Source organism: Platalea leucorodia, assembly GCF_965183815.1.
Source record: "Platalea leucorodia genome assembly, chromosome: 5".
In the NCBI taxonomy this organism is placed as follows: domain Eukaryota; kingdom Metazoa; phylum Chordata; class Aves; order Pelecaniformes; family Threskiornithidae; genus Platalea; species Platalea leucorodia.
Window position 1 is genome coordinate 20,581,967 of NC_138827.1, and position 288,358 is coordinate 20,870,324.

Genomic DNA, 288,358 nt, shown 5'->3' on the forward strand with positions numbered 1-288,358 from the left:
CTCCTGTGTCGGACCAGAAAACAACTGGGTTCAGGTTTCTTTTTCCTTATTGGACTTAAAAACTGGAAAAAAAGGAAAAAGAAAAAATGTTTAGTTTGGGATTTTTTTTTATGCTTTTGCCTAACTATAATGGAATTTATGAACATAGACCTGAAATTATTTGGCTGAACATTTTTCACCCAGGTCTAATTTTAATATTTTAAGCTTGTATTAAAATAGAAACTGCTGAACAAACATTTCTGAAGTGCCACATCCATAGCTGTGGAGAAGATCAACATCTTTTCCACAGAGAGGTAGTATTGCTTGTGCCTGTCATTTCACATTTGACGTCTGATCTTTTAAAATGCATTTTTACAATTAATTTGTGTGCCACTTTATTTTTCCATCCTCCACATACATAATAGTAATAATAATTCCAAACAATTATTATAATAATAGTATGAAGAAGTTGTGGTTACTATCAATTGTAGGAAGAATCTGAGGCATATCTGATATGAAACTCACTGAAAATAATATGTCTCTTTATGACAACCAAATAAAAAAAGGTGGTTTTGGATTCGGGTATTTGAGTAAGAACCTATGTTCAATTTCTTGTAATTCTTAATTTTCATATACCTAATTTTTTATTTATTTTGTGAAAAATGAATTTCATAATTTTATTTTCATCCTTACTACTTAATTTTTGCTATTTAATACTGCAAGAGACTAGCTTTTCACTTGGCTCTTCCTCCAGGCCCCAGACTGTGCTGCCAGTGGAGGGGAGGGTCTGAGGAGGAGGCTTGAGTCTGCTTGGGGACTGCTCGTTTGCTATTTTTAATTCACTCCAAGCTTCAGGAACTGTGGTTTTTTGTTTTATTCATGTTTTCTCCCCAACAGGGCAGAGCATCTGCATCATCTGAGCACCAGCTCATCTTGGCAGTTATCCTGCCCATTTCTGTGCCTCATGCTGCAGTTTCAAGCACAGGAGAAGCAGCGTGTGCTTGGGAGCGGTGCTTCCAGCTGCGAGCATTTTTGCTTGGCCAGGGCACTTGGTGTGGTGTTCGCCTGAGAGGCAGAGCTGTTCAGCTGGTGCCATCCGTCCGCCACTGCTACTGGCTGTGCCACGGTTTGTGGTGGCTGGACTCACCTCGTCTCTTCTTTGTGCGCAGAAAAGTCAGCCGCAGCTGCCATCAGTCTATTCCCCAAGCAACAGCACTGGGTTTACTACACAGGTGCTCTTCTCCTGGCAGCCTAGGTGAGATCTTCAGGGGAGAGTAATGAGGATGTTGCCGTAAGCTACCTCTAAATACACGTGGATCCTTTAGCTATTTTTGGGTTCAGGCTTGGCAGAGCCTGAGTGGGCACTGCTGTGTCTGTGTCTGGGAGTCACTGCCTGGGAAACAGGCCGATGGTCACGCTACAGCCGCGCCAGTCCTGTGGGTCCTGTGCAGCAGCCGGAGGTGTTACTGGCCCTGACTTTGCTTCCTCTCCTGCTGCAAGATCTCAAAAGTTCCTAAGGCGTTTGTTACCCGGTGGTGTTTTTTCCCTGTCCCAATCTCACTCTGTTGTCCTTCCTGTTCAATGCTCGTTTCCAGATGCTGAGCCATACATGGCACTGCTGCATCACCAGGAGCTCCTGGTCTTGTGGTATTGTACGCATCTGTTAGTCAGACTATATAATAATTTCATCTTAGAGAAATTAATTGTTATCACCAGTGAATTCCTTTAGAGAAAGGGAAAAAAATAATTTTCTCCTATGCAATGTCAACTGACTTGGCACTAGCTTTCAACAAGCAGCCTCAGGTCCAGAAGCAGCCCAAACTGGGAAGCACATAGCTCAACAGGAACAGAATTGCACCAAAAGCAAACAGAATAGTATTACAAGTGCAACTTTCTCTGAATTTCAGTGCTGCCAGTGCTGAGCCAATGTAGGTGTATCTGCAAAAGCTGCTGGAGGTGACTTCTGGGCTAAACCTCCCGAGTGGGGGCCCATCTGTCCTGCTTAGAGCAACCTCTGCTTACTCTACATGTTCATAGTTCCTGCGCTATGAAACTAACTCTGCAGAAAGTTCAGCTGCTTTGGCTTCTATTGATCAAGTCTCTGAGGACACGGCTTGTCTCGGAAGAGGGCCCTGCTGCCTCCAGGTCTTGACACTGGCAGGTCCCTGCCTGTGGCTGCTGGGGCCCTCTCCCTGAAAGGTGGGCACCTGTTTTCGCAGGGGTGAACCTTCCCTTCTGCAGCTGGGCAGGTAAGGGAGGTTGAGTGCTGTGCCAGTAGAGGTGGGCACCCCGCCTTGATTTTTTGGTGCACTTACTTCAAACACTGGTGAGGACTACAAAGACCTGATCTGGTTTACCAGAAGCACCAGGATTTTGGAGATTGGCTCTCACTCTATCATTTCCCAAAATAGGGAAGACTGACTGAAGATGTCTTCTGAGTTGGCAGGGTGAGAAGGCACGCATTTGGGCATACCAGTCCCAGTTGCAGTTCAGCACAAAGGCACTGGGGAAATGTTATCGGACAGGTGTGGGGGGGTCTGCAGTCTAAGGCCATGTGGTGGAGATGAGCCTGAGATGGCTGGACAGCATAAGGCGAGCACTGAACTCACCTGGTGATATGCTGAGAGAAAGTGGTGAGCTATGGACTGCTGATTTAGTCTTATGAAATCACACGAGGGCTGATGTGACTGGAAAACATAGCAAATAAACTGCTTACGATGCGAAAGACAAGGAGGGAGCCTGAGTTCAGCACCAAACATCTGAGGAGGGGTAAGGGGAAGGAAATGGTGGGCTAGACACTGCAGAAAAAATTGCCTTGGAACTTGGCTGTCTGTGAAGTTACTTGACTGTGCATGACTTTACAGTGTGTTACTCGACAGTGGTTACTGTTCAAAAGGAGAAATTGCAGCTAATTTCTGGAGGAGAAACGCACTCGCATCTAATACTGGAAAGGTAAAAACCCACTATGCAGTTCTACCAGTCTGATCCTTGGCTGTAGTTCTGGAGTTTCCTCCCTGTCAGGTTGCTGGAGTGGGAGTACATTGATCCTCAGGGCATGATGAGAGCCTGATTCACTTTAAACAAAAAGTAAAGTTAGAGTTTTATGAAGCATTTTAACTATCATCACGAAAGCTCTTTGCTGCCATAGTGAAAAGTTAGCTGATGCTGTGTTTTGGGCTAGTTCTTGTAGCACACAGCCAAGATAACCGGCACAAAGGCAGAATCATGAGCCCTAGGGAGAAGGGGAGATCTCAACCTCTGCCTCTCCATTCTTGGTTTTTTAAATGTGGAATAGTTACACTTTCCAGAGACGCAGTGCTGTGCTGCTGCCAGGACCACTGATTTTCTTGACATCATTTCTACCCAAGGTTAATAATATCGCACATTTTTGTTTAAAACTACTAACAGCATTCTCAGTGTGCGCTGGGACTCAGATGTCTGAATTACAATGTCAACAGCCTCAGCTGTTTTACTTCTGTGGAATGAGCTGTAGTTACCAGAACCCAAATTACTCCCTCTGCTTCTGCTTTTGCTCAGATCTCTCCTGTGCTGCCTTTCTTGAAAATTAATCTGCTAGTCCTTTCCGTCTTTCCTTAGAGCCCATTCCTGAAGCTACTGTGGACGTAACTGTGTGAACTGGGGATGCTCACACAACTGCTTTATTTATTAATGAAAAGCAAATGACATAGGCTGCAGATAATCATCAAGCTGTTTTTCTTTCTTTTCAACAATTTATTTCTGTCAATATTAAGAATTTGGGGTTTGGAGCTGAGACACCTTTGGTGTGCAGTGGTAGAACTAGCTGGCATGTTTAGGGAATAGCAAGGTTGTGTGCCTTTTTTTTAGCTCAGTTTTGGAGATAAGTTTTATATCTCCATTTGCCATTTTGATTGACTTATCTTTATTGTTTGCCTCTTGATTTTTTTTAAAGTTTCCACCTTACTACTTTCTGACCGCTGAAAACACATGTGCTAGAAATTTTCCATGACAGAAATTTCAAACTCAGTACAAGGATTTCTTCTTGGAAAATGGCTGAGGAAATAGGTTTTACTGTGTGCCCTGAAGATCAACAGACCTGGATCCCCATCTGCCAATGACAGAAGATAAGTCCAGAGTCAGGGGGCAGAAAAACTCCATATTCTTTCCCAAAATAGTTAAATTCAATGGCAATGAACAGTTAGATGTTATGGAAATCCCAGGTTCTCTCAATGCCTGTGCTGTGTAGGACTCCGGATTAAAACAGAGTGAAGGAGGAGGGAAGATGTTTAGGGGAACTAGGCTGAAATGCGTCTGCTATGGACATACTTGAAGAAGCTATGCTGTTTAGATTAACTTCAGTGAATGACAACCTTAGCGAATGATAACCTTAGCTGAGAGATTTATAAAGATATATAAGAACATGTTTGGCACTTTAGACTGTCTGAAATTTCTACCCTGAATTTTTTATTGGTTCCAGCTCTAAAGTAGTGCAAGCCATTTATATAACTCTTTGAACACTCTTGATATGGAGTAGCTATACATCCTATTCCTAAACAACTCTGCATGAAAAATGTTTTTTATTCGACTCTGCAAAGAGGCTGGAGAACTCCACAATGATATGTTGCAGACCCTTGAAAATTAGTGAAAATGGAAAAAGAAAGGTAATGCAACAGTAAATCACAGATTCAAGGGGAGTGAGCTACAATAGTAAATCCAAAATTATTGAGTGAGGGTTCATTACTATGTGCTGTGTGGGCCGTGCAATTAAAGAACTGGGCCAGGTTTCCTGTGGTATGCTGGTATAATCACAATGATTTTATCACAGCTATGTCAATATAATGCAAAGGAAAATGTGACCCTAGGAATGTTTATGATTAGGCATTAGCAACTCAAAGAAAACATTCCAATTGTGTGGCTTCCAATGACACAAAGCTCCTGGTGAAGTCAGCAATTAAAACCGGTGTGTTGCTCCAAGGAATAACTTCTGTGGATGGGAGTGTCAGGGAGCAGCAAGGGAGGCTGCTCAGTGTACCTCCTCCTGTTACGTTTCTGTTGCATCAGGTCCCTGCTCCCGACCCTGACAGAGATTTATGCCTGGTAATACCACAGGGTTCAGTCCTTCAGCTGCAGATGAAGAGTGAACATCCGAAGTGAGTTATTCAGAATGGCTCTTCAAATACTGGCAGCATCTGTGCAACATTCATGGCAATCACAGGTTTAAAGAGCTTAGTTTTCAGTCATATCTGTGCTTTTCTGTAAGATTGCAAAGTTGCAACAAGCTGTCCAGCACTTTTGCAAGTTTTTACATTAAAGTGGATGATAATAAACCAAAATCTTTTAGGAGACCTGTGCATGTCAGCACATTTTTGTAGCGACTTGTCTCCATACCTCCTGTTCCACCAATAACGGAATTTCAGCAACTGGCTTTTAGTGATACCAGTAATTCCTTGTGTCTGTAGGAAGCCCAATGAACAAGAATACGACATGCTGTGACAAGAATAGACACCTGTGATTAATAACATCATTGACGTTACATGGTTGACTAAGGCATACGTGTTCCTATCTTATATTACTTTCTCAGACCTGTGTAGGCAGTGACTGTAAAGGCACTCAGGGAATGTGTTTATTAGATCACTTTTTAGTTAGCATCATAAAGGTCTACTCACTAGGATAACTTGTAACCATTAGAAAGGAATTTTCAGCCTTACGCACTGCATGTTCTTTTGGAAGGATGCAGGCTAGCAAACAGTTACATTTTCAGTCGGCTATTAACCATAAAAGCTGAAACCAAAGGTGAGAGAATGGATCTCTCGAAGTCTCAAAAACAAAGATTCGTGTTTGGTTATGTTTTAACTCCCTGTGGATTGGTCAGTTTGTTGTGATCAGTAATTTCTCTTCATCTGATATCCTGAACCTTCTTGCTGAATCACTTTTCCTCTCTGATTTAGATTTGCTAGTTCTTTTTTTAAGCCCAGGTTAGCTCTAGCTGGCATCACATGCCACTACACATTATGTTAGAAGTTTGTTTAACTCTGCACAGAAATATGTGCTGACAGATTGATCCTCAAAGAGCTCATTGCTTTCACCTGTTCTCCAGCTTGACACTTTGCTAGCTATTTGGAGACCTATTTTTCAACAGGGATTGTGGATGCTACCACAAGAGTTAGGGTATTTGAAGGCAAGGGTCAACAGTCTCATGCTTTGCCAACTATGTGTAGTGCCAAAGTAAAGTTATCATACTAAAGGAAAATGCACTCTAGACTGTTTTCACATATTATTTATTGAAGCTAGAAATGACCAATACATTCAATGGTACAAAATACAGGACTAAACTCTGTTCTTGTTTTCTTCTCAAAACATGTTGTGGCCCTTCCTCCAAAGGAAACATTCTGCTGTTGTGCAGGTTTCAGCAGTTTGAGTTCTGCTTCCAGGTGCTCACAGAAGCAAATGTTCAGTACCAACCCTCATTAATGCCAACGAGCGCTGCTGGCCAAGACCCCCATTTAAAGGGGAAAGCGTATTCCTTTGTCTTTGAGCTTGTTAAAGTGCCGCATGGCTGAACAGATGCTGTCCTTTCTAACCTCTGTGACAGTAACCATCTTGAATTCAGTCCTGTGCTGTGACTCTGTTGTCAGAGACCAGGGTGCAGCCCTTACTTCTCCATGGTGACTGCCAAAAAGACTCTCGCACAGACCTCGTCAACATGTGATTCAACGCCATCGCTTTCCCTCTTTAGACCAAGTGCCTAAAAGCCCACACACTGCCTTTTGGCATGACAGCCTAGTAATGGGAGTCAGGGAGTCCCAAGTCATAGAGAAATGTGTTGAGATTTTGTGAACCCACCAGGAGTTCACATGTGCTTAAACTCCTCAGGCCAGAGACGATGCTGGTGTTTGTCTGCTGGGGAGAACCTGGGAGGCCAAGCACCGCCAGGCTGAGAAAGGAATACAACCTGGCTGGATGAAAGCAGGCTCCTGTCCTCAGGGGAGGGCTCTGGCAGGTGCCTGTGGCTGGGAGGAGAGACTTACACCTGGGGAGAGGGAGGAGCCTTTGATGAAAGGCCCCCAGGTGAGCAAGGCATCAGCAGGGGAGTGCAGCGTGCTTGTGTGCTGCTCTGTGCCTTTCTCTTTCATCTTCTCCAGATTGTTCACTGGTGTGTGCAAACAAATACATCAAACTGGGACATCTGACTCTGTTCTCCTGCCTTTCCTGGAAAATAATGTTTATGGTGCTGGCAGCTGCATATAGGTAAGTCATCCTCTGAAATGAGCTGAGTGGTCCTGGTGCCAAGCTTTCTCATCCAACCCTGAGAGTGATGTGTGTTCTGGAGATGGCACAGAGTGGTCTCTGGTAGTGCTTGTCTGCTCTGGGGGCAGTTTGCCCCCTTTGCTATGGTGCCTTTTTTCAGCAAGGGGAATTTTCACTGTCTGGTTTGGGTTTTAATTTTGTGTGAGGTTTCCAGTCTTGGGCCTTGGCTAACCTGTCTGCTCCAAGAAGTTACAGGTGCTCAGTGTCTGTGGATATGGTTATACCTTTCCTGGGTGAGCTCTGCCTTGCTGACATGTTAATTACATATTGTTATAACTTATTATGGGAAAACTTCTTTAAATGCTAACTGTCACTGATAGAATAATGATGTTCCTAAGTCATGCCAGCCGGTGGAGTCCCAGTGGAAGCCACTGCGGTTGAGGGCAACAAATTAGCAAATGACAACAAATAAACGAGGGTTAAGGGAGAAAACATGGGCACAGTGCACATTCTTGCTGAGCGTAGCTGACCCTGGGGGTTACCATGATGTGATTTGGGTGGCTGCTTGAAATCCTGTAGTCCTGGAGAGAAGTGGAACCCCAGAAGAAGAGACTTGTATTTTGTGGACTGACAGGCAGCACTGATCATCCCAATGTGCAGCAGAACTTCATAACTTCCAACGTGCTCCTCTGTATGTACTCACGCAGACTTGGGATTTCTGCCTCTCTGCATAGTAGGATCAGGGCCTGTGCTCACCTTCCTGGCCTGACAATGCAACGCTTAATGGGAAGAGCTGTTTGGAAAACAGATTTTCATTCTAAGGGGGGCAGAAAATTTGTTACTTAACAATTTTTTTGGGTCACTTCTCATGTCTTTGAATGTTTAGTCACTGGCACAAGTTAATTTTTTTGTTATGATAAAAATGAATTGTGTAATGGAAAGTTGCCTAAAAATGTCTGGATTGGGCTTCCATAATGTGTAGAATGCTGTCAATGGAGAAAAAAGTGAAGGACAATAATCAATTTGGCAGGTCTGACCATTTGAAGGAACGTCTTTAAGGAAGAGCAGCTCAAGAAGTGTAACTGGATCACAGAAAAGCCTTAAGTCTTAAAATAGACTTCAGAAACTGGTTGAAAACAGCACAAGGACAAACTGACAAAAGACTACTTCCCTGACTGTCTGGTAGGCTTGAGCTTGAGGTTCTAGTTGCAGGCAGGTCTTTAAATCCCAGAAATTCAGTTAATTTCCTTAGGCCATGGTAAACTATGATAAATACATTAATAATAGTTTTAATAGCTATTCTGGGGTAACACTTTTTTTTCCCCTCTGGGCTGGATTGATGCAAATGGAAGCCCCTCTGACTGGGACCTTGCTGGGCATCTCCACTGGCAGCGTGAAGCTGTCTAGCATGAGTGTGAAGCTGCTCTGCATGTAGCACTGCATCCCTGCTGAGCTGCCTAGCATTACACTCCTGCTGCATGTGTAAATGCAGTGCCTGCTCTGCGTGATCAGGCTGGCAGTCCCACGGCCAGCTGGGGTCTGGGGCAGGCTAGGCAGATGAGCTGTCAGGGGTCTGGTCTGACTGATATTTTAGAAGCACGCTTCCCAAAATCGAGTTGTAGCCAGCCTGCATGGCAGTGCTTCCATGCGGGAGCATGTTGTTGCCAGCGTGCTGGCACCGAAGAGGAGGTGGCGAGTCCCAAGCTCTCCTATCTGCAGAGACCTACCTGCATCTCCTGGGTCAGCACATCACCACCAGTGAGCAGACATGGCCAGGGCATCACCCTCTGTCTCTGCCTTTGACGCAGTGATGCTCCACGTAAAGAGGCATCAGAGTCACTGCAGGGGAGAGAGAATGCAAGGCGGGGTGGGAATCAGCTCTTTGGCCATCAAAATGGGTGTTTGGCAGCCCTGGGATCTGTTCCCATGTCCCGTGCTACTCCTGTACGCTGCCTAACACAGAACATAAAAGTTGTCTTGCAGCCAGACCCATGAAGCAAAGATGTGGGTTTTTTTCCTGGGGAAGTGCCCAGAAGGTAGAGCTTGCAGTACCTGGCTTGTCGTTACCTCAGGCTAGGTCCAGCGAAGCGTATCAGCAATATGTTGTTTGTTAAATGAAGGTTTGCGCTCTGTGCCAGACTGCAAAACTATCTGCGTGATGTGAGTCATTCCACCAGAAATAGACCCTAAACGACCAAAAGCTTGTTGCACTGTGTCAGGAATAAAGTTTGGACAGGAAACAGAGTTCTTTTGGCTTCAGCAGACAAAGTGAACCCCTTGTGAAAAGAATTTGCAATTTCAAGTGGAAAATGTGAAAGGAGGGAAGAATGTACAAATAATGCCAAGAAACAGACTCACTTCTCTGGCACAAAATATGAAGAAGTCTTTCCAGCTGATGGTGGGGGACCCAAAAGCAATGTAGTGGTCAAAAGTTAGTAAATTGAGTTGTCTTTTTATTCTGGTTAGTATGAGTAATTTTCAAGTAGATTTTGAGCACCCTACAGTATGTTATAAAATCCCTTTTGGGTGACAAGAGCAAGAACAAAAAGCAGATTCTAAGTTTGTCAGGCACATATATTCATGTTTCACTGGTGAAAACAAACAGAACGGACATTTCTTTTGAACTTGGGTGTAGGTGTATACAATGAGCTCATGTAGATCCAGGTGCAGCCATTAAGGAAACATTTGATATTGCGAAGTTCCTTGAACTTCAAATGCTGGTACTTCTAGAAAGTGTGTTATTTAATGTAAGTGTAAATACCAGGCAAGAAAGGGAACTGCTTTTTATAGCTTGGGAAGTCATGTGCTTTCTCAACGATAAATACAATTAACCATTTCATACACTTTGCACACACGAAGGGGGTTTTAATGATGTAGAAGCTGTGCCATTATCCCTCTCTACACTGCTGATACATGAAACTGTGACATTGCCTGCCTATAGTTTTACCAAAAACCACACTTGAACAGTCTTCTGCCTACAAAACATAAACCCCTTGCTTCTGAGGCTGTTCCCAGCTGTTTCTTTGCAGAACTCATCTTGGTGATTTTCGTGCCTTCGTACCTCTGAACTCTTTCTCAAAACCAATTTAGAAAAGTGTCAAATGAATTTAATGTACCGGCGGGCGGCTGCTGAGCGGGACAGAGAGGGACCGTGGCTGGCCAGCCCGGGGGCGGAGGATGGCCTGGCAGGGACCCGAATAGCTGTGCCTGGGGAGAACCGACTGTTGCGGGGGCGGCTTCCCCGCCTTCAGCAGGGACTTGGCTTGTTTCTGTCAACTGTTAGGTTTCAGTGTGGTGTACCCGGTACGTTCCCTGTAAGAAAAAGCTGATGGTTTGTGTTCATGAATGTCTTGAGAACCGGTCTTGGATAAGGAAATTACTTCAGTTTGGGCTAAGCAAAATATTAGTACAGTATTAATAAGGAAGACAGGCTTCCTCCTGCATTCCAAATTAATTTGTTTCAACATTGTAAAGCAGGAATTAATTTTTTTTTCACTGTTTGGTCTCCTTTTTAAAATGTTTTCGAACTTTTAGCAGCCTCTAAAGTTGGTAAAGGATTAAGGCAGTAAATGCTCTACCTTTGTAATGGTGTTAAGTGTCGGTGGCATCAGCATAGTTTAACAACGTATTTGTGAGGGGAATTAAATGACAGATAGTTGGTCAACAAAACTTTAGACCAACCTCTACTATCCGCAGATGTTTATCCTGTGAAATGTTGACACAAAATTTCTTCAGATTTTAAAGGCCGTGTTTTACACTTGTTTCTCAGTTTCTAGTAGTAAAGACAACTTCTCACAAATATTGCCTAAAATTCTTACGTTCTTGCCTTCATTGATGTATTTAGATCTTGAAATGTATTGATCATCTCTTAAGTTCCTTTGTGCAGGACTAGAAATAAATTACCCTAGGTCAAGTTCTGTTTATACAGTGGACTGTTCTTGCAGAATTACCTTCTTGACTTAATAGCTTCCTTTTGGATGACATTTCTGCCAGAAAGAAGACAAATTGTCTAAGGTCAGCATGCAGATCAGCTCAGAGTGTAGGAGGAAATTGTAGCGGATCAGCTAAATTGCACCAGGTCTGGCCAGCAGCGTTGGGCAGCACGCCGCCGGTCAGCAGCAGGCACCGTGGGGCCGCAGTCCCCTCCCTGCACAGCAAAGCGCAGCAAGAGCCTTTTGGCTTTCGAATGTTGTCGTGCTGTAGTTTGTCCAACTCAGGCCATTCTTGAGCCTGATGAATTTAACTGGCGCGGTGACAATGAATTAGATCAGCATAGCTATCCTTTCAGCTTAATGTTGACGTGTTCAGTGGTCCCCCAGACTCCTTACATTAAACCTAGCAATTACCTAGCCATATCCAAAGTGGTCACGTTTCTCTGCGGATGTTACACGGTGCAATTTTCCCTACACCTTCCCTCCCACTCATTCCTGCAACCTTCTTTGAAATCATTGTCTTACAAATAGTTGGGAGCTAAAACCTTGCAGCTGAGTCTGTTCTCATAATTGCACAACGGCTGTGATGTTGAATTTGTTTCCTAATGTGTAACATCAGGGGACAGGACTAAAGGACCTGATGTAGATCCCATAATCCTACTCTTGGGGAACTTGGTGCTGTTCCATATATGTATGTATGTTATATATAACATGTTATGTTATATAAAACACATTATGTTATACAGAACACATTATATATATGTTATATATATAACATAATTTTTTTTACATATATATATAAAACCAAATAAATATGAGTTGTTGGAGAATAGTTCTGCTGAAATTAGTGGCTTTATATTGTGTGAAATTTATGGTAAGAGAACAATCAGGGCTGCAGGCACTGATCCGAGTGGCACCCAAATCTCTGCATTTTGCAGATGTGCTTAAAAAACTAAGCTAAAACCTGACTCCATGCCTGTCTCATAATATACTCTGTTCATTGAAGTGGGGGGTTAGCCTCTTCCTCTGTTGCATTGCTTGTTACTGTACCTTAGCTCTATTTGAAGTGCACCTCCAAAGCCCATGCATGTGGGGGGAAAAAACCTAAAGCACAACCGCATCATATTTATAACGATGGAGTTACCTTTTCCCTTTGCAAATTCTTCTATTTATTCTATGCTCTACAAGAGAAGAAATATAAAAGTCTCCTTTTAATTAAGCTCTTTATCCTTTGAAGTTATTTTGGATTTTTTTTTCACATTGGTGATGTAATTTATGTAAATAATCATCTATCTATGAAAGGAGTGTGTCTGTCAAAAGCTAAAATAAAAAACATCCGTCATTTTGAAGTGATTAACATTCTCCAGATGTTTAAATCATCAGATTTCAGGAGTTTCCCTTTGTTGTGATAATGATATAGTATCCAGAACAAGAATGTTTACTTTTTTGTATGGGTCAAACACAGATTTTTCACAATCCTATTAAAGCATGCAGTTTATTGTAATTGTATGTGCAGATGAAAGCATATGCAGTTATTATTATTTCCCTTAATTGTAAACTGCTGCTGGTAATTTTACTGTAAAGCTGAAACAAAAGGAGCATACTTGAAAGGACCACCACTGCCCACTTATGTAATCAATTTATAGATGTCAAGTTTGTACAGAGATGGTTATCCCTCTCCGTTAGAGGACCGGTGACATGCTACCACCCAGCAGCGCACGCTCTCCCCCTCCTATGTTTTGGGGGAGTTGCTTGGGCATACAGTAGATGTAGCTGATAATATTAAGTGACAGTTCTGAACCGTTGTAGTCAAATGTGTTCAGCTTTAGACTTCAGGGAGGAAATAAAACGTGCATTCCTCTCTAATGCGATGGACCTCATGGTTGATCAAGAGAGCTTTACCCGTCCTCCGCTGGCCAGCTCGCTATGGTAACTGGAGCCACAAAGCCTTGCTGGAGGTTAAGGGGGGGTTTATAGTCAAGGAAAATGGCTACACATGTATGAAATGGATCATTTCCTTTCCCTTCTGCAGTCCTTGCAGAGTAACACCCTTCAATTCATAAAACTAGCTAACATACAAGGGAAATGTATGGATCTTGCGTGTCACCGCACTGGCAAACTTTTCTCAGGGCTGTCAAAATACACCTGGATGAAACTTTGAGTGGGCTGCCGGATGATGGCAACTAGCTGCCATTTTTCAATGCTTGTTTTTAACAAAACCTCCCCTGAAATACAAATTTGGAAAAAAATCCCGAGAAAAATAATAGGTGGTTGTACCAGACAAATAACCACTTTTTCTTCCCCAAGATTTCATTTGAGCTGAAACATTAACCAACGATTGGTTGAAATTTAACGTTTTTTCCAGTTGATGGAAAGTTGTTGTCAAATGGATAGATACACCCTGCGGGAATGTGGCGTTAGGTGGCAACGGCAGGGACAGTCTGTGAATGTGACTATTGCTGCTCTCTGCCCTCCAACACCTTCCCCTCGGGGCTTGTTTTAGCACCCCTTCCGCTCAGCAGCCCCAAGCAGACTTTTCTTAGAAAGAGCCACAAACCTGTCAGAGCGATTTCTTCCTGGTCCCAGCCAGAACTCACATTTCTTTTAAAGCTGCGCTTGGATGGGGTCCGCAAGGGGGAAGTTTAGCCGTGTGCCAATCCCTAGTGCATGCTATGAAAAACATGCCTTTTCCCAAGCATTATCTCATCCCCCTCGCTGGCCTTTACACCACGGGAAAAAGGCAGATAAGTGAAAGCTGCATTTTGTGGGAGATGAGAAACCAGAATCTCTCTTTGTTTCTCTCCAGGGGCCCCCTAAGATACTATACGTGATTAAGTTACTAAAATGTTTGTCTATTTTTTTTTTATCTGGCTCCTCGGATCTGATCTTGCCTCAGGCAACGTGAAAGAGAAAGCTCACTGAAGTACAGCTTTTTAAAAGTCTAAGCCGTCCTGAAGTAAGTTTTCTGCGGCATTTGACCTTTACAGGGTCATCAATGTACTTGCCTAGGATGGCCAAAATAATTTATTAAGGACTTTAAGATTTATTTGCAAATAAAACAGCTTATTCCACCAGAGACTTGCTCTGAAGCCAAAGGGCTGAAATGGTGAGCCAGATCAGCCGAGGAGCTCAGATGCACGTGGAGAAAGAAAATACACACGTGGTCAAACCTCCGAGTGCTGATCCTGGAATGGCTGGAGAGAGGAGAAGGGATGTGGGACAGGAGGGCAGGGTGGTGGCGCACGAGGAAGGGCGGCAGCCGGCCACGGGAGGGGAGGACCGGCAGGGGCATGGGGACAGCAGGAGGACGAGGTGCGGGAAGATGGGGCGTCGAGCGGCCACGGTTTGTCCTCCACCACTCCCCCAGGCAGCGCAGTCCTGTCCCCACACACACGGCCTGGCAGCGGCCCTCTCATCAGTGCATCCCTTCTCCTGAGGGGCCTCTGTACGTGGGCAAAGGCTCTGGTTGACCCTGGCCACGCCACCGAACTGTCCTCACCAAACGGCAACAGCTGTCGGTGCTGGCGCAGGGCTCGTGCAGGATGCGAGCAATTCATGTGGGATAATATTTTCAAAAGTAGGTGTAGGATTTGGACACCCCAGTTTGCATGTTTTTCAAGGTGATTAGCAAAGCCTGCTGCCTTTTGAGGGAGCACTCACTCCGCTCCCCAGGCAGGTGGGGCAGCGGCCGGGAGCGGGGCGTCCCTGGCCGGCTGCGGTGCCCGAGGCAGGCAGAGCCCTGGGGTCACAGAGGCACCTCTGTGCATCCGAGGGGCAGCCCAGGAGGCCCTGCTGCTCAGAGCCAGCTCTGGTGGTTTTTCAGAAGTGCTGAGCAAAGCCTCTAACTGAGAAAGTCAGAGCCTGGGGCTTCTTCCCAACCATATTTCGACATTTTGATTGCTCTTGCGTTATTTTTGTCATGCCAAACTTGCTTGTAATTTTAATTACCTTAGACAGGAGAGATGGACAAAGGGCAATTCTTCTGGGTCATGTTTTGCATCATTCTGCATCTTTTTTTCTTCTCTAGTTCCATTGGCCTGATTGTAATGGATGCATTAGCACAATTTACAAAGCTAGTAATAAATGGACAGAGCTTATTGCTGGTTTCCTGAGCCCTTACCCGTAGCTGAGATGGCCGTGTCAGGGAGTCTGGCAGCAGCTCGAGGCTCTGCTCTGCTGTGTGGGGTCTGGCTCTCCCTCCCCAGAGCTTCTGCGGAGCTCAGCTGCTCTGCCAGCTTAGCAGGCACAAAAACCTCACCAGCAAGTGTGGGCATGAGGATTGGGTCAAACTCCTTACTTCTCCCAGCGTACTCGCATCCTCCCTAGAAACCAGAGCACTTCAGATGATATGTAATTAATTATGCAAATGCTCCCGTTACAGACTAGGTGGGCCGCTCAGATGGGCAAGTGCAACTAGGCACAATTATAAAAGTACAAGGAAAGTGGGTGGATGGGTTTCGTTCTTAGCACTGGGATCGACTGGGAATAAAATACTTGTCACCTGGAGATGTTACTGGTATCTAGCATGAATGAAGAATGAATTAAAGCCAAAGACTCTCTTCTATCTTTGTCCTACCTTGATATTTTCACAAAACAGCCCTGTACAGTTCATTCTGGACAATTTGTGCTTATTAAAAAGGTAAATACAATGCAGCACAGTTTTTCTGAGTCTATATTTCAGTTTTAAGCATGGTTTGCTAATTGCATGTAATGTCCTGGTCAGAAATATGTCTTTTTTCATCATTAGTAAATCATGCACCCAGTTGTCGTTTTCGGAGCTGGTTCTCCCGTTTGTTCCCAAGGGCTTATGGCACCGCTTTGCTCTCTGGCAGTTTCTGGGGCTCCTCGCCCACCCCTTGTAAATGAGAAAAGCATGGTGCATTTTTGATTACCTGAGCAGTGGGAGCCCAGAGCCCTGGCCCCCGCCTGGGAGCCCCGGGGGCTGGCAGGGCAGCGAGGGCAGGCTCCAGCTGAGGGGTGAAGGAGGCGGCAGGAGCACCGGGAGAGGACAGGCTGTGCTTGGCGAGCGGGGAGATGCCAGAGAGGGGCAAACACAAGGCTGCCAAGCCTTGGGAGGAAAAGCGGGTGTCACACGTTGCTCACCTCCACCGCAGAGACGTGTTTGTGTGGGACAGCTCTTCCTGGTCTGGGGGGAGCGGTGATGCGCAGTGCTGGTTACTGTACACCAGGGTCCCCTCCTGCCCCTCTGCACATCTGGGCAGAATGCTGGGCAGCTGGCTGGTGTGAGCAAGGGCAAGAGAAACGCCCTGTTTCCTTGGGTGAATATTTCATCTGGGTTGTAGCGACTCTCTCCCTACCACTGTTCTGACACTGCTTTCAGAGGAAGGTGCGTGTTGGTGCTCTACAAGAATGCACTGTAACTACAGGTTTAAGAAAACAAGTAATTTCTGTCATTGCATTTTGGCTTCGCTGTGCATTCCCTCTGACTAATGTGTTTTTTTTCCTGGATAATGCTGAAACAGATTCTTCCCTTTTCTAAAGTAATTTCTTTTTGTGAGTCTTCCATTACCTCATTCACATAAGCTTGCTAATTGGGCTGAAATATGAGCTGGTTGTGTAGCTAATTTTCCCCTTGATATACTGGACCCTCCGAAATGACGGCTTTGGAAAACACATGACTGCTAAACAGAAAGTGAGTTACAAACCTATACTAAAATATCTGTTCTGCTCATTTGCAGTCTCTAGCACCAGGCAATATTAGTTCTGTTATTTTCACTCTTCCTGTTTTTACACACAGTAGCAAGTACTACCTTTCTAATGCAGCATTACATTACATAGCACAATCTGGCTTCTGCGCTCCCAGGGCCTGTCACACTATTGCAGTTGTGGATTTGGTAGCATTTCAGTGTTAAACTGCTAGTTTTAAGGATATGCCAGTGGACCACAGAAGTGTGTTTTATTTGGTAAGTTGACATAGAATTTCTGCTTGCAAATGTACTCTGAACCAAAATTCAGCTATTTCAGAGCAGTAGCAATTAAAGAAATAAAGTACGTATTTGTAGCTTCCTACAGATGTCCTTATGTGTTTCTGAACCCAAAGTGCCTGTGGGTTGGCATCTGAGCGGGGCTGGCCCCAGAGCAGGCTGTGCTGCTTTTTCTGTGCCGGCTTTGCCTCGCTGCTGCCGGGTGCGGGCAGGGCGATGGCGTGGGCTGTGGGCTGGAGGAGCCCGGGGGCGATGGGGTGAACCCCGCTGCTCTGCGAGGCATTTCTCCCTTGCACCAGACCCCCTCAGCTGTGCTGCAGACCTCTAGAGAAAATTTGGGAGGTGTTGTAAAATATGATATGCCAGCAAAACAGATGATTTCTGGAAAGAAATGGTATAAAGGCAAGTTCCTGGCTTGAATCTGGTTTTCAGGCAAACAACACTCTAAACTCCAGCACCTAGACACTCGACAGTGCTTTTTGTTGACTTCAGTCATTTGAGCAAGTCAGTTCATCCCTATTGCTCATGTAACTGCAGATTTGTTATTTGCTGTGGAGTCCACATGACACCCCAGCCAGCTTCACCTGTCTTCTTTCAACTTCATACTTGGAATTAAAGTTCACATAATATTTTCATCCCCCCCTCCCAAAAAAGGGGGAAAAAAAAGGAAAGAAAAAGAGTGAGGAAGGAAAGGGGTGGGAGGAGAAAAGACAAACACAAAATGCAGTTCGCTTAAAAATATCTCTGCTTGATGGAGGCTAAAAGGTGGCAGCTGTGCCAAAGTAGTGGACCCTAAATCGCTGAGCAAAAAAGAGCAGGGAAAGCTCTGATTGCTCCTAGTACAGTAGTGAATGTGTGCTCTCAGCCACAAATCAAGCAAGCTTAAAAAAAAAAAAGAAAAAAAAAAGAAAAAAAAAAAAGACTCAATCAAGGCAATAATGGCCTCCACTTCACAATCAGACAAGTGCTTCTACTTCAGAAATCCTACCATTTATGGCTGATTGCTAACCCTGGCCTCATTTCTAATCTAAAGGGCGAGTAATAATTTGGAAAAGGAATTATAACAACTTCCCAACCATTTGGTAAATCGTTATTATTTTAAAGGGGTGTTGGGGGGCTGTTGCTGTTTGTCAGATATTTTTTTCCTGCTGCTGCTCTGCCACTTCCACCACGTTGATTCTCACTGATGTCGTACTAGAAGGAGAGTAATGTACAGTGAAAATATATAAGAAAGAAAAGCCCAGAGCGATACTCTGATCACAGGGCTTCGGCGTGTTAAAAGTTTATATGAAGGCACACAAAGAGAGATGAAAAAGCTCTTTCCCTTTGTTGCTGTGTAGTGCCCATTTATTGCACTTGTTTTCCTGTTTCAAGCATGGAGAACTGCATATGTAAATATGTCAATATTTATGTAAATATTTATTCCAACATCTTCTGCAAGTCTGTTGTGATTTTCACATATGCGTTTTCTAGGGAGAAAACGCTGAAGGATTCAGCCAGTGTGCCTTCTAGCCGTGAATCCGAGGAGTGCCACAATTGCCCGGGGTCAGAGCACAGGATTTTGTCTGATGCCTCTGTTCTAAATGACAAAGCATTTAAAAACAGATGCAATGTGATGCAGAGCAAAAAAACCAAGGGGGACCAGCGCGCAGCTTCACCTGGGTTAGCTAATCCCGTTGAAATCATGGTAGTGTTTTGATAATAGCAGGCATTTGTGATCAAAATACCTCTTATTTTAGTGAATCAAGGACAAAATGGGATGCCATCATTTCCTTGGATGAATATGATATGTTTTATGAAAGTATCAGTATATTCTGGTGGATGGCAAAATTTCATTCACTGACTCAGGAGATAAACGCAGCAACAGCTTTAATGCAGCATTATATCCCTTATTTCTGGTTTGTGTTGTGAAGATATCTGTTGCCACAGCTATTTAAGTCCGTATTTTAAATATGATTTGAAGAGAGACTGATTAAAAATTTTCAGTGACCCAGTGAAATCTGAACTACTTATTGCAAGACAAAAAGTATAATGCTTCAATCAAAATAACAACTTGGAATGTGTTTTATTAAATGGAGTTCATTTAATATTACCCTAGAGTGCTGTGGATTTGAAAGCACATTCTTGAATTTGAACTTTCATATCTAGGCAATAGGAATGAGGGGAAAACGGTCATTTGGAATATTGCACATTTTGGGCCAAATTCTGATCCCGCTTAGAACTAGCCACGGCATTCCTGCATATATTTTCCAAAAGTGGCATGTCCCTGGGTCCTGTCTGTCGTTCCGAGATGAAGATGGTGCAGGGAAAACGTGGATCCTGCACAGAACTCTACAAAAAATTCTGCTGTATTTCACTTTCTCATCACTGCTGCATTTCTGCAATATTTCTGAGGTGAGTGTATTTTCAGTGAGAGAAAACAAGACCGGGTTCAGTCTCAGTGGAAGCGAAGAAAATTCTGTCTGAAATATGCCACTGAGGGATGCAAAATAATGGAAAAAGTAGATTATATGCATAAACTCTGGGCGCATTTCACTTGTAAATATTCCTTGATTTTTGTCATCAATGTTATGCAAAAATATTTAAATTAGCAGATTATAAAAGAGCAGTACCGCCAGTTTAACGTTGATACAGAATTGATCACGGACGGGAAAACTTCTTAGAAAGCAATGGGATCCATTTACATCTCTATTAGTGGAAAATTGGTGGTCATTCCAAGGAAAACAGGTTTTTCCAGTCCAGCTGTCTAGTATTTCAGGAGTTTAAATGACTCCTACTGTCAGAACACGGCATGTGTGAGACAAATCACAAGAACTGATTTTTCTCTTCAAAGACAGTCGTGTGAGTAACACCGACTCCAAAGTACATCAAGTCAGGCAAAAGTGCAGCCTAGCGACTGCCTCGCTGTACACTTCAAGTACTGCATCGTTTGGGTTTTATGGGTAGCCCTAAGGAAGGCTGCAATAATCTGTCTATCTGCTTTGAGAGTTTACAGCTTCTGGAATTTGAAAGGTATCTTTTCCTCTTGCCATAAATACCACATCAGTAAATGATTCTTCGGTCTGCAGCGAGGCTGGGCTGTGTCATGGACGTCTTGGGGTACGGAAAGGGACAACGTGGCATCAAACTCCCTCCCTGGGTAATGAACCCAGAGAATTAGAGCAATTTCAGTGGAATATACCGAATAAAAAAACGTGTCGGTTTATTTAGATGTTAGTGAGTTACAGATGCTGGGAGCCTCAGTTTAAAGTTCCGGTATCACTTACGAAACTATTTAATGGAGAATCGGATTGCAGACATTTCTAGTATCAAAATTACAAGCACCGTAGGCACGACGCTTGACATTTTCTGAAGTCGCCTGTGCGTTTCGTATGCTACGGACAGATGTGTTATCGCTAAAATTTGTAACACAACAAAACCGAAGCCCTAACTGCTGATGCTGCCGGCAGGGCTGCGTTCCTGACCGGGGTACCCCGGCGGGGCTCCGCCCGGGGGAGCGCACGGCCCGCCCGCCCCCGGGCCCCCGCGGGGAGCGGCCCCGCCGCGCCGCGCCGCGGGCGTCCTCGGCCGGGGAGGCGAGCGGGGAAGGAAGGACGGGAAGGGACGGGGAAGGAAGGGAAGGGCCGGGGATGGGGCCGGGGCCGGGCTGCCGGCTGCTGGCTCCTGCCCGGGCAGGCAGCGCGGCGGGGCCGGTGAGCGGCGGTCCGGCTGCCGGGGCCGCGCCGGGCGGAGCGGCGCTCCGCCGGCTCGGTGCGGGCCGGCCGCAGGACGCTGTGCCCGCCCGCGGGGTTAAGGTCTGGGTGCAGGGCCTCGCCCTTTCCTACCGAGTAGCCCGGTGTTTCAACGCCAAACCAGAAAGTTTTGAAAACTTAGCGGTGGGTAAAAGGAGCAGAACAAGCATCTGTGAACCTTCGCTGTACGGAGCATTGCGCTTCCTACAGAATGTTAAAAATACTGTAAAATGGTATTTAAAAGGTGCTTATTTAGAGAAACGAAAAAGCCTGTTCTTTTATATCTGGAGCAAACTCTGACACACAGATAAATTGTCACGCGCTGCTTGTTTCTGACACCTTTCCCCATCTGAAATCCGTGTACTAAAGGTTAGATTTTCACTTTCTGCTGTATTGAATGTGATGTCTTGATCTTTATGCCAACGCAGCACTAGCATTCATTCGAATGTATGCCTGCTGAATGGAAAAATAACTAAAAGACATGTAGGTTCCTGTGATGAGGTGCTGGAATTGGCGTGTCTGCCAGCAAGGAAAAGTGATTTAACAATTAAACAGGCAAATTGTTAGCTTTTAGGGTTCTTCTTCAAAAAATCGAATTACAATAACTATAAAACTTGATTACAGTGTTATTTGAGGAAAGGAATTATGTTCTTTTTTATAAAAATCGAATTGTTTTTAAGAAAAATATTTATCTTTTCATGGGGTCATGCAGAAAATGAAAACAAAGTAAGATTTTTTTTTCCCAGTATAAAATTGACCAAAGTATTGTATCTGTTCAGTTACCATAAATAAACTGTACCCAGGAAGCAGAATAAAAGCTTGTGTGTAATTTCTATGTGGAATTTGGACATTATTCTGTTTTTAAAAAAGAGCTGAAGATGCTCTGATCTTGATGTCTAGATGTCTGCTGTTGTCACACCAGAGCTAGCAGGTTTAATACAGTAATTCTTACAGGCTTTACTTTCTCTTGCTGTAAAGAAATTAAGTGGGCAGCTAGGAAAACTTAGGCACATGATTATCTGTTGTTTTTTTTTTTAAAGACTCAAATTTCCTTTCTAATGTTCTTTTAAAAAATGCACAGCATGCTGCACTAGTGTTATTTTCAACTGTTGGAAAAACATAAGTTAAACATCCTCCTTACTATCACATTATGTAAAATCAAATTGACAAGATATTGCAAAGTAATTGTGTATTTTCAGTAACCAGAAGTACCGAAGACCGCCTAAAACTTCAGCATGTGGTATATTTAATAGTACAAAGTTATTTAAAAAAATTTTGAGACTAAATTTTATACAATTGCATATTGTTAAATGTGTAGACTCAGACAAATTCAAGTAAAGCATTAATAGGAGTGGTGGCTGAGAACTCATAAGCCATCCTATCCCAAGAGTTTTAACTCCATTTGAAAACAATGATTTCCACTACAATCTGATGCTGTTACTGTTATGTTCTTGTAAACTGATTTCGGTACTTAAGTTTCAGAGGAAGAAGCTGTTTCAAGCAAATACTTGTGCCTGTGACATCTGTGATTTGCATGTAAAGAATTATCTTGGTGAATCAGTCAAGTGACTTTCATGCTGAAGTGCCTGCTGGATGCCATTTGTGAGCACAACTGGCTAGTGCTTTGGCTCTAATTTGAGGAATGACAACTTAAAGTGATTTTCTGGTATGGATGCTAAATGTTATGGGTGAGAAAAGATGATCAGTTACTAGAGTGAGTGAAGACATCTGCCTCCCCAGAAACAACTGAATGCAAAGTGAATGAAATTGTAATTTTAAGTGGTCCAATATTTTAACATAGCAAAAGCAAATAGAAAATTGGGCTGAAAATACCCTTTCGTTAATCAAGTGGCTAAGTACACTTACACATGGTAAAGATTTGTCAATTTTAGGAATCTTGTTGCTTATCAGTAATTTTTTCTTCTGCCATGAACCCCAGAATTACCTTTCCAAAGGCTGCTGCCTCCTGTTGCATGTAACCTTTCTGTCCGCTGCGATGCCTGTAGCCTGCAGCTGAATATTGCATTTAAAGCGTAACAGAATTACTTATACGAGCTGGAAATAAAACACAGCTTGACAAAATTAATCTCAAAAGGAACTCGTGAAACTTGGGTAAGGCTGGGGAAAAGCGGGAAAACCTTTAACAGGGTTAAAAAAATCAGAAAAAGCTTATAAAAACTGTTCAATATTTTAAGCACTGAAGTAACATGATTCCCTAATCTTTCACTGAGAATCATGCGACTGTTTATTTTTCTTGTTGTAGGGTCTTGTTTTTGTTTTTTTTTATAAGGTCCCTAACAGTCTTCAATAATTGATGTTAACAGGTATAAAGTAACAAGATGGCAATAGTTAGGGTAACCTTTCTAGGTTAAGACTGTCAAAAAAATCTTCCTGAATTTGGTATAATTTTGAGAGGAACATGGGATCATATCACACATCAGTTTCTGACAAACCATATTTCTAAGAATGTAAATCCTGTACATGCTGTTACATACTGTAAAGGTTTGGGCCATTATTGTAGTGCTTGGATTGCATTTAAAAAAAAAAAAAAAAGTAAAAGAAAAAAGAATCTTCCCAAAAAATGAAGTAGTTGCATTGAATACCCTTTTCTCCTAATACATAGCCCCACAGCTCTGCCACTGAAAGCATACTGAAGTCCTGGTTTATACACAAAATTAATATCTGTGATTCCTCTCCCACCTTACACAGGTGCATTCACGACTGTATGTACTTGGAAGCTAACTTTCTCTGAATTCTGAAACAGGCCTCCTCTGGTCTCAAACATATGGAATCTTTGGGCTGGGGTTGAAGTCTGATACGGTTTCTTTGCATCTCTACTTTTTCAGTGCTGAATTTTATCTTCCCACGTGCGGTGCAAGAGCACAGCACCACACAGTGTGTGGAAGCGGCTCAGGTTCATTGGCAGCGTCTACTGTCACTTGCAGTCCTTCCTAACAGACCAGAGCCAGACCTTGTTAGGACTGCTTTAAATGCAGAAGATGGTTCAGACTGTTCTGAACAAACTGTCTGAAATCCATCCCCTCACTTCTAAAAGCAACAACTGCCGCCTCTGCCCGCAGGAGCTGCCCCCCCGGGGCGGTGAGGAGGGGCCTGAGGGGACAGTGGGACCCCCATGAGCAGGGACAGGAATGGGGACAGCCGGCCAGCAGCTCACCCGGGCTTTGCTGGGGTAGCTGGCCTGTGGGGTCCACCTTCCCCTCCGCACTGGAGCAGATGTTGCTGTTTGTTGATGGAAGCTTTGGGGCTTAGGTTTGGTTCAGTTCAAAGAAACGCCGGTGTGCTGCAGAATGGAAAGGAAGGTCTACAAAAACTTGTGATTGTGAAGGCCTGAAGCAAGCCCCCCCCGCCGCCTGCCCTGGTGCTCCTGTGATAAGGTGTGCAGCAGAAGCCATGTCCCCACACCCTGAGGAGCTGCTGTCACTTTGGCTTGCTGCAGGGACCCTCGGCTGCTCCCACCTGCCTGCCTGCTGCTGCGTGAGCTGTGGGAGTCCACCTTTGCTCACCCACGTCCCACGGCGGTGGCCCTGTGTCCATGCCACATGGGCGCTTGCTGTACGCCTCCCAGCAAGCAGCTTTTCAGCATCAGAAATGATCCCCCCTCCCTGGGTTCAGTTAGAATTAAACAAGGATTAGTCCACCCAAATACACGAGGTTTGAGAACAGCGTTTACAGTGTATTATTTTCAAAGGTTTCTTGTGGTATTTCAACGTCTTATGTACTTGGTCATCTCACAAGCTGATGTTCTTTAATCTTCAAAATTTGTCACCAGTGCCTTGCCCCCTCCACAAAGGAGGAAAATAGTTGAACCTTCTTTCTGCTGTTTGCTCAATTTGTGCTCGCAGCCAACAGCCAAGGACAGCATCGACCACCTGGCCTTTCACTTGACACGACTGCAGTCTTGCAAGGACAGAAACATGTTGGCCTCTCACTTTCCCGTGCCCCAACCAGGTGCTGAGATCTTTCAAGCCACCAGAAACAGGATGAAAGCAAGCACACCAAATTGTTCAAGCTGTAAGTTAGTAATACAAACAAGTAACACAAAAGGCTCAAGTTTATTTGTTTTGGCATGCCTGCTATTGGAAACACAGCCTAACAGGTCTTTCAGCATCTATTTAAAGCCCCCAATTACTTTTCCCTTTGGCTGCCACCTAGTATGTCAAGTTTTTACAGTGGAATTAAAATGTCCCCAAGACATAGGCTTATGTAATGGAAACAATGACCTATACAAACTGGGAGTTACTGTACCAAATAAACCATTTCCTTCAGTCAGGGTCGTGTTTAGCAGTGCTAGCGATCACTCAGTCATAAAAGGAAGGACTCAGAATTCATTGTTGCTAAGGTTTACAAATTCATCATTCTTCTGAAAAATATACTGAGTATGGAGTGACTTTTCCAGTGGTACAATACAGGAATGCACAAATTATTGCACTGTTTTATATTTAACATTTATTGCATCTCAGTGGTTCACAGCCTGGTAAGAAAGCCCATTACTGTACACTTTGGTTGACTTTCTGCCCAAGAGCTAGAACCGAAGCTGGGTGCTGGCCACACAGAATGGTATGTAAGTTAGTAAGTGAGCTAATGAACTATCAGCATCCAGAGTTGGCTAAAAGATGCAAAGAAAAATAACACTTAATGGCAGGTGGCCAAGGGAAGCAGAACACATGAACACAGTGGGGATGGAGCCTGAAACACAGTGAAGTGCAGGACACCCCCATCAACTGTGCTGCCCAGTGCAACAGCCAGGAAGGATCCTGGATGCACTCGGCTGAAGCCAGCATAGAGCAGTACGTAACTTCTACTCTCCTATTCTAACCTCCGCACCAGGTACTGTTCTTCAGCTGACTAATACATGGCTTCGTGTTGTTTTGAAAGGGCCATCTATATTGGTGCACACTGTTTTGCAGAGGTCCTATAGGGATTAAAAACCTTCAAGGATAACAACCCAGTTTTGAGAGTTTCTCTGCAAAAATCAGAAGGCCTAAATCCAGCATTTGGAAGTGAAATGCTTCCATAGAGAACATGGCCAAAGCTGTAGCAAACCAGTTATTCCTGTGATAACTGACAGAGTAAAAGATTGTTAATTCAACAGTGCTGTTAAGAAAAAAACCAAAGCATTCTAAGGTTTTGTTCCCTGTGCTTCTGTGGCATTAAACCTGTTCACAATTCTGTTTAATTACCTTTTTTTCTGGTAAATGTCCATGAGAGTGTTACTACTTAGAACAGAGCAGTATTTATATCTCTTACAAAGAGCATTACAATTATTATTCAGTTTGCCATTTGCTTTCAAATGCCTTAGTCTATATCATGATATCAGCAAAAATATCAAGATTGCTTTCTGCATCATCCTCAGGCTCCACTTCTTCACTGTGATCCTTTGGAGAGGTGTGTACATCTTGTTCTTGAATGGTCTTTCTCTTTCTTCTGTGAATGTACACAGAGCGATTCTTCTCCATCTCCTCAGAAGGCGAACTGTTTGCACTGATGGCAGTTTTCAAAGCTACCTCTAAGCATTTGTAGAATCTAGAAAGAAACAATTGTGTAGTTGTTATTTTTGTAGGTTTGCTCAGGATCTGCAAAACTACTCTTAGAAACTGATGTTTTTGTAATATAATCAAAACATGCTAAGAGAAGAAAATCATTCCTAACATTGAAATGTTCTAGCCAATACTGGAAGAAAAATCAGAAATATCAGCACACGTCCTTGTGTATGCCATGCCACTTCTCTTTGTAATGCTTGTATGTTAGAAGTCAATTAGGGGATGTGCTCATGTACAAGACCCTGTTAATCTTACAGAAACTATAAAATGGTATCAGGTTAAACGTCTGATGAATGATAGCATTAAGGATCAGATGGACTGCTACTATTAGCAATTACTTTTAACTGTAACAAATACAGAGATTTTCAATGGACATATAAAAAGGTAGGTGTCTCTCCAGCGTCCTTTTGATCCTCCTGCTCTTTGGCTCTTCTGCCTATTCTGTTCCTCAGCGGGAGACAAGTGTAAAGACCCAAATTGTGTGTAACCTTCCACTGCTTTCATAAGTCATCAATTTTGGAAACTATACAAAGCATTTAGTGGATTCAAGTGTGCACTGCAATGTGAATACTTCTGAAATGGTTACTGTGTTAGAATAACAAATGCTGTTATCATTAGAAAAAGAAACTTAAACCCTACTCAGTAACAAAGTCTGCAAACTCATGTTGTTTATAGGTTTTCGCTTAAACAGTTTATAGTCTTCAGAGCTCAAAAAATTAATTCAAATTGTATTTTAGATTTTGGCAGGTCTGTCTGGTTTTGATTTTTTTTTTTTTTTTACATAACCTCTCTCACTTTTGGATTTAGGAGTCATGAATAGAATTGGTGTACTCTTACAAACCTGTCAATCCTCCTTGTGTTTTCTTCCATTTTCTGATTAGCTACATGTATCAGAAATTCAATATATTCTTCGGAGACCATCAATTTCCCCTTGTGGCTCAATGGAACTTCTAAGCCATGGGTACTCCGGACAGCCTAAGAACACACAGAGAAGGATTTATCTAGAATAAAGTTTTTTTTATTTTATGAAGGTTATTTAAATAATATGGGGAGTTCATTACAGGGAAAAAAAAAACCAAAAAACACTTATCCACACAATTGGTTAGTTTGCTGCCAACTAAAGCAGAAAAATATTTCTTCTTCAGCTGTCAATCGCATTACAATTCAGCTCTTGGCTCATAAAAAATCAAGGCTAACAGTAACGATATGATTTTGTTACATTCCTTACAGGTAAGTAGAAAAGTCCTTACCATCATAATTTTTCCTCCTCTGCCAACCGTAATACCAGAGTTTCTGAACCCAGACTCGATAGCCACTGAATGCTGCAGAACAAATAAATGCCTTAAACAGGTCTTACACACTCTCACAGCCAGAAATAATTATGGATAGGTTGCGACGCAGTTTATAATCTCAGTTCTGCAAAAAAACTTATTCAAAACGATCTCCCAAATTAATGCAATAATAGTTACACTAAAATATTTTTAAGATCAAACCCATGTAATATCAAAAATTGTGGGTGGTTTTCAAAGAACCACAGTCAATCTTGATTGTCTAATCTTAATCCCTTAGTGCAGATGGGACATTAACATCTCTCTGGGAACTGTACTATTTTATCTTGAAGAGCTAATAACCATATAGGCAGTCGTGCAACACTTATAGCTGGAAGTGCAGTAGTACTATAAAAGAAGCTGTTCTACATTCATGAAGGAACAAACCCATCATGCATTACTCTCCGGATTCATTCTGGAAAAGCAGAAGGCAAAGGTACTACTCAATTAGTTGAAACGCTGGAGCCAAATGGCCAGGCCGGTAGCAAAATGACATCTAAAAAAAACATCACTTTCAGTCAGTGAAAGTAACCCAGGCTCACGGGGAAAAATTTTTTACCAGGCAACCTGCTTCAGCTCCAACACTGAATTGTAGTTGAGTAATTTTGTTTTCTAAAAAATAAAGCAAAATCTTTACTAAGTTTAAAGCTGTGTTTTCTTCATCAGCGTACTTTTACTACTCTACTTATTAAACATACAGCACATCTGGGACTATTCGTAAGTACTAAAGCTTACTCAGGAGCCAATACTTTTACTTTTACAGCAAGGAATATAACAGAACAACAATGTAACATTGTTACTTGATGTAATTTTACCAGAAGCTGTGCATCTTGCAGCTCTTGACATAGCACGTGAAGAACAAATGGTTCAAACTTGAGCACAACGTCACCAGTGGCTCTCTCTAGTGCTGTCATCTGGAAAATACACCAACATATTTATATTAATACTGTAAGTGTGTACTGTTACTACAAAAAAAAAAAAAGAAAATAATAGCTAGTCAGTGTGTGAAATAAGCATTAAAAATGCAGCAAATGAGTTCCAAGCAATCAGGTTTGTTCAGCTGCTTTTGATTTTTCATTGCTCATAATACATAGAAATTCCATGGATTTCCATGATTCTGTTTGCTCAGCTGACTAAGTCTGATAGAAATTCATTGCAAGATAGACTTCAAAAACTTGAAAAAGTATGCTTCCCTGTTTATTTCTTTGTACATTCAAACGAATCAATACAGTCAGTACAGCATGGGAAGAGGACTGTTTTACTGCAATCAGATGAAACCTGAGCAAGTTGGTTTAGTGGTTTTTTTTTTTTTTTTTTGAAACTGTTCTTTAAAATCAAAGACAGTTTCTAAAGTACATTCCTCAACTTCAGAAAACTTTCTGGGGTTCAGCAGATTAAATTGATGGCCTAACATACTTGATCACATTTTAATCCTAGTTTGAATAATAATGCATAGCCTACTGTATAACAGGTATAAAGATAAAAAATTCAGAGGTTGAAATTAGAGGCATACACCCACAAGACAAGAAAAAAAAAAAAGAAGTAACTTCATAATTATAAAATTCAAGAAATTACCTTCAGATCTCTGAGTTCTGCTATAAGATTGAGATGTTAGTGGCAATTTTTCCTGGATTTGTGAGTGTGGAGAAAGCTATACGACATTCTGCATGGCTTACTATTACAATTTCTCTACTTTTCTTTGTTATCTTTATGCAGAGAAATCTTAAGGGCTGATATTACTTTCTTCCATTCAGAAAGGTCACTTTGAGGCAGTTTTATTATTTATTTCATTGTATGATTATTATAAGCACTATTTACCCCCCCTTCTTGTTTGCCTTAACTTGCTTAATTCGTAGTACTAAAAAAATTGCTATGTTAACTTGAGAAATTTCAGCTGTTTTCCCAAACTTTGTTGTTTTGTCTAGCCCTTCTCATCTTTCTTGTAAAATGAAAATATTCCATAAAATCTTCAGGAAATAATCAAATTCATATGTTTTTTAAGACATGATGGCATAAAAGAAAACTGCTGAAGTAACACTCTCTCCTTTCCTTTAAACATTCAAAAGTATTTAAATGTATTCATGCAGCATCTCCTCCATAAATGTTCTTATTTTAAGTTGAAAACAGGTCTTTCTGAATGGCTAAGTTTGTAATTTGTGTGCCAGATTTTAAAAAATGCCCGAGTAACCACAGCTGTGCTAAAGCTGATGAGAAACAGAAACAATCAACATTGCATAATGCAGTGTTGTACAGAAATACCTAAGCTAACTTATTTAGCATTTGCTTGGGCCTGGAAATGAGTTGTGTTGACACAGTGCTCCACTGAGGTGAATTCACCCTGCCTGAGAGCATGCTAGCATGCTCAAACAGCTTCCTTATCCAAAGCTGTGCTCTGCAGAGTTCGTGTGGTTTCTCTCCGCGGCACAGCACAAGGCTGGCTGTGTATACTCCGGAGGCCCCCGCACTGTGTAGTGTCTGCTTGGGCTGTGCTGATTTCAGCAGGTATGCAAATACATGCAGCAGTCGGCATTCACGGTGCGTAACACAGGCTGGGACCTGCCATGGACGCGTGCGTTCCCTTTTCAGGCGCGTTTCCGTGACCCCTTTTCAGAGGCTTTCCCATGTTTGAGAGCTCTGTTCTAGCCATCTGAGCAATACAGTGTCCTGCTTCAGCAAAATGATCGGCATCCATTGTGGTTGGAAACCAAGTTAGACAGACTTGTCTCCAAGACAAGTCTGTCTAACAGAGAACACATTATTAGCCGCGATCAGCGAGCGTGATATTGGTGAGGGTGTTTTTAAGGGTTTCTGTTTCTCTGAAAAGACTAAGTAATTTAGCAGATACTCTAGAGGTAGCTTTTCAGTGAGAATACAACTAGTTAAGAAAGTCATACTGACTGAAATCATCTAAGCACGTTAGTACTGCCCCAAAGCTCTCTTACAATACTCGTTTCCTCAAAAAGTTTATTAATGGAACAAAATATTTTCAGTAAAGGTTTTTTATTATTTTACTGCATCTAAACCATTAATTTCCTGCAAACTCCATTTAATAGGGAAATACTGAAAGTAATTTTCTATTAAGTCTATGAAGTCTGAGGCCCTGATTTGCTTGCAGTGAAGCTGATGGGAAAACACCCAACGGGAACAGGATTAGGCCCCTCATCTCTAAAGAGTCAAAGTCTAATTGCTGTCATGAAATGACAGAAAGTACCTGTTGGTGATATGCAAAAAAGCTCCCACAAATGAAAATCCCTCTATTCTGAACACAGGAACAATCGCTAAAGTGATACAAAGCAGAAAACAACTGACTGCATTTAACGACTGACCACGACAGCACGTTTACAGTAACGCAGAATGCAGCCCTTGTTCTAGAAAGAGCGTATGTTGGTACTACAGCAAATGTTTTCGCTGCAGCGCTGCACAGCTGCAGTCACGTTACTGGCTTGGGTGTAAGTTACAGTCTGACGAGGGCAGTGCACAGCCTGCTGCATTCGGCAAAACCTGCTCAGGAGAAAGGGAGATGTCTCACCTCGCTTGTGAGATACCGACACTCCAGCTAGACATTTGGAAGGCTTGTCAGCAATATGCAAAACCAGCAGCTGACGGCATACCTTACAGGTCTGTCCATACAGACGTAGACAAAACTACACGTGCATGGATCCTGGTAGAAGCGAATGCTCTGCACGCGCACGTCTTAAAGTATTAAATGGCAGCTGGCCAAATTCTGGTGTACATACATCCAAAAATCCGAAGCTGAAGGTGGTCAAGATTCACACCAATACTGCGTCAAGGAAAACAGTAAGCCATTTCAGTTTTACAGTATTGTGTAATTACGAGATTATATGTGTGTCATATCAATAACCTTGCAAAGAGGTACTTCATAATACATGATGCTTTTTCTCTAAGCATTGGGAGGATAAAGGGATAAAAATAAATTACAAGACAAATATCCTATGTTCATATTGTTGAGGTTAATATACACAGTGAGGTCAAATGATCTGACAGCCAAAAAACACAACACACAGCATACAAGATCCTGACTTCCCTTCTCATTTCCTAAATACTGCACTAGCAAAGCTTTATCATACATTCGAGTATAATAGTTTAAAAATTAATCAGAGACATTTTTCTTACACTTGCAATTCATGCATTAAAAAAAAAAAATCCCATCTACCTGTTAAAGGGAACAGGAAAAATCAGAGTATTTCCTCTCATAAGAGTCAGCAACAATCTACTGTGTCCTACTCAGCCTGAAATTTGCTGATGGAAATTTCAGCAAGCTCTGCTTTGCTAGAATGAAGAGTAGTGAAGACAAATATTTTGGAGATTTTTTTTGTGCATGTGTAAAAATGTATGCATATGGTAAAGTGGGCTATGAATTCAGTGAGAGAATTTTGACCTTGTAACCGCTTCTTTTTTGGGACAGACAAACCAAAGAGATGTATACAGAGAGCAGACTATTTTGAAAGCATACTAAAAAAAAACCCACTATACATATTTTTTTAAAATTTCATGGGATTTTAAGATACTAAATTAAAATGCAGTATAAGAGATGCACTGTTAAACTAGTTTCAGGTGTCTGTAAATGAAAGGCTGCTAGCACAGCCAGCTGGGCTCAAGACAGTTTTAAATTCAAGACAGTTTTTTTAACTCAAGACAGTTTTAACTATTATTACATACAAAATGAACATGCTCACTGGCATGCGTACCTGAACATGTCTACTTTTAATGGAAACAAAGGAATTCATTTTGGTTGCTTCTGGAATTACTGACCAAAACAACAAAGCGAGAATGGCCACACAGTTAGTGAGGCCAACGCCGTATTTGTTAATCACAACCAACCCATTCTGAAAGAGGTATTACAATTACTGCATTAATGTGTATGTCAGGCTCTAGCTGTTGGAGAACGGGACAAAAGCCGCATTATCCTGCATCTGTGTCCTGCAGGAATGCTGCTGCTTGAGTAAGCATCAGCTCAGATGCTGCCCGACACAGAACTTTTACTAGACAAATGCCTAGCTTCATACAGCAATTGTTACTTTGGTATTAACAAGGAATATACTGTTTTCATTTAGCCCAGCGTAGTCTACTAATGACTAGGTCATCACTGTCCAAAGACCAGCAAGTATTCTACAGAAATTAAGCTTATTTTACTTTTGGATAGGAAGGCTTTTAAATCAAATCTAGTCTCCAGTCGATACCTTGCTGGCAATCCAACAAGAACGGAAAACAAAGAGCAGACAAAAAGCTGCAAAAATGAAAAATACATTGTTATACTAACAGTAATCTTTCAGGAAAGGAAAAACACTTGCTTAGAAAAGCATTAGTTCCACTTGTTCTGAATAAGGAAAGGGCTTGGAAAAAGTAAGACTCACTGTATCTTAGATTTTCAGAAATCAGTCTTCTGCTACAGAAGCAATAGTAATTACTGGCTTCCTGTTGAGCTATTATGATGTGGAGATTATGTTACTGCAGACAGTAAGAAATTATTCAAGTTTCATATTAGCTGCATTTACAACCACGCAGAGAATTTGGTATTAAGCATTATTATGCAGAACACCTATAGAAAACTTTATTTTTCAATTAGAGTGTCAATTCATCTCAGTAAAAGGAATTAAAAAAACCTAAAAATTTCTTTCTATTTTACATGATGTGTTTTCAATGACATTAGGAACATTACATTAAATAAATATAAAAGTTGTATCATATTGTCCTCTTACCACATCGTCTTTGTTACACGTTTCATGTGTTACCATGAGCCACGTGCAGTTTTTCTTCTGGATCTCATAGCTGTTTATATCCTAGTAATGAAGAGAAACGATTAAACTAGCACTACAGACAGGTGATCGTTGATCTTGTGCTTGTATAAAAAAATGGCCCTTTGGCATAAATAATGTCAGTTTTAAAAAAGCATGTTTTCTTAACATACGAAAATATATTTACATAAAAGTAGTTTAAAACTGACTTATGCATGCTTATATGTATGCTCAGTCAGATAAAGCTATAAGATTGAGGTCTGCCTAGCATGAGAAAGACTTATGTCCCAGCAACTGATATGAAAAACTGGAGTAGAGACGGCGAACCACTGAATGCTGCTTCCAGCACCAGCACCCTTCTACCGCACCACACACCACAGCCCTCCACGTCAAACGGATTTGCTTCTGGGGCTCGCAAACCGCCTGCCCAGCCCAGCCCGCTCCCGCTGCCGGGCCGCCGGCGCCAAGCCCGCCGCCGGCGAGCGGCCTCCCCGCCCGGTGCCGAGGCGAGCCCGGCGCGGCATCGAGGGTCTGCGCCGCATCGAGAGGAGGCGAGCCGCCGGCTTCCCTCGCCTCAGCGCAGCGGCCGTTAGCGGACACAACCTGCGGCCCTGACCGGGTGCTGAAGAGGGCGGCGGGAGCGCGGCGTCCCCGCAGCCGGGGAGAGGCACCGCCGGAGCCGCCCCCGCCGCCCCGCCTGGGCCCGGCCAGCTCGAAGAGCCCCGAGCGCCGGGGTCCTCCTGAGCTCTGCCGCCGCGACGGGAGCAGCGGGACCTCCAGGCGCCCCGGCCCCGTGCCAGCGGCGGGACTCACCGCGGCGCTGCCCTGCGCCAGGACGAGGCGGCCCGAGCAGGAGCTGGTGGTGCAGAACTGGGCTCTCCCGTTGAGGAGCTGCACCACGGGGGCGGCGCGCTCGTCCAGGGCGCCCTTCCTGCTGGCGTCCGCCCGCGCCAGGCGCTGCGCCTTCTGCTGCCGGAAAGCCGCCATGAGGGGGCGGCGGCCCCGGCCCCCGCGCCGCAACGGCGACCCCGGCGCCACACCTACGGCGGCCGCCGGGCGAGCCTGACGGGAGCCCGCGAGGGCCAAACCTCCCCACGCGAAGGCCGAGGGGCGGGCGGCCCGGGCGGGGCGAGGGACGCCCGCCGCCGCGCCCGCCCCCCGGCTGCCCCCGCCCCCGCCGCCGCCGCTCGGCCCGGGTCCGCTTTCCGCCGCGGCGGCAGGAGCGCTCCGGAGGTAGGCGGTGAGCGCGAGGGCTCCGCGGCGGTCTCCGGGACTCGGCTCTGCCCCGGGCAGCGGGGCGGGCCGCTGCAGGGTGGTGGGGCGGGGCTGGCGGCCGTCCCGCGCTGCCCGTGCCGGCTGTCCCGGGCGTGCGGGGCTGGGCTCCGCAGGCCGAGGCGGACAGGGCCGGGGTGCTCCGGGCCGGGCCTGCCAGCGGGAGCCCCGGGGCCCCCGGCGGCGGCGGCTGGGACGGCTGGCGAGGCGGGGCCTGACTGATGGGGCGGGGCCTGGCAGCAGGGGCGTGCCCGGGGCGGGGCCCGGCGACCATGGGCGCGGTAGGGGCGGGGCTTCCCCGCCGGCGCTGAGGGGGCGGCGGCCGCGGCGGGCCCGGGGTGTTCTCAGCCGCCGCGGGGCCGCTCCGTGCCGCGGCCGCCTTTCCCCCCGAGCAGCCGGTGAGCCTCCCAGGGGCCGGATCAGGCGCCTCGCATCCGGCTGTGCCCCTGCTTGCGACGGAGGACCAGGCTCCACTTCCCGGCCGCCCCGGCTGCCCTGAGGCGGGGGAGGCCCTGCGCGGCTCGGGGCCGCCGCGCCCGCGCCTCCCTCCCTCCCTGGGAGGAGGGGCACTCGCAGAAGCCCGGCTTGGTGCCCTGCAGTTCAGCCCAGCGGGCCGTGGCCTTCCCGACCCCATCCCCGCCTGCTGGGGGCCGCCTCCCGGGTCCCCTCTCGCTGCCTGCCCCCCTTTCTGTCTGAGGAGCTGCTGCTGCCTTCGCCCGGGCCTGCTGGGTGGTGTGCTCGTCCGGAGGGACGGCTGAGCTTGGAGAGTTGATCTTTGACTCTCAGCCAGCTCTCCGGGCGTGCCCCTGGCCCCCGCGGGACTCTCCGGAATCCCGTGGGATTCCCTGAGGGGGCAGAGCCTGCCCTCCTGACCGACAGACAGGCTGTGGTCCTGCTGCCTGCCCCGCTCCCTCCTGCCGGGTCCGGATCTCCACCATCTCCTGGTCGCCGGATCGCCTCGCCAGGACGTTGTCACCGAGGCACCCGGGAAGTCTCCCGCGTTGCTTGTGCCCGCCTCTCGCCCCTCCAGCAGATATCGGGGTTGCTTCCAGTTGTCTAGAGAGGGCTTATCCTAAGGATCAGTCATCGTGCTGCAGAATCATTTATTAAAACCTACAGGTCCATTTTTTTTTCTGAGCAGAATAGAGGCCTTCTTTTAATTTGGTTTATTTTCACTATGTATAAAAGTGACCTATACTTCAGAAGTTACTTGGCAGTGTAGGTTTTTGTCACATCCCAAGAGAAATGTTACTAGTGTATATCCTTGCGACTCATACTCTTCCTGACTTGAACAGGTACCCAAAAATATGAAGCCTTACAGACTGTATCAGTTAGGAGAAAAAATATAGCGATTAAGGTAGGTACTTTAAAAAGCTGTAATCATCTTTGGGAAAAAGCCTACCTCTGGTTACAGACCTAAAGTTCTTCAGGTGGAGTTGACCAAAAGCGTGATCTCTTGGTGTCTTTAAGGTTCCTGTATGCCTGTCTGCTGTCCTGTGATTATTTGCTGCGTACCCAGTAAAGCTCCTCTGTCTGAATCGATCAGATTCCTGAAAGGATTGTGTATAACTTTTACTGTAGTCAGAGTAACTTGATCGCAGTGTTTGGTTAGAATACTTCACAAAGGAATGGAGTTGGAATAATCACAGCTTCATGTGTTGATAAATTGTCATCGCTTCCATTAACGCATAGAGGGCTATGAACTGCAGCAGCTGAGGGCTGTGATTCACACTCTCTGTCGCATACAGCTGCAGTCGTGAAATCCAGCTGGAATTAAGGATTGGAATCTCGAATGTCTGCACTTAGTTTTTCCTGGCTTCTTTTAATGTCCTATGATATGTTCTGGTTTTGATAGTTGATGAGTAGTTTTTTGTTGCTTTTTTTACATATAAGTTTAATAGTAAGTAGGAGCAGTGACTGGAATGTCACTTGGCTAGATTACCCAGTCAGCCAATGTATGACGGGCTATTTTGCCAGACTGTAATAGTAAATTGTCAATGTTTTTCCCCAAAGTACTGTACATCTCTGCATATGTGATAGCAGTGCAGTGTTCACAGGAGCTGCTGTAGAAATACTTATATGGATAAATTATTTGCATGTGAGTCTCTTAATATCCATGAAGTCCTGCAAATAGTAGGGTTAATTTCCTGCCTTTTGCAAGATTTGGGAAAAAAAAAAAAAAGGAAAACAAACACCCCCCCCCCCCAAATTTAAATGAGGAGTGAGGCTCTATTGAATCAGTTGCTTGACAGGTAGTTGTTTGATTTCTTTATTTTGAAGATGCAGAATAAATTATGAAGGCAATACAATATTTTTTTTTCCCCCCAGATATTCTGATCGCTATGGCAGCCACAAGAAGTGTGATGAGAGCTGTCAGAGTTTTTGAATTTGGTGGCCCTGAAGTGCTTAAACTCCAGTCAGATATCTTAATTCCTGATCCAAAAGAAAATCAGGTATATACGAGTTCTGTGAACTGAAATAATGGTATTGAATGATAATAGGTACACTCAGAACAGAATGAAAACAAAACTTTTCATCTTGAATATGTAGTTTTTCATCAGTATATTCATACTACCTGAGACATTACACTTAATAAATGTGGGCTTTTTGCTGTTATATGGGCTACATATTCCATACAAAGGAGTTCCTGAAAATAGCTTCAGTTCAACACTGAATTTTTGCTGACTCTGTTTAAGAATTTAGTTAAAATGCCATGACACTGTGCTGTGAATGCAAGTTCTAAATTTTTTTAATGATTGCTAAAGAAGCATCTTTTCTTTTAGGTGTTAATTAAAGTCCATGCCTGTGGGGTAAATCCTGTCGAGACATATATTCGTTCTGGAAATTATGCTAGAAAACCAGCTTTACCCTATACTCCTGGCTCAGATGTGGCTGGTGTAATAGAATGTGTTGGGGAACATGTGACTACATTCAAGGTATTTATGCATTGGGTTTTAATTCATTATTGTTTATTGTATCCTCTCTGTGTGATTGCTATACTGCTGTTCCTGTTTTTATTGCTTATAATCATGTAATCTACTGGCAGGGGGAATCACTTTCACTGACTGGTAAAAACATGCAGTGAGATCATATTCGCAGTCCAGTCTGCAGATTGAACTGTAGGGAAGTCTTCAATGCTGTTGACCTCCACGAGTTAAAAGGTGTCAGAAGAGGCACTTCAGTTTTTTTAAAGCGATGATACCAGGTGTACAAAGTTGTGGTTCAGAACTATTTTTATGGCATTGCAGAAATACTTGAAGTGGGATGCTTCCTGCTTGAGGCAGTAATTTCACACAGAACTGAAAAATTTTCTGTAAAGTTTTTTTGGGAAATGGAAATAGCTTTTCTTTTACTGACTTATAACACCCCATAAATTACATATTTATTGTTAAGACTGTTCAAGTACTTTATTATGCCAGTCTAGTAATTTTACTGAGATTTTTCTCAGGGGGAAAGTCTTGGGACAGGAGAAGGCAATTATCAGTTTGCTAAAAGATATCTATGAAATTTATTTAGTTTTTAAATCTGTTCTTCCTTTCAAGTCACTAGACTGTTGGTCTCAGACAAACATAAAAATTGTAGTTAAAACTGTGTTGGAATTTCCTGACTTGGAAACTATTGGTAACTATTGTGGGAGAGATGAGAGATTTGGTTATCTAAAGAGAAGAATCCTGTTTCTTCATATTTTCTTATCAGTAGTTTGCTATATCTGCTGTGTGTTCATTTTGTTTCTTATGGAAATTGTGATGCTTTTTGCTTGAATGAAAGAGTGAGATGAGGAGATCAATATGTGCCACAGACAGACATCCTGAAAATGCTGAGTAGCCAAGCTCTCATTCATTTGCATACTCATAATGCATGAGAAACAGCTATGCTGATATGCAGCCCTCTGCACAGTAGTTAGTACCCGATGTCTGCAAACCAAACTGACGTAGTCCACGTGCTGTATATTTATTGAGATCAACATGCAAGTAGTAGAAAAATCAGAGCTCGGTAACTGTGAATGTAGACGGATGCTGATGTTGTTCTGTGAGCAGGCTTGTACAAGGTTGGATGCTGACCTGGACCACAGCAGCTGGCGTTGCGCTCCATCAGCAGGACTGAAGCGCCTAGGTGCACACACATACAGCACGCTGCCAGGTGCTGCATTTCTTGCGTCCCCTATTGAATTGCTGGTTTGAGTATTCCCTGTTGAAGAACAGCAGCGATATTTAGTTACTTTAGGGTATATTAAGAGTATATCTTTTTTCCACGTTTAAACAAAAAATAATTGAGAAATGCTTCTTTTGTGTTTGTAAAAGCTTTTGAGGTTTTGCATTTGGAATCTGGATGGAATTCTTTAGTGTTCATGTTCATTAAGGTTAATATTAATGAGACAGTAGGTTTGTGTGTTACAGTGTAGAGCGGGGGTTATAATTATGACACTTAAATCTAAGTATATGAAATTACATGGTTCGTGTTGCATTGATTGTATGTATTAGCATTTATAAAAATCTTCTCTGTGACAAATATAACTGGTTATTTTTAACAGGAGAGCTGTTAGAAATAGCCTAAACTTCTGTGAACTGGTTCTTAATGTCTATTAAGGAAAAACTAAGGGAGATGATTAATTTCTCTATTTTCTTTCCCTCCTTTCTAGAAAGGTGACAGGGTTTTTACCATTGGTACGATCTCTGGAGGATATGCAGATTATGCAGTTGCTGCAGCTAATAGAGTCTTTCCTTTGTCGGATAAATTGGACTTTAAGCAAGGAGCCGCGATTGGAATACCCTACTTCACTGCTTATCGTGCTCTCTTCCAAAAGTAAGGTGCCAAATCTAAGCTTGTTCATTTTGCTTTTTAATATTTAAAATACTGAAGCCCATATTTTCATTGTCTTGTAAAATGGGGGGAGATCAATGAGTAGGAAATGTTTAAAACACTTAAGTTAAATTTATTATACTGAGGGAATTGTCAGATAATTGCTACTTAGAAGCTAGTGACTATATTTTCCTGTTAAGTATTTCTTCTTAAGAGGACAGACCTGGAAAGGCTTCTTCGGTAAGTATCATGTAATAAAATGTGTAACTCTTTTTCAGTGCTCAGGAGTATTTTAGCTAGGGAAGAAAAACAGGAACACTTGAATTTCTTAATTAAACGGACAATATGCTGTAGAGCAGACCCACCTGTTTTCTTCAAGAGCCTCTCTGCCAAAGAGACTCTGTGTACAGTCCTGTCTGTTGCCATAGGACAGTATACCGAGTAGAAGCCAGACTTCCGTGTCAGCTAGGTGAGAGCTTAGGACTGGAAATCTGGTTTAGTTTGATAGAACAAATGATTAGAACTAGTGTGGTTTATTTTAAGATCTGTAACAGGTGAAGATCTTGAACTGTGGTTCAGAGCCAGACTGTTACTTGCTGCTAGTTGCCTGTTGACATAATTGCATATTACTTAAATTCATAAATGATACGGTTTATTTTGCCTCCTCGTTTTCCCAGAGGCTGATTATACCTGTTTAGCCATAACATAAATTGGAAATAATACTGTGTGAAAGGTGAGATTTGATGTCAGTATATGCAATCTGATGCTTAATGATTATGTACTGCAATCGTAATGCCAATGTTTTCTGTTTTTCCATTCAGGGGGCGTGCCAAAGCAGGGGAAAGCGTGCTAGTGCATGGTGCAAGTGGGGGAGTAAGTATTTTGAGAAGGCAAGCTATAAAAAATGCTGCTTTCTGTCTGTGGTATGGTTTATGGTCACATTTATATCAGTCAATGATTTAACAAAATTAGCTTTTTATTTCAGACACTTTAGGATACTTGTTTCTTAGAGCAAACCCTGTTATTCCAAATAACTATGAAACTGCATGAGGGATTGTGTAAGGCCCCTAATACAGAGGGTCATATAATAAAGACATTGCTGCAGTCGGAAGTTGGTCTGGAAGCTTTATAACCAGTTTTCCTGAGATAAAACTAATAGTAGAAAGCTTTAATTTTAAAATATGTACAAGATGTTCTCAGTTCTCTGAGTAGTAATCACTGGTGCATATCAACTATAAATTTCTGGGATATTTTTACCTATTAGCTAACAGCTAGCTGCACAAGGAGAGATACTGGAATGTATAAATTCATGACTGAATACTATGTGAAATTGAACATATAGTTTTCTTTGGTTTTACATGACAAGCTAGCTTTAGATCTCTTTCACACAACATTCTAGTTTAATTTATTCCCCATACTCTACACTTTGTTGCTCAGCTTCTGCTGATGCACCAAATGGCTGCTATAAATGGGCAGTTTCCTTAACAATTTGGTAGACAGCAAAAAGGTGATTACGACAGTCTCGTATTAGGAGGAATTCAGATCTCATTCTAAGATACTAAGATTCAGCATTGTAGCCTCTTTTTTTTTTCTTAAACTAAATGTAGTGTTTCTATTCTTACTTATTTTATGTTTCTTGAAAAGATATATTGCCTTTGGTTTGCAGAAGCATATAATGCAAATCTGTTGCTCTGTGGACTTGTAACCTTTGTTATAGGAATACTTGTAAAAGCAGTGAGATATCTATAGGTATGAAGCACATGCTGAAGAGAAAAGATGGTTTGTGCTGCATCTTTTCTTTCAAGTCATGCTGACTTCCATGGTGATTCTTAAAAATGTGCCTCCTTTTGAATTTTTCTCTGAAAATCAGTCTGGCCATGATGTATTTTAATTAATGGTGTTTGTTTTTTTCGTTTAGTTGAAAACTGGTGATCTGCTATTTAGAAAACAACTTCACATTTGGCAAAAACTTTGGGTAGATCCTGGCCAGACAGATGGTCATGGTAGATTTTTTCGAGAAGCTTGTCTATTTATTTTGTGTGTTATTCATACATACAAATTTAAATAGCAGAGCCACAGAATAGAGTTTTTATGGTCTTTGTATATTTTTTATTTGTTTGTTCCCCCCCCCCCCAAAATAAAAATGTGCATATCTTAGCATATCCTGGAGGAGGTATCCAGCTGTGTGGCTGGTACAGTGGGCTGCCGAATCTGTAGCCTCAGGAAGCTGACCAGCTGGGACTGAATCCCAGGGAGGCATTGTACATGTCAGCTGTTTCCTCATTTTGCTTTTGTATTCTGTTGCTGTGACACAAAGCAAAACCAAGAGATGGTATTGGTATGCCTCAAGTGATCATTGGCTCCAGCGTCAGGTTTTTATGAAGGCATCCCTCACCTCTAAACGTCCCCTGGAGTGCAAAGGTGGTACGAGACACTGAGACACTTTAGAAACCAAATTTGGTTTCTAAAGATATCATTTAATCTCTTTGTGAAAGGTGCAAAAGTCACGTTAATAAAATTTGTGCTTACAGATTTTCTTTGCAATATATAATGCTGGTATCAATAGCAACTGATTCTGTGAAGAGAATTTCCTTGGCTTTGTATCAAATATATATGGCCCAAATTTAACAGATAGCCATCATTCTGCATGGATTTATATCAAATGCTGATAGCTATTAAAAAACCCACAAAACCTTACTATGCCTCTGTAAATATCTTTTCTTTTTTTAAAGACTATTTGGCTATCTTTAAGATCCAAATTACTTATTATGGCTAAAAAAAATGTTACCAGGCCAACTTTTTAAATGGGTAAGTTCCGAGTTGCTGGTAGAATATATACAATTTAAAATACTAAGAAAGAAAGAGAAAAAAGACTCTTTTTTTTCTTTTTCTTTTCTTTTAATTTTTTTTCCCGTCAGGTGGGAATAGCAACATGTCAGATTGCCAGAGCTTGTGGTTTAAAGGTTTTGGGTACAGCAGGAACTGAGGAAGGCATGAACATGGTTCTGAGAAATGGCGCTCACCAAGCATTTAATCACAGAGAAGCCAATTACATTGATAAAATTAAGGTAAGCATGTATAAGGGCTAGGTGATGCAGTATGTATTTTTCTTACTCACAAAATGTGAATGGTTGCTTGCAGAAGTCTTTTAAAGTAGATTTATGTAGGAGCAATAGTGTGCTGCCTTTTCATTTCTGCACAAGGGAAAACTTTTCCAGGCTGGAAAAGCTGAGCTTTCTTCACAGGCAATGACATTTAGAAACTCCTGTGTTCCAGCAAATTCCAATATGGTAGCATATCATAATTTAGCATATCAAAATACGCTAAAATTAAACTTGCTAGCTGTCAGCCTTAGTACAAAGGTTGTATTTAAAATTTAAACAATAAACTGTAAAATATGTTATCTGTAGCATATGAAATAAACAGTGGTACCCAAGCACTAATTGGAGTGATTTAAATAACATATTATGTTCTTATTATATTATATTATAGGAATACACAGGGAAGGAAGGAGTTGATATAATAATAGAAATGCTCTCTAACATCAATCTTGCTACTGACTTGCAACTGTTGTCCTATGCAGGAAGGGTGATGGTAAGTATTTTTTGTCACTGACCTTAGTTTGTGCATTTAGTAACACAATTCAACAGTTACAACTTGAACTATCTTTTAACTTGATTGTAACAGGTTGTGGGCTGTAGAGGTCCTATTGAGATAAATCCAAGAGACACTATGAGTAAAGAATCTAGCATAATTGGAGTTAGTCTGTTTCTTGCAACTGAGGTAAGAAACATTTTTATTTTAAAGAATATTTTGTTGGCTTATTCCAACACCTCTCTATTTCCAGTTAAAATCATTTGTAGGGATGAAAGCATAATTTCACTGTAACTAACTTGCTTGTTCATTCCTTTACATTTTGATTTAATCTCAGAACATCATAAAATATTTTTGGATTGTGAAATTTGGTTTAACACTTGCATAAAGAGTCAATGCTTTTCGAAAATCTGAAGACCTTGTGGTAAATGCTGTCTTTATTACATACAGGAGGAGAGGCATGAATGTGCAACAGCACTCCTTGATGGCATAGAAGCTGGCTGGCTGAAACCAATTGTAGGCTCTGAATATCCACTGGAGAAAGTAGTTAAGGCTCATGAAGACATTATTCACAGCAGTGGTGCTCGAGGAAAGATGGTGCTCCTTCCATAAAGTCTTTTTCCATTTATTTTGTAGCTGTTCTAACTACGCCTTTGCTTACATGATTCATTGAATGTATGTTATAAAACATACTTTTGATCAGGTCTAACAGTAACAGCAAATGCTAGCTTACATTAATTAACTACATTAATTAATTAACAGTCAATTTTCTTTTTGTAATAAGCAGAGTTGTGTATACTTTAAAGTAATTTTTGTAGCTTTTTTGGCTGATGTGGAAATAATAAATTTTCTCTGCTGGTGTGGCCTTGTGATGCAGGGGAAACTAATATCTAAGTTAGAATTTGATATCATGCTCTATGTGAAGTTACAGTGAGGCCAGTGTAGGTAGTGCAAAATGGAAGCCTGCTTTTTAAGCAGATACACAACTGTATATAACTAACTATATACATATAATTAGGACTCTGTAAATTCTTTAGCCACAAAATTTGTCCTATTCATCTTTTGTCACATAATTTACTTTGAATAAAAGCTTTTACTGCCAAAATAGTTCACTTTCCAGTTCAAAAGATGGCCAAAGAATCTCTCAAATATGAACTGTTTGGAAGCAGAGGAAGTTTCCTTTTGCTATGCCTGACTTAGTATCTGAGGTGTTAATCCAATGGGACCATAACTCTGAAGCTGTATGCTAATATTTGCTACTTTGCAACTGATCCTATTGGCAGAAGCAGCTGATTCCTTGATGGTAAATGGCTGGGCAGCGAGGATTTCAATTCTTCCTGTGACCTTTGTTAAATTTAAAGTCACCTGAATCCCTGGCTACAGTGAGGAGAAGAGAGAGGCTGCACTGCTTTTATGGGTACTGAGAATTCATGTTATTTCGTAAATGAATGTGTATGCATTGTTGACTTGTTCCAAATACAATCCAATTAAGGAAAGACAATTTCTTTGATATGTGACAGTTTTTATGCTCAAAATACTGCTTGGTATTACAGGCACTTCCTTTTAATGATATAATTCTCTAATGAGCAGTGATATCATCACTTGTAGAAGAGTTTTCTCAACCTCAAGGATGAGCTTTTCTGTTCCTTTGAGGAAAAGTGAGTCCTTACTAAACAGAAACTTTTTAGAAGTATTTTTGCCTGTGAAGGTTACTTGCTTTTTAACATTTGGTCTGGATTCATTTGGTGTCATGCTATCATAAATCAGAACACATTCTCTGAATCCATATACAGTTTCTTCAGGGTGGTAGCTTCATCACACTACCATTTTCTAAGTCATAATTTTTTTTTTTTCTGAACAGACATTCATTTCTACTGACATTTTGCTTAATCTAAACTGACAAAATAATTGGAAAAATCTTTTGAAATGTTTGGATTTCTCCTCTATGTTTGTGTTCCCTTGTTAAAATATTAAGGTAAGAGAGGGCCCTACAACCTGTCTCTTTATAAGCCTCTCGATCAGATCTTAACATTTTTTTTTTTTAGTGCTTAATCGACCACAATTGTTCTGTGTGTGGTTGGGAGAAATCAAATCCTGACACACTACTTACCTCTAGAGCCTGAAATTGATTAGTTATTTTACCTGCGTGTCCTCTAGGAACAACTGGCTCCTTTCAGAAAATTGGACACTATTCGTGTTGAACTCTTGCTGACATTTGAGTGTCTTCATTGTACTTGGCAGACACATTTAAAACAAAACAAAAACCTATGCCTGATGTCTGTTTTTGCACAGTGGTTTTTGTTGTTGTTGTTTTGTGTTTTTTTTTAATTAGAGTAGTTGGAATTGAAACATTTTCCAAGCTTGTAGACATGTTAGCATATAAATACTAGGTATACTAAAAAAGTGGTAGAAAATTGTCGACTTATTTACACAGAGAATGTTGCAGGTGATAGCATCTGTCACCTGTAAGATCCTCCTTCTTGCCAAGTGACTTCCCCTTGGAGGAGACCAGGAATAGTTGGATCATTAGAACCAATCTATTTCAGAAAATATCCAGTCTTTCTGCTTGATTTTTCTCTTGTGCACAGCTATGCAAAGAGATGCAAAATACTTGCTTGGAAATGAGATAATATAGCTTTACTTCCTCCCACTCTCCCAAGTGCAGTCTCAACAGACCTGGAAGTGGGTCCTGGGCTTCACGTGGTCTTCTCCAACAGCCACGTTCCCTGTGCTAGCACTGCTAAATGGATGAAAATATTTTGGCACCTTGTTAATAGAGAGTGGATGATTTATGGTAAGTGGATGGAAATCAAGAGAGAATTTTCTTTAGACCTCTAGCAAAAAGACTTATTTTTGTGTCATTGTAGTTGATTTGGATAACAATAGTTGAAGTATCATGGAATCATAGAATGGTTTGGGTTGGAAGGGACCTGTGAAGATCATCTAGTCCAACACCCCTGCCACAGACAGGGACATCTTTCACTAGATCAGGTTGCTCTAAGCCACATCCAACCTGACCTTGAACACTTCCAATGATGGGGCATTCACTGCTTCTCTGGATAACCTGTTCCATTGTCTTACCACTCTCATTGTAAAAAAATTCTGCCTTATGTCCAAACTAAATCTACCCTCTTTCAGTTTAAAACCATTGCCCCTTGTCCTGTCAATACAGGCCTTGGTAAAAAGTCTTTCTGCATCTTTCTTATAAGTCCACTTTATATATTGAAAGGCCACAATAAGGTCTCCCTGGAGCCTTCTCTTCTCCAGGCTGAACAACCCCAACTCTCAGCCATTCTTCATAGGGGGGTGATTGTTGAGTACATCAGCCTTCTCCATGTCTCTTGTCACCAGCTCTCCTGTCTTATTTACTGGAGGCGGTACATTTTCTTTAATCTTCCTTTTCTGGCCAATGTATCTGTAAAGGCTCTTCTTATTATTCTTTGCAGCCCTCACCAAACTCAGCTTCAGCTGCGCCTTAGCTTTCCTAATCCCATCCCTACACATCTGGGCAGCGTCCTTGTATTCTTCCCAGGATACCCATGGAAGTATGTGTGCTTGTGCTACTTCAAATCTAGCTAGCATAGTTAATGAGACTATTGGGAACTGTTCTTTGCCCCGTTGCATGTTGTTAGTTTCTGATTTGAGAGAATGTGAGATAAATAATAAATTATATTTTTCTAAATAACTGAGTATAACTAATCTTTTTTCATATTCTACATTTTAAAATGAACTCTAATGCTCGTGCTCACTTTTGAGTTAGCAATCAATGATAGGAAAGACTGGTGTCAGATGAAAGACAGGTGGCATCTGTCCTTCAGTTACATCTAGGTTAATGTTTTCTTTTTATTAAAGGCACTAGTAAGGTCTCATTGGGTAGTATTTTCATCATTTCTCTAAGCTGGGAACTGAGGCTCAGGTCTGGGAACTGAGGCTCAGGGTGACATCCTAGAGACAAATATCGTTGTGCCAACTGTAGTGCGTTGGGGGAGGAAATTAGTATGATTTTCAAGAATATGAACTTGTGATGAATAACCAGGCACATATCACAAAAAAAGAAAGATGATGTTTACAGTGAAGCTTATGAAACTAACTCAATTAATACTGATGATAAAAGAGCAAGGTCTTACTGTCAAATAGGGAAGGAATGTTTTTCTAATGCAAGGTTAAGTAATGTAAGGAAGACTTCGTCCAGCACCAGGTTGGTCCCTGTGGAAGTGCATCTCCTGTGTTTTAAATTAACTTCTTAGTAGATGGGAGACCACTCTAAGTTCAAGATTCAGGTCTTCAATGTCAGGCTTTTTCAGGTACGGAAAGGTCTCTTTCAATGCCATGTTAATTTTATTTGGGACTGCTAGTCAAGTGATAATTTAAACTTAAAAGTGAATCATTTTTTTGACATACCATAAATAGATACACATCTCTACAAATATATACATACTTTTCTCAAGAACATTAATTCAGCAGGATTTAAGTAAGTATTTGTATTTCTGGTGGGGGTGGATGATGTTAAGATGATATAGCTTTAAGTCTCGTGATTAAACAGAGGACTAAAGGAATATGCTGGGTCACTGAGTTAAGTCCTTATTTCTTTCACGCAGTTTGTCATATAATTGGTTTTTGAGTCATTGTACTGAGTCATTTAATTGTTTCTTGTTCTTACAAACCTTATAAACCTTAAAACCATTGCATCAAACAGATTTTTTTTTTTTTTTTTTTTTTTCCCCCCCCCCCAGGGAAGAAGATTGTTTCTGGAGTTAATAATTTTAAACTAGTATTTCAATAAGTGCTTTTGAAAGTAGTTGCTAGGAAAGAGAAGGATTAGGCAGACTCAGCTGTAGTAACTAACTCATTAACTTGGTACCCTGCCTCCTAGTCCTTCGGCTGGGGCTGCACAGCTAGAAGGCGCGTCCCCTGGGTGGTGGATAGGGGATCCCTCTCTGCAGGGTGCACCGGATAAAATTGAAGAACGTGCCGCGAACCAACGCAGCCTAAGGGAAGGCCACCCTGACAGAAAAACCACTGGCCCTCCAAGTCATGGGGGTTGGGCAGGAGGCCAACTACCTCCTCCCGGAAAAAAAAATAAAAAGTTGCAGAAACGACGAGCATCAACTTGAGATGGAGATGGAGAAAATCAGTAATGAAGTGAGGAGGAGAAGATGGAACTGGATTGGTCATGTCCTGAGGAAAAAACCAACAGAAGACTGCGCTGTGGCCCTTGGGTGACTCCAGAGCACGCAGCCACAGACCGATCGAAGTGGAAGAACGATGTTCACGCCTTGTGTGCCTCCTGGCACTGAGAGAATTCAGATTCAGACTGCCTCCTAGTCCCCCCCAGGTGTAGTAGGATGCTTCATACCTCGAGGCTGTGCAGATGCCCCAGTGGACAGAAGCTGTTTTCCTTGTATGTTGCACTTTTCATAGGAGTAGGGAGATGCATTTCTACTTAGTCTGAATTTGAAGGTTTAAGAATGATTAACCTAGTGCGAGTGATGTGGGTAGGTAGTTTTTTAGCTGATTATTCAGGTAAAAGATGCTGATTATTCCTATGTGTTCAGGCAGAATGCAGTCTGAGGTGGTGATGGCATGTAGGGAATCTGTGATTCCACTTGACAACACTGTTAGAAAAAGTAAAACATCTCCTAATATTAAGGTACTAAATAGCAGATTAAGAGTAACAGTTAATGATGGATGTGATTATGGAGATGATGTGCATATAAAAAGGTACATTTTCTTTATATAGTGTATGTTTTAAAATATTTAATTCTTTTTAATTTGGCCTTTGGTCAGAGGGTATTATATGAATGAGTGGCTTATGATTTACACTGACTCCTTTCTTGCTTAATGCTGCCTCTGCATTGTAGCTAACGCTTGGAGATGAAATTCAGAGCAAAGTTTTCTTCTCTGTGTATGCATCGCTGCTGTTAACGAGGGTAGTGTTTGTTACGGGGTTTCTCACCAGAAGGTGTCAGAGTAGTTCTTCTACTTTTATTACATCGCAGGCTTCCCTACAAAGGTAACCTAGGAGAATAAGACCGCATAACTTAGACTGCTTTGTGAAGAAATGTAATATAACATTTAATTCTTTTGTCCATTTTTGACATATCGTACAAATGGAAAGGGCAGTTTTAATTTTGGAAAAAGTAGTGTGAATAAAAATAATGATGTAGCACTGAACACAAAGTGCAGGAAGGAGTGAGGAAGCTGCAGTGGGCGCTTTCAGGCGGCGGGCAGAAGATTCGTATTTGAGAGACCCGGGCTGTGTTGCTGGTATCGTTGCAGAAATAAGGCTGGGGTCCAGCTGGTGGATCTGCAGGGGGGAATGGGTGAGATGTTCATGGGTGTGCCAGGCTGTGTTCTCTGTGAGAGAGACACTAATGTCCAGTGGAGGGAAAATCATCCTGGCTAGGTAACTTCTTCAGCTGCCGCGGCTGAATTTCTTAGAGCCGTTATTTGTCACATTTCTGGCTAATCTTTCCGGTGTATCTGATCTGTGCGAGCCACCCATCCAGAGAATCTGTCAACCTAGGGAGTCCTTGGTTCAGCTCTCCTTTTAGGACACGCTGTCCCCTTGGCAGAGCGGAGAAGGATGGAGGAAGAGGATGAGGATCATAGCCAATTGAATTAGGCAGAATAATTCTGTCAGGTTGTTTATTCTTGAGTAATTTGTCCTGATTTAATCAGATGGGGTTTCTGAAGCAGTGGTTCCCAGCGGCAGTCTGCTTGGCGTTGCTGTGGGTGGTGGGAAGGGTTGCACAGGCTCTCACTTTTGTGCTGGCCTTTGCATACGCAGGCAAGGTTTGGGGTTCGAAGTGTGCAGTTGCGTACACATGCCATGGTCTGGAAACTGCTGCTATACATGTTTCTGGAACGGGAAAGAGTGGAATTGTTCTGAAAAGCAGCTGCTATTTGCGAATCTCATTGTGCCCAAAATAAATGCTGCCTATGCTTTCTAGTCATTAAAAGTATTCCCTCTCCACTGTAATCATGTGCTCCCCTGTGCGTACTCCTGGCTTTGTGTGCTACAGCACGATACAACAAATTAATGAGACCTTAATTACAGAGTTGGGAAGATAAAAAAAAATCAAGAGGATATTGATGTTCTTGATAGTTGCTTCCTTTACAAAAGACAGTTCAATATTAAGTGTGGGTAGATCATGCCACAGAAGACCTGGGGACAGTGGAAGTCCTTTAACATTTCGGAGCACGTGCATCAGAGAGGGAAGGCTGTCCCTGCCCTTAGTCACCCTGAGGATCTACACCCCGTTCAGCTGTACTGTGGCCCCTGAAAGCATTACCTGTGTATATGTGCTTCAACTTGGGCTCACAAGAAGTGAAGGAAGAAGGGACAAATAGGAGCACAGAAGGGTGATTATATCTCCTTTATTTGAGTAAACCTAGAGATCATTGAAATGCATACTTTGGAGCTTTCCTGTTATTTGTATTGAAAGAATGGAAATCAGGATGGGTATTTGAAATGATTGTGCGTCCTGTCACCTCGTGCTGTATTTTTAAGTTCATGGGTCTGTGTGGTATCAAAATGCCTTCTCCATCCTCTTCCTTTTCCTTCCCTTTCCCTTCCCCTCCCCTGAAAGCTTGGAGTTACTGCAGGCAAAAAGTACCTTGCCGCCTCGTTTGCCAGCCCAGAGCTCAGGCCCTGGCAGCCCGCGGGCCGCAGCTGGGCGCGGCAGGGCTGCCGCAGGGCCCGGCGCTGGGGCGAGGGCGCTTCCCCCGACGTTTCCGTGAGGCCAGGCGGGGTCTGTGCGCCTCGGCCCCAGCGGGAGCTGGCGGCAGGTGCCGTCGGTCGGAGAAGGAGCAGCTCGGGGGTGCTGGCGCTGCCGCGGCACCCGGCAGCGCCGGGCGGAGGACAGGCAGGGCCGCCCCCGGCGGAGGAGGCCAGCCGGGCTCGGGGACCCGCCGGGGGCTGGGGCCGGCCCCTCGTCCCCGGGCGGCCGCGGGACTCCCCGGCGGCGCCGCCGCCCGCGGGGGCCGGGCAGCGCTGCCGCCATTGGCGGCGAGGAGCCCCGCCCGCCCCCGCGGCCTCCCCGCCGTGTCCTAGCGACGCCCGGGGACGCGGCCGGCAGCGCCGGGGCCGTGGGCAGCGCCGGGCCCCTCGCAGCCGCCCCTCGGCGCTGCCGCCCGGCCCGCCGGCGCCATGAGCGGCCCGCAGCCGGGGTGAGTGGGGCCGGGGGGCGGCGGGGGGCTGCCGGGGCCGGTCCGGTCCCTTCCCCGCGGCGTTGCCCCCCGTCCCTCGCTGTCCAGCCGCCTCCGAGCCGGGCGGCGCGCCTTCCTCCGGGCTGACCGGCGCCGGGCCCAGCGCTCCGCTGCCCCGGCCGGCGCTGCCCCGGCCGACGCTGCCCCGGCCGGCTGGCCCGCCGCTGAGGCGGCGGCAGGTGGGGCGCTGGGGCCGCCGCGCGAACGGGCTCCCGCCTCCTGTGCCCGGGAGTTACCGCAGCCGCCAGCAGCCCCGCGGCCCGCCTGGAATAACGTGAGCCCGGCGGCTGCTCTTTTCTAACGGTTATCTGCCTTTTTAATTCTGTAAGGATACTGATGTAGAATTAAGCGCCTCAAACAACTTGAAAGACCTAAAGGTGTTTTCTTGCGCTCCAACCTGGGCAAAATGGTGAGTTTGGGCGTTCCGCTTGTGCGGAGTCAGGCTGCTCTGACCTTTGCAGCTTGGGAACCTGGGAGGTACCTGCCAGCCTGTGCGGAGGTGAGCGCTTTTTGACCCAGGTCCTCTCTGGATCTCAGAGTCCTCCGCCGAGGTAATTACCTTATTCTGTGAACGGGTAGATGGAGTCACAGGCAGTGGGGCCACTGGCCTCAGGCACTTCCCTTTGTTGTTGTCCGAATTCAGATCTGCAGGCTGTGAGTTTCGGAGTATCCAGACTTTCCCAAGATGATGTGAATTACAAATACTGAGGAACTGAGGACCTCTGCAGATCTCCATCTCCATGACAAAATTTGACACATCCTGTTTTAGTGGGCAATGCTCTGAGTAAAGAAATAATGACACTACTTGCTCATGGTCATACAACCAATCAGTAGGAGAACAGGAGTCTTTTGGCTCCCATTTCCATGTCTAGTGGTGTTAAGATTGGAACCTGTAGCATGATTTGATTTTTGTAAAAGTGTTGTGCATGAAAATCTCTTTTATGAAGAAATACATAGAACTCCAAACAAAATACTTAAAACCTTATTCTTGGAAGGTTGTTTCACTCTAATTACCCCATGAGGCACTTTTGGACTCTGGATGGCATTTGTTATTTTAGTTTTTGGGAAACAATTATGCCATGGGTGATTGCATTGACTTCACAGATATTTCAAGGAATACCTCCAGTCTGCATCGGACATGGAAAACAGTGAAAATTACAGAGCTGTGACTTACAAAGAGCTTGCTGAAGTGGATGGGGAGAGGCCAACACATGTGGGGTTTGCCCGCTCCTCACAGCCTGAATGTAATCCATTTCCCTTCTGGAAACCATCAAACAGTGCTAGCCTAGTGCCACAGCCCAGGGAGTCGTAGGATCACAAAATAATTTACTCTGGAAGAGATCGCAGGAGGTCTTCTGAATAGATGGCCCTGTTTCCCTGAGAGAGAGGAACCCAAACACAGTATAGTCACTGGCCGTGTTTACTTGGCTTAAGCTTGGAGGCATCAAACAAAATAAGCATTTATGTTGAATAATGTCATAAGGGCAGCAGTTATCTTCTGAATGCCTGTAATGGTGGGTAGATAGCAAAGTCCCATTTTCTGTGATGGAATTGTACCGTCTTTGGATTCCTGGGGTCACATGTGCCTGTTGGGCCATTCCCAGCTAGGATTCACAGAGACCTTGGCTTCAGAATTCCGAATTCCAATTCTGCAGAAAACCACTTTGCCACCATCTGCTTACCTCTCTGGAGACCCTGACAGCATTGTAATTGGAAGTGGGATATACTTCATGGTGGCTGAAGAGCTTCCTTAGGGAGGGAATGGCAGACAGTGTCTGGGTATCTAGAAAGTCTCCTAAGAGTAGTCTTTTCTCCGAAACGGAACATCCTGGGCAGGTGCCCCTCCCTTGTGGGGTGTTGAACTTGGCTGTTTGTGGTTGACAGCCTGTGGTTAGATTTGTTCTGTCTGAAAGCTAGGCAAGCCTTTCTTGTTTATGTCCCCAGCAGAATCAGTGCAAGATCCAGTAGCTTGTTAGAGTGAGGAATGGTCTCCATTAGTGGCAGGACTGTTTTTTTGACTGGAGTGGCAATAAACTCCAGCTGTAACATACAACATGGGGGCTATAATTCCGTATGACTCTGCCAATCAATAACTAAAGCTTTGGTGCTCTCTTAGATTATTTCTTTGGTGAGCAGTCACTGATTTAATTGCACTGTAAATTATTAACTGTGAAGATTTGCTTTACAAAACTAATGTAGGATGCCTGTTGTGACTTTGTCCTGATATCCTTTCAAATGAGTAAGAATGGTCTTAAAAATCATTGTGATACACAGCACTGGCTCTGCATACAGTGCATTGTGCACTGCAAGCTGATAAAAACCAGATAGTTATATGCTAGTAAATAATAGTGGCAATGATAATGCAATGAAAATCCTCTAGAATACAGAGTTCCAAGTGGACAGTTCCTTAATTTACTATAATCCTAGTCATCAGCTCTAGCATGTTTTGTGTTTTGCATACTCTCTCATCTGCACAGCTGGACTCCCCGCAGCTGCAAATGTAAATCTTCCTGGGTGTTTTGGCCTGATGTGTGTTTTACTTTGGCCCTTGATACTTTTTTTTTTTTTTTTAAAGCAAAATAAATCATGGCTCTTTTGGTTTCTGTGGCTCCGTTCTGCCCGTTAATTTGGGTATTTGTACTTGCCTTTATTACTTTTGTTAATGGAGAAAAAAGAAGAGTTGGCTCCAGTGACAGCAGTTTATTTTTCTGAATGGGCAGTTATGGTGTTACCCTAGGAGTGTGAATGATACTGAAGCGTGAATGGTAGGCACCCGGACTGCTGCCTGTCTCAAATGACGGAAGGCCAAGCTGCCTACGTGAGGCACAGCCAGACTTGGGAATGGGACGTGTCTGCCTCCCAGGTCCCATGGCTGGTCCAGGAGTTGGGGTGCTTCTTTCAGGTGTGGAGTTTCTCCAGGGGCTCCATAGAGAGCATGTACTCCACACACGTGATCGTCTTTGATAGATGGTGTGCCCCAGGGAAGGAAGTTACCTGGCTTTGTTTCCTGCCCTTCTGGTGGTCCAGAAAGGCTTTGTGTTCAGATGATTTCGCGGATGAGAATTATGGCTGGCTTCACGTGATGGGAATGCTCCTTGGCACCTCTTGCCCGCCTTGGCAGATCCATGTTAACTGAGCTCCAGAGGTTTGCTCTGTTTTAGTAGAACTGGCTAGTTAATAAACGGTATATGTAAATTGGAGGATTTTCCTTTTTCCTATTGTGTATGGTCCCTCACTTTAAAATTCTAGTCAGGTGAGAAGCAGAGAGATTTTTGATAGTTGACTTTTTGCTTTTAGAAATTTGAAAAATGTAATCTCTAGTATTCTCATCTCTGATAGTAAGCAAGATAAAGAACATTTATTAAAAAAAAGTGGATGTCCATTGAAAAGTTATTGTTAAAATAGGATGGTACTGTTTCTCAGGGACTCTGTAGTAAAAGTCCTATGTCTGGAACATCACCGTTGAAGAATTTGAGGAGGTTGCTTCACTTTAATCAGTCTTGGGCATGAATTTGGGGAACTCAGCTCAAATTCAGATGCAAGTGAGGGAGGATTTTGAGCAAATGAATTAAAAAAAAAGATCAGGAACAAACTGTGTACATCCAAGCATTCTAAATAACCTTAAGTGTGAAATTACTGCACTGACAGTGATATGTAGTCACTGGCTGTGATACCAAAGGAACAAATGTGATATTAATTTTGATAAGAGCTTCAAAACTAGTCCCAGAAACTACAGATCAGTCGGTCTAGCTTCTGTGCCAGGAAAATTGCCTGCAATTCTAATAAAAAACTAGAATTTGTAGAGAGAAGAATAAACAGAATAAACAGGCAGAGAAAAAGGACTCCCAGAAATACCCAGAAAAACAGACTTTTTGGACTTAACTGTGATAGGACCATAACAAACATTTTATATAGTACTGTTTAAGACTGATGCTTTTCCTTTGCTGTATGTTTTTCTAACATGTATTTTTGTCAGTTCTGCACTTCTATCTGTTGTAGAGGATTTAAGGGTGACATTTGTATATAGCTCTTTATGTCTCTTTTATGTATATTTATATAGCTCCAATATTTAAATCTCTGGAAGAAAACTTCTCAAACATGAACTTCTCTTATCCTTTTGTTGATAACGTGTGCAGGAGCAGAGGAATAAATGAGACCAATGGTCTGCTTTGCTGAAGAGCTTGTTTCTGACAGTCCTCAAGTTAGGTAATTCATGACAATTCTCAGATAACTTGCTATTAGGGAAATGTCCGAGAAGTTAGAGGTTGCGTTATTCTGTGAAGGAAACAATGAACCCAAATCTGTGTTGCAGAGTTCTGTGACTGCATCTTTCTGAATGATCTTCCTGTCCGTTTCACCCTTGCCGTTTGTAAGCAGCATTCTGAATTGTGTCTCCACGCGTGATCTGAGTCAGCAAAGACCGAAAAGAAATAGAGCTTGGGCTGCTGAATGGGGGGAACATGAGAGGGTGCTGCCGGTACCCTTTTCCCACCACTGCACATGTCTGTGCCATAGTCATCTGTTGGCGCAAGGGAGCACAGGTCTCATCTGAAGCTTAGGCTTGGCAATAAGTTGTGTGCTTTTGAGCACACGGCACAGATTCCATTCAGAGGATAAGGTCTCACCCTGGCTGCTCTTAGACTGGAAAGTATGCCTGCACCCTGTCTGCTGGAGCACTGAATGGGTCTGATCCTTTGGTGTCAATGGGATACTCCAGTGGGATTTGAGCCAAGCCCGAGCATAGTACCAATATGGCCAGCTCCCAGCTAAACTTACCTAAAATCTACTGGGGGAGGGTGAACTGGTCAGCTGAAACAAGCAGGAAAACTGGCAGAAGCTCCAGGCGAGCACAGGCTTGCGGGGCCAGCCCCTGCTTACTGCACATGATTTAAATCTGAGTTTGAGTCGGTGCCTGGGGTATTCTGTGTGGCTCTCCCCGTGCTGGTTATTTTGACAACAGAGGCATTCACCAGGGCGGAGAGCTCAGGCTTCTCCTGGCAGTGTGGCTCTGTGGATCCAGTTGCATTCTTCCCAGTGGTTTAATGGGTTTTGGTTCAGGCCCAAAACATTTCCTTATTTCCTCCAATACCCTTTTGAACTTTGAATTTAATTCAGCATTTTTGAGGACCAGCCTGTTCATAATTTAAATGAGAAAATACACATACAGAAACTTCTTTGAAATGAAAGTTGCTACATCACTGTGCTCAAATGGGAGTTGCATTTTAACTAGTTATATGGTCCATGAAATATTAGATGGAAGGAAGCAAATGAAAAGGAATTGGATTGAGTTTCTCCTCTGCCTCCGTATACAATTGCCAGGTGATACCATAAGTCAATACTTAGCACAATTGATGTAATCTGTTGGTTTCAAATGCAAACAGTGGATTAAAAAAGTAATATAGAACAGTTGCTATAGTACCAGTGTTCAATCAACATGCATAACAGGGTAAGCTAAATTGTTTGTTTAAAGTTTAATTTATTGTTGGTAGGCTACCTGTGAGGTTATTGTGAAACCCCAGGTAAAATTCCTGTAAATCTGTTTGGTTTTTTGGATTTCCTTTTTTTTTTTTTTTTTTTTTTTAATTTTTCTTTCTTTCCTTGAGTATACTTTTGTGCATGGTAACTCAGCCTAGCGATAGACATTTATCTTGAATTAGCCCATTGAAAGATATGTAGTAGAGGCACAGTGGCATTTAAATATAAAGCAAAAGGAAACAAAAGAGATCAATCTCTTGTTGTGTAATTAAAACATATTCTGCCTAGAGAGCCCAAAGGTCAGGCTGAGCATATTATGCAATATGTATCTGAGTGTATACATTTTACAAATGTGAATGGATTTAGAGTATTAAAAACTTAAGCCTACTGTCTCTTGCTTTGTTATTTGTCCTGCTTTCCAGAAGGTGAAGTAAGATAAGGTTGTGCTAAGAACTATTTAAAAACATATCTGCTAATTATGGATGCTTCAGTTTTTGTCTTCAACTCTCATATATTAGGTTCAATTTTTGGAAGCTCTGGTCTTTGGTAGCTGTGGTGGTTTAGCTCTGTTGACTTTCCAGAGATGCATGACGTTTCTTGGGTTGAGCAGGGGAGGGCCTTGCTTCGATGGTCTGCATGGTCTGGTTCTCCGTGTTTGTTGGTCTTACAGTTTTTCACCAATAAATAGAAGAGAGAGAGATGCAATTTGTTCACTTTGAATTGTTCAATATATGCATTAAAGAGAATCTAGTATATTGAGTTGGGAACTAGAAAAGACTTGAGAGGTTCTTGCATTTCATATTGGGCCCATTTTTATTGCTCTGGATACAGAAGAGGACTTGTGCACCCTTACGTCAAGGGTCTTTGAAGGGCAAAAAATAAGCAGAAGGTAGTGTAGCCCAGCCGTTCTGGCCACTACAGCAGCATAGTCCCAGGAATCTTTTAGACTGAACAGTACTCTAGAGCCGTCGTAGGACCGGCTGGTTGGTCTCTTTAAAATCCTGAGAGTGCAGTGTGGCAAAAGAGATGCGGGTCTTTAGCTTTGACCCGTGCAGGCTGATACTGAACTGAGTGATGAGTTGTCCAGTGTCTGTGCTTTCTCACCCAGGAGGGGCTGTGTTCTTGAGAGAGAGGCACTGTCTCTTCCCACTCAGCTGTCTTCTGATGCCCTGCTTTGGATGAGGACTCGTTCCTGTCCTTCCAGCACACAGCATGCTCTCCACAGAAAGACCGAGGTGGTGAAAAGGTGGCAGCTTGCTGAGTGCCAGGGTGATAGTGTGTCAGGATTCAGCCGGACAGATGGGTGTGCTTGCTGGCCTTTTGTGCAAACTCTTTGTTTTCCTGCGGAGTACATTTGTTTTTTGTTTAGCTTGAGCAAATTGGTCATATAGAGTAGATCTGATGATTTTTGGTAAAATGTAGTAGCTGTATTTAGAGAGGGAAAAAAAGAAGTATTCTCATCAATGCAAGTTGCACTTCAGACAAACTGCTGCCATATGGTGACAGCCAGCAAAAACATACTACAGTAACATATGCTTTCTAGCCTGTAAATACCACAAGAGCTATGAATCTTGCCCTGTACAAGTTTTGTGCGATTGAATATATGAATATGTTTGTGGGATAAGCATTCTTGGCTGTTTATATAAATAATATTCTAGAGTCACTGGTGCGTTTGAATAAATGGTCCCTGAAATAGAGAGGGCAGTTCCTAATCTTGCTGTCATGGATTAGTTTTCCCGAGTGGTTTGTGAGTTCTGTTGGTGTAAGGGCCAAATGGAGAACTGTTTTTTGAAACAGGCTTTTTTGTTCATGAACAAATTAGTGGTTGGTCAGGCAATATTTTAACAGACACGTAGCTGAATTCCAAATGGTTCAAAACAGGAGGGAAGACTTAAGCTTTTTTTTTTTTTTTTTTTTGACACCTGAAATTGAAGCTGCTTAGTTTTCTGTGTAGCTGTTCCAAGCGATGAATTTGATATGCAGTCCTTCTGATGGTGGGAACATTAAAGAAGAGGAAATTGCTGTAAAAAAAATGGATGGAAATGTGGATACTGAAGGAGGCTTTGGCTGCAAACACAAATAAGTGGTCTTCATCAGAGCAAGGATTTGCACCCAAGTTAGTAACATGTATGCTAACTTTCAAGCCAGTGAAAATACTATGGAAACAGTGTCCTGTCTTAAAAATATGTTTTGGTGCTAGCAGTTTCTGCTAACCTAAGTAGACTGAAGAAAGCAATTTTTTTGTGTTAGATACCAGACAATAATGGCTGAGAGCTGGCAATGAAGACCACAAGAGAATTCCTTTGTGTAGGTAAAGTCTGATAAGTGATATGCCTGGAGCTGAAGGTTTGACTAGATGGCCTCTGGAGGTCCCTCCCAACCCAAGTTATTCTTACAGGTCTTTGCAAAAGCTGCCAGAAACTCCGTCGCTGCCATATCTATCGCCAGTTAGGAGGCGGCAGAAGGAAGGGGAGCACGGGGGTGCGTGGTGGGGCAGCGGAAGGCATGCGGTGGTGAAGGAGTCCTGGGACGTCTCTCTCCCCGGTGATGTACCGTATGCTCATGCACTTCCAACAGGGCCCGTGGCAGGGTGGCAAGGGAGCTGGGGTCTGTGCCTGCTGGACTCAGCCAGGAATTCATCTCCAAATGTTGTATGGTGTGATACCGACCTGCTGAAGGTCAGAGTTTAGTATCTGAGGAGGCTGTTGCAGTAGTTGGTCTTGGAGGAGACTTTCAGGGCTGGGCTCTCGTGGACCCTGTGCCTCGGTGGTGGTATGCCATTCGATGCTCAGCTGCTGTGTCTTATGTAGAAGTCACTTGTTTCTGATCCAGATCTTCTGGAGGCAATAAGATGTTGCTTTTACATAATCAAATGGGCATTTATCTGACAAAATGCTGGGCATGATTCATCAAGACCCATTTTGTGCAGCAAACTATTGCGTAAGTCTTTATAACTTAAGCTGTAATAATTTGGCTGTCAAGGGGATTATATGCATCTGTATTGATTTTATTTCAGATTTCTTGCAACCTACAATAGCCTTACAGACAAGCACCTGGTTGGATATTTCAGCAATACCAGGATAAGACGACATCTTCAGAGATCAGGACTGGTGAGATTGAAAAGTTTCCTTTTCTGAGAAAAAAAGAAAAGAACTCTGTCTCTTTTAATATTGCACAAGTCAAACCACTGATGGTTCTGTTGCTTATTTGTTAGAGGTATGTGTTGTCATTGGTAAGACTTTGACCAGCTAGCCAAACATGTGAAATTATGCTGTGCCAGATCAAAGCCACACGATCACACTGAGACTGAGGGCAGGTTTGTTTAATCCAAACATTTGCCACTGCATTATTATCTACCATTGGTCAACTAGATATTGCAGGGACACAGGGCTGTGGTGCGTAAGGCTGTGCTACTGAAATCAGAATGACAGAAAGACAAGTAAAACTTTGCTCAGAGCTTGGCTCCATGTGCTAAGTGGTTTTGAAGACACTTAGTGACAGCTGAGGAAGTACTGTAGCTGGCACTGAGCATGTTTCAGGACATCAAGGTCCAAGGGCCACCTGGGTCTATGAAGATGGGGGATGCTGATGGATGATGATTCCACACTACAACTGATGTGCTAACAGTCAATATGGAGGCCATACTCCATAGAATATCAAGCTTACGCTTCCACTGCACCTTCTGTAATGCAACAGTCATAGTGCTTATCTGTGTGAAGCTGGGAACAGTGGCTGACATGGATTGATGATGTATGTAAATATCGGAGAGCCTTGGCTTAGCCCTGAGCTTCTGCTCAGTAATGCATTTTCAGTAAGTTGTTACATATGGCACTGTATTCCTGCACAATTACGGTGATGTGAGACTGTTTGTCAATCTGCTTGTATTTCACATCCAGGCAGAAGAAGAAATTTCATGGAGAGGTTTTGATAAATTGAGAATGTTTTCATGTTTTTGCTCCGTATTTCTTTTTGCTCATTGGAGCTTGCCTCTGCAAAATCTTTCAGTTTGCAACTATACAAATCATATTTACTCTCTTAGGTTTTTTAAACTATGAAATCTAAATATCTTTGACTCTACTAGCTGTTTAAATAGCTCCAATGTTATTTTTCAAAAGTGTTTAATGGAAAACTGAAGGACTTGGTAAAGTTGAATGTGCTGAATACTTTTAAAAATATTTATGCGCTCCTAGGTGTGACTCTGTTTAGCACAGGCAGATGCAACCCTTACACAGTAGGAAGGCAAGTATTTAATTCCCTTCCACTGACTTGGGCAATGGCCCATGAAGAGTAAGGCTGAGCCCTCAACTGTTAGAAAATGTGACTGCTGCTCTCCTGCTCTCTTCATTTGGCTGATGGGGTCCCTGGGGTCAAAGAAACTACAATTCTGTGCTGGGAAGGTGAGTTCTAGCACCATCGCAGAAGCAGAGGTGGTAGCTAACCAGGAAGAGAAAGTGGTCTTTCTGAGAAATTGCACTCTGTTTAAAAACGTACTTTACTCTGTCTTCTCCTCTTCTTTTTAGTCACATTGTATTTGCTTATGGCAGATCTCAAGGAGTGGAAGAATAATATCTGAGAAAGAATACCGGCTAAATGCTATGAGAAGGGATCACCAAAGATACGTACAGGAGTGCCTGGCTCAGGCCATATTTCATAAGGTCCTTGACATGGAGGTATGCATTTACTAGTGCTATGTAATCCTTTTCAAATACTTCCCTACTGACAGCCAGTGTCTGTTAACTCATACTGGACTGTTTTCTGTAGCTGTGCCCTCGTGCTCCCTGGAAAGGCCCTCTCCTGCTGGGTAAAAGGACAGTCTTTGTGCTTGACGTCCCCCGTATGAAACCTCCACTGGCCTCTAGTTGTTAAACCATACTGTCATTAGAACATACACTGTCCTGGCTCACTTAATGCACTTTGGCAGTCATCAGATTATGGGATGATATTCGCAGGGCTAGTGTGCTTAAAAAAAATCTAATAAAAACAAAATAGCTTGAACATGATTATATATCTTATTTGAGTACAAAATTTGGGCACATTCCTGTTATGTATCAAGAAAGGAGTTGGTCCTTACAACTTTACAAGTGCTCAATTGCTCCCTTGCCAATGTTATATACACAGGTGTAATGCAAATGGATTGAATCAATAGTAGTTTCATAATAGGGCTCAGTGAGGGTAATGACCAGGGAGCAGGCAAGTGATAAGCAGAACAAAGCAAGTGTTCTTACATTCATTGACATCTCGTAATGTCCATTAATGAGATTTCTCTTTCTCTTACATTGATAGCGTCATCATCAGCTGGAAATAAAAAGGAAACTTGAAAATTCTGTGAGGAAGGAAAGGGTGCAGAAAATCAAGGTGAGGCTTGAGTGCTACTGAGTACTGATGGGACATGGCAGTTTTGCCCTGTGTTAAATAACAGCCATGAGTCAGGCCGGAGATTCATTGAGCCAAGTGTCCTGTCTCTGATGTTTATGGAAAAAGTACAAGAAACAGGCAAGTAGAGGATGCTGCTGCCCCAGGTTACATCTCCTTCTTCCTCTATCCAGCAGTTCAGGAACTTCCATTCACGCACATGATTCCTTTTGAATCTACTTATTATCTTGGTTCTCCAGTGTTCTTCGTTGTGGAATTTAATTATGAGCTGTATGAAATGGTACTTCTTTGCATTTCTGTGCAATAATTAGTTTTATCTGCTGTCTGATAATTCTGTTTGATGCTCCGTTGTTCTCATGAAAAAAAGTTAATAACTGTTCCCTTTTTTGAAGGCATTTGTGGTTTTACGTACCTTTTTCATATTCCTTCTCAGTTTTCTAAGCTGAAGACCCTCAGTCTATTGAATCTTCCAGACATGAGCCATTCCAGGCTTCTTATTACTATTGCCATTTTTTTACCTTTTCTAGTTCTACTATTTCTATTTTGAAATGGGGAACCAGAACTGGATGAATAATTTAAGATACATGTTGCAGTTCTCCTCGTAATTCTAGACACTATCTGCTTTTGACTGCTGCTGAGCACTGAGCTCACATTTTCAGTCGTTTGCCTCTCCACGTGATGTTTAGCAGAACCAGCATGTATGTAATGAAAAGAGGTTTCAGAAGCCTTCACTTTGGTGTCATGTGGGTAGAGCTTGATCCTGTAGTTGTTAGAGTCACAGAAATCCCACAAAAGTCAATGGTTCTTTTCCCCATGAAGTCACTTGGACTCGTATGGGAAAAGTTGTTCTCATTTTCGCTGAAATATACTCAGCATCTTATTTCTTTATTAGGAGCCTGCATACATCAGGAAAAATGCATTGAGAAGCTAGCTGCTTCTTTGAGCAGTTGAACAATGTAAAATCTCTTTAATTTTAAATAATACATTTATAAGCAATTCATCAGGTAAAGAAAGGAGGAGATTTTAATGAAAAACACTGTGGTAATTGCAAAAGCATTATTTACTGAACTCCTGCTGGTAGAAAGTTGCCACAGTGGAAGCAGCAACTAAGGCACCCTATCAATCGATTCTGGACTTGGGTAATTTTGGAACATAAACCAAAACTGCTTCCTTCAGTGAGAAGCATAAGGGAGACGCCTGCAGATATGTGATCTGTATCTTTGCTGTGATGCCATGCTGGGACACAGAAACCTGGCTGGAATTAGCAGTGTAATTTAATTCTCACCTCATACATTCAGTGAATTTGGCTGAGTAGCTAATCTAAGAGGAAAGGAGAAACATGGATATCTGGGCAAGGGAGGATAAGAATCATAGCTATCTATTTCCAGAAGGGTAGTCAGCCTAATGTGGAGCTTTTGAGAAGAAAAGGTAGGGAGGGGCAGGAGCCAGAGCAAGGAAGTGGCAGATACACTCAAATTTAAAAAAGAAAGAGACCTTCAACCAAAACAAGAATTGGGAGATACACAGAAACAGGCAGGTGAATTGAATTTGTGGGGATCTGCAGCTGGAGAGGGCTGCAGGGAAATGAATCAGAGATGGGAACAAGTCTTTTCGATCATCCCTCTCTCATTCTCCCCTTGACTTCCTTTCCTTCCTTAACCAGGTCTTCCATCAGGTCTAGGCAATTTGATTGTCCAGCGAAAGACAGATGGAAGGCAAGCTCAAACATTGCTGTTAAGAGTATTTAGTACCTCAGAGATATAAATTTCTATTCTTTTAGGTGGAACAATTCAGAAGATCAGTGGAAGGTGCTAGCCCTATGCGCTCCCCACATCCACCACTTGGTCCAAGAAATCGTTACAGGCTCCATCCTTTAGTGGCTGGAGAACCAGCTGGTCAATCACAACTGGTGAGTTTCAGCAAATGCGCCATATGCTATAATGTAAGTGCCCAGAGCTGAAAGCATGCACATATACCTATGACATCTGTGCTTAGTCTAGAGCATTGACTGCCCTGATTGTTCCAGATCAGGGCCTCATCCTTCATCACTTGAGCTGATTTCCTGTTTGCAGGATTGTGCCATTCAAGGGAAATCTCGAGAAGCCGATGTTGCAGGAATGCCACATCAGGACTTAGAAAAAAATAGCTTTGCTTGTAATATATCTGCTTTAATCTTTCCCTTTTTTTTGCCTTATTGCCCAAGGTTAGGCCAGCATCAATACATTAAGTATTGTCAATGAATACTGCGGCTGTAGGCAAGTTTACAGATGTTGTAAAATCATGCAAGCTGTGGAGGTCTTTTAGAAAACAGTTGAAGCAGTATGACTAAACCTCTTTCCAGAAGGCCGTGCTTTGGAGCTCTGGCTCAGAATTCTCTTACTTGCTGTTAACAGGCAGAGAAAGAATGTTAATATACTCTTGAAATATAATGATACTGAAGTCTAAGGTCAAAGGTCAAACATATAGTCCAGTTTTAACTGGTTCTCCATTTCAATAATGATTATTGGTGCAGACTGAAGAGAGACTTTCAGTCCTGAATGACCTTTTACTTTCTGTCCCATACAGAGGGCACCTGGACCTGTAGTTGATTATAACGGTGGAAATCCTTCTCATCAACACCGATCCAAGGAGCTTGGCTTTTCTAAGATGGTGAGCTAACTCAGTTAAATAGTTTTTTTTAGGTTTTAACATTTCAATGTGGGTATAAAGGAAAAGATGAAACAAAAAAGTCGGAAAAATGCTGAGAATGGAACAAAAATAGGCATGCTTTTGTCGTGCATTCTCTAAGTGTCCATGTACTGAAGTCAAAATACAGCACACTGCTACAGTTTCTATGAGTTCATTATATTTGCTTCAAGGCTGCACTGTGAAGAGACAGTAGCAAAACCTAAATTTATGCCCAAGAGTTATTTTGGACGCTTCAGTTTTTGGATACTCAATTAGAGATGCCTAAAGGGGTCTGGCTCTTCAGAGGCAGACTAGAAAATTTTGTTTCCTGAAGGTACCTGGGAATCACTCATCACTTCCAAATATCTTGATCACTGCTATTTTTTTTTTTTTTTTTCTTTATGATGCTTCTCTGCATTGGAAACTGTATACAAAGATTTTGTAGCTGTTTGCTTTTTCTTTTTCTAGACTTCCTGGCGACCAAATACAGCTCCAGGAAATATGCAACACCCGCTTCGCCTCCAGCCACTTCGCAGCTGTGCTGCAGTAGGGTCTGTACCAAAGACTTCAAGCTCTAAACAAAAGTGCCACGCACTTGAAAATGATGAGCAGTTTGCCAGTGGGGTGAGGCCATATTTCATTCTGGAAATAATATAATTTTAGGGACAGCTTTATAATACTACTTTAGTACTGTAGTTCCCAGAACTGTATACTGCAGGGAACATGCCTACCAAATGGTTATCAGCTTTTATTTAAACTCTCCTTCTTAACCTCCCCTTAATTTTCAAGACATTTTCTTACTGGTCTAATGCAGTTCTTGATCACAGCCAGGAAAAATGCGGTGACTTCTCTTTCATAGTATAAAATCTCTCTGCATGCAAAATTTTCTGCCTCTGCATAGATTTTCTGTTATGTAGAGAGGGAGGCAGCCGCTCGCTTAACACCAATAACTCAGGAATATTTTCACACGGTCTTACAAGTTTTCATCTTCATCTACAGCTGCAAAGTAGCAAAAAACTCATTTATTTCTTTTTTACCGTTCCTCCTACTAAGTCACACTAGTGGGTTCAGAGAGTGAGAGCTTTCTGGAGTAGCCAAACATGATCTTGATATGTACGCAGTTACTTTCAGGTGAGATTTGGACTTGTCTTCTGTTCTAGAAAAACATTATGTAATTGGCTTTGTGTTAGGAATTCCATGGGACTGGAGGATTTTGGAATGGGACTGTGACTTGCTACCCCTGACTGGCAGACACTGTATGAATAGCTCCCTTCTGCTATGCATTTGCTCTGTATTGTGAGGTTCATGATCCTTTCTCCAAGAATTTGCTGGCACTATCTATGTTTGCTCAAATTATGGGTGATTTAAATGGTTTCTCTAATGCTCGCTACTGATAAAACAGCTAAATCAGATCCAGATCATGCAATGTTTGCAGAATTTATTCTCTAGAGATGTTTTGCTTTCCAGGCACTGGTTCTCTGTTTGCATTTCATCCTGAAGGAGGACTAAACCTCCAGTACAAATGGGGAAGGAGGGTTTTGAACCACATCTTGTATAATTGATGCCAAATGATGTTACTGTTCGAAGATTGTGGCTGCTTTGGAATTTGCTTGCCAGCTGAGAGAATGCAGCAGTGCTGTGGGGTTGTGCAGTATTCTGACTGCTTGTTATCAGAACTCTGCATGGTTACAAGTATTACATGGTTTACAATGTTGTATACATCTGTGAGGGTGACATTTTCAAGCAATCTGCCTATTGCTTTGCAACTGAAAAGAAAGGGTTTTAGCACAGAAATGTTTTCATGAACAAAATTACAAGCACCAAGTTAAGGAATTGTTCTAGAAGTATGTGTATTGCTAAATGTAAAGAGCAGTCAAACCGTGGTTAGTTCAATATGCTTGGTAGCTATTTTTGCATAACCTATTTAACCTGGTTAAAATGTTTTTGCAGGGAGAGAGAAGTGGGTTAAGACTTATGAATTCAGTGGAATATGTGACTGGTATATCCCCATATCAACTCCCCATCATTAACAGTTATGTGATACCAGTGCCACCTCCCCCCCTGCAAAAAGGAGACAAGAATGTAAATGCAGCGAGAAATGGGATGCCCAGAGGCAGACGATTTCATCCCACCGCTGCACCAAATGGCTTAGAGCAACTTTTAACAAAGGTAAGTTATCTCTGTCTACTTCTCAGTTTATGTATAGGTATACTACCTTCCTCACTGATGTATTCGATGCTGAAAGATGTGTATACCTAGTTTGCACAAAGATTCACTGAATTTTTGAAAGAAAGAAAATTTCTAACTATTAAAATATATAACCGCCACCCATCTCTCTATATACTAAAACGTGATGTTTTTCATCAGTTGGGGGGAAAAAAGGTGCTTGAACAGAAAAAACATAGCAACTCTTATTTAAAGCCTTCCATCTTACTCAATGTGATCCTGTCTCTGAACATATCTAGTACCAGAACTTCAGAGGGATATTTGAAATGCCTTGAGTGTATGAAAACTTCATCTGTTACACTATAGCTCCAGCCAGTTTTGACTCCTGTAAAGGAAATTGTAGGAACCCAGGATTGGGAGGGACGATATGGGTCATTAAACCTGATCCCTGCAATTTTGGGCAATTCAATGCAATGGATTTTCAGTCCAAAATGTTTTTCTGCCCTCCTGCATGTTACAAAACACTTTCCAATTTACGCAGCTCAAGGCCTGTCTTAAAAGACTGGAAGTCTCAAGTGTAGGATGCTGCACATACGTGATCTTTGTGTTCACCCTTTGTTACAGTTAGAACATGAATGCATTTTTTGTGTATTTCCTGCTGCAGAATTCTGGAGGATTCCCTAAGCCCTCGTTACGCAGCAACGCATTTGTTACCATGGTCTTTCTAGGGAAAAGTGTGCATTTATCTCATGATGATGCTGATTACAGAGATGAAATCAAAGTCTATCAGCAGCATTGTGGAGGAGAAAACCTTTGTGTCTACAAAGGCAAGCTGTTGGAAGGAGGTAAGGATAAAGAGTCAAAGAGTTCATATCGATTCTGGCAACATCTTTTTTTTTGCTAAAATGTTGATGTGATATCAAAATGTTTTCAGCTGAGCTCAGTCAAGATATATGCATCCAGGGACCTTTGTACCATCTGCCTCCATACTAAATCTGGATCTACGGTTTCATGATTGAAAGTGAGGTTACAATTACTTTTGCAAATTATGGTAGAATGAATGTAGAGAACTGATTTAACAAAATACTGTAGCTTGGATTAATTTTGTATAGAGATGTATGGTTAATAAAGTAGTTGTAGTGGTAAACTGTCCTTAAACAGGGAGTATCTGTTTCTGACTTGCTATAGTACAAGTGTGCATGTTGCTTATTATTCTAGAAGGAAAAGTACACAGTGGGAGCCCAATTCCCATCTCTTTTACGTGAGTGCGATTTCACCACACCAGTAAAATGGGAATTGTGTTCTGGGAAATTGGGAAGAGGAAATTGCTGGGAGATTTTCACTTACGAAGAAGAGTGATTCCAGACATCATAGCCCTCATTCCAGCTCACCGAACCCACTGTGTCTGCATTTTCTCTGGATATGGGAAGATGGTGCAGAGATCCTTGCACTTCAGCCTGTCCCCTGAGGTTACCGGTGCGCTGCAGCATGCCCGCAGATCTGGTTAGGGCGTTTGTTGCAGCTGTGTCCCAGCTGTGCGGAAGATGTTCTTTGTGTGTGCTCCTGTTGTCCCGAGCCTCATTCACACCTATTAGGGAACCTGCTGGAGTACGGCGTGGCTTCCTTCCTGCTGGTGTGTGCTCAGTTTACTTTGCAAGGATACTATGACTTGTGGGTTAAGGGAGTACAACGCAGTCCGCCCCGCCCCTGGCGTGGAGCTGCGTAGCAGCCTCAGTGCCCTTAAGGCCTGAATGTCGAAAAATGCCCTTGCAGAGTAGCCTGAAATGGCTCCAGAAACAGCATCTTTCAGCTGCTCAGTGTTGCTCTCAGTACGACTGTATTAGTGCAGGCCCAGAGCCACTAATGTTGCAGCTGTACTGATCTGGAGCCTGACTGCACTCTGCAAGGTGCTGCACTGAGGAACGTGTGTATTACACTGCAGGAGCTCTAACATACTGATGCACTGCACAATGTAAACACATGCCAGGAATCCTAAACTTTCTGTGTATAATCTACACTCCTGTAAGGCAAGTGGAAGAGTTAATTTTTTTGAGACAGGAGGCTCTGGCCTCTGTTCCGCTGTAGCAGTGAGCAGCCAAACTGATGATGTATTCACTTGTCACAGGTGTGTCCAGCTTGGTACTCCCGGGTTGGAAAGAGACAAGGCTGTTGTGTGGGGAGGAGGTAGAGTTTTACCAACTAATTCATACAGCCAAGAACCAAAGTACCTGACCTCAGAGGGCTGGGTGCTTTGGTGGTGATGCAGATGAGATACAACAATTGCAATAGGCTGACAGTAAAGCGTAACCTTTTTCTTTGAACCCTTTCCTGTCTGTGATTACAGAGACCTTTCAGTTTGTCTCAAAGAGGCACCATGGTTTCCCATTCAGCCTCACCTTTTTTCTCAATGGGATTCAAGTGGACAGGTTGAGCTGTTGCTGTGAGTACAAACATCAGAAGCGTTCCAGGCTGGGAGGCAGACATGGATGCTTTGGCTTTCTCAATGTGGAGGGAGCATCTCCTTGCTACAGGTATGGAGATGAATACACTTTGCTCACAAGGACTTAGCAGCCCAGTTTTTTAGAGAGTTTATCACTTGTTTCCTCTTTTTTAATCTTTCTGGCACCCCACAGCTCTGTAGAACCTTGCCTGTTTCTCAGCGCCCCTTGAAATGTGCAGCATTGAGCTTATCCCTCAGGGTCCCATATCCAAGGATGCCATCAAAGTCAGCTACTTTTGTGCTGACTCTTCAGTCACTGTGTGGAGTACGCGCAGCAGTGGACACTGTTTGCACTAGATAGGTCAGCTTGTCGGGGGCAGCCAGCACTTCCCCAACAGTCGGGTATGGAGGAATAGGTGTGGGGTGGTGTGCATATGCCACTTGCATGTTTCTGGTGGAAGTGATAGTGAAATAAATATCAAGAGTGCTGCTGAGTTAACTGTAGTTTTCAGGGTTTTCTTTGAATTGTGAGAACAAGATAATTTATTTTTAAACAGCTCTGCCTCTAAGGTGGGATTCTGCTGTTGTACCCCTGGTGGCAGAATAAGACAGAATTGAATGTTAGGCATGTTTCAGACAACAAATCTGTGCAGAAGATTCTTGGTTTTGGGCAGGAGTCAATGCTGTGAGCAACAGCTGAGGTTTTGCCAAGAAGCTTTAATTTTAATAAAATCTTCCTTTTGTGTGATTGTTAAGTCATTCCAGACAAGTAAACTTCTGCACACACAGATAATTTTAAAACCTTTTTTATTCTTTTTGTAAGTAATTCTTAAAAGGGCAGCAAGCAGTTGGAAGAAGAGAACCTCCACAGAGCTATACTCTATTTTTGAGATAAGGACTGAATTCTAAGAAAAAAAATCTACTTTATTGTACCATATTTTTTCTACTCCAATCTAACATTGAATGTGATTTATGTAAATGTATTATTTAGTACGTTCAAAGTAGTGAAAAGCATCTGAATTCAGAATGGGTATAGTGGCTATAGAGTTTAGGAATTGCCCAAATCTCAGCTTTTGAGTGATTTCTAGAGAGATTTTGAAGTGAATTTTCTGAATTAATATCGTGTCCAGAAATTGGTTAATTTCTTCCTGAGTTGTCCCCACCTTCTGTCCACCTTCCCCTCTTATTCTTAGTGATATCTCTGTTTTCCTATCTCTGGTCAGTCCAGCCAACCTTATCTGGTGACTAAAAAACATCTCCATTAACCAGTTTCTCCCCATAAATGACAGCTATTTTCACGTCTCCTTCACGTCAAATGCAGTTGCATTTGTTTTCTGTTTTGAGTATGACACCACGTCCACACATTAAATACCCACTCTGATTCTCAGTAAAGATCCCAGTTGGTTTTCCCTGTTGGGTTAAGGCTTTGGTTCACAAAGAGGTGATGCCGCAGTGATTTCTACACTGATGCTGTGACTTTGCACAAAGAGTTTTCTGCTGGCCTAGGTCCAGCATTTCAGTACAGTAGAATGGCTTCAATATCAAAAATGTCCCTGAAAAAAATACCATGAACATTAATTAAAAGGTAGGACTCTTTTCAGAAATTGTCACATTTACATTTTATGCCCGCAAAACTAAAGGATTTCTAGACTGAATGACTGTAGGATATTTCACAGTGGTTTGTAAACAGCTGGAATGTGAGGGGAATTGCAATCAAGCCTTACATAAAAAAGCAGTTTTGGTGGAGGAAAAGTTTTTAAGACATAGTTGTCTGTGAAGAAAATACGTTTTTCCAGAGAGACTTGTGATTAGCTAAAGTGAAAGTTCCAGTTTCAGTTTCATCCTCTGCTTGCAGATTTGAATCGATGTACTACATACAGCACAATGTCCTGACACTCATGGATGGTGTAAGGTGGCTCTTCTTGTCTGCAGTTAATGTTAATCAGGAGCAGGAACTCTGGTCTCATACACGAGCCTCCTAACTGTAACATAGAGAGTCTGTTACTCCATTTTATACAAGAGGAGCAGTCTTAACAAGTCATTCAAAATGCTTTGTTTTCCAACTGTTTGGGATTCTGTTGGGTAGGAAAGACGGAACAGAAACAAAAAATAATTCAATTTCAATCTCTTCCTTCCCCTGCAGTTATTAGACCCAGCAGACAAATTAAAAAAAAAGAAAAAAGTCTTATCCACAAAACCTGGGTTATCACTTTACTGGGTGTTACAGCAGGATCTGGATCAAGCGCACCTCTTACTTGCAGCTTGTCTGCCTTTCTCAGTGATCATATCTTCACAGATCATGCTTGGTGTAGCTTGAAATTAATGGACAGTTATGATAATTTTGATTTCAATCTGTTTATACTTCAATTGTCACCTTTAAGTGCAGACAGCGTTATTCTTCTTCAAGGAGGAACTGCATCTGTGTTTGTGGAGCACTTGAGGATTTTAGGGTGCTTCTCAAAGTAAGTTATTATCAGTAACCTTGTTGTCTGAGTGGCAACACAGAGGCAGATAGGTACCTGGGTTTACTTCTGATAATGAGCTAAATAGCTCAGTGTATCTGCTGCCCTTCCATTGTTCACAGAAAGAAAAATGTGATACTTTCCAATTCTCCTTGGTTTTTTTTATAGGTGCATTATTGCAATGGGTCTGGACAAGAAGCCATCCCCTCCCAAGAGAAAGATGGAGGACCATGAGGAAAAGCATGGGGGTTCCTGGAGAGATGGAGTGCACAATGAGCCAAGTAAAAGCAGTGTTGAGCAGAAATCAAGCAAAGATTCAGTGTTAGTCATCTTACCAGGTCATGAAGTGAGTGTGGAAACTATTGAGGACAAAATGGAGACTGGACAGGAGTACAGAAAAGAACAAAGGAAAAAACTGTCTGATCGTGAGAGTGAAGATAGTCAGGAAGACACCGGTAAAAATGGTACAGTACTCCAAAACACAAGCATGGGGTGAAAAATGGGAGATGATGATTCTAGAGAAGGTATGGGATTGTGGGCCTCCAGCTTCACCTGGAGCATCCTCTCTTAAGACACCTCATGTGTGAGAAATGTGGTGATGCCTGTGTCTGGGCAGTGAACTTAGTGGGGCTCCTTTCAGCCAAGCAATAGGATGAGAGGGTTTTGCAAGAGCCAAGAAAGTGAATAAGGAAGGTCTGAGAGGCTGAAACAGGAGCCTGAGATAGGTGAGAAAGCAGAAGGAAAGTGGGACACAGTGAAGGGACAACAGTGAAGAAGGAGAATGGCAGCAGGTGGAGGACAAGTAGAGCAGGAGGAAGAAATGGGACTGGGTATGGGTAGGGAGACAGTGAATCTGAGGTGAACTCCTAAGGGAGATGGGACATCAGCATAAGGTGAATGGAGAGAGGATAGTGTCCACAGGGGCAGGAGGTGGAAAGGCCTCCTGCTGCGAATGGATGGGAGGGAGGGATGAACGGTGAAAGGGAGGAGGCTGACTGCTGGGTGCAGAAGGGGAAGGAAGGTGGGAAGAGCACATAGCAGCAAAATGTCAGCAAGATTTAGCACCAGATGAACTATTTTGGTCTTTTTTTCCTGTCTCTTGCCAGTGGGAATGCGATGCTTTGTTCACCTAAGGCTCTTTCCAGTCCCTTCTCCACCACACTGCCCCAGGCACTGCTTACCTGACACCTGCCCAAACTTCCAGCTTTCTCACTTATCTGAGCATTTGTTCCCTCTGCCTCAGGTCTACCAGCTCACCTTTCTTGCCTTCTCTGCTCCGACCCTGCTGGGGCTATCGTTCTTTCCCGTTACTGAATGCTTCCGTTGCCTGTTGTAGCTGGCTGACCTTGCCCCTTTTGCTTGAGTCTCATCTCATTTCTGTTGACAGAGATTTAAAAAGAAAGACCGGAGGGAGGCTATCCTTGCTGAAAGTTTGCCCAAGGGGTGTTTCTTGTGGCAGACAAAGATAATATTTGTGGTATAAAAATGATGCATGGCAGCTCCAACTGCATGCTCAGAATGTGCCATTTCCCCAGTGCCACCTAAGGCCAGTCCCTGTAGCCATCAGGCTGCTTACAGCTCTGCCTGCCCCTATGGGAAGAGATGGTGAGCTCAGCCTGTGCCTTCACTCACTCCTTATTATAAAGCCTTTTTCAGAGTAAGTCAAATTTAGAGACAGATTTTAATTCCTAATTCCTATTCCTATTTTTACTTTCATAATTCTGCAGTGCTACTGCTCAGCTTCCTCGTTAGTCCCTGTGGATGTCTGTTTGTGATTAATCAAGCCTTTTTCCTTCCAGGAGGTGGGCACCTTTCTGACAGTTACCTAGGGAGGCCTCACTTCCAACAATGCAGTTGGAATTTCAATTGATTTTTAATACAGAAAATAAATCTCCTTATTCCCTTAATTCTTGTTGCCTGGGTAATTGTTTATTTGCCTAATTGGTTCTGCATCAGATATTCTTCATTTCTGTCCTTGGCATTCTGTCACTTCAGTACTTTAGAAACACTGATGGAAAGAAAAAGAGGTGAGCAATAAAATCTGAAAGGTGAGAAATTATGGCCACGAGGAAGGCTGGTGTGTCAGCAGTGACAGCTCTCCTTCACAAGTTAGGTTTGGCCTCTCTGCTGCATGTGCAGTGAGCTAGTGGTAGCAGTGGAATTACTGAATTTTAAATGGAAATCACTGACATCACTGTGCATGCTGGTGCCTGGGATTTTAAATAGTGCAGCCTTGGCTGGCAGGGAAGGATTCTTTAATGCATATGCATGAAGACAGTCTTTACCTATAGATCTGAGCAAAGTTATCTATCAAATGTTACAGCTTGTCAAGCTAGTAGCCTGGGATGAAATCCAGACCATGTTGATGTAAGGATGGTAATTCTGCCATAAGCTTCATTTGTACTAGGATTTCACTGGGGATCTGAACGAGCATATTAGAACAGTGTGATAACAGAATGTTCCTCCGCAGCACCCTTTGGCTGGATTTAATTAATTCATTTAGTTTGTAAGCCACTTCTTTGCTACTTAGCCATGTTAATCCACATTTACCTTAACTTTGTGCTATATTACCTTTCTCCAGCTTTCTCTATTGCTTTTATTTTTTTTTCATTGCAACAAGTTTTTCTCCTCTAATGAGACTGTCTTGCATTTTATTTCTGAGTTTGCCCAGCTCTTAATTTTTCTAGTCCTTTCAGTGGCTAATGATTTTGTTTGTTTTGTTTTTAATGTATTAATCATACTTGATGCATCATTCAGTAGCTTTATTGCATTTTTGCTACTCTGTGAAGAATATGAAGCTTTTTTATGATAATGTGCTCTTATGATTCCTATCTGTGGTCTTAGATTCTCTCATGGCTTTAAAAAGACTGAGCAAATGCAAAGGCAAAAGGAGATTAATGAAGTTAACCTCCGTCTGCTTAAAAAGAACTTTATTAGTTTTGAATTCTGTTTCCTGTCTCACAGTATGATTCTTTTATTTTAGAGTATGATGAAGATTTTGAAGCAGATGAAGTTAATGAAGAGGGACAGACTGGTGATCAAATGAATGGAATGTCAAAGTCATCCTCAGATGATAAAAAACATAATTTAGACTATGAAAAGGAGAGTAAAAACTCATCACAGAAGGCACTGCAGGCCTCTGACAGTGAAAAAGATGAAAGTGATGGATATTCTGACAGTGACTCAGAAGATGATAAACAAGGTTAGTTTTTTTCATAATGAAGCTTAGAGAAGTTGACCTGATGCATGTTCTACATTTTGTGCATGTCCAGTATGTATGGTGAGTCTACATAGGAAAAACCATGCAATTCCTACTGAATTGGTAAAATATAGCTATTTTATCTGTTCTTATTAATCCTACCATCTGTCACTGAAATACAGCCAAACCCACTGGCAATGTGTGTGCCAACTCACAGCAGACATTGCTGAACTATTTAGTTGCAGAAATGGAGATGGAGCCAGTCAGCAAATTAGCTCTAAATACTTGGGGTAGATCAGCACTTCATGTCAGTGGTCACTGACATCCGAGAAGCTATGACCACTTACACCTGCTGAGGACATGCGCTTTTATCTGAGAAGTCACCAGGAACCCCAAAGTACCACCTTGTATTTTAGAAGTGCTGTCTTTAATGGCCCTGAACAATCAGAACCTCAGCTTTGTCCTCTGGTACGTCACTGGCTCTGTCCTGGCTCAGGGAGGAAACGCCATCAGCTCAGCTGTCCATTTTACTTGCAGCAGTTAGGCAGTTTTTGAGGGTCCTTGTTCAAGTCTGGCTGTGAATGAGTAAGAGTCTGGGTCAGTGAGATAGTCTGTGATTCTTGATCCAAATGTAGGTGCAAAAGTGTGCAGTGAAGTGTCCAACACCATTATTATTAATTCAGAAAGGTTAAACTGTTCTGGAATAAATTTTTGTAGAATCAGTAGCATTTTCTGTCATTCAGTTTTTTGGATCAGCTTAATGTCTAGTGTTTTAACTATTGGCCTTCATGCAATCCAAGCTGTGCATCCTCATAAATAATCCCACAGAAAACTTGCAGGGAATTTATCATTTATTAGACAAACAATAGAATTCCATCCACCATGTGGGGAATACCCCAAAAGTGAACTGCCTCTTCCTTCTGGCACAGTGTTTTATTTCTCCTCTATGGCTTTGTTAGATCCTGAGCTGACCTATGTGCCTCTTGCTTGTCATAATGTACCAGAATTTCTCCATTTACTGCTGTTGTAAAATTAACTACTTTATCTTCCTTACATTTGACAGTCCTATGGTGCAAACTGTTTCTCAAGTTAAATGGAAGCATTACTTTCACATTTGTATTTCTAGGTGAATTAAACAAAGGTAATACAGCTGTTTGTGAAAAGGTTGCAGCTGCAAGAAAGATACAGTCTTTTTATAGAAAGTATAAAATCCAACAGAAATTAAAATCGGGTTTGAAATACCCTTGCTTATAAAATCATTGCAGTAATCAAAAAGATTCTCTAATTTTTGTTTTCTCATGATAATCAGAAATAGCTTGTGATTCATGAATAATCAGTACAATTAAGCATTCTTTTCTGCTTGTTAGTGTGTGGCATTATGAACTTTTTTGTGACTTTCGTTAGCTGCTTTTCAAGGTCTACCAGTGTTTGATGATCACTTGAAAGTGTGTGGATGCATATGTGTGCATAGGTGGAAAGGAACAGGTGACTGTAAGGGCCTTTCATGGCTACCTATGCATTAAGGCCTTCGTTTAAGGGCCACCCTTAGTCACCTTTGTTTGTACTAGGATGTAATACTGCTGCATGCACCAAAACTTACTAATTCAATGTCATTTTTTCTATGATGAGGAGAAAAGGCTGTTGCGAAGCCACCAAATCTTGAAATGTGGACATTTAACATCAGCAGCTAACAGTGTAAAACAGCTAGTCATCTAGGCAGGGGCTCCTTACCGATCAGCTGGCAGGCACTGCTAATGTTTTTCAATTTGTATTTGCTATGGCTTGATGGCTTGCTTTGTTCGCCTTTACTGCACTAGCTCAGGACATGGCGTTTAAATCATTTACATTCTCTGTGGTTTTAAATAAGACAGGTTTAATCTTCTTTCTTAGCAGCCTGATTTGCTGCCTCTGTCTTTTACATCAGCACATTAATAGAGTGTTCATCAGTTATTACTTGCATCTCATTTGGCAATCAGCAGTGGGCGATGGGTGTCTGGTGCTGAGCAGCCTTGCCTCCGTGGAAATAAGGGAAGCTGTTTTCAGAAGTGCTTCTTGAGAAGCTTACTACTTGGAGTCAGTTTTGCCTTTGGCCCACGTGAGCTGTAACTTCTTAACCTCTTCTCCGTGACTTTTGGAGAAAGGAGGCAGAGAAGCTGGCTTTACTTCATTTTCCCTGTTGTGTTTGCTGAGGATGTAAGGAAGAGACAGGTAATATTCTAATTCGACGTTTGGTATTTTAGTGTAAGGAGTGCTTACCCAAATACTGGATGGGGACCTTGAGGGGCTTTTAGAAGTCTAAATATGTAAGTACAATGAATAACGGAAGAGGCATGGATTAGGAGCTAGGGATACTGGTAGAAAAGCCTTTTTTGTGATCGTTGGTTATATTGTGAATGCATTTGTTCTGTACTTTGAGCTCTGTGTGACTGCTCCCTGTAGGTGTAAATGACTGTCAACAAGAGGAGCAGTGCTTACAACATTTCTCTTCTCAGGGCAGGAAGCCTGAAGGAGTTCTGCAGTCCTTATTTAGCACTAGTAAACGGTAGACTGTAACATTAGGTAAGGATGTTTTAAGGTTACTGCTAGCTTTGGGTGACATTTCAGATCACTGGAATTTTGGATTTCTAGGGAGTTTGCATTTAAGTTTGAAGGTCGGGATGATCTTTCTGTGCTGGCTGTAGTGATTAATCTTCAGAGATTTCTATGCTCGGGGTGGTAGAAGAATTCAGAAACCAGTTGGTATCTACTCCGTTGCGCTTGCACAGGATGTGTTTACGAGCAGTAAACAGTGGAACCCAAACTGGTGCGGGGCATTTCCTTCTGCATGAATAGGAAATTCATCGTAGGAGGAGTTTGTACTTTTTGTACTTTTTTTTTTCCCCACCACCGTGGAGAGAAGGGATAAAAAAGATGTGGGCTTTTGCCAACTGAGATGTAATAATAAATTTACAAAAAATAAGAATTCGTTGGTAATTTTGAGGACAAGAAGAGCTTTCTGTTTGAATGAAGGACCCTTACTCTCTGAAAATAGTCCATGTGGAAATATTTCAAGCAACTTTAGTAGCAACTACTAGTTCCATTTTATTAGGAGATTATTAAAGTGCCTAATAGGTCTCAACAGTGGAAGATTTTTCTGGATATTCATTATTACAAAGGTTTTTCTTTAACTCAACTCCATTGTTTTTAGTTTTGCCTTTTTGCACATCCTTAAGCAGTTCTTTCCCCTTCTTTATGTTTACATTTACAAATTCTCCAAGACAGCATATCCCCTGTCTGAGTCATCATTTTCCCAAATCCTACGAAGTTTTTCTCTTATAAGTGAATCCATACACCTCTTTAATATCCACCTCTTTTTCACTTACCTGAATTGCTGCTTCCCTAATGTATCTAGTTGTGACAGAGAGGTCTGGAAATTAATATATTGTCTCAGGGGAAATGTCTGTAAATGAAGTCCCTTCCTCAGTCCCTTGAATTTTCTAATGGTGGAGGAGTGGTACTCTGAGTGGGATTCTTTAAACTGTGGTTGTAAGATTTCTTTGTAGAACATGTTTTTCTGAACATGCTGTTCTGCATGGATTACAGTTCTGGCATATGGATGGCACATGAGTGGAAGCCACAGTTAGAGAAGGAATTCTCCCTCTTCTCCCTTCCACGAGTGCCTAATTTGTGTGAAATTCTGTGACTATGTATTTTTCAATATTGAATGCAAGGCCCTGCTGAGGTGTAAAGTTCAATGCTCCATAGTGCACCTTGCAGAGTCTGGTATTGGTGACAGGCCTAGCATAAATAGGGTGTTACTACATCAGCAATTTAGTCCACAAGATAAGTTCATTTTAGGTGCAGTTTTGTTTTGCATCTACTCACGGAGTCAAGCACAGAACACAAAAATGCACCACTGATGTCCTCAATGCTCTTTTCTGTGTGACAGAATCGAGGTTGAGGCCCCTTTGCAGTGTGCATGCAAGATTCTCCAGCGTCTAATGCTGTTCACGTGGAGTGCACGACGAGGGCTGGGAGCTAGCATGAATTTCATTGCCAGCTGCGATAGGATGTGGATGTGCGATCCTGGAGTTGTAACAGATTACAGCAAATCAAACCTTGGTCCTTCCCTCTTTGGTAGTGTAGATGTATCATAGTGTGCATTCAAAGTAGCCCTACTGCCATCTATATATACTGTTTCTAGGTCTCATCTTCATTAAATAATGTTAAGCCCATGAAAACTGTTTTGGGAGTTACTTAGCTATTGTATCTCGTAGCCTGAAGCCCCTTGCTTTAAAACTGTGTTGCCTTCTGGACTGGCAAGGCTTACAACTGAGTGTGAGTTGTCAAGCCCTCAGTTATACAAATGCCCCGTGACTTGATCTCTGCAGTTAGAGATGTCAAGGTTAAAACTGTGAATCTGTTATTCACATGTCTCCTGGAGTCAGTCATCATGGACATTTGCTAGTTCGAGCTGGTAAAATGGGTCTTTGTGGGAAGCGTTACTGGGGCATCATGCTAGTGATAGTAAACTCACTTTCTCTTGGCTTGCAGAGGATAACAGAGCTGTGTTGGTTTTTAGATCTGTTACCTACAGTTCAGCTCTTGAGTTTGTCTTTTGGCACATAAGGAAGTGATTTCATTTACAAAGTTGTTGAACACCTGTGGCTGCTGTTAATTTCCATGGCCACTCAGACCCCTGAAGTCACTCTGCTCCTCTGTGGTATGTACATACACAGCTAGGTGGCCAGCAGAATGTGTTCAGCTAAAACATTTAGGAAAGTCCTGCTTCCAGCCTTGTTGTTTTTTTTTCTTCTTTTTGTTTTTATTTTGTTGTCAAGAACTGACTTGATTTCAGTTAAGCATGTTTGTTAGTGTTGGTAGACCAAGATTTTGGGTAGGAAGCTTTTGGGCATAGACACTATGTTTTTGTGTTTCAGTAAACAATACACTAATCCACTTGTAACCTGTGAGTGCTGCTATAATAGAACTAACATGCTAATAGTAATGGGATCTGGATTTTTATGAGTACATGCTGTGGACAGATTTTGTCTCATCTTAGTTCAGTGTATCATTACACTTGTTCAAGAGTGTCTGAATTCATTAGGGCCCTTGGGTCAGTTCAGCCAGCATATAGAGTTTTAGAATAATATCCAGATAACTGAGGTGCCAAAGATGTTACTTCTGCATGCAATATTATGAATCAGACATAAATAATAAGCATGTAAGAGAGACCTTGGCATTCAAATCCTTGTGGACCATAAGCCTGCAGATAAATTGGAAAAAGAATCGCTGACATTTCCCATAGTACAATATGTAAACTGCATGTTTGAGTTGTTCTGTCTCTGAACTTGCTTGTTTATATTCTTATAAGTGTCTTTAGGAGTGATGATGTTTTCTGGGAGTCTAAACATACCTACCGTTAGAGCACAGGTGCAAGTCCAGTGAAGACTGGAAGTGACTGAGAGTCATTACCAGGTGGTGGCTGTCCAGTAATTTGTGCCTGAAATCTGTTGCAGTAGAGATCCTAGAGGATGGACATCCACCTCGCGTTTGGTACCACTCATTATCCTTGCTGCCAATCCCTGGGAAGATGTCAAAGTTAGAATGAACGTATGCCTGAATAACTTCCCCAGAGAGGCAGGCAGCTTCCTCACACCACCACTAACGCGTTCTGGGAGGTGGAGTTGCACTTTGTTCCTTTTCCTTTGCTACTTCTAAGGAAAATTAAGGCGTTTTCTTGAATTGATAGTCTGGCATCTATACAAGGCAGTCCATTAATTTAGAATTGCAGTTTCCATTCAAACACACCTTCTTTGTTCTTGTTTTAAAACTAGTGGGATTAGTTGATATATTTTAGGGAAATTTTAGCTTCCATATTTGAGGTTTTTTTTAAAAGCAGTCCTGCAAAGTTTTTGTAATACATTGCAGATGAAAAGGACAATTTAAAATACTCCAAAAAATTGCAATGAGCCTTCCTCATGTCCACAGAGGAAGAAGCAGCATAGAGGCTGCTGGAAGATTGTGGCTGCAGGAAGAAATAGTGCGACACAGATGGGCTTCTGTGGCTCTGAGAATAGCTGTTCAGGGACAGACCGTGGGTCCAAATTCTACCTCTGGCCTTTGGCCAGCAGCGGATGCCTAGGAAAAATATAAGAAAAGGGCAAGAATACTGTTCTGCTTCCCCACTGTGTCTTCCAACCGCTGTAATTAGCTGGTGTCAAGGGTTGTCCCTTTTACTTGTTAGGCCTAACTGGATTTTTCTTCTTTGAGTTTGACTAATCTCTTCTTGAACCCATGTGAACTTTGGACACCAGCAATGCTGTGTAGAGTAAGTTCTGCCGTTCAGCTAAATGTTAGATGAAGCATTATTGCTTTTTTTTTCCCCCCCTCTCAAATTTTCCATTTATGAATTTCATATGATGGTCCCTGTATGTTTTTTTTAGAGGAGACAGTGAACTTCATCTCCAGTTCAACTTGAATGGTTTACATATGATTTTGGAGATCTTTATCATATTCATAGAGATAACAGGAGTGCACTAAAGGACTGTTGCTATGGTTGAAATCTTTTATGAAATGGAGCTCAAGAAACTATCCTAAAACCTTTCTGAGTCATATTTAGAGAAGTTTTTGGAGGTGTATTTCTGTGTGATTGATGGAGCTAATCTGGTTCATTTCCATTATCAGAAAAAATATGTTAAATGGCTTTGATTTTAACACTTTGGCACATCTGGGCAATGTTCTTCTATTACACTTACTGGAATTTTGTCACGATATCCTCAGATGGTGTAATTCAGAGATTGATATCAGATGAGTGTCTGTCCCTTTGTGCGTAGCAAAGGGAACTAGTGGCCAATGAATGCAGATGTTTTAGTGACAAATACTAGAACCAAATTATGTTTGCTATTTCTAGATAGGAGGCCTGCGCACCCTCTCTCATCCATCAGTACTCAGTGTAGCAGTGAAGATGACTCTCATGCTGAAACGACGAAAGACAATATTAAGGGCAAAGAGGAGTATCATATCAAAAGGGCATCTGATAATGCAGCACATGCACAATATAGAGATGAGAACGGGGAGAATAAACTGCTCAGAATGGAGGAAAACCAGGAAACTTTTGCACTGGAAAAGGAAGGAATAGATGAAGCAGAAAAGGCAAAAACAGAAGATCTAACAGCAAGGGAAGATACCGGAATTTTTCATGAAAATGACAATATAATGGCAATACAGCATCAAAGTCCTGAAGTTAATGGGAAACTCAAACAGGCTGGGTCAGTAGAAAGTAACACCGGGGAAGATGGAGCAAAGAATGCAAGTACCAGGAGGGATGATGTGCAGGAAAGTCTTCTAGTGCCTTTGGAAAGCAATATGACAGAAGTGGAGGATAGCAACGAAGCGTCTCCTCAGAGCAATGAAGAAGGTGGTGAGTACAGTCCCTCTGCACAACTGTGTGTGACTAGTGCACGCAGGTGTTGCTGTGGTTGCCTTTATATTAAGTCATGGTGCAGCATGGGGAATGCAGTTGCTGGACTGTTTTCAAGCTACTAGAATACTCTGTACTGCTGTGAGCTGAATAACCACACAGAATGTAACCTTGGTTTATTATTTCTTTTCTAGTGTTTCCAGTGTAAGGCTTTGGCTATTCTTTTTTACTCCAGTAGTTGGGTTTCACATATCATGCCATTATTATAAAATCCAAATGTGATTTATTTACCTATAGGAGAATCTGTATGCCAGATTGGGGTACTCTGTTTATAATGTCAAAATACTAGATTCAAAAAGAACATCAAAAATTACCATGTGAGTCACTGTGCAGCAGATGAAGATCAAAAGTATATCAGTTGATCCATCGTTGTGTTGCTTCACTCTGTGATGGATTTGTTGGCAAGGAGCAAATCAGTTAGTTGTGTGACACCTTGTTTTTACTGTTGATAAAATGGGCATCTTGCAGTTTCAACCTTAAGTTTATGGATAACAGGCAGTTAATAAAAGGTTGGCCACATGGGGAAGGCTTTGCATTATTATATCTGGGGAATGGGAAAAAATGACTTTGCAATGCCGTCCAGGTCATGGGGGAAATGTCTTGAATGCTGTTAAATCAGGCAGTATAAAAGAAGTCATCTGCACTGGTGCTGGTGTAAAGGAGAGCCACAAGCCATGGTACATGAAATCACCAGTTGTCTTTCTGTGTGCTGGATTTGCAGTGGAATGTAAAATGCTTTTCCTTTATTTTAATAGAAATTTTTGGTTCTGTTTCTGTTGCTCTCTGTGCATTGCAGTGCATCTATCTAAGATAGCCGTGTGTGGAATAAACGATTTGAATGCTGGTGCTTAATGCTTTGCAGGTCTGTTGCTGCTGGGTTACTTTGACTGTCTTGTGCATTGCTTTTGCTTTGTTATGCATTCAGAATTGAGACAGTAAAGACAGTAACATACTATTCATTGAATAATGCTGAAGTCTTCCAAGATGTTTGCTTCTGGAACCCCTCTCTTCACTTGTATGAAAGAAACTTCAATTTAAGCACCTTCACCACTAGGCTCAGATGAGTTGAGTAAGGACTACTGAAGAAGAATGAACTTTAAAAACCTATAGGACAGAATATTGTGCTGTAATACAAAACTAAGGAAAGAGCAATTGAATGTGTCAAGCTAGTAATCTGGTACTGAGTTAGCCTAAGACAATAGCGTTGCTCTTTATTAGCATAAATTCCTGTGTGCTTACATTCAACACATGTGGTTTCATGGCTCCAGGTCTGAACAGAGATCCTCTATCAGATATAGATAGCTTGTCTAAATATTATGTAGGTAACAGCGTTTACTTCTGAGTCAAGTTCTGCATCATCTCTGCTGCCAGGAGACTACCTGAGATTCAGGGACAGTGCAGATCAAGGAAGGACAAGAAAAATCATTGAATCATAAAATTACAGATAGGAACGACTTCCTAAATCGCATACAGATTTTTCCCCATCTACATGGGAGTTGTCTAGGTAAAATTCATCGTAAATAAAGAATTGCCAAGAAACTGTGTGTAGAGCAATGAAAGAAAAAGATAATACCCTTTTTGAGATACAATGAGCATGTTAAAGGAATATTGTGGGGTAACAAATATCACATGGGAGTCTTAGCTTCTTCTAGGCAGTTAGCACAGTTGCTGCCATGATAAAGATTCTAATTAAAAAATTTAAGGATGTCTATAGTCTTAAAAGAAATACCAGATGGTTACAACTCCCACTACTCCAGTCCTCCAAAAGGCTGAGGGCTAAAAGCCTTCAGAGGCACCCAGGGGGCTGAAAGAGCTCAGTCCTTTACTGCAACTGCAGAATTGGTTCTCAGTCTGTTCTTGGGCCTCCCTGATTTTTTCACACAAACTTTTCTGTAGGGCTGGTCATTCTCACCAGCCATACAGCCTGCATTTATATGAGACTGATGTAGCACTGTTTTGGTTTTGCCCTGATAAGACCCATCAGGCTCTGCTCATGACAGGATTTCTCCTAACCAGTGCTGTCATTAACAGTGCAGGACTAATTTATCAGAGAAAATTGTATATGCTGAAGAAAGCAAAAGGTGCAAAATGCTCCTCTGGGTTTGTTCAGTTGCAGGCTGAGTCTGGGCAAATCACAACCAGTGGTGTGACAGGATCTGTCAGGAGTATGGAAGTACCTGGGATGGGCTCCTGCTGCGCGTTTTCTGATTTTGCTGTGCTCTCTGTGACAAGGAGATATTGCTGATCCCAAGGGAGAGAATTATTGTGAGCAGTGTTTGTCATCCTTCCCTGGGCTCTGTGTTTTGATAGACTGTCAATTCCCTTTTGTCAAATGTTACACAGGCAGTAAACTGCAAAGAATGGGAACTGCCAGCTAGTCAGACGTCAGGCCTATAATCAGGTCAAAGTAAAATATATGCGCCATACCTAGCCAAGCACTTGGTATTTCAGCAAGTCGAAGAAAGTGCTGCCTGTAGCTCTGCGTGAGGCAGCTGAGGGAAGTCCGGGAGTGGAAAGCTTCTTGTCTTCTCTGCAGAGCTGAAATGTCAGAATGATTCAAGCAGGTTGTGCACTGTTGCACAGAGACCTTTGTCAGGATCTTGGGTCCCAGGAGGAACCTCATAAATGCTCTCCTGGGACCTTCCCTGCTTAACTTTCATGGTTCCTTGCAGAGCAGATCTTAGTGCTTCACCCAGGTGAAATGTGACAGCAAGGAGTGAAGCCATCACTGCCCTTTAGGACCTGTGGTATAGGCAAAGAGGCGTTCATGCTGAGCAAGTGCCTTTTGTACTGTAGACTGAAATGGTCTTTTAAAAATTTTCTCACATTTCTGTTCAGAGCTGTGTGGGTTCAGGGTACTGATGGGGTAGGAAGGATGGGTGTAAGCATGAAGTAGGAGGAAGAAGAAGAAAAAATAAAAACAAAAGTGAAAGAAAGAAGAAAAATAACACATACAAGGGCGAGTAGAAAGACAGAATCAACAGTGTAGAAAAAAACAACCTCATAGGAAAAACGTGAGAGAGCACAGGGTGTGCATTGGCACAAGAGAGGTAGGGATTTGGGAAGAGAAGAGTGCAAGGTTGTGGCAGGGAAGACAGTGTTTTCTCCTCACTTCAAGCCAGTGGGAACAGCTCCCACTCCTGGACCTTTCAGTGCCCTGACTGACTCTGAAGCAGCAGGCAGATTAAATCCCATGCACACAGCTACGTGTATAAAAAAATCAGTCTCATAAGAATTGAAAGAGTATCGAGTATGAGCAATTGACTGAGTTACTCCCTTGATTGTTCCAAGCTGCAGAGGAGCAGTCTGAAACATACGACCACTGGCACCGTCCAAGCAGCAACAGGAATTAATCAAGTCTCACACTAACAGTTGTAACACAAACAAAAGCAGGCAGCTGTTTCAGAGATGTACCTGAAGGTCTGTGGTTCCTAATGGACACAGTATACCAGCAATAGAGGCCATTTGGCCGTAAAACCAAGTGCGAGATTTGATTTTATGCTGTCAATCCATACCAGTGGCAAACTAGCAAGCTCTTTCTGTAAAAGACTAAGCCAATAACTGCAACAGAAAAGGAAAGATACAGAAAACTGGTGGAACTTGAAGGGAGAAGCCTGGGTTGCAGAAGGGAAGAGCTCTCAGAGATGCTGAAGGGATCGGACTGTGTACATAGCTGGAATACTGCTCATAAGGAAGTTGTTCAGTATTACTAGCTTGAAAGCCATTCACATAATCATCCAGCAAGTCATAAAGCAAAAATGGAACTGATAGCACAATCTTAACAATAATGTCAAATGTATGACTTGACTGTGAAGCATCACAATCATTGCATTTACAGAGCAGAAAATACTTCCCCACATATTTACAGATAAGCATAGGTCTTCAGTCACTTATGTTAGTTTGGGGAATTGAGGAATCCTCAGAACTGTAGTTGGGAGCTTAACATAGATTTTTTTTTTTTTTTTTTTAAAGTATTCATAGAACAATAACAATTTTATGTCTATAAAACAATGTTGTTGCTTGTATGTTGAACCCCCCTCAGACTGCCTGACAAAAGCAATCTCACTGTTTCGTGAAAATGTTGTGGAAGATTGCCGCTCTTTGTTTCACTAGATGTTCCTCCATGAATTTTCCCTTGGATTTTTAATGATTGTCTTCATTTGGTTTTAATCTACTTACTTAAAAAAAATATTGCTGGTGAAGATTTTACAGGGCTCCAATTGGGTCCGCCCTAACATTTCAAATTTTAAACGAAGCTGAGATAGATAGCTGGATGACTTCTACTCCCCTTTTGCTTTTTAATGGTTTCTTTTTCTTGGTTCCTCTTTTGTAACTTTGTGATAGTTTTTGAAGATTGCAAACCAGTCCAGGAGGAAATAGCAAAGGCAATTGGAGATGATCATCATGTGGATTCTGAACCTGAACCAAGTGATTCCTGTGCAGATGAGGAAGAAGAGAACATAACAAGTACAAGGCATGATGCCAATGAAGGTGAGGTTGGCTGTCAATCAGGGACATGGATTAAATCTTATTCATCTGAAGTCTTTCTATAGAAGTGTTTGCCCTTTCCCTTTCCTTTCTAGGCTATCAAACCCTCCTTGTGCTCTTTTCTTTCCTAACTTGTAAAAAAATTGGGTGATGGCTAGCTGGCTTCTGTAGTCATGTATAATTAATGCTTTTTTGGCAGTTATATTGGTCCTAGGTAAAGAATCTGGGCCATGAATAAACTGTTTGCCAGTCAAGACAATAGCTGTGGAAAGCAGGAATCTAATGAGTTCCCCTTTGCTTCCAGGTAGCGTGGAGCCTCCTTGGGAAATGCATTGTCAAGACAGGCAGTATGGGACTGACAGGCTAGGAATGAAGCTGAACTGCAGACTTGGTCTCCATGCTGTACCCTGTTTGTCTCCCAAACTCATCTCCCTGTTAGCAGTTGGCATAATTGGCAGTGAGGAAATTTCAGCTTGATCTTGGTTCCCTCCAAGAATGTTTCTGGTCCTTGCAACCCTAGCAGTTTATTGCTGGAGACTTGATCTTCTTGGCAGAAGAGCCTTGTGTATTATACAGGGGGTATTAAAGCCAGCCATCCTGCTGCAGCAATGAGTCGTAGTGAAAGTAAATGTTAAGATTCTACTCCAAGGTAGCAATGAGTCTGAAAAGAGAGGAAAACCAGAGGTTAAAACTGACCTCAATCTGCACTGTTGCTCTTATGTTTCCTTCTTCCATCCTCGTAAGTCTAACAGCTGGCAGGAACGGGTCATATATATTGTTTTTAAATTGCTAGTTCTGCACTGTCTTGTGCTTTGGCACGTTAATCCAGGGTGTTTTAAGTTTTTTTCTGGTCAGCTGGGAGCCTTTTGATCTTCCTCTATGTAGTCTAAGAATATAGTCTTTTAAGGTTTGTTGTCTTTCATCCAGAAGGTGTATATGGGAGGCTGGAGATTCCTTCTCATCTCTGGTCTCTCAGTAATTGTCTTTTTCTCGGTAAGTCTTTCTCAGATGAGATTCCTTCTGCCTTGGTCTCATCAGCTGACGGCAAACAACTGTCTATAACATTTAATTTCAAAGTCCAGTAGTCTTCGTGCGTTGGCCTTCACAAGGATCTATGTTTCTGATGCATAGACCAGGATAGAGAACATGTGGTTCCTGGGCAGCCTGACTTCTGTGTCAATTGTCCCTCCCAGTCAGGGCTGAAACATGTTTGCTTCCCAGGCAGGTGGTCTTCCCTAGTTGTTAACTTCTCAGGTTCGCACGGTGCCTCATTTTGAATACTTTAATGCTGAAACAACTTCACAGTTGCCATTATCATTCCTACCCAATGCAAGACCTCACTTTACAAAAGGGAATACTTTGTAAGCAGCAGCCAGAGTAAATTAACTCCTCTCTCTGCTAATGAAGCAGGTAAACATGTAGACTATACCACGCCCAACATCATAGGATTTGGTTTCTTTTAGACAAAGTGAACAAAGCATCTATTTTACAGGGACTGGCAAAATCCATTACATTAGACTCAGTCCAATATTAGCAGCTCGACAGTTCAGACACTATACTTTTGTGGAGACAGTAATATTTAACTCTGAGTTGGGCTGACAGTTTGGGATGTTTTATTTCATTTTGTACCAAAACTTCCAGTAGAAATTTTTTAAATGATTACATGTTACTGATTTGATAGTGGGCCTGATTCAGGAGGTAGGATTTTCAGTGTGAGTGCTGTAAAAATATGACAGTGATTGATAAAACTGATTAATATATATGTGTATATGTATAAAAGAAGAAAAATTTTAAAATATAAGGGACAGAAAGCTAGTAGTAAACATAAGCAACAAACTTGGTGCAAGATGCATCTTGGATGAAGGCATGATTTCTTGTATTGCAAAATGCAGTGTTTTTAATTTTAAAGTGTGGTCTAGCATTCAGGTGATGTGTGGTCTCGTGGGAGGAAACAACCTGCTGTGCTTTCTCCTCTCCTTCCCCAACCTCCATTCTCTCTCTGGAAACTCTCTTAGCCTGTCCTTTCTTCTTCTCTTCCTTTAATGTCTGCAGCTGCTTGAGCTTCTGCTTTCCTCTGCAGCAGACCTGCCCCCTGAGTGAATCAGGTCCAGCTCTGAAGGACAGGAAGGGCAGAGTGGCAGTGGGGAGCAGCAAGGCCAGCGGAAGGGTTGTGGGAAACCAGACACAAGCTCCACTCTGCTGGCAGAGGCGGGCTGGACAAATGGTGTCCTCCAGGCCTGTTTGTCACCTGGAGTCTTCTCTGGCTGCCATTCCAGAGATGGGGTCTAGTTGCACAGGCAGTTGCCAAGCAGGCAGCAAAAAGCAGTAATTGTGGAGTGCAGCAGTAGTGCAAGATGGTAAAATAAGTCAGAAACAGTTGGAGATGATTTGGGGCAAGACAGCCTTTGCCCAGTTTGAGAAAGAGTAGCTTGGGAAAGACATTGCTCCTTGCTCCTTTCAGTGGCACAAAACTTCTAATTTTCTAAAGAACAGGAACCTGCCACGTTTGTACAAAACACCGGTGCAGTAGCACAGACTGCTGGGGGTGCCTGGCCAGGAACAGGTCCTGGAGCACCAAATTCAATGAGGTCATTGCTGTTAAATTCCCAGGGGGCAGGAATTGACCCTGTATTATTCCCCTGGTGTAATTACAGAATCCATGGGAACCAATTATCCATTTTACATGACCAGCTGAGTATTCTTCTTCCTGTGTGTGCATATTTTACATGAGCAATTTACCACCTATTTCTGAATTTTTGAATGTTACTGTCAAGCTTATATCTATTTCATACACACACCTGAGCTCCCTGCTAGGCAGGTGAGGGAAGGAGGGAGAGTAGACAGGGCAGGCAGAACTGTCAGAGTTGAAATCTGGTCATGCATCAACATTTTTGCTTAAATTAGTTATGCCAGATGCCAGAATGGCAGCACTAGAAACATAGTCAGAGCACAGGTGTGTGATGAGAAGCATCACAGCAAGTTTTCTTCTCATCCCCATGCTGATGTCCCTTCATTGCTTGAGAGAGATAGCATCTTTAATAATAACAACCCTGTAAAACAGCCTTAACACTAACACAGTTCTCAATAAAACTAATGTTTTGATTATTTCTTAATAGCACCAGATGGAGCTTTCTTGGCAGAAGGAACAAGAACACTTGATGTGCAGAAGGCAGCAGAACAAGTGGTACGAGAAGGGCAGATGGCAGGGGAGAGACAAGCACTTGAGAAGGAAGATTTTGTTGCTGAGGGAGGAGATACTCGCACCGAAGAGGCAGGAGAAGAAATGGCATGGGCGGGAGATTTGCTGCCCAAGGAAGACGCAGTGGCTGTGCTGCAGGCAGAGGGTCAGCATGCAGTGGAGGAATCTGCATCTGAGGAGAGTGCCATGGCAGAAGATGATCCCAAAGGAAAGGGGGCAGGGAAGGGAATGGAGTCTGGCGCAGAGGTGGCATCCAGGGAGCAGGAAGTTCTGATGGAGGGGACGGAGAGTGAGGCAGCACTGGGAGAGCAGGCCCCTGGGGGAGATGAGCTGGCAGGGGCACTGCTGGGCAGGGAGGCAGACAGAGCAGTGTCTGAGGGGGAGGAGGTGGCTGGGGAGGTCTCTGAGGGAGAAGAGGCTGCAGAGGAAGCCTCTGAGGCAAAGGATGCTGTGGGAGCAACAGGGCCTCCGGTGAAGGAGGTGGTGGGTGAGACGGTGCCTGAGGCAGAGGAGGCCATGGAGGAGGGATGTTTTGCAGGGAAGGGTGTTGTGGTGGGTGCTGTGTCTGAGGGAGAGGAGGCTGTGGAGGATGCTAGCTTGGCAGAAGAAGGGATTGCCAGGGTAGTTGGCCCTGAAGGAGAAGAGTCTGTAGACGAAGCTGTTTCTGAAGGGGAGGAGGCTGTGGAGAAGCCTGGGGCTCTCCTGGAAACATTAGGGGATATGAGTGTTTGCACAGGAGAAGCGATGCCTGGACGAGACGACTTTGTAAAGCCAAATGAGTTTTCCCAGCTGAAAGCATCAGGGGAAGAGCAGATGGAGATGGGGGAAGCTGCCATAGGAGCAGCAACATCTGAAACAGGCAAGGCATCAGAGGTAGAAGGGAGCTCTCTCCTGAGAGCAGAGGACACAGTGGAGGGGTCTGTGGAGCCTGGCAAGGATCCCACATTGCAAGTAGCACCTGGATTAGATGCACTGGTGGATGCTGGGGGGGGTCCCATAAGTGAAGGGTCATCCCATTTGGAGGAGACCACAACAGCAGAGGAGGAGGAGGGCTCAGCAGAAGCACTTTTTAGTGGAAACCCATCTCTAGGCAGCAAAACAAAGACAGAGGGTCCAATGGAAGAAAAACCTGGTGGAGGGGCGATGGGAGTATCTGCGGAGATAGCCAGAGCAGAGTCAGGAGGTGGAGAGGAGGTCATAGGTGGAGCAGCAGGTCCAAGGGAGCTGGCAGCTGGGATGGAGGGATCTCTGGAGTGTGCTAAAGAGAGAGGGAAGGAGAGGCCTCCTGGTGAGGGGGTGGTGGATGAAGCAGCGCTGCCTGCCCTGGGGCTGTGTGTGAGCAGGGCAGGGGAGGCAGGGGTGGTGGCCGTTGCTGTGGTGGGCGGCCAGGCTGGGCGAGGGGCTCTGGCTGAGGGGGCGGCAGGAGAGCCGGTGCTGGTGGGGGAGGCGGTAGGGCAGGAGGTGGCAGTGGCTGGGGATGGCGGGCTGGGCGATGGGGCGGTGGCACAGGATGGGGTGACAGGAGCAGTGGGGGGGGGTCAGAGTGGGACAGGGGCGGCAGAGGCAGAGGGGGTGTCGGCCGAGGGAAGGAGGGCAGCCGGGGAGCCTGGAAGGGACAGGGAAGAGGTGGCTGATGGAGCCATGGCCTGCGGGCAAGGGGTGAACCAGGAGGCAGTGCTGGGGTGTGAGGGAAGGGGGCCGGTGGGGGCCAAGGGCCAGGGCGAGGCGGAGTGTGAGTGGGGCACAGCACGTCTGCTGTCCCCACGACATGGAGAATCACGTGGAGTGATGTCCCTTGAGGAGCAGCTGATAGCAGAAACCTCCCCGAGCACCCCTACATGTGGGGATGGGGGAGCAGAGCCGAGGGGGAGAGGGTCCACAGGAGGTGAGAGGCTGTGCTCGGGTACCCAGCTGCAGCTGGCAGCTCCTGGGACAGGGACAGTGAGGGGCAAGGATGGGCCACAGGAGGGGACAGAGCAGGAGGGAGTGAAAGCCGAGGGGCAACAGTCAGGCCTCTATGAAACCACAAGAGAGAGGGAGATAGCGGGTGTCTCGGACAGTGCACGGAGTGCTTCTGGGGTCAGGGAGCAGAGGAAGCACAGTCCTGTTGGAGAGAGCCCAGATGCCCCGAGAGCTGCTGACATGGGCGAGAGAAGCTGCCGTCCCCATGAGGTGAGTCCTGCGTGGGTCGGCCACTGCTCCCCATGCCTGTTCGTGTCCCCAGACAGGTCCCGGTCAGAAGCAGAGGATGCACCACTTCATCCTGTTTCTTATACATCCCTTCAGTATCTGCTGCTGGTAGCTGGGGTAATGGATGTTAAATCCGTTTGGGTGGTAGCTTCTGCATTCTTTCCTGTTCCCAAAATCTTGTTGCAAATATCTTTGCTCTGGTGCTAACGCTTACAGCCCCGGCCGTGCGGAGCGGCTCCCACCACCCAGTGTGTGCTGCTCCTCTGCCTGGCACTGGTGGCAGCGGGTGAGCCTCGGCAGCACCGCTGGCTCTGATGCTCCAGGTCAATGGCAGCACTCAGCTTCTCTGGTTACTCTGGCATCTACTTGTAGGAAATCTGTTACAGCAGTATCTCAGTAGCTCAAGGTTTATCATGTTTTCTGTAAAGCTAATGTTTTTCTCGTTGTTTCATAGGATGTAAACCCGGACGCAGTTGTGCCCTCGGTACAGCCCCAGGATGGGGAAGAAACTCTCCTCTAAGCTTTTTCTGCAGCGCCTTCAGTGCTGTGTCCTGCAACATTTACACAAATCCCTGTAGATTTGCGCTGGTTGGGATGTTCACACCTTTATTTTACTCCACGAGTACCACAACCATCTGTCACGTTTTACTTGAGCAGCTTCTCAGTGTGCAGCAGACAAATGAAACAAGCCTGTATTTGCCAGCCCAGGAAACAGCACTCCTTCATAGTTACGAAGACAATAACTGCATGGATTGTTTCGCAGCTGTCATGCTTGTTTTTCCCAAAACAGAGAAATGTTGGACTGGCTGAACCTCCCCTCTTCCCCCAGGCATTGCTTGCTTCTCCTGGCTGGTGGGAGGGAGGGCTGAGGATAGCTGTGCTGTACGTGTTTCCATAGGACAAGAAGTTTTTCTGTACAGAGTGCCCATGTTTGACTGTATCTGTGTCTATGTACTGACTGCATTTTTCTGTGTGTCATTCGCCTTTCTGAACTGCAGACTCTTCACTGTGAGTTAGGCTGTGTCTTCATTGCTGTGCATAGGGCACTTGCGCACATTAATGCTTTGATTCTGGTAAGAGCATCTGGGGGTGTTCAGCAGAGATGTGGAAGAGGAGGATCATGGGGGGGAGTGGTGGCCTCACACAGGGGTTTTTAGCTTGGGGGGCTGCCTCCACCCCACGTTACAGGCAAGTGAGCCCTCCAGTGTACATGGCTGCCCCGGGCTTCTCTCTCCTCGGGGATCCAGGCTTGTTGCTGACCACACTTCAGGGTGTTCTTGGGACTTTGAAATGTTGTTGAAAATTGTTAAATCAGAACAATTATAACTCATATTTTTAAATTAATAAAGCCTGGCCTTTTGCTTTTGCTGGTGTCAGTCAGGAGTAACTCCCTGGGCCCACGGAGTCTGTGCTGAAACTGCAGGAGGGGTGGTCAGTGTAAAGCGGTTTCAGCCCAGTGCTGGCTGCGGATCTCTGCTGCCGGAGTCTCCCTTTCAGCTCTCGTGCACCTCCGAGGGCTCCCTGAGACCCTGCCAGGCCGCGGCGTCCAGGGCTGGGTGTGCAGCAGCCTGGCAGGCGTTGCTCGGTGGGCTGCAGGATGCTCTACCCCTACACAGGGGGACTATTGCTGTGTTTTCAGATCGGGAAATGGAACTGAATGAGCAGGATTTTGAGGGGATTGTTACTGTAAGCAAGTCACTTAAGATCAATATACATGGGGTAGGAAATTTAAATGTGATCAAGTAATTCATCTTTGTTCCCTCCTGTACTAAAGATGGTTGCGTTTGTATTTTCAGTCTGGATACTAGGAAGTGCTTTGGAAGAGAAAAGTAGACAAAGACGACTAATAATAGCTTTACAGTCCTCAGCAGTTTAAAGGAAAGCATTGCATCAAGTGATCCTGAGTGGTGCAGCTGAAATGTTTATTCTGTGCAAGATATGCAATTTTTGCTTAAAAGCACATATTTGACTTTTGACCATTCAGCAATGGTCTTTTCCTTTTAACCAGGAAATGCCCATAAAATCAGAAGTGGCTTATTCACTGGACCAAGACATTTTCAGTGTTGTTCAATATAAAAAAAGTGCAGTAAATAGATAATTGGTCTTTACATACTCTACAGTTGCATACACCTGGTATGTGAAGTGTTCAGAATTTAAATTCATGCTAAAGACCTTCTCCAGACGTTTCGTTTTTCTGCATACATATGTACACCTGCACATTTACTTGGGTCTATAAAAAACCCTGTACCAGTCTGTGTAGTTCCTTGAATTTTTGCAGATGATTTCATTGTAAGAATAATACTTGCCAGTCAGGTAGGGCCTGGTCTTCAGTACTTATCGCTGCTTTCTAACTGAGTGACTAATGTTGGGTTGAATATTTGTGCCACTAAAACTGTATCATGCAAAGCAAATGCCTGTGGCTTGTGAGCATGACCATACCAAAGCCCTTTACAAATGCATGTTCATACACATGGGTTGCAATTCGTGTTACAGATGAACAAAGGCAGAGGGAGGAGTGCAGGGATTTGCTTTGGCAGGGATTCCCTGGAAGGGCCAGGATTAAAAGGAAGGCTGTACTTGGGCCGGTCATGGACCACACTGGCTTATTTAGCTGCTTTACTGAGCACAGGATGAAAATGCGAGAGGTAAGAGGTTTGATTCATTTGTCATAGGCAAGTGCCGGAGTGATCTGCAGAGCATCTCAAAATACTCTTAAATAGTACTCTTGCTCTGCAAATCAAGAGCACCAGGAGTGGGGTGCCCACTCCAGCGCTGGCTCTGTGTCATGTTAAGGGAGCTGCAGCCACGCAGGAGCCCCGAGCAGCCCTGCCCAAGGGACAGGTCTCCGCCAGGCTCTGGTCCTGCCCGAGCGCTTCCTTTCGAGGGGCTGCTCTAAAGCGTGTGCTGAGCGATGGGAGGGCGATGCGGAGGTGGGATGGCTGAGTGCCCCGGGCAGCGCTGCCACAGGCAGTCCTCAGGGCTGGCAGCAGCCTCTGAAGCAGGTTTCTCCTCTTGGTGCAGCCTCTCACCAGCCACCAGCCTCCACTCCCAACCTTTCAGCCAGGAGGGGGGGTTCTTTCCTTGTGGGTAGAAGCTTTCTTTAAAGAAATCCGGTATTCAGAGCATGCTGAAGATGATTAAGTGGCAGTATGAGTTTGCAGCAGCAGCAAACGACTTAACTAGATCCACTTCAGCCTTTTAGAAAAGAAGGCAAGAGTTGGTAACCAAGAGGCAGCTAAACTCCCAAGGCACTCTTGGGCTGCAGAAGACGTGGGGCATCAGGGAAGTCCCAGATGAGCAATGCAGTAGTGATTGCAAGGAACCGGAAAGCTGACAATTTATTATTTAAAATACTTAAAATATGTATAAATGGCACTTGTGTGTATGAGTTTAACAATGGGGGAAATGAGTCCTTTGGTTAGGAACATGCCAACTCATGCAAGTTCTTGTATTGCTCTAAAAAAACCCACACTGCAAATACTCTGGTTTTATATACTGATAGGAAAAAACCCCAAATTTCCCAAGAACACTCCATAATTTCTGAGCTCATATCATATTGATGAGATCATCTGTTTTCTCTCATGCTTCTTTCTGACAGCTTTATTTACAGGATAGATACAGGCGAGGTTTGATCTGTGGTAAGGAAACAGCCCTTACCCCGTCCTGACAGCTCACCCCCCGCCAGGTACCGGATGGTTTCCCCCTGCCCACACACTCACCTTTTCCCTCGCTTGTTTTGCACGCTGGCAGTGCCACAGGCAGCTCGTTGGTACAACACGGCCGTGGTGTGACGTGAGCCGGGTTTGTGCCTGGGACATTGCATTGCTGTTCACGTGTCTGCCTCCTTTAGGGCAACTGATTTCTAAAATGGTCAGAGGACTTGAACCAGATATGGAATTGAGTTGAATACGGCAATTTCAGCTTCAGAGAACTGCTCTACTGCTGTTAAAGGTGTACCATTTGCGTACTTCAAAACATGGGTATGCCTGTAATCTGAGCAGGTGGAACTTTGGTAGGAAACAAAACAATCAAAATGGATAATTTTATGGTTTTGGAAATGCTACCCATGGTAATTTCTGCTCTCCTATCCATTGCTCGTTAGTAATTAACTTCAAAGTGAAAAAATCTAGGTGGCACTTAGGGAAAAACAAGATGTGCACCAAAAAAAAGAGACTAATTATTAAACTGAACATATGTGAGAAAAGCAAACTATCTAACAGTGTTGCTGCTGGCAAAACTCATTTTTGGCTCATCACAAAGGCATTTTTTAACTCCCTAAACTGTCAGGTATTCTCAGTAGCTTGTCACTGGATGCTGATGATTGTGCCTCAAATGTATCATTACTGGCTTACACAGCTGAAATCATACCTTGTGACATTACACAGGCTAAATAGATGCATTTCACCAGTTGAAAAAAAATGCCAGCTGCGTACTATGGACACGGTATGAGAAAGATTGTTCAAAGTCCGGCTCCTGGAACAGGGTACCAAGCCTCTGGCACCGCTAGAATGGTGTAAGATGGTGATCTTCACAGCCATCACCTGGAAAGTTTGCAGCGGGCAGCACCTTGCAGGTGGTGCATGCATCTGTCTTAAACAAGTGCTCATGCTACAAGGTGGGTTTCTCTGGCTGGGAATTTTGTGTAGTGTTTTGCGGGCTCAGCCATACAAAACAAGTGCGACCGACCCCTCTGCCTGCCCGGCGGGGCTGTGCCAGCCGAGCCTCCCCAGTGGCCCCACTGTGCCTTGGGCTCGGCGAAGCTGGCGGGGACCATCCTGCAGGAAAAGGCCTCCGGCCCCGTGGGCTGCCCCCAGGCCGGGGCTCGGCTGGCCCAGCCCTGCCGCGCGGCTGGGGCAGCACAGCCTCTGCCGCAGAGACGCCCGACTCGCTCCTGATTGCAGTGCAAGCACTTGTTTGGTTGGACACCGGTTTATTTTAAATCTCTTTTATCTGTTACTGATATGGTAAACAATTTGAAATATCGCCACAGCTACCAGGCACTGGCTGGTCTTCAAAGCAGGGTAGGAATCCTTGGAGTGTCTCATTCTTTATAAATATTTCAGTATGCTGGGGTCCTTGCGCTTCTCTGGGAATGGCACAAACAAGTTTCATTCCCACAAACAACTTTAGAGCACGTTCTATTCAGTAATTTACATTTTTCAGAGTTTTCATTTGTATTAATAACTGATCACTCCCATGAAACACGCTTTCCCCCTAAACCTGATGTTTCTTCTATAGAGACCAATTAACTAAGAAGACATTGTTTTCTTCAAGGAGCCAGTAATTTTAAGTACTAGTAAAATTATTTGCAAGCAGTTGGCCTTGTAAAGAGCTTTCTAAACTATAAAAGTTTTGCCTTCAAAAGCTTTCTGATTTTTTTTTTGTTGTTGTTCCAAGGAATTGCTCAGAGATCATACCAAGCAGCTCAGGTACATAGAGGTATCAATGCAAATGAAGTCTACTTTCCTTGTTCTGTTTTCTGTTGTCTAATCCAGTTTAGTTTCTGGTTTTCAGGTACGGCTACTGCATTAATGAAGAGTCATCGCATAGTTGTTTTAAGCAAGGGAAAAAGACACAGTGCAAAGGTATTTGTAAGAAAAAAATCATGTTAAAAAGGAAACTTAATGCTGGAACTGATTTTTCAGCTATGACAATTGATCCTTTCTGCCCTGTCTATGTCTCATACACTGTTCAGTGCAAAAACTGAGGAATGAGATCTAATTGCTGTCCACCCCTCCCTTCTTCAGCTTATTCCCTACCTGTGCTTCGGTAGCTCTACCACATGAAACATCTGGTCAATTAGATAGTCAGGTAGGGAATTTTCATCTGCATCCCAAATGTCTTTCCTCAGAGCGTGCCCATTTCCAGTGTCACTTTTACTTCTAGAAAGAATACGGCATATTTCCTCCAGTTCCAAAGAAATCCGGATGTCGTTTTGTTGCAGTTTGCTGTGTCGACATTGGATTGTTACTGTGGAAGGACAACAGAATGGGTGAGTTCAGTGTGTGTTGGTAACATTGTCTTTGACCTGGAGGGCGTTGGCACCAAGGTCAGAACAGTTTGTTAGCAATGAACTGGAATTTGTTCAGGGGACACCTCCTTTTTTCCCCCCAGTGATTTATCTGAGTGGGCAGAATACTAATTCCAGTGTGGTTTACACTCTTTTTCTGCTTTCAGGATCTGAAAATGGGAAATGATCAAGGGGGATGTTTTTAACCTGAACTAATTCTGGCTGTTTGCATTTTGTCATGCAGATGTGCCTGCCCCTCAGCTCGGAGGCTGCAGGGTTAGTGGAGTCCTTGCACAGGGGTATCTCCTGTCTCATTAGCTAATCCTGTTTCAAACCATAAACTCCGCAAATTCTATAGCCACATGGGGAATATTCCTGCCAGACAAGGCATTTGCAAAATAACAAAGCTAATCATTGGTTTGAAAAGTTACCATGATGATTGATGGTCTCCTTTGATCCATGGGAAAGACTGAAGCTTCCTCTTGCTCATTTTTATTAAAGCTCTTAGTGATTTGACACCACATCGCCCATGTCGTGACACTGACTTATTGCTAAAACTTTGCAAAATGGGGTGGAGAGTTCTCTATGGATTTTTCCAGAGGCATGCTCAGAGAAAATGCTCATCATCTCTGAAAGTCGTGACAGTATCCAGGGAAGTGTAACAGGCTGTCAGCAGCTCCCTTCCAGTGGTAAGCAGTGTTTAGTCCCCTGAAACACTGGTCTGCAGCCAGGATGCTGCACTGATGCTTTCTTTTTTTTGCTGCACTGAATTCCTCAGTTTCAAAACATTTAGGCTATCCAGTCACAAAACCCCCTCTCAGCCTCAGGGAGGATGAGGCTGCCATGGTGTGTGTTGGTGGGATTCAGAGGTAATGACAATATTTTGTGAATATGAGTGTCAGACCTTTCTGAGTTCTGCCACAAAAAGGAAGAAGTGTGAGCCAGAAAGAGTGAGCTGAAAGCAAGCGCAGTGCTGTGCAAGGCCTCCTTACATGAAACTCAATGTGAAAATATGTTTCTCTCAGTAGGCTGGAAGAGGTGACTCTGCATTAGCCCGCAGGCCACAGTGAGGGCACAGAGGCTGGTGCTGGACCAGAGGAGCTGGTGCTGACAGTTGTCAGTCCTTCCTGGCCACGTGCTGAGGCAGCCTGCTCTTCTGCCCCTGCCCGGGGCGGAGAGGGATGGGATGCTCACTCAGCGGCCGCTGGAGGCGATGGCATGGTTTTCCCAGCTGTACTTCCTATGGGAGTTGGGGGATTTCATACAGGGTCCCACAAGTTCTCTAGTGAGCTGCATCCCAGACCTTTCTGTGTATTTCTTCTAACATTTACATTAGCCCAGCAGACTGTTCGTGTAAATGAGACTGCAACTGGTACCAGGGGCTGACAGCCGATCTGCAACATTTGACGTACAGCTTTAGTTTCCTTTCTCCCCCACTGAATTTTTCAGAAAGCGAAACAAAACAAATGAAAAAACACCTGTAAACCTTGCTAAGTGAAATCTTCCCCATTTTTATTGCTTCAGGATTGTGAAATTAGTGCTGTGCATGGAAGATGTGAGTCAGTAGAGCCTACTACACGTTTATAGTTCATGTGTGTTGCACTGCACGATGCCTCATCACAGACCTCCGTTCAGGGATCATAGTCGTAAGAAACCAACATCCTGAATAATATCCACAAAGCAACACAGAGCAATTGTGAATGCTGATTTCTACTCAGCCAATAAGACAGCGGTGTCTTTGAATCCAGTTAAGAAATAATATTACACCAGGATTGCTTGCAGCTAAATTTTGCTAATTTGAAAAAAGACCCCAGAAAATAACAGCATAATTATCTCTGTAATTGCTTCTAGAAGAAGAGGTCAAGTTCTCCTGCCCTACCTCTTTTTTTTTTTTTTTTTTTTTTTTTTTTTTAATTTCCAGTGATCAGAGTTGCTGTTCCAAAGCCAGTCATATGCACTCATCTAGCTCAGCATGCGCTAGATGGCACTCTGCTGCAGTTTTGCTTCAAGTCAAAACTGCAACTTTGCACTGTGTTAATGTTATCGTATTTGTGGCACAATTTTGCATATTTTCCTTCTGGTTTAAAGTTTGTTTTGGAGTACCTATGTTGCTTTTTGTAAGCAAATGTCTGAACGAAAGCTTACACGCTTTGGGAAAAACAATATCACTCAAATTGCAACAAGAAAGTGGATAAGAAAACACAAATGTCTGGCAGAGTGCAATCAAGATGGCCACCCAAATATCTCTTTATTCTCAGCAAGCAGGAAAGCATCCAAAGATCAGGGCTCTGAAGAGCTGCAGCCATGGGGCTGCTGTGCTGGGGACCTGCGTGAGCCCATGATGATGAAAATGAGACACGCGACATGTCTGGGTCTGTGGGGAACTCAAAAAAAAAACTAGATCTGGTTCAGAAGCTGGGAGCAGGAACAGCTTTACCTCCATGGTGGCTTGGATGGTGGTGGGAAGTGACAGGCTTCTCCTCTTCTTGATGGGACTGGGCTGGCATCTCCCTGGCACCTACTGGTCAGGGAGGGGTTGATAGCCCCATGCCTTAGTGCAGTCCACAGTAACAGCAACTTGCCTTGGAGCTCTGAAACTATAACAGATGTAATTTTACTTTCATCTCTTCAGATTATTAATGCTCAAGATGAAAGTGCAGCATTCCTTGTGGACATTCACTTCATTAAACAATAGATGCACACCACCAAAAAAACCCAACCCTCAAGCAGGTCAGCAGGGAAAGATGCTAGAGCAGAACTTATGACAGGGGCATTTGCCATCAACAAATAAAGCTGTTCAGTTTAGGGATTTTCAGTGTAATACACGATGCCTGCGATTTAGGCTGATACGGTGAGAACTGTTGCTGCCGGTTGACGGTGAGTCTCTCTGCAGGCGGACAGTCCACGCTGTCAGCTGCTTTCTTCAAAGCTGCCACTGCTGCTGCAGGAATGAAACCTCATGGTACTCATGGGATCCGACACGTAGCCTGCAAGATGCAGAGAGAAGTTCACGTGTGGCTCAACATAGCAGCCGTTCTCCCCCACCTTGCCCTGCAGTGACGATGTCAACAAAATAATGTGCATACTATTTTGAGCTAAATAGGCACAGATCATGCTGATAGCTTTTTGTTGTCTGCAAATCTCCATTCAATATCATCTACTGAGGAAAAATTTAAATAGGAAGTAAACAGACCCTGTCATTCGTGCAATGAATTCACAATAATCAAGCACAAAGAATCTTTGGTGACTGACATAAAAAACATGAGTCTCAATGTTTTAGTAACACAGTGGAAGTTTGCCATTAAAAAAAATACCTTTTGCCCTTTCAACTAGGGCTTCAGAGGGCTCAATATAAGCACTCTGAGAAGTGTTTTTAAAACATTTTAATTCTTGACACTACAAAACAGAAAGCAACTGCTCTTGCCAGCACTGTATTTCCAATGAGCTTCTCCAACAACGCCAAAGAAGCTGTTTCTCCCTTTACACAGTGTCATTGGTCAGCTGCTCCCATGCTGCTTATTTTACTGTACTAACATTAAGAATCCAGTGGAGCCAACTCCAATTTCTTGATAACTAGGCATTGTACAGAGATACTCAGATGCTTGGGAAACAAGAGAGCAGAGAAACTAGAATACGAAAACTTTCTGGGGCGCAGTGTAGGGTGGGGGAAGGGTTAGAAAACATTGCTAAGGCTCCTGTGTGCTAAGTTCCTATTGCCAAACATAAAAGACACACAGCTGCACAAAATTAAGACTCGGGTAGTTACAACAGTGCTGACCACCGCATTCCTAAGCTGTAATCCATAAGCAACTTTGGTTTATCTCCTAATCATGACACACTATGCTTCGAACTTTGCTGGCAGCAAAGCTTTCCTTAAGGGAACCTCACTCATATCCTAAATATGCTGGGCCTTAACGTTGCAACTGTTCTCGTGCATGCTGAATGTGCCCTGTGAGGCGAAGGTAGCATGTGTCATCCCTGAAGCCAGAGCCATGGTGCGACAGGCTGCGACGGGGCACGTTACAAGAGCAGGACATACTTTTGAGGACCTCTCCAGCCGTGGTGACACACGTTGCACTGTGCTGCTGTACACTGATCACGCTGGGTGGGAGACTGTCCATGTGCTCCACCATCACTTCGATTTACCTTACTGCTGCCACACAGTGAGGAACCTTGGCTTTAATAAATGCTTTCATGTTTCCAACCACCTCAACCATATCCTATGTTTTTTTTTCTTTTCCTTGTAGTGCCCGTGAGTTTCATACCAGCCAGGATTAAGACCATGAGGACGCTTGGCTTGCCTCACTCCCAGGGGTCCCTTCTTGCCTGCCAGTGATGCATCGCTTCTCCGATGGATGGTGCCCTTTCCAACGCCACAGCCTGGGCTTGCCCTGTCACGTAACCGGGTGAGTGCATGCACTTCCTTGTGTTGCAGGACAGTTTCTGTGCTGCAAGCCTTGCCACGGCCACCTTTGCAGTTGGGAAACTTTGGTGACTGTTACAGCAGCATCATGAACTTGCCCACCAGTGTCTGAGAGCTGCAGTGAGCAAAGAGAAGCCAAAGTCAAAGTTAAACTTTGTGTTTACACCTATCTTAAATTTTAGAGGATATACAGTTTTCTTTGGGCACTGTGGAGCTGCCTTGTGTGATTTCACTGCTTTCAACATGCTGTTTAACTCACAATTTGTGAAACTTCCCGTGAAGAGCATGTCCTTTGCTTTCACTGAAGAAGTCAGGGCTGTGTTTATTTGTAGAATTCCTATTTTCAAATACACTCAATGAAGAAAACTGTCCACTATCAGAAAAGTTCTTGCAGGAATGGGAGCAGGGTGCTTTTGAGGCTTTTTACTGAGAAAGGAAAACAGTGAATATATTCTTTATTATTTACAGACTGCAAGTGCAAATGAGGATAATGGAAAACATTAGGCAAAAAGCAAACAGAAAGCAAAAAGATCAAAATGGACATGAATGGGGAAAGACAGCAGTGAAATTGGTTTATGTGGCATAAATAAAGAGTGCAAATATTTGCAATTATTAGACCAAGCACTCTAATAAAAAAGGGCTCAGGGCTTTCTGCCTTCTGGTGTGCCACTATGCATTGCAATGGCTTGATCACTCTACCAGGATCTCGAAGCACTGGATGCAGTCAGAGCAAGGGGTGGCTGGGCTGCAGAGTGCTATGGTGGGCCTCCAGAGCAGCTGGATTTGATACTTTGCAACACGGGACAGTGATTCTGCTGTTCCTTCAAGACACATATCCTGGTGACACTGCAGGACTCAACTCAAGCTGCATGAGCCTGCTGAAATGAAGTATGTGGCAAGGAGTAGCTTTTCCAGTCCTGTTGTGTCTAGCAGCCAGGATCTTCACTTTCCTCTGTACCACCCTGGCTTTTTCCGTTGTTACTTGAGTTAGCACAAGGCTCAGCTTGGCCAGTTCTTGGCTGTGGTCAAGCTGTGCTGCAGCACAGTCCTGGTATCCTGACCAGCAACATGGAGGCCTGGCTGGGGCCACCTCCCTTTCCACTCACATGCTTTTGTTCCCTTCTGTGGAAACTATAATTCAAGGAACAGGTAAATTGAAAATAAATCCTGAGGCCTTGTGAGTGGCATCTGAAATCACTCTTTAATGCCACAGCTTAAATGTAGCCATGGAGAGTCCCTTCTCCACCAGCCCTTTATTCCCTTGTGTCCCTTTTTAATACAGACTTGAGAAACCCTCTCCAGTCTTGCCTGGATGGTTTTACTCCAAGAATTCACTAAACATTTCTATTTCATTCTTGTTTTCTTCCTCCTTGAGTTTTCCAGTTGCCGGGTACCTGATGAAAGCTGTGCCCTGAGGAACTGCTCTCTGCAGCTGTGGAATCCGCATACGACAAGTAATAACAAAGTTTTTGTCCTTTTTTCACTTTCAAAGGTCATTACCTCACTACTTGTTATGACAGCAAGGCTGCTGTTAGCGTTGTACTCAGTAAATATTTATATGACCAGGTTTTCTCTTTTTCTTGCCCAGTGCAGAGGGGAGGAGGGAGTGCAAGAGTCATGCTGAGGCCAGTGAAAAACAGCAAAGACGAAGAGTTGATGAGCTTCTGATATATGCTTCAGGCAGAACAAAACACTGAATTCTCCTGGTGACAAACCAGGTTGGAAAGTGGCAGGAAAGGGAGCAGGTGCCAGGAGAGGAGTGAGAAGGCCCCAGGGCAGGGGAAAGCAGCAAACTCAGAATGAGGATGGCAACACCATAAAGTCAATGGGTCCACTCAACACAGTTGCCATTTGAACAGACAGAAAAACGTATGTAAGCATAGAGCATACAAAAAAAAAATGTTTTCCTTGTAGGTACTCAGCAAGTGTGCCTCGGAGAAACAGAGACTTTACGCAGCACAAAACAACTCTGCTCACAGCAAACACAGAGACACCTTCCTGCTGGGCACTCCTGGGTGGCAGCGACCGTGGTGTATGCATGTCCTTAGAAGTCCATGTTGTCCATCAAAGCCCAGCCCCACTCCTTAGTACTGAGGATGTCACTGTCATTCTCCACCATGTCAGCCTCACGGCTCTTGCCATTTTTATTTGCCTCCTTTGTCCATCACATGCCAAAGTCTGATACAAGTATTGATGAAAAAACCCTCTACCCAGCTTTCAGAACAGACGTGGCTGGCACGGGCAGTGCCAAAGCCTCATTCTCTGCCTGGTCTGTGGCACTGTTTTAAGAGTGTATCAGAGTCTGGTTTTGCATCTGGTGTCACTGGGTGTACTGCAGTGCTCTGGTATGGTGATCCCTCTAGCAATGCTTTCAGAAAACACCTTCTTGCATTGCTCTGTCTCCAGGGCTCCTTGGACTTTCACACCTGTCCAGGGGGTAACAAGATGCAGAATATCTGCATGGCTCCAGGCAGATGGTGGAAGCACAATCTGTGGTGCTGTCATCAGGCAAAGGTAACCGCGGATGCTGTGCTGACATTTGCTCAGCAAACACAGCAGCCACAGCGGATGGGCCCTGGCCACGTGTCAGCGCTGAAACGGGGCAGTGACGTCCTGTTGACACGGCCCTGGAGCAGCTTAGGACGTTCAGGTAAACAGATCAGCTGGTGCTGGTGGAAGGAGCAGCACCATGGAACAGCAGCTGGAGGCTTTTCAAAATCACGCACTCAGTAGGTATAGTCCCACTTCAGTATTGCTGCACAGAAAGTTACTGAGTTGGGATGTACTGTTGTTTCAAACCTGAAAATAAAACATGTACTACCCCGACAGCATGTACTGAAAGTGCCTTCACACCAGTGACAGGTCTTTCTAGGACACAGCAGCTGAGCCTAGTGTGAACGAAGATTGTCACGAAGGTGAGAGAAAGAGTCTGACCTTCAGATCCACACCAAGAAAGAAAGATTTACCTAAGATTTCTGAATCCAGTCTTCTTGATACCACCCTAATGCCAACTACATTTTCATAAGCTTTTTATTTTAAGGTTTTATTCATATATTATTCTGCTGGGCTAAAAACTGCTCTAAGCTGATAGCCATCCTAGGCTTGGGAAACTCTAAAGAACCAGGCAGTGAGTTTGTGAGCCATTTAGAAAGGGTGGGTGAGAAACAGACTCCCAAGAAGCTACCTGCAAGACAAGACCTGAGCAAAGGCTATTTAGCGAGAGAGGTTTCCTGGGGATGATTGCTGGAAAGCTGTTTGTGTAGCAATGCATGAACGTACACTTGAATGTGGTAGGACTGAAAGCCGGGAAGGCAAGAGGAAGAAGCAGTCAGGGCATCTCTGTTCTGGAGGGGAGCAGAAGGACAGGATGCCCTCTGAGCAAGGAGTGTGAATGGTGAAAAGGATACGTTGTATCATTTTATGCTCCTGTGGTACTCCAGAAACAGGACTGTCTTGCCCACTTTTTACAGAAGCAGCCTTGAGGGTATAATGCCACATCTCCTCTTTATTCACAGATCCATGAATGTAGACAGAAAGGACCATCCCAGCTCTGAAGTGCTTGGGGCACACATGCAAGGAGCACAGGGTTGAGACCTCGCCGGCTCTGGCTGACTGTAACCAGCAGCCTCCACTGTACATTAGTTTTCTCATAAGACTTTTTGGTACCTCAGGAGACTGTAGCTCTGCATTGGTTAACCACACCAAGATGCTCAGAGGAATATTCTGCATTAACTCACCATTTTTGTCGATTGGTGGGTACTGGAAGTTTCTTCTCATGTCATCCAAAGACAGACCCTGGGAAGGGTGTTGCCCAGTGCTGCAAATTAGATAGGAGGTGTCAGTTTAGACAAGACTGATAAAGTCACATCTCCAGACCATGAGAACTTTTTCTACAGAGTTGGAAGGAAAAGAAAGTAACATGAAATACATCAGCCTGATGCCCAGCCACTGCATTTGCAGTAAACAAAAAGCAAGAAAAAGTTATGAAGCAAGAACACGAATCACCTGCATGCTCACATTTCATCCATTCTCAAAGTAACTTCCCTCAAATATACTGTTTGGGGCTTCACAATTGTTTGTATGTTGCTATTTTAGAAGCAATTCTAGGCATCAATCCAGGATTATTGTAATGTATTTTATCACTGCTAACAGACTTCTGCAAATAAGTTTCTGTGGCAAGGAAGATCACTGAATTACCTTCCAGTCATTGACCAAAACCACTGTCTTGCCAACAGGTTGTTTATCCCTGATCCTAAGGAGCTATCACGTGCAGCACTGTCCTCTACCAGCTCTTCTCAGATTATAGGCAAACAGAAATCAAGAGCACATGAAAACAAGAAGCCCAAACTGTTCTCATTTAGCCCTTAGTTCATTTATTTCCAAGGAGCTGCCAAAAGAATAAAGCAAGGGATAATGGTTACAGTGACACAGCTGACGGCACAGGGAAGCAGAGTAATGCATGGAGGTGCTTCGGAACAGTTTAGATATGATGGAGCGCCCACATTTATCTGACCATATCTGATACTTGATTGGGGGACTAAAGAAGACCTACTGGATTTAAGAGCTCCATGAAAATAATATCTGAGTGTTGTGCTTTAGAAAGAGGCTTTTCCATTTGGCCTGCCTTCACTGAGTATGCTTATGTAAACCTTGAGAAGCCTTTTAATTGAAAATACCATCAGCCATGGTTCTCGGGCTTTGACACTTTTCATGGTGCAGGCAGAAGGCACAGTACTAAACAGAACTTTATATCGACTTAATCGGATGCTGTGGCTATTATTTATATCACAATATATAAAAAAGCCAAAGGTCTGTCACCACTAGACTGTCTAAACTTAACAGTGTATTCATAGCTTCTGGCTTCTATTGAGGAGTCACTAAGATATTCTTTCTGGTGATCTCTTTGTGCGGTTTTGACAGGATAATAGGATTAGGTTTCCCAAATTCCACTAACTGCAAAGTAATGTGACATCAGCTTCACTTACTCTTCAAATATTTTTGCTGGCAAAACTGATCAACCTACCTTTTCAACCTCTAAAATGTGCAGTCATGAAATGGAAAGGGTGACTCAGAGAATTGTCCAAGCAGCAGAACATGGAATGTTGACACCAGCTGGCAATGGCAGGACACAGGCTGGTTGTTTCAGGTTTCCTTGGGGCTTGTCTGCTTTTCTACCCCGAACCCAACTATTAGTCTACCACTGATGCAAGTGCTGGGAGGCTCAGGACGGGTCCCGCAGCTCTGCCTTTCCCAGCTTCTTTAAGACACATCTTTAAGAAGGATGGATGTGGGTTGCCTACAGTGACACTGCTTGTCGATGCCTGGAGTGGCACTGTGCCCCACGGGAGGAGGCTGGGCAGCTGTCTGGCAGGCTGGAGGTAGAGTTTAACGAGGACCAAGTGTACCCTGAAGGAGCAGGGAAAGCTCACCCCAGCTCAGCCGGTACCTCAGGAGTATTGTTTCTACACACATTTCACTATCCCGTCCTTCTCTGTGCTGCTTCTGACTTCCCTCTCACTGGACCATTCATCTCTTTTCCCCACTCTGCTCCCTTCCATCCCAAAGAGCTGTCCCTCCTCTGTGCCACACATCTCCTCCACCACCCACCCAGCCGCTCACCCTGCTGCCAGCACAGCCGCCTTCTCCCCTGACCCCTTGCCTGCATGCCTGGGAATGGAAAGCCCTTTGAGGGCTGACCCACAATGGCATGGAACGTGTATACATTTACTGTATCAGTTGCATTATTGAAGCTGATTCATAACTAAGGACAAGAAGCCCTTCTTCAGGCAGAGGAAAACAATAAGGAGGTCTATTTTGGGAAAACACTGTCCAGTCAGAGGCTGAAGCAAAAAGCCAGTGAATGACTGGCTGGCAAATCTGCATCTGAAAGGACTGTGGAAAGCTGTTGCAGCATCCATGGACTGTGGGAAGAGCCAGGAGGTCTCCAGGGGAAGAAATAAAGCATACACTTTGCTTGAATTCTTAGTGCAGTGTTCATGGAGTAACTCCTGATGTCTTAGCCAAGAGAGATGGGCCTGAGGCCAGCCATGCTGCTGAACAGGAGGCTGGCAGTGTCGGCTGTGCCAGGGACACCTGCCTGGAGCTACAGAGGAGCCACAGTCGTGGTCTGTCCTACGTGAGGATTTCCTCAGAAAGCAGAAACTCCTAAGAGAGTTATTTGGCCTCTTTGCCTTTGGACCAGCTCAGAGCAAAAAACAGCAGACAGGAATCCTCTGTTTTTGTAAACATAAAAAGAAAAAAAAGATGGACAGAATTACTGCTAATGAACAGCTGTTGGGAGGAGAACTATAATACAAATCTGTGATAAATAACACACCCCACTCTGCCATGACCCTGACTTTAGGAGAAGGCAGAAAAATCTTGAAATCTGATTATTCTCAGAACAGCTAACAACTCCATTCGCTCAGTCTGCTATATGTTTTTTTCTTTAAACTTCTTGTCAGTTGGGTAAAGTTTTGTGTTAACTAACCAAAAGAGCTGGAACCATCAGTAAATTGTTTAGCAGCCCCTCTAGGCATTAAGTCTGGAAGGGGAAGAAATAGCTGCTTGGAAAGAACCTGAAAAAAGCTTGGAAAAAGTGAACTTTCCCTTGACAACAAACTTACTTAAAACTTTTGTATAAGGGATAACTCATCTTTTCTCTTTTTGTCCTCTGTTCTGTGAGAAAAGGTGGTTTCTAAGGGACCAGGCACTTGTCATCGATCCAAGAGGACAGCTGTCCGGCAGAAAGTACCCTAGCGTGAAAGGTGGAGAGAAACCACACAGGTGATAGTGTCTGCGGGACTGCTGTTGAGCCTGGAGAAAAAGGGCTGTTAGAGAGGAGAAGAAAAGGTCATCTTTCAGCTAGAGGAAATAAGCCTATCAAAATGCTTTCATTTTCTGCAGCTGCTTCCTGAACAGACCAAGTTTTCCTTGCAAATCCGTGCAAAGGCATTAAAAGCAGTATGCTGCATCCCGTGATCCCACCCATACATTTATGCACATCAGTGAGAACCGATCCACACGTGACACAAAAGTTTCTCAGTTCAGCAATAGCAGTGCTGCTTTTGTAGGATTTGCACCTAAGCCTCAGAGCTGGAGCACAGCAGAGCTCTACAATCCTGCCTGTCGCTAATTACAGACCAGCACCTAGCGACAGAGATCTGAATGTGTCAGTCTCTGCAGGACAAGACCCAACATGGGAGTGATCCGAGGCACGAACCATCTCTTCTGCTGGCCTGGAGGGACGGCACCCAGCTCAGGATGGTGCCTTTCCAGGGCAGACCTGCGGCACTGCTTATGGTTGCAGGCTGAGCTGTGAAATCCCACCCAGCTGGCTGCAGCTTCACAGCCCCTGCCTCAGCCCCAGCTGCCTCTGCAGTGCTGCCCCAGGGCCCTCTCCCACACACAGGTGCTGCTGCCCTGGTCTGCAATCTGCTCATGGAGAGCGGGAGAAGATGCTGGGTGGCACTTCTGCTGGGGACTGTCCCCTTGAGGTCCTGCCTGTGAGGAGCCATGGACAGACAGGCTGCCAGCCAGCAGGACGGACGGGTCATCTCCCTGCTCCTCCCTCCTTTGCTGCTCACCCAGGACAGGAGCTGGTGCGCACTGGAGGAAGGGGACCTGAGCTGTCTGCGTGATGGAGGTCTGTGCAATGCAGCCAAGCCAGGGCACCTGCAGCAAGTGCTGCTCAGCAAGGCGTTACTTCTGTGTGCAGGACAGGTGTGCAGAGAGCTCCCGATGGCAGCACACGCAGGTATGTCCAACTGGTGCAGGCTCTGCCTGCACGAACCCAACAACTCTTTCACGGCAGACAGAGCAATGTGTTTGCTGCATGATTCCTCTGTTCTTCACAGACAGGGAATTCTTTCAGACTATTATGACATACCATGCCATGCAGACATGTATTTGCTATTTGAGGCAGCCTGTAGTATAGGCTAAAGAGCAGCCCCTGACAATCCTGTCAGACATATTAATATCACTGTTCAAAGGTACAAAGAAAGGACACCCAAATGTTTCTGACTTGGGTTAATTGAGGGCTACTTAAACAAGAAAAGACTATTCTTTTGCAGATGTTGTCCTTGGACTCTGTGGGACATGCTAAGGCTGTAAAGAAGTAGAAAATCAACAGTTAAAGCTTCTATACAGTGGTGAGTTGACATCTTAAGCTGTCACATCAGACAGACAATTAAAATGCACTGCTACTGCATCCAGTTCATTACGAGACTCCTGCATTCTGCCATGCCAGAGAGCAATCCGCTAAACAGACACTAAAGTTACAGGGCAAGAAACAAACAAATAACTTCAGTGCCATGGCTGTTTAACTCCGTGCATAGTACATGGAGATTTCATCAGCCAAATTGTTTCTGCTGTGGTGTGGAGTTGCATGTTGCGGTGTTCCATACGACATGAAGTCGTGGGAATGGATGGAAACAGGAGGCAGCCCAGGAAATATAGTCCAGCTGGGGAAAAAAACAACGTGACCCCTTCCCTCTGAAAATGCCTGTACTTACAAAAATGAAACCCTAAGAAACAATTGTCGTCAGGAAGCAAAGTCATTAATCATCTCAGTGTGCTGTATAATTGAAAAAACTACTGAAACTGTGGAAACCATTCTCTTTTCATCAAGTGTTGTGCCTCTGGGTGAATCTTTCTGGGTGTTATTTATAGATTTGAATGTTGTTAGTTTGTATGGCAGAGCATTTGATAAAAGAATCTGCCTTTAAATAACCACTAGGGTTACAGAGGAGCCCATTTTGGTTGGCTAATGAGCCTCAGTGCTGCACTGGGAACACTGAATTACAGGACAAGAGGGGTACTTGCAAGTGCCCCTTCTCTCTCTCTCTCGTCTACACTAACTTAGATATGTCACTTTCTTATTCCTTTCATGCAAATCTATTACACTCAATAGCAAAATCTGGTCCTCTACAGAAAAATAACAGTCTGGCTGACGTTGCCTTCATCCTGACCTCAGTGCCCACCTCCATGTCCTGCTCCAGCAGCATATGACAAAAGCAATGCAATTTATACGGTACCGCATTTTGCCAGATCAATGTTTTGGGTCTGATCTATATTTTCATGTAAAAGATTTCAGTGTATGTCTGCAGGTGTTTGCCTTCTGCCTCTCCATACGAGCCCCTGAACAGGCAAAGGATTGATTCATCTTGCTCCTCTGTTCCAGCTCCCCATTTTAGCTGATTGTATTTCTGACTCTCCACACCCCTGTTAACAGGAACGTATCACAAGGGCAGGGCTTGCTCTGCTGTTACTGTTTCTGGCTGCTAAGTGGTGCTAAAGGGTAAAGTTTGGACTAAGTGCACTGCTCTTCTGGCAGCGATTAAGGGCACCATTTCATTTTCACAGTACTCTCACTCCTCATGGGATAGAAACGGGAGATTGCTAAACTTGCCCTCAAAACCAGATCTCCCAAGTGGTATGGCAGACTGCCTCAGCTATTAACTTAATGGTACAATAATATAGAGAACTCACATGTGACTTTGCCTTAAAAAATATCGGGAGTTCTTCTTATCCTTCTATGGTCATAAATTGAATGATATGCAATTTTTAGGATGTACTCCGGTAGAAACAGCCCCAGCAATACTGACTCCCACAAATCTCTGTGAGGCCGAGATCCTTTTCCTCTTCCCTAAGGAAAAGGGACTTGGCATTTGTATCTCCTGCCTCTGTACCTGCTGGGACAGTCTGGTTTCTGTCTGTCTGTCCCTGCCTTTCTTGGCACAGACACCTTCACCTGCTGCCCTCCCCAGACAGCAGCCTGGGGTTTGTGATGAGCGCATGTGACAGCACCAGTCTGGCAGTGCTCTCTCCTGGTACTGCAACACCATCTTCCAGTAGCACGGCCCACTTAATTCATTTAATCGTATCACAATTTGAGATCAAGATGAAAAAACTAAAACCTAAAATCCAGACCTGAGAAACACAACATCAAAAAATGGCACCTCTTCAATTACTTTGCTTTTCTACCACAGCTGCTCCCTGGGATCACTAGTCTCTCCCCATGTTTTATCTTCATCACAGGCTCTTATGATCAGGGAACTGGGTGTTCTTCCTGTCCATAAAACTCCCTCTCATTAAATAAACTCCACTAATCCTAAGAATCTAATAGAGATGAGGGCATGTTAGAAAATAGTTTTCAGACACTTGGTCAGACACAAGCTATGCACTCCATAAAGGGGACATATACATATAAATCATAGAATCATAGAATCATAGAGTCTTTAAGGTTGGAAAAGACCCTTAAGATCATCAAGTCCAACCGTTAACCTATCACTGCCAAGTCCACCACTAAACCATGTCCTCGAGCACCACATCTACCCTTCTTTTAAATACCTCCAGGAATGTAACAGGAAACAAACTTTCTTGTACATAATAATCATAATGGCATTTCAGTGTAACCTTTCTTCCCAAATTTGCTTATATCTAGGATTTTCAGCTGAGTTTTCCCAAGTGTGCCCTATTCCTCCTAATCAGAAGGACATGTCTGCCTTGTAGTTTGGCAGATAGAACGAGCCATGCTTGTGATATGAGTCAGCAAATATACTTATCACATTTCTGCAGGGCTTAGATTTCTGCTGAGAGAGGTGAGCTCACCAGATAACTCTGGCCCCTTACGAGGACTAACAAATCCTGCCCTTCTATTTTGATGTGACACACTAACACAGACTTCTCTATTTTTCAGACAACACGTAGAGGTCATACCGCCTCCAGTATAACAAACTGGTCTGTCAACCACAAAAAACCTCCTGCAGGAGTCAGCTCCCCTAAATGGCATTACTTCACAGAAGTAATTATATGAGCGGCTCTCCAAAACGTGAAGGCGGCTTGTAAGGCTCTGTGCCCCAGTGCCACCTGATGCCTCCAGCCACATCATTTGGTACTGAAATGCTGCCCATGGTCTAACCTCGGTTTTCCATCTTGTCACTGATGCCACACACTGGAATATCTTTTTCTTTATTTTTTTTCCAAATAAAAATGTGTCTTTTAGCTTTTCTTTGGTGAAATTTTTCAAATTGAAAAGGCATTGTGATATAAACACTGGCCTTCCCAGATCTGCTGGCAGGTGGTGAAGGTACATCCAGCTAATGACCTCTTGTCTCCATCCCCTTCGGTGGGCAGTCATTGGTCTTTTTTTTCATGTGATAAAGCAGTAGTACTGTGTGTAGAGCCCGTGCACGGCAGGACTTGATTTTCTACTGTTTTTATGTTATTCATAGTGAAAAATGCAAATGCTTGGCTGTTGTCTTGGCAGCAGGATGGCTTCTACAGCATTCAGATAACCGAAACACCCTGTGCTACAGCAGTTACAGGAGAAGATAAGACTGCAGAAGGGCTTTCCCCAGTTGGTCCTGGCAGTGGATCAGCCCCAGGGTGTGTTTCTACTGTTGGCTTCCCATGCAGCCACATCCCCTAGTCAGGCACAATCCCTGCTACAGGGAACTCCCATTTTAGGCATGAGTGCCACACAGTCTTGGGGAGGACTCTGTATCCATTTCAGAGTAAGTGCTCTCCTCGGCCCTGGAATGACTGGTACGTACCTCTGTGACCAGACAGCATAAGCTCGTGCATTCAAGGCATATTCCAATTCAAACCGACTACGTAGCGCTGCAACGTGACTACGTCCAGGACCTCCTCGTGCAACGAGACAGTCTGAAGATGAGGAGGGAGACAGAGAACCGCTGCTGTTGCTGGAGGCTGGAGACATTAACTGGATTTAAAAAAAAAAACAAAAAAGGTACTCCTATTACATATTTACAAGTCTTTCCTCAGCTCTTTCTCTTAAGTTGTGTGTCCCACATCTCCTTTGTAGTTTGGCTGAAAAAAGCAGTGCCTCATGACTTTGATCAGCTGAGGGGAACTGCATGCTGCCTGCCAAATAAAGTGGTCAATTCACCATTGCCTGGGGTTTTCAAGCTGGGGTTGGATTACTTTCCAGAAGATACGCTTTAGTTCAGCTGTGAGTTGTTTGGCTTGCGAGCACCAGCTGTGCAGCTGGGAGACATCACTGCCTCCCCGGTAGGAACCACCAGCTGAGACTTTCCCATCTCCCCTAGAGAGGTGGCAATGCTGCCTGATCACAGCAGTCCTGTCTGAGTGTCCCAGGACAGGAATTCAGACTGACCGGGCCATGTAAATGCAGGGCTAGCACATCAATACATGTGTTTGTACATACAGACCAACCATACAACACAGGTACCTGCAGCAGCAGGGACCTAGAATTGCTGGCACAAAGGCCCCTGCCACTCCTGGTTTCAGAGATACTTAAAAGGAGCAGAAATTATGTGCTGAGAGAGGAGAAGAAAAAAAGAGAGGAAATAGAGGGAAGTGGAGAGAGAAAATTCTCCGCTTCATCCTTCATTGGCTGCAGTACTTAACTTACTAGAGATCTTGTCCTTAGAACTCCTCTCAAACAAGGCTTTGCCCTGGACACAGTGGAGCTTAGGTCTAACTCCCTGGCTAAATAATGCTTTTATTTTTTCTTTTTGTATGTAAGTTCTTGCCCCAGATTTCTTCCTGCATGCACTGCTGCCTATGTATCATAGAAGTCAGGTCTCCCATGAGATGACACAGTTTCCTGTGATATAGTGCTTCACTTTTTTTTTTTTTTACACTTAAAAGCTTCCACCTATGCATAAAGCAACCAGCTGCAGTCAGAGCATGAAGAAATGTAATAGATTATGGGTGTCTTTTCTGACCCTTAAGCTCAAGAGCAGCGATCTGTTTTAAAAGGAGGTTGTGGGTTTTTTTTGTTTGTTTGGTTGGTTTTTTTTTTTAAAATATAATTTCAGGAATTGCAGCCCTGAATCATTTACTTTCTGTTTGACCACTTGTCTTACACCAGGCTGAAGGCTGATACATCCACCTGTGTCACAGCCACAGTCCAAAGCAGGAATTGCCTTTGTATTTATCCTTCTTATGTTTTCTCTTTTTACCTTTCTCCCAGCAGTCTTGGCCAGTTTGTCTTTTCTTCTTTTTAAACCAAGCAGTCTTGAATGGGATGAATGGGAGTAAAAAATTCTGCCCAGGACTGCCCAGTGCATCCCCCCAGCGCTGGTCACCCACTCTCTTCAGTGTACCTCTCTGAGTAGCTCCGGACACTCACAGCAATATCTGATCCCTGCCTCCTCCTGGCACCATATAAACCACTATGGACAATGTGCCTTAAAAATACAGTGTGTTGGCTAGCAATAGGATGAAGCAGCTCAAGCAGCTTGCAGGCTCCAAAGCCACCACTTTCCTCAGATGCTGCTGCTCTCTCCACTTGTACTCCTGACCACGCAGCACACGCACAGACACTCTGCAGTGGAAATAAGGTCCTTACCTCAATATTGCACAGACATTCTTCTAATTTTGTGACTACTTCTGAAAACTCTGGTCTCCCCTGTGAACACAATAGAAAAAGCAGAGCTGTGTTAAAAATAAAAAGGGAGCATATCTTCTGTGATTAAACTGACTCATAGATATGTAATGAATCACAGTTCCCCTCCATTTACCTTTCTCTGAATTTCATGGCATTGCTTTCAGTCTGCTTGGGAATCTGACGGGAACTGCAAGTTCAATACTAAGCTACAAAACTAAGAGGTGCATGTAGAACAACTTTAACTGCATTATTCTTCTCTTTTTCTGTAACAATTAGATTTGAGCTAATAATTACTAGATCATAAGATTACAAAAATACTGACAATAAATTCTTGGCTCTGCTTATATATTAGGTATGCTTCCTCTTTGCCCATAAACAGGACTTTGAACACAGCAACAGCTGTGAAGAGCAGCAGACAAGCTCCTGACCGATACCGCACTTATGGCCACCCTCTTCCTTCCCTTGCTGGTGTACTTGCATCACTCCACGGGTACCACCTCCGCAGCTGCTCCCCACCGCCTGCCCGGCCCATTCCGGGACATGTGTCTCCATCTCTGTGTGCTTTATGTGGCATGAGAGTTTGTGGAGGCCATGCTAGGGAAAAGGACCAGGCAACTGAAGGGAATGATAAATACACCTCCTTCTTGTTATTGCTGATCAATACCCTGTTCCAGTTTACAGCACAGTCTTCCAGGGAAGCTCAGGCTTAACTAAAGCATTGCATACAAGGATGTTTGACAGAGGAGGACTGTCAATACCTTAATTAAGTAACTGTTAAACAAGCTCCTCATTCCCATCACCATGCCTTCCTCAACAAAATTGCCTGCAAGAGGTAGGCATAATTTAAGAGCGTTAGGACAAATTCCTGCAGCCCTCGCATCTATGAGTGATAGCAGAGGGATAACACAAAAAAATAAGACTTCAGGTTTTAGCCCTTTGTGAGAAGGTATAGTAACAAAATGTGTGTTAAATGCTTTTCTTTCTCAAAAGTGTAAGAAAGAAAATGACCAGGCCATTTTAAATTCCATAGACTTGTCCTTGTCTGCAGTTACATAGGGAAGGGAGGGAGAAAAGTATGTTTATTGGTGTCCACAGCAGTGTCCTGGCTGATATGTGCTCTTTGCGGTAGTGGCTTAAGGCAGTGAGACAGTCCACATCCTTCTCCTGCCTCTGGCCACCAGGCCTCCCCCAGAGCAGCAGGATTGCTCCACCTGCGTGTCCCTGCAGGCCAGCTGCAGCGTGCTGGCTGATGAAGAAGAGCTGTGATGGGCTGGTCTGAGGAGAGCTGGGGTGCAGACCTCGGCTGATTTCTCCTGACCTCTTACAGGCCTTTCTATGAGTGTGACAAGCTGTGGCAGAGAGATAGGATTTCTTCACTGACTTTTGACAATCCCCTGGGTCCTTCCTTCCTCAGCCAGTCTTTAAAGCCTTCTGCTCTTCTGACTACTTCAATCGTTCTGCCACACGATGCCATCCACCGCACTGAGATAATCCACTTGAAAAAACACTTTGGAAAGACACTGTTTCCACAAGAATCTCAGGCTCCAGTAAGCACTGCTATGAGTAACTTACGCCTAGGAAAGTGTTGGGGAAAACTACCATGGCAAAAACTACCCTCTGAACATGGGGTCCTTCACAGGGACAAGGAGTCCTCAGAGTTGGCTCTTCTTTATCTAGGTGAAGGCTGGTGGGAAGAAGGGAGATCCTATCCAATGGTTGGACAGAAACTTGATTGTAAGGTGATTTCAGTGGTTTCTTTTAGAAAGGATTCTGTTATAAAGCAGTACATGACCACATTAGAGTATCCTTGAGCTCTGGTCTACAAAGTGTTCAAGAAATACTGCATTTACTACATGTGATAAGCTCTATCACCTTCAGTGGAACTTGATCGGAGCCCATCGGATTAGCCCATTGGAGACCATGGAAGAACTGACTGCAACTTTAGAGTTGTGCTTAATAAAACTAAAACAATGTTTATTTTCTTTATGGAACTAAGCCCCAGGTACTATGGCAAATACTTTGACTCTAATTAAAGCTTACAAATTAAAATAGCTAATGAAAAATGCTGCTTAAGAGACACTGTCTAATTTTCTAGTCATCAGTTTGCCTTTGGAAACAACTACTGTCAAAAGTTTCTGGAAAACAGATGTTCAAGTAAATAGTAACAGTGACATGACACATGGGAACTAGTTTTCATTTTCTGCCTCTTTTTTTTTTTTTTTAAACTGAGAAAACCTCTTGGAGAATTCCGACCTGTGAACACTCACTGAGCCCCAAAATTCATCATTTTCCCTTAATAAATAGCCTCTATTTTAAGTAAATGTCTTTGCTTATGCATCTACAGTGAGATGCTATGAAACGGATATCGATATGGCAATGCTTTTTATCTTTTAGATGTTTTGCTCATTTTGCTTGTTACAGTGTTTCACTAATAGCATTCAGTCCCTTCTCTTGAGTGGTATGCTCAGGAGACATCACTGTGTCAAGGATCATTATACATACTAGATAACTAAGTGAGACACTTTGAAAGAAATGCTTGTTAATATCTGCAGTGACTTTACAGCAGTACTGTAGATTTGTATTGACAGTTTTAGGACAGGCTGTTGACTGCACAGCAAACCTTGCAAATGCTGATGAGAGGGTGATAATATTGCTTTGTTTTTCTCTGCCCAGTGGCCCTCCTGAAACTATTCCAAGGCCCTCAGAAGTAACTCAAAACCTTTGTTACTGAGAATGGTAGCAAAGCACCTTTAATAAAGCTCATTTTAATAAGTTTTTGTCCACATCTTGTGCAAAGTTCAAGCCAGCCACTGGCTGATTGAGCTATCAATTGCCTTATAATTCTATTATGCAGCTCTAAAACATTAGCAAGATTAAGTGATGTTGGAGTGATAATGATGAGCAACAAAGTGCATTAGGATTCTGAAAAGATGGTTTCTTTTTATTGGGGCTAAATGAGCTGTGGAAATGCTAACAAGGTACAGTGACTATATCCATTACATAGTGCTTGCTTAAGTCAACAATTTAATATGACATCTTATTAATAAATTTAAATAGAATGTGAGTTACATGCTGATTATTAGCAGCTACTTTATAGTTATATGGAAAACAAACCACCCCCCCACCCCCCACCCCACAACATTAGCTCATGAAGTGCGAAGACAAGAGCATATTCAAGAATCCAGGAAAAACACCAATAACAATAAATAAACTAGTGATGAAATAAACTAGCTACACCCTGCACGGCAAATATATTTTATCCACAATTCTCACACTGATGTGTATGTAACCAGTAAGGAATACAGTAAGCGGGCAAAGCTCACTGCAGTCAATCAGTTGCCCAAAGTCACACAAACCTCCCTCTTCCCCTGTCTTGGTGGAGCGCTTGAGCATGTGTTCACTAAACCAGGTAAGAAAGGTCTCAAGTATCCAGGGCAAGGACAGGTTTAGGCACATGATAACTCATCTTTCTAAGCTAGGCTAACTCGAAAAGGGACTCCAGGGCACAAATCCAGGACTCTGTTTCCAGTAGGAAATTCAAAGTCAGAGTATCTGGTTCAGTAGTATGAAGCTGTAATATGAAACAAGGCCTCCTGTAACACCAGAAAATTACACAGGTTCCAAAATGTGCTCCCATTCATCAGAAATGAAACTTCCACGTTGTTCAATGAAGACCTTGAATGCCAGAATAGCACCAAAAAACCAACCAACCAACCAAAGTTTCCAAACCCAAAGCCTACCCCTGCAATGTGTTTCCTAAAGCAGCTAACCCAGTTTGTGGAACATTTCTAAGCAAACTGAATTTCCAGTCTCCGGAGTATATTTCTTGACTTTTTGGACAGTTTAGAGCCACGTGCAAAAATACCTGTGCAATTACTGCAGCAGCATATTTAAAGATGGCTTTATAGATCACCCAGGGTCCCTTGCCTGGCTGACACACAGAAGCATATAAAGGACCTACCCAAGTCCATAGTTCTCTGTGTGAGAAATGCTTCATAGAGATGACATTCATCTGGCTGGTTTCTATTTGACATCACCAAGGAACACTGTCAAAGCCCAGAAGTTATAAACAAACCCATCATTCTTATGCTCTACAAATGCCAGGACAGTAACACTGTCAGTAAGACAGCCCTGACTCATCTGAGCCAGCACAGGCGCCCACACACTCCAGTATCTGCATCTGCATTTTCAGGTGCAGATACACAGATCTGTGTATAATCCATCCAGTCAGGAGATACAGCTGGGATGCAGCATCAGAAAAGTGCTGGTTATCAACCCTGCTTTGGAAGATTTGACCCTCAATATAAGGACAGAGATACAAAGACTAGTTAGGGGAGGGTCAGTGTTGTCTCTCTACCATGGATGGTCTCAAGCACCATTAAATCCTGCTGTGGCCCTAAAGGCTACCAGTTTTGAGGATGGCAGTGTTTTTGCAATCTTGCTTTAGTTAGTTCATGTTCCCTTTAGTGCAGAAATAGCAACAGACTGCAAAAGCCAGCATAAACCGACCTTTCCTTAACCACCATTTTATAATCTCAGAAAGGAACAGTTGTGTATTTGATTTTCTTTAATGCTGTTGCTATTGAGTTAATTGGGATAATCAGACAGACTTCTCTAATCATTAAAAACCAGTCACAATTGCAGCATGTGAGAAAGGTGCCATAGCAACCTTCGTGCGATAACTCCTTGTTAAATCAGAATCCTATCCTGCAGACATTGCTGGGTTCCAAAAGACAATCATTACAGCAGATGCAACACACATTTTTGAAATTCACAGTACAGTTACTTTCTATCCTAAAGAAGAGTTTATTAATTATATCACTTATCTGAGGTTTGTCTTTATCAGCATTAATCAGAGCCCCACATGAAAATTCCCAGGGTATCAGCTGGGGAAAAAAATATTCATTGTGGTTACTATTTTAAGCCTCTGAAAACTAAATTCCATATCATATAGGGGGAAAATGGAAATAATAGGAAGACCCATTAAATAGTTTAGACAGCTGGAACAGGAGAGGACCATTTTAGGCTTAGCAGTGATGTAGCTGATGAGAATGAGCCACTCTGGGTGAGCTGTGCATGTGAAATGCATACATCGTTGGCTTGTACCCTGCCTGGCTCTAAGTGTTGTTGTTTTCTCACTTCCCTAAGCAATGAAAAATGCATCCCAAAACAACAGCAATGATAATAATAAGCAATGTAGTCGTTCTGAAATATAAAAGAACAGATGGCTTTCAGTTTTTCAAAGAAATATGTTATGTCATGGCATAGCAAAAAAATAATCTAATAGTTAGATGCACAGGAGAATTGCATGATGTTTCTGATAAATGATCGAGTGCCTGGATGAAGTGGGAGCCTGGAGAAGGGCTGGGACCCTACAATTCAATCCAGGCAAGACAGAGATTATGGCAGTGAGATGGGTGATGCAGCTGGACAGACTAGCAGAACTGGGCACTGACGGAGAGATTGCAGCTCAGCATGAAGAGAGGGAGCCACTGGGAAACAGCATTAACTCCTGCACTGCTCCCTCAGGGGCTGTGGCAAACAGCATTTTTGCCATCTGAGGCTGGCAAAGAAGCGTGTGTGTGAACTTTGTCACTGCTACCCTTTCTCACCTTCCCACACTGCAGTATCCTCTCCATGGGATTGCCCTTGTGATTGCTTGGAGTCTTGACATGTATTCCTGAAGTCTCATCCTGGGAGCAGGCTACACCGTTATCAGTCACAACTATTGGTAGGTTTTGGGGGGAAATGCAAAGGGCTGGTGTAACCTCTGGAGCTGTTAATACTTTGACAAGTGGTTGTCCAAGAGACCCTCCACATGCTCATGCGCTGATGTCCCAGGACACAGCTGGAATGGTCCTGCTACAGGGAGGGGTCCTATAAGAGACCCCTCATCTGTCCCAGCAGACACTGAACCAGAGGACACCAGACTGTGACTTCTGCAAAGCACAGCTGTCCTCCAATCCTTTGGGAAAGGTTTACAGCTGATTGTATTTGTTCTGTTTTAGTACCCTGGATATTTGCCACTGGATATTTAGAGAACTGTCGACATAGTATGACTACTCCTTGAAAAAAGCGATATTAAAGGAACACACACTTTCCTGGGATTTCAGAAATTAAAAAACAATGAGTAAATTCTTTTGCCCCCAATAATCCCAAAGAACCTCCCCCCCCCCCCCTTTTTTTTTTTTTGCATTGGAACAAGTGAAAAACATGGTTTGTCAGCTCCAAAGATCATAAACATGATCTTTTTAGGATTAAAGCTACAGTAGGAAACAGAGATCAGGAGCCAGAATATTTCTACAACTTGTAAATCATGTTTCTGTTTCTCTTTTACAGCTGCTCCTATAAAACCTAATGCCTTAAGCATCCCTTATGGGATGCTTACAACAAGTCAGAGGTGTTTCGAGGATGTTCTGTGCCCCAGATAAAAGGAGCAATTCCAGGAAATGGGAAGACCCTGCAGGATGAGGAAAAAGGGCTGGAGTCCTGGCAGAGGTGGTTTCCCTGCTTGGAGCTCAGTGCAGCTGCCCAGTCAATACTTTGGCCATCTGAGCCACTGGTGAATATTCATCGCTGGTTTTGAATGCGATGCCCCAGGCAGTCACATCTTTTAGCTTCTTGAGGTGGCTGCAGTGTTTTCCCTCCTCAATTCCCATATAACACTTCACATTTGTGACCTACATTTCCCTCTCCTGCTGAAGTGCGGGAACACTTGTTCCTGTGTGCTGCCCCTCATTTCTGTACAGCTGCCAAAAGCCATCCCTGAACATTGTCCCTTTCATCTTATAGCTTAAAATTTTGCCTGCAGCCATACCACTGCCTGCAGTCAAATCACCTAAGGCTGAGAGATCTCATGAGAGCTCTCGGGCTCAGAAAGGTTAGGCATAGTCTGTGCTTGGACAAAGACTTCTGGGAAGCAAAACAAAACATGACAGCCCATCTTGGAGCCCAATGGTTGTTTTCTTAGCTTCTTTTAAGTCTTCCTATGGCTTGGGTTAATCATGGCTTTGCATGTGTTATTGCTGCTCATGCAGCCTTTGAGCTCTGAGGCTTGCTCCCTCTCTCCCTACAGACTGCAGGACCTGTTCAGAGTTTTCAAAAGGCACAGCATTTTATCTTTTATCTTCTACACTGTCATCACATGTTTCTGGTGAGCTCTGTCTTCTGTGGATGTGTCTTCCCTGTCTTTGGCTAGGCCAGTTCTATTAAGCCATGCATTGGTAATCAAAACTATCATCTTTACAAGATAGCGAAGAAATTTTCTGGTGGAGAGATTCTTCAAAACAACATGGAAATTCTGGTCCACTGTTACGACATCTACAATGCTAACAGCCCTGCCGGGAGGCAGAGATGCATTAGTGATAAACTCAGCTCAGCATAAGCGTGAAGCTTGGTAAAGTCTACATGGCCTGAATTACATGTAAACAAACTTGTTCTCACATGCAGTTACTCAGAATGCATCATCATCTGGAAAAAGTGTGAAGGGCCATCATCACGTAGGGACTAATGGGATCTCTGCACTGCTGCAGAACATGCCTGCAGAGCTGCCACTACTCTCCGTCTAACAGACTGCTCTGTCAAATCTTATCCGGTATTACACGATGATATGTGTGCATTGTACTGTCTGCGAGATGATATGGCAGAAGACTTTAATTGATCTTCTTATCTTCTTTCAATTTCCAACAACTGTAGAGTACAAGAAAACTACCATAGTATTTTCAAATTTATATTTTCCTAACACTGCGCTTATGTATGCAACTTTATCTTTTAAACTTATTATTTGTTACAGGTGTTGTTAGTCTCTCCTGTCTCGTCTTGGCCTTCTTTACCTGGGAACTTGAACAAGGTAGAGAAAATTGACGTGCATCAGAAAACTCCAGATGCATCCCAGGGTGAACATGAGCCAAGAAATTATCTCACTATAGGATCTTGTAACCACTGCTTAGCTCAGGAAAATGAAATAATAGTCATGTCTATTGTTGGGTCTGAAAAAGAAATGTGCCACTTTCTACATGAAAATAAGCCTCATGCAATGCTAAAGGCAAATAAAACGTCCATATGCCTACAGACATCACTTAGGAGCGTTCAGAGGGACACTGATCACAAGAGTGGCTTATTCTCATGCCTCAAGCACAGGTTGATGGAGTTGTGCTCTCAAGAGATTTACAGAAACGTGCCTGTGAATGATGAAGCAGGGGCCCTGAAAGAGGATTTCTATGGAGCTGTTACTAACCCAAGCAGTCTGGGCGAGTGGGAAGATTTAAATACTACAGCACTGCATGACCTTTCAAAGACTGATACAGGTGGATTTTCTTTTAGAAGAGAACAGAGTGAGGTGAGAATCAGAATGAAATTCAAAATCCGGAAGGAAATATAGAGTTTGATTTTCCATTATCATGCATTTAATGAGGATATATCTGGGTAAATCAGTGACCATAAGCAAAGTTCAGGGACACGTTATACCTCCTGTATGCTGGTACACGTGGCTATAAAAAAAAAAAAAAAAGTAGTGATGACCAGGTCCAAGTAGGAGATTGTCATGGTTTCCTAACCTTGCAGTCATGTTAAAAGTAAAACCTATACAGTATAATATTGGACTAATATGAGGTTGGGACAAGAAAGTAGTGGTTTGACTGAAAAGCAGAGGAACAGTACAAAACTCAAGATTTTCCTACCTTACCCTTCAGAAAGCTGATGAATATTTTTAATCAGCAGCAAAGTTATCTTTAAAAAACCCCTCACACTCACTCAAATTACACATGCACAGTACTCCTGAGTAACAGTATGCCACTGAGGGCAGAGGCATTTGAATAACTTTACCATTAGAGGGGTTATCTTTAGAATAATAGAATGCTATCACAGCATTCTGCAATACTCTCTGTGAAAGGGATCTTGACAGGGATCCTCCAACTTCTTAAGAACAAGAGCAAGAAATGTGCCTTGGTTTTGTAACTGGGATGATGGAGTTGATCGGAAGCTTCTGCCAAAGAGATGCAAAATATTTTTTTTTAAAGTGTTTTTAAAAGGAACCCAGATAATACACTGAACCACATTACCTTGAATTTGAAGGTAGTTTAAAAATCAGGGTTCTATGTTAGTGAAAACAATTTCTATTAGAGAAAAGAATCTGGTTCGCATCACCATCTTGGAGGCAAAACTTACTTCCATTCCACTTCCCTCCTGCTGTCATCCTCCTTAGTTCTTCTCTCCAGCGCTCCAGACAGAGTCTGCCTTCTCTGATCAAATCCCCCCTGAAAGTTCCCTTCTCAAGAAAATCATGCCAATGTTAAACCATTCTTAAAAGTTTGTATCTTTCTACCACATAAAAAGAAGAGGGCTAGACAGACTGTTCTTGCAGCCTTTTCACTGCATTGCACATTTTTTCTGAGTGCCATATAAAGCTGACTGTCATCTGTTATCCTTCAGCACTCCCAGATTATCCATTCTGGTTTCACAGAGTGGCACAGCAGCATCCAGCCCATGACTGCATCTTCCTCGGCACCACCACGACCACCACCACCACCATCTCCTTCCTCTCCTCAGTCCAGTCCGTGCGCAGGCCAGAGGAGGAGGAGAGGGCATCCTTCCCTCCCGGAGCTACATTGGCAGAAGGAGAGGGGAACCATGCCCAGTGCTACGCCCTGCCTGAGTCACCAGTGGCCACTCATCTGCCATGAGAGCTGCACTTCCAAAAGCACTTATGCAGCAGTATCTTGTCAAAAACCTCCTTAACATTTAAAATGAGATGTTTAAAAAAAGAATGCAAATGTCTTGCTCCATCCAGCTGCAGACTAGAGGTCTTTTGCAAATCTGGTGCTTATGAGTCCAAGTCCTTTCAATCAGATTATGCTCTCAAATCTTTTTTTTTTTTTTTTTATGGTGAGACACAGCCCTTTCTGAAAATGTTGCCCTTGATGGCATTCCCTTTCTTTCCAAAGAGCATACCAGGTTGGTCCAATCCATCACCCCAAGACTGTGGGCTGGTGCAAGTAGGAAAAAGTTACAGAGAAAAAACCACAACCCAACCCCCCCAAAACCCCCAAATACAGATGCCAAAGGAGCTATATGGAAGACAGAATGGTACCTGCTCTGATGTAGTTTATCTGTCCTCCATTCAGTCCATCTCATGTGTCAAACTTGATTATTTGATTTAAATAACTTCATAAAGCAAAGACTTAGCCAAAACTTTCTCATGAGCTTGAATCTTCACAGGTTTCCTTATGCAGTACCTTTGTCCAGGACTGTTGGGGAACACCTAATATTCTCACAGTCACAGTGAGAGCCATTATGAGCCAGCAGAATCATGATGCATCCTTATGCAGTCCTCTATGGGATTAAAATGCTGCATTCCTGTACCTGCATCACCCCCAATCCTGGCTCCTGGTGATGTTGATGTCTCTGTATTGCAGGAAAGGCTTTAAAATTCAATCAGTTAATTTTATTGGGCATTATAAATTGTGGCAGTAACATGAGAGTGTTGTCTCCATAGTGCTCTAAGGTGATAATGTCTTATCCTTTCTGGGTTAAGATGTTAGCTAAATGGTTGATGTTATGCTGCAACTAGAAAGGCTTTTTTGCACTACCTAGATAAGCATCCCAAACAGCTATTTAATTGGTATAGTAATAATAATAATAATAATAATAATAATAATACTTCTTGTGCTAAATTCCATTTTATTGTTTAGCAGACATTGGGAATGACATATTTAGCAGAAGATGTGAAATTCTTGCAAAGGAGATACTTCAAAAGTGTTTAACAATTGAAGCATGGCAGTCTCCATCAAAACCAGAAGACAGCTTAAAAATTCATAGGCAAAAGCATTTCATTGCAAGCTACCACCAGTATCTCTGGTGCAACAGAATCAAAGGAAAGTGGTGTGCGAAAGATGTTACCAGTTGCAGATCACAACGTGGTGATCAATGTGGACTGTCAGAAAAAGGCAAAAATGTTTCTTTGCTACTAGGGAACAGTCTTACCTGCAAACACAGGAACTGTGGTAAGTTCCAGAATTATTCTACAGGAAAAAACCATAAAGGTGGAGACAGACAAGAAGAAAAATTAGTAGCAGAATAACACAAGAGTACTTAATGATGAAGAGCTACCCTTATCAGCTGAAGTCAAGAGAAGATGAACGCCAAAAAATGGTAGTTTTTATGTACCTAAGCTAGCAAAGGGGTTGGGTGTTACAGCTGGCTCCTATGAGACAGGACCACAGGAGAAGCAACCGCAAAACATTGGCATCAAACCTAAAATGATTACTTGTGAAACTAGAAGACACAGGAGTTCAGAAACAACAAATGGGAAAGGTAAACAGTCTCCATTCAGGATCTTCCTGGAAATCAAAATTGGGTGAGAGAAGATGAAACCAAATGGAAAAGTAAAATGAAAATAAGGGGATGTGACTAGTTGACTATAAAATTTAATTTGCTTCCAAGATTAGACAGGTGGACTGTCCTGTAGTGAACAGCTGGAATAGAAGGACAGCACAGGGAATTGCTGAATGAAATCCTGAGAAAACTGACAGTGGCTTTGAAAATACAACTGATGAAAGCAGGAAGAAAAATAAAGCAGATGTATTGTGCACTCACCAATAAGCACACTAATGCTCATGAAGAAAAAGAGATTTACCCCAAAAGCATTGCTCCACGTGTTGTGACAAGCAGCCATCACCTGGGAGCAAAACCACAGGAAGTGCAATTATTATAAAAAATAGTGTCAGATGCTAAAAAATTGTCAGAAGTCTGCAGTGTCTAGGTAGTGGATGTTTATCATCCTTCCCACAATATTTCCAACATAAGAAGGACGAAGGGTCCAAAGGCAGAAGTCCTAAAGCACAAAAACACCTTACATCTGTCCTTAGCCCTCGAGACTGTAACAAGCCTCTCTCCTATTTTCCACCCTGAATTGCAGAATTTATTTCTCACTGAGGGAAATAAACGTGATGTGATGGAGGCCACAGGATTACATGTGCAGAGACATTTAAAAAAGGAAAGAAATGCCAATTCTTCTTCAGGTCTCCCTAATGAGACAGGAGTGGTAAAGAACTCAGAAGAAAAAATCCTAGCATTGAATTGGGTAGAGAGCGGGGACTAGTTTTTGAAAACACAGCACAATACTTCAGCCAAAGCCAGGAATGCAAAATCCAGAACAAAAATGTAACTATAGTAGAAATGTCAAGGATTTGGGAAGCACATGAAAACATTCACAAGGAGGCCTGCCTGTTCTAAATCCTGTAACTCAGCTGCTGTGGCCCAGGTTTCTGCAAAGAATGATACAATTTCAACACAAATGAACACTGTTCCCTGTTAGAGTTGCCAAGTTTATATCTGAGCATTTGGGTTAACGGGCATTTAACTAGAAGTAAAAAGAAGAAATTGATATTGCAGACTACCTGAACAGGACTGATAACACTGGAGAAGATGGAACAAAGCTAGAGAAAAGAGGAAGTACAATGCCACTTAATGAAAATGAAAACATTATTTTTCAGACACACAAATAATCTCAGATACCAAACCAGAAAATATGCTACAAATTTTGGATAATGTGAAGAGCAAAACATACCAACACTACCAACAAAGTGCCAGGTTACACCTAGTACAGCCAGTAGCCTCAGTCCTACAGAAAATGGGAATATATTACTGGGCAGTGATACCAGTCTTCAAATTAACAGTCCTGTGCATACAGAAAACATGCAGGATTTGCATGACTTTAAAAACAGTCAACCTTATCAAGACAACCATGACCTTGAAGAAGCTGAAATGCTGCTGGAAGAACATGAAGAGGCTTTGTTACCAGAATTAGGAGACGGTAGTTTTGAGGCAGAAAATGAGGTGCCTTTAATTCTTTGCAGAATAAATGAAGCTGAAAACTCCACTACAAAAGCTATATTGTACCCACCATCTGCAGAATATGCTAATGCATCACCTTTGGACGCAAAAGAAAGTGAGGAAAAAAACGTCATGACACTGTTCTTTTTCTTTCTTCAAATCTACAGACAAACTGCCCCAGCTTTCCTGAAAGTTATTAGCATCATTGTAGTGGAAAATTTCAACAAGTCCAAAAACATAAAATAGTTTTTGATTAAAGTATCGTAAAAAATTAAAGGTAATTCAGCTCAAGTAATTTTACTCAATTAACTGAACAGTGGTTTTGGTAATGGGAAGACTCAGACAGGAACCACATCTAGTTGTGTCAGAGCCAAACAGAACAACATAGAACATAAGCGAGAGGAAGACAAACCAGGAAAAGTTCACTGACTGGAGCAGCCAGTGGTGTTTGTGACCTAGGACATACAGCGGGAATTTAATTTCATGTAAAAATTTACATTTACAGTTCTCAAAACCATGTCTGCTCTCTGTAATGTACGAGTTGCAGTACTTAAAACATTTCTGTGCTGGGCTTATTACTGTTTGCTCAATGGAAAGTACAAAATCTTTTTTCATGCCTGCATCTATTCAATTCTGTCTTAAATTCACGTTGCTCGCTAAGTTTTCTGGCCTTCTTTCCTTCATAAAGCACAGGAACCCGCTAAGTTCCTTGGTGGTAGGGACTGACATTTTTCTCTCTCCAGGACAGGTGCCCTTCCATTCACAGCCTGGTAGACTGCTTTTAAGATCCCTGGGTGGCAATCCCATAACCAGTCGCTGCATGCTCTCCAAACAGCTAGAGCTGCTGCTCGGAAACTAAATTTTAACACAGAAGGAGTTCTGAGCAGATCCAAAATATTCTTAACTCTATTTCCTTAACTTCAAAACCTGTGGGTCTGAAAATTTATCACTAAAAGATCACCTTATGAGGACTAGTCTCCTGGACCAGGCAACGTGTCCTCATTGGTCTTATCTACTCTGCGTTTGAGAGGAGAAAAATATATTGCTTTAAAAGCAAGGAACACAGTGATAAGTAAATACATATTAGTGTTTTTTCATGGAACGCAAATACACAAGATCAGTATGCAGAGTTTATCTTAGAGCAGCTTAAGAAAAAAAACACAGAACAGTGAGGTTTGAGTATTATGAACTGAGAGCAGCTGCCATGAAGAAGAAACAGGCCCCAGATTGGTCCCTGTTTCTCTCAGAAACAGGATTTCTCATAACTTCTGACTGTGTGTCCCAGCTCAGGGACTGCAGCAATGTGCCAGAAATGCCAGGGAGAGGGCTTCTGATTGTCTTCAGGTCATTTTGTCTTCTACATACCTCCTGTGCTTGTATCCTATTAGTGTATCAGGGAATAGCCTCAGGACATGGTATAAAAGTAGTCAGAAGTTTATACACTTCCAGGGTAACTTGGCACCTCTTTGTGATGATACAGATTTTATTTTTCACATGGAAAAAATCAAGAATTCATAGAAAATACCTACAAAAGTATAAGAGCAGCAAGTAGTTTTCTACTCACTCAATAATAACTTAAGCCATAATCAAAGTTACATAATTACTTAAATTTTCTTTGAATGGCTAAATGTTAATTTACTTTCTTCCTCAATTCACCAACTCTTCTGTATTTCTTGACATACACCATTACCTGTCTCAGGGCTTTCTGCAATGGCACTTGCCTCAGAAACTGGGGCTTTTGGGGAAGCCATATGAAGTCAAACAGATGGTTGGCCAAAACAGAAATGCTGGTTTTCCTACTGCCTTTCTGGCTGCACGAGGCCGGGGCACTCACCTCGGGACAGGCGTTCCAGCCCCTCATCAGCAGGGCGGAGATGGGCTTGGGGATGGAGTATCCAATGGGTGGGCGGATGTGGTGGTACGCCATGTCTGCCGCCGCTGCCGCTGCAAGCAAATAGCCCGACAGAAATCCATCAGCACCCAGCAACCACACATGTTCCCAGGAAAACAACCTCTTTACTACTGAAATACACCCTGGCAGCTACAGAAAGGCTGAACCATCAAACCTGTAGATGAAGCCTTGTAGCTTAAAAGAGGCTTTCCAATCCATACTGTTTGTAAAGATAGCTAAGGTAGTCTATAACCCTGAATGGAAACACATTGCTGTTAAGACTGAGCATGGATGAAGACAACCTAATTTAGCATAAACCCTAAAAAAAAAGGCCTTTGGGGGAAAAAATGAGTTAATCTACAACTCAATTTTTAAACAAAATATTATCTTCATTATTAAGACAGGGTGTCAGGTATACTGCAGTTGCAGATAAATTCGTAACAGACTCAGATCTCTTAAAATAACCCATGGCTAGTTCTGTTACAGTCTAAAACAAAAATTAATTCTAAGTGTTTCTTTAGTAAAAATCTAGTGAGTGCCTTTTTATAAGTGCAAGCCACTACTGACTGAGACAAAATTGCAAAAATGTTTTCCTAATTGGGTTAACACGTTTAGTGAATCCAATGTTTTCCTAATTGGGTTAACATGTTTAGTGAATCCAAAGACATGGTTAATCCCTCTCATTCCTTTTGAGCAAAATTTTTTCAAGTCAAAACAAATGTATTTTGAATGCATATCAAAAGCTAAGTAAAATCCTTTGTTTGCCAGACACTTTAAAATGATATGATCAGAGTATATGGGATATGCAGGGAACTGTAAGATTGCAACCATGAGATTGTAACAAGAATGGTCTAATTTTTTTTTTGACCATATCCCATTCTCATCACAGTATTCATTATAAGAATTGATTAATTTCAGCCATTGTCTGTCCTCATTGCAGCTTTTGTCTGCATGATGATATTTCAGAATGTTAATATCAGATAAATCCTGTGATACTGTAACTATATGTAGACAGGAGGGGCAAACACAGTTTGCCTAATTTTGATTCCACTCTAAAGAAGTTTTGAAGACATGAGTCAGATACTACTGGATTCATCTTTTGCTGGATTCATCTTTTGCCTAGCGGACATTATGAAAAGAAGGCAAATGCAAATCAGATTAAGATAGCAATGAAAAATGCTGCATTTTTTTCTGCCAAACATAATGTAAGTGATATATTACCTATTGGCAAAACCTTGGCTAACCAAAGTCAATAGGATTTATTCCATCAGTTTAATGGGGTCAAAATTAGAAAAAGAAAGGGAGAAACACACTCTGTGCCTCTGTATACTTCTATAATACTTTACAAAGTTTGTTTGTGTCACTATTGTTTCGGCTCTCCTTTCACGGTCAGTAGGCTTTTTCTTCAGCTAAAAAAATATATCTGTTAAAAAGTACTTTAGAATGGCTGAATTAAATGACAAGAATCCATTCTTCTCAAAAATGAGCAAAAAAGAAAAGAGTTTAGGTGGTCCTCAAAACTCTGATCATAGTGATGCTTTCCAGCTCTACTATGTGATATCCTTAAACATCTGAGTATTTTCTGGTTTGACTGGTTGGTCAGATCCTGCCTTTCTTCTGGGTCAGAGCAACTACAAGCCATGAGAGGAATCAATGATAGCCTACCTACAAAATGTTATTTCAATTTGTTCTTGTTCATGGATCAGGGAAACAACTGTAGTAACTGCAGAAGTTAATCAACATCTCCTATATTGGATATCTGTATGTTTATAATTGTAACGTGCCACTTCCTTGTGCAAGTGTCATCTTTGCATTATTTTCGCTATGTGGGATGCAATGTTCAGTTTCTGAATCTAGTTCCACACCTGTAATTTCCAGACATGTCTATCCCTGTGTTTCCCCACAAAACGCTACCCACAGCTTACATGCTGACAGTTTTACAGGTGTGAATTGAATGCCATCTGTGGAAAAAAGCTAAGGAAGAGGATCTTCAGCTATCAGAGGGTGTCCTCTTGCCCTCTGAGCCTTCCAAAATGTCTTTTCAATGGAATATTGTACACCAGGTAACTGCCAACATCTGTTTCTACATGAAGACTGTGCCTAGAGCACAGAAGGTTGCCTTTGCAGTCATGCCTTGTGCAAACATACATGAGATATACATACCGCTCGAATACAGAACTGAGCCACAGTTCTCAGGTTCCCAGGCCTGGGAACCATTCATGGGTTTCTAACTTGATGAAGGGCCCAGTCATCTCAACCACAGCTCAAGCAAGTGGGCAACAAACGCATCAGCACATCTGCTGAAGAACCTCCATCCCACCCGCACAATCCCCAAAGGAAACCAGTGACAACAAAGACAAAGATCAAACACATCATCCACTTGCACTGATCTGCAAAACTATTACTCTGTCTACTCTCTCTCACAAGCACTGCATCACCCCAGTAGGACTGTGTTTACGTAAAATACAGATCTTGTGCCTTCTGTGCATATATTTGTGCTCCATGCTCACGCAGTCTCAGCCTGCTTGTGAATCCCAACTGCTTCCTAAACTGGCTAGAAACCTGAATGGCACTTGCAGTGTAGCCTGGGCCTTAATAATATACCAATCTGATAATGACACAATTATCAACCGGTTGCATTGAAGAAAGAAGCAAAGAAATAATCTCTATATTTAATAAATATTAAGTTTTGCATTCTCCAGATGCTTCTCAGAACCATCATTCTTTATGTTTTTTTCACCTTGTTTATTTTACAGGTGATTGTTGAGCATGTTAATAGGTTTCCTTACTAACCGGAAGACATGCTGCAGGCTTTGGTTCCATAGGACTGCATGATGTGGACCTCAACAAGCATTATGTTTGACTTAATGATGAAGTGATTTAATTGGGGAACGCACCTGTTTTAATTTATCGAATAGAACATCTATTAAGTAGTGACTTTGATTCAATACCTATAAAAATGTTTATTCTTATTAATGAAATAGAAATCTGATTAATGGATATCTTATTCAGTGTAGAGCATACACTTATATACTTGGATACTGTACTAGATTCAGTAGAGAACATGGAATTGCTTTTGATGGGGTGATTACTTTTATTTCAATGGGTGACATCTAATTTTCATTATAATCAAATTTTATAATCATATATTCTTTTAAATATCTAATTATTTCAATGAACTTCCCCAGAATGGCTTCCTGGACCTCTAAGCCTGCACAAAGGTAACTCTAAACCAGAAAAAAAGTCAGTGATGCATAATTAGAGTTAGTGTTCTGCAGATAACATACAAAATTTTCATGAAGAAAATCCCTCACCTTGAAATACAGACTTTGAGAAAAATATGCGATTTGTATTTAACTGAATAGTCATTATCTGAACATGTATCTTAAATGTGGGGCTTTTATATAGACTATAAAGTATACAATACTCTCAAAGCTGGTTTTTGCAGAATATATATATAAATCAGATGTGCACATTCAATATCTTTTTTTGTGCACAAATGTATCTTTCACAAGCAGAACAGCTTGAGGTAGCACAGAGGCTAGGAACTAGTTGTAAACCATGACTCTTGCATCTAAAAAATCACCTGCTTTGTGGCCTTGTACAATGTCTCAGTTTCCTTATCCATGGAAGGGGGAAAATTACACTTACTTAGGCCACTGAGAGGACCAAAATTAGGTGCTAGGTGGGCTCACTTTAAGGAGAGCAGACCTAGATCAAACCTGAGCATTTTGGGAAAACTGCATCCCCATGTTTGCGGGCACAAACGTGGTCTTTGGAAAATGTGTTTTATAATAGGATTCAGACAAACTCTTGGTGCTCTGGAGATAGGGAAGGACTCATCACTACAGTGGATGACAAGGAAAGAGCCCTTGCCTAGGCATAGTGTCTCAGCAAAGAAAGAAGGGACAGAAAATGCTTCTCTATAAAGCTGCAGAAAAAAAAGTCCAGCAAGCCCATGGACGTCAGGATAAAGGGACCTTATCATTCAGTAGATGTAATGCATCTTAAAAAAAAGGAGGGAAGGGGGAGAGAGAAACAGTACTCCTATACCTTTTTTTATGCCTTTTATTTCAATTATGATGCTCCCAGTGAGCTTTAACTCCTCTTGAGTCTTCTAGTCCTATCTAGACCATAATTTGAACAGAGTAAAATCGTTAATTCAGAATTAACTGAGATTAATGTTAGAAATGGTAACCTTATAGAAAGCTGTGATAATATGGATGACGGTGTACAAGAACTGCACCCAGGAATGTATGTTTTGATCTTCAGTTAAATGGTCTTGAAACAAGGACCAGTGGAAAAGGAACACAAACACGAAAATGATTCAGAACTGAAACTCAGGTTCACAGCTAAAGGTATTTCATTTCTGGAACCTGAAGTGGAATTGAGTCAGACATTTGGCTTCTGCATCACTTTAGCAGTTAGAAATAAAGAAATATGAAAACCAGCTAATACAGCATAGAAGGTCATATACAAAGCTGGCACACTAATTGCCAATGATATTCATGACAGCTGCATTTTGCATGCGAGAGGCTGACCTTCTGAACATCACAAAGGCATCCAAAGGAGTTTCATGGAGGTATAATCTCAAAATAGCAGAAAAGTGAATCTTTATTTGATGATTCCCCCAACAGAAACAAAAAAGCAAATCAAGGAAGGAATCAATAAGTGAAACTTTGCATGTATCAAGTTAATATTATACAGTGTAGCTACTTCTCTACTTCAGAGAAATTTAAATATTAATTCATTGAGCATCTTACCTGGTTTCAGGTGAGCAAATGGAATTTCACCTGTTAACAGCTCCCAGAGGCACAAAGCATAGCTGAAAACATCGGCTTTTATGGTGTACCTTGTACACTGGGTGAACACCTCAGGGGCCATCCAGCGTAGGTTCTGCGCATCAGGAAATATCAATAATACATTAACAGTGTTTACTTCCTCGTATATGTATCTTTTCCTGTATTTGTATATTTGTTTTCCTTTCTTTTCTTATTGCCTTGCCTCCATTGCTCCGTAAGATAACTGGTAAATTTGCCACGAAAAATTTTCACCTAGCTCGCAAAATCTAGGCAGCATATTATTGCACATTATACGTAACAGCATTAGTATGGTAGCTGTCTCAATGCCATAAAGCCAGACCGATCAGGCTTTAAACATGAGAGTAGTGCTCTCGGTAGAATAGAATAAAAGCAGAACACCAGCCTCAAAGTGTGGAGACCACATCATAAGGTCCAAGCATGCCATATAATACCAATGAACTACTACTCCAGCTGGTAGATGGAAAAATTGATGACAACTGCATTGGGTTGGTGCCTTCTCTCTTGGCATCTCACTGCTTTCCGCAGAAGCCCATTCTGAGGCTGCTTCACAAGCAACCAGCCTTTCACTGGAGTGACGAGTTCAGGGTGTTTTTGCAGATTCCTTGCACCTCAGTAACTTAATCTACATTCTTTGCAAGCCAGCCCTTCTCAGTGAGACGTCATCAAACCCTTGCAGGACCCAGGTCTGCAGCAGCAGTACTCACTCCTCACACAGTGAGTGTCTATTGCAATTTGTTAAAAAGATGATTGCCAAACCCTGGCTTTAGGGTCCTATTCCCTATCACCCATCCTATTCCACAATTATTCATTATGATGATGCAAATTTTCATAACCATGGAGTGACACAAAGAATGCATCTGACTAAAACTTATGAAGACAACAATACTGTCTTGTAAAGCTGACTCTCTCTGCAATAGGCTTGCAATGGAGAAAAGAACTCTGAAAGAAAATCAGTGTTGAATAACTACTTCCCTATTAGAAATAGAAACCACCTGCCAGCAACATGTGTATGTGAGTGGGGAAGGGTGGATTTAAAAAAAGACACTTTAGTAAGGATTTTATGGGGCAATAGAGCTCCAAAGATGACCTTATAAAGCGTTATTTTCTGTTGCAGATCTTATATATTCACTCATCTCTACTATTAAAGAGGCTTAAAGGGGGAAAAAAAACCACAAAGAAACATTAAGAGACATAAAATACTATACCAGTTCATCTTTTCCAACAAAAATATTTCTAATATCATTTTCTCCTAAACTGAGTTTGCTTGTATGTTTTATGCTAATTATGTGGAACAAAACAAGAAACAAACCCCAGGTTGTTTTGTCATATTGTCTTCATCCAGGGACTGCAAAAATCTAGATTCTGAAACACACAGAACAACAACAACAAATTACTGTCAAGCCAATACAGATACCCACCTTATTATACAAAAGTCTTGGTACAAAGTGGGGTTTTTTTGTTTGTTTTTTTGTTTGTTTGTTTTTTTGTTTTGTTTTGTTTTTTAATAACTCTGGGGATTTGAGAGTCCAGGAGAACTGTGATAGTTGTTTTTCAACAAGGATGTGTACAGACAATGAGTCTTCTGAAACCTGCATGCCGAATTCAGCACTGGCATAAATCTACCAAGCTCCATCAACATTAATAGTAGTTTACAGCAGCTGAGGATCCGGCTCAGAATTTGTGACCTCATGGTTATTTGTACTGGTTAATATAACTGTATCTAGATTTACAACAAACAGTCACTGAGCCCTGCATCAAAATGCAATCCCACAGAAGCCTATCAGTCTTATTTAACGTCAGTCCACCGAAAAATGACAAGATCGTGCATGAATATAACGAAGGTGGTATATGCTACATTATGTGGTACATAAATAAGTCCTCAAGCAGGACTTAGATGCCTTTCACATACCTGTATGAATAAGAGTATTGTCAGCAAAGTCCCAGACAAGCAGCTACTCCTATGTGGTCCAAGCCTTGTGCTATCTCCTTGCTTCAGCAGGCTGGATAATACCAGGTCTGGGTCAGCACTCGGTCCCTCATAGATATGGTCGTGCTGCCACCGCCCTCCTCCTATGTTAAGCTGATGTTCATACATCTCTACTGATCACATCTCTGGTGATATTGCACAGTGACAATGGCCATGTCTTAAGTCAAGTAGTTCTTGAGGAGTTAGGTCAAGCCCAGCTCCCTAAACTCCACCCTTGCCCCAACAAGAATGCATTCCGATGGAGCTTGACTGATAAACATCAAGACAATGCGTGAAATACTGATTCATAAAGTATAGCCTAGTGTAATTTTGAACACAAAGTTACTAAAGTCCATAATGAGCTACATTCTGCTCTTTTAACTAAAATGAAAGAAACCTGTCCTATTGCCAACAGGCAGACTTGCACAATAACACCATCCTCAGATCCTGAGCGCTTGCCATGAAAGAGGAGGGCACATCTTCTATTACAGGCATTTTCACTCAACTTCTCCCTCTAACCTACTGCTAGAACTTAACTCAAACTGAGATGTATCATCTCACTATTGTCTGGGCCTCCTTCTCAGATAAACAGTAGGGTAGTCCACAGCACCTGCTAACTTAGGTGAGACAAAAAGTAGGGGCATTCTCATCCCTAAAAGCCTTTTGTGTCCTCTCATAATAACAAAATGAAGAGCAACCTCCTCAGCATTTTCTTAGTCAGCACATGTTTAGTTTTAGAGAATTTGAGGTTGATTTATAAATGTTTCATAAAAACTCCTTACCTCCAAAATCAGCAACAACTGCATGACCATCCTCATACAGGAGAATATTGTGGCTGGAGAAAAGAAAATTATTATAGGCAACTGTTTAATAGTGTCTTAAAGATGGTGAAAATTTTACAGTTTTTGGTTCATAGCTAAACTCTTGAGGAGTTCAAATCACCTGCTTAAGTAGATAAATGTCTATAGATAAACCACTTTTACCTACGACTCATATTTATTGTTATAAAGTACACATTAACTCTGAGAAGGCAAACCCAATAGCTTCATAAATGAGAATGCCAGTTTCTAATCAATACTAGAGCAAAACAATTTATGTAATTAGTTATATGTCAAGTATAACAGCTTTATTCAATATGTGCACTGAATCGCAGTGGTGAAGTGAAAAAGATGGTATTTGAATATAAACACAGTGATGGATTTTAAATAAAATTACATGGACTGATTCTTTTCTCTTTTAAGGCTTACATAAATGTAAATTCACGTTGATAATTCCTAATTTATGCTGATGTATAGAAGGGAAGGAACAGATCTGAAGAGTCCGTATAGAATGGATCACTAGAAGCCATAAGAAATCCACTAAGCTGGGGGGAAAAAATGATGACACAATAGTAAGTCCTATTCAATTTAATAACCATGCTTAATATTGCAAATGTTACTTTCATGAGACAAAGGTACTTTATTTCTTAAAGTATCTCCATTTGTTTATGAAAAGAAGACATGTGATTCATTCTGTAGCTTATCTCAGCATCTAGGATGAAAGCTTCTCCCTGCTGGCAGTAATGGAGATTTGTCAGTTGCTAGAGGTAAGAGTTCACTCCTGCCCTCCATTTGTGTTCCAGTTCTACAGTGTCCCTTTTTATAACATCTTTGAGAGCTAGCAGAGTACAACTGATGACGTGTGCTAAGTTACTTTGGACCTGAACTGAGTCTCAGGTAAAGTGTCAGATTTCCATCTGCTTAATAAGTCAGGAGCACTTAGTGATTTTTTACTGTTTCACCTTATTGTCTGTGAATGCGTATTCCTTGTCATTGTTTGATGGACATAATCGTAAGCATAAAGTATTGTTCATTGTTGGGCATCATAAGAACCACATTTTGCATTTATCCTTAAAAATTACACTTGCAAAAATTACAGTGCATTTTGATTGTGGTAGTGGAACCTCTTGGTGGCATCTCTTTCCAAAGTTCCCTAGGCAAACTGGTCCATATGATGAAATTAGCATCCCTCGAGACTGGTAGCAAGGAAGGATTTGGGGCAATGGCTGGTGCCCTGTGGAGACTGGAGCCCATGCTGCTCAGGACTGTGGTCGGAGCTGTGGTTTAATCAAGCAGGATTTCGCAGGCAGGAATGCTGTGGAACCCAATGCTTCTGGGAAACACTGGAGTTACTGTGCGAGGGCTGCAGAGCTGACCTGTGTCTGTTCCCTGCCTCTGCTCACCCCGACTGCAGGTGCTACAGCTAGAACTGCCTGTGCACCATGGAAAATGCCCCGAATTTCAGGTGTACTGCAGCTGGGGTGAGGCTCATGTCCACATCTTCTAACTGAACTGCAGACAACAAGAAATCCCAGGAAAATATGCTATTCATGTTAGACATATATGTTAGATTTTTATTTAAGTATAAAGTCTTCATCTTTGCCCCAGACAGTTTCTGGAGTTAGGAAGAAAGGAATAAATGCAGAAAAATTCTTGTTTAGTCAGCACATGTATGGGGCAATCTCTGTCAGGACATCTAGAGATCAGAGAAATCATTTATCGAAGATAATTACTTGTACTGACACCTATGAAAGTGTTTGGATTTCTGTGAAATCTTTGAAACCATAGCAACTGCAGGCCTCAGTGAATGTAAAGGCTTGGATAACCAGAACTTTACCTTAGATTGTCAGCAGAGATATTTGGAGGCTTAAAGTTAAATCTACTGGATTTGTCCTAAAACTACTAAAACCAGAGAGGTGAATTATGAAATTTGTGTGGTGGTTTAAACCCATTTATTGAAGGTAATGTGAAGAAAATTCAGCTTTATTTACATATTATTTGTTCAAACACAGTGAGGGATATGGATAATGTCTGAGAGGAAATCTAACCCTACGTATGCATCCTTTCTATTAATTAGAGGATTTAAAAAAATAAGCTTCCAGGTATGAACAAAACAACTACAAAAAGATTTCTACATAAGACTATAAATATTCCTTATCCATTTTATTAAAGTGTCATCTTGTGAGCAGGTAGGCAGGAGAGCTGCAAACCAAACGAAACCAAATCAAAATAGAGTATTTCTAACACTGAAACTGTGAAAAGGAAGATACTCAGATTAGATAAGAAGCAAATGGGCATTTATTACACATTTTCACCTTGATAGCTTCAAATAAGAGAAAAAAGTAACATTATCCTTGGAAAACAATGAATTCTTATTTAGGGGCACTTTATTCTTAGACTTGGACTGAACAGTTAAAAGACTAGATGATACAAGTGAGAGAAGTATCAACTCCTGAATTCTGGAGATTTAGATTGGTGTTCTCATGCAGGAGTATAGATATGTGTTTGCTACAGCTATACCAGCTCACCTGTAACTATCTCAGGAATATTTCACACGGGGTTGGCATTTGGAAATGCCTTCTGTTAACTTGGAAATTAATGTTTGAAACAATATGTGCTGATAGAAAACAAAATACTGAGGGTCAATCTCCATAAACTTTACTGCTTAAGCAGAATGGAAATAAGAAGAAATTCTGGCTCTGTAGGAACTTATGGTAGGAAACCCCCATCCCTATGTATTTGGCATTTCCAGGGAGACTTCAATTCAATTAATATACCAGGGGACTTGGAATCAGTCCCAGGATGAATGGGTCTCTGTCTATACATACATCGACAGTTGGAGAATATCAGCATATAGAGCTGTGGTGCTATTCCAACCCATGCAGTGGGGAAGTGGATATACGAGCTGTGCTCCAAGGTGGCTGGCATTTACAATAAGTATCCAACTTACGTTTTTGATGAGGAGGGAATAATTTCTTCCTCAGAGCAACATATAGAGCTTAAAACAAGGGCTCCTCTAAAGTCACTACAATTATTGCACCTTGATTGAAACTCATGGCTCAAGAGCCTCACTTCTCCAGCATCACCTGGCAGCTGGATGGCCATTGCCTACAGAAAAGTCTCTCTGGATTTCTGAGGTTGAGACCCCTGTCAAGAGGAAGGGCTTTGGAAGAAGCGAGTGTGCCAGCATGTGTAGCACAAACATCAGCTCACCAAAGGAGGAAAACCAGAGTTGAGCTGAATTTTATTCATGTTTAAAAGCAGAGGTTCTGAGACCCTGCAGACTGCATTCAAGTTAAAAACAGTGTTGTAAAGATGCCCATATGTACAGTCCATAGCGTACACTGGCGACACTTTGGATTCTCTGCCTGTCCAGGCACTGCTGAACTCTCTGTTTGCAGAGAATTTAATTTTCTTTTCATTTGGTAATGATGATGTGTAGCCCTAGAAGAAGACACTGTATTCTCCCTGAAGCTATCAATGTACTACAGATACTTAAGCAAGTGAATTCCAAGCTCTTGGTTCTGTCTCCTTGATCAACGTTTTGTAGGAAAATATTCAGAGCTATAGGGCAGCTGGAACTTCCTTCCTTCCAAAAAGGATATGGTAAAACTCTTGTTTGGAGATGCCTCATTCCTTAATAGTTACTAAAAGGATATTTCCAAGAACCCAAATCTCTGTAATCTCTTGTGTCTGTCATACCCTAGAGTTTGAAAGTACCCAAATAGCCATCAAATTAAGCATGCAACATCAGTTTATAACAAATTAAACTTCACCTTTCCTCCTGCCTCAGCTCTGAGTTATCATTTTGCAATTTCATTAAGAAAAAAAACTGAACTGAAAAAAATAGAAAAAAACCCTGAAAAAAATAGAAATGAGGTTTCATTTCTTAAGTAAGCAGCAATTGATAACTGAAATTTACAGAAGAATTTCAAAGTGAATGTCTGATTGCAGTCAGGTTTTTATATCATCCTTATCTCTACAGTATACCTCATCTCTCACTATTTCTGTTTGTAATAGAAATGTGTGAGAATTGCACAGATGATTTTCTATAACCACGTGACAGACCAGACAGCACTCTACTCCTTGCTGCATCATTTTTTAAGATCACATTTATGGGAGAGAGCGGACACAGTTCTACACTGCTTTTCACAGGAGGAACAACAAACACTGCCTCTGACCAGCTGCAGGGCTCACCCTTGGCCATAACCCCCCACGCAGTGAGCGGCAGAGGTGCGATTGCCCCCTCCTCTTGCCTGCTGCAGCCTTGGGGCTGCCATGGGCATGTGAGGCCATTCTGCCTTTGCCTTCAGGCTCCTGAAGCACTGGGCTGGGCAGCCCCCAGCTGTGCTGGGTGCTGCTGTCAGCTTTCTAGAGTTAGCCAAGTGGCTTAAATGCATTTGGCTCACGAGCAAACTCCTTTCAAAAGCTCTGTAAGGTCACGATGAAAGCCAATCACAAAAATAGATACACAGATAGAGAAAAGTAATCAAGAAATGAGAACTGACGGCTTAGGAGCTCTGCAGTACTTCCATTGAGGACTTGTGCAATTTCAGATGCTTCTTTCTTCCTCTCCAAATGGTGAGATGTTCAGGTAAAGTCATCATGATTCAATGAACACTGGGTTAAAGCAGAAGTTCCTCTGAACTCACGAATGCTCAGCCACAAGTACCTCCCCCTGCATCCCCAGCTTCAAGTGGTTGCGGGGAGTGAACTGCAGCACTGGGAGGAGCGCACACAGCTGCCAGCACTGTCCCTCCATCCCCCCAACCCATCCCCCAGCAGCATTGTCCCTCTTTTTGTCTCTGTGAGGAGTGCCACAGATGGCTGGACAAAACATGGTTGCTGGCTGGGGTGGGCTGAAGCCAACGCCTGAGGCTGAGGACTGAAATAACCTCCTGCCACCTGATAGTGGCTATGCTTTGTCCATGTTCGCACAGCCAGCCAGAGCCCCCTGGGCAGCCAGGAAGTGCCGCGGGGGATGTGTCCCCACACAGGGGGGATACATCAGACAAAATCTGTCCTCTAGCCCTCCAGAAGCACTGGCATAGCACTCGCGACCAGAGTCCTGGCGCTTAACATAAGTAGTAGCTGGGCAATAAGGCAGTAAAGTACACAGAAAAATGATGTCACCACCCTGCCACTTTCTGCCCATCTTCTGAATGACCCAACCTCCTGCCAGCTATCTCAGGTTCCTGATCTCTGGAGGCAGAGGCCAGGTGTGAAGGATGGGGTCCTAAGTCAGGGTGACCTCTCTGGTGAGTTCCCGCCTGAATGAAGAAGGAGTCTCAGGAAGGCAAGGGGACAGACAGGGTTTGATTCAGTTCATTTGGGGTGGTGCGAAGCTGCACTACTTGTACCTGCAAGCATTGTACCTCACTGCTGGAGACGATCCCAGGCTGACGGGACGGGGAGGCAGCACAAACCCGTTTCTCACATTGCATTCAAGAGACTGCAACAGCACAACCCGCTTTCTGCGTGCTCACCAGTGTGTATGCACTGGCTTCCAGGGTGGTTAATACATGGGGATGGAGCTAGTCACCTCTGAAGTGCAGTAATATGTGTTCCTCTGGTTTGAGCAAAGAAGTCTAGAGAGTCTGCCTGGGTCTGCAGTGAACTCTGCTCACCGGTGGACCAGACTGCAGAAGGGGCATTCTGTGCCATTATTCCAGAGAGTTTTATGTGCCACTTACAAGTGAAACAAAATTTGCTAAGCATTACTTTCCTGAAAAATTAAGAAAAGGAACACTAAAATACACAAACATGATTGGCCAAAGTGGGAATTCTGGTTTTCATTTTAGCTGAGGGAGTATTTGTATTGATAATCTTTGCGCTGCCTACTCTTCGCTTCAACAAGCAAAGCAGTTCCCACCACCGCTCATCCCACTCTCCCCACTACAGTCTTGCCCCAGTTGAGAAACCTGACCACTAATGAGATCTGGAAGCGAGGATCGTGTCTTTGAGCACAGCCACATCTTGCTTTGGCCACATGTCTGTTTGCTTAGGGAGCATTTTAACTTTTGAAGGTCAGCAGTAGGGCAGGGTAATTCTTGGCAGTGTTTCTGCTTGGTTTTGAGCTCAGATCTAAGGGCCAAATTGCAGCCCATTCACTGCCTTCCCAAATGAGCCTGGAGGGGCTTGTTTGACAGAGTCTGAATCTCTGGCAAAACAGCTTGATGTAGCACTTAATAGCTAACACATAACTTTATTTGGAAGCTTCAGAAAGCTTCTTTTGGTGGAAGAAGTGTTAACAAACAGTTACCTCATCGGTATTCCTATTTCAGCAGTTTGTAGCTCAGTAGCAAATGTAAATGTGGGCTGAGCTGTGATTTGCCAAAGGCCAACCACATGAACAGAAGTTAAAAAAATAATCTACCACATTTTATTTCTACTCCTGGCCTGCCTGTGATATACATAAATATACCTGCTGGTCATGATGGTGGCATAATCAATGTTAATATATAAATTCAGAACTACAGAATTATCAATAATTTTAATTAATCAAATGTAACTAATCAATATTAATTATTTACTCATAGTCAGTGTTTTTCTCCAGAATAAAATTGCCAAGAGAAATGACAGAAGCCAATTTACAATGTGACATTTAAAACAAGACTGGATGAGGATTTCAGAAAAAGGCAACAGGGAACAAATCTGCACTGGCCTTTAGAGACTACAGCATTGATCTGATCTGAACTCTCACATAACATAGGACATTTGACTCCTCTAAATTCTTGCTTCGGTGTAAGAATTGTGGCTGAACCAGATCATACATTTGGGAAAAAGAAGACGCGTTCCTCGTTGGTGAGACAGTTACTTTCCCTGATGTTGAAGGAGCCAAAAGGCTGTTTGACTGTACTGGCATAATAGAATAGTTATGACATAACCCACACTACTAAAATGTAGCCCTCTCTGGAAGGCTTTTAGCTTGCATGTGCCCAGCACATGCATTAAATTTGTAACTCATAATAAATCTGCAACTGACATGTCACCACAATAATCTACAGAACAAAATTCCCCTAACTGACTGTGGTTGGAAAGTCTAAAAAGTTCACACAGAATACATACACAGTCTTTCAGGCAATCTTCTACTTACACCTGTTTTATAAATACTCCAGTATTGTATCATATTCTCAAACCCCATTATCTCAACACAACTACCTAAGAAGAACACAACAGCACAAGAATGACAAGAAGCTCAAGGACTTCTTGATGATTGTCTGCTACCCACTCAGATTTATCCATAAGATCCATATGCATAAGTGTTAGAATTATTAGCAAAAGGACACTGGGATGGAGGCATTTGCAAAAAATTGATAATATACAAACAGAAACTACGTTAATGTCCCAAGAAAAATTAAGCCTCAAAGGTCTTGGAAATAAACTCATTTAGCAGAGCAGCTTGGAAAATAAGCCCAGGTGTTTCTGGAAATTTTCAAGATTGCAACTTTTGATTTTGTCCTGAATTAAGATGGAAAGCAGATATTTCATAATGTGCTGTGCAAAGAAAATGACATAACTAAATAACCTGACTGAAGTGTTCCTTTCTGAATTTATCCTCTAAGCTGGCCTACATTATAAATTACGATAAATCCTAGGACCCTACATTCTTCCAGTATCAAACAACGGCATGTAAAAAGGAAAATTTTTATAATTCCCAGGGAGAATTTCCATGAACTTCCTGCCTTACTGAAAACAAAACAAAACCATAACTTCTCTGATAGAAAATACTTCAGATGGAAAGTTTCCAGTCAGCCCTACCAAGGTTTGTATGCAGACTGATCACTAGAGGGGGATGCAGTGCACAGTTTGTAAGCATGCCACATTATCTCCGAATTGTCTTTCGCTGTGGGTCTCTGTGGTATGGATCAATTATACCCTTTGGCAACACTTGTTTTAGCTTAAACGCACATGTTAATTCTGGAGAGGTAATTCAAATTATATTTACTTTGCCAAAAGTATAGAGAAAAAGAGCAAACAGTTACAAAACATGGGAAATGTTGGAGTAGATACTACTTTCTTTTTGCCAACTCTGTTATCTTACATAGCACTACAAATTAAGATAGTTTTGTATGTTTCTTGTGCTTGTCAATATGTTGTGGAACTGAACCATTCGGGAGTAACAGGCTTTATCAGGTATACATCCTTTTGTTAATCTTATTTTATTTTTTATGTGCCCAATCCTTAATGGACAAAAAAAGAATAAGAAAGACAGACAAAACAGAGAGATCCCTTTCCCCTTCTCACAGTCTTTTAATCTCCAGTGAATGGCAGTGAGCATTAAATCAAATCAGTTTCTTTGACATTCTTGGTTACATCTCTCAAAGACAGACACGTTCCCTGGTCATTTAGGACACACTACTGGTTTTACGAGCACTGTGACACTGCAAATACGGCTTAGTGAATCTTCAAAACTTTAATCTTGAACATCTATCTTTCTCTTAATACCAGTCTCCATTTCATGGCTTTTGACTGGACTGTGGAACTTGAAATTAAAGCTGTTGTCAGCAGTGCTTCCTCTTCTGTGGTACTTCTTTACGGAGGGATAGAGAAGCAAAGGGTTGAAGCTCTGTCAATCAAAATGACCAAAACTGAATCTAGTCCAAAATGTCTTCCCTTCTGTGTTTTGTAAGGGGCTTAGTCTAATCTACTGGTAGGTTTTGCCATATGAAATGAAATATTCTGCCAGAGATAAGGTTTGAAGCCAGCTTTGTATGCTATTACTAGATTTCATATAGGCATTTCATTTTGAAGTCAGTCCAGCTTTGGGGAAGGTTTTGGACTAGATGATCTTGGAGGTCCCTCCCAAGTTAACTATTCTATGATTTTATTAACTGTAGCTTTCCAGTGCCCTCCCTTTAATCTCTCAGCATGCAAGTAGCTCTTTATGCAACAAACTACATAGGGATTTGCTAAGGGAATTCATTAATTCCCCAAGCATTGAATAAACATCTATATGCATATTTAAACACATATGAGCTTTTGCTTCTATGGATCCATAAAAGCCTTTCGAATGCGCTTATTTCCTGCTCCTCTTCTTCTTCATAGTATATTGAGTATACAAAACAATGTGTCATTTTACTACAATGCTGACAAATTTGACAGCAAGTAGTTATCAGAACTGAAGTGTTCCCTCCCCATATACAAACGAATTTTAGTTACTCACGCTCAGAACTGGCTATAGAAAGATTCTTCTTTTCACACCAGTGTGGCAAACATAAGCACTTTTGCAGAAGGTAGCTAACCAACAACAGAGAACCAGCTTCTCTCTCTTGGTTCTGCAGAGTGGAAATGCCAGGCCAGTGATTTCAGAGGTCTTTCTCAGAACCAAGAGGATGCATTCAGTGTAACAGAATCTTGGTGCAGTCTGTTCACTACTGCTTGAGATATTCCATAACCATAGTTTTCTTATGCACCACAAAGAAAGACAGTTACATTCTTAGGATTGCAGTATTTTCACATTGTCATCCACCTGAACTACAGGACATCCACTTGGGAAAACTCCTGGTGCGACTCACGTTCACAAGGTTTGACGGAGTTGTTTATAATTTGGAAAGCTGAACACAAACACATAACATTTATTTACTCTAACAAAATAGAGGTCACTAAGGAGTTAGGAACATAAGCCATACTCACAACATTATGTGACTTCAAGTTGGAATTAGGTTTTACAGTGGCTAAAAACTAAGGTGAGCACCTACACTGTCATCACTAGGACAAAAAATGCAAAGCTTGTCTAAAGAGAACAAACACAGCAGTTTTGGAAGGCACCTACTTTACATTAAGAGCATAAAAGTCCTATGATAGTCCAAGAGAAGGTGAAGAGGACAATCAACAGATGTTGGTAGATCTAGGGCACTTGCAACTTTTAAAGTGAAGGTAAGCTATGAAAAGATTTACAGATTATCTCTTCCTTAAAGTCTTGAATACATAGTGGTGTTCCAGCTGAAATGTATACACTAGTCAACCAAAGATATGGCCCACATTATACATACCAGACTCTGAAATGGTTGGTTCTCACAGCAGAGGACTGGGTTCGTTGACTCCCAAAATGTCTCACAGTCCTAAGCTGAGCGATGACTAAAATGATTCTTTTTGGTTTTATTATCTGCAGAGCAGGATGAATGAGAGATTCAGCACGGTGTTTGAAAAATAACCCCCATATGAGAAAAATGATGTGCTTTCATTCCTGGCTGTGTAGAAACAGACTATTTTGAATCTAAGTTTGTTTTCCAGTCTTCAGAATTATTTCAGGTTCATTTCTTGTTCAACATGACACTCTCAATTGATGTTTTTTAAGAAAAGAAGCTGAACTGTAAGATATTAGGGTTTGGAAAACCATAGTTTGAGGTCAGTAAATTGCAAAAAATAAGAGTAATAGTTTTCAAGTAAGGATAGCTGCTAGTTAGACTAAAAGGTGATCTGATTCACTTCACTCAATTTACAGCTTCGGAGATCCTTTATTCTTAACCTTGCAGTGGATCATTGCAACATCAGCATGAAATTATAAATGGTTGTATCCTGCAATGGGCATTGATTCCAGGGGATATTACTCTATACAAACTTCTGATGTGAGCCATAGTACTTATTGATTTCATCAGTGTCCAAATTACTTTTCTTGTAATATTGACTTTTTTCTGCAAAAACATATACATGTGAGCAGAACAGCCTTCACATTAAAGAGTCTGGCTTTCAAAACAGTTAAAAAAATCTCTGTGCTGCCCTTCCAAACCCTGAGCAGTGTTTCTGAATCACATGTTACCAGACTGTGTGTAGCAGAGAAAGCAGGCTAAATAAATCATGAGCCAGTCTCTGTCCTTTGACTCATGTACAGGAGTCCCATAGAGCTCCCTGCAAATTGAGGTTTTCAACACCTCTCCTAACTGTGGTGCTTGTTCAGGTGTAGAAATAGATTTAATAGTTTAACACAACACATCCTGACTTAAAACCCTTGCTATGATTCCCTGCTCTCTCTTCTGTTTATAGAAATATAAAAATCAGAAGATTGGTGCACCATAAACATAAATGTAATTTCTCAAAATGGTGAGATAAGGCCTGAGCTGAGTGATGATTTCTCAGCTGCATTCAGGACTCGAGATGGAGGATGTGACTGAATTGGGGATGCCCTGGCAGGGTGGCTCAAGAGGGCCCATGGAGGGGAGCCCTTGGCGAGCACCTCTGTCAGTCTGCCCCAGAGCAGCGACTCCCTGGGCAGATGCAGACAGATGTTATTTTCCCTTTGGGAGATGGGCTGGCGCTGGGGCTGTGCGTGTGTTGATACAACGCTGTGTTCAGTACACTCTGCCTTGTCAGCAAACTGCTTGGCTCAGATGCAGTGCCACAGGCATTCTTCATTTCCAGCAACCTCAACACAGAGACAGAAAGTCATGCCTGTCTACACCTGCAGGGAAGCATGTCTGATGCATTTCCAAAGCAGCTCTTCACTTTCCTACCATGCATAGCAGAGTCATATTTTCGTCCAGTCAGAACACTGTCTCTTGACCTTCTGTCTCTTCCTTTCCCTCCTGCCTGCTCCCCCATCTGATCTTGGGATCATACTCTAGCCAGAAACACAGATGTTGCTTCTCCTTTTTGTGGCTGTAGGGAATGGGATTGCTCCTCTTTATCCCTTTCTACTCTTCTGACTGCTTCACTAATTTTTATTCCAGGTAGATATGTGGCTGTGACCAAACCTGGAAGGCAGCGTTTTAACAGGTGGTTATGTGTCCCTTTTCACGTAGGGAGACAGAGCAAAAGGAAGAGGAGCCTGTGGCTGACATGAAGACGCAGGTAATTCATGGTTGTTTTTTTCTGTGTTTTTGTTTTAAGAGGAAACACTCCAAAGAAAACCTCCTAACATGAAGGATGCCCCAGCTGGGATTTCCATTCACACTATCCTGAAGCTGAGGTGCTCTCTCAAATCTCAATGCGACACAAGGCAGCAGCATCTCTCCTGGGCCTCCAGCCAGGTGCAGCTCACAAGAAGGGTGACTTCTGGGGAAAACCGGTGGCACTGGGAACAGCAGAGAGCAGGATAAGCCTGGTGCTGCCAAATCAGTGCCACTGAGTAGGGACCTGAAGTCAAAGGTACATAGAAGGGATGCTTTCCTCAGCTGTGGCCTTCCTTGCTCCGAAATCCAGCATCCCCAACACTCCCTTCATTGGGCAGGGAGACACAGGGCTATCTCACGCACTGGGAAGAAGACACTGGTGTGGCCTGATCAGGCTGCTTGGCTGGAGTGTTCCCCAGGACTGGCAGGGTGCAAGGGATGAAGACGGGTCTTATAAATGACCTAAAGACTGATTTCCTGAGAACCAATTTCCTCAGACGACGGAGGCTGAAGCACACTGTTTTTAGTGGGATGTGTGCCTTTCTGAATTTGTGATTTTAAAACAATGATTACAAAGGCAGAGGCAGGCAGTATTCTATCAGTCACCACTAAAAGAAGTAAGCATATGCTCAGTGAAGAGTGAGCATGGTTATAGTTCAGGATGTACAGGAGAGCTAACATTTATTTCTGGGCTCTCTAAAAAGGCTCAATAAAATCCATTTATTCTGACAGAACAGTAACAATGGATCAAAATTCATTATTATGCTAGAAGGATGTCTGGAGATGTAAGCTTTTCTTTCAAACTTTGAAAAAGCTTTATAGATCTCAGTTTCCTGGGAGACACTTTGTAGTAAGTACATAAAATAGAAAATGGAAGGCAAACTTGTGAAGAACAGATACCAGGAATTAACAAAACTGAAGCTTTGATTAATTTTCTTTGTTTGTTTCTGTGTTTGATCAAGATGAAACACAGCCAGCAGCCAAGTGAAAAAGGAACTCAATGTGTGTGTTCTAAACAAAACATTACATTTACCCCAATTTGGAAAGATGAACTCAAGTATGTCAAGATTTTGTGAAGTCATAACACTGAGGTAGCAACGCAGTGCGATGCAGCACAAATTAGGATTATTTAGAAGGTATCTGTGACACTCTAATCAGCAGGGAAGGATCTACATGCCTAAGAGGAGTTAAAATATCTTTAAATGTGGGGGATTAGGAGAGTGAGAGCCATGCAACAGATCCGCTGCTGCGAGCACATTTTTGCACACAGGCTGCCCTGAGCAGCATCAGTTCTGCACAGGGATGTGGTCCCTCATATCCTGCACAGTGCGACTGCACTAGTCTTTTATGCTAACAGAGCCACAATTTAGGAATCAGCTGTACTTTTCCAGGCAGCTCAGAAATAGGCTGAAGTGTGGTGAGTATCACTTTTTCTAGGAGAAAAAGAAAACCCTGAGTTTTTACACACTAATTCATTTGTTTTTCAAACCACTGTGATACTACCACAGAATGCAAATACACATTGCTGCAGGGACAGGACATCTGCCATAGACGCTAGCAACCAGAAAAGCTGAAAAGAGCTGGAAAAACATCTCCCCACTTCCACGCTTAACTAGGTATAGCTGGATATCTAGCTGAAACAGCAAGACACTGTTCAATTACTGTCACACTTGCTAGATAAAAGAGGAGGTTCTGTACCTGGTACAGAAACTTGATGAGAGAGGAAACCTTGAAAAATAACTGGAAAAGTGAGCTATTGCCACATTTACAATCTTTTACAGCTCTATAAAAGTTGGACAGAATCATGCTTAGGGACAAAGACAAAATACTTGCTATGTAAATGTTTGCTACTGAAAGACATGTACTATATCTAAGATGCAGTACAGGAATATAGAGCATGACCATGCAAAATGACATTTAGCAGAAAAAGTGTATATAGAATCTATTGAAAACTGACTAGCTAATTCAAGGAAGCTATTGCAATTGATTTAATTTTCAGAAAAGAACACACAAGAGGAAGCAGAAAAACACCAGTTGCATGCAACAAATAAAGAGTAAGGCTTTTAGAAATTAGCATCACAAACACAGATTTTCAAACAAACTGGCAATATGGGGAAAGATTCCCAAAATGCTTTAGCTAGGTCACATGCTTCCAGTAACTCTGAAGATGAAGGTTTTCATACACCAGTCACTATGCGTTCACAGCACATGGCTTTTGAAGGGCTGAGCAAATTACAACATAAAAGTGTATGAATGTGGATGCAACAATGTTTACATGGTATTTATCAAAATGTTGACTGATCCAAGTAAATTCAGGAGAGTGAAAAGTATATGAAAACAAAGAAATTAAAAAGTTGGCAATGGCTTGCATGATGAAGGGAAAATTAAAGTAATATTGATGGTCTCAACAAAAAAGCATAACTTGCCTGTATTAGAGCTGTAGATATGAGAAAGAATAGTGAAGTGAGGAACACAAATTTCACCAGATAACAGTTTTTAGGACAGAAAAAATTTAAGCTCTCCCAATCAGGACTCCCACAAATCACTGTCTTCAAGATTTCTGGCTTCACCTAAACCCAAACCTTGGGATGATAAATTTAATCATAAAAGTGTAGTGGGTTCATACAATGTAGCCATGACTCTTTTAGTTTATCTTTAATCTGATTTTAGCTCCCATATATGCTTTCCATCAAAATATTTAAGTGATTTAAGTATGACATGTGGAATTGTTTTGAGACCCCCACCAGATGTCAAATGAAAATAGTAATCAAATGCAAGGATAAACTAGAGAGACTCTTGAAAGCTGTACCCTGGGTTGAATGTAGGCACATGAATCATACAAAACTACAGACTTTTCTGTGGTCTTGGTTCAAATTTGACCTCTGTCAGCAGGGACAAATATTATCACCATTTCTCAATGTGAATAAAATGTATTGAGCCCTAGCTTCAACTTCAATCTACTTAAGTATTGTATAGACCTTGAATAAACCCAACATGACGATACACATAGTCAAGACCTGGGCTGACAGTCTTGTAGAGAAGCTAAGAAATCAATAAACAGACCCTTTCTATGCATGGCGTGCGTAAGTCTTTCTGACAAAACAATGCTGAAATACCCATCTGGGTGCTGAGTGTATGGACATATCTGAAAGCAGGAGGTAGTCTCTGGAAGGGTTTTGTCAGTCTGGTACCACCAGTGAACACTACAGTTACTAATTTTTCTTTTCTAAAGCAAAAAATATAACCCACAGAAATAAGGCTTGGGAGGTACATCTCAAAAACTCTATTATTGCCTCAATGGCACTTGGAAATTTGAAAACCACAGATGAGAAAATAACTCTTAAGCCTCTTTTTTGAGAAATACAGCAAGATAAATCTGATCTGATCTGAGCTGACAGAAGGTTAATAATGAGTTCAGAAGAATCAGAAATTAATTGTGTTCTGTTAAGGCCACACACAGTTTGAAATAGTGAGACCAAGCATCATTCTCTTCATGAAACCGTGGAAAGAAAAAAACAAGAAAAGAATCAGAAGTCTGTAATCATCCTGGCTTTTACAAAAGCAAGTAGTTCTGCGGGCCTGCCAGATGCAAGGGCTTCTCCCTCTCAGGACAAGAGGCAGGCAAAGCACATTCAATGCATGTCCCTTTCCCAGAGAACAGGACCATGAAAAGATCCTTCTACCTTTAACACACTGTGGGTTTAATGAGAGGCAACTGCTATTTTAAGATTTCATAAGGGATTTTATAACAAAGAGGAGTTGCAGACACCATCCCCATTACCACCAGGCTTCCATCCTCTCTTTCATCTTTCTCACTAAGCCAGCTCTAAGAAACTTTTACAGATAGTTAGAGCCATCAAATGAAGGTTAGTTGCTCAAAGGCTTGGTCTAACCATGTTCAGCTGTTATGGCTTAAATTAAATTGATACTACAATGGTCTCTTTTTTTATTAAAGTGCTATAATCATTGTGGCTACAATCCCTCACCACGGTATAAGTAGTAATAAGCTGATACATGTCACCATTGCTGATAGCTGTCAGAACTTCTTTTTCCAGAACTGGAAAGCAAAATAAAAATCCCAATTATTCTCAAAATGGAAGGATAACCCCTTTTCCAGGGTAGAGACATGAAAGATTCATTTTCTTCTCTGTTCTGTGAAGCCATATTGCAGATTTATTTAATGCATTATGTGCATTGCATTAAATTTCAGAACTCACAAAGAGGGTTACAAGCTATGTGAAAAATTAAGGCAAAAAAATTTAAGGCTCCTGTGAAGCCACTGGCAAAACTTAACACAAGAGGGTCAGAATTTCACTCTTGGTCTTTCTCTTCAGTTGTCGTAAAGATTTTCATCTAGTAATTGTGCCTGTGGGCTGACTGGGACTCATGCGGAAAACACAACTTCTGCTCTCACACTAAAAAGTTTCAGAAGTTAAGCTACTCTCAGCACCATACATCAACTGATGTCCTTATAGCAAATTATCTTTTGACCCTCACAAATATGATCTGGTAAAAGTTCTGTGAGGCAATGATATGCTTTTTGGCTTTCTAGTGAGATACTGTTTTGGGTTTTCTTTTGTGGAAAAAGTTATTTAAAATCCTTCGGTGCAGAACTATTTTTCTAACAGCTACTAGTGACAAAGCATAAGGTCTGGATCTTTGCTATCCTAAAACAGTTACACAGACTGCAGCATTCAGACATGGGGCTCTCGGCTTGCATCACAACTGAGGTAAGAAGTACAGCTTCAAAAGAAAGCATCTTCCTCTGAGCTCCAGTTTGGTGGCCTGAAAGAAACTTGTGGAAGGATGCAGGTATATGAAGGAGACTCAGTGAGGAAGTGGAGGGTGTGTGAAGTCAGAGCCAGGGGGGTGAGGAGAAGGGAACCTTGACTGTAAGGAGGAGAACAGGTGGTGGACATGGATAGTATGCAATGGAGAAATGAGGAAGGTACAATCTTGGAAAAAAAAAAAATGAGGTAGTAAGAAGACATTCTTCCAGCCTGTCTTTTTTGTAGGTTGAGATCCAGGTTGCTTTCTGCACAGCAAATCATAGTGAAGCCACCTTATACTTTAAAATCTGGACACTCACTAATAAGGTCTGGTCTAAACAGCTTTTTTTCTGTAACATTTCCAAAAGCCTCTAGGACTGGTGGAGCCACATCGCTGTTATCAACAGCTTTTTTTTTTTTTTTTTTTGAGAAAGAAAGGATAATATAGAAAAGCTCTGCCCAGTGCCAAGCTTTTCCTCACAATTTAACGTACTGAAAGTTTGTAATATCAGCAGTTTCTCTTTGCTCGTAATCAAGACCTTGTTGTACAAGATGGGCTAAGATCCATTTGCCAAAAGAGTAAAGGTATCTAGTCAGAAACTGTTAGCAATCCTGACTTGGGCCAAAACTGAAGAACTGAATGTCCATCTCAATACTCAGGACTTACAAGGGACGCTTTGTAAAAGCAGAACAGATGACAATCAAAGGCAGAAGGCTGTTTGTTCAAAGCAGTGCACAGCTATGCTGTGTGAGAGGAAAGCCCAACCATCAGCAGTTCAAATGATGTGCCTTTTGCATTAAAGGGCTAGCAGAACCAAGAATCATGGTTTGTCTTTAGCAAAAGGAGGCATTTTCATCTAAAATCTCCTAATCCAATACAGTTAGGTATTTCACCACCCTTCACTGAAATACGCACGCCCTGAGACTATTTTCATAGCTAGTAAAGCAAGAACAGATTTTCTCTGCATACACCAAGGACTCAGTGCTTCCACTCAAGTATCACCAAAGAAATTGAATGAGTGCACTGACCTGCACTAGATTTTAGCTCTTAGAAGTGATCTAATCAGAGACGCTTTTATCTGTAACAAATGGGCTAAACAAATCAAGAAACAGATTATGGGAAAATATTTAAAGTAAAAAAGACAAAACAAACAAAGAAAAGGAAAAGAAGTAGTGAAAGAAAGTGACAAGGTATTATATGAAAGCACAGTGCTATGTTGAAAATAAACTGAGAATTCTCAAATGGAAAATGAAAAAAAACGAAACAGATTAAACAAGTATTTGTATCCATCCTTCCAGAACAGTGGAAGAAAGTATTTACCTGTGTGGGAAATCCAGTCAACAAGGACAGAAATCAATGAATTAAATGTTCAGCATTTCATCATTTCAGTTATTAAAAAATTAGAGAGTCTTCATAATGACAAGATGTCAGGACTGAGCATACTCTACATTGAGGAAAAATAGCGAAACCAGGAGACAGAAACTGAAGAAGCCTTAGTTAACATTATCAAAAGCTGACTTAATTCAGGATATACCCCTAAAGACTAGAAAACAACAGTATAAGGCACCAGTAACACACCAGAAAATCAGAGACCAGACGTCTCACTGGCAGTTGTGGGAGCACTCGAAGCTGTAAGGGGATCAAGAGGTGCAACGTCTGCTACAGTGAAGCACTGCCTGGTCAGGAGCAGCTGATGGCTGGGGTTCCCTGTGACTGCTGCTGCCAGGGCAGGTGAGGTGCCGCAGAGCAGACAGCATGGGGCTTTTCGGGGAGTGCTTGCATGGGGCTTTTCGGGGAGCGCTTGCTGCCCATCTTGGCTTTGTGGGCAAAAGCGGCAGCCGAGACATCTCTGCCTACCCAATCATGCTTCGGAGAGGCCTAACGCTGCTCAGAAGGAGGATTCCCGTGGGATCAGCACTGTGCTGACAGCTTGCGCTGCAGGCAGGCATCACTCAAATGTAGTCAAGAATACACAGCTTGTGCTTTCCCTTCTAAGATTTCCCTGAATCCTGAATTCCTCCCGAATCACTCAGAACTGGTTACTACAAAGCTTTGCAGTCAAATCACTTGATAATGAATTGTAATTAGTTCAAAATATATTAGAAGAGAATTTGAATTGTGCTTAAGAGTTTGCCTGTCCTAATGTCTCCTGCTAATTAATGGAACTGTTTGAATAAGTGATTTTAATGGACTGTTTCATTTTACATTGATGCAGAACATTTTATGGAGCTTAACATTATTGAATAAAAAGTGGGGAACAGACATTTCCTGTCAACAAAATTTTACTTGTTCATATGAAGATGAAACATTGAATTTTTCATTTTTATTTTTTGAGATTTATTTGATAACTAGAATTATATTTTAAAAACTTGGAATTTGAAGGAGAATAAAAGAATTAAAAAACTAGGAAGAATAGAAAAAATAGTTTAAAACGTCAAAATGAAGCATTTCAAAGGCCTCTGAAATGTGGGTTCAGGCTTTCTTAGGCTAAAAGAATTTTGATAAGTGACAGCGTTTTTGAAAGTATTTAGTCAATCCAAAGTGCATTTAAAATACTCTGACAGACAAATTTTATGTAGCTCTGCTACAGTAAAATTGCAGAATATGGTTTATATTAATATACTTAGATTAACCATCCATATAGTCAATATACATGGATGAATATATCATATCAGCAATATTCTTCTAAACATCATACATTTATCATATCCATACAGAAACATCATATCTGCACATTTAAATAAAGTAATTGAGTATGTAATTGGCAGTGGTTAACAGTAGCCATTTTTATGTGCTTGTAGCAGTTTTAATATGAGCAGATGGGTGCACTGATACATTGGAGTAGATGAATAAAGCAAAGTGTGCTAAAATTTGCAGTCAGAGTATAAAGCAGAATTTGTGCTAGTATTGCTAACCTAGGGCACATAAATCCCAGAAGACTGGCTTGAAGTGATCTGGTTTGTAGACTGCATTTTTCAGACTAAAATAAAGAAATGTGCAGTTTCTTTTGTATTAGTGATCTGATTTTCTTCTTCAGTCTGCAAGGATATTTTTTCTTTCATAACCACAAATAGAGTTATTCTTTCATTTAAAAAATAACTTCGAGAGCAGGTACTCATTTTTGAAAGTACCCTTTTGAACCCAAAGTTCTTGGGCACTGAGAGAGAATTCAAGACATTATCATTATATACATGCCTGGCTCTCCGATTTGTCATTATGGGCCACTGCCAGAGACAGGACACTGAGTTTGGTGGGCTTCAGCTTGCATCCCTGTGACTGGTTTTATATATACACATACTGTGTCCTTGTTATGCTTCAGATCCAAAGAAACTTCCCATTTATGAAGGACAAACGCTACATTTGAAGTCCCTCCCTTCATAGGTGTCCTTTGTAGAGCTGTCAGTGTAGGTACACTTGGAGCAAGAAAACAGAACTTTTCATGTGTGCAAGCCACGCTCTTCTCTTGGAAATGCCAACAACAATGTGCAGAAAATTGCTGCTTCCTCATATTTTTTCAGAATTTCATACCAGAACCCTGAACTGGGCATAGTCTCACAATCAGTTTATTTCTTCATCTAGCAAAGGGAAAAACTCATTTCCTTTTTCCAAAAGAATGTGTCTTTCACAAGGAATCTTTCACTGCAGCTATCAGTGTCATTAGGAAGTGAAAACTTTCAGCAAGATGCAGGAAAATGTTACTTATATCATCACAACTCTATAGGCCTGATCACTTGAGGTATATAAAAAAAATGAACGTTTCTGTAATTTTTTTAAAAACAAGTAGTTAAGCTAGTGGAAAATGAAGAGGTGTATGTCTGACACTGAAAAAAAAACCCAAACATTTTGTAACTCACTTCATTCTGCTTTTTGAGAATTCTTTCTGTAGCAGCTTTCTTGTCACAGTGCTCATACATACAAAGGAGCTGTTTCCAAGCAAACTACTGCAGCTAAAAAGTGCAACAGCTATTCAGCACTAACTTTCTTCACCTGGTTGCTCTTCTTTAAATATACCTACAGGCTTTTTTGGTTAGTCCCTTTCCAAAGCAGAAGTTAGTGCAGAATGGCTAGTCTGAGTGATTTCTGATGTAGACAAGACACAAAAAAATTCCACTCAGTAGAGAAGATATTTCCTGCTTCTAACAAAGACTGAACATTGGTGGGCCAGACGCGAGACAATACTGTTTTTTAGCAGTTGCATCCTTTAATGACAATTACAGTTCAGCAAATGTGACTCTCATTGGTTTGTATAAAAACACTGAGTTTTTTTCAATCCAGTTACATTTCCAGAAGGAAATCTGGACAACTGACTCATGTAGACTGTGTCCTACTTCTTGGCCGGTGGCGCTGTCAGCTGACACCTGGGCTGGGATTTACCTACCATACCTCTATGAGTGTCAGCATTAGGCACTTAGTCTAAACCAGATGGCTGCTCCTCTCCCTGTAACAAGCTCATCCAAGGTTCCTCCCTTTTCAAGACAGGCACCTAAAACAAACGGGAAGGATTGCCTTCTGGAAGTCTTTTTGCATTTCTGCATCGACCTTAGGTGGACTAGTGACTAGTTTAAATTAGGCACTTGACAGAGGGACAAAAGTAGGTGAAATGAATTTATTAATGCTTTGGATTAAAAAAATTATGCTGGGGAAATATACTACATTATATAAATTGCAAAAAGGCTATCCCACAGGACTAATGTATGCAAATAGGGTATAAATATTTTGTAAATTTCAGATAAGATATCTGTCAGTGAAATTATTATAAGCATGAAGTTGACTACTGTCTGTCAAGTCATTCAACTAAAATATATTAAAGCCTCCGGTGAATGTGAAAGCATTGTGCCCCAATTCCCCAGTCCAACTGATGCAAGCAGACCTTCCTCCAAGCTCCATCAGTGTTAATGAGATCCCACACAGTTACAGTGGTCTGCAAATAAGAGACTGCAGACCACCACTGTTGCTTTGTGGCTTCATATTCCCTGAATTTTTGGGGTAAAGAAAGAAACTTACCTGTTCAAATCACGATGTATGATTGGTTGTGTGAGATTGTGGAGGTACTCCATGCCTTTTGCAACATCTACAGCAATGATTAATTTAGACTGCAGATCAAGGGTTCTGTATTTTGAAAAAGATATAATATTACTCAAAGTTAATAAACAGACAAGAATCATCTGTAAATTATTTTTATCTGTAAATCATGGAAATTTTAAAACCATTTTAAATACAAAATAATGTTATATAATCTATGTAATGTAAATGCATATAATGTAAAATAATGACTAAATAACAATTTTGTGATTACTTATTAATTTCCCTTGTGCAACAAATAATCTGAATCAAAGCTAAAATTTTTCTAGTGTGTTCCCTTCTGTATTGTTTTATACTGAAATGAATAACATTTACATCAGCATAGGTTTACTAGTCTTCTGGATCCTGTACCACAAGCCTAAGCAGAGAATGAGCAGAATACCTCTTCTGTTCATGAAGCAGGGAGAAGAGCGATCCTCCAGAAATATACTGAGTGACTATAGCAAACTGACTTGGGTCATCTAAGCAAGCTCCGACAAACTGGATGACACATGGATGATTCAGTCGGCAGAGAATGGAAACTTCACGGCAGAACATGTCCACATCAGATTTGGAGCAGTAGGTATTGGCTCGATAGCTTAGAATTTACATGAGAGAAAACAGGCAAAAATATAATAAAATATGGTGGTTTTTAATACTTCAAACTAGGTCATTAACCAAACAAGATGGAACAGTCTGATAAACTTACCGTTTGATTGCAACAATTTTATTTCTGCATCGTCCCTTATATACTTTTCCAAAAGAACCTAAAATGGTTTAGAATAAATAAGCACAAATTATTATGAACATCAGACATTTAAAACAAATACATTCTTATTTCTGGTACCTGAGCCGATAATCTCATGGAACTCTATTTCAGAGAGCTGAAGATGGAAATGTGATGGCAAACCAGCACGGAGGAGAAGAACATCTGCCTTTTCTGCAAAAGAAAACACTTATTCTATTTGTAAAATGCGGGGTCATGGGGAAGGAAAGAATATAAGCATTTAACTTCACAAAACCATTGCACAGTAAAAGCTGATTTTCCTCCTGTAAATTGGTTGACTGGTAATCCTATTCCCTTTTCTTTCAGTAACCACAGTAAACCCCAATAACAGACAAATACTTGCAATGCTACAGTTGCCTTGGGCTTTCTTGGCTTTAAAATCTTATCAGTGATGAACACTGTCCCATAAGCATATTCTGCCTGTATCATGTCATGTTTGCATAAAATTCTTTATACGGAGAATTAGTTCCTTTTTTTCTGTATAGGTAGTGCTCATTACTGATGCAGGGGATGTTATTCCAGATCTGACTGACTCTTTAGTGCCATGTGGAATCTAAATTTTGCAACTTAATTTAGCAAACTTCTCTACCTTGTTGATCTTTTTGGTTTATTACTATAAAGTTTATCAGAATATTTCTAAATGGAACATCTCAATGCTGCTATATAAAGGATGTAAGGATTTGATTATATCCAGAGTGAATATTTGAAGTGGAAAATTGAAAGCACCATGAAAAATGAAATACTTTAAAGTACAAATATTCATCTGAAACTCTTATCTACATGTGTTTCAGATTAACACAAATTATTTCTGGACAGAATTTTTCTTGTAAAGGTAATCCAGACATTTTACAGTGGAATTCAATACAATATTTGTTTGCATTCATGTATATGTGTGTATTTAATTAGTACTAATTCACATTCACATCCTTTTCTCTGAAGAAATAAAAATAAATAATTTTTTTAAGTAAATAAAAGTAAGATAAATACAGGAATTATCACGATGCTGAGCAACAAAGCTAAGTATATTGTTTCCTAAAATTATCCTAGGGAAATATAGCTGGTGCTTATGCACATTATTAAAATTCTGAACAATGAAAATTGCAGGAATAATGAATCTTGAGTAGTATGTTTAAGCTGACAAACACCTTGGATAAAAAGACCATAAATGTTCAAGTTTTCCCTTGCCATTGAGAATACCTTTAGTCATGCTTTTAATCTTTCCTAGAGGGGATGGAACTGACACATAGGAACCATCTGAAATAAAAGAACAGAATGAATTTTATGGAATTCAAAGAAAGAACAAGCATCTGTACTGATAAATTAATGAGGCCAATGATTGCTTAAAGAATGAAAAATAAGGGGGTGAAAATACACATAAGCACACAAACAGATATGATTGTGGCATTATATTGCTGCATTCTTGAAAGTAATTTGTATATAGTTTCACTAAATGCTGTAGAACGATACTGACTTTCACTGGTGTTGAAGAAGGCCAACATAGCCTTTTATATCAGCTAGATTCTGTAGAGGAACTCAGATCAGATTCACAAATTCCGACAACTGGGCTGCAAGCATATTGCACTGTTTAGTTCACTGACTAGATTTTCCAAAAGACCTCAGCTCTCTCCATGTACCAAAAATTTACTCTCTTGTTTTTCTGCTCAAGTGGGAGCTGAGTTCTTTTAACAATCAGCATTAAAAAATCTGTCTGGGTGTGTTAACTGCTTGCCAAAATAAATTTCCAATACATGCATTAAACTTAGTCCCCTAAAGATTTACATACACTTGAGAGATACTAAACCTGAATCTGGAACAGCTCTGCAGAGCTGGAAATGTAGGAAGAAGATTGATCCTGCTGCTGACTGGAGGGTTCCTCCTGTTTCCATGGCAGGAGGAGTCAATGACCTGGACAAGCTGCAATGTATAACATTTTCACCCTCTCTGTAGACAGCATTCTCAACACACTGCAAAATGTTCTGTTTATCAAGTGCTTACATCAACGTTCGTCTTGCTACTTGTCTTTTAGTTGCAAATACAAATGAGTATTTTTGTAGCAAAAAGGGTAATTCATTTTCTCCAAAGGGGAATTAGATATCCAAAGGTGTTAAAAAATATGAAGGGGACGGAGTATAGAAATATACTGAATGTCAGTAATCAAAGAAACATCAGAATTAATTAAACAACATAAAGAGAATGGCTAAACAAGGTATTAAGGATATAAAAAGGTATGAGTAATGATTACTAGGGATTGATCTGCATCTCACAGCTTTTAGCTTTCTTTCTAGTGAGTAATATAAAGTGACAACTCTTTTAAGATAAAGGAAGAATTTTGACATAAATAGAGGGTACCTAGAAAATGGGGATTCTCATGATGCTAATTTTCTTTGTGCCAGACAGAATTGATCCAAAGCTCCCTGACATCCGTGGAACATTCCCAGAGACTTCAGTGGTCTTTGGATCAGACCCTTCAGTTAGAAAATAAAGTGATTTCTCAGACCATACCTCCTCCAGGTTGTGAGTATTCATTACAGGGTGATTCATCTTGAGGTCTCTTATAATGCTTCAGAAGGGTCACAATGGCATCATGACCTAAGAAAGAAAAAAGAAATATAAAGATTTGCAGGTAAATGCAACGGTTGTCTTTTTTTTTTTATATATACAAAATCAGAGGATTTTAAAAAAAAATGTACAATGTGCCTATAAAACATATAAACAAAGGTACAGCGGCGCTAATCTGAAACATACTATGATTCTTAACCACAGAAATATAGGGAAATAGCTGCCAATAAAAACAAACATATTATTTTCATGAGCCCACCTAATCCTAAGATGTGATATAGGGCAATAGAAAAAACCCTGCTACAGAAATCCTAAAATGGAAGTTGACAATAGTCTTCAATAGGCCTTACAAGGACGACCAGTGCCTGAAAATATTTCAGTTCTCGTGCCTGAAACTGGACAAAATTTGCACACTACATTGCTGTAGGCAGTTGCTATACTCATTATTCTTCTTTGCCAGGAACCAGAAGAGAGTGGTGTATGCACAGCGTGCTCATTCTCTTGGATGTTTGATGCACAAAGTTCTGCTTGGCAACATTCAAAATTCTTTTCGAAACCTTTCAAAGATGAGTTTTCCCTCAGTAATTTCATACAGAGTATCTTGCCAATATCAGGTTTTTGAAAGGCCTTTGAAAGCCATAGTTTTACTATGTTATAGTCATTCTCATAATAAATGGTACTGCAATGCTTTTGGAGGAGGGGGGAATGTCCCAGAATCCTCCAACTTTAACTTATATTTTACCCCATCCCCTAGAAAACATATGGGAAAGAAAAGTATTTTTGAGTTCTTGATTTGTGCTCACTGTAAATGGCTAGGCTCAGCACTGCTTATTCGTACACCCAGGCCGATAGGAAATGTTCCTGTTCGCTGCTTACAAAGATGAGAGCAGGCAAGAAGAGGAGGAAAAGATACACATTTGTACTGAGGCCATGATGCTTGGATCATGTACCAAATGCCACCTATCGTTTCCTGTTTCTTCAGTTGCAAAGTTTGTTGGCATTTCTTTAAGGATATTTCTCACTAATACCCTAATAAGTACAACCTTTTTGGCTTATAATAAGCCAGAGAAAGACCAGTAAGCCCACAAGTTACGGAAAAGTTGTTTGCTAGATCTTCTAGGGTCCTGCAAAAACCTTACAACTCCAACTCTTAAGGATGCTAGAGAAAACAGACAAGGCAGAGGCTTTCTTGCTGACTCTCATCCTGTTATCAGAAGTTACCTTCAACAGAAAAGAAGTCCTGCTGACTCACTAGGCTGCCAGGGACATGAGCTCACACCAAAGAGTGTCAGCATGATGGAACACTTCTCTAAAACATAGGAATTTAAATCAAGGACAAGTTTTTACAGATAGCAGCTTTCTGGACATCCAAACTCAGAGGATGCTTGAACTAAACTTTTGAAGTGTTATCACAACATAAATGTTAACCCAAAGAAGCTGAGTTGCTTCTTTACCAAAGCAATGAAGAGACTGCTTAAAGAGCCTTCCACAGTCCATAGGGGTTGAATGGCAATGCCAGGAAGAATAAACTGAAGGGTATCCCAAATAAATACATGTCTCTCAAACATCGATGAAATCCATAAATGGATGTGAACATCAAAAACGTTTTCAGGAAGAAATAAAACTTTTTATTTGCATGGAGTCAAAAACAGGACAGAAAACTGACACATTGCTGTACATATAGAACAGTATAACAGGAACTATGGCAAATGCCTTGCTTTGAACCATATTTCCAAGAATTTAAGATTACTGACTGATTCATCACTCTTTGCAATGCCTCCTTCAGTAGTAAAATCAAAACTCCTCATGCACATAACAAAGGGATAAATAACCTTTTCTGAACAGCCTGTATGTTTTCTATTTTAGCAGCACATAAATACTCATGTCCTTGAGTTTCTGTTGAATTAAACTGGTGTTTAACAGAGTATCTGAGAAGATAAAGAAAAGGGCTGTTTTTTATAACTGTTCATGCCAGGAACTGGAAAGCTGATGGTGAGAGCTCTTAGTCTACAGGGACTGAGGGGTTATTTTGTACTGTTCTTTCCTTCCTGTACTGTTCTTATGGATTTTGTAGCAGAAACTAGAAAATTGATATACCTTTCTCATAAGCCCACATCAAACAGGTCTGCTCATCCTTTTCTCCACTGGACCTGCTGGGATCACAAGCTACCAGATTCATATCTGCTCCATTATCCAGTAAAAACTGTACAAGTCGAATATGACCATGGTAGCAAGCACAGTGTAATCCTAGAACATCAGAGAAGCACAGTAAGTACAACTGCCAGAACATCATGATAGGATTTGCAGCAACAACTATAAAGCATGAATTGATTTCCTTGATGAAGGTATATATTATAAAAAAAAACCCTGAGGCAATAGGTAAAAATAAAATATTAATGCTGCAAGAACCAATCTATTGCCCGCTACACAACATGTCAGCATTTACTCTACCATCTGCAAATCACATTTAACAACTTTGTACGTGAGGAAAAGCAAGTAGAAAAAAAGAAGGCTCTTTTTTTTGTTGCCTGTAGTAGGGTCATGGAGGTACGCAGCCCTTCGGACACTATATCCTATAGGCCCAGATCCTAGCAGAATAATACTTTGGCCCGATTCTTAAAACTGCTTGGAAGCCTAACTATGGGACAATCAGTTTACATCAGGTTTTGTTACTCATATACAAGCTAATGAGCCTGACACATCCTCACCAAACTCTTAACTTCTATGCCAGCCTTCAACATATTTCAAAAAAGCTGAGATCTATCTGACAGGTAATTGCATGCTGATCATTGAATTATGATGGGAATTACCCTAGAAATCCTGATTGTGTATATGGCTTCCAAATTTTTTGGTGCTGGTATAGGCACTCATACACAATAAGGATGATGATGTTACCTGTATGTCCATCTCTTCCCTGGTGATTGATGCTTACAATATTCTGGTCAAGAAGAAATTTTACAAGTTCTATGTTCTTTCCATATGTGCAAGCACTGCAAAAATAAAGGGAAAAGCGAATGCTGTAGTCCATAAAAGGACTTCGGGTAGCCAAAAATTTAAAAAGAATTACACAGAGATAGAAATGTAGTAATAGAATAAAGGATCTTTAGAAATGTGCAAATACATGATTAATCCACCAAAGCATGTTAATTTCTGTAATTTCAGAAACATTCTAATTATTATTGTATAAATTAATTTTGCACAGCTGCGCAAAATTAATACAGTCTGTTTTGCAAAGTGCCTCTTAAATAACGCTTTACAAACTTACAGCATCATGACCAAACTGTGTTCTGCCACCTCATTTCTAATTTAGAATATCTAGACTCCAGCAGGTTTCTAGGCAGAGCAGGCTCTAAACTCAGCTTCCAAACTATACAGAAAGAGAAACCAATATTCATACAGATGTTGACGAACCTGTTGCCTTCCCTACCTTTCTCCCTCTTGCTTGCTCTCTCTCCCCCCATTCACTATCTGGTTCTACCTCTTACTTCATATCCTCTCAAGTATCTCAAGATAAAAACTAAACATCCATGTCAAGCTCACTGCTTTCTTTGTTCCTCATCTGGCTGTTGGTGAGACATTTGTTATTTAGGGTGTCGTATTGCATGCATGTATAAGTGGAATTCTATTGATAATAGCTTTTTAAACATCTCACCTGTGGAAAGCCGTTTCACTGAATATATTTTCTTTAGTGAGACTTTCTGTTCCTGAGAGCTGAATTATTTCCTTGACAACTTCAAACTTTCCATTGTAACACGCACTGAAGATGAAGTCAGTAAAGAGTTGTTAACAATACCAGCTTTCTAATTAGGCCCAAACCACGTAAAACAGAGCTTCTCCACGTGACTCACAGATGTAAAGGTGTGTCTCCATAGATATTCACCACATGGGGTTGAACTTCGAAGCTGCTCTGGAGTAAAAACTTTACAATTTCATGGTGTCCAAATCGACAGCAGAAATGCAGAGGAACGTGATCTTCATTGTCCTGAGCATTCACTGTCATTTGACCCAGAAAGAGACCAAAGAAAGTATTTTATACTTACATAGCTTGTTTTGGATATTTAGTAATGCTTTGTGTGTTGCACATATATGTTATGAAACCTCCTGCTGAAATATTTATGGTCCTATTTCTTTAAAATTGAAATTTCTGTGAGCTTTCATATATCAAAACTACATTACTCAGTGTCATCTGCAGTACACTGTTAAGACGATTTTTTGGACTTAGGGTATAACTGCTTTCTTCCAGTAGCAGATGTATCGAATGTTTTGATGTAGCTTTCCATGAATGAATCACAAGTTATAAATGACCCTTAGAAAGAGCAATTGCTGTCAGTATATTACAATGTGAAGCAAAAGTAAGATACATAGTTACCATATATAAGAAGGCAATCCACTGAGTTATTCCAAATGCATGGAACAATAGTTATTAATTGCAAATACTAGGAAGAAACATACTTCATTGTTGCTCTTAGGAAAGGAAAATCCATTTGGTTTTGAGGTTTGTGTTAGCTTCCTTGACTAGCAGGGTCAAGGATTCTTGATATAGTTATACAGTGACAAAAAAGAAATTTAAAAAAAGTAAAGGAGACACAATAAGGATACATTTTTCATAGTCACTGTTAAAATATAAACACATAAAAGGCAAGAAAGAAAGAGGAGAATTCATTCAAATGTCTGGATTATCAATGTTTTGATTTTGCTCAATGTCTCTTTTCACCTGCAAGGATGATTACATATGTGCTTCACATATTTAAGAGGATGGGAGTATTCTTTGACAGAACATGAAACTATATAAAAGAATGGGTAAAATTGGAGACATAGTATGTTATTGTTGGGTGGGAATGGTATTTATCTATGTTGGTTCAATATGATTTCACATGGGAAACAAACAATATGTGATACAAAGGTCTTGTTCTGTTTAAGAGATTTACCCTTCCAGTGCTTTATGTCACAAAATCATGCAATGTATATGTTGCACATAACTTATAAAAATATATCCAATAAAAGTATTTTTTCTAAATTTCTGAAGACCAGTTCTTGTATCCTTCTACCTGCAAAAACAATTGCTTTAGTCAACACACAACAGTATAAGATTAAAAGCAAAAGAAAACTGAAACTAATTAATTCTAAATACTTCTTATTTAAGCATATATGCATGAAGGATTTGAATTTGATGTGATTTCTTAAACTCCTGGGTAGCTCATATTCTCAGAGATTTTGGTGAAATAGTAAGGTTCTTGTAGGATAGGCAATATTAGCAAGCAATGAGGGAATTTTAAAAAATTCATTGATTCAATTGTTTTTCAGTAAGACCAAGTTTCTTTCTTGAAGATTTGGGTCCCAGTTCAGCAAAGCACTTGGAAACCTATCAGTAAGTGATCTGTTAGATCAAAATGTTGTTTCAGTTAGCATGTAGAAGCAGATTCACATTTTTGAAACCATCTAATTTTGACTGCTGTTGTTTTAGTGTAGCAAGCACTACACACTTTTTATCAGGAACTTCTATTTAAAAATGATTCTGTAATAGAACAACATAAACCCAGCAATTCTTGAGAACAGTTGTTATCAACAGTGTGAGACTACGGCTGCATGTGTACTAATAACATAAATATGACTGGGAACATTCCTGGCATTGAGGCCAAGATGACAGAACTGCTGGTATCGACCAATAGTATCAAACTGTTTTAAGGGCAGTTGCATGCAACCTGTCTACAGGGGAGCCGTCCCTGGAAGATCCTTGACCCGCAGGTGGGAATTGTTTGAAACTGCCAGTTATTATGCACCACATCCACGCTAGGAAGCTTTCTCTCTGTTTACAGGATAGGCAGTTGCATTCCAGCACCTGGGAACCTTCTTAGGCATTCCTGAAATGGGTATGGATATACCTTTTACGTCTCTTTATCTGTCTAGTAGGAAGCAAGGAAGATATTGGACAAGGCTCTAGGCAGGGTTCTCCATTGGTGCAGAGACATAAAAATACTGTTTTCCTTATCCAAAAAAGATCTATATTCAGTTTTAAAAGAGAGCATGTATTTCTGTGATTCTTAGTGTATTTCTTCTATGTTTAAAGACAGAACAACCATAACTGGTTGATACCATAACTGACAGAATTGACAAATCCAGCCTACTTTGTACACCATTTAAGTCTCAATTCAGTCTAGCACCAGATCTTTGAGACAGTTTACAAGATATTAATAGACTACTAAGGAGTAATCAGTCCATTAGAGGGGTTCAAACTTGTACTACGCAGGCTTTTAAGTACAACTTTGACAAATGTCTCTCAGGAATAATGCTTTCCTATAGCTGAGCCTCCTTGGGACAAAGGGTAAACCACACACATTCTAAGGTTCTGTCTTCTTTTGATTTTCTATGAGTATAAGGAACAATTAAAATGAAAATAAATCCCTATTTTAAAACCTTTCTGAAGTAATGCTGAATGCTCACAGAAATGAGGAGTCCTTTAAAATGAGCTGAACTTATAACTTCACTGATGTCTAGTGACACATAGTTCCAAAGATGAATTATGTTTCAGGCCAAAAAAAAAAAAAAAGGAATTCCTGAAACTTATATTAAGCTTGTGGCCTGCAAATTTCATTAACTCCCCCCACTAACCTTCCTAGCAGTCTTATATTAAAAAAAGTAAAGTAAACTAAACTGTTTTATTTCTCTATTCTAAAATAATTCTTCACTTTATAGACTCATGTGACATGTTAGCCTTTATTTTTTATTATGATGTGGTACCAGACACAGATTCATTCTGAAGTGCAATAAATAAGAGAGGAATAAATGTCAAAGTTTTATAATAATAAATGTCAGCATTTTAGAATATGTACCCACAGAATAGCCTGAAGGACATCAGGGGTCTCGGGGCAATGAGCTTCTACAACACAACAACGTGTAAGATAGAGCAAGGAAGGAAACGTATATCTCCTCCTTTGTTTTATGCAGCTGGAAATGATGTCAAATACTTGCAAGCCATTTTCTTTGCCTCTGGAAGGATATATAACTACAACATGGAATGATGGTTTTTGTCTTAATTGATAACTTTTTGATTTCTAAATGAAACATGACGGGTAAACTGGAATGTTATCTTAATAAGAAGGAGAATTTCAGAGACAAAATCAGTCAAAAACACTTTAGAAGAGAGTTATGGCAAAAAAGTACATCATATTGATTCAGAAATTACTAAAGCAGAGTACAGGAGAGTTCTTCAAATTGAGATTTCAAAGTTTTCTTATATTAAATTGAGGATAGATAGTACAACTGTCACAGCAGTCAGAGACTAAAAATTCAGGTTGCCTTACAAGTGAACAGTAGAAATGACCAAATGTTAAGTTCTTTTCTGGAAGAAAATGGAGTACGGCAGAAATTATTCTTAGGACTGAGACATTACGTAGGTAGAAAGTACAGGTGAAACCATTTCGGTAAGTAGAAGGATGAAAAAAAGCCAGTGCAAGTGTCTTTTAAAAAAAACAGGGGAAATTTCCCAAGTCCCAATGGGTGATATCTGTTTAATATTCAGAGAAGCATGACTGAACGTGCCTGGATTTTTAATATCAAGCTCTGGTTTTAAATTTAAAATTTATTGTATTTGGCAGAGGTGACAGTGATTTTCAAAGATACTTGAAAAAAGAGGAGCTGCAACTCTAGGCAGCTCAGTAGTCCTGAAAGCAGATGAGTTTTATTAAAAGGCCATAAGAGTTATAAAGACAAAGAATATATTTTATATCACATGGCCCCTGAAAGAAATCTCTAGGACCACCAGTTTGAAGAATAATAAAAACTAGCATTTAGCTTATATGAAGCAAAGGAAATGTTTCGTGGCCACCAACTAGTTCTCTAAGTTTGTAGATATTCTGTTTCTTAGCTACTCCATCAGGCTATAGAACAGTTTTTAAAATATTAATTTTTTCTTTTATTTTGAAAGGAACAGTTTTTGAAGTCATGCAAACATCTACATTAGAAGTCCTACTTCTAGATTCAGCCTTTGAGAAGCAATTATTTCCAGGCCCTCCCTGATTTCGAAGAAATGGAACATGAGAAAGAGTAGATCATAATAATAATGTTAAGTTACCATTAATTTTTTAAAAAACCCCACCCTTCATTTGCCCATTCCTTTTTCTGTTGGAGTGTTGGGACACCAGCGGAAGTGGGGCCATACAATCAGGCCAGCTGGTAACATAACAGGCAAAACCCACAGCTCTTTATTTTCAATAATCAAGTTTATCTTCCTTCATGTAAGTGGCAGATGAGACTAAGAAACAACAAATAATTAGATGACTTGGACTTTGGTTTGGAAGTCAGCCCTCCTGAGACCCAAACATGTACCCTTCTGAGTACGTACAGGGCTCAGCAGCTTGACAAGACACCTCTCAAGGTCAAGACCATACCAAGCCCACTGCTAAAACCAGTGAGTCATCTGGATCTAACGTGTTGCTGAATATTGATTCTTAGAAACTATATGGAGAAAAGCTGGGTGTGAACATGAGTATAGTGCAGCTACAAGAAAAGCAAGGTGACAAAAGTTCAGTATGATGAAATGAGGAAAGAGAATGGCTGTTTAGGAATACTGATGGTTTCTCATTGTAATGAACTTCCTTTTCTACCTTACTTTAAGAAAAAACCCCTTCTCTTCATGTTATTTATTACCATTATCCTAGAAAAAAATCTACCAGATTATGGGAATGAATCAAACATTATGAAGTGATACTTTGAACCGCAATTATTGCTACATTCTACCATTTGAATATTCTAGAATATAAACCTGAATTTCCTGACAGAATAAATAATGCAAGTTGGTAACAATCATATTGACTCAGTAATGCAAAAAAATCTCTAGGAGTTTGGAAGGTGTGAAAAAAAGAAAGAAGGAAATAGAAGTTTTTAAAAATAAAAACAGAAATGAGAAATTCCAATCTAAATCAGTTTCAAAAAATCTCAAGATTGTTAAGGCACTTTAAGTGATAGCAGCCTGTAGTGGCATGCTGGTCTTTGAGATATATATATATATTAATGATCTCAAAATTCTTTTGGAGCTTAAAGGAATTGGATCAATACCTCAAGAAATGTGCTTGAAAGACCTTATGTGATTTCTGAAAATACACAGAATTTACTTAGTCCTTCCCTACAGTGTTTACGTTAAAAAAATTATGAGATTAGCATCTGGATAATCGACTGTACTTGTAACATATTGGTTTTATATACATGCATATGTAAAATATGATCATTTGTGATGATATATACATGGGTAGTACATTTCTTTTATATGTTTTCTTATATATTGTGGTTGGGTTGAAGAAGAACTTTGGCTATTGTTAGACTGCAAATGTTGCTATATTTCAGCAGTATTCTGACCTTTTCAGTCTGATTCAGTGGTCACTGTTTTTCTTCAGTTGCCATGGCCTCAGAGCTGATCAATGAGTCAGTCAGGTTATGTTAAAAGAAATAGTTCAATTTTATGACACCAATTACTGGTCTGCACAGAATACTGCCAAAGTTTCTTCAGGTTATTTCGCCAATTACTTTCATTCCTAGCCATTTAAGAGTTGTTCCTCCGCTGCTATATTTATACCAAGTTTCAAAGTGTGCTACTTTGTAAGTAAAAGACTTCCCGCTTCCAGTATACTTTTTTTTTTTTTTTCCCCCAGTGCTGAAAATACTGATTTTCAAGAAAAGAATCTGAAACAGTGTCCCAGATTCTTTTCCTTTTGGAATAAACTATCTAACTGATAGTGAACCTCCCACTGCCTTGTTATGGTGAGTGAACATCTCTTCTTTTCCCCTTCTTTATTATAATTATATCAGTTCAGTGCACACACATCAAGACTGAAACATCAAGAGCTCACTATTGAAAAAAGGACTTACAAATCTGAGTCATGCTGTTTCCCTCGACACTTTTTTTACTGTGCTCGTAGGATGTGTGTACTGTAGGCAAGACTCACAGAGAATATGGTAAATTTATACCTTAAAATCTACCAAAGAAGAGGAAATTGGGGAGAAACACACTCTTTGTGCCATTAGCAGATTAGGAACAGGGGTACATGAATGCTGCTGCTTGTGGCACTACTGGGCATACTGAGCAAGGAAGAAGGCTCATGGGCTCTTGACCCTGCTTTAAAAATTGTTAAGGAATGACAGTGCTTTACAGAGCCAGCACCGAAGACTGTAGGCTTGAGAACACAGAACTTGTGCAAAATGACCACTCAACTGTCCTCTCCTGAAGTCAACTAAGAGGTGTCAGTGGGATAGTGGACCAGGTGACATTAGGAAAGAACTGAGCCTGGCAATTTAACATGTTTTTCAAATGTGGCTATACAACATCCCTTTTTAACCTTCCCCTGTTACACTCTATTGTTTTTACTTCCTGAGTAGATGTGTGCATAGGCTGGAATCAGACACCAAAAAGGATGCTAGATTGAGAAGCAGCAACAGAAGAATTTTGATAACTTCTTGTTCTTTCTATAACATGCAGTATTCTTGCAGCAAATGCTTTTTTAATTTGTTTGTTTGTTTATTTGTTTCTTGTTTTTCCAATTCTGCTTTTCCAAGATCAGATCGTGATATCCCTAGGCAAAACCCTAACCCTATTGAAATTAATGGAAGTTTTGCCATAGACTTCAAGGGGACCAGGATTTTACCTTGTATATTGTGGATATAAGTTAACAAGACTAATGATGTAGTCCAAAGATGTATTAAAAAGCAGTACTTTTGCAAGTAATGTACTGTTCCTTTTCAAAAAACTTTTCTTTCTCTTATTCTGAGGGTAAGTAATTAGTTTCCAAATAATTTTACTGTTGTTTAGTATGTAAGAACCTCTGCATTAATATTCATAATATGCATAAAATTTGACCTCTAAGTTTTAACATTTATAAGACTTTGGAGGATGTGGCCACAAGCATGTATGCACATGCCTATGATGCAAGTGTCACAGCGATGGAAAAGTAAGGCTGGAGTGTGGTATGTTTTGTGCCTTCTACATTGCTGAAACAGCATAAGGAGAGGGAACAAAAGAGTGAGCATAAGAATTTAGCAGTACTACTAGTTGCATGATAATATTAGTTACAATGGAAACTATTGTAAATTGCAGCACATGCAAAATATCCAGCACTGAAATGTAATGTTATAGTCTTACTGGCATCAGTGTGAGATCACCTGTAAAAAGAATGCACAGATTCCTAACTTTCACAGAATATCAAAAGCATGCTAATAGACTTTTGTATCTGTCCAACCCATTACGTCTCACACACACACTTTTTCTTACAGAAAATGTCCCACAATGAAGCGTATGAAGCTTGTGTAGCATAATACAGCACGTGCTAAAAAGATTCCATTTTCTGTGGAATTGTTTGTGAACCATTTGCAATTTCTCATCTGAATTATTTTAAATTACTTGCTGTACAATTTTGACTTAAAATCCTTCATCTGTATCTCATTCCATAGGAGTTCACTTTGCATTGAAGTAATTTTGATTGGAGATACATACCGCAGGGCCGCGTGTTCTCTGATTGGATGAATGTCTCAGTAGTAAGCTATCCCTGTATATTAATCTTAATTTTGTTTTCTGCTGCTGTTTGTCACGTCTAATGTATTAATGGAAACAGAGAATGCACACAAGATGACAAACCAACCGTACTTAAGAAGTGAAGAAAACTCTCCAGCTGCTATTTTTTTGTTTCAGTTGCCCCAAAATGATACATGAACACACATAGACCACATGTTAGGAAGATAAATTCAAGATTAAAGGCCTCACTCTGTCTATAAAATACAATGTTAAAGTTGATTTTTTAAAATATCTTTTCTTACCATCAGCTTTGCTTCCCTCTTCCATCAAGAGCTTTGTAATGTTGAGAAAGCCTTTGGCAGAAGCCAAATGCAGAGGCCTGTCTCCAACTTCACCACTTGCATTCACATCAGCTCCAAACTTTAGTAAGAGGTGAGTTACCTAAATAATTCATCAAGGCTAATTAAAATATCATATGAAAATAAATATTTTGACAAAACCAGGTAGAATATTGCATTAGGTAATACTATAAGTGGCCATCTCTTTAGAGTTAAAACAGGGAGAGGAGATTCAATAGAAAACTCATTTTGAAGTTACATATCTATAAGACTATTAAAATTCTCAAAAGCAAGTGCTCATTCATTCTCTAAAATGTTATGTATGGTAAAGGGCTAGACACAAGATACATGTATTTGTTTAACTGACCAGTCAGCATAATAAAGCAAATGCCCTCAAAGTCTACAAATGTCAGAGCATTAACTTCTTTTCTGATCAGTGTCTCTTATCACAAGAGGACCATATGAGCTTTTAGCATAATTTCACAAGACTGTGACTATTTGTTCAGAAGTGGCTTATGGTAAATAAGCAAACTAATCTCTCAGCCCAACATGCAAGGAGTTTCTTAATGTTACTGGATGATGAGGTGCATATATATGAAAAGAAGGATCTCAGAAACCCATTCATGATTCACACCCTTGCTATCACTCAGCCACAGAAATAGAGAATTTTCAGTCATCATCTGTGCGTCTGGACTCTGTTCTTTCAAAGGCTTTTCCTACAACAACTCCTCAATGCACTCGAAGTAACATGTCACTGAAATGAAAAATGCACTCTACCTAGAGGTCATCCTTTGAAATTTGAAAATATCCCAGAATACATGCTTTTAGCCAAAGAAAGGCATAGGGAATGACTTGCATAAGCCAAAATAGACCCATTATTACATTTCACATAAAAGGGCTATTCAGGGCAAATGACTGGACTGCTAGATTAACCATATGTCAATTATACTTTAGTGAAAGAAAGAGAATTGGGAGGTTCAGTGCCAGCTTTGGTCAGAGTGTCAGATTATGTTTCAATAAGTCTGTGATCTGTGTGAATGAAGCAAGCACAGTTGGACTTGTCACATGCACAGTACCTCATCGAAAATCCTACTCTCTAAATGATATTTTTTTCTGTTAACTTAAAAATGGCCACAATTTAGTTTGTGAATTCCAAGGAAAACCAATAGAATTGCCATTTAATTATTACTGGGAAGTGATGTTCACTTCCTTGGAGAGGCTTAAGATAGTATACTTACATTCCTCATGCACTCTCTGAAATGTGGGATGAATAAGCATCAAATCAAATATGCCTCTGGGTCCAAGTCTGTTTATAAGTTATCAAAGCTAGCCAATCATTTGTTTCAAGTGGTCTAGAGGTGAAGATAGCAATTTTTGCTGGGGTCTAGCACAGAGGATGAAAGTGTAGAAATTTCCTGTTGATACTCAGACTCTTAGAGCAACTAGAGATTGACTTAGAAGCTTAACTTCAGTATGTGAGGCCTTTTCATGGCAGGACCCTCTGGGATGAAAAGCAAAAATATCTAACACAAAACCTATAGTTGCCTCAGTGTTTCACTTCTCAGCTTTCTGAAATTCCCCCATTTAGTTACCTGTTCATGGCCATAATATGCAGCAATATGCAATGGGGTGAAAAAAACTGCATCCTGAACATTCACATAAGCTCCATGCTGCAAAAGAATATCAACAGCCTAGAAGGAAACAAACAGAAAATTCCAATTAGAAGCACTATGTATATGTGGTCAACTAGTAAAACAAGATTTCGAAACCTTACATCACCAGTTTAAAGAAAAGCAAAAAGCCCCAAACAAGCAAGCTATAAAGGTGAAGAACTGTGTACAATATGTAAAAGTGATTAACTTACAATACTTTAACTGTATGTCACCGATGTTTTATAAATAAGCCTGAAAACGTGTTTTCCAGTAAAAAGTATGATTTATGAAGAGGCACAGAAATGACTGTCTGGAGTTTCTCAGAATAACCTTTAATTTTCTTTTAACCATTATGCACAAAGAGCAGTAAACATATCAGAGTTTTTAGAAGTAAAACAAAACAAAACAAAACAAATGAAGGATCCTTTTAAATGTAAATGTGTGAAGGTAAATCCTCAAGCATAATTCCCTTAGTGTGTAAAGACTTCTTTGTATTTTAGAAGATAATAGCCTTTTGGCTTCAATAAACAACCCTAAGTGTTTTCTTTCAAATTTCCACTTTTTTGGTCTTTCAGGAGGCCAATGTTTTCCTGGACAGCTATGAATTACTAAACATTGGCTTTCTGAATAACTGTCAAAATAGAAGTCTGAATGAAACCACTTTGGATTATAGATTGAAGCCTAAGGACTGCTAATTTTTTTGCAGCACGAGGGAGTCTTTAGGCACGCTAAGGGGCTTGTGCCATGGATTATTTGAGTAGTTCTACATATCATTTTGATTAATGTTAATTTTTGAGTCTAATGATGATGAAAGATGCTGGACTGTGAATCACCCACAGTACAGTGAGCAACTGGGAAACACCTCCCTGGCAACTGGAAGAAATAACAAAGAAGGGGAAATGGCCAGCTTCTATGCTATGCTATTTATACCTTTACCTCCCCATTGAGACTTCCACCAATGATGCCAACTAATGCTAGCTGCAATGATGCACATTTCTGTCAATTGCTATCTAAGCTGAGACCACCAAATCATTTCACACATGCAACAATGGGACCAGTCATTTAAATCCATGTCATTCTCAAGTACTCAGAGAATGAAAACCTGTTACCAAGCAACATTTGTGTACTGGGATTATTTCTTTACACAATTTGGATTGAAATATTTTTTTTCCATGGGACTGACTGAATACATTTTGTGTGTAAGGTCCATTCCCTGACATATTCAAGTGTGTCTATTTCCCATTAGTTTTAACCATTTCACTATGGTATCAGCTTAAGCCTCCCCTGAAAGCAGCACTGCAGGGCCATTTCTGTCTCTTCAGAATCCAAGGGCTTCAGCAGGTCCAGCACATTACAGGAGGCACCTAGGTGTTTCAAGGACTAAGCCCTTCTATGGAAGACAGGCTGGAGGATGTGAGGATTGCTGTGTTCCTATGGAATTATTCTTCAACACCTCTCTGAGTACAAATGATAGGGAATGTTGGCCCTCTGTGCCGATACTATTTTCCAGAAGCTAGAAGTATCCTGGGAGTATACTAGGCAGGGACAGGAGCAATTCTGGTGTGAATGGGATAAGTAGTGAGCATCGCCTGTGAGTTAGATCACAAATAAATTTGTCTTTGGCTGCTGTGGTGGTGCTCCAGAGACACGTGAGTTCTGAGCATCTGGCAAGGAAGAAAGTGGAAGCTGGCAGGAGTCAGAGGACTCCTGAATGAATCCAGTCCTGGGGATGAACAGCATCCCCAGCAGCCAGAGCCAGATTCTGTGAATGATGCAGAATCACATAACCATTGAGGTTGGAAGGGAGCTCTGGAGATTGTCCAGTCCAATGAGCCTACATAAAGCAGGGTCTCCAAGAGCAGGTGTCTCAGGGCCATGTCCAGTCAGATTTTGAATATTGTCCAGTCTCTAAGGATGGAGACTCCACAACCTCCCAACTGGAGGTTCCAGTTTCCCAGCTGGAAATCTGTTCCAGTGTTTGAGCACCCTCACAGTAAAAAAGACTTTTCCTCTGTTTAAATGGGATTTCCTGGATTTCAGTTTGTGCCCATTGCCATCCATCCTGTCACTGGGCACCTCTGAGAAGAGTCTGGCTCCCTCTTTACTGCCCCCCTCAGATCTTTGTACACATTGATAAGATCCCCCCAGAACCTTCTCGGCTCCAGGCTGAACAATCCCAGCTCTGTCAGCTTCTCCTTGTATGTCAGATACTCCAATCCTTGAACCGTCTTCACAGTCTTTTGCTGGAGGGTAGCAGTTAAAAAGTTGTACTCTGCTTTGAGGCTAGTATCAAGTTGTGTGCTACAGGGGTCTATACTGGGACCTGTCCTGTGTTTAATACCTTTAGCAGTGGTCCTGGTGGCAGCAATGGAGTGCACTCTCGTCATAGAATCATAGAATCATAGAATTGTCAAGGTTGGAAAAGACCCTTAAGATCATCGAGTCCAACTGTTAACCTAACACTGCCAAGTCCATCTATACCATGTCTTCAAGCACCGTATCTATCCGTTCTTTAAATACCTCCAGGGATGGAGACTCAATCACTTCCCTGGGCAGACTGTTCCAATGCCTGACCACCCTCTCGGTGAAGAAGTTTTTCCTAATATCTAACCTAAACCTCCCCTGGCGCAGCTTGAGGCCGTTTGCTCTCATCCTATCACTCGTTACTAGGGAGGAGACCGACCCCCACCTCGCTACAACCCCCTTTCAGGTAGTTGTAGGGAGCATGCTAACATGTCATGTTAGCAGAGGACATCAAATTATGTCCTCAGTACACTTGAGGGTGGGGCTGCCATCCAGAGGGACCCAGACAGGCTGGAGGAAGGGACCAACATGACCCATACGAAGTTCAACAACAATGAACACAAAACCCTCTACTGCGACAGCACAGGACTGCCTGGAGAGGACCTTGGGACCCTGGTGAACAGCAGGCTGAACTTGAGCCAGCTGGACAGCCTGGCCGCAAAGGCAGCCGGCAGCTTCCTGGGCTGGGTTCACAGTGGCACAGCCCGGAGAATGAGGGAAACAACTGCTCCCCTTTTCCTTGCATAACCAATTTTTAATTCAAAACAATACTTCGAATACTTTGAACAATACTCTTACTTCATAATTTTTCTTCAAATTCTCTTATAAAAGGTTTACTCAGAAGCTTTTTGAACATTCAAGTCAATTACGTTCACTTCAAAGACAACTAATTAAGCTACTCTGAAGGTTAGAAGGAGTCAACAAAATAAAACATAAGACAGACTACATAAGGACTTTGTCTTTTGGACAAGGGCAAGGGATAAGAAATCATCTAAGAAAATAAAATCAATGATTATTGACTTTTTAGCAGGTAAAATTTAAATGAGAAAGCAACTTCAACAATTAAGGCCTTTGCATCAGTGCTAGCCTCTGTACAGCCTTACACTAAAATATCTAAAGAATCTATCATGATTTTCAGAGTTCCTTTATTAATTAAGCTATTAAAATAAAAATATGACTAGTGGCAAGCATTTGCCTAATTCCCTCCAATTTAGCAAGTGTAGATATGATCAGTCATGTCCTGCAAAGTGTCTTTGCTTAAATTATTACAACTCCTAACTCTCCGTTTATCTGTAAGAATTTTAGAACAAACTCTATCAGACTGAATTAAAATACTGCTAAAGGGGGTTCTGAATGTTTTAAATACAACTTGCTGATGAATGTACAATTAATTGTCTTTCTTAGGAAAAAGTCTACTGAAATATTTCACATACGCTCTTCTGTAAGACATGAAGACAGACATCAGAGCAGCAATAAGCTTTTGCAGGTTCTTTTATCTTAGCTGTTCCAATCAGGCAAAACACAGGCCCCAGATAAATCATTAATGAAAGATGCAGGTACTGGTGTATCAAAATATAATGCTCTCACCAGGATTGCTTTTGCTACAGGGTAGCCAAAGAATGAGATTTTTTTTACATTTTGCTGATATTGGTAGATGCTAGACTCAGAATAGTTTAATGTTTTTGTGCAATATTACTAAAGGATAACTGTTCTGGGCAAAGAGATCACTGTGAATTTAACAATACCATAGCTTTAAAATGTTGCATTTACTTTGGCTTCTTCTGGCTTAAAAATGGGTCACAGATAAATTTTCTGCACAGGACGTTCTTGGGCAGAAAGCACAGCTGGAGAAAAGTGTTGTCGAAGTTTGTCATTGTTTTCAGACATGTTCGCATCATCAGGTTAATGTAAGCTCCTTTACTGAGCCACAACTCAATGCTTTTTCACTTGTTTTTGCCAAACACCTCGTGCTCCCATTCATGGGCTGTAAAAGGCTTCTTTCACTTCATTCAATCTGGACAGTTGGCAGCTATTAAAAATAGTTATTGAATTCAAAACTCGTGAGTTCCAGTCCTCTTTGTCACTGCTTGGATCCTCAGACAGGCAAATTTGGAGGATCTTTGGTTCCTCATTATCTTGCAGCTTGTGTAGTCATGTATATTGATGCTGTGTGAATATAATTTCTACATTCCTGGTTCTAGAATGATCCTGAAAAGGTCTGAAAAATTGGTGTCAGATAAAACAAAGGGCTGGGAAGATGCAGGATTAGCATAAAATGCAGGGAATGAAAAAAGAAAATGGTGACTTTATGAACCATTTAAATAGGCTCACATAAATTTAATTTTTCAAGGTTTCTTAAATCATTTGAACATAACTCCTATTACTAGTAAAATTCCAGTAAAGACAGGAGGTGACAAACATGCTGATGTAACATGTGACTTGTAATGAAAAGGGATTTATTACTATAGAAAATCTATAAGATGGGACTAACTCACTTTTCCCCAACAGGTCCTCATTACAAACACATTCACACTTCAGATTCTCAGGTTTGCAGGTTACAAAAATTAAGTAACACTGGTTCATCCTGCCTGCAACCCTCAGTCAGTTCACACATCTGTAGATGTTGTAATCTCAGAATGACAACTTTAATTTACAAAATGAAATAGGCAATAATACCAGTTTTCCAATGCAGTAATACTGAGCAACACATAAATGTGTATGAGACGCATGCATTATTTATTTATCAATGACTTCCCTGGGCTGGAAACATTTAATGTTTTCAAACTATCAGACTTAATGAGAGATTTATTAAACTTATTTGGTGATGTTTCTAATACTGTCATCAGTTTATTTTATAATTTTTCATTAATTTTTCATTCTTCCCATTGAGAACTGCAATTTCCATTAATAGATTAAATAAGCAAACAGCATAGCTTTGGTGAAGTAAAATACAGCACTAAATCATAGAGCAGATGAAATATTTATACACCACACTGGCTCAAATGAGTTGGAACATCCCATTGATGCTGATGGCCTTCAGTATCCTAATTTCAGAGAACTGATCACTCTAGTGGTTTCAGGTGTGGTGATGGAGCGAAAGCCATAGACTGACTCTTCAGGGAAATGGGGAACAAAGCAATTTTTTCCCCCAGTTGTCTCTATCTTTCTCTTAAATATAGTTAGTCCTCTTCTGCGGTAAAAGACTGTTGCATAGATTGATGTGTATACCTCTGCTATTAATTCACTTAATGGTATAAATAATTATTTCACTTATTGAAATTAGGAAGATGACCAAAAATCTATTTTCTCTTTCTTAAATTTATTCTATTTTTTAGGGGGGTTGAAAAAAATATTCCATATTTCCATGAATATTAATGAAATTGTGGAGAAAATAAGCTATTTAATCTAGCAGAGGAGATTCTCAGCTGACTGAAAATTTCAAAGCTATATAAAGAAGGAAAGAAAAATCCTTCACTAGGACTGTAAATCTTCAGTCCCCAGACCAGCAGATGAACCAAATGAGTTATATAGAGTCCCACTCCATTTATGGAGAATACTTCTGATAAAGATCTGATCATTCCCAAGGAAGAAATAAGAGGTTTTTCAAAACCACTCACAATAAGTTATTTCTTATCAAGTTAATGGTCTTATCCTTGTCCGATTCTGAGCACCCTTATTTTTCAATAACCTCAGTAGGAGCTAAAGACATGAGATAAATAGCAGGCCTTCCTTTGACATTTGCAGGACAAGGCCCAGACATTTTAAAAATTACTTGAAGCTCCAATGCAGAGAAAAGTACTTTGTAATTCCCACAGAGGAAACATTAATACATACTCCATAAAAGTGAAAAAGATCATTAAAGAGTTAAGACTCTGGTTAATATCCCCATTATAATACTTGCACAGAACAATTAGATGTGGTGGATCCTTATCTGTTTTTTGGTGATAGGATACACAAGGAAGGATTTCCATTGAACTAATAAAAAGAGCTCTATGTGTACTTGAAGGGAAAGTCACAATGCCCTGTGAGCTCGGGGATGTAATGCTACAACACAAACACCCCCATCCCCACTTGCTCTCAGCCTCGCTTGTGTACAGACACACCGAGGAGCCTCATTCTTCCACCTGGAGAGCTGACCTTCAAAATATAAATGGTTAGCTTGCCCTGCTAGCATGCTTCCTCACTCACCATCTTAAACAGATGCTACAGATTGATTTGTCCCCTGATCATAGTTGGAGTTGCTGACTGAAACACTGAAGGCTAACAGCTTTTTGGTTGAGTTCTGTGGTGTGACCACCCGTAAATTGTTTTAACCTTTTTCAGCTTAACCTTCTTCACACATAGACTCCCTAGGTAATGCAAGGTTGTCACCAACTATGTCTTTATGCATCTTGTCTTTAGCAGGAAGCACAAACATACCTGTCAGATTTAAATAATTTTGGAACTAGTTTGGAGGCTGCAATGTAAAGCTAAATTCACCAGTATCCTCGGTTGCCCCTGATGGCCCACAAGCCTGGGAAAGGTCCCCAGCAGACAAAGTATACATACACCCCCCCCATATACACACAGACACATACATATAGGCTATATATATATATCCCTTAAGAAGGTGAAACAGCATAACATATATTTCCATTAGAAATGGGGGGAACTTTTACATTGACACAGCCCCCTCCTAGGACTTATCATGTACTCATAACACTAACTAGTGCTAAAACTGTTGCTCCAGTAAATCACTGCTTCCTTCATGCTCACAATTAGGCAGCCTTTTGCAGCCAACCTGTACTAGAAAATTTACTAAGGGTATACAGACCTTACTAGCACTTGCAAAAGTACTGGTATGGAAGCTGTTCAGAGCTGGATTTGCAAAGCGTGGCTTGTTTCTCTCAGTGACTGCTTTACTGTTGGTATCATTATTTGCATCAGTGTCCACAGACTCCAAAGAACATTGAGCCCTGCAATGACTACTGTGATGTTAGGTACTGTCTCTATCTATATATATGTGTAGTTAACACAAAAGGTGAAATACTCAAATGTATTAAGTGTAAAAATTTTCAAAGGGTGCCTGGTGCAATTTTCAAAAGCTTCAAAGTAATTCAGATATGTAATTAACTTAATTGGAAATTAAAATCCTGACTGGAAATTCCAGTAGAGATCTATCAGCATCTTTGAAAGCCTAAATAAAATAGAAAATCTGGCATATTGTTACTGACCCACAGATCTGATAATTTCTTCAGACTAAACAGAAACAATAAGTCAAAGAAAATATAAACTGCCTAAACAAAGAAGTATCATCTTCCATCAGCTGAACTTCAGTAGCTAGCCTCATAGTTTCACAGATCAGGTATTTAAATGTTGGCAAATTTCTTGAGATAGATAGTACAGAAAATTCCTAAAGAGTTATCATTTCCCCAATGAAACTGTCTGTTTGATAGGAAATGTCTTTTCTCTCTTTCAATATATAATTATGTAACTATTACTATATGCATATGTATAGTAAACAGTGTGTGTGTGTCTGTGTGTTTGTGTGTGTGTGTATAAGCTGGTTGACTGAAAATGTAGCAGAAGAAATGTCTGTCTTTACATCAATAAGCTCAGTGACTGCTGTAACTTGGGAGTTCATAAGACATGTATTCTTTCTTGCCATATACATACGTAGACGTTGTTCTTTTCTGTTGAAAATCGCACACATGCTTTGTTCTAGTCATCCAGCCAAACTTTTATACTTGAAGTGAATTTATAAGTCTAAGATGCACAACTAAATTAGCATCTTACAGGCAAGTATTAATATAATTTATTTTCCCTCCTTTGTACTTAGTTATTTTTTCTCGCATTTCTTGCTGAATATCTGTCTTTAAAGAATTCTAATGTTTCTGTCTCCATAAATTAGTCCAGCACTCTGTGTAAGTTAACACTTTTACTAAAGCAGAGGACAAAATCTTTGCTTGCTTAATGGACCCAAAGGAGATAAAAAGTGAAGTACCTGAATTCATGAGTACGTTTACAGTCATAAGCCCTTCATTACCCAGGTAATTTTGCACACCCAGTACTTTAAGAGATTAAAAAAATAAATAAATTACACTGAGTGAGCTGTTGCCAGGGTGACAGAAATGAGATGATGTGTGAAATGACTGAACTGAGGTGGTAAATGATAAGAAAAGAGATTCATGACTGACAGCATGTCTAGAAAGGGAAAGGCCTGATTACAGGCATCTAGGGAATCTCATCCCTCTCTTCCTTCCTCTGCTCCCCATAGTGATAAGTCTCCAAACCATAAGAGACTTATCAATATGGATGTTTGAGATTCATGCTATAAATGACTTACCCTGACAACAGTTTTCTCTGTACTAATCTGAAGTATAAAATAGCTCTAAACTGAGAACCTCTGTCCCTCTCTGAAGTGAAAATCACAGAGGTGTGAAGCAGAGCCCATGACACCTAGAAGAGGGAATAAAACTCTTTTACTCTGCTTCCTTCACACTCAGAAAGACAGTATTTGGAAGCTTCACTCCATATTCAGGTTCAGAAATCCTGACGTGTATGAGTGAGTGTGTTTCATTATGTATCTATTGGTTAACACTTCTGATATTTAGAAAACAATACCATTTATTGCCAAGATTTTAAAGACATTTATATAAAGGTAAGAGATGTACAAACAGATCTATGTCCTTTGTGCATATTTGTTCTATGTAAAAATATATGCACAGATATAATTTTCACACAAGGTCCAAAAAAATTAAATAAAATTTAGCTGTACTAAACCAATTCTGAGTTTTGTTTTGAATGGCATCAATCTAAAATAAAATGACCTGCTAATATTAGCACTCACTTATATAATTTCCTGCATAGAAAAGGAGAAACATACCTTATGATGACCTGCGATTGTGGCAATGTGAAGGGCTGTCAAAGCTCCATACCCAACTTGCTGAATGTCAGCTCCACCATGCAGCAGCGCTGTTAACAGTTCTGCATTGTCCTAAACGGTATGCATTTAAAACATGTTATTTCTGCAACACAGCTCCAACAATTGCAGGGAGGGAGCCAAAGAGAACTGTATATATCTAGGCCTCCCCAGCTATTACACTGCTGCATTTCAAGAAAAGGGACTGAACATGACCCCAGGAGCACAAGAGTGCAAGGAAAGGAGTGAAGACTTGTCCTGGGCACCAGAAGTTCCTCTTTTGCTATACTGAAGCCTGTATCTTTAAAAACCAGTCTCTATTCTGATTTTATGATGTCTTTAAAGATCTCCCAGTCTCCAAGCCATTATTAAGTACTCACAAAATCTGTTTCAGTGTCAAAACATTACAGTACCTAACATAGAAGAAGGGTACCTGAGGAGCTTCCAGGTTAAATATATAGCTTGTATGACAAATTCTGAACTGTGAGCTTATTTTTCATGTTGTTTCACTTCTTTCCTGTCATGCACACAGTTTTTGCTATGACTTTTTCCAGGTATAACAACAGCAATGGGCACTATCAAATGATAGTAATAAAAATAAACTTGAGAAACACATTAAGAGTCGTAATGCCCAGGCTATACGACTGTTAATAAATCCTCCTTTACAAATAGTGAAGTTAAACACAGAGAAGTGAAATGATTTGTTTGGGGGCAGTGGCAGAACTTGCAGGAGAAACTAGGCTATCTTTCTCACCATCACTTGTTCTAACTGCACCAACTACAGCTATCATAATTTTCAGTTCTTGGGGATCTGCCTTCCATCATCATCCAGCCCAGAGATGAGCCTTCCCCATTCATTTTTATTGTTTCCTACGAACAAATACACACAGCACAGGAGCAAAAGAGATGTTAAAAGCTCCAAACTTCCTTCTCTACCTCTTTGAAGCAGACACTAAAAGAAGGGCAAGAATGAATCAATGCCAGAGAAGCAGCAATCAAAATGTGTCTGTGAAAGCATAACATTTGTTCATACTGAAATGGTTTTCCTATTTCCAGGAAATATTAGGAATTTATCTTTGACAATAATGGACAGTAAACGTTTATACCACTTTTCCTGTCAAATAGTTTTACATCATGAAGCATGGTACTTGGTTGCATAATGGATTGGACATTAAGCAGCCTGGGAAGAAAGGCTGAGTTTGAATTATCTAGAAATGTTCTGTTCTAATTAGTGACTTGGTCCAGTTTTCCTAGTTCTGTTTAACTGTTATGAAATGCCACAAAATATTCAGATTATACATAAGAGGTCAAGGAGTTTCACAAGAATTGCCCTGTCTCAATAGATACTGCTTTATTGTTTCTGAGGTCTCTCTAGGCTCCTTTATATTTCACTTAGAAAAGAACTATAATACAAGAAAAGCTGTCATTAGGTAACTCATGGTAAATCTTAAAGTCTTAAAATGTCACTTATGGGAGAAATGTTATACTGCATTTTATTTTAGATCCCAAAATTCACACTAGTTTGCTTATCTTTGTGCAACCTGAAAAATATGTTGGATGTTGTATCACATCAATTGAGTGATTAAGTAAGTTGCTGATATAGTTTTTTGCCTAAGTGGATGCAAGAGATTTATCAACTTTACAGTGCAGGGAAAACAGGCAAAACAAGATTCGATAGCAAAATGAAAACTATTCCCAAGTAATGAAAACATCCTAGCAATACATTATAAAAGTCCATTTAAACAAAGGAATTTTTATGTTCAGCTAAATTATTAATTGGAAGCCATTCACTGAGATTGACATTAAAGAAAGGCTGAGAAATTCTTTCTAAGGCAATTGGCTAATTATGCAACATTGCACATGGGGGAAAGTTTATTTTATGATTGCTGTAAACCATCGCTTCATCCCATGATGTATAAGATTTGATTATTGTCATCATTTTATAGCTTGCATAGCTAATTGGTACCAGTGGTTGTAAAATCGAACTAACACAGGAATTCCAAGACATAATGCAAGATATAGCAAGTGCTCATATTATATTAACTGGGAGAGGAAGGTAGCTTAAGGTGTAAATATACAGAGTTAAGCCTTGGAGATGCAGAGCATAAGACATCCATGGCATCCACAGCATATCATAACTTTCAGGTATCCAGCCCCATGACTGAGTCTTCAGCCTATTTAATGACCACCTCTCTACACACACCTGGGGCACGTTCAGAGTTCCAGTGATGGGATTCATGAAATCCAGCATTTGGAATAGAAATTGGCTTAGCTTGTCCATAGCAAGCATTGGAAATAGGAGGGTGTCTTTCTTCCCACCTTCAGACAAAATTACAAAAGCTGCTGCTTGCATCTCTTCTTTCTTTTCACTCCTACCCCCCTCTACAATAGCTAAAACATTGCTACATTGGTGGTTCAGTGTCTTCCTCACACAAATAATACTCATGACTGTATGCCACGTGTCCCAGACAATATTGTCATTACTCAACATATATTAGGCTTTCCCTTCACTCTCCCTGTTCTAATGACCCTCCCATTCTTTTCCACGGGAAAGCTGATTGCATGCTCACTCCAGGACAGCCATAGCTTGCTGATTGGCAATATGAGTTTTAATTCTCTCCAAGAGAGACTTTAGTCTTCTCTCTGGACAAATATTCCAATTATCAGATTATTACCTAATAGAAGGTGATCTTTTGGAGGAGATTAACTGTGACTGTGACTATTCCTGCTGCATTTGGAATTGGGTATTTGGATTAAAGACCATCTACCACATCTGTGTCCTCTTGCAACAGAGTGAGGAACACCACTTATGGATCAAGAGTGGCACAGAGGTGCCAACCTACTTAAACTTCTATCAGCTTTGAACATGCAGCAAATCAGAACGGTATCTGCAATGAGAGCTTTGCAGAAGAAATAGAGGCTGTTATGACCTTGTGGCACCTATGGGATATATAAGGGTCGAACATTACAGTCTAGAATATAAATTCCTAAATTTGATCCGAGTTCCCTCTAAAAAGAGAAGTGCTTTTGGGGCTAGCCTATACATGGATTAAGTTTCTAAGATGCTCCATCTCAAAATAAGAATCATAACAATTCTTTAAGAAAATGCTGTCTTTGTTCACTTTATTCCTTGTTACTGTTATTGTTGAGTCTTAAAATATAAATATAATAGTGAAGAAAATTAATATTGAAGGTGAATGTGGAACTTGAGGAGGAACAACGAAAAAGAAGCAAAAAAGAAAGAAATTGTAAAATAAAGTCCTTTGAGATTGTTTCTATTAATAGCTATAATAATAAAATAACACTCCTCTATCTTGAGTTGCATTGCATGATTTAATCAATATTTCCAAAGCAATATCATATCCTCATGGATGATATTGCTAAAGAACATGCTGATTTCCTGTGCTCTTTATAGGTCATTTTCCTATGCACTGTAAATATGAAATTTATATTTTCAACAGAAGTAGCAACTAGAGAGTTCAACTAGATAGTTCAGACAAATAAGCTGCTCAGTTCTGATTTCTTTTCATCATTTCTGTTCAAAATAATTTACCTTATAAGCTGCCAAGTGCAGAGCTGTAAATCCATTTCTTGTTAATCTGGATGGGCGCAATCCTTTCAGCATAAGAGTTCTAATATGTGATTTGTTGCCTTTAGAAAGAAAATTGGAAAGCAAAGTCATTTACAGAAAAGAACATGCAGATGAAGTAAGAAACTTCTGTGTGAGTTTGAAAGCAGAGAAATAATAGGTAGCTCATCTGCTGACCTGAAGCAAGTCATAAAATATATTTCATGAAACCTCAAAATGGAATTAGGCACCATGTCTTTATCCGCTGGGACAGCTGCAGATCTGGCCATGTACTGGCTCACTGTTTGTTCACACTTTAATAAGGATTTGTTAAGTAGAGTTGAACTTCTAAAGAAGTAAAGTCCTCTTTTAATATCCAGACCATGCTGCAAAGAAATCCATAAACTAGCAGATGCTTCCAGAATCTCTGGTTTCTCAGACACTTAACTCCTTTGCCCCTTCAGAATGGAAGCACTGCTCTCCCTCTCTAGTCAACATTATTACACGGACAGTCATTTTGAGGGATGCTAATCAATGTCAGCATGGGCAAGCAGCTTTATCCTTACCTTTCTGATGCACAGTGATGATCTCAAAAAATGTAGCTGCCTTCTGAATACTTATGACAGTAATCAAGGACAATGTTGGATCTAATAGCTTCTCTCCCTCCTTCAAGTACCGTACCTAACTAATTAACATTGTATGTTTGCTTAAACTTCCTCTCAGCAATCCTGCCAATTGCTCTAATGTTACCAGGTACTGATACCATCTTTGGATATGATCTTGCACTCTCTGAAATTAAAAGTAAAGATCCACTTGGTTTTCAGCAGAGCAGGTCCTCCTTCATGATAGCATCTAACTAAGACTGAGCAAATGATTTATACATGAAACTGTAGGGTAAAATTCTCTTTGCCTCTCTCAGCCAATTTCTGCTGAAAATTGTATAACAAGTGCAAAGTGTGTGCATGAACTAATGACTCATTATGTGGATAACAGAGCAGCAATGTGGATCAGAGTGGAAAATTTCACCATCATCGTGTTTTTATGAACATCCCAGAAGACATCTTGCACTCTTCTTGCATGCTCTGATTTGCTATCTGCAAAAATCCTATCAGCTGATATTTTTCACTGAAGCATTTGAGTTATTCTTCTTTTAATCACCATGAAATAAAATACAGGCATTTTTGTTATACTAGAAAAATAGATGTTGTATGTATGGCAAAGTATTGCTAAAACTACCTCCCTAGCCTGAAGTCTATACCATGTACTGAATACGGAAAAGTAGAGGAAGACTAGATGAGTATGGATTGATTAACAAATGCGTATAGAAAGTAATTTTGAATTAGTTGAACACCTGTAGCAAAACATGCTACATTATCAACCAAAACATTTCTTGGGCTGAAGAATCAGCCGTAATGGGGTTCAGTGTAACTGGATTCAACCCCCTTGCCAATAGAGTTTAGAGTAATGCTTACTTATCCAACTGTCAACAAGGACAACACAGAAAGAAATTCACTGAAAATATAATCTTCCTGACAGTTATTAGACAGAACGAATCAGTAGCCATGTAAATAAAATGTTTAAAGAATATCATATTTCAAATACATACCCCCACATATGCAACATAAATGAAGAAGAGAAAGCCCATTTTCTGTGCGGTAATTTAAATTTACTTTGCAGAAGGCTTCATCAGAGCTGAAAAAAGACATTTTACAGATGATTACTGTGTTCATCCTTTAGCACAGTTTCTTTCATTTGGAAAAAATTTAAAAGAGAAACCTCAATAAATTTTTTCTTGAGACACAGGGCTAAATTTATACCAGTTTACACTTTGTAAATCTAGAAATACTTTACTGATATCAAGTGAGTAGTCCAGATTTATTGTTTTCTGAACAATCCTGCTATTCAGTCACAGTCTATACATTCTAAATTCAGCTAAATTAGAGAAAAAAAGAGGAAAGACTCTTTAGAAATATAAACAATCCATACAAAACCAGTTTCTTTATTGATGCAATAATAACTGAGAAATATTTTAAAAATCTATATATTTGTTCTAAAATAAAGAGCAGGACATGCGCAGAACTAGAGGCAAACAAGCCAAGTCAAAAGAATAACCAGAAAAATCCTTTCAGAAAGTAAGTTTATGTTCCCCAAATGAGATCATAGAAACACTACACAATCAATACATGGAAACATTTATATGAAAACGCTACAGAAGCACGTACACAGAAGGAAGGTAAGCAAAGCTTAGACAAAAAAATGGCAATGATTAAAGGAAAAATGTTTCTAAAGCATTTTGAGGAATGAAGTAGTCTTTCTAAAAGTTACATTTCTGGCTGAGGATTTGCAGTTCTAATGGTACACTAAGTCCTAAGAAGATCTGTGGGTGTCTGAGACCTGAGAGGACAGGACAGGAGGGGCTGGAGCAAGGCAGAGAAGCAGCTGTGCCAGGATGAGACTCTCTCCTTTGCTCGAAACACCCATTACTGACAGTTACTTTAAGGCATCAGAAGGAACATGGAGCCCGCAGTGTTCAGCAGACTGGTATAATTTTATAGCACTGTTTTTCTGCTTAGGTTTATTGCACTGGAATGTGATATATTTTAAACAGAATTTTAAAATAATTTATAGAATTTTAAAATAATTTATAGGTCCTCATTTTGACTTCCCATTAACTTGTATTTCTGGTTTTGATATAAAAAATTAAAATATTACAGTTTGTACTCATATCCTACTAAGGAAAGGCATGTTTGCACTTAAAATACTCAGACAACTAAATGTCATTACATATTGTGACATTGACAAAATGAAGCTCCATGTAATGTTTAATTTTCTTCCACATTTTTGGTACAGTGTTACATTTTTATATAGCTTAATGATTTAATGGCGCTTTCTAGGCCACACAAGGATGAAATGAATAATTAAAATTAAGTGATTATTATTAATACATTTCTAACATAATAACTCTTAAATAGCATCCATACCAAGTCTAACAACTAACTCATTAAAAGACATTCAGCATTTGTATTTGATGCTCTGTTCTTTAGCAAAAAAAAAAAACCCATACATAAAAATGTTACAACCTATGTAATTTTATAATTCATTAATTTCCATTCTCCTTTTCCTGTCATACAACATCTGTCAAAGCTCAAAAATAAAAAGTACTTCATAAAATAAAGCTAGAAAAGTTGGGAGTAAGGGGAATGGATAGTAACCTAAAGATACTTCTAGTTTTACAAAGAAACATGAACAGTATCTTTGTATAAGATTGTGCACAATGCAACTGGACATCTTTATTTCACATAGTTAATGCTCATTATATTATGAGAGAGCAGTGACCTCTCCATAGCTAGAGCTATACCCACCTCTGGTTGTAAGTCCTATCTAAATATGCATTGTAGCTTTACTTGAAAACCTCCTGAATGCCTGAAGTGTCACATGTATTTTTTAAACAGTGAAGAGAGATTCTGAAAAGTGTGAAGGAAAATGAAAATTCTATTTTTACTTACAGATTGTTGAATGATTACCATACTTGAACATTTGAGCTTTTGTCATCGAGTCTCATGGGTTTCCTTTAGCACAGACTGACTTGTTAGTGCTCCGTCAAACATTCTAAGTAATTACATTTCATGAAAATTAAATACACATAGCAATTAATATTTTTGCGGAGAATGCCAATTTGGGTCTGTAGAGAGAAGTTTAGGTTTTTTTCCATTCGTTATCAATATAACAATGATCATGGTTTAGCAGAACACTTATATTTATATATCTATAAATCCACCCTGACTGAGTAGCACTGTTAAACATATTTAACATGGTTACAGTTAAAAATAAGGTTTTAATACTTCTCTCTCTCTTAAAAATATAAAACTATGCAAAGTTCCCCTTAGGAAGATGATCTCTGTTAAGCAAGGTGACACTTAGGCCTCTTCTTTCAATAAATATTTCAATAATTTATTCTTTAAATAGAATTTAAAACGCAGACAAAGCCAGAGACTTGTCTTTACTTCTGTTCTCTTAGTTAAGTCTATCCTAAAATAAATTCTGGTTGTTCAATGTGAGTTATCATTCTAAACCAGGAATAAAAACTGTGTTTTCATATTCTTTTTCATGAAGTGTGACAAAATTAATTTGGAAGCGTTAAACCACTGCATTTTTCTGGGTTTTATTCTGAAAGAAACCATTTTAACTTCCAGAATTTGAAAGTTAGTTGCTTTTCCAGTTTAGTGGAGTGGTTTGAGAGCTATCAAATTGCAAAGTGACACATTATAACACACAGAAACTGTGGTTTGTGTTCTCAGTGTGTTCTTTAGAGGGTAGGCTTCAGGACAGGATCTCCTCCATGCTGAGGTATCCAGTGCCATGACCATTGCAATCACTCAGAGACTAGGCAGAATGAGGAGCACCCATATTGCAGTACAGGAGGAGTGCGTCTCCAGGAATGTCCGTCCATGGAAGAAAATGGTGGTGTGAATTACAGATGTACAAAGTATTGTGCTGGTAAGTAAATAATTTAGTCATTCTAACTCAAATTAAATGAATTGTAATTAAATAATAAATATGCAAAATTTAAATATTTTTCTTGTGAGAAATTTTGACAATTTTTTTCTCATAAAAATTAGCTTTTTGGAAAATACTTTTCCTATTCAAAAGACCACTCTGATGGAAAATTCTGACTTCCTGATGTCAATACTGAGTGTTTTATAACGTTCAGGAACAGTGCATGATGTGAAAAGGATATGGGCCTGATAAAAATAGAGCATAGCATTTATTTATAAATGCAAAAAATGGACTTATTTTGCCAAAACTGTGTGCCTCAGTGAGATTAATTCTTACATCAGTCTAGATTTTCATATGCATTCTTTAGAAGATGGGTATCGTGTTAAGGAAGCTCATTTTTTTGTGTTCTAAATGTAAACTGCTTCTGTACAGAACATTTTTTTCACATATTATAGTCACATTTACCTTTGTTTGTTGACAGCCCTTCAGCTACCACTTCCACTTTACTAATGTGGAAAATGTTTTGCTCAGTAAAAATAAAATTTCTTTCTTCAAATATGTTTTATCTTTGTGTGATTCTTCTCTGACATACTGTGATTAATGATAGTGATATAAGGCTCATCTATTCTTCAGGTTTTCCTTCAGGGGCAATTGAGGAAAAAATAAATTCCAGGTTCTGAGAAAAAAGTCCTTTCAGTTAACTTGTCTTTGCTGTAACATGTTGGGTATGCATGGATGTACATACGGTATGTATCGATGCGCTGTGGTGACTGCATGGTAGAATGGATTGCTTTGTTTGAAGGATGAATTCTGCAAGTCTCAAAATCACAGAATATTATCGTGCTGTAAAGTCATGTCTCAAGTTCAATTTCATGTCTTCAATTTTTGTCTTTAGAATTACATTAAAAATTCATATTCCTAGCACTTAATATGTGGTTAAGAATCCAGGTTTTACCATTTTCGCTATATACTTAAATTTTCCTCTTCTCCCAGTTTGAAAACTAATATTAAAAAGTTTCAGTTTGTTTTCTTAATGATATTCAATTTTAATATGATTCGAGTTCTTATAAACTGGCAAAATGTTAATGTTTTTGTGCGAAAATATTGCAAGGAAAGTTTTATATATTAAAAGCCGTGATTAAAAGGCCTATATTGAAAATGAAAACTAGCTCCAATGACTACATTCAGGGCCCAGTTTTATCGAGGTGTCCTCCTAATTCTTTTCTGAAGACATAATTACATGTTTTAGGGAGATGAAATTCTGACTTTTTATTTTTAGGGTGGTCTTTTTAGGAAATCATTGCACTAATAGCTCTTAGAAGTATAGAAGTACCATACTGGATCATGGCCAAAGTGGTCAGCACATTGCAGTGAAACCCCAATGTTGTCTTTCACTTAACAGGCTCAAACAGTGATAATTATACTAGCTGAAAGTGAGCATGATGAATAATTTATATGACCAGTTTGGCTTTTTTGAGCTTGTGATTTATTTCTGAATAGAATCCCCTATTTTTTCAAGCGGTTTTGATGTCGAAATTATTTACCTGATCATTTTCTTAATTTATTCACAGCCAATGAGCTGTGTGTTTTTTCTATTTGAACTTTTCAGATAATGAACATGTAAGTATGTTACTTGGTTGGGTGAACTTGATTGTTAGCATGTGCTGTCCTGAGAAAGTGATTACAATCATGAATCTGAAATCCACTGTCAGAAGATAATCTGCTTTTGTGTTTGTTTAAAATTCATTACTTCAGCAATATTCCTGTCTGAAGAAATACATTAGCAAAGCTGAAAAGTACACAACAAAATTAGACATCCCATTAAAGCTAATTCATTTACAAAAGCATGTAGGCATTTGTTATAAAATATTGGCACTAGTAATTAACAGCCACTAATTTTGGTACTATGCTGTGGGACTCTGGCCCAGAACTGTGATGACATACTCCCAAAAATAGACATTACAAAGCATGCATTCCATAGGTGAGAAACTCCTTCCACGAGAAAACATGTGAAACTGAAAATACTGTTTAATAGCAAATACTCATTTAAAAGAAATTCATAAACAGGTTTCCAGAACATTTTACCTAAAAACATGCTTCAGTTCTGCCAGCTCCTTTTCTTTGATTTCCAGGTCATCTTCTAATCGTTCTATGATTATAGCATATGATTCACTAACTTTCTTCTTCCATTCATCTAACAACAAAAAACCCGTGATTCGTAAAACACTTCAAAATGTATAAAAAACAGGAACTCAAATCATAATGTCCCAGTAACCAAAACACTTGATTGTTAAACACTCAATTGTACACTGTTCCATATATTTTTCTATTGAAGTATGAAAGTTTAAAATATTGCAGCTACTAAACTGTCATTGTTGCAACCAATACAGACACATATATACTGATTTCATAGACAACTAATACATATGAATCCTTATCAGAAATATTTTTAAATTGAACAAAAGAAAACTTAAACCTTAGATTGCATTTGATAGTTCTTACTTCCTAAATGTTAGCATAGACACACAACATAAAAAGGTTGGAAGTTTAAAGGTTTTTCTAATGAAGTATAAGTTAAATCAACATAATAATCTAAGTTAATATGATCTTATACGATTGCACAAAAAAAAAAATTAGTTTACTAGCTTTCTGTCTTCTTTTACAGACTATATATGTGATTTGGGTTAAGCCATTCTTCTTGTAAACCAAGAACAATACAATACCTTATCCTTGAACTCAAGAGTAAATTAGCCATGAGTTATTTCCTGAAATATCATTTGCTTCTTGTAGATGGATGCATGATATATTGCATTTAAATAAGCAACATTAATTACCGGTGCAAGTTTGGGTTGGTCTAGATTTATAATTTCCCATTTGTCCAATATATCTTCTTTGTTTCAGCAAAGTTCTTGCAGTAATATGATTCCTTGTTCAAGAGCAGTGACAGTCCTACTGAAAAATGCTTTTGATAGTCTCTGGCTAAAAATAAACCCTGTGCCAAATGGAATGTCATGCAACAATGATACGGAGCAAAACAATCTGTGCTGTCAACTGTAAAAAAATAATAAAGGTACCTAATCAGCTTGCTTAAAAATCTACTGTCTGTTTCAACAGAAACATTTGCTTTCATCTGTTGAATACCTAAAACTGGTGGGAAGCAGGTAATTTGGCAGCTTGCTAGCAGTTTTGTAGAGAAAAAGGAATATAAGAAGCTGAATCCCAAGCATAATTTCGGGATCCCCAAGGAGTGCTGGGGGTCCCCAGTTTGGAGAGGCCAGAGATGATCTCAACTCATAACACTAAAATGTATCCTAACATGTGGGATGGGTTTGGAGCACCTGGGTATTTTAGTTATGAAGTGCAAGTTGTGTCGTATCAGAGAGTACAGATGTTTTGTGGTTTGGTAATATTTGTACATGTTGTTATGCCAAGGAAGTCTCACTGAATTAGACGAGGAAATGAGCTGGCGGTCAGGAGTTCAGTACATTTACTTTGTGTTCTTCTGTGAGCACATGCCGAACCACCACAGAGATTACCCTCCTTGCACCAACAGGCAGCAGCAACTCAGCTGGCTAAACCAGCAATCAGACTGCTAATGAAGGATGTGAGCTGGAGGAAGCCAGGCTGGTCACCACTTACAGACTTACAATAAAGGGAGGAGACTCTTGAGGTCATTTTGCTGCTGCTCCTGCTTTGGTAGAATTTCTCCAGAAATGAATGAGGACACAATCAAGCTGCTTTGTTCGTATTCCAAGCAGATCATGTACAAGACAGCTAAGGACCAGGATCTATGTAGATACGTAACTAAATCCTGTGCTCAATCTAATTTGTCCTGTTTGTTAGTATTTTATCTTGGATGCAGTGCCACAGCAATGTAGTAAAACCTCCGTGATCTGGCTATCTGGAAGGGTGAACTGAGCAAACTGGGCTCTGTGTGTGCACATACGTGCAAACAAACCATGACAAAATTAATCTAGACTGTGTGCACAGATGCATTCCTGTAAGAGCCTGTGCTTAAGAAGAGTGAAAGACCGCTTAATAGCAAAATAACACTGCTTTTCACTCACACAAACTGAACTTCCTCAGTAATCTGGTTAGCACAGATCTCCTTATCTATTGTCTACCCTTTTCATATCAATTTCCCTGTGTTTTCTATCAAATGGAAGTAATTTACACATATTGTTCCAGCCAATTATGGGATTCATGCTGGTTTCTGTATGTGTCTCTTTTCCTCCTTTTATTATTTTTCTTTTATTTATTTGGTATACGTATACTTATATGCGTATAAGTATATACACATATATATTTATATATTTTATATATACATTTATATATTTAAAGTGCGTTGATTGACCTTGGCAGCTGTTCTGTGTATAAGAAGTGCTTAGTTGTCTCAGTTAAGGATTTCAGGCAAGAAGATATGTAAATATAATACACATATATAAAATCTTCAACATGCTGCATCCCATTGTAAACAAACTTGCACTCCTGTGATAGTTCCTGACACAGCACGAGCTCATCCATCTATTTGCACTGATTTACACATAAAACCAAGGATGTGTTTCAGAACACTTTGAACTGCTTTGATAATATGCCCTGTGATATTCAACCAAATATTTGCAGAACGGCACCAGCCTTGTAACTGATCCTCCATAGCTAGTTGCCAAGCAACTGGAAGAGCTGGAAAAGCAGCATTGAGACGGGTAGCTCCTCTCCCACTGCTTTTATTAGCTTAGTGCTGTTTTTGTTTTTCTTCGAATGTCTAAAATGCAGCTGTGGCTGTACAGCCAAAGACAAGTGGTTTGGCCATCTCTCCCACCCACTAGAATGCTGGGGTAAAAAGGCCTGCCAGGACATGTTTGCTTCAGCCCATATCGCCCTTGGCAGCCTGGACTATGGCAGGAACTCAGCAGTGGACGCATTTTGTCTTTTCATAGCAGTGGAGCTTTCTGAACATTTTCTGATCCATTCATGCAGCAGAGTGTTAATCATATTAGGATTTTTACCTTTGATTGATTGTCAAATAAGCTAGGTCAGCCTTTTTCTTCATAGCCTGTGCTTTTAGGAGCTGCTCTGAAAGGCAGGCCTGCAGCTGGACCAGCCGGAGGTTCCCGCCTCTGACACAGGGTGTCTCAGCGGCTGTCATGGCTGCCATGGCAGTACGGCACTTGTGCAAGTATTTGCACTCCTGCAGCATTTACGAAGCCTCTGCTGCAGATGTTGCCGATCTCAGTTCTATCAGTTCTTGGGCATGTGAGACTCGGCCTTCACCTCTGCACCACGCGTGTGCAGGCAGCGCTGCATTATGCCCTCTGCTCCACGACTCCTGCGCCAGCTGCATGGCCGTGGAGCGGGAAGGAAGCTGCACCAGTGCCCGTCACCTGGAACAGCTCAGCTGGTGTGGCGCTGCCTGCCGAAAGGAAAGGAGGGAAAAGGCTTTCAACCGCAGCTAAAGGAGAGGCGATGCGACGCGAGGTGAAGCAAGGAGCAGAAAGGTGAGGTGAAGAGTGGCAAGGTGAGGTGTGCTGAGATGAGGCACAAGAGCACTGAGGTGAGGTGCTGCAAGCTGAGGAGAGGTGCCGTGAGTGGAGGCGAGGCACAGAGCAGCGAGGCGAGGAGTGGTGAGACAAGACGAGGTGAGGAGAGGCCTGGTGAGACAGTGTGAGGTGAGAAGAGGTGCGTTGAGATGGTATGAGGCAAGGTGCAGCGCAATGAGGCACAGTGACGGGGGAAGAGGTGCTGAGCAGCGAGGTGGGGCACAGTGACAGGAGGAGGTGCGGCACCCTGAGGTGAGGAGAGGTGCAGCGCGGTGAGGTGAGGCACCGTGACGGGAGGAGAGGTGAGGTGAGGCTCCCGTACTGTGAGGTGGGATCCAGCAGCTCTAAGGGCAGTGACAAGCTTAGTGGAAAATCAGTTGAAGAAGTGGGACACTCCAGCAGAGGTAAGGTGAGGGGCAATGACTCACAGCAAGGAGTGAAATGCCAGGCAAAAAAATCTGGAATTGACAAAATAGGTTTTGGCACTCCCTGTGGCCTGAAGAACAAGACTTTTCTACCATCCAGACCAAGCAAACTATGACAGAAACAGGACCAGGACAGACTCCAAACCCCAAGAAATGTTCTGTTCACTTCTGCACAGAAAATGCCTTTTAATACAACAGCTGTATAAAGTAAGAGCATTAAATTTCTGTGACAAGATAGAGATAAAACTATTTGCTTTAAAAGAAGTAAATGCCTTGCGTATTATTTATATTCTAGTACCATCTACTTTATGGAAATACATCAAGAGGAAGCAATCGGTTTCTATACCATATTTTTATTCACTTTTTGCAAACATTTGTGTGGGTGAAGTTTAATTCATATGGACACTCAGGAAAGACCATTGGAAACTACAGCACAGGAGGATAATCCAGTCAGTCAGCAAAGTCAATGCAACAGCTTTGTTCACCATGAAGGCAACTTTCAGGTGAATTCTTGAAGCATTCACATCATAGGCTATGTGAAGCAGTTGCAGAATAATTGAAACTAGGAGGGAAAAAAAAGACAAAAATCAATAATAATTGCAGAGCCTGTTTTCAGACCATTTGCAAACAGAGAAGAAAGGGATAACTGCACTGACCACTATGTTAGGCCAGTTCTAATTAACATCTATACAAGTAGCACTAAAATGTCAAGAGCAATGTTTTTCAGTGAGTAAAGTCTTCAGATGTAATGTTTACATAATGCTGAGCTCCACAGATTTCTTTGATTAATTTTTTAGAAGGTTTATTGCAATTTTATGTTTGGAACGTGCAGCTGTCATGTCCAAACTTACAAGAGAAATGTGAAAAATCCTTTTCCCATTTCTAGTTTTAAATGTCCTTCACCAGGAGCCTTTACAGGATTAAGTCTTTTGAAATGATCTTTATTTCAAATTAATTAGAACATATCCATATCTAGAATTTACTTCGAGAGCCTGTAAGTTGCTCCTATACATTTCATTGTAATTCTGGTGACATTCAGATATGTCACAGAAAATGAAAAGGACGTTAAAAGAAAATGTATTTTTATGAAAATAAAGTACAAGAAACTCTGTAGCTCATATAATGAAACAGGTGTTTACAATAGCTTCTCTGTGGCAGTGGATTAACAGAAGTGTACAGAAGAATAGTACTGCTATTTTTGTTCTCAAAATACTACAGTGACATTTGCACAGGTATTAATCTTCCACATGTGCAGAGAGAAGAAAATGAAGCTGTTACATTAGAGATTTAGGAACAAGAAGAGGCTGGAACCACTGAGCTCTAGTACAGACAATCTCCCTGTCCAAGGCAAGAATATTTCTACACAGATACAAATGATTGTTGGAGCTCACTTTCTTTCGTCAGTTCCCCAAATCCTTCTGGCACAGATATCTTTCAGCTGCTCGTGTTTATTTCAGCTGCCTTCCCTTGTGTTCTTTTTTAAGTGCCCAATTTCTCAGATTTCAATTTCCTGCCTAAAAGGTTACTGAAATAATCCTCCTCTCTCAAATTTCATAGTGTAATATATACAGTATGGCTAAATCTCTGTTCATTATAGCATGCTTTCAAAGCATTCAGGGAAATCATTAAGATGATGTTCATTATGAGCCCTATTATTGCACTACACAGCAAAACTAATTAAATAAAGAAAGCTGACATGAATAAAATCATTAAACACTCATCTTGGTTTTATTTGAGACTGTACCAGCCTGAGTTGCATTTCAGGATAGACGGAGCCAGGCAATGATCTAAAGGCCTGTACAAAAACTGCATCCATCTAGGAAACTCAATAAGCCTTAATCAAAATCAAACTCCAAATTTCAGTAGATGCCTCCTGTTCTTAGAAGGTCCTACCTGACTGTTATTTTCAGCGTTGCATCCTTTATTACTCAGACTGGAGGAAAATTGTGGACCAGGATGCCATAATGGTCTTGTTTTCAGAATCTGATACTAGAAACCAGCAACCTCATAGTTACTGTTATCTTGCTGTTAAATTTTACTGTGTGGCTTTGCACAGGTCTCTCAGTTTCCTTGGGACAAGTTTATCCCAGCTGGTTGCATAAGAAAATTGTTGTCATCTACCTTAACAGCAGATTGTGAAAAAGAAAGATTAGCTGAAGTTTGTTAAATGCAATACGAATAAAATACATGCACATATTGTGTATATCAGATTTTTGTAGTCAGGAAGTGTCCAGTCTGAAGTCCTTTTGATTTTAATAAGATTTGATCACACTACAAGATAGCCCTTGTTGTAAGGACTAGAATTTGTTATAGCTAAAAAATACATGCTTCATAAATAGCTGCAATACCTACACCAAAGAGTTATCTCATGCCTAAATAAAGACATTATTTTTCAAATGTGTCATCAAGGATACATACAAATACTTGCTTATCTGTCATCTCCTCTCTCTCTCTCCTTCTTTTGACAGAAATATCAAGTTAACTCAAAAATGACATATTACATCCGCTATAGAGTAACTGTTCTCCCTGCAGCTACTTCTGTGCTCTGCAGCTCCAGTGCTTTCTTTGCTTACTGATCCCCTGCTCACCCAATGCCCAAGAGAACTCAACAAGCTGCACAGCAAGGTGTGGTAGATTAGCAAAGGTTTGGCAGGTGTGTGCAAGGTTATAACACTTGCTGTCAGGATACTCAAGAGCTCTGCAGCTCTTGGTCTTCTTCACTTCAGATATTCTTATCCCTGGTGGACTCTAGAAACCTTTACTCCCTCAACATGCTCACCGGGGCAAAATCCTGGCCCCTGCTTACATCAAAACCAAAACTCCTAGTGACTTCAATCAAATAGGGTATTCATTCCAGGTTTACAGATTTTATTCTGAAGCTGATACAGGAAAATCAACAAAACTAGCTACTTTCTGTAGCTTGACAGGTTAAAGCCACATTTCAGCATTTAAAACTCACAAAAAAACCTGCAGAAAAATATGCCTCATGTCTACCAAATCCTTTCAACAGAATTCACTGAAGTGCAATGGATGTGTATTTTAATTTTTAAATTCTGCCAGCCTTTGACAGATGGATGCCTGGATTGCCAATACCATTACCAATCTTCATGCACTAACATTCTCAATGGCACGGTCCATTTTCTCTGAATATTTCCATAAACTTTCTAATATCATGCTTCACAATGATAATTTTATTGATAGTAAGAAAGACCACGAAGGATTACAGATGCACTAGAAATTTAATGGGCAAACATGTGCTTCCTGTGGCTCAATGGAAGTTAGTGGAAGCTTATATATAAAAGTGTTTATTTCTAAGTGTGGAGTCCAAGAATGAATTTATATAACGTGTGTGTGTACATGCACACACATAACCCTATATGATATAAAAACATATGGGAAAATAATTAATAGAGCTCTGTATTAAATAAAATGTAATTTTAAATGTTTTTAATAAAATGTTACATTAAACTTGATTGTAGTTTACAAATGAAAAATATTACAAATCCAGATATTTCAATACCTGTGGAATAAATTCATTAAGTCTGCTGACATTACCTATGGCTAATATTGACCAAAATCCACTTCCTAAAATTTGAGACAAAATATTAACTATAAAAGGAAAGCATGGAGTGGCATAAAGACTTAAAGAAGTCTAATGTTTCTTACTTAGTAAATAAAATCGATGCTTATTCCACTACAACAGATTTTTTTTTTTATTAAGTTCTTTGACTCAAGATCTAAATGTTTTATTTTGTAACAGGGCAATTCATTGACATACCGCTAAGAACTGTTCAATGAGACTGGACCTTACCTGCTTCAGAGGTTTGCAAAAAAGGGTATCTTAGGCCTTTATTCAAAGGTTAAGAAAATATTTCTAGCTCCTCACTGAAGTGTTTAGCCACAAGCTATTCAACTGTCACATATTTTAAGAGCTATAATTGAAGCAGCATCTGACCACACATTTGGTGTGTTTAAACGCAGACACCATTTGTTTAAGCAATAGCTTCACAGGGCTGCACTCTACAAACCGCACAGCAGAAGACAAGATCATGAACAGAAAAAATCTTATGTTTTGCAGTATGCTGACATCCGGCTCTTTTGTGCACTGCCTATAGTACAGCCATGCTTTCTGGGGCCGTGGCCAAAGAATACTTTTAGCAAATCTTTACAGAAGTTTTCCTCATTTAGATCCCTGACAGCAGGAATAAGCACAGTGAAAGTGTTATTGCCCTTGGGGAGAAAGACACAACTAAGCTTTCCAGCAGTTACCTGTGAATTGTGTAACCTGGGTTTTTTATGAAGGTTCACTGTTTGCAAGCGCCAGGCTTCTTTGTGGACCCTAACGAGCACCCACCAGGCTCACACTTGCCACAAGAGTGGGAGTCTGGGTTTACAGTCAGACCTGCAGGCTGTCGAGGTTAAGGGATTACCAATGGAGATAACTGCCCTGTCAAACCGAGACAGTCACTCTCCAACACAGTATGTCAGAATGACGAAATTTTTCTGTAACACCGTTTCATAGTAACTTAGATCATTCTGACACAGAGGCTAGGTTAAGGAATGACAGTAGTGGATAGCACATCCCAGAGGATAATACTTTCTGCAGGGGTGCGAGTAGTTACTTCTGACCCATCCCGGTTGCAGCTGGGCCAGCACACCTGAGCAGTCCCGGGCAGGACAGGCAGGACAGCAGCATGCCAGGAAAGAAAATCTGAGAGAGAAATACTCTAAGAAGTATCTCTTACCTCTCCTTGTGCACTTGGTGGACTGACAGAGCCTGAGGCAACCGGTTGACTCAGGTGCCAGGTATGGTAGTCTAAGACTATGACCAGGATTCCACCCGTTTCTTTGTTTGTTTGTTTTTCTTGGAAGAACACTGCTTCCAAGACCACAGCAGCTGCTATTTGATCACGTCTACCCCAACACTTTCCAAAAGCCGTTTAGTCAGTACGCTTTTTCTCATTCTTTTGTCCCATTACTTATGTGTCAGAAGCAAATCCATTTTCTTTTTATATCCAGATTGCTTTCGGTAATGAAATCAACACATGGTACTTAGGGAATTTAGAATAAATGCAATTGTAACAGTTAAAGTGAATAATCATGTTAAAAGAATGCAACTTCATTTTACTGTTACTAAACATCCAGAAAGCTTGTCTAGCAGTAAAGCAATCATCAGGGAAGTCTTTTCAGAACAAAGTTTGATCTCCAATTGAAGATGCAAAGTCTATGTCAAACATTTGTTTTTTGCCAAAACATTTTGTATACTCTAACAAAAGATGAATAGATTATGCAAATAGGATGATATACAAACCACAATTTCATGCTCCATGTTCTACAACTATTTTTACTTTGTGACTTTACACATTTGTCTTGGACCTTAATGTTCTCAAATCTACTGCAGTTTCCACTGTTAAACTAATATTTTATAATGATTTTTAAAACCTCTCTTTGCTCAGAAATTCTCCTTATTCCTTTGAAGTCAACCTCAGCAATTTCCAACCTCCATGTCTAGCTCCTTTGTATTTCTTCTTGCTCAGAAGAGATCCTCGGGAAAAATACTATGTGTCTTGAAAGGTTTCTTTATCAAAGAGGATGAAACTTGGTGAAGGTTAAACCAGCTTGGGTAATATTCATGAGATATTACACTACTATCTTGTAGCTGGCATAAGAAAGATGCCATTAGGGACTTCAGTTGGTAGGGAGATGAACACTGCTATAATGAAACATTAAATAAAACATGAAAACTCATAGGTAAATGCAAGAGAAAAAGATGTATTGTGTTTGCAGTCAAATGACATTGATATAATATACAGCACATTCGTAAAAATAGCATTGAATGGAAAAATTAAAAATGCAGTCATTCTAGAAGCAAAATTAAAAATAAATGATTTGAGGTATCTGAATATAAACTTGGTGTGAACAAGCTTTTTCCACCTTGTAGTACTAAAGACTGTTTATGTAATGAGCTGTTGAAAACAAAGAGGATCACAGAATCGGATAGGCTTGCATGTTGCCCCTGCGCAGCATCTTTGTGGTACCACAGCCTAAGACATAATACCAGGCTGGACAGAGCACTGGCATGACCTAGCATGACACTTCCTATATTTTTAAAAAAGGTGGGTGGGGAAGAGGGAACAGAGAAAAGTACATTTAAAGTTGTACACATGAAAAAGGCACTTTCCTTTTTGATCAGGCCAGAACAGAAAGTATGAAAAGCACTCGCAATAGTTAACCTCTCTGTTGTTGTTTACTCCACTGGTCTGCATGAGGATTAAACATCACTCCAAGAAGTCCAACAGTTCAGTTTCGAGAAATATGAAATGCAGGTTTTCATGTGGCACATACCAGTAAATCTGTGGATAACAGAAAGCTGGTAGCTGCCCAATCAAACTACCAGCTTCCAAACAACTAACAGTAACAACAAAATCATCAGTATGTCTTCCTGCCAGGTTTTGACCCCAATATTATTAGTCACAAGGGAAAGAATGATCTCTCATGCAAATCTTTTTCCTATGATGAAAAACAAGAAAGTACAAAAAAAAATTACAAAATGGAAAAAAAAAAGAGAAAGAAAATGATTAATGCTTAAGACAAGATGTCTTGATTTAAAAAGTACTTTTAATAAATTTATCTCTACTTATTTGAAACACTACTCTAAAAAGACAGCATGAAAAGAGAGAAACATAAGTTATTGCTGTATCATTCCATGTTGCTGGAGCTAATGTTCTACTTTGAAAAACTTTTAACGCAGTTTTCAGTCAAATTTCTAATTAATTTGTTCTGTATCATATTCTTACTGACAAAGACTACAAAACACAATAATGTGCACCCCAAGACAAGTCACCAATTAGTGTTTTCAGAGATGTGAAATATTTCATTAGTTCTTTCATCAAAAGAATAGTTTATCTGCATTTGCTGCATTATTAATGTTATGCTACAACAACATTGTTAATGCAATTTCATTATTTCTGCTTCAATGAAATCAGAGAAAAGATCTGTGTACTTTTTTCTTATGATTTTTATAAGCTGGGAAGTAATCAATCATCCACAAATGAAAACAGGAAATTTGTTCAAGTACCACTCCTTCTACAATTCAGACTTCTCTTTTCATCTTTGTAGACGGATGTCATCATAAATTTGCTTCCTAAACTTCAACATGTCTTCTACATCTTTGTAGGTGAGCATTTCTTCAACAGACAAGAGCTTAAAACCATTCAATTTAAAAGCTGACATGTGCTGCACAGAATTTAACATTTTTAACGACATGCTAACTGATTCACTTAAAGTAGAACAAACAGGAAAAATCCTAGCAGTCCACAACCCCAAATGTGTGTTCTCACCAGAGAACAGCTGGTCCGAAACCTTTACACCCCAGAGGTCCAAGCATTCTAGTAAGCTGACTCCAAAAAACTGGAGCAAATGTATATCTGACAACAATTTCACACTCTTTTTCAAGTTGTCTTCTACACTAAACACCATACTTACATACTTTACTTGATCATTAATTTTTATACTTAATGAAGTCAGAAAACAGTTTGAAGGTATGTCGACTTTCAAATTTATGTACGATCCACTAATAACGCTGTTCTTCCCTACTGAGACTTCAGGTCCAATTCTAGAATATTCAATAACGGATCCAGATCCTATAAAACACCCAGGCTCAAGTACACTTTGAATGATACTCGCTGATTGATCCAAGGTCTCAGCTTTGTCAGAAAAGATGCTAAAAGCCACAGACAGCAAGTTGAGCTCAAATTTGAGTTTGCTATCAGATGTAAAATGAAACAAATACTCTTGAGTAGTTCCAATGTGATAGAATTTAGAGTTGTTTAAGACTATAACATTAAGCGTAGTTCCTTTCAGAAGAGAGTATAGCTTCTGCCTTACTTCTACTAACTGTGATTCCTCTTTTGTGACATTACTGGTATTTTTTGTGTAATCTTGAGTGGCTCCAGGTCCCAGGGCCTGGAGGAAGTCACCATATGCATCTATTTCACAGCAAAGAGTGCCCATCTGCTTATAAAATGTCAGTAATTGTTTCGCAATGCTATAATCCATGTAAAATATACTATCTGTATACACACACTCCAAGTCATTTTCTGAGTCACTGTGCTCTCCAGAAGAACTTAGTTGAGAACAATTCCCTCTTACGCATATTGCACCACACTGGCGCATCGTCTCAATATCCGGCTTGTGCAGGAAATGATGGCAAGACGTGTATTCAAGTCCTCCTTTTCCTGAAAAACTGGATGGATCTAAAACAAACACTCCGTGAGTGGTCCCAACTGTCAAATCTGAAGGGTGAGCTAATGCGGTAAATCCAGGTTTATCAAATGTGATGGTTTCTGTAACTCCAGTGCTGTAAAGTTCTATGTCATCCGAACACGTAACGAGAATTCCTGGTTTCATGTGACTGGGAAAATCAATGTACATGGCGAGCTTCAGTTCCAACATCTGGTAAACAGGATCACCAAAAGGCAAAGCTGTGAAAATCTTCCCCAGTGCGCTTGCACTGGGTAAACGCTGACTGTAACCACCTTGAAGAAAAAGATATTTTTAATTACACAGAGACACTGTATGTAAGTAAGCAAAAACCAGTCTTGTACAGCTATTTTACATATACACAAAGGTATAACCAACCCCCCCAGCTTGATCATATACTAAGTATTCCTCAAAAAAATGACAGATGTAAAAAAATCATCAAACATTTCTCAAAGCAGATCTGACCTTATGTCCAAAGTTTAGCATGCCTTAAACAGCTTATATTAAAATTGTGGTTGATTTCATTATCTTTAGATTGCTTCAGAGCTGGAATACAGACCAATTGTCTGTAACTAAAGTCAAGAAAGTAAATGATGCCTGCTTCTCGCTTGAAAAAAAGAGGACCCCCGCACTCCCGCTGGGAATTTTAAGTCAGAGATAAGTCAAATAAGCAGTGATTTGGTCAGGTGACTTGCTATTACCTTGTTTCCTTCTCATCTGCAAAACTGATGCACGTTTTTGGAAGTGTTCTGACTAACTGGATAAGAAGGCAAGTATTCCATCTGCCTATAGTTATGAGGACCCCAAGGTCCCCTACAGAGAGGGCCATGCTCCTTAAATGAGTAGTTCAAGGCAGGAGCTTAATTCAGATACTCTGAATTACACTTCTTTCTCCGCTGTTTGATTGAACAACTTAAGTGCTGACAAGAAATGCTTAAGTGACAGTAATATCTCCTAAGTATCAATCTAAATTCAAATGATCAGATCAGATACCTTTGGAATTACTTTTCTGAGGGAACTGTATTTCAGAACTCTGACTCTGCCATCATATTATTTTTGGGGAAAAAAAAAGAGGGTACAACTTTAGAGTGTGAAATGTAAAACAGAATTTACCAGAATGAATTAGCAGCACAATAAAAGAAGTCCATTTATCACCATACAGATCTTCCAAGCATCGAAGAACATGAAGTGTTGATCCACCATTTCCTAAAGAAAAAACATTTTAGTATCTGCTGAAAAGAGCACCAATAATATCTGCACTGACACGTGAAGCATACTGAGATCTGGTGCTGTGGCAGGGTGATCAGGAAGCATGTTTTAAATGCTGTCTTCTGCTGTAGAAAATGTGTAATTTATTTTTAAAAAAGTCCTTATGATAGAGACAATCTTTTAAACAAACTGAGTGTCAATGGATGCACAGATATCTATCTGAAATTTCCTAAACCAGTTCTGACTAGTCTTTCTACTGTATCATAGTTGATAAAATCATTCAAAGATGATGACGGACAGTCACTCGGGAAGCCTTGTGCACTCTGAGGGGAAGGCATTTTGAGTAGACAGCTCTTAGGAAAATACTGTGTTTTCCCCTCCCAGTCATTCTCTGAACGGCCCCAGCATTTGAAGCATTTCATCATTTCAACAGGCCAGAACGTAACCATAAAAACTAGCTCCAGTAGGAAACAGGGCACACAAAAGTTCACTACTGACTTGAAGCAAGCATTCAAAAGTACTTTTGACATTTACAATATGGAAATGAGGAAAAATGTTTGGGATATAAGGAAATGGTTTGGGATACTTTTATGTGCTCCTAAAACTTATAATTGCTAGATTTCTGAAAATTAATCTCTGCCTATTATTCTACACTGCAGATAGGCTACTGAGATTAGTTACTTTCTACATCAAAGTGAACAGGTATTATGAATTATAGGATGATATCATGGACAGTGAGACCACTTTCTTCTAGGTTTTTGCTACACACTGGGTAATATATTAAAACATATTCAAATTGTTTAAACAATCAGGTTAAGCTAAGGAGTATGAATTTATAAAAATGCTGAGTTAATGTTATTCTATATTCCATATGATATGATCAGAAGAGCTATATAGCATCATCAACAGGCACTCATTCAAAACCACCTTGATGGAGTCCCAGATAGTACAACGGGAAGTGTAATGGCCAAAATTAGCTTACATTAAGTCCAAAAATGCAGCCAACGCATGATGCTGGGAGTTGCACAATTGAATCAAAACTACACGCTATTTAATGGCATTAGAACATACATTTGTGGTTTAATTAATACTTCAGACTTTAACAGAATTTTGGAGCCCTTTCATTGCAGGAGACAGCTGTCATAGCACATTAGCACAAAGCCTGCTTCCACCTGACTGAAAATGAGTATCATTACATAGGTGCATTATATGAGCATAAATGTATTAAATGAATATATACTACATCAAGTGAGTATAACTCATACAACACCGCGAGGTGCTGCGCCTGCTCCCCGTGCAGCGTGCCAGTACTGCCGCTGCAGCTACACCAGCACTTGCCGTGCAGGCTGGACGCGGCTGTGCACGCTGCGACCTGTTCCACGTCCGTGTCCAGCACAGGTGCCTGTGAGGTGCCGGACCCCCACCGCATGCCACGACTCTTCCTTCTTCTTAGATCTATACTAAACCCTGCTTGACCTCGAGCAGGAACCGAGGCCGGGGCAGCCCTCGGTCGGCGGGACGGGAGAGGCCTGGCCAGCGCCACGCAGCCCCTTCTGTCCCTCCGAAGCCAAAACCAGCTGCCTGCAAGAGCTGACATGGGCTTGTCCTGACGAACCGCTGTTCCCTGCGAGAGCAAGGCAAAAGCCGACAACCGGGTGCCCACCGATTTTCGGTCCAGGCGGATCCACAAAAACGTGGTACCGAACCCCCAGGGGAAGCTCCTTTCTGCTCAGCTTCTCAGCCAGCTGCTGTCGGTAGGCGAGCGCCTGCTCCGCGTCGGCGGCCGTCACCGCCACGACGTCCCAGAACTCGCCGGGGCGGGCGGCCTTCCCTGTCGGCAGAGCGGCATCGCGTCAGGCGCACCGCGGCGGGCAGAACAACCGACCCCGCCGCAGCGCCGCGCCAAGGCCCGAGGCGTCCCGCGCTCGGGCAGGGCACACCCGACCCGCAGGGCCCCCGCGGGCCGGCCGCAGGGCGAGCGCTCCGCAGCCCCGCGCGAACGCCGCTCGGCTGGGCCGGGTCCCCGCCGCCTCCCCGCCCGCCCCGTCCCGCCTGGGGCCGCCCCACCTCTGAGCGCCGCGAACCGCGCCAGCCGCCGCCCCGTGGCCTCCCGCCGCGCCGCGCTCCGCTCGCCCGCCGCCGGCATGGCCGCGCCGCCGTTCGGGGGCCGCGCCACAGCGCTGCCGCCGCCGTAGCCGTAGCCGCGGCGTGAGGCGGGCCCGGAGCGCCCGACCCGGAAGAGCCGGGCTGGGACCCGGGGCGGGGCCCGCCTCGGGCGGCGCGGGGTGGCCGGTGCGGCGTCGCGCCCGGGGCAGGGTGGCGGCAGGCGGGCTTGCCGCTGGCCCCGGTCCGGAGCGGACGGGAGACTCGCCTCGGGCGGCGGGGGGAGCCGAGTGCGAGCCCGGGCAGCGAGCCCGAGCGGGCGGCAGCGGCCGGGCGCCGGCGCGGGGCGCCCCTCCCCTCGGGGCTGGGCCTGCCCGTACCTTACCTCTCCTTGGCTTCGGCTGCCCCGTGAAGGGGTGCCTTACCCGGGCCTCTGTCGGGTCTGGTGGGCAAAGGACCATGGCGGGACGGGCTGGATGAAGGCCTTCTCAGCGCTGCCACCGCACTTGGCTGCGCTCCGTCCTTTTTTTTTTTTTTAATAGTACCTGTTCACTAAGTTCTTGGGTCTAAAGATGTTGCAAGTGGCATTTTGTTCAGAAGGAAAATGCACTGCTTCTGCCAGCCTTCCTTGCTGGAGCACTGCGCGTGCCTGCTAAACGGTGCACCTTCACATGCGCTTTGTCTGCCGTGGGCCTTGGGTTATTTAATGCAAACGAGGATTTTTAAGGAAAGAAATTTCTTTCCCATTCTTTTTAGTTACACAATTTGTAGAAAATACATTCATACATATGGTCTCAAGTTTGGAAATACTTTGCTGCCTCAAAATGCAGGTCCCATGTTGAGCTCTGAATCTGAAGGGTTGGGTTTCCCAGGGGCTGATGCCTTTAGGCTGTGTGTTTGTAGAAAGAGATCATTGTTTTGAGGTTTGGGTTACATCTCCATGGCAGTCACAGGAGCAAGTAGGATGAGTTAGATTGCTGGTTTGGTAATCTAATTAGGAACGGAATCCTAATTGCACACGGACTTGTCCACTTAAATCCTCCTTGCCCATATCTGACCCGTTTGCGTATCCTGTGGCACTCCCCAGCCGTACCTACAGTATGCTTGCTGAGCACTGAGCTGAGCGGGGCTTGGATTTGATGAATGGATTCTACAAGGACTTACTGCAGGCTCTTGTATTGTGTGTAATTGTCTGATATCAACTGGCAGTATTCACACAGCTGAAAGTTTTTCCCGCTGCCATTCTTTGCTCTGGATATTCTGATTTTTGATCTGTAAACTTCATCTGTCTTCCTGAATTTAGAGTCTGCTGAGACTACAGATACCAAATACAAATAGATGAAAATGAAAGGAGGGTTTGTCTTGATAAAATCCCATTATGCATAAATCTTACAATAAAAAGTAGCTGTAAAAGCACTATAGGACCTACTGAAAAAAAGAAATTAAGAAGTTAAAAAAAGTTACAAAAAAATCCATACTTTCCATGATTATAAACTGCTGACAGAGAAGATTAAAGAAAAAAAGGTGAATACTTCACTGCTGCTTTATCAGTTTGAGACTTTTTTGTGATGCATGTGATAACAGCCTTAGTCAGACTAATGTACACCACAAAGATCTGTTTGATCCTTCCTTAGTTCTCAGCGTACTCTAGTAAGGAACACAGTTTATTTTGTTGAAACTATACTTTTCCTCTTCTGCATTGAGTTTTCGTTGTTGACAACAACTCTATTGACGTCAATGAGAAAAATTTCCTGGATTCTAAGTCCAGCTTTAAAGATTTAAGGTTTAGTTACAACAGGTGAAGATTCACTGCTTTTTATAGTCTTTTTAAATACTGTTTTCCCCTTTCTCACCTCCTGGCTAATGTAGCGTTAGTGATGAATCCTATCAATTGACTGTGTTTCATGAACCCAATTAAAACTGCATCACCCCGATTACATTAAAAAGTGCTCTAGACATTAAGCAAACATTTTCTATTTTAAGTCAGAAGAATGAGTGATTCTTAACAAAGCTGAGAACCCTCACATATTAACCAGCAAGTTTTCCTGTGTCCCATTCCTTATGAGTAATTTATTTGTCAAGGGAGAATTCCTAGCTTTCTGAATTGGAAAAAAGGAATTGAAGTTGGGAAATCTTTTTATTGTGCTATGGTAGATTCCCCTTCATTGATTGTGCTCTTCTTAATCTATCCCTGACTCATGGGTCTTAAGACATGGTATATAATAAATACAGTTTGGGAGAGGTGTCTTTTATAGCTCATATGTATTTTGCTCAATAGTGATCCAGTTTTCACAGTGCGATTAAAAATACACGCTAATTTACAAGTCATTTAGGAAACTACTAGAGATACAAAATAATTAGTGGCTTACTGACAATAATACTAATTTCTTTTTAACTGCAGCAAGCCTTTGAAGCTATAATTGGGACCCTAATGCTTGCAAGGAAATATTGCTGCAGTTCAACAGAATTTTTGTTTTGAACTTTTCGTCGTTAGTCAGACTTCCTAATGCATACCGTTCTGTTTGCACTGTCTAAGATAATCCAAGTCTAGAATAATTATTGAATCCAACTATTCATGGTAATAATTTATTTTAAAATTATTTCAGTTGGGTGATTATTCATACTTTTAATAATCGCTTAACCCGATAGTTGATTCCAGGAAATAATAGATTTTCATCAATATTGTATTGCTCTGTTCCCCAAAATTTCAAATAATACATAAAGTAATGTAGATGATTCATTAGATTCAGTGGCAGAGCCAGTAAACTGCTCCAGGAAATATATTTTGTCTGAGTGATGAAAGTGGAGGCGTTCACCGTTTGTGCTTAGTAAAGAGTCCCAGGAGAGCGTTTGTAAGAGCAAAACTATTTACACTGGTATTTAACTGAAGTGTAAATCCCAAAATTGCTTTTTTCTATGGAAATTATGGTTACAAAATAGCAGAAAACACATATGTTGTTGTGTGTTGCTGAAAGCTACCTCACCTCCCATCTGATCATGCTGGTCTCCCTTATCCTTCAGTGTTTGGTGTACGCAGGCTTAGGTACAGCCCAGGTCTGCAATCCTTGTGTCAAGCAGAGAAGATGGATTAATATGCAACTCATTGTATTTGTGTATGAACATTTGGTTAAGTAAATAAAATGTGAATGTTGTGGAATCATGCCAGTAGTTAGCAAAGTACTTTCTGTGACCCTTTGGAATGCAGTATGTCACATACAATAGGTTTTTAGCACAACAATATTACTTACTTAAACAATTAGTGCCACTGGAGTTTTTCCTACCCTGTGGGTGTATGGTATTTCATAAGTAGTAGTATAACAAATACCTGGATATTTTCTTTGGTTATCTGAAATTCTCCTTTAAAGCTGAACACATAGCCTTTTATGTAGTCTTTGTATTCTTGTTTTCCTGGATCTCTGAGGGATGAATCAAAGAAGAGAGCTTATCATGAAGAAGTTAACTGAATACTGAATATCTTGTTTCTACTTCAAAAAATCTGATACTTTAATGTTGACAAAATATTGATCAGAGTCTGTTATAAGAAAGTTAGAAGGCTTGGTCATGGTTCAGTTAAATGCGCTGTATCTAAAGAATGTGGGGCATTTGCAGTATTGTTTTTTTCCCTTAAAATATGCATCCTCTCAAATAATTATGTTACCAATATTGATTCACTTGGTGTTGTGCTGGAGGTCCATGCACATCAGGTAAATAATAATACTTTGTGAAGATGCAAAGATGAAGTTGATTTGTCTTTAGACTTGTGTAATTGTATTCTTTAGGAGCAATATATGTTTGGAATAAAGTATGATTTCTTCACAGAGGAAGCTCTTCTGACTGAGTATATTAATTTTTTTTTTTACTAGGAACAGGTGGTTACATCTTGGGCTCATGGAATGTTTGCCATTTGTGAAAAAAGGCAAGTGTTTTTCCCATGCCTACCCTGCTGTTTGGTGAGAAGGCCTGATACCAGGAATTTCAGTGTTTGAGGTCTCCCTTCCCTTATAAAGGAGTGGAAAGGATGACAATAATGTGGTTGGTTACATGTGAATTCAAGATTTTTCAGTATTGAAATGGATTTGGCTTAAGGGCTGTAGTTTGAAAAAAAAAATCTGCTGTACAGAGAAAATGATAAAACAGCTTCTTGTGAGTATTTTGTACATGTTTTAAATGACATAAATGAACAATAGGAAAAGTCTATATGACACTTTACATATCATAAGCCAGTAATGATTTATTGTTCTTACTGTGCATTGAACTGCTTCATCTGTCTCTCTGTAAATGATTAAACCTGGAAGGCATCTGCTGCTTCCCCTATCCCCAAACTTACTCAGAAAGTTTTTCTGTAGATGTTTGGTATACGTTCTCCAGTTCTCATTTTTAATCTACTGTTAATCTACTATTTAATCTTTCAGTTCATGGAGCAAAAGTTGAACTTTAATCTGCAGTTTCACATTTGGCTTCCTGAGCTCTATACGTGCTGGAGATAAAATGAGAGAGCAAGCCAGAAACAGGAAAATTCTGCAATGCTGCTTAGAACAACCTAATCCAAAATACCAGTCTAATGGATGATTTACAGTAAGAACAGTTTTTTAGATGTGTAAAAAGATGGCGCTGTACTGAATGGCTCAAAGAGTGCCTGGTGTTTCATAGCTGCTACAGTGACCTCTGAATTTAGCGTGATCATCCTGCAGTCATGAAGGCCTGGTTCAGGCCTTGTCTAGTCAGTAAATTTACTTCTATTTACTCCAGTATTGAGCTGGCCTGTATATGATATTCTACAATCTTAGGTATTAATAAATTACATTTTTCTGAGGGGTGAATTTTCATCATTATTTCAGATACAGCATCTTCCAGGTCCAGTGTTTTGGGAGGGCATGAAGGAATTAAGTCTACTGTATCTTCATGATAATGAAATTGGAAAAATGGCTAATGTACATTCATTATCTTTCAGTCCTAATCTGATAGGCCCCACCTTGTTTGATACTCCACTGAGTCTGAAAATAGCCTGTAGGCATATTGTTCTTAACGGCATTTTCTCCCTCGAAGTATAGGGAAATTACTGCTGTGTAATTTCTGATGAGGAAATTGTTGGGAGATGGAAACTTCCTGATAAATATAAATGTTTTTGCCATTGTCTTCTCCTTGATGTCTCTCTGGTTGCCAGAGAGGTAGGGCAGCTCATAGCACACTGTTCTCTAAAAGGTTCAGTTGTGAGAATGTTTTTTCTAATTGCATGGCTCTTGTTTGATTACAGCTTCATTAACATAGTATTTTATTGAACTGTGTTCAATCTAATAGGATTAGGGATCCGTTAGTGAAATTGTTTATTTAACGTGGCTGCATAATGTTTTTCAGGTGATGTAGTGGAACTGTATGGTGTCTTGTTTGAGAATGAAACATTTATGTATTAAGAACAACGCTTAACTGAATATATGTCGTCCACTTAGCTCACACTAAGTGCCTAATTCTTTTGTCCTTCATGTTTGTTAGCACCTGCTGGCGCATCCTTTGGTTGAACAGATAGGAGATGATATATGACCTCTTTGTACGTGTTAAACCAGTCGAGCTTCCCAATTTGACCTTTTTGCTGAACTTGCACTGGGTTCCAGTACTGGGGTACTGTTTCTAGATGCAAAGAAATGGTCCTTGCCTTGCTGTGTGTGGTTAGAGCAGCAAGACCACGCAGCAGCCATGGCAGCAGCCAGGGGGTGACGGGTTCCCCCATGGCAGCAGCCTGGGGACCTCTGCTCTGAGCAGGGCTCAGTCCTGGAGGCTGCTCTGCTGCTGCCTCTCGTCGTTGCCTTCCGACAGGTAAATTAAACAGGTTGGAGACATTGCTCTGGCCCTGGGGCCAAATGGCACATGCAGAGGTCTTTTAGAAATCTTATTTAATACTTCATCTCTGCTTACTTAATAGGACAAAAAATACACAGATATAGACAGATAGGAAGCCCGTGTTTTATTCCTTTCTGGTGTTTCCTTCTGACTCTGGACCATATTGTCCCATCTTTCTGTACATTTTCTTGTCTGTTTTCTCTAGAAGTCTTTTCAGCATGCCTTTTCTCATCTTGGCTAGACTTACAGCTAAACAAAGTATTTTTTGTTTACTACAAAATCATGCTAATTTATTTTCCTCTATATTCAAGGCTTTCCATTGGGCTTTTTAAAAATTCCCCATTTATTCTTTGTGTGAGTCCTTTCTAAATGTTTTCATTATAATTTCTGTTACTTTGTCTTTGGGGAACCCAAGTCCTTTGCCTGAAAGCAGATAGGGAAAAACTCATTCTCCTGCCTCTAACCATTCTCTAAGGCTAGTAGTTATTGTAAAATATTTTCCATTTTCTAGGCCAGCGGGCATATAATAAATCTTCCGTCAAAACTGGCTACCTGGAGACATTTCATGATAAAGCTATGTTTCTGTTACAAATGTTCATCAAAATCCATGACTTAAATACAGACGGGCTCTCACATTACTGTTTGCACATGGGACAATATTTTTTCATATGCTATTTGTAAATTGATCATTGCCTTGGTGACTAAGGATAGCAAAGACACCACCAAAAACACTTAAACTGTCTTTTAAAATTTCTGACCATGTTTTTGTAAATGATCACTCAATTTTACTCAGGTCCCTTTTGATGTAAGAAAACTAGCGCTTATGAAAATAATTTCAAGGGCCTGTTAATAGTCAATCATTATTTAATCTATAGTTTTAAATATGCTAATGATTTAAAAAATAATGCTTTCAGAAGTAAAAAAAAAGTATGAGAAATTCTGTACATAGAACAGACCATACTTTTACTTGACCTAGCATAATTTGGTTTTATAGGCTATGTAAATCCAGTAATGTTACGAGACATGAAAATTTCTGTTATTTGCTTTTCTCAACGTATGGTAACGTGAGATACTACCTCAAAATAAAAAATACGCAATGACTGTGCTGTGAGCCAGAACATTGGATCTGCACAGCTCTGAACTTGGTATCTTTCATACCATACGCTTTCAAGGATGTTATATTAGAACTATATGTATTAGAATTACATGCGCGCTGCATCCAAGATATTTCTTTTGTCACTGAGGATGAACTTTTGGAGTCTCAGCATTTGTTTACTAACATATTTAGTTTAATTTGTTAAAGTCAGGTGAATGGCAGAAAACAAGTACTGTAAATAGCATTTCTACTGCAGATAAAATCATTACTGCATTTTCATTTTATCTCTTACATTGTTAAGAACTTGATTGTATTTCATTGTGAAGATGTAAAATAACTTCATTTGCATATAAAACTGCCCATACTTTATAACTACAAGAGCAATCACTCCTGTAATAACATTAAAAAGCAGAAAGTATTTGATATCTGTATTTATTCAGTTGGATGACTTTATCAAAAAGTTTGTGTATCAGGATTTTAGTGTTTTGTCAGATCCCAATGCTGAAACTATTTAGAGAAGTCAACCAGACTTCATGCATTTTTACTGTTTGGGGAAGTTAATAAATGTTAATAGATGCAGTTCTGTTGGTCAAAACATTTCTCCATTCAAGCCTTTTTTGATGAGTCGGTGTAGTGCATCCAACTCTGTAGGTGACATGGTTTATTTTGTGTGCATTTATCTCTAGCTTGTTGTATTGGGTTTGCATGGCAAGGTTTTGGTAGTGGCGGGGCTATAGGGGTGGCTTCTGTGAGAAGCTGCTAGAAGCTTCCCCTATGTCCGATAGAGCCAATGCCAGCTGGCTCCAAGACAAACCTGCCTCTGGCCAAGGCCGAGCCAATCAGTGATGGTGGTAGCGCCTCTGGGATAACATATTTAAGAAGGGAAAAAAGTTCTGCACCATGGCAATTGCAGCCGGAGAGAGGAGTGAGAATATGTGAGAGGAACAACTCTGCAAACACCAAGGTCAGTGAAGAAGGAGGGGGAGGAGGTGCTCCAGGCACCAGAGCAGAGATTCCCCTGCAGCCCTTGGGAAGACCATGGTGAGGCAGGCTGTCCCCCTGCAGCCCATGGAGGTCCACGGTGGAGCAGATATCCACCTGCAGCCCATGGAGGACCCCAAGCCAGAGCAGGTGGATGCCCAAAGGAGGCTGTGACCCTGTGGGAAACTCACGCTGGAGCAGGCTCCTGGCAGGACCTGTGGCCCTGTGGAGAGAGGAGCCCAGGCTGGAGCAGGTTTGCTGGCAGGACTTGTGACCCCATGGGGGACCCACGGTGGAGCAGTTTGTGAAGAACTGCAGACTGTGGGAAGGACTCACGTTGGAGAAGTTTGTGGAGGGCTGTCTTCCGTGGGAGAGACCTCACACTGGAGCAGGGGAAGAGTGTGAGGAGTCCTCCCCCTGAGAATGAAGGAGCGGCAGAGACAGTGTGTGATGAACTGACCACAACCCCCATTCCCCGTCCCCCTGCGCCACTATGGAGGAGGAGGTAGAGATATCGGGAGTGAAATTGAGCCTGGGAAGAAGGGAGGGGTGGGGGGTAAGGTGGTTTAAGATTTAGTTTTTATTTCTCATTATCCTACTCCAATTTGATCAGTAATAAATTAAACTAATTTCCTCAAGTTGAGTCTGTTTTGCCTGTGACAGTAATTGGTGAATGATCTCTCCCTGTCCTTATCTTGACCCACAAGTTTTTCATTGTATTTTTCTCTCCCCTGTCCAGCTGAGAAGGGGGAGTGATAAAACGGCTTTGGTGGGCACCTGGCGTCCAGCCAGAGTCAACCCGCCACACTCGTATGTTTAGCTGTGCTTTTACCAGATACAACAATTTGTGCTATTCCCCACCATTACTTGTATACTTGGATTGGAGTAATTTTCCTGGGCCTGGAGGCTTTCTGCAGTTTGTTGACATTTTAACATATAGTTGTTGTTTTATTATTTTCATGAAATAGGCTGTTCTCTTGCAGCTTTCTAGAACAAGGTTGTACCTTTTGCTTTTTCTTTACCATCTCTACTGTCTAGTGTAAGACTGTATTAATGGAACATCAAAGTTTTACTGTTCTTCAGAAGGGGGAAGAGGGGGGCTAAGTGCATTTGCAGAATTTACTTCTTTTGATTCTCACAAGCTTTGGTAACTTGTAATATATTTATGCACTTTTCCTTGGAATGAAAGTGTGTTCTCATGAGCAAGTGAGGCAGCAATGCAGAAGAATGCCTGTGGAGAAGGTGAAATACACTGTTACTCAACATTGTTCAACATATACAATAAAAGATTGTTTTTGAGGATAGATAGACTTCTTCCCTCCCCGAAACAGGTCGTGGTTTAAGTGCAGCCTTAGCTTTGGTTACCAATTTTTTGCAGAACTGTGGTTTCAAGTATAGTAGAGTCAGTTTTGGCCTTGACCTTTCTGTAGTGACAGCTAAGGCCCTTTACCCTGCATAGGTTGTTGTTCTGTCTTTAAATGATGTGTTTGCTTTATATCTGGTTTTTAACTCTTGGGGTTATTTTTTCCAGGGGAAGACTTGCCTTTTGGGTGATCTTGTGAAAAATTCCCTTTTCATGATTGGCGGTATAAATGGATCTTTTTTGGTATTTTTTCTATTTCCTGAACTCACATTACTTTCCTGAGGATCATTTTTTATTTGTATTATGTCTGTCAGAATTTTAATCAAGACAGACAGAGGATCCTGGCATTGTTTTTATGCTTATTGATCCTTCTTGTTTTAGTGATATTTTAGTCTAGTTTTACTTAGTGGATTAATAAAAAAGATTAAAAAATCTGTGCCCCAGTGACAGTTTTCTTGAACTACTAAGCTTGTGAAGAGTGACAGCGTCTGTATTATTTTGAAAGATCAAGTTTTTCCTCTGGGAGAGTGACATTTTCTCACTCCAGCTACATAATTAAAACCAATCTCGGAATGCTAATGCTGTGGGTATGCAGAGTAGTGTGCTGCCTTTGGGGAAGGCTGATGGAGCTGCTTATTAACCACCGTGCTATGACTAGGACGTTGGTGAGGGTACCTGGAGAACCTTGCGAGGTTCCTTTGGTGCCTCAGAAGCTGCGTTTGAAATGATAGCAAGGGGTTTTGCTCATGCTGTTTGATGCACGGTATCTGAAGAGCCGTAGTCTTTGTTAGCAGAGGTAGGACACCTCACTAGTTCGCTAACCAGCTGCAGCTCTTAAAAATGTCTTCTGGATGTCTGACGGGGAAAAGCCTTAAAATGGAGAAATAGTATCTCCAGAATTTTCTGTTCCACTGTAGTGGGCTGCCTCATTTTGCTTGATATTTTGTATAATTCTGGAGTTATGGTAACTTTGTATCCAAGCGATCCAGACAAAAAAAAACAGTCTGTGATTTTTATTAACTCATAATTAGTAATGTGGAGGATAAACCACCACCGCCACATGGCTGGGGGATAAGCTCTGTGCAAGGGTAGCGGTGACTTCCAACGGCACTGGGCCATCAGAGTGTCTGTCAGGTGGTGGCTGCTGGCAGGTGCCCCCTCAGCTGTGTGCTCCAAGGTGAGCTTGCCCCCCTCGGCCACGTGCTTCGGGGCAAGCTTGCCCCCCTTGGAGTGTGCTCTGGGGTGAGCTCACCTGGAATAGCCCTCCACAGCACAGCCAAGCGTCCCCTTGCTGCTGGCTGTGGGATGAGTACCTTGCTGCAGAGGTGGCAGAGCAAGCCAGGCACCTTGGCAACAGCACAGCATCCCTTCATCCCACCTGGCAGCCTGGGTGGAATGGGTGGGAGGCACTGGGGAAGCCCTGGAGGACACGGCAGCGAGTCAGAAGAGTGAGCAGAAAAATGATGGGTGATGGGAGGAGGGAGAGCAGGAGCGGTGCTGTGGAACAGGCAGCAGGGAGAAAGCAGGGAGCAGGGCACAGGAGCAAAAGTAATGAAACCAGCAGCAGCAGACGCAGCTCGACAGGGTGGAATAGTGGCTCCATCCCCGAGTCAGCCAGGTGCAAAGCACACTGAGAGGGGGATTTATCAAACACCTTTAAGGTGGTGTGGGATTATGAAAGGAGAAAAACGATACCTTGCTTTTATGTTTTTCTGGGAGATCATGCATGTGCTGACGGGATTCCAAGGAGGACATGGGCTTAATTCTTGCCAGCTGTACCTGGTGCCTGATACCAAATGCTCCAGATAGGTACAAGGAGCGTTACTGTACATTGGTAATTTTTGGTTCTTAGATAGTAGGATTAAGCAAGATCATTGCCACAGTGACAAAGCTTGCATAATTTTCTGCAAATTGGACACAAAGCACATTGTCTTATTTATCCCAGTGTAGCAGCTGAGCTGTTTATTACAAAGCAACAGGACTTGCAGACTGTTCTGTCCAAGTCTCATGTTGTCGTTCCAGGAGAGAAGGGAAATGGTGCCGATGCCCTATCATTTTCAGACAGGGACAAGTAGCTGTAATTCCTAAACACAGCTATACTCTTAAATGAATACCTGTTCAAAGCAGGGACCTTTAACATTTTTGTTCTTCATGCTTATGCATTTTACGGGTTTTTATTGCCATATTACATATTACCATAAAAACCTTGGTGTCTCCATAATGGCTTGAAAACTGTTTCATTATTATGTTAATATGAAGTCCTTTGCAGATAATGTTTTGTCAATCTTTTTGAAGTACTGTACATTACATTCTAAAAATTATATACTTATTCTTTATACTTGCTGAATATAAACTGCGACTAGCAAGGCTTTCTTTGGAATCTGAAGATCTCTTCCAGACACAGTGTTTCATTTGATTAAACTCTTTTTGTAACAGACCAGAGTCAAAACTTGCAGGACAAAAAATATCTTTTTATAAAAAACATGCTATTTTTTCTCATTTTTCATACATTAAAATCAGTCTCTACATTTAAGCAAGGAATATCTGTGTAAAATTAATTTAGACTGACTGATGCTCCTCCAGTAACAAATGCAGATTTAAATTAAACCAAAGATGAACCTGGTACTATGTCTTTTTCAGTTTCAAGTGCCAGCTGCATGAGAAGAAGAGTAAGAAAATTCATGAAAATCGTAATTCTAGAATTTATCTTATTTTCATACACTAAACATGTGGAAACATAGGAACATGAAATATGTGGAAATCCATGTTTAACATTTTATATGTTAAAAACCTGTCTTTAGGCAGTATGCCAGTAATATAAGGGGAATGCTACTCTAGAGCATCCACTCTTCAGTTCCCAGCAGTTGTGGGCTTGGGGGAGGAGAGGCTGGGCTTTCCTTTCCCTGGGGCTGAGTGCTCCTCTCCCCATCACCATGCCATGCTGCTTGTCCTGCCCTTCTATAGGCAGAACTATACATTCCCTGAAGACCGTTCTTTTGACCACTTTTGGATTGGCATTTTTAAATGGAGTTGTGTTTGCCTGTTTTGTACTATGGGAAACAGAGTGAGAATCTCTGGTCTCCGTTCTGATCCTTGCAGGATTTATTTGAATACATGTTTCAATATGCATTTGTATTTATTTTATTCCTTATCAATATTTGTGATCTTCATTTGAATGCTTATCTATGCCTTATATAATTTCCATTTTCCATAAGTGAACTTTTCCCCCATCACATCTTTTCTAGTTGGTATAATCAGAACTTGGTGAGAATACACAATTGACCTTAAAAGTGTTACTGTATCCAATTTAATTTCTTTGGCACTCATTTATTACATATTATTGTTACATTTTTTCATTGATGGTGCACTGTTTCTTTCACAATTTTATGGGTATTTTAGAAATCAATTAAGTTTGTCAATAACAGATCATATTGTCAGAACATATCAAAATTATTACTTTGCAGTTATCAACACCGAATTTCACCAGCTGATATTTGTTCATTTGCTTACCTCTGTTAGGTTCCTCTAAAGATCCTCTAGCCTGTATTACCCCATTAGTTTCATGAGATGCACTTTTTGCCATCTCACAAAATGATAGTTTTTAAAGATGGTTAATAAATCCTCCTTAGAGGTCTGCAGAGTGTGCCCTGAGTTACACTGACCATGATTGCTAGTGTGCTGCCCTGTTAAAATGCCAGCAGGGAGCAAGGAGGCTTTTCTCTTTTTGCTCAGAAGCTTTACTGCTTTGTCCATAATGTATGGGAGCTTCTATTTCTGTTTTAGTTTCAGTAATTTTATTTTGCACTGAAATGGGGCTCACTGGTGGTCCTTAGTTTACAGGATTACTGCTGGCATCTTAAAAAGACATGTAGCTTTTACCATACACGGGCACTCCTATGTAGCCATTGATTTTAAACAAGAAAAAATATTTTCTGTTAGCATCTCATCCCCTTGGGCTTAAAAATCCTTCAAAGAAACCCCAAGTTAATACTGCAGTTCTGCACTAGATTACGTGGGGGTGAGGTCCTGTAATTGATTTCAGTGGGAGAATCCACTCTGTGCATGTGGTGAACCCTGGACAAGGGTGGAAGGGGCATAAATAGAGCTTTGGGTTTTTGCGACAGTGAGATTGAGTAAATTTGGGACCAGAAAGCAGGAAGATTTCCTCTCACTGCCTGACGATGGTGCTACAGTGCTGTCGGAAAAATTGCTCCTGTTCATGGTACATCATGTATTTGGTTCTTGTTATCACTACCATCAGTTCTTGGGCTGTATCTGTGTGAGACTGGTTATGTCTAATGCTGTTCAAGTGAGAAGAAATATATAACTTCTTATACCTAAGTAAGATTGTTGATTGTAAATAGGTAAAGAGAGGGGAGGCTCAGTCATTCTTACCAGAATACTGTATTTTTCATGTTAACATCCATAAAAAGAAAGTAAACTATATGACAAGTCAAGTAGTAACCCTGGGGCAGATTCCCCTTTTCAGTAGGTAGGTTCACCTTATGAGAAGGCCATGCAATTCCTAATTTGGACGCGTCTAACTTTGACTAATATAAGTAGACTTTTCTATAGCCTGTTTTCTTTGTTATTGATGGCAGCCAGTCAGTCGACCCCAGCTTGGCAGACTTCTTGCCCCAATGATCTGAGAAGATGCTTGTGTTTGTATTGGCTCTGCATATATCACTGCATATTGTATATGAAAGAATTGTTCATTATTCATCCACCTTGCTGAGATATGTTAAATAAGCTTTGAGGAGTTTTAATATGGATTTTCTTAAATTTTCTAAAATTTCAGACTAGATATTTCATTAACATTAAATAAACATTTCAGTATGGTGGTTCACTTGATTTCAACCGCAACAAAAGAATTAACTCTGCTTTATTCCAATTTTGAGTACTACCTACTTCTTTATATACTGTGAAATAGTCACAAAAGTTGTTTTTACAGTAGAATTCCTTTGCTTGAACTTCCATTGCAGAGACAGTGTGCCAGAGATGAAGATAAATGAATTAACAGTTGAAGCACACCTTCAGTGTGTGATAGGAAAAACTTTATGTACCACATCATTAAACCAGAACAGAACACTAAGGGTGAAAAGCATTCATCTGGGAAACAAGTAAGTGCACTATTCAAAACATTTTTTTCTAAGAAAAATGAACTCTGCAAACAGAGGAAAGAACCATTCTAAGAATTCTGGGAAAAAACAGAGACTACATGTAGGAAATTGTCACAGAATCACAGATAGGTTGAAATTCTAAGAAAAATGAACTCTGCAAACAGAGGAAAGAACCATTCTAAGAATTCTGGGAAAAAACAGAGACTACATGTAGGAAATTGTCACAGAATCACAGATAGGTTGAGGTTGGTAGAGGCTTCTGGACATCATCTGGTCCAACCCCCCTGCTCAATCAGGGCCACCCAGAGCCACGTCCAGATGGCTTTTGAATATCTCCAAGGACGGAGACTCCACCAGCTCCCTGGTGGTACTCTGTCACCCTTGCAGTGAGAAAGTGTTTCCTGGTGTCCAGAGGGACCCTCCTGTGTGTCAGTTTGTCCCCATGGCCTCTGGTCCTGGCACTGGGCACCACTGGGAAGAGCCTGGCTCCATGCTCTCTGCACCCTTCCTGCAAGTGTTTATACACATGGGTGAGATCCCCTGAGCCTGCTCTGCTCCAGGCTCAGCAGTCCCAGCTCTCTCAGCCTCTCGTCATAGGCAAGATGCTCCAGGCCCTTCAGCATCTTGGTGGCCCTTTGCTGGACTCCCTGCAGTGTGTCCATGTCTCTCTTGTACTGGGGAACTGGACCAGGGGTGGCCAGGCCACCCCAACTCCAGAGGTGGCCCCACCAGTGCTGGGTGGAGGGGAAGGACCACCTGCCTTGACCTGCTGGCAATGCTCCTCCTAATACATCACAGGACACCGTTAACTTTCTTACAGTAATGAGGACGTATGACACAAATACAAGATAGAGGTAGACCTCTAGGTTTAAATACTATATTTATGTATGTGAAATCTGAAGCCTTGATAAGTTAACTGGCCTTTAAATGTCCTGGTGCTTGAAAGTAAGTTCCTGAAGTACTGATGGGAGACTGGAGGCACAGGGGAGCTGAGTGGGAGAGGGTTACTGCAGGCGGGTGGCTTTGGGGTAATTTTTGTTGTACTGTTACTGCAGTATGATCCCATTGCTACTGCAGCTGAAACACAGGTATTTTGTGTATTTATCTGTTGTAATCATCTCTAGGTTACATCTATGCATATGTAGCGCTTTGCTGTATTAGTTGTTATTGCGTGAGCTCTCTACCACTGAGCGCAAGGTGCATATTTAGATGTACCATCTTTTACGATGCCTAAATAAGAACTGTTGTACCTTCTTAGTGGTATCAAGTATAAAGAGCATTAGAAAATCCCCTTTTATGAATAGAAGAAAAAGTTTGCTTCCTTTTTAGATATAACTTTTCTGCTTTTCTGCCTTTCCAACACCTTTTTGCCCTTTACAGTTTCAAAGTAGGATGGTATTGTCCTACTCTTCTCAGTTAATGATAATTTTCACCTCAGAGAACAGAAGTAGGATTTTTTTCTTTTTAAGTTTAAAAATAACAAAATTATACCATGTAGGCCATATGGCAGAAAAAGGAGGTGAGAAAGATGAAGGGAAGTTCAGAGCAAGAGGGTTGGTAGAATTGTTGGATTTGTTCCTTTCTCTTTTCTGTAGGTGATTTATCTACAGTATCACTCTGTTCCCTCTTTAAATTGGCTTATATTCTACAATTTTAATTTCATAATGACTTTCATAAAGAAAATTCCTGCTGTAATGGGGAGTGAGATTATGATTAATTTTGAACTAACAATGCTGATTATTTGAACCTGAAAAGCAAAATGCTGATTATTTGAGCCTGAAAAGCAAACTTTACTGAAGAGGTGGATTCAGCCATCATTTCTGGGAACCAAGTATTCAGTGACAGACACAATAAAGTAACCACTTATGTAGTCTTTAAAGTTTGGGTTTTTTCTTGTCAGGTATGTTTCCAGACAAAGTATGTTACATTGCTTTCCACGGCTCAAAAAAGATCAGAGAAGTCCACAGAGCATTTCTTCCAAATCTTTGATAATTATGAAGTATCTGACCTTAATATAAGAAAGTTTTTATTAGGACTTTGCTCTTTCTTTCTCTAGATTCATTTAACGTATTTTAACAAGTATCTGATGAAGTATGAGTAGGTTTGTGCATTATTCTTATGAGTTTGGTCACTGGCTTCAGTAGATCAGGCTCTAACATTCAATCAAGTGACTTTAAAGTTTCACATACACGTCGCCTTGCTCTTAACCTGCTGTTTGTGGCATACGTGCTGTAGCTGGAGTTGAAGTAAAGGGTAAAGAGAAGCAAGTGAACAGCAGAACTTCCCCATGATGCACAGGGTTAATTTCTATCCATCTGTTGTGAATTATTTGACTTTAAAACTGTCAGCGTTCTTTCAGTCCAGCAATGCATTTTGGCACAGGTCTAGAATTAGTGTAGTGAGTTTCCATAAATAACATAAACTGTAACTAAAGTTAAAGTTTTGAACTCTGGAAAGGAGTAACTTGGTGCTGTTTTTGAGTAAGACATTGAGAAATGTCCTGACAGCTTGCAGCTGTTACAGGAGCAATTGAGCAGAGGGGTGGAACTGTCTCTGCTAGAGTACACCAAGGTATTCATTTATATTAAATCCTGTAGCAATAATGGTCTTGAGGATTTATAAATATGAATGAAATAGCCTTTTGAAAAGTTTTGTTTAAATATGTGGAAGAGTATTTGGTGTACCAGACAGGTACAGTGTCTTAAAACAGGTGTGTACTGGCTTAACTTTATCATAGGAGAAAGCACAGGATTTTGTTAGGGGAGTATTTTATAAAGGGCGGTTACGTTTGATATAAGATTTGAAATGCTTTCAAACCAGACAGTCATGATCCAGCAATGAGATGCTTCATGTTTCCATCAGTTACATCAGGTTTTCTCATCATGTCTCTGCCTGTGTGTGGAAATGGCCAACTTTGAAACGGTGGGCAAAGTCCTGGCCTTTGTTTCCTCAGCTGATGGATATCCATCTACAGGTGGGTTAAGCTTTGGCAAACACAAGCTTTGACATCTGAGCAGACATTTGTGGGTCTAATTCTGGTAGAAGGTTAGCTATTTCTAACATAAAATGTAGTGAAAACACCGCTTTTTGTCCATAATAGGAAAAATAAGATCAAATTACTCTTCCTCTTGTGTTTGGCTTTGGATACAGTAGCTGAAAAGCTTGGTAAGGATTGACTGTGTTCTTGTGAAGGTCTGGCCAGGTTGGGAGTGCCAGCGTCATCTCCACACTGCGTCTGCAGTGGTTGCCTGGAGCCGTGCCGGGCCGAGGCTGGGCACTGCTGCCACTGCCCTGGGCCAGGGGCTGGCACGAGGGCTGCAGGGTCTGCTTGGTCTCTCCTGTGCTTTCAGCTTCCCCCTCTCCTGGGATGAAGAAATTACTGTTTGACTTAGGAGAAAACATGAGGCCTCAGGGAAATGGCAGAAGTGTAGTGAGAGGAGGGGTTTGTTGATGGGGGTGGTGGAAGAGAGGGCTGTGGCGTCGCTGAGGGGCTGGGAGAGGTTCCCTTGGCTCCTTGTCTCACCTGTGACATGGGATGAGACCAGCTGTCTTCCTTCCCAGTGGCACGTGGGCTGGGAGAACACGGTGCAGGCAGCACGGGCCATGCCCCACGTCTCGACGCACAGCGAGGTGAGTGGCAGTACTGCTGGCATCGCGGCTACAAAATGTCCTGGCTTTGCTGAGGCAGACCTTGGGTTTGGCACACTGTGCCTGGCCCAGGAAGAGTTATCCCCAGAAACGTCCCCATGCCTGGTGTGTCCTGCCTTGTGCTGTACCCCCTACACCTGCACCGCACTTGCTCTGATGTGAGGCTTGTCCTCGTGTCCCTGTGCCACCTCTGTCGTGGCTGCTGTGTCCACGTGAGGTGGCCGGAGGGGTGAGCTCTGCTCGGCGCTGCTGCAGCCCCAGCCCCTGCCATGCCGTGGGGTATTCCGGCGTCCTCCGCTGGCGACGCCTGCCCGGCTCCTTCAGCTGTGGCATGGCCTCGTGCTTCTGTGGCGGATCGAGTCATCTCTTGGGGAGGTTTTATACTGTGGGCTAGAAAGAAAGTTTGTTTTGAAGCTGTTTGTACTGATTGTTTCTGAGTATTACAGCCTTTGATATTCTTTTATGTTCTGTTAATGAAAAGGAAAACATTTGGATACAAATATGACGATTGTGCTGATGCTTATAAAACATGCAGCTGTAGTTACACAAATGTTGAAAAGATGATAATGATTATCCTTTCAGTTGCAAAATAATGACTTTCTAATTGTGTTTAGTTTTTAATACCTATCTCTGGTGGGTTGACCATGGCTGGACACCAGGTGCCACCAAGCCGCTCTATCGCTCCCCTCCTCAGCAGGACAGGGAGGGGAGAAAATGATATGGAAAAAAACCCTTGTGGGTCAAGATAAAGGCAGTTTAATAAAAGCAAAAGCAAAGACCATGTGCAGAAGCAAAAGGAAAACAAAGATTTTGTTCTCTATTTCCCATCAGCAGGCGATGTCCAGCCACTTCTTGGGAAGCAGGGCTTCAGTATGCATAGCAGTTGCTCTGGAAGACAAATGTAAATAACGAATGCCCCCCATTCCTCGTCCTTTCTCTTAGCTTTTATTGCTGAGTGGATGGCATATGGTATGGAATATCCCTTTGGTCGGCCTGGGTCAGCTGTCCTGGCTATGTCCCCTGCCAAGACCTTCCCCACCTCCAGCCTACTGGTGAGGGGGGAGAAATGTTGGAGAGACAGCCTTGATGCTGTGTGACCACTGCTCAGCAGCAGCCAAACCACTGGTGTGTTATCAACACCTTTCTAGCTACCAGTACAAAGCACAGCACTATGAGGGCTGCTATGGGGAAAATTAACTCCATCTCAGCCAGACCCAATACATAGTCCTCATATTCATGCTTGATGTGTGTCATATCACGCATCATCTTCTAGGATAATATAAAACTGTCATTACATATTAGGGACCTGCTTGGATATATACTGCAAATACCAGTCAGTAAAACCAGGCTGATGAAGATGTGTGTGAAGCAGTTAGGAGTTAATACGTCAGTTCTGAAGTATTAACATTAGCTAGCCATTCGCTTGATGATCTTCCTGAACTTTATCCTTTCTGCAGCCCAGTTTCTGACAGCTGCCCTCTCCCAAGCTGGAGGGGCTCCTCACCTCTCCATTCCCCTGTCGCTGGTGGCCCCACAGGGATGAGATGTTTGAGTTACAGTTTCCCTGTCTACAGCATTGCATCTGTGTTCATAGGAGCCCAGTGATTTTGCCAGGTGTCCCCCATTAAGCGACAGGGCACGAAGCCTGTTCCTCACCAGGGCTGCTCCTTGACCAGCTGCGTACAGGTAGGCGGGCACCTTCCAGCAAAGGCTTGTGAAACTGTGGCGGCTTGGTGACTCCAGAAAACAGTGTCCTGTCACTAAACAAAATCTGAACTTGCTACAGATATTTGACCTCTCCAATCTATGTAGTGTTGAAGTAGTAAATGAAGTTTCAACTAAATATGAGGAGGCTGGGGTTCTCTTGCATGCTGGCAATTCTCTCTTGGCAATGAGCAGCGTGAGCTCGGGAAGAGCAGTCTGGATTCCGGCTTCCCTCCCTGAACAGGAGAACATCCCAGTGGGGATGGTCGTACCGAGAGTGGAAAGGCTAGTCCTTTTTAATCTAGCCTTGATTAATTATTCACATTACTTTCAAAGTACTATCAGTGAAAAGTACAAAAAATCAGGCAGAAGAAGGATGTGTTGTAACTTTTGGAGCGCTGTAGTTTGTTTGTATGGCTTTTTATTACGGCACGCAAGAAGAACCAAGGTTTTATAACAGTCTTAGAAATAGAACACTTGTTTTGCAAACAAAATCCCCTGCAAAAATAACTCACAGTCTTGTATATGGTCATGCTGTGAAAATTTTCCTCGTAAATAAAGTAAAATAGGCACTATTTTAGTCTGGTTTATATTGGGATTATAAAAACAGGAAAACTGGATTTTAACTATGAATATAGTAGATGGAATATATGCTTTCACATAAATCTGATGCATAATTTCAAGGGAAATACTGGAAGAACTATTGTACCAATAGAGAAGGAACACATTTCAAAAATGGTCATGCAGAAACATCATTTGTATTATTATCTTCTACTTGTATACAATTTTATGCAGTGAATTTTGCATTGTCAGAAGATTTTAAAAAATCTATTTAAAAAAGCAGCTACTGTAGGAAGTTGTAAAACTTTCAGGAAATTATTCATTTTTACTTACTGTGTTTACAGAGTTTAGGGTCTAGAAATTGTTTATGGAAAGGCTTGATTTGACTTCAGTGGGAATAGTGCTGGACTTTACCTTGGCAGTCACAGTAAGCACTTGTGCTGTCTCAAGGGAAGTTCCTTACTGGCTTTTTACTTTGAGCCATGGCGGAGTCCCATCAGTGTGTTTGAACCTGCAGATTCTGGGAGATGGTGACAGTATATAGAGGACAGCCTGTCATATTTCAAAGGACTATGATATTTAATTCAACACAGCAAGACAGTAACTTGTCTTACACAATAAATCTGTTGTCAGCAAATACTAAATTCTAATAAAAAAATGAGAATTTTTGTAATTGTACATTTTTACATTCCAAAGACTGGATTTAATACTATATTGTTTTCTTCATAGGTCCCCTGAAAATGGAAAATGCTGATATAGAGAAACAAACAGAATGAAATTTGGCCTTTCCAGCTGTACAAAGCCTTTCCAGCAGCGATGGGTGAGCTGGCATCCCTGCAGGGTGAACGGGCCACCTGCAGTGCTCTACAAGTCTCATTTTCACAGTTGTTCTGCTCTGCAGGACAGTGCTGGACACCACCCGCTTAACTTAGAAAAGAGTGATTTTGCTAGAGTGCCTGGATCTAGAAGATTTGGCCCATTTTATTTTGCTAATAATGCTACTCAAAGAATGAACAACATGACAGCTATACTCAAATGCTGCACAGGGTTACATAAACATAAGTTGACACAGAGAAAGGCAGACGGTATTTTCAAGAGTTCCTTGAAGAGAAACAATGTGAAATTCAGAAAATGTGAAGAAGAGGTCTTGAGAACTGGAAGAGCTTTACAACAGCATCAAATGAAAATATCAAGATTATTGAAAATGTAAGGCAAAGGCATACTCGGTTCTTTGGAAGCAAGAAAGAAAAACCATTTGAGTGTTCATTAGGTCAAGACTTCACTGCTTGATGTTTTGCTTTGACACGGGCTTGGTTAAGGCTTGACAGATGGAGGAAACGTGAAGATACCGTGAAGAAAAGACAAAGAACTGCTGAGCAAAATAAAGAACAAATGAAGAAATATTAGCAGTTGATAAAAAATTTTAAGGATGAGAGGTATGTCTCTTAACAGTCCATACTGTAAAAGTGAATGTATTGCACAAAAGGAGATTGTTTCTGTATACTTAAATACATTTGTATGCTGGATAGATATTTTCATTAAGTACTTGTTTGTTGAATAAACCAAATCACAGATAAATCATATCCAGCTTCACAAATAGACCAAAATTTTGATTATAGTATTGTAAAGAAAAAGCTCTTCTAAAAGAAAAAATACAAACCCAAAAGAAAGGTAATGTTTTCTATTCTTCTTGTAAATTTGAAGAATGAGATGATCTTGGGACTCAGGTAGCTCATGTAGTTATATACTTGCTTCCATGGTGAAATACTAGTGCGTGCACAAAGGGGTGGATCCAGCAGTGCTGGGCGTGGGTCTCACTTCACGTGGCAGTACGGAAGCTCCCACTCTCCAGCACTGCTGGGGGAAGGGATCCTTTGCACTTTGCCCTTACTGTAAGAGAAAATTGCAAGGTTGGAGCTTCGCTTAAAAAAAAAGCAGGTGGCTCACTCTTTCCTTTGCATCTTTGAATAACAGAAAATAATAATGAATATTTATACTCTGCCATGCTGCTGCCGAAAATATTTGCTTAGTAATATCTTGCTTAGGTTAGACACAAGCACTTTAATCTCTTTATGTGTTGCGCAGCGCATTATTAAATTGAATGCTGAATTGAAATTAGTGATGCAAAACTTTGTTTCCTAACTTAAGCCATTTTGGGTCCAAAAAAAAATGAATCAAGCATGTCACTGTGTATTTTGGAATATATCGTGGTTCAGTTGGGATAAGATCTTAAACCAGAAAGGTTAATTTTTTAAAATGAATGGTAAAAGTAAATTGCCTAATACAGTTTTTCTCTATACCTAGAAATTGCTCTTTTATAATTTCATTTATAAGTATTCTTTTCAAAGGCACTTTACAAGTTGCCATTTGCTTTGAAAATTGACTGAAAAATAAATGTGAAGTTCCATGTTTGTTGGATCTGAGAGATGAGATAATCCGTTTCCATTCTGTGTTTCACTGGTGTTTGTAAAAGTTCTATAGGATGAAGTAAATTACAGCTGTGCCACTGACTCCTTGATTTATGACCTCCATGTCACCAAAGCCCATCAACTGTGCTCTTTTGATTTATACTTGTGATGAATAGTAAATTAATAAATGATGCACAAAACGTAATTGACTGCTGCTCACGCCCCTTAAGCTGTTTATTCTTCAGGCTAAGTAGAATAAGAAATAATAATGGTGTCGCAAAAGATAAATCAATTATAGAGGGACATGTGAATTGATGGGAGAAGCTGTCTCGTTTGTCCAGGAGATGGTGAGGAGGTGAAGAGATCCTGGTTTGTGAGAACCTTTGTGGAGAATTTCTTTTGTGACTGGAAGCTGATGCTATAGGTAAATTTGGAGAATAAGTAAGTTGCAGTTATTTAACAGCCAGTGCAGTTTGCCATAGGAACACCTCACTTAGAGATGTGGTTGATCACCTGAAGTCACTGAATCAAATTGAATGGATGTTTCTTCATTAGTCAGCCAGAAATTATGGGCTTCATATGGGAATCACAGAATGAAAATTGGGTATGTTATCTAGAAGGCCAGACTAGATAATTGTAATAGTCTCTTTCTAGCTGTAAAATCAGCAAATCGGTAGACGCTTGTTTCTGTCACACATGTTAGTGGGTGTGATTCTGAATGCACACATGTTGCAGCTCTGAGGAGAAACCCCTTTAGTCAGGCTTCCCCCACTGCTAGATTTATCCCTAAACAGATGTATTACTTCACTAACTGTTGTACCAAAGTATAATATAATAATTAAAACAAGCACAAGCATTTATTTCTGAGCATGATTATTCCACATAATCAGGCTAAACTAAAATCCTATCAAATTGTATTTCTCTACCAGGAATAGCTTCCCTACATTTGCAGTATGAGAAGCAATAACTTGTGCTTCCAGTGGAAGACACATAGTCACTCTGATGCCTCAGGTGAAACATGTTCAAACTCTGAATATTTATGGAAATGCTGAAATTTCATGTCACTTTTATAATTTGAACTGAGCTTTCATATAGACACAATGAAAAAGCACTCGCTCTTAGAAATTACAGAACTGTAATACTATACCCACTGTTCATATTTGCCTGGCTAAAACAACAACAAAAAACCCCCTACCACACTGTAGTCTGATTTAGCTCAGATTTTCTGTAATCCCACCCAGAACAATAAATATCTGGTATTTCAGATTGAATGGTGTGGCATTAAATATTTATGTTGATACAACAAGTACTGCAAATCTGTGCAGTGACCTGTCCTTTTTCTTAGAACTAGATTTTTAATACTGCATAATAAGGGGAGGAAATGCCTACATTGTTAAGGTGGCACAATATAAATCAAAGCCTTGACTGGTGCTTCTTGCGGGTGCCGTGCAGAGGCTGTGCCCCTGTGTCTGGGGATGTCCCGTGCCCGGTGCTGCTCCTTCTCTAGGGATGCGTTTTCACCTTCCCTCTGCCCACTTTTGACACAGCGATTTTTTCCTAGCTGCTAACTGTCATTAATGTATTTTCTACTTTGTTTAGTTTCCCTGTTTTCATACATACAGTTAGTTATGCTTCAGGTTTATTTTGCATAAATTATTTGTATATTTGTGTGACTGTGGAAATATACCTGAAGCGTGTTGGTGGCCATGCTACAGAAATCCTCCTCTCAGCCCCAGATCAAATCATGGAAAAATAACTTATATGTATTGTTATTAGTATTAACACCACTGGTGGTATTATAAAAAAAAGGAATACAGTTCAGAATATTTGCTTGTAAATAGCCTTTTCCTTCCTGAAATTAGTCTTTCTGGGTAGAATCAATTAACTTTTTAACAATGCATAATTTGGTCAGAAAAAGCTTTCACAAAAATAGAGGTAAAATATTTTATAAAAGTCATATGTTAGACAAATGTTAAGTATTTTACAAGCATATCAGCTGTGCCTGAAACTTCTTTGCTGTGCTGAGTTACCAGTTGAAGGTAATATCTGTAATTTATTGGAGAAAAAGCAATTGAAATACTCAGCATAAGATAGATGATCTTTTTAGCTAGAGTATAGAGTCCATAATTACACTATGAACAGATTAGGAAAAATAACATTCCATCATATCTCCTGTTCAGCATTTACAGAAATTCTGGGTATTTATTTAATATTTAGATAGCCCATCTCCAAGAGTGTTTTCATTGTTTGATGTGGTCGAGCAGTTCTCTGATACCCTTCATCATTCATGTAGATTATTTTTGTAGGCATATAATATTTTAAAATTCTGTCTTTTTATCTGCTGAGTATTTTTACCCAGGCATTTTGTTAAACTGCTAATGAGTCCTATGGGGCAATATGTTTAAATTAAACATACATTAATACCTGTTATAAATTAAAAAAAAAAACCAAAAAACCCCCCAAAAAATCTCACTATATATATAAAAATAAATAAATATAAAGCTAAGCTATACTGTTAAATAATAGATTAGGAGTAGGGCTGCATTCGCCGTTTCTTTGGCATAGGTGAGCTGGCCGGGAGGCAAGGCGGGTTGGTCCAGTGGGGTTCTGGGAGTCGAGCTCGGGCCAGGGGACACGCAGGTCCAGCAGCTTTGGGTGCTCATGGAGGGGTTTTGCGTGTTGGCACCATGAAGCCACGTCCAGCTGCAAGCTGGCTGTGCGTTCAGCCTCCCAACGTGACACAGTCGCTGTGGCCTCAGTGGTGCCTGCCCAGCCCTGGTGTGGCTCTGCAGGGAACTCCTGCCCTCCCTGGGATGCAACGGTAGCACCGTGAAGATGCTGCGAGTGCTTGTGTCCCCGTGTGTCTGACGCGAGCGTTGTTTTGTTCTGGACATGCTGTTTTCATCCTGTGAGCTGTCTGCCTCGGTGATGGTCCAGTATCAGGGTGTGCGGGCAGCAAGAACGTGAGTGCCTGTCAGCGCACACGTCTCCTCTTCAGACAGGAGCATCCTTCATGAGCTGGCCATGGGAGAATTTTTAGCCTACAAGACTTCTCCACCCAAGGAGCAGCTCGGCCGATGGGGACCTTGGAGCAGCACGGGTCAGTCAGCTGGTGAGAGCAGTGAAGGTTTATACAACGACTTTCCATAACGTGTTTTCTGGAAATGAAGGGTTTGGTGCTGCCTCTTGTTTTCCGCAGTGATTGCTTCCCCTTGCTGTGCTGCTCACATGGTGCCGGTGCCGATGCCTGCTCCACTGCAGACGCCACCGTTGCAGCTCATCGACAGAAAGGAAGCAGGTGGGTTCACCTGAAATGAGCTGTTTTACCTGATCCCACCCACCTTGCACCGTGGGAGGGCCAGGAGGTCTCACCAAGGTTTCAGCTGCATCTGAAACAGTGATGACAGCTGCAGCAAATGCACCTAGCTCTCAGGAGAATTTGTGGCTTTTGGAGGGGCAGGGATGCAGCTGGGTGAGCATCATTGTTACCTCCTCATTTCTAACTTCACAGGCTGACCTGCTACTCATGTGAACTTGGAAATGAAATGAAATCCCACTGAGTAGCTTTATCTGTGAATATGAAGTTGCTTACAACTTCATGAAGGACAGGCAAAGTTAATTTTCAGTGAAAAATAGTCGTAACCTCAAGTCATTTTTTTTAATCCTACAGTTTGATAGTGTAAACCACTAAAACCTTTCCTCTGTGCATCCTGCGTCTGGCCACCTGGGCATTTCAAATCTTGTTGGCTTTGATCTCTTGGTGGTGACAAACTATTGGGTGCTGATGCCTCGGCAGGGGAGAGATGGTGACTGCAGCTGTTCCTGCCGCCAGCCTGGCCATGAGCAGCTCATGAGCTGCTGCCTGCGGCGGGGGAGAGTTCGCTCCCCTGGGGAGAGGAGGTTTGGGCAGTGATGTGAGTGCCCACAGACACGTCCACAGGACACCAGATTGGGTTTGCTGCTTTTCAGCTGGCACTGAAGTGAAGGAAGGGCAGGATGTTATTTCAGTTTATTTAGCTGAGAAGCACTGTTTGGTGACACCAGTGCTGTCTGTGCTTTGTAAAAGGAAAAGGGCACCGAGCACAGTGGTCTGGTGGGGAGGGGAGGACCCAGTCGGGTCGGTGCAGTCGGGGAGGAGGCTGGGGGGGGCTGCCTTCTCCTCTGGGTCAGACTCGCTGTGTCCTCCAGTGCAGCACTTTCATGCAGGATTTATGTGAGATTTGCATTGTCCTTCACACTACTAGCAAAGGGACTGGAAAGTACAGCTTGCTAAGGACTGAACTCTGCAGAACCCTCCATATTGAGAAAATTAATCACTGTACTTAGCTAGTTAATAGGTACTTGCTTGTGGCAGTTTTCTTGGTCATATTTTTCCTTGACTTGTTCAGACAACAATTTGTTTTCATCTTCTCACTAAATCAAGTTACCTGGTAACGATATTTTAAAGCTACATCATTCCTAGTTTGTTCAAGCTGTCCAATGCTGCAAAGATAATTCCCTTTTTAAACAGTGTTAGGCCGAATGTTTGCCAAGACCCTGCTTTCATTAGTCCGTATTCTTTCTCTGCCTGTTGCTCTTCTGCAGCATAAGAGGATTTGTTCCTAAATGCTTGCTTTGAAATTCCCTTGCTACCGGTCCTAATCTCTTTGTGTGTTGAGTTAAACTGGTCAGTGCTCTCCCGCTGCGCACCCCACGGCTGAGACCCTCTTGGCATTTCTCCTGTTGGGCATTGCGATTACTTTGCTATTTACTGGTCTCTTGATGCCCCTTCATATTGGGCTGTATACTTAACGTTCCCAGATTCCTTCAAAACAAATTTTTTACTGGTACTTTCACCTGAGTAACCTCTGTAATCATCTAGCTGTGGTTACTCAGTAATGAATATTTAAGTGAAGGACTTCTTTTACTTCCTTTTGTACTTTCCTATCTTTGTACCTCATCAGCTATTGTTTTCTTCCCAAATTCATTTGGCAGAGATTATTCTATTTCTTACCCAGTGCTGTCCTTTAACAGATATATTGAATTTGCAGATGAATCTGTAGACAGCTCTTATTTCTGTAAGTGCTTTTTACTAGCATAACACCTTGTGCTTTTTTAATGTTTGCTTCTAGACCTTACTGCCTTGTCTTTCCTGTCTCTAGTTCTAGTTAAATATTTTGCCTCTCCTTTATCCAGTGCCAGAAAAGCTGCATTGTCTTAATAGGAAAGGCTGGGTGGGTGCTCCAGGTCTGGGCATCCTTCTAGCGCTGTAGGGTAGCTAAGGTGAGTGCAGGCTCTCTCCAGAGTATACTTGAGGTATCCCTCTGGTTGTCTCAAAAGGAACAGGAGTTACCAGGCAATTGCAGTTGCATCTGAGTGAGGAGTCTCCTGTGCATCAGCTCTCATTTGTGTCACCGCTTCTGCTTGGCAGTATTGCCAAGTATTGGCAGCTACAGCCTCTTCTAACCTGCAAAAAAAGGAAAAACCCAAACAAAAAATGAAGAAACAACTGTTTTTCAGTGGTTTACTGCTACAGTAATAATAATAATAAGAATAGTGTGAGTCTCCTGAGGCATCAGTAAGGGCTTTAGAGACCATAATTTAAGAATGCAAGTTAAGAGTGTTGGAGGTTTCACTTTAAAAGGACAAAGGACGTTTGGGATATGTCCTACCAAAACCTGCAGAAATAGTCATTATTTTCCCTTGTACTGTAAGCAATAGCCCTGACAAGTGCTGCCAGAATACAGTGTATTTTCTGCAGCTGAACTGCCGTGTCGCGAAGGGTACGTGCATGGCTGGGTATGGAGCTGTGCCTGAGGAGCACTCGGACCCTGCGGGCTCGCTCCAGCTCCTGGGGGAGCAGTGGGGCTCTCTCCCCTCGGCGTGGGCGCGCTGCCTGCTCCTGGGCCATGGGGCTTTTGCTGCAGCCCTCCCTAGGCCTGGTGGGGTGAGCTTGTACGGCTGACCACACCAGCACCGACCACAGAGGAGGATGCTGAAGGGCAAGGACTAATCCTCTGCTGACTAGAATAGCAGGGTGAGAAGCATCAGTCTGAGCAGGGAAGAGATTCAGTTAACGTTAATACTTGGCATCTAGCAGTGCTTTGAAGCTGTTCTCCATTTTCCTTCTGAGTTAGCAGGGTAAGGAGTGTGCTCAGACTGTAACGCGTGAATCCCACCTAATACCTTACTTACTGAAAGCTCAGGAAAAAAATGTAATTGCCTATTTGTCCTTAATAGTGACAAGTAAAAACTTGCAGAAGGCAGTGAGTAACTGGTGTGGTAAGAGCTTCTGCAGTGAGTTTTGCTCCTAGTATGGGGCAAACAAACCACTGACGCATATTAGGTAATTTTTTGTTTAATGTTTTAGCTTATTTTTCGCTGTTTTAAATCTAGTCTTTCTATATACTTAATGTTAAGCAACAGAGTTAGTCCTTTTGAATTAAGCAGAGCAACTGTAGGGAAGCTGATCCTCTCTCAAGGTTTTTGGTGAAAAACACTAAAATTTTGCTTGATTAAGTTATACTTTCCAGTAGATGGCAGCATATATTCAGTCTTTATTTAAAAAAAAAAAAAAAAAAAAAGTAAAATCTTTAGAAAGTATGAAGGAAATGCTTACAGAAATCCAAAATACAATCTTTACAATGTTGTTTACAAGTATCTATTTTTTATATAATCACCGAATATTTGATAACTGTTGGTCTTAATGTTAATAAATCCTTTTAGAAATTGCTGTTGAGAAGCACACTGTAGGAGCTCAATAGAGAAAATTTAGTGAAGTGTGCAGTAAGTGGAAGAAAGTCTCTATTTCTGACTGTAGGGTATTTTTCAGGCCTGAAAAACAAATGAGAAAGGCAGGGGTGTGGGGCTGTTTTTTCCCCCAGGAAAATGAAGGCCTATGACCCGTGCTTTAATTTAAAAGTAATGCTACAGTAAGGGTTTGATTCAAGTTCCCTAAGATCAAATGCACCTTAAGAAATGGTTGTTGTTTTGTTTTTTTTTTTAATATATAGCCCGTGTTGCAGTGCTATTTAAATCACCCAAGGATCCCACCTCGGTTGATGTAGCGAGCGCTGTGGATTGCCTGCTATGGGGAGATGCTGTGGCAGGCTGCGGCTCAGGAAGGGGCTTACCTTGGCCTTGACCCAGAGGGACCCTGAGCAATGCCAGCTCTCAGCATCGCTGGGGGACTCTGACCCACAGAGGTCTGGCCTTGTAGCTTTGTACTTGTATGGAAATGAAGGTTTTTGTAACAAAATCTCATGTGCTTTGCATTCTCTAGATATACTCCCTGAAAAGTGATGCTGATGCAGGAAGACATGAATGATTATTTTGTACTGCTCTTGGCAGTAGTTTCAATATTCGTATTTTCTGTTTATTGCCAGCACTTTCTTTTTCCCTTTTCAATACTGCACTTTTTTTCTTTAATACATGGCTTTTTTTTCTGTTACACTTATTTATTATAAATACATTATTCTGCTACTGGTTGCACTAATGTCTTTTGGGGACTTTTTCCTTCAAAGATAGGGAAGGAAAGAGGGAAAGAAAAGAGTTTTTCTGCTTTTGGGGCTGGTCGGTGCTGCTCGCGGAATGGGCGGATTGGCAGCTTCTTTCATGAGAGGCTCCTGCAAAAAACCCACGCTTCATACTGCTCCCTGTCAGTGATTCTGACTTTTGAGGCTACAGGAAGGCTACCTAGATATCAAGGTGTGTGCTTGATTTTACATAAGTCCGTGCTGATAGTGGAGGTCACTTGCATTGGACAGGGCATTGGTGTCCAAACTGGTGCTGCACCTGCTGGTTGTCTGGCACATTGCTGATGGGAAACTGCTGCCGTGTTTACAGGCAATGGCACGGCTCTTGGAGCAAGGTCACTTGCTTCATCTGTCAAAATCCCATGCGTGTAAGTCCAGCCCTGTCCTTCCCAGCTGTCCCAACACAAGTCCAGCATGAGTTTGTCTTGCCAGGGCAATGGAAGCCAACTGGGTGCATCACCTCTCTTCTCAAGCAGTGCCTTTACATAAAGTCATATGTGATCTGTTCACTAGAGAAACCACCTTGTCCTCCTGTGCTTTAGAGGTCTGCCTGCACTTGTTGCTCCAAAATACTTTGCCTTCCTTGACCCTGGAGACGTGCTTGCAGGACATAGGAGATTGCTCAGATTTTGAGAGGATAGAGAAACAAGGCAGGGACAAATGTTTGTGTTGGCAGGATGCAATGGTTAGGGTTGATATACTGTGGCTGGTTAATACCTGGCCTGGGGAGTTAGAAGCAGCTTGTGTCTTTATTGTTTGTTTTTATTTTATAGCTTTTGGCAGATACCCAGAGAACTAGATGAGTCCCTGTTTTTGTTTTCTCTTGTTACAAAAAAAACCCCAACAACCCTATGCTATGCACCACTGAGTATATAAACATAAAAAATAGCCTTTGACACAAAGCAGTGCTCTGTTTCTGCAGGAATGCTGTGTACTTCTCATGTGAACCAGGGAAGTATTGCCATCCCCTGCTGACAAGTGGGGAGTGAAACCCCAGGGCATCCTGGCTCTTCTGCAAGCATTAAATGGGTTCCCCTTAGAGATGATCGGGCTGTGCCTGCAGTACAGGAGTAGGAGTAACTTCCCAAGTCTCCAGCAGAACCAGGGGGTGGATATCCTGTGTTTGAGTCTGGTTTGTTATCCACAGCCATTTCTTCTGTGTATTTGTAATTGAATTGGAGAACACCTTGCAGACACAAATTATGAACTCTGCACAAGGGTGAGTGGTTTTAGGTGATATAACTGGCATTTCTGTATTCAGTTTCCATGAACTCACATTCCTCCCTAAAATATTGGAATTCTGTGAGTGGCACAGCCCAGATAAATCTCAACATTTTCATGACATTTCTCAAAGAGTTACAGGTGTTCACTAGCACTTAGACCCGTAAATGTCTACATTGGTTTTTTTTTAATAAAAAGAGTCAAGGTGTTTACCCCAGCTGTGGTTTTAGAGGCTTGTGACTCTTTTGTATATTAAGCAAAGAATTCTGTTTTTCTAATTTTTTTTAAAATCCACTGATTGAATTCAAGACTACTAAAACAGGACCTTCAGACCAAGAGACTTGAAGCAGGGTGGTAGGGAACTGTGCCATTGAGTCACCCATTCCTTCCATGCTGGCTTCAAGCACAGATGGAGTGTGGGTACTACAGATGCTACCAAAGACCAGCCGATGAAGTTAAGTTTTTTTCATCTTCATCCATCCTTGGGTATGGCTCAGGGCAGGAGGGTTCCCTGCTGACTGGAGGTGCTTTGAGAAATCTCATGTGTATATGAAACATATGAATGCACACCTATACAAATACATAATTGAAGGTGGTGAGGCACTGGAACGGGTTGCCCAGAGAAGCTGTGAATGCCCCATCCGTGGAGTGTTCAAGGCCAGGTTGGATGAGGCTTTGAGCAACCTGGTCTAGTGGAAGGTTTCCCTGCCCATGGCAGGGGGCTTGGAACTAGATGGTCTGTAAGATCCCTTCCAACCTAAACCGTTCTATGATTCTATAATAATATATTATATATACATACTTGTATATAGGTACGCATACCTATGTGCACACACCCACTAGCTGCCTTCCCCCCTTGTTTGAGGCCCTCCTGATGGGGTTCAGATGTCTCTGTACTTGGAAGGAGCCCCAAGTGTTATGGCATGTCCTGTTGACTTACCTCCGTATGAACAGAACAAAATGAGTGGTCCATTACGGTGCTAAAAAGTCTGTGTTGAGTGATTTGGTGTGCGCATAGGCAGTGTGAATGTGCAGGACACGTGGTCTGGCTCCTGGTAAGCCACGCCGCTTTTCATTACTGTTTACAATTGGGAGCAGCATGGAGCAATCCTCCTGAGGCAGGTGGAGTGCTGGATGATGCTCTTGCTCCTCGCCATCTCTATTTTTCCCAAGAGTCTCTTAAAGATAAAGCTGTGAGGTGTATTTTACATACCTGTCTGTAGGGGATGTTGCCCTCGTGCTGTCAGGACTCCCGCTGGCTGCCAGAGTTGGTTTGTACCCGTTGGGCTTCTTCAGCCTGTGGAACCAGCATGCAGCGTACTGTACGTGACAGATAAGCCAGGTTCTCACTGAACTCTTCTTGAGCAATTTCTCTAATGTATTAGGCATAAACAATCTTTCTTTCAGAGTCAGGCATGCATGTCTCATTCTAATTATATTTTTCCCCTCTAACCCGTTTTTGTTCAAGTTGTTGCCACAAGCAGTGGTGATAATGTTCTCTTTCCATTGTTACTATAGAGAGGGGATCTGCTATAATTATTGCTTAAATTGAGTTTTTCTTCATTGAAAATGTTAAAATATCTGTGGATGCACGATAATGGATTCATACATCTACCAAATATGCCACTTTCAGGCCAGGGCGAGATGCTCCTTCCATCTCTTGGTCATTGTGCTGTTGTGGCTGTGCAGGACAGGATCCAGCCACGCTGGAGGCACAGGCAGGAGAGAAGGCATGAGACATAGCACAGGCAGGTACTGCTGCACCAGCCACAGCAGCATGTGAAGTGCTGCATCTTCCGTGCACGCATAAGGAGCTGCAGTGCTCATTATCCTCTTGGGAGACAGTCTGATTTCTCAGGTGTTGTCATTAGTCAGTGACAGGTAGCTTACCTCTTCTTCCACACCTTTCCAGAAGCACTGCATTTACACTGCCAAAAAATATCTGAAAAAACACTGCTTCAGCAGTGCTGTCTGCTTGGTGGTTGAGCCATCACCTGGATAAAGCTGTCCCAGTGCTTGGGCTACTTGGCGTAATGGGAATTAAAACTATGCTGATTGCTTACAGTCAGACTGCGTCACTGGACAATCGTGTTGCAAGATTTTACAGGGCTACAGCTGAGCTCTGATGTATGTGAGGTGTGTTCATCTCAGACCCAGCCTGACATTATGCTATTGGGAGTGCTGTCAGCTTTCAAATGTGGTTTAGTATTGTCTGTTTCAAATACTACTGTCCTTAAAGCTGGGTTAGCTCGCTGCTAGCCTGGACAAGGCTTATGTCAGCTTCTGTGCCAGCTTGTAAGGCCATAAGCAGTTGCAGGTGTGAGCAGGGGAAGACAGCTGAAAGTGGGTGGCAGCAGCAGAGAGAAGCAGCTGATACTGGTAAGTCAGTCAAATCGCTGCTTTGACGAGACTGCAGAAGCAAAGCTTGAGCAGAGAGGCACAAAAGTCCTGGGCCAAACTGTCATTTGATGGCATTCATTTATTCTAGGGTTCTTGCTAGGACCTTGAAAATCCATTTTTCTCTCTTCAGAGTCCCTTTGTTTCTTCCTACAGAAAAAGTTGAGAGACCTCTCCTTGGAAACTGAGGCACCGCTCACTAATTGCCCCCCAAATTGCTGTGCAGAAATGCTGCCCTCACCTTTGCTGCCTCAGCATAGGCAGCAACAGCTTGAGAGCAGGAGGTAACATAGGTTTTCTGTGCATCTCCAGGAGATGCTGCCGTGGGGCCTCAGCTTTAGCACGCAGTCTGGACATGGCCATGGGCTCAGCATGTCAGCTGCTCTGTGTTTGCAGCACAAGCTGTGGTAGGATCCTTCGTCCTAGTTATTCACTACATGGGGTGTTGGGTGGTCACCCAGCCAACTAATGGGATAACATGGCTTACCTTTTTACCTTTTAACCAGTTTCCAGTGTGCCCCAGTCACAGTTGAAGCCCACACCAGAAGGTCCTGTGGTGTTCCCACAAATCCAGACAGATGTTGAACCTTCTGATATGAGACTTGCTGAGGTGCAGTCTGAGTTGCAGCTCAGCAGCCTTAGTGGCATGTGAAGGCACTTCTTTAAGTACCTGTGGTTTAGGAGAATAACTCTCTGCATTCATTTCTGTAAACTGCGTTCCTGAGAAAATGAGATTTAAACAGTGATATGCTCTATTCATCTAGGTTTTTCCCAAAGGTCTTTGGAAGCTCTTGGCTAAGCCAAAGTAACCTTGAAAGAAGGATGGAAGTTCTTAAGATAATCAAGCGCCTGCTTTCAAAAACAAGTAGGAAGCTGAGTGGGTGGGAAATGACCTCAGCTCAGCCAAATGCTGATATGTTTATTTTCTGATGAAATTAGGCCCTGAATGTGACCCAAATCCATGCACAGTCTCAGTCAAGCCCACTTCAAACTTTTTGGTGAATCTCCTATTTATTTGAAAAAAAATTCATCTTACTCTTGCGTGACCAACAGAGATCTGTCTGGTCTGTATCAGTGGCCACTGGGAAGACATATGGACACACTGTCATGGCAGCTACTTTTCCCTTTAAAAAAGGAAAAAAGTAAAAAGAATTACAAATAATTCTCTCTTTTCTTAGCCCTGTCTTTAATAAAAGTCTAATGAAACTATGTCAAAATTGGTGAGTAACTATTAGATGTATAATTAAACCTTCCTGTGTAATATGGGGCACTGGAAGATCAAATGAATTATGAGATTTCCCTTCTGGATGTATTACCTTACTGAAAGCTGTCAATATTTTTTAACAAGAAAGACTGAAAGGATGTGGGTTTTTCAAAGAATGGGAAAGTTGTAAGCTACTTAGCTGTCTAATATTAGCTCTGAAAGAAAAAAAGTGAAGTCTATAAAGAAATATTATTGGTTGTATTGACACCTGAGACCAGGCAATGTCTTTAGCTGACTGGATACAGTATATCTTTAGTGTGGTGGTGGTGGTGTTTTGAGCCCCTTGTTTACAAGTTCATTGCCAAGATTTACTCCTGTAATGGTTTCTGGTTAATAAAAAGATGAAGAATGTGATCGATGGCATTTTAGATGCAAACAATGGATGCTTGATTTTGCCCTCTTTACCACATCCTTAGGGGAAGAAGAAATAGGTATGAGGAGCCCTTCACAGCCGGGGAAGGAAATGAGGCTCCAGGAAGACTTTTGAATGCGGCTCTAAACAGATTCCAGACACTGCAAAAGAGCAAAGCAGCTTCTAAAGTGCAGGGAAAAATAAATATTTTTAAAGAATTTCAGCATATTTAACATAAAACATGTTGATTTATAAGAGTCTAATTATTACAATCATTAAAACACCATGATTATCATTAAAAGGCTATTATCAGAAATGAAATGCTAAAAACAAATGGTATATATTAAATAGGATCATACATATTTCATAGAACATATTATACTGCAAAATAAGTTGTCACGTAGCCATGGCAATGACTTTTAAGTTACCCTTTTTGATGCCTTAATGCACTGCTCTGCATGTTTTAGTGTCAAACCTCTGAACATGCCCAGCACTCAAAAGCTCCAAGTAAGAATGAATATAAAGGGACAGCTATACACCTAACTGGTCACTTGCATGTATAAATACTGTTTACCAGCACAGGACACATCCCTCAGAGTTGTGGGTGTTTAAACAGAAGCTGGCAGATGTGGATGATCTGGCCGTTTTTTGTCTCCCAGGTCCTCGGTGGGAGTGGCTGGTGGCAGCTCAGCTCCACTGGCCCTGCTGTGTTCCCAGGCACTCATCCCTGCCAGATGGTCCCCTCACCTCCCTGGGGCCAGGTTGGCCACCCTGCTGTGCCTCCCTGCTGGGGAATGCTGCCCTGCCCTGGGCACTGTGGCTCTGGGTTCCCCTGGTCGGGCTCTGTAAAGCCCAGACGTGACCTGGCTACCTGTGTGGCACAACTGCAAAAAAAAGTTAATTTTCTTGCTAGTTAGTGTTCAATGATTTGGTGCCTCTTAAGCTTAACTTTCAATATCAAGTTTTCCATAGAGTTCCCAGTACAATGGATGCTTCAGATGTACGTGCCTGGATCTCACAAACCACAGGCAAATGTATTTATTAGGACCTAGATTGTCTGCATTTCTAAATGCCCCCTAACTAAGAAACTTTTCAGAGTATAATTAAAATGCAAGGGCAATATTGACTTCTCAATTAAATTCAAGGCCAGAATAGGTAGGAATGGTTTTATTGTAGGCAATGGGGCTATTCCTGATCATCTTTGTTCTGAATTGGACATCTGGCTGCAACAACCTTTTTTAAAAAAATTAGGGGTTCTGAAATATATTTGTGCATTTAAAGTTCATACTATTTTTATAGATAACCTCTTCCTTTTTCATTTTATGTCTGCCTCCTTTTATTTTGAGTGTTTTCTTTGATTTTTGTGTCAAAGAGCTGATAGGTACAGCATGTCTGATAAGATCCAACTGAGATTAAAATAAATTCTGTTTTGTGGTACAGAAGAGAACAGTTTTTACATATCAGATCTCATAAAAGCAGAAGAGATGTACGTGTGGTGGATGCTGAACTCTCATTTACACTCTCATTATATCGCCTGGAACGGAAGCCAGTGCTTGGTCCTGATGCTGCAGAGGGCATTGGAAGGCTTTTATTACCGTATTTAAACACAGAGCCCTTTCTTTTGTCACAAACACTTCCCCAACACTGAGGAGTCAGAGATGTAATTATCCATGCGAAGTTCTTCCTGACGGTGCGGAATTCCTTGTGAACAACCTCTCCTTTGTTGTACCAAGTTTGTTTTGCTCTCTGGGCTTTCCCCTTTTTCCTCCTGGCCAGGGCCGGTATTTGAGCTCCTGTGTCATGGCCGCAGCCGATGTGGCCGTGAGCGGATGGTGTTCCCCGAGAGGAACACCTGCTCCAGTGGGAGGAACTGTCACCAAAATGCACCCTGGAAAATGTCCAGGTGTCTAGCCTGGGAGACAGCTCGGAAAACAAACCTCGAAGGCAGAGTGGCATAGACCTGGCTGCATCAAGTAGTGCAGTTTCTTATTTCTTTCTTAATATATTAACGTAAAGCATCGTGACCTTTTTTTTTTTTTTTTTATGGGTATGGCATGCTCTGTTTCTGTGCTTGTTTGGCCTTTAAATAGGAATGGTAGCAAAATATCCCAGATTGTGCCCTCGTTTTTCGGTTACAAATTTATTAATATGTTCAAGGCCAGGCTTTATGTCCACACCTGTCTGGGGATTAAAATACGTCCATCCGAAGATGTTCCCGCAGGCCTCTCGCCTGTGAGGCTGGGGAGAAGGGGCTGGACAAGGGGGAGGAGGGAGGCTGGTCCATGCAGGAGGAGGTGGGCAGTGGGAGGGACAGGAGAGAAGTGCTAAGTGCAGTTTTCTGAAATGCAGCTCCGTTTATGTTAATCCATCAAAACATTCAACATGACATGTGCTACTTGTTTTGTTGGTGGTCCTTGAGCAGCTTCTTTCTTCCCCACCCCCCCAATCCTTCCATTTCTTATAAAAAATATTCTTCTTCAAATTCCCCCAAAATAAGGATTTCCACAGCTTCTCTTAACTCGTTCTTCCAAAGTAGTACATTCAGAGGATTTGTTTCCTAATTCTTTCCCCCCAGCTCCTCTGTTGGTGACTCGCATGTTGCTGGCACACTGGCGTTAGTGAGTGGCCAGGTCTGCAGAGCCACGAGCTGGCATGGAGCAGCGAGCCCCACGTCCACCCCCAAGCGCTTTGGGGTGAGCTCCTGCCCCCCCAGCACTTAGGATGGGGACGTGTGCCAGGGGGAATGTGGGGCGTCATCCAAGATCACCCCTTGAGGGCTTCATTCTCATGTCCTAGCTGGCATAGGACAGCATGCTCCTCCAGGGCTGAGGAGAGAGAAAAGAAGAGAAATGCCACCAAAATCTGCCTGCTCTTCATCTAGCTTCTGTGTATTGCACTGACTCCAGTCCTTAGCTCAGGATTACCAGATTTAAGCCTCAGAGAACGGAGAAAACAGTGTTTCCAAGTGTGTGAGTGCACGTGAGGGAGGAGTTCAGGTGGGAGCTAAGCTGAGAGTGAAGAAAGTTACTTCCGTTCATTTTTGTTGTTAGCTTTGCTTTGGTCGTAGGCTTTTTGACAACTGTAGGTGAAACAGTGTTATGCCACTGCAGTGACTGTAGTGTCTGCCTACACCCAAATGGCACACCCTCGCATGCTGCAATATTGCAATCATGTCATCACTACCACCATCAGAGTGCCTTTAACAAGCTTCAAGGTGACACTGTAGTCACTCAGAAATTACACAGATGTGTTAGGTAGTGACATTCATGTCATCCTGACACAAAGGTGACATTAGCATCTAATTATCTTGTAGTCAATTTAATATCAGTCACATCTTGTATATCATGTATCGTACCACCTTGACTAACTGAATCTCCTGGGGACATTAAATAAGTTCAGATCACCAAGAGTTCAGGTGATCGACGAAGCGTTCAATAAATTTGATAGGCATTGTGGCGCTGAACTGTGTTTTGAACGACAAGCGGTTTGCCGCTGTAAGGCCTCGATAAACAGGGATGCACATAATGGTGAAAATGAACGGAAAGGAAAACGAGAAGCTTGGGCTTGGAAGACCAGACAGGAACAGCATTGCGGCTGTCTGGCTTCCAGAGCCACCCAGCACGCCGGGACCTGGTGTCTGCTGGATGCAGCAGCAGCCCTGCCGGCGTGGGGCAGAGGAACGGGCATGCAGGAAGCGCGATAGAAACCCCAGCTTTGCTGGGAGGAGGATCCTGGTGATTAGCCCAGTGCAATTATAGCTGACCTGACTTAAATCTGTTCAGCTTCTTCCTATTGTTAGGGCATCACTAATTTCTCATTAGCACCAGCTGCAGCCAGGGTTGTAACAGCATTATTGTGTGAGATGGCAAAACTTAGTTTGTATGAGCACAGGATAGGGTGATCATTACTGTCATTACCGAAGACTGATCGTTTCATCCAGACATCTGAGACACCGCTGAGGCTGGTCAAGTAATAGGAGAAAACACTGAGTAATGTATTCCACAAAAATTCCAATGTGAGCGAGATAAACGATTTGCATTAAATGATGCGGCCAGTTATGCAGTCCTGAAGCCTTCAAATTCTGCTCTCCTGTGAGATGCTCATTGTCTCTGAAAGGGTGAATTTTATTGAATAATATCGAGCTCTTCTTTAAGAGCATGTACATTACTCTAAAACAATACCACTGTTGTTACTAATAAGCACTCCTGAAGAACAACTGTGATGTTAGGGTTCTGGGAGTCTAGCCACCAGAATGTTTTCCTCTATTTAATTAGATAACAGTCAATATATTTTAGAAATAATGTCTCTCCCTCAAGAACCATTTGTTGTGTCAAGTTTTCTGTTTCTCAATTACCCTTTTTTCAGAAGGCATTTCTGATTGTGATTCATCTTCAGTTGTTATTAATGCCTTTCTGGCTGTTTTATCCAGAAATGAGAACTATAAATTCGTATCTCTGAGTGTAATCATACCTGTATTACAGGCCCATCACAGAAAACAAAACAAAAAAATGAATGCATCTTTACATCTCAGTATTATTCAAATGAGTTCTTATTTTTCTTTTTTTTTATGGGTGACCTGATTTGGGGATAGTTTTATGCATATTTATTGTGTAGGTAATCACACCTAAATATTATCTCCTTGCTTAGCACTTAAGGTCACTTAAGGTAATTGCAAAACTTAGTTCTAATGACATGGTTAGTAATGAATTGCATTGGCTATCCACAGCAGTTGTCCTAATGTTATCAGTCAGCTGCTTAAATATTCACGAGGGAAATCTTATCGTTATTCACAGAGACGGAGAAACAAACATTAAATTTAATTGCACTACCGAGCACCAGAGTCATAATCTTTATATGACAGTTAATGCTTTCATTACTTATCAATTCACTTATTATGTTACTCTTTCAAAAAGCTAAGCATCTAACAAATAGAAGTAGATCTTTCTCTTCTGCATATGTAAAGACAGATAAATGACAAAGAGTATGATTGAATAAGTATACTAAATAATTTTATTTTATATGAATAGTTTTACTAACTTCTGATGGCATCTTTATATATCTTGTTAAATACAATTCCCTTTCAAATTAAAAAAAAAGTTTTCATCCATTTTATGTAGGCCTTATTTCAACAAAGCCTGCAGTACCTCATTAGACTTAGGCAGTTCCTAAAGCACATCCTTTTTCAGAAGCATTCTTAGGCATAGACCTAATTCGTACAGCTGGGATTCACAGTGTGTCGACTCTGATCCAGCAGGATTCCTACACGCACAATTAACGTTACGTACATGAGTAATCCCGTGTATGTCGACAGTGTTTCTACATGTAGAAAATTAGTTGTCTCCTTCAGTACCTTCCTGATTGTTTTCCTTGAATGCATTTTGTTAAATGCCTGTTTAAATGTTTGGAACAATCAGGTCTATAAGAGAATCAAAGAACAGCAAGAAAATCACGAAGTCAGATTGAAATTTCGATGCTACTTTAATGAGTTTCATGAAGTTCTTGCATGCAGTTGTTTTATGTAGAACCAAGCTGTAGTGGCCATTCCAAACTAGGGTTATCAAAGAGCTGCTGATATCTGATTTGTTTAATTATCAAACTATATCTGATAATAAAAACATAGCCCCTACTTGATCAGTCTGTACAGACACCCAGAAGCAGCTAGTGGAGTGCGAGTGCATGCAGTGAAGCTTGTTACTTGTTTATAAGCCACACTTTGCTGTAGTGTAGTTGCAGTAGTTGCCTTCAATGCAGTCTAGCTTCTTGCTGAGGAAATAATGCAAAGAGTGCTTGAAAATTTCTGTTTGATATCTGTAAAGAAATTAGTTTTGGCCATATTTTCTGCTACCCATTCAGATGTGCATAACTGATAGAGGTAAATACAAACAAAAAAAATATAACATCTTATCAAGTTGTCTGCCCAGTGCTAAGGGATACAGGTAACCGCTGAGCTTCTCTGCTTCATGCTGGCATCAGAAGAGCCATATCCATAATTTTGCCTTTAATTAAAACTGGGAGTTGTTTAATTTGTTCCCTGCAATGGTGTTGGAGATGTATCCAACAGGAGGCACAGTACATGCCAACTTTCTTCCGATTCAGTAATTCTTGCTATGCACCTCTACTTAAGCTCTAAAACCAAAACTCTTCAGTAGTCTAAGGCTTTAGCTTATTTTTAAATTATTATAGTGCTGGTAATAAAGCTTTCATGTGGAGTAAGAAGGAGAAGAACATTAAAATAGTCAGTTTAAGTGGCACAATAATTGAACCTGCTAACAAATGGGGGGAAGCCCTTTTTGTAATAATTTCTTTGCTTTGCATAATGCTTGAGTCTAAAGCAAACAGCTTTTTTATCAGTGTGTTGTTGATGTGTGTATACTTGATGTGCCATGTTAATAAAGCACATGGAAATTGAATAATCGGCAGGATGTCCTCTTGATACACAGGCTTGCCATTACCCAGAGTGCGCACAGCAAATGAAGAGTTCAATAATTCATAAACAGTGCTTTGTACTTGGCAGAATTGAGGAAGTGAGGGTAATCCTGCCTTATAATGCAAGATCACCCCAAAGTAAAGCCCTTTAGGAAGAACAAACCTTAATAAACAAAAAGTGTCTGGAGCCACTGATCTTTTTGTTTCAGACCGACAGCTTCTCCGTTATTACTTTCCAGACTTGTTTGTTACGGCTTGCATCGCTCTCTTCAGGCCCAGCATCCTCCCAGTGTGCCAAGTTTTTGTTCCTACATGCACTTTCACTGTGCTCCTGCTGCCACTTTGCAGGCGTTGGGTGATCTGCTCCCTGGCCACAGGGAGCCCGTGCAGATGTTGGCTCTCTAACTACGTTGGCCCATTTATGTGCTCTTTATGCCCCTCGGTCCAGGGTGCCACAGTGCATTCAGAGAGGTGACTCGTCATTTCGAGGAGCAGCAGTGGAGCTCGGGGTGGATCCCCACTGGGGTGTGGCGTCTGCAGGCTGTCCACTGCTGGCTACTTGCCTGCCCAGGGACCCAGCACCATCCTGCCTCGTCCTCCTGCTGTCAGGACTCTGCTCCAAAATGCACTGCGACTGCGTAATCATTTCCCCATCTGATTTATGTTTCTATGCATTATCTAGCAGTGCAACTACCTCTCAGCATCTCTGCGTTGCCATTTCCATCCTCCCCATTACTGTCTGCAGATGCTGAAATGCACAAACAACTTAGTAAAATCACTCTCTTAGTGCAGGATCCAATGTGTTTCTGTCATTTTTAATACAGCACCCAATTTACAATCTTCAGCACACTTAACGAAGCAGTAAAACGATAACAAATTACCAACCTCATTTATTTTGTTGCATAGTTGTTTTGTAATTATCGAATGATGGTGGTTGCTGAATGGCAGGGCTGGCTCTTGGGCTCCGTTGGGTGTGTGTCTGTCTCGGGAGCACTGAATGCTTCCGACGTGACATTGGGTGTTCGGTCACCCATGGAGGAAGGCCGGCAAAGCCGTTTGGGTGCCTCCAGTTGGAAAGAGGGCTGGCTGTGCTGTTTTGTTTTGTGTTGCTTTGGGTGAATCACCCCTCGATCATGAAGCTGCTACTGAAAGTCCCGTGGGCCCTGGGTGGCTCTGGCAAGAGCGGTGGCTCCGCAGGGCTGGGCAGCTCCAGTGGCTTTGGGGGCCTGGCCCCTGCACCTGCAGGCCTCCAGTGGTGATGTCCACCCCTGGCCCAGTGCTCCAGCAACACCTTGGGGCTGTGGAGAAACCACCGCCCTCCCCTGGGCGGCACGGAGTGGCCTGGGACCTGGCAGGACCCTGCCTGGTGCCCTTGGCTTGTCCATCAGCCTGCGGCAGCACCACAGCCAGGCCCCCTCTGGGCAGCTGGGGTGTCCGAGGGCAAGGAGAAGGCTGCACCGGTAACGCCTCTGGGTGTGCCGCAGGGCACACGGCACAGCTCCAGTTGCTGCCTACCGAAGTTAGTTACAGCTTTGCTGTAACAACCGCACCTTCATGGCAGATGGTTCACGTTTCTCTCTTGCGCTCTGCATGACACTGTGCTTTCATCAGCTCCTGGGGCCAGCGCATCACCAGCGCCAGCTCTCTGGGGCAGGGATGGCCTCTTGCCTGGCCTCTGTGCAATCACCCATTGTGGGTGTGACTCACTCAGCTTCAAGGACTTAAAATGTTTTTTAAATTGTTAGTACAATGGGGACAATTATAGCAGTGTAGATCATGTATGCTTCTTCCTACCAAAATGGCGCTCAGTGCTACTGAGGCAGCATGACTTATCAGTGCTATACTTTGTGCGCTGACTTTTAATCTACAGGATTTAAGTATGCCTCTTAATTGTGTGTAAGATTTATGAATGCAGTGTTAAATTGCACGTCTGGGAGGTTTTTTAAAATAACAAAATGTAAATTGCCAGGCTTTTCTGAAGTTTACAAAATACTTATCTATAGCTCTATCAGTTTCCTACCAAAAGCCAGCCAACCTTGTGGTACTAATCATCTGCCTGGGTGGGATACTGAGGGAAAATGTCCAAATTAACAGTTAACGTAGATTATTTAATGCATAAACTTTCCTAGGCAGAACTAATGTGGCTTCTCTTCACCTTAGTCAGCTGTTTTTCAGTCTCTGTTTCAGGGAGCCGTGGGGTTTGCTGGAAAACCAAATCCAAGAGAAGCCTGTTGCCCACTGCAGTACACTGCTCTGTGGTGGTCTGCAGCATCTCCCTCCGACAGTTCTGGGTGCCTGCAAGTCCAAAGAAAGCTGAAAGCTGCCAGTTTACTGTAATGTAATTTGTAAGAGAATTAAGTTTAAAACAATGAGGGGAATTTTACTTCTGAATAAGAGTGTCCACACAAAGATACAATGAGGTTTAAGTCATCTGCTCTAGATTCACAACTCTTGTTAATTTAAATTAACTTTTGCTGAGCACCTTCTTGAGGATGAGCACATTGGCGCAGGGAGGTGTTGAGTTTGCTTTTGTTTTGTCCGCAGGGCATTTGCTGCCAGGAAGAATTTTCCACTGCTTAACATGGCTCCCAGAAATATTTCTGCGTGTGTGATTGTGGTGCTCATGTTCCCCTCTCTTCATGGCGGCTGCTGGAGGAGGCCATCTCCAATGTGGTATTGCCGACCTCACCAGCAGGTGCCTGTTAAACAAATGCCCTGCACAGGGGAACTGGTTGGACCTTGTGGCCTCCAACCCCCCAACACCCTCGTCTACTCACCGAATTGCTGGGTTCATAACGCCGTGCTTACAAAGTGAGAGGAGTATCACCCCTCCCTGGGACATGGTGCCGAAAGCGGGGGCTGAAGACTCCGTGCCCATGGTGGGAGGACGGGTGACTCCGAGTACGTGAAATGGAAGTTCAGGGGCACGCTGAACTGCACTGGGGAGGTCCCACCTCTTTGGCCAAGACACATCACATGAGAGCCAAAGGGAGCCTGTGTCGGCACCCGAGGGGAGTGATGGATGCTGGGGCAGAAGGGGAAATCCAGCCTGCCAGTCAAATGGGAAATGCACAAGGAAAAAAGTCACATGTCTTATTTTTAACTGTCATATTTTTTTAATGAGTGTTACTATTGGATTCTTCAGCAAAATGCCTCTCCAAGCTTAATGAAATTTGCAGCCTGGCCATGATTTAAGCCTGGTTTGTAAGTGACGCTAAAGGTTATGTGGTTAAATAGTTGCCACATCCTGTATATTGCCAATGATAACTGAGACTGTAAAAGACAATACAAGCAATACCTGCATTAATCAGCAAATGAATTTGCTCTGCTTGTGTTAATATTGATTTTTTTCCTTCACTTTTTGTAAATCCTGGCTAATGAATTTCCTGGCAAGAGTGATTGCCAAAAAAGAAAATTTTGGTCAAATGTTGTAGAATTTTGATGACATATAAAATGAGGGTTTAGATCCCATGGTATATTTACTAGAACCCAATTCCAAAGTTCATCTTGCCAAGAAAAATATGAAATATTATCTGACTTGCTTGCAAACAGGCAGCAGACAAAATTGCTTCCAGGATGTATTCAGTGAATGGCTTAAAACTCCATAAAAGAGAACTGCAGTCTCTGAGGCAAAGGCCATTGAACAGTTAGAACAGTTACTTGCTATATTTTATTTAGCTAACTCCCTGTGCACATTGTGACCTCTTAGAACTTCACAGCTGAACATAGCTCAGGAGCTTCTGCTGTAATACTCAGTGCTTAAAGTCAAGCTAAAAGAAAATCTTGTTTAATTATAGCAGTGTTAAGGCCCATCTCCTCCATGGCTGAGTGACTAGAAGGCAACGTGATCAATGCATGTCCAACAGGGAGGTATCAGCTAGTTGGTTACCCATACATCTCCTCCCTCCCTAAAAGGTCCTAGTAATATTCATTGCAACTCTTGTCTCTCCACTGGCTAGGAGCAGCAGGAATAGGTGGCTTTTGTCTAGGTGTCTAGCACTTTCCAACAGCGCCTCTTGAGCATTGTACAGAGAAGGCTAGTGGTGTTAGTGCCGTCATTTCCAGAGGGGAAAAATGAAGCAACAGAGCTTGCGGCTGGAGGCAGACATGGTGAGGGTCTGAATGAGCCTCTGTTGCATTTGATGTCATTGGAGTTATTTTAATTTTAAGCTAATTTTTTATATTGTCAGACTCAATATCATCAGTGTCACTACCACGCCTATCTGCAGCAAGGCCATCGCTGCTGCTGACACTGTGGTCATGGTGTCACTGCTGATAATTTAAGTCTGACATTAGAAAGATTAATTTACTATGAAAATGACCCTCGGGAGACTAGTTCAGACACAGGATGAATCATATTTGAAAAATTGGATGTCTCATTGTTTCAGAAGTTCTAATTAACTTTTTTTAACCATCAAAAGTAGTGGATACAGATACATCATGGCTGCCCATTTCATTCCAATGGGATGGCTGCAACGAGTCAAAAAACCCTTTTACCATTCTGTGGTAGGCGGGATGACTTCTGTGTTGTGCTGGAGCTGAATCGGACTATTTCCCTCTCATGCATTTTCACTGTGAAGGCTGAAAAAATGTGTCTTGGATAAATTTGGAGCTAAGTTTTTTCAAACATTTTTTCATCTTTTTCTGGAAAACCTAACAATCAAATATTTGTGCAAATCTTTTCCTGCTCTTTGTGAGCTCGTGTCAGGTACTTGGTCTGCTCAAGTGCTTGTAGCCGCATGTGGTGCAAGATGGAGCAGAATCAGAAGAAAGATTAAGTTTTTTGCATCGGCCTTGCTAGCACAGGAGTGTTTATCACATCTAAAGATGTCAATGTATAGTACAGACTGTCTCTAGCCAGAGGTCTATGAAGCAGCTTCCTTCTGAAAAACATTTGCATAGTGCCCCTGTTATAGCAGGTGGTGATATGGACAATTAAGAGCAGAAAGCTTTTAAAATATTTGTTTAGAAGTGCACTATTATGAGAATTGCCAGCTCTGCACAGCTCTCCAAAGATGTACATTCACTGGCTGATCACCAGGGACTCTGTTTGGGACCGGTGAGTCTGGCGAACAGCAGAAATTAAACCAAACTTATGTTTTAAGTCTGTAACGTGCTAGGTTTTCTGATAATTTATCTGCTTTTCTTTTTTTCTGATGTTATTCTCATTTTCCTCACTGTTTCTCCTGATGACACCTTTCATCCAATATTCTATAAAATGTGATAATACAAAACTCTCAAGACATGGAGGCTATAATAAGACCCAGCAGCAACTCTAACTAGGGAATTTCTGCCACGTAAGTATTTTTGTCTTACTAATGTGACCTGTTTTATCTGCCTTAGTAGCTTCTTACTTTAGGAAATTTTGTGTCTCAGCTGTGCAGAAAAAGCTGGGATGTCTCTGAGATATGTTTGAGGTGAGCTAATATGCCTGCTTGCACATGAAGGGTGTAGGAAGAGGAGAAAGAGGATATGATACAACCAGCAGCATTAATTCAGTCTAATAGTCTGCTAGCAGTAGATCAAAACAAAATAAAAATGTATTTCCCTCTTTATTTTCTTGACTCCTGTTTGTGAAGTGGGGTCTTGCAATGCCTCTAAAACACCGTTCCTTACATATTTTCAGTCTAAGACTTTGAGTGCTCAGAGCACTTCTGCAGCAGACCTCCAGGGTTTGGTCTACTTTTCTCTGCAGAAAGCTGCATGTCTGCATCCTTGGCTCAATGCTGTTAACTGTCCAAACCATCATCTGAACATTAATAATGGATTCTGAGTAAGCTCTCCAGAGCAGTGATATAGCTGTAAAAAACGCCATCTTTCCCATGCACTTTCCTCTCTGTTCTCCCAGGATCAAAAAGTATGAGCTCAGCCCAGTGCAATTTGAGTGCCAGCCCCAAGGCGTGTTTATGCAGTGTTGCCGAGGATTTTTCTAATGTGGTCTGCTGAATTCAGTTTGTAAGAGCTGAGGCTGGTTTTGCAAATCCTCTCGTCCTCTGTGAATTGCCATATTTGTTGAGGTAAGACAATAATTGAAAACCGTAACTTCTGGGTTCAGATGCCAAGGTGCTAGAAGCAGGTTCCTTTCGTTAGGAGGTCTCTGATGTGAAATCCATTGTTTGAGAAGGACCACTGGGATGGGTCTGTGCCTAGCCAGTGTAACTGGCATCTCTGCTGCTGAGTTACTCAAGGATATAGAGTTAAAGGAAGCTCTGAGTGCTCTTACCAGGACTGCTCTCCCCCGCCTCGCCTTGGTCCTGCTGCACAGCTGCAGTTCAGACTTCAGGCTCCTGCTCTTTCTCGCATCTGTGCTAATCAGCAAGGTACTGCTGATGCCAGTGCTGTCAGCCCTGCCTGCAAATTCACCTCTCCCTGCCGGTTCTGGGGCATCGGTGGGATTTTTGTTTCATTTCATATGTAAAAGCTCTGTCTTGAATGTATATGGTTGAAAGCTTCCTGATGGCTCTTGCTTGGAAACTTGGCACTGCTGAAGTTGGAGGACAGACAACTCATGCATTAGATTTCGTAGAACAGCTTTCTCGTTTGAAAAGAAAAAAAACCCCAAAAACCTACATTCACAAAAAAGCATTTGGTAGCATGTGTCAAATCCATCTGCACATGTAAAACATGAGAGAGAGGTGAAAACTGTTATTAAAATGTAAATGCCAAAATTCTGTAATAGATGGGAGATTCAAATGACCCTGTTTCAGCAATAACCAACCATAAGATTCCCAATTTATCGGTCTATGTGTACAATAAATACATCTCATTTGGCAGAGGGGAGCTCTGGCCGACATTTGTGGGCCACCCTGTGCACAGTGCCTGGGCTACTCGCATCCAATGCTCCAAAACCAGACTGTGGGCTGGCAGCCAAGAGATGTCAGTGACCTTCCAAGTTAATTTGCTTGTATTCACTAAAGCAACTCAATTCTGAATGCAGCTTTTCCCTAGCCATCTTCTGTGGAATTTTATCTGAGCTTTTGTATGGGTGTGTTAAACAAAGGCAGACATTTCTTGTCACTGAGAGACATTATTTAAAAGATGATAGGCTCCTAAGGATGCAGCTAGGTGCCCGCTAGGATTTTCTCAAAGCTTATTTTTTCTGGAAATATGCTTAATTCTTATTAATATCAGTATTTTCATCAACTTCAATTTAAGCTGGGCATCTCGGTAGTTTGAAAGTCTGTCTGAGTGGTTATGAGCATGTGTTTATACCCCAAACCCCTCAGAAGTCAGGCCTTTAAATATTGCCATGATGGATGACAGCAGTAGGTTCCCGAGTGGGCTTCTATCTCCTAGTGGCTGCTCAGCCTCAGCCGGCTGCCCGGGCCAGCTCTGCACACCGCATTCAGAGCTGAGAAACAGGGCAGCGCTGCAGCAGCAGGGGAATGAGAGCTGTTGGATGCTTGATGCTCGGTGAGGTCTGGAGAAGTTCCTCCTGGGCTGGGGAACGTCATTTGTGTCGCTATCTGCTAGACTGAGAAGCTGTTGTAGAAGGTCTTTGATCTTGGCACCCTTTTAAATTTCTTACTGTCAAAATAGCTGCTGCCCTTGGGGAGTGTGGGAACCAGGCACCATACAGCAATAGCAAGGCGAGTACTTGGAGCAGAGATATTAGTGGACAATGTAATAAGTGAGCGAGCAAATGAATACCTCGGGCCATTTATCATGAGCCAGATATGCAGGCAGAGCTCTCTGCAGCTCTGTTAAAGAGAAAAATAGCTCCATGACAACGTGTCTATCAGTGTCAAGGAGACTCTCTAATTTACTGACGTCTGGAGATAGCTGCCTCTGGGGGAAGGAAGATCATGGTTATCTACTCGGGCACCAGCCAATAACCAGACCATGCTGTGTGCTATATTGAACGGTGCTGGTTGCGCTGAGACGGAGGAAGAGCCTTGCCCGGTACATGTGGTGCTGAACATACCTTTCTCAAAAATGACTCTGGAGATCTGCCCAGATGGTGTACTACATCTATTTCTCCAATGTACCAATTAGCATTTGAGAAGGCAATGTGGATAGTTCCTAGCGCTTTCTCAGTGGGTCTAGTATTGGGATTTTACTAATTTCCTTTAAAAAAATTTATTGGCTGCTACTAGCTAGCTGGCAAGTGCAAAATCCAGCACCTGTGTTGCTAGATACCTCCTGAGCAGCGAGCAGCACAGGTGACTGCTGGGCCATATGCAGTGTGTCACATGTCATTTGCACCACTGGGGTGGAGAGGGAAGGATCACCTGGAGACAAGGAGCGTAGCAATGGTGATACTTAAATGCAATTCCCCGTAGCAATGGTGATACTTAAATGCAATTCCCTACCCACTGCGTTTTTAAGGCTCCACACCCTGATGTCTCTCTTTGGCTCTCTTTGTCCAGGAGGATGGACACCGGTGTGCTGCCCTGCAGACTGTACCCAGGCAGGAGCAGGCTGACGGCCAGTGCCGGCACAGCTCGGCATGTTGCGCTGCCAGGCGTAGGAGGTATTTTGCTGTCTGCAAGTGGACAAGTGAAAATGTTCAAGTGGGGAAAAGAGTGTTTCAGTTTATGTTCACCTTTGATTAAAAGGCTGTTGGGAAGATGTTGTGAGAGGGTGGGAATGTACTTCAAAGTTGTTTCGGATTGACAAGTAATGATAGCATGTTTATAGGTACAGATGGGAGAAAAATCAACCACAAAGGGAACTCAATTTTATTTATCATTAATTTTGACTTGCTTCAGCAGATGTTTGCTGGGAACTGTTTTAACCTGCTTAATTTGTCTCTGTGTAATGGGAAGCAGATAGGCTCAATTAAAAGACTGATGAGTAAGTTCTTTAATGACTTTCAATAGTTTTAGCTATTATTGCTGATACAGGACACTGAATCCTGGGAGCCGGGATTGGAATATTACGTAAAATCCAAACCACATCACAGTTATTTGTATACACTGAATTTGCTACACATCTGTTTCCCTTCTTGGCTGTGTGGAAAGTTGCCAGATATTTGCTGCACATGATCTTAAATTCTGAAGTACACAAAACAATTTTGAAACCTGTGATGCCACCCACTTACCTGCTAGGTAGGGTAGAATGTTCCCTTGGCTCTCCTTCAGTAATTCACTTGGGGATCTACTTTTCATGAACCTCAGGGAATCAATGGCAGCAGATCCCTGAACAGAAATTTAAGTAAAATGTTAAGACTAACAAGCTGGGGGTTTTCTGTTTGTTTCTTGAAGCACCTCTAGTCAAGAAGTTTACAATAGCAAACAGAATGCAGTAAAACCTCATGTTAGCAAGTGTGCTTCAAAGAATATATTACACACAGCCTTTCAGATATCTGGTATGTATACGCTCTTTTTTGAATACCGATAACTTATGCATACAATACATACTACTTACATTAACAGGGTAAACGGCAAAACACCGTGGCTGTTGCATTTATTCTGCATCCCCTAACATTTTTGCCTGCATCACCCCTATTAATCTGTCCTGTCTGGGACTGTCCTTAATGTTTGCAGACAACTTAGGAGCTTCCACGATTGCTGGGCAGCAATTACCCATCGCAGACACCCAAGTGACCAGCCCGCAGGATGGCTTTTCTTCTTCCGCCACGCAGAGAGGTTTATAAAATAGAGACACTCCTAACTGAGAGCGGGTCTCATTTTTGGTTTTGTGGTGTTGATAAAGGGAAGTTCGTTGAAGAATGTTACTGGAAATATTTGTCTGATGTGTCTCGGGTTCGGCAGACCGCAGACAAGCCAAAGAGAGCTTTGTGGTGCCAGCAGCCACGTGTGCTGGTGCAGCTGTGCTGGCTGGGGACCAGCAAAGATGCCAGGGCAGCCGGCACTGCTGGAGTGCAGCAATGGGACTAGCACTCCTTCAGGAAAAAAAACATTTTCATCCCTATTTTATGCTTTGCAAGGAATTCTAAGATGCAAACCATTTTTTCTTTTTTTTCTCTCAAAGAATGAGAATGAAGTAGTTTAGATGATGTGAAATAAAGTTAAAAAATAATGTTGAAATGAAAGACTAATGTACTCTCTTGAATGTATATATTCAAAACAGGGTACTTTGACGTTACCGAATTGTTTTGTTTAATTTTTATATTTCTCCAGCCTAATTTTTTCAAAATTTGCATATTTTCCATTGTTCATATAAATGACGTTGTGAGCAGAAAAGTTTCAACAGAAAATTTCCCAACAATGCAGAACATGGGGATAAAGCACTACTATTTTGGTATCTTGCAGTGCTATTCTCTTGGTTTTTTTCAGGAACTGACCATGTGCACAGCAATGTGCAGATTAGTGGACAGAAAAGAAGGCAAGTAATCTGGACTGTGGTTGTGTCGATATTTGTGTCAAAATTATTACTGGGATGAAGTGCACCATTGACTGGATTTCCCTCCTCACTGTGCCCCAGCTTGGCTTCAGTTTCTTTATTTATCTGCTGCATTGCTGTTGTTTTCTTCCTCCTCACAGGTGTGATTCATGACTCTTGCTCAGGTTAGGGTAAATTTGGTGGTAAAAACTGCAAATCGTTATTAGGAGGGAGGATGACACAGTCTGTGTCCCAGCAGTCTTGCAAAGACTGATGTGAGAGCACCATCATGCAAAGACATGCTGGTAAGCCTCAATTATCAGCCTGCTTTCTGGGGAATTTTACTGCCTTGTCCTTCTTCTCGATATGTTTTTGTGTGCTTATTTTTGTGTTTCTCTGAACAAGTCCTGGCAAGTACCATGAAAGCTTTTGCCCCTTGCAGTGAAATAATGGAATTTTTTTTTCCATTGCACTATTTTATGAGAGCATAAAATTTCATGACATTTATGGAAGTTTGTGTCATGAAGCAGGTGGCTTGTTATCCTTTATTTTATTTTACTAGACTCATTTGTACACATATAATATTAAATCTTTGTCATAAGCTTGTGAATTATACTAAGATATTGTCTGATATTGCTATCTGAGGAACCTGAGGAATCTTTGATGATGGTGACTAAGCAAGCAGGTATATTTATCTAGTCTAGATTTTGGTGTAGTGTTTAAATGTTCCATATCAGATAGCAGTGATAGGACATAAAAAAAGAGAGCAACCGTAAGGCCGAAGAGTGGCAATCTGCCACTGATGGCTTGCATATAAACATAGCCAGCTAGCTTAGCTTCTCCCTTCAATCTATTATTGTTCTACCTAATTATAGGCATGCTGCAAGCCTGAACAAAGTGGGGATAGTATTTCCTTGGTATGTGTAAAATGCTGTGGTAGCTAGCCGAACAGCTATCTTGGTAGGCACATGGAGAAATAAGGAAGAGAAATTCAAATGACCCGGACAGTCGGGACTCTGGATTGCCTTCTAATCCAGATGTTCCCCCACAATACTGCTGAGGTGCTGGTTTAGCAGCAGTAAAACCTGACTGTGCACTTCTCTCTCTGCAGGTTGTATTCAGCATGTGCCAGCAAAGACCTTTTTAAAGATGCTCCACTTTCACCAGCTGGAGGGATTTTTTAAGTTGTGGGATGAAAGGGGGGCTTCTGTCTCTCTTTATGCAGAAGGCAGTTGTCAAGTCATTGTTTGCCGTGATTAGATGGTTACCGTGAGTGTCCTACATTACAGTGAAACCTGTATTTATGCCCCTCCTGTACTTTTTATGCCACCTGCTTTAGGTGGTCGCTGGTGTTAATAGCCGATGAAATCTCATTCCCTGGGAAATGTCCTCTCTTTTGCATAATCCTTCACTCTCTAACAGGCGGCCACCTGCCTGCCATGCTTTGGCCACCTGTGGGCCTGCCCAGCTGTGTAAATTGCATTGCAATCAGCATGGCAAGGCAGCTCGAAAGAGGCACCACTCGGCGCCAGCAGATTACTGTGTAACATGGTTTCAAGCCATTGACTTTTACATTGCAAACAAAGTCTTTTTATTTGACCTTTTAAATGCTCTGTTGCAAAACGCACAGGAAGTGCAGTGACAGCATGTATGTGGAAATCGCTTTTGTGCTGATTTTTGGGGTACTTTGGCCCATTACGGTGGTTCTGAATCTGAATCTGAATTCTCTCAGTGCCGGGAGGCACACAAGGCGCGAACATCGTTCTTCCACTTTGATCGGTCTGCGGCTGCGTGCCGTGCCGCTTCCCAAGAGTTCCAGCCTGCACCATTCCTCTCAACCTCCACCATCCGACGCCAGGTCATTTTTGGGCGACCCCACTTTCTTCTTCCCTCTGGAGTCCACCCAAGGGCCACAGCGCAGTCTTCTGTTGGTTTTTTCCTCAGGACATGACCGATCCAGTTCCATCTCCTCCTCCTCACTTCATTACTGATTTTCTCCATCCCCGCCATTTTGTTTTTTTTGAAAGTTGATGCTCGTCATTTCTGCAAGTTTTTATTTTTTCCCCGGGAGGAGGTAGTTGGCCTCCTGCCCAACCCCCATGACTTGGAGGGCCAGTGGTTTTTCTGTCAGGGTGGCCTTCCCTTAGGCTGCATTGGTTCGCGGCACCTTCTTCAATTTTATCCGGTGCACCCTCCAGAGAGGGATCCCCTATCCACCACCCAGGGGACGCGCCTTCTAGCCGTGCAGCCCCAGCCGAAGGCATTACAGTGGTTACAGAGTTTTTTGTTTGTTTGTTTGTTTGTTTTTTTGTTTGTTTTTTTTCTTTCTTTTTTTGGTAGGGGGTGGTTCCCTGGGGTGTCCATTATTAACATGTTTAACTGTAATCCATTAATGGCGTCCCTGGCTGTATTCCCAGCAGATACATCTCTAAGGCTGGAAGGAGTGACAGGCTTGTCATCTCAAAGATGCATATTCCAGCCCTCCTGCAAGTGTTCCCTGCTTCACTGCAAGTCCAGCACATGTGCCAGGATGAACTTTTTCCTGTCATCTTATCTAGCACAACTGATTAACTTTTCACTTTATGCCATCTAGCTTCCCCCGTGCTGCACGCAAGCTGAATGCTATTTTCTGTCACCATTCCTGAGCCCTGACTGAGGGAGCTGTTTTACCTGCATATTACCTGACCACATGCCTGGAGCCACAGAGAGATCAGGCTGGGAAGGGCTGGTCCACCAAAATACTTAAGTGCACACTTAATATAACTACTTTGATGCTTAAAAAGGAGTAAGGTCAAACACTGGATCAGTGCCTTGTTTTGCCTAGGTAACAAGCTGCCGGGGAAGGATTTTGATTTAATCAGATGCAAGAGCTCATGTTGTCCTTGCTTCTGCCTGTAGTCTTCAGTCACATCTTTTCCCCTGGATCTTCAGCATGGGTTTTCGAACAGTCACCCTGCTCCCGCTGTCCTGGGGACACAGGCATTGTGAACACGGTGCCTGCAGACTCGAACACAGCAATCCACTCCATCACCTGTGAAATGCCAGACTGGCAAATTAAAGCCAGGGCTTAAATGGAAAAATTGAGAATAGAGCCAGAACTTTCACGTTGCTTGGGATTGTGAGATTCGCGTCTGTTGAGACCTTGGGCACCTTGCAAAGGTGAATGAGGAGGGAAGAAAACTGGAGCAGGCTTTCTGCTAGAGTGGCTTTGCAGATGAAGAAAACCTAGGCCCAGTTCTTTATTTTGATACAATTTTATATCCTGATTCTGAACTTATTCCAGACCAAGACTCGAATCACATGTTCACAGAGTTACACAGCTCCCATCGTCTATAAAAAATGAATTATTAACTGGGACACTGACTCTGTAGCCTTCTCGCTCAATGACTCGCCCCAGCTGCAGAGATCCACCTTGAACCAGACAGTGCAGGGCCCTTGGCCGCCTCCCCCCTGTCCCAGGCGATACCTGGGCCATCGGGCTCCCTCCTCTTTGGCAGGCAGCAAAGCAGCAGTTCTCTCTCACTTTCTGTCTCTGAGCAGTCATTCTTGTGAAAAGCTTCAGTTTTCATATGTCAGCCGATTTGACCCAAATGTAAGCTCACTGTGTAATTAGAAACGTGCCAGGCAGCTCCAGCGCTTGGCCATCTCTTCCTCCGCCGCAGCCACGTGCCGTTCTGAGTGCGGTTTGGCGGCGGCTGCAGAGCCCTGGCCAGCAGGACCCGCTGGAGCTGGCGCAGCAGCTCAGCGCCCAGGGTGGGAGCAGCACAGATGTTGCTGACTTTCACTCATCAAAGGCTTATTAACGAGTGCTCAGCCGGGCACGGGCTGGGGGGGGAGTTCTCTGTGCTACAACAGAGTGACAATAGCTGCCAGGAATCTCACTTTTTGGGGATTTTCAAAGAAATATAAACTAAGTTTGAAAAGGAAGAAGCTACTTAACACGATATGACAGATGTATTTACACTAGCAGAATTACATTGTATCTCGTGCTTATTTACACCAGACTTGAAAGAAAATTGGAGACCTTGGCCAAGAGATTAGAAGTGTGGCCACGTTGTCTGAGGAGTTATTTTCCCCTCACCATGCTCATCCAAGTTCTCTGGCCAGACCATAATCTTAATTAGTTAGATGGGTATAATCCAGGAATAAATCCTCAGCGAGAAGTTAAGCTGGTATTGATAAACTCAGGCTTGGATAATATCATTTAGTGTGGTAAATGTGTGGCTGCTGAGCATTAGCTATAGCATGGCCGCAGTGGCAAGCCCACACATGTAGGATCTATTCCTATTATGACCCTGAGGATAAGGACAGCAAAGTGCTCCTTTTTGCCTTGGGCTTTCTGGTAGATTAAGCCTTGGCTTCTCAGTTCACTGGTAAAACTTCAGGCAGCAAAATACCTGGTGTTTGGATATTAACTAGGTATTGAATGTTTCAGCTGAGTGCAATTAAAACACTTAAAACAGCAGTAAAGTGACATGAGGCATCCTTTTGCCTATAGATATTAATGGCAGAGTGAGACGGACTTCAAGGCTTCATTAGAATTTCCATTTTTCCCATAAATGGTGACAAGGAATAACATTTACAGCTTCTGTTTCAGTTCTCAGGTAGGAGTTGTGTGTATTTTTTCCAACTATACCAGCAGTCAACTATTCATTGACTTACCAAAATACATTATTCCTCCCTGCAAATCTTGCCTCCTTTTGCATCCTTTCGCTAGCATGATTACCACAACAGCACTACTGAGTTTGGTTGCAGTGAATGTACAGGTGCACTGGATTCTTTTCTTGTGGCCTGGATGCTGAAGGACCTGTTGGTTCTTACAGCTTCACTGTATCTGGGATTGTTGTTTGTTTTATATTAAGGCTGGCGGTAACACTTGCTCACGTTTCACGTTTCATATTTAGTGGCAACACTGCTTGCACAAAGAATGCAGCCAAAATTTTTTGAAAGGAATAGTTATTTTGAGGACCTCAATTTAAAAAAAAAAAAAAAGAAATACTGAGAAATGACATGCTGAAAAAGTTGCAAGCTGACCACACAAAGCAGTCATTCATTTTTGGAAATCTAGACCAGCAGTATTTTGACTCGTTAGGCACATCTCAGTTTACACATATCAGTGCTGTATCCAGAAGCCAATATGTACTTTGATCACTGAGAATTAAGTCAATACACGAATGTGTAGAAAACTCAGACAAGGGGAAAAATCAGTCCTTACAGCAACTGTAAAAATGTGTTGATTTATTTATTTGTATTGTCACTCAAAGAACATTGCCACAATCACATTTAAAGTATTAAATAGATTGTGGCTGAGAATTACATTTTAGACAGCTAAGGCAAGTTTTTTCTGTTAAAAAAGTAAAATAAAGCAAACACAGGAAAGAAGCTCTGGGAGAAGGAGCTGAAGGAAAGCAGTAAATCTGCAAAACAGAAGGGTAAAGCACACTGTCCAAAATATCTCGCTCGAGATTTATGGTGAACAACAGTTAAGTACTAATGAAACAAGGCACTCAGTCTTTATCTGACTTCACTTGTATTTAATGATTCTCATTGGACTACAAGATGAGACCTTAATGATCTTAGTGTGTAGCTAAAAATTCACTTCAGTAATCTATTCTCGAGCCTCTTTCTGTCTGGAAAGCTTGAGAGGAAAGTTGTGCTGCAGTGAGGGGAAGATCTGGTGGTGAAGCCTCGTGACAGACCCACTCTTATATGGTTCGAGCTGCGGCGTTGATCACAAAATGCAGCTTCTGCAATGGCAATGCTGGCAGAACTGCAAACAAGGAATTACAGTAATCCCATCTAGATGTTATTAAACTGTGCAAGTGCTTTCAGAACAGCAAGGGACCAGGCAAGATTTAATCCAGAGTCCGTTGGGAGGTAGTCCTTAAGGGCAAAGGAGTCCAGGAAAGTTGGACATTTTTCAAGAAGGAAGTCTTAAAGGTGTAGGAGCAGGCTGTCCCATGTGCCGAAAGATAAGCAGGTGGGGAAGAAGACTGGCCTGGCTGAACAGGGAGCTTTTGCTGGGCCTTGGGGAAAAAAAAAGAGAGTTTACCATCTTTGGAAGAAGGGGCAGGCAACTCAGGAAGACTACAAGGATATTGTTAGGTTATGCAAGGAGAAAATTAGAAAGGCAAAAGCCCAGCTAGAACTTAAACTGGCCACTGCAGTTAAAGATAACAAAAAATGTTTTTACAAATATATCAGCAACAAAAGGAGGGCCAAGGAGAATCTCCATCCTTTATTGGATGTGGAGGGAAACATTGCCACAAACGATGAGGAGAAGGCTGAGGTACTTAATGCTTTCTTTGCCTCAGTCTTTAATAGTCACACTAGTTATCCTCAGGGTATTCAGCCCCCTGAGCTGGGAGATGGTGATGGGAAGCAGAATAAAGCCCCAATAATCCAAGAGGTAACAGTTAGCGACCTGCTACTCCACCTAGATGCCCACAAGTCTATGGGGCCAGATGGGATCCACCCGAAGATACTGAGGGAGCTGGCCGAGGAGCTCGCCAAGCCACTTTCTGTCATTTACCACCAGTCCTGGTTAACTGGGGAGGTCCCAGCTGACTGGAAGTTAGCTAATGTGACGCCCCTCTAGAAGAAGGGTTGGAAGGAGGATCCGGAGAACTACAGGCCTGTGAGACTGACCTCGGTGCTGGGGAAGGTCATGGAGCAGATCATCTTGAGTGCCATCACATGGCACGTGCGGGACAATCAGGGGATCAGGCCCAGACAGCATGGGTTCATGAAGGGCAGGTCCTGCTTTATTAACCTGATCCCCTTCTATGACAAGGTGACCCACTTGGTGGATGAGGGAAAGGCTGTGGATGTTGTTTACCTGGACATTAGTAAAGCCTTTGACACTGTCTCCCACAGCATTCTCCTGGAGAAACTGACTGCTCATGGCTTGGATAAGTGCACTCTTCGCTGGGTAAAAAACTGACTAAATGGCCGAGTCCAGAGAGTGGTGGTTAATGGAGTCAAATCCAGCTGGCAACTGGTCACGAGTGGTGTTCCTCAGGGCTCAGTACTGGGGCCGGTTCTGTTCAATATCTTTATCGATGATCTTGATGAGGGGATCAAGTGCACCCTCAGTAAGTTTGCAGACAACACCAAGTTGGGTGGGAGTGTTGATCTGCCTGAAGGTAGGAAGGGTCTACAGAGGGATCTGGCCAGGCTGGATCAATGGGCTGAGGCCAACTGTATGAGATTCAACAAGGCCAAGTGCCGGGTCCTGCACTTGGGTCACAACAACCCCATGCAACGCTACAGGCTGGGGGAACAGTGGCTGGAGAGCTGCCTGGCGGAAAAGCACCTGGGGGTGTTGGTTGACAGCCACCTGAACATGAGCCAGCAGTGTGCTCAGGTGGCCAAGAAGGCCAATGGCATCCTGGCTTGTATCAGGAATAGCATGGCCAGCAGGACCAGGGAAGTGATAGTGCCCCTGTACTTGGCACTGGTGAGGCCGCACCTCGAGTACTGTGTTCAGTTTTGGGCCCCTCACTACAAGAAGGACATTGAGGTGCTGGAGAGTGTCCAGAGAAGGGCAACGAAGTTGGTGAAGGGTCTAGAGAGCAAGTCTTATGAGGAGAGGCTGAGGGAGCTGGGGTTGTTTAACCTGGAGAAGAGGAGGCTGACGGGAGACCCTATCGCTCTCTACAACTACCTGAAAGGAGGTTGTAGTGAGGTGGGGGTCGGTCTCTTCTCCCAGGTAGCAAGCAACAGGACAAGAGGAAATGGCCTCAAGTTGTTCCAGGGGAGATTTAGATTAGATATTAGGAAAACTTTCTTCACAGAGAAAGTGGTGAGGCATTGGAACAGACTGCCCAGGGAAGTGGTGCAATCACAGTCCCTGAAGTGTTCAAAAAACATGTGGATGTGGTGCTTAGGTACATGGTTTAGAGGCGGACATGGCAGTTAGGTTAATGGTTAGACTTGATGATCTCAGAGGTCTTTTCCGACCTTAATGATTCTATGATTCTATGATTCTGTGTTTATAAGATAGCAAGAGGTTGTTTCAGTTACATTTTAATATGTGAGGCTTTTCCCTCTCTTTTGACAAGCATAACTCCTTCACTTTTTGCAGGTGTGTAATGTGGATATAATAATTTCTGGAAATGTGTTTTGAGTAAATGATTATTTTCAAGGATAAGAGAAAGAAACCAAACCTTGAGTTATGGTTAGGATATTGGTTTTGCCAGTCAAAGGTCCTCTTCCTCTAAAACATCATAATCTTTTCAACTGTAGAAGGGCCTGTCAAGGGACATATATAAAGATGTGAAGTAACAAGTGGAATGGTGTGCCATTGACTGTCGCTCAGACTGATGTTGTTAAAAGGTACTACTGATGTAGATATCACAAGTTTTTTTTGGAGAGTGTTTTTTTGTAATTGTTATATCAACACCTACAATCATTATAGCAGAAAAGAGACCCAGAAGGATTGATTTCTTCTGCAGGTTTTGAGTCTCCTTATTTTGAGCACTTAACACTGAATTTTCTGTCTCTCTCTTTCTCAGTAAGGCCATTGCTGTGCCTTATGCATGTTGAATCCCTCCCTGAGTCCAATGGGCCAGCATCCATGACAAGAGCTAAGTGTGTGGGCAAGAGCTCTGCTGGTCTCGAGCCAGAGTTAGTATTCCCTCATTTTTTTTAAGGTAATGTTACAGGGAAGTCGAAAGTTATTTTTTTCAGTAGGGAAATGGGGTGATAAGACAATAAAAGTGGTGAAGAGACCTGTTGCGAATTGTGGCTCAACATGTCCATGGAATAACCTTATCTAAACATGCCAAAGTTGGTTGTTCTGAGTGGAGGCTGAAGGTCAGGAATATACTTCAAATCATTCAGCTATCCAGGAGTAAAGACCTAAGTCCTGGCCAGCTGTTCAGACCAAAGTGAACATACCTTCCTGTGGTATGGACTTTGGTGAAGCCCCACCTCTGGACTGACAGCTGGACCTAGGTAAGACCTGTATGCCAGGCATGGACAGTTGGAGAAGTCAGCGCAAGGGTGAAACAGGACAGGTAACGTCAGAATGCAGGAGAAGACAAAGGCGTATCTGGTCATTAGCTTTATAATGGTTCTAAAAACACATTTTTTTTATTTGGGCAAAATTACAAAGATTATTTGTAACAACTGAATGACTGCCTGATAATTCAATTTTGATTTGCTCTGGCAAGGGCATTTATAAGGACACATTAGCAATGGGGAGCTCTCAAAACACATGTATACGTGTGTGTATAGGATAGTGTCAAAGAGACTGGGTATGTGTTCATGCCTACGTGCGAGGCAATGAATTCCTGCCACAAGTCCTGGGAATCAATAGCCCTTTGTCTCCCATTGCGTGGCCTCATCAGCCTCGGGCACATGGGGAATGGCTGTCGGGAGTCTCTGTGGCAGTGCCTTAGCCCCCAGGAAGGAGCACTGAGTCTGGAAAAGGATGCTGTGAAAGGTCTGCAGTTCCATGCTATTTTTGCTTGTTTATCTGGTCAGCGCCAGCCTATTTTGTGGGCAGCTTGTGCTTGTCTCAAGGTATTTGGATTTGATAATCTGATCAGTGCCAGTCCATTCTTGGCTTCTCTGTCCACCTGCTGACTCCCTTGTGTTACCCTTCTGGTGCTCCATCCATCTGTTACGAATTTACTTACAAAATGCATTAAAATAAATCACTATGATTTTATGTGCATAGGGATCCTGTTTCCAGCATTTCAAAAATCCTAATAAATAACTGTGTCTGTTAGTAACAGTACCATAAAGTCTTGTATTTTACCATTAGTGATTTACAGGGAATGCCATGATGCTTAGAAAACAGCCTTTTAACATTCAAATTTGGTGGTTTTCAGAATTAATTTTATACTTTGTTGTCAGGTAATACAGGTTTTCAGACCAGGTGCATGTGCTGAACACTGTTATCAAAGAAATATATTCAGAGTACAACAACAGCTTCCATCAGATTATTGCTTGACTGTAAAGAAGATCACAGCTGAGACCTGGGGCAATGGAAACGCTATGGATCCAGACATTTTTTAGTTTCTGGGCTATTGATTTTTCCATGGAGGAGGACTGGATGACCCTGCAAGGAGAGAAGACCGTTTTCCATCCTCTGCAGAAGCTGATCTGAGCATTGTTTATACCAGCACGAGTCACGCGATAGCTGGGGGAACCTGAAAAGGCTGATGGCGCCAGTGAATGCGGGTCAGGCAGGGCAATGCGACTGGGTGCTGGCTGAGTCCCTGCTGGTAACAGGACTGGAGGTCATGGGGGAAGTAGGTGATGTTCAGACCTCCTTCCTAACCTGCAGTGGAGCTCCCCTGAGCTTCAGGAGCAGCGCCTGATGGGTCGGCCACTGAAGGTGTAGCTCCATAACCATCAAAGTGTTGAAGATTCAGGAGAGGAGAAAGACTTGCTGGAGGGAAGGTGGAGACAGCTCGCAGACATACTGGCATTTGGAAGCTGTTGAAAGGCCACGGGGAGGTTTTGCAGCCAAGTGGCTCTGGTTGCCCCGTGTCCCTTTCTGCAGGTTCCTGCCACTCATCGCCACCAAACTTCCAGTTGTTTCCAGGGGACTGACCCTGAAGGGAGTCTGCTGAATACAGCATAGTCGATGCCATTTTGTCTTCTTGCTGAATGCTTGTGAGCTGTAGGTTATTTAAATGAAGCCTTTATCTGTAACATATCAGTTAAAGCCATAATGTTATAGGAAAAGAAGGGTGGCTTGGCTGATACAGGGATTAAAATCTTTTAATGTTATGTCTCAGATAGTGAGTAATGTGATATAAAAAGATTCTAATGCATTCAGCAGATCCAAACACAGCAAGACCTGAACAAACCCCAGAGGACACCAGCAAAACCAACCTAAAATATAGGTTAATGTTTTCAAATTTGGTGTAAGTTCTTTTTGTCTAATTAATCTATATCTACAAATATGTTAATGAGAGGGAGACACAGAAAGCTGACTGCCACTGAAAGGTCCCCAAGGCTGAAAGAAAACAGACCCAGTTTGTGGATAATTATTTTTTTCCTTAAAATCTACTGCTCTGAAAGATAAGCAAACATGGTGTTTACTTGACCTGTGCACCTTGTACCAGACTCTTTTTCCAAATACTGTTCTTTAAAACAGCAATTAAAATGATAGAAAAAGAGAAGAAAATGCTGCTGAAAACACAGCAGCACAGCCATGAAGGAAGGGGATGAACACGGCTTGAAATTACAGCAGTGGCTGCATCAAGATGTTCATCACCTTTGTCCGTGGCCATGCAAGACGTGGGCTGAGTTTCCAGCCCTGCTGATTTTCCAGCCCTGCTGATTTTCCTCATGGGTCTCATGACATCTGCTGTTTTCTTCCTGAAAACCTAAGCCTGGAAGTGTGTTGCTAAAGGATGGTCTCATCTTTGCTTTAGGAGATGCCTCTGCCCCGTTTTCTGAGGGAGTAAGGCATAGCCACGGGACCCCAGGGTGGTCTGCAGGCAGCCGTCTGCTACCCTTGTCCATGCTCTGGGCTCAGCCAACCCCTGGCGCCTGCACGCAAGGAGCAGCATCAGCCTCGGCATGGGGCTGTGCCAAGCACACGGTGCAGGGGTCATGGCACCGCAGCTGGCACATCACCCCTTGCACGTGGAGAGTACGGAGACTGTTATCCAATGCTGTGGTTAACCGTGCCTCATTTACAGCCTTTACATCCCTCACCAAGGTAAGCTGTAATCCTCGGGGAGCTATCAGGATATCTGATTTATGCAAGAGCCTGTAATAAACTTATGACAGTTATTTCTGTAGCTAATGGGAATGTAAAAATTCAGATAACATATGTTAATACTGATAAGCAAAATCTCTGATGGGAGCACCCCCCACCACTAAATAGGAAAACTCTGCTCTGACTGCTATAGTGTCTTTGCCCCTTGCTGTCAGTGAGGAACTTTCCTGAAAGATGAATTTGTGGAATAGAAGTAGACTACCAAGACTGAAGGTGTATGTCAATTGCCATAGACCTTGTTTTAACCCAGGCAGTTAAGTTGATTGTGCCTGTGTATGGTGACTCCATGTAACCTAAGATGAAGCAAAGAAGGGCACCTTTCTGATTTACATTGTGTTGCATCTTTGGAAAAAAAATTAAAAAATACGATGCCTGGTCAAAGCTCCTGGCAATGACAGTGTTGGCTACTGCACACAGCTGCTCTCACTAGTGACTGACTGGAGCCCAAAGGCTCGACATGGGGGCTTTGATCATTTGTCGATGCTTTTGAAATGCACAGCTTTTCTCCTTCGGTCCTAATGGCTTTATAACTGATTCATAATCTCACTCTTCTGAATGAGGTTAAGATATGGCTGAATATGTTGCTGAGTAAATGCCTTGCTTTGTGGTATTGCTATTAGGCTTGAAAGAAAGTATCACTGACTTGCTTAAGAAGAGGTTTATATTTCATATAATAGAGGATATACATCCTGATGTGCATGCTGTTTATAATGCATCGATAGAATTTATCATAGGAACATCCAGACCTCTTAAACATGCACTAAATTTAACTTTAAAGCAATGCTAATTCAGGGGGAAAAAACAGTATGCATCATCTGTCGACAATTTTATAGTCTGTGATATGTGTAACCAATTGTTCTTATTTACATTAATTTGCATTGTGAAAAGCAATTTTACAGTTTCAGTCAGACTTAATAGGCAATTTGCAGCTCACTGCCTAATGGTGTAGTTACTTAAGCCTGCCCCCAGGGTGCTTTCTAGACCTGATATGAGACTAAACCTTTTAAATGTTCAATTGAACATCTTAAAAAGTCAAAAAGTCTTTAGCTACTAGACCCGGTTCATACTTGCCTTGTCATATTTGATATTATTGCTACAGATGCCCTTTGATTCATATATATTTTGCCCTAGACTGCAGAAATGGTGATTTGATTGTACAAAATATTGTGGCATGAATGGGTCCCCTTGCCCCCAGAGTGACTTTGCTGAAGGAAGAAGGTGAAGGTAAGAATGTCCTGTCAAGTCTTGCACCATGGCATTTGTGGTTCAGTAGATCTACTACCTGCATTTAATGACTGACTTTTCACCAAGGCATCTCATCTTAATGACACATTTCCACATTTATGAACGCATGAACCATCTCTGATAGGTGTGATAAAAGCTAATTTTAAAAGAAGACTGAATGAAAGCCCTTAATTCACAACAATTTGACTTCGTGTTGAATGTATTAGGGGCAAACTGAAATCCAAAACAACCTACATTTGGGTGATGCTGCAGAGGCTATTGTGATTTTTGGCACTCACGGAGCACTACCTAAGAAAGGTTCTTTGCCTTGTCAAGTTACATTGGGAGCTTATAATTCTTCTAATAGTATGTTTGGTCACTGAAGAGGTGCTTTGAGAAAGCATATAAACAGTCCTGTAGGGAAGGTTGCTGGTTCTGAGTGTTGCAGATGAGGGAGGAATTAACAAAGACCTTCTCAAAAGATGGAGCCCCACTTCTTTATTCCTTTCTCTGGTTACATGCAATAAGTGAAGGTCACGGAATGTTTTAAGTTATCTATTTTATGAAGAATACAATGTACATGAGACTAAAGCAGGTCGCTGATGGTGGATGGATTGAGCAATGACCATGGTTGTATTTCTGGCCTTTGTATTTAGTGGGTCATGTGGAAGTGTCACATGGGAGTGAGTTTTGTAAGAATTACACAAAGGATGTTGTGTTGTTTGGTCATCCTTGTACTAATGATTAATGAAGACAATAGAGAGTTGGGATACTCACTCATTTACATGAAGATATTGACACTTTTGAGATCAGAATGAATCAAGACCTATGTTATTGTTGTAGTTTGACAGCGATCTTTCACATTCAGCAGTGTTCATTTCCAACACACTTTCAGATGTTGAGATATTTGTTTCTAACCCATGCTGATATCACATAGATATATGCACTTCGCAACAGATTATGAAAATGTGTGAATGTTATTGGATTTCTGTCTTCTCTAATATGATAAAGCAAACACAAGGTTTCCTAAATGCTATTTTCTGGGAAAGAATATTGTGCCACGCTGAACTAATGTAATACCACCACCCTTCTTTAGGAGTCTGCTTCATTTCTGCAAGAGGGTTTTACTTCAAAAGATGTCGCAATTCACTTCACAGTAGTATACAAGAGAGAGTCCAAAAAATTGCTATAGCTGTATGCTACTTGGCATATCTTGCATTTGCAGCATTGTGCAGAGTGTGGAGAGATAGTCAAGGAAAGTTATGTATCAAATCACCACATGTCATAATGCAAAAAGTCCCTTATCTACAATGAGCTCAAAGTATTTGAGGCTGTGAATATCCCAGCCAGTTTAGCAAAAAATAGCTACAGTAAAATTATGCTTTTATAATGTTTTTCAGCTAGATCTGGCTAGTTTGAGGCCATCTGAGCTTTGTAATGCATGGAGGTGGTGTAGGTAGCCTAGGCAATCTGGTACTGTCTATATTTGTACTTCAGAATATCAGTGATCTAACCTATTTTCAGTTTTAAACCTTTTTTTAAGATGGCCTTTGCTGTTTTCTCACTGCTACGTAATTAAAAAGCACAAAAGTTCAGAAATCAAAGTGTGAGAGGTTGAAGACAACCTTTTAAAATGGGAGGTTTAGGACATTTTTACAGCACTAGCATGAATCTTTACTACTTTTCAGAGGTTCACTTGTAACACGGCTAATATTTTTAGCTTTTTATGAAAAAGAGTGACAATTATGGCTGCACACAATGTGAACTGGATTCTGTGGCTGAAGGCGGCATTAGACCTGGGAGAGGAAGAAGGCTGGAGCTCCTCTCCCTCCACGCACGCCCTGGACGGCCTTGGTTAAGATCTGACTTACCCCACCGGGGCCTCAACGCAGCCCGGGACTCTGGCAGGTGACTTTGCCATTGTCCTCTCACACCAGCTACTTTGGTAATCCTTCTGCAGAGTTTGCCACAAAACCCACCAGGGAATAATGGTTTTTTTCAAGCTGCTCTGGATTCTTCCTCTGCACTTACCAAGAAGTCCATACCTAGTGATAAAGGCTGGTCACCTGAGACAACCATCCACAACTATGGTTTGGTTTGCTCCCCTCCCCGCTCCCTCCACACCAGGCTGTTCACTCAAAATCCTAAGGGCGTTGGGAGCAGTCACTGCTGTTGACCACACATTTTAGAAGAATGATCTTGTGGAGCTGCCTCCCAGTCTTTGTTCTACTTCCTGGACATGCAGCTGTCTGGAAGTCTCTGTAAGTCAGCTGCGTTTTGTGTTTTGAAGTCTATATTCTCCAAAATGCACAGGTAATGTTTAAGAAAAAAAAAATCACAATAATGGAGGATTTTGAGTTAGTTGAGTTCTTTTACCTTCAGATCAATGACTGACAAGGACAATTTCTAGTTAGCTGCAGCACAGTGCAGTTGTTTTTTGTTGTTTATTAATGTTTAATAAACAGCAACCTGCAGATATAAGATGGCACTTTACGGACTAGTACTGCTATGTTGTTGTGAAGGTGATGCACTGCATCTAACCCTTCTGGTAATGGACACTGGTCTTTTCATCTTTCATTGATTTTTGCAAGATGGGTTTTATCAGCTGAGCTGCATACCCTCTAGGTTCATGTTGGATACCGAGTATATTCATTAAAGCGTAGAGAAGAACTCAGGAAAGATATTAGTCCATTAATCACTTGCACATATAATGACCTTCATGCCTATATCTCAAAGTGGCCAGCCATGTGAGCCCGAGTGGCAACACCAAAGCACATTAATTCTCAGCCCCGGTGAGAAGCAGGACAGCACACTCTCTGAAGGTGGCCACAGGAGGAACGGAGTCCTGCGAGAAACAGGTGAGCATGCAAAGAGATCATCCCAGAACATAAAGAGTACGGCCAAAAGCAAACAGCTGCGGGAACGTGGTTGGTCCAGGCAGACCCTGGCAGGGTGGGCGCTGGGAGAGAGGGCAGCCCCTGCCCATCAGAGCCCGTGCCAGACCTGGCCCTTGCTGTGGGAGCTGGGGTAATGCAGCACTGAGAGGTCTTCACCAACAGAAGGTGATGTTGTTCTTTAGACTGCTGAGATCCACAGAGAGGAGTGTAGCATTCTGACATACTGAAATTAACTCCTGTACAGATTGCTCACAACTTACTTGCATAGACTGTTTCATGTCCACAGTCCTTTTCAGAGTCTAAGAAGGATCACTAAAGCAAATTGGAAATCAAATGAATGGACATGTTGTGCTTTAAATGATTATGCCAGCATTTTAAAACTGTGATTACAGCATAGAACAAGGCAGAACATATTTCTTTAAAAGGAATTATGTACAAAAGCATGAAACCTTTTTTGCAACTATTCTGATAACAGAGTGCAAAGACTGGCTGCAAAAACAAGACAAAGAGCCATAAGATGATGTTGAGCTTGAGTGAACTTTCTGTTGGTGCTGGTGCCTTGTCCTCCACTTCTGTGTCAGTGGGCTGCTTCGAAAGCAGTGGGGCCTTGTGAAGAAGAGACTGTAGCCCTCGTAGCTGCTGAAACCAGCATGCATACAACTTCAGGAACTCACCACTTGATGTTAAAGAGCGATTTGATCCCCTACATCAGAGCTTTTGTGCAGCAGTATTTAGCTTGTGTTTCTGCAGGACTATTGCAGGAGGCAACCCTGTGGCTGCAGGCAGGGATGGGGGCAGGCCGGAGCGGTGTGCTGCCCTCACGCTGCCCAGCCTGGAGCAGCCTGGAAGCCAGCGTACCCCAGCATGGTCCTGTGCCCTTCTGAAGGAGGGTCTGTGCTTCCCTTGTGTGTTGCCTTCTCATCCATGACGTAGGGGAAGAGCACTCCAGCAGGAGCTGTGATGGAGAGTTGAGGGTGGACTTCACGTGCCTTGGGGAACATGTGCATCAGGCAGGGACGGGCAGGATGGATGCTCAGTGGGGAGCCAGAACCAAAGCATGCGCCAAATGGAGGGATGATTTTGTGGATGCTCTGTGAAGTTACAAAAACAACACTTAGGCTGACTGGGGATGTGGGTCTGACCCAGCTTCCCAGATGGGTCCTTACACTTGCAATGTGTGTGTATTCAGTCAAATCCCCTACCATGGAGATCAACTGGATCTTTGTCTATGTCTCTCGGAATGAGATCAAACCTTAAAGTTCAGCACAACCTTCTGCCTTTTGTCCTTGTTTTTCAGAAGTTTTCCTTCTCTTTTCCGCTGTTGTGGTGTTTTGGCAGGGGTGGGAGGTGTGTTATAAATGCAAATCCCTAAGGGAACACAAGATCGGTTACTGCATGTCAAGGGCCAATGTCGTCAGTGGAGGTCTCCCAAGGTGAGCTAGGCATGGCAGGGAGAAACGAGGGGAAAGTTAACAAAATGCTGACCTGCCACTGTGCCCAAAGGGCACTGTCACGGCAGTGTCCCCCGTGAAGGGGTGGGTTTCTGTGGCATGGCTGCCACCGAGGGTACTGCGGGAGCCCTGTACCCTGGGCATGCATGGGGCACTGGGCAGATGTACTGGCAGGCAGAAGGGGCTGGATAAACCTTAGAAGTGATACCTGTCTACTAAAGCAAGCATGGCCTTGAACACGGTAACGTCAAACAAACAGGGCTGCCTGTGGCTGAGATCACTTGTTTCCCACTTGAGTAGGAATGCATCAAACTGCTGCTATGATACAGCCTATGAGCTGTGTAAGTGATATAAAAACACTTTTTAATTTATCCTGAAATGGTTCTGATACACTGAAAATACTGATTGCACTGACTGCTTTTGATTTATTTTTCTTTCTCATCCATAGTGCTGTATACTTTCCAGATAACTCCAGTGTCTAATTTGCCAATTCTTTGTTTTCCTCTATCAAATCTCTGCTAGACTTTGAAAAAAAGATGTGACTCTATATCAGCTTTATTTGCGAGGTTTCGTTGACTGTCCTCAGAACACCCGCATTCAAACAGCTTGTCTGTGGATTTTTAGTTAACTGCTGGGAAAGCTGCTTTATGACAAAAGTATGATTAATGATTGCTTTTGCATGTTTCTTATAAATGAGATGCACTGTCACTAAATAAATACACAAATAAATGGGCTGGGTGTAAAAGAACATGTTTTTCACTAAAAATGACATCCTTAGTTGTAAATTTTAACAGATGTCATGAAACCAAAGATATTATAATCTATTACAAAAAGCCTTTGAAGTTCTATTTTAATTAACTTGCAAAGCCATCAGGACTCTTGGAGAGAAAATGATATGTGTAGTGTATATCAAGAACTGCTTGAATGTGATCACGAGGATGTGATGGGCATGGCTGGGGAATAAGAGTACAGAAGAACAGAAGCTAAGAGCAGTACTACTGTAGCAACGCATAGTTGATATTTAGCAAAGCAACCCTGGCATGGAAAGCAACTGTGAAAAAATTGCTGCCACTCCCTTAAAAAACCCTTCTCATTCTAGCAGCCAAAGGGGAAAGGCTCTGAAGCTGAAGCCAGTGTTTGAAGAAGCTGAGCCTTAACAGAAGCAGAGAATGGTATATCCTGGGGTAAAAGTATATTCCACATACAGATGGTGAATTTCTTTTAGATTGTTTTCCCTGGATGCTCTTGCTCTCAATCAACGTCAGTGGCTTGCAGCCCACTTGCAGGTCCCTGTCCCCACTCGCCCGGCAGCAGTGTGGGGCAGTGGAGTGATGCAGGGCACAGCATCCCCTGCCTGGCCAGCTAGACCTGCCCTGTGCCAGGTAGCATGGGTGGGGCCCATCAGGACTGCTGTAGAAAAAAGTGTTGTGAAGCTGCTCTAGAAGCAGCATCCTCCCAGACCAAAGCCCCAGACAGGCAAAAGCAGGAGCCCCAGCACCAAACAGGGCTCAGCATACCTTGTAAACAAAAATATGTCTCAAACTTCTGATGATGGTGATGCCTGTGAACCTGAAATACGTATTTCAAGTGGAGCAAGTACTCAAACCAGCCAGAACTAGGTCTGAAGGCAGTTTTCAACTTGTTCTCTGCCCAAGGCAGATGTCAGCATTATAAGGATCGCTGTCCCTTCACAGCCTTTGGACAAACTCCAGGGCTGATCTTCAGCAAATGCCGTGTGGCTTGTTCATTGTGCAAGTGTTGGTGGGCACCCCCTTGCATGCTGCAGACACCTTGCAGCTTTTCTCTTCCAGAAACCTCTGACTGAATGAAAGAAGACTGGGACCATAGTGGATTTATCTTTGAATGTATTATATTGGCTACGGATGGAGCCCCTGCTTGCTTTATAGCATCGCTGTTTTTTGACTGAAGGTAACCATATGCTGTGTTTCCATAGCATGTGTTTCAGTGAGATTTCCATACCAGAGCAGATGGGCATGCTCCAGTATGGCAGAATTGTATCTCTGTGGCACCACTATGAACCCTGGTGTGTAACCATGGAGTAGACGGCACTTCGTGTTTGTGTGTGATAAGCATGTTTTAAACAGGTTTGTGATTCCCCTAACTAATATAAATTCCAATTAATCACTCTTCTGAAATCCCAGTTGCACACCCGCTGCCCACTGGCTTTCCAGTTTCATATTGTCACTCTTTTTGCTCCTACTGATGCTGTCATTGGCTGTATCATTGCTGTTGCATTACGGAGGTCTTCCAGCCCAGTGTAGACAGACATTCTTATAAACTGTCTATTGTGTGCTTGATCACCAGCTAAATGAAGCAGCAGCACAGCAGTCACAGGTGAGTCAGTCACCAGCCTACTTCTCATCCTGTCTGTTCAACGTCTTTCTCTACTATAGACTGCCTGTATAATGTTGGGCAAGTCATTTAGAAGTACATAGATACCTAATTTCTCATTACAATAAACAGAAGTTAATCCCTGTAGCCTGTGAGCTGGCTTTTGCTGCCCAAGGCCCCACTCCCTTGCTGAAGGCTCGGCCAGGCTGCTCTGCATTTCATGGACACAGTGGGAGAACTAAAGACCAGCTCCTGCCTGGGGAGGTGGCACTTGAGACTGTGGGACAAGACAGTGAGCTCTGACAGCGCACTGAAATACCATTGTAAGTGAAATACCTATGACCCCTTTGAGAAGAAGCATTACGGCATCGAGCTCTCAGTCCTGCTGCCTGCAGCTGGCTCCCCCTGCCCTGCCCTGCCCTGCCCTGCCCTGCCCCGGCCCCGCGCACCTGGTTTTGCTGCTCCATACCCCAGCTGGTGTTTGTGTCACCGCTTACACCCGGGTATGTGCAGACCATTTTCTTTCACCCGCTCATTTCCTGGTTTATTTGGTTCTGAAATAATTGTGCTCAAGCATTAAAATAGGGTGATTCAAACTATTTTGAAAGAGCTATACGACTGCTCAGGGGTTTACATGGGAGAAATAATGGAATGAATAAATGGATGGCTGGTGGATTTTAGATGCAAAAAAAGAACCAAGGTACCTCTGTCATAAATGTGGGATTTAGAAAGTCTTATTCGAAGGTTTATCTAAAGGATATATGTTTGGTTATGTCTGCAATTTACGGATTGATCCCTAGTGTGAAGTTTTGCAGAGAAAAAGCTATTATTTTAGGGTCCAGGAATAGTAAGCGGGGCTAGATCCACCAGAAGTAGGTGGATTTTCAGCATAAAGGAAGCCAGGCAGCACTTGCCCTTCATCAGTATTTGAATGTGGGCTCTCAACTAGAAAAGAAACCCTGGAGGGCTGTCAGAGGATTATCTCTGCTGCTTTGCAGAAGTTCAGGGTATCGCCACCAGAGCAGTGTGCGCCTCCGATTTTATACCAACTTAGCCAAGATAGATAAAAATCAGACTCAGTGCTTCTAGCCTCTGAAGGCAGCCTGATAAAATTAGCAGGAGTAATTTTTTGTGAAAACGTCTTTTGATAGCTTAGCAAAAGCCAGAAGATTAAATACAAGGAGGAGGACTTCAAGCCACGTTTTCTCTGTTGGTGTAAACAGGTATCATTACACTGAAACAAATGGAAGGGCTCTTAATTTATACCACCTGAAGGCCTGACAAATTCCCATTTGTTTGATGCTATAATGAATAGACAATTCGTAGGTATGAGAAGAGTTCAGGTACAAGCCTTAGTTTTTAATTTCCTGCCTGTCTCACTCCGATCTGTATAGCAACCAGCATTATTTCACACCAGTTGTTTTAAACATTAACTTGTAATACAGTCTAGTCAATCTCTCCTACTGAACGATAACTTTTTTTTTTAATTTTTGGTTTTTAGATTAACATCCTCATTGTAATGCATCTTCGTTCTGATTTCCACTAAATGCTCAGTATTGTGACTTCTGTGGAATTTCTAATAGGCAGACCTCTAATAGAAATTTTGCAGCTACCAGTAGTTAGACTCACCTGCATACAACGCAGGGAGCAGGAACCTCTGTAGTCATCAAAGGTGCAGAGTCAGGGAATGAAGCAAAGCTTTGTTTTCCCAGTGAAACAGAGGGAGCTGCCCCTCAGTTTGCTATGCGTTTTCGCGAATGCCTTAGCGGCAGAGTTCCATTATTTCTGACCTTTCTGTCCACATTGTAGCACAACTGTTGCCATTTGGGACAATTTAAGGTACTTCAGACTGTTCTGTAATAGTCAGCAAACTGTTCTAGCATCATCATTAGCTGTCTTTGCGGCTGGTGTGGAGTGAAGGTGAACACTTTGGGGCAATTCTGAGCAAGAGTTCCTCCAGCATCATTTTCTTTTCCAGTAGTTTGACGCCAAATACAAATTTCCATTTATTATTGTACTGAGCAGGATAATACATTTCTCAGGTTTTTGTTGCTGTCTTCCAAGAACCCAGAAAAGAGTACGTTTATCTGAACCTATAATTTATTGGTGTAATGACCCAAGAATTAAAGACTGAGGATAACTAGCAACATCAAGCCTTTTTGATCTTTAAAAAAGCTCCTATTTTTTAAGGTTACTTGCTACGTTCTTTGCTGTATCCAACAGACATAATTTGGGTCTCAGTTAACCTGCGGTTTAGGTCAAAAGGAAAATCTGGAAAATTAAAAGAGTTCAACCAGGAAGAAATATTTGTGAGTTTCTTACAAAGTGGATGAAAGAGAGCAAGAACTGCAGCTGTGGAGTCAGACTGTGGAGGCTTTAAGGGACTTTGGAAACCATGAACCTCACACATTCAAAGCCTGCTGGGTCATCAGTGGAAACCCAAAATCATTTCTGCAGCTTTCATGGGCTTGCCATGCATGAGAAGCTGTAGTACCCATCCCACCTTTTCTTAGGGCAGTCCCAGCTCTCCATCCTGCTCAAACCTCTCCTGGCAAACCCATTCCTGTCTTGAACTCTCTTGTGTAAGTTTGCATAGCGCAATGTTGTTTTATTTCAGAGCAGCAGTAAGATAAGCAGTAAGGTAAGCAGTAAGATGTTGTCTACTTGGACTTTAGTAAGGCCTTTGACACTGTCTCCCACAGCATTCTCCTGGAGAAGCTGGCTGCTCACAGCTTGGATAAGTGCACTCTGCGCTGGGTTAAAAACTGGCTGGAGGGCCGAGCCCAGAGAGTGCTGGTGAATGGAATAAAATCCAGTTGGTGGCCAGTCACGAGTGGTGTTCCCCAGGGCTCAGTGTTGGGGCCGGTCCTGTTCAATATCTTCATTGATGATCTTGATGAGGGGATCAAGTGCACCCTCAGTAAGTTTGCAGACAACACCAAGTTGGGTGGGAGTGTTGATCTGCCTGAAGGTAGGAAGGCTCTACAGAGGGATCTGGCCAGGCTGGATCGATGGGCTGAGGCCAACTGTATGAGATTCAACAAGGCCAAGTGCCGGGTCCTGCACTTGGGTCACAACAACCCCATGCAACGCTACAGGCTGGGGGAACAGTGGCTGGAGAGCTGCCTGGCGGAAAAGCACCTGGGGGTGTTGGTTGACAGCCACCTGAACATGAGCCAGCAGTGTGCCCAGGTGGCCAAGAAGGCCAATAGCATCCTGGCTTGTATCAGGAATAGCATGGCCAGCAGGACCAGGGAGGTGATAGTGCCCCTGTACTTGGCACTGGTGAGGCCGCACCTCGAGTACTGTGTTCAGTTTTGGGCCCCTCACTACAAGAAGGACATTGAGGTGCTGGAGCGTGTCCAGAGAAGGGCAACGAAGTTGGTGAAGGGTCTGGAGCACAAGTCTTATGAGGAGTGGCTGAGGGAACTGGGGTGGTTTAACCTGGAGAAGAGGAGGTTGAGAGGGGAGACCTTCTTGCTCTCTACAACTACCTGAAAGGAGGTTGTAGCGAGGTGGGGGTCGGTCTCTTCTCCCTAGTAACAAGTGATAGGACGAGAGGCCTCAAGCTGCACCAGGGGAAGTTTAGGTTGGATATTAGGAAAAACTTCTTCACCGAAAGGGTAGTCAAGCACTGGAACAGGCTGCCCAGGGAAGTGGTTGAGTCCCCATCCCTGGAGGTATTTAAAAGACAGGTAGATGTGGTGCTTAGGGACATGGTTTAGTGGTGGACTTGGTCCACTTGGTCCACTTGGTTAGTTAACGGTTGGGCTCGATGATCTTAAGGGTCTTTTCCAACCTTAACAATTCTATGATTCTATGATTCTATAATTGGGCAATGGTGCTGACACTGGTCTTGGATGGTGCTGAGGAGGACAAAGACCTCACCTCAGACCCAGGTTCGTGCAAACCCCCCAGGTCTGAGTCACCACGAAGTGATGAAACCAAGTCAGCGCAGAGAGGCTGTGGGAAATGCTGGGAGAGACCTAGCAGCTGGCAGCAAGCATTGCCAACTTCTGCTGCTGACGCGGTGAGGAGATGCAGGGCACAAGCTTCAAAATCGCACACCTACGCTCCCCTGACCTGCCTGGGCTTTCTCAGTGCTCTGTATTTCAGAGCGCATATTACCTGTGAAGTGAAAAAGACACTGTCCCTGTCTAACCCAAAATTTTATAAATGATCTCTTAAATAAATTTTACTTCTGATGTTTTCTGCATACTGTTAGGAAATATGCTGTTTACAGATGATTACATTTTCTAAATGACTGCATTTGCTTCTTAGCCTTTAAGTGAAATGCCTGGAAAAATGTGTTGCTGTAGTCTCCAAGGGAAATAATGGGAAGACCCTCCCTCCTGGTTCAAGATCGCTCTCAAAACAACACCCAGGTTTTAGCACTGGATTTATCTCAACAATGCACGGTGATTTAAAGGCTTCCCGAGCTGTTTGTGCTTACAAGGAACATTTCTAATGCAACTTTGGAGCACACAAAGTAAATATGTCTAGCTTGGCAGATGGCTTGAAGAAAACCTACTTAGTTCAATCATTAGGTCAAGCCAAATAAATTTCTACCTCCTTCAAAGAAAATTGCTAGTGAATGTAGAGGCTGAAGTGAT

At 41.8% G+C, this 288,358-nt stretch overlaps 5 protein-coding genes across 7 annotated transcripts; 2 read left to right on the top strand and 3 right to left on the bottom strand.

Moving 5' to 3' along the window:
* Window positions 1-24,886: 24,886 nt before the first annotated feature.
* Window positions 24,887-34,447, bottom strand: TYW3 (tRNA-yW synthesizing protein 3 homolog). The gene is made up of 6 exons (XM_082312578.1): window positions 34,273-34,447; window positions 33,424-33,504; window positions 28,519-28,617; window positions 27,626-27,697; window positions 27,217-27,350; window positions 24,887-26,358 (listed from the first exon to the last, which is right to left on the bottom strand). Exons 1-6 carry the CDS (start codon window positions 34,444-34,446, stop codon window positions 26,136-26,138), a joined length of 783 nt encoding a protein of 260 aa, XP_082168704.1. The 5' UTR covers window position 34,447; the 3' UTR covers window positions 24,887-26,135.
* Window positions 34,448-34,640: 193 nt separating this feature from the next.
* CRYZ (crystallin zeta) lies at window positions 34,641-46,572 on the top strand. Of its 3 annotated transcripts, none has more exons than XM_082314455.1 (9): window positions 34,641-34,692; window positions 37,060-37,184; window positions 37,515-37,667; window positions 39,371-39,534; window positions 40,353-40,404; window positions 42,450-42,599; window positions 43,024-43,125; window positions 43,219-43,314; window positions 43,576-46,572. In XM_082314455.1, the coding sequence occupies exons 2-9, from the start codon at window positions 37,074-37,076 to the stop codon at window positions 43,735-43,737; spliced, it is 990 nt and encodes a 329-aa protein (XP_082170581.1). In that variant the 5' UTR covers window positions 34,641-34,692; window positions 37,060-37,073; the 3' UTR covers window positions 43,738-46,572. The 3 variants fall into 3 exon arrangements, with proteins under 3 accessions (XP_082170581.1, XP_082170583.1, XP_082170582.1); XM_082314456.1 differs by lacking the exon at window positions 34,641-34,692 and adding an exon at window positions 35,126-35,850; XM_082314457.1 differs by lacking the exon at window positions 43,219-43,314.
* Window positions 46,573-48,685: 2,113 nt separating this feature from the next.
* ERICH3 (glutamate rich 3) lies at window positions 48,686-92,977 on the top strand (the record flags this gene model as incomplete). Its single annotated transcript, XM_082314300.1, has 18 exons — window positions 48,686-48,775; window positions 51,182-51,297; window positions 59,828-59,921; window positions 61,356-61,481; window positions 62,095-62,166; window positions 63,965-64,093; window positions 64,750-64,833; window positions 65,320-65,475; window positions 66,802-67,020; window positions 67,682-67,862; window positions 69,362-69,548; window positions 72,088-72,383; window positions 74,903-75,121; window positions 82,011-82,520; window positions 86,925-87,071; window positions 90,185-91,555; window positions 92,492-92,574; window positions 92,912-92,977. The coding sequence occupies 18 exons, from the start codon at window positions 48,686-48,688 to the stop codon at window positions 92,975-92,977; spliced, it is 4,146 nt and encodes a 1,381-aa protein (XP_082170426.1).
* Window positions 92,978-101,377: 8,400 nt separating this feature from the next.
* Window positions 101,378-197,236, bottom strand: LOC309590380 (serine/threonine-protein kinase TNNI3K; the record flags this gene model as incomplete). The annotated part of the gene is made up of 25 exons (XM_082311514.1): window positions 101,378-101,454; window positions 106,628-106,707; window positions 114,446-114,615; window positions 116,230-116,289; window positions 130,934-131,043; window positions 135,754-135,886; window positions 137,123-137,175; window positions 138,562-138,614; window positions 160,203-160,307; window positions 160,663-160,857; window positions 160,969-161,026; window positions 161,107-161,199; window positions 162,244-162,300; window positions 163,549-163,635; window positions 165,703-165,852; window positions 166,501-166,595; window positions 167,258-167,362; window positions 167,454-167,598; window positions 175,405-175,543; window positions 177,033-177,131; window positions 186,262-186,372; window positions 189,851-189,948; window positions 191,472-191,557; window positions 196,448-196,556; window positions 197,197-197,236. The coding sequence occupies 25 exons, from the start codon at window positions 197,234-197,236 to the stop codon at window positions 101,378-101,380; spliced, it is 2,508 nt and encodes an 835-aa protein (XP_082167640.1).
* Window positions 197,237-207,358: 10,122 nt separating this feature from the next.
* On the bottom strand, window positions 207,359-211,941 carry FPGT (fucose-1-phosphate guanylyltransferase; the record flags this gene model as incomplete). The annotated part of the gene is made up of 4 exons (XM_082311515.1): window positions 207,359-208,861; window positions 209,700-209,792; window positions 211,459-211,626; window positions 211,863-211,941. The coding sequence occupies 4 exons, from the start codon at window positions 211,939-211,941 to the stop codon at window positions 207,432-207,434; spliced, it is 1,770 nt and encodes a 589-aa protein (XP_082167641.1). The 3' UTR covers window positions 207,359-207,431.
* Between the last annotated feature and the right edge of the window lie 76,417 nt (window positions 211,942-288,358).

Excerpts from the sequence above, each read along its gene's own strand:
- TYW3 (XM_082312578.1), bottom strand. The coding sequence starts at position 34,446 with ATGGCGGCTTTCCGGCAGCAGAAGGCGCAGCGCCTGGCGCGGGCGGAC. Across the intron at positions 33,505-34,272 it reads TGGCGCAGGGCAGCGCCGCG|GATATAAACAGCTATGAGAT; the intron begins GTGAGTCCCGCC and ends CTTCATTACTAG. Across the intron at positions 26,359-27,216 it reads AACACAAGGAGGATTGACAG|ATTCTACAAATGCTTAGAGG; the intron begins GTTTGTAAGAGT and ends GTTTCTTTCTAG.
- CRYZ (XM_082314455.1), top strand. The coding sequence starts at position 37,074 with ATGGCAGCCACAAGAAGTGTGATGAGAGCTGTCAGAGTTTTTGAATTT. Across the intron at positions 42,600-43,023 it reads ATTACATTGATAAAATTAAG|GAATACACAGGGAAGGAAGG; the intron begins GTAAGCATGTAT and ends ATTATATTATAG. Across the intron at positions 43,126-43,218 it reads CCTATGCAGGAAGGGTGATG|GTTGTGGGCTGTAGAGGTCC; the intron begins GTAAGTATTTTT and ends TGATTGTAACAG.